Below are 288,358 nucleotides of genomic sequence, written 5' to 3'. Positions count from 1 at the left end.
TTTTGAGTCAGCTTTACCCATTCCAAGACATTTGCATTCAATATCAAGCATTTAATGTTTTTTCCTCCTGTTTTAAAGTGATTTCACCATTAATAATGAGCAGGAATTCACATTTGCATGGACAAGAACAAGCAGACTGACTAAATATCTCACAGCACGTCAAAACAGACTTGCCACAGTTTGGGGCAATTGAGTTTTCATTGGAAAGTTACTTAGAGATGAAAAATAAGGATATTTCCTTCCTCCAGGTATTAATCTTCTATTACTTTTCACCCTACCAGCAGCACTGACTAAAGTGCACCCACGATCTGATATCAGCCAGATATCAGTCATGTTGATAAAGCTGTTAGGATTTATCTGACATGAAGATTCAGATCACTGTTCTAAAATGAAGTAATGAATTTTCTCTTTCACATCAAATCTGTCTTTCTGGTTAACAAAAAAAAAAGTCAGTTAAATGTTAAGGTATTTTATATGAACATTCAGCATTATTTGCATTATTTCAGGTACATCCTACTGGAGATTATGGAGAGGATTCCTGTCTGTCACACCTTGTGACCCCTGGGTCTGGGTCAAACCTCTAACCCATCTATTCCTCTCACACAGCATCCTGGACTTGTGCACACCCTCTAAATTAAAATTGATTTTTTTTTGCCTGCAAAATCCCTACCCAAAGCAAAAATATCACAGCACAAAATCAGCTCCTTTGCCAGTTCTGATGCCAGCAGAGCCCTCCAGAAGGAAGCTGGGATAGAAGCCAACACCAGCACCCCATTTCTGCTTGAACAATCTCAGCTGGAGCCTGCGACAAAGAAAAAGCAATCAGGGAAATATCTGATCAGCATCTGCCACCTCATGGCAACTGCTTTAATTGTCTTGAGGACCAGATTCTCCCTGGCTGAGACTTTTCTAGTAAGCTGATTTGCAATAAAGGAAATTGGATATAAATTGGTATGTCTGCCTGCTGGGTACCAGGGGCTGGAAGTGGGAAGTGCTTTTGTGGATGTGGTAGCAGTGGTGTGTGAGCTTTTGGGGAGAGGAACAGAGACCTGCACACAAGGTTAATCTGGTCAGACCTTTGTTTTGAGCTTCTTTTATTCAGCATGATTCAGGATATGCTCAGCCTCAGGTGCCAGAGGTGTCTCTGCAGGACTGTTCACAGTCAGTCAGACACTTCCCTGACTGATGTGTGAGCGTTGGGGTCCCAGGAGGGCACTGAGTACAAATAATGAATCAGACCCATTCTGCATCCCAAGAGCGACTTTCTATTTTACCTTTTCGTTGTTTCTTCTAGAATCTCTATTCCTTTCTGAAAAGCAGAATTTTCTGCTGCTGCAGGGATTAAACACAGAACAAATACACATGTAAAGCAGGAAAGAGTTGAACCACTGTTTAACCAAGAGTTGAACCACTGTGACACCGCATCCCAAGAGCGAGCATCACGGAGCCGTGAGCTCCTCTTGCCCACCAGGTGCTGGCAGAGGGTTGGCACGGCCAGAAGAGGTTCCGAGCAGGGGTTTGCTGTGTGACAGGCGGTGCTGGTGCCCAGAGGGCTCGGTTCCAGCCGCGGTGTCCCGGTGCCACCTGCCGGGCTGGCTCCGGGATGCTCCGCAAGCCGAGCAACAGCTCCGACGTGCGGCCGGGACCGGAGCGGGAGCTCTGCTCCAACAACCCGGCTGGAGGAGCCTGCAGGGGAAAAACAGCGAGCCTAGATGTGAAACAGCGCTGTCAGCTTGTGCATTTTGGGTTCTGCGAGTTCGGGTCTCCGGTGCTGCCGGTTTCTCTCTGTGCCTCGCCTCCGGCTGTTTTTTGTGGTGCTGCTGAGTCCCAGCTCCCTTTCACCACAGTTCTCAGCTCTGTTTGCTTTATTCTTGCACTAGGCAGCTTTTCTCTCCAGGAGACCGTGTCTGTAACAACACGGGAGGTGCTGGGGCAATGTAGCACCTGATTTCACATTTTGAGAAGTGCCTCTGAAAGCTGGCATGATGCCTATCTAAATCAAACACTTAATGCCATGTATCTCCCTGCTGCAGTGTTAGACAGTAATCTGGAACAAAGCTATTGATGTGGAGGACCTTGGAGGAGAAATACAGGTCTGGAAATCCCATAAACTTCCTTTTTTTTTTTTTTCCTTTCTTTTTTTTTTTTTTTTTTTTTTTTTTGTTAACACAGTGCTAAGTTTCAGAGCCTGCTGCCGTTTGACGAACAATTTAAAAGACTTTATGCAAAATCCCATCTCTGTCTCAGCATGGAAACGAAATAATATTTATTACTCTGGTATTGATCTTTTGTAGCACAACATAATTGAAATTTAAGGCCATGAACCCTATTGCCCTTCAAATGTGCTGGTGCTTCTGAGAATTTTGGAGAGATTTCCAAAAGACTTTAACAGGGAACACTGAAACCAGATCCAGCTCCCATAACCATTGCTTTGGATGGGAAGTGCACAATTAAGAGCCTGCCTTGAAAAAGAATCCCAACCTTATCTAAACCACATCTGACAGCCAAACGCTGTGTTCAGCCACAGGATGGGGTGTGTGACAGGCACAGAAGAGCAGGGACACACAGTTGTGCATCCATGGGTTCCCTCCTGCTGCAGAACATGCCACTGGCAGTGCCAGCCCCAGGATTCCTCCTGGTGCAAATTTCTGCTCAGCTGAGGAGCCGGGAGGGCAGATGGTGGGTGGGGGATGCTGCTGCTGACCTCAAAAGGAGCCGAGGCGGCAGGATGGCCCCATGACATATTTCTTACAGCTTAGACGCCAGATCAGATTCCTGCTGACACGTAAAGCCCTTTTCCACAGCTCTGGCAGTGCTAAGAGCCAGGCCAGCCTAATCTCCTCCTGAAAGCCTCCTGTGCTGTAACCAAACCCTCGGAGTTTTGCATGGAGAGCTGAGTGTGCTGGTGGAGGGGCTGTGGTGCTCCTTGGCACCATCCCCTGGTGTCCTGGGCATCTCTGTCCCCCAGCAAGGGCTGGTCCCTCTCTGAGCACTGTGTGGGTGACATGTGGCAGCTCTGTGTGTCCCCACTCCCTTGTCAGCTCCAGACATCAATGTGCAAAAGGCACCTGAAGGGTTTGTGCTTGGGAGCCTGGCCCTGCTGCCAGGCACTCACAAACTTTTCAGCAGAGGGTTCACACAGGAAAAAGAATCAGCAGCGCCCTGGCTGCAGAAGTGCTGCAGTTTTGTTGTACCTTCTCACATGTGGGGACTCAGATGAGACAGAGCAGCCTCTGGGAAGCAGGATCCTGGAGAGGAATTTGTGCAAGGACTGGCTGAGCAGTGTGTGACAGCAGTGTGACGTGTCCTTGTAATACTGACAGCAATCTGGGCAATAAACATCTTTAATTCACTTTAAAGCACTTCTGTAGCACTAGCCCAGGGCAGAAAGGTCTTAGTCAAAGTTAGGATCAGGTTTGTGAGATTTTGAGAAAAGTTACCTTGTAAATGACTTTCTAATTATTTCTGTATTCATTTACTAATTACACAGCTCAGTTTTTTTTCAGCCCACCTGAGGAAGGGAGGCTCTGCAAAATGCCCTTAGAGAAAAACCAGTTTGGTACCTGCCCACCAAGAAAAAAGGTGGTCCCTGGGCAAGGGGGATGTTTTCCTGTCAATATAGCAATCAAATTTAGCTTCTGCCACTGTAGGCAACGTGGCATTAAAAGAAGGAGCTTAAGTTATTAAACTGAGCTGCTTTAATCGTCCGGTTCGGGGAAATCCATTGCTACAGGAGACCTGAGGATTAGTGTATTTTTACCACAAAGCCAATACATCTATTCTGATCAGTTAGCACTTGCTCATTCGTGCATATGAAACTTCACTCTCCGGGTTTGCCCTCACTAGCATGGGACCAAATGGAGTTTTATCTGGAGATTGACCCCGTTACCTTGAATCTCATCATTCTGGTATCTAGCTATGTAATTTTGCTTCTGGTTTTCCTGATCTCCTGCGTGCTCTATGACTGCAGAGGGAAGGATCCCAGCAAGGAATACGCCCCTGAGGTCCCTGCAGACAGCCAGCCCCCGATCCGGCTGGTGGTGATGCAGCAGGGCTCCCCTGGCACCCGCTGGGCAAAGGGGCTCATCTCTGCCTACGAGAACCCCGCTGACCTGCCTGGGAAAAGGACTACAGTGGTGTGAGGGACCCTGCCTGCAGCTCCAGCCCCTGCCTCTCTGCTATGTTTACTCCCCGTGTGCAGCAGGAGGATGTGATCCCCAGGTACGTCTGTACGCTGATTTATTTGATGTGGTGCCATCGCTCAGGGGAACATTTGATGTTGAGTTGTGCTCTGCATGGGTATGAGCTCACAGTTCGGCCTGCCAGCCATAAAGGGACTAATTTCCATTTCTGCTGCTGCCCTGCAGCCCATGGCAGCCTATGGCAGTGATGCTGTTATCCTCAGGCACTGAGGAGGGGCCCTGCTTTAATCTCGAGCTGTCCCATGCAGTTATTTTGGCAGGGACACTGTTGTCCAGAGCATCCCACCCCAATGGGCTGAGCTGTGCTGCCCCACAGCCTTGGCACATCTTCCTCAGTCCTGCAAATGACCTTGGGAGGCTGTTCTCACCTCCCCAGGGAGAACAGAAGCACAAAGGATTTTTAAAGGATAGAGATAGTGCCTTTCCTATAGAAGCCAGCTGCTGCTCCCATCAGAATTCAATACTTTCCATGCTGGCTGTGAGCTCCCCTGAGGGCAGTGCCAAGCCTGTCTTGGCACTTATTTTCTGTGGGTAGAGCAAAGCTCTGCTCTTGTGGGGCAGAGCAGCCCTTGCCCTGCACAGATGCCCTGGCAGGATGCAATAAGCTCCCTGGAAAAGCTGGGTGCAATGCCTCCTGCCCAGGGGGAAGGGGGAACTGAGGTGAATGTACTGATGTGAAACATGTGTCAGCACTGCCCATTGGAACAGGAGTTTCTGACCCCATGTCCTGGATTTCAGTGTCCATCTCCACGTGTCTGACCCTGCCTCTCTCCCTGAGCCTTCCTTCAGCTGCATCATGTTCCTGCTGTTAACATCAAGGCTGTTATTGTATCCCCAGTAAATCTAATGCTATCTGCTATTTCCATAATTTCAGAGCTGTAAGTTAAAGGCCTCTTTGGTTAACAAGTTTCTTCTGCATCTTCCTTCTGCTGGTTTTCTCCCTCTCAGTGCTCACTGGGATGTTTAACACTTGGTTATTGTGTCCCTCTAAGTGCTCAGGTTCCTATATGTGATATTTAAGTGATGGATTTTAACTGTTTATTAAGTGGAAATTAGCACTGGACCCAGACTGCTGCAGGTCCCATAGGTTATTTTACATCCTGCTAATGTGAAGTTCCCACAGAGTCCTACAGAAAGCTTTAGGAAAACACAGTGAGATTTATTACCTGTGTCAGGTGTCATGGATGACTCACTGGATGCAGTGGTCCTAATGCCTTCAGGACAGGCATTTTAAATACTCCCAGAAATAAACTGCAGTGAATTGGAACCACAACTGAGCAAAGCTGTTGGCTGGATTGCGTGGTTTGTACTCCAACTGGGTACAAAGTCTGCCTGTGGTACCTCCCAGACAGGCTGGTTTCTGAATCAGCCACTGAGCATCCTGACCCTGGCAAAGAAAGCTCAAGAGTATCTTTGTATTTAAATGTTAGTGGTTTTTCTTTTGGTCTCTAAATTCTTGTGGGTGAACCCAGGTTTTGTTTTCAAGCTGTCCTTTGGGAGTCGTGGATATGCCTGGTTTGGGAAGGAAACCTGAACTGGAAGGAAGGTTCCTGATGGGTGGGTGCTGGAGTAAAACCCTTGATGTGATGGAGCTGGTAAATCAGCAGTTGGTGCCATGATCCTCTTCCATGTATCATGCTGAAATATTTAGCACTGAAAAAGTGCAATTAGTTGTAGCTGCTTTGGCAAAATGTGGCAGTGGCTGAGTTGCTCATATGTTATGGCTGCTGTCACCCACACAGGGTGGGTTATGCCTCCTTGGGCTCTCCCATCTGCCTTCCCTTCAGCAGATCTTCCTTCCCTGTGATCTCTTTGAAGCTTTTTATGTGTTCATGTTCATCATTTAGTTTTCTAGGAGCCTTCTTGGTGATAAGGGATTCCTGGCATTTGAGAACAGAAATAATAACCTTTGTTAATAGGACCTTTGGGGGGACTAAAAAGAGCTCAAAAATATCACAAAGAGAATGGCACAGCTCATGTGACACCAAATGCCACAGTGCCAGCAGAGAAGCTGTGGCTCCTTGCTGAAGGTCATGCAAATAATGTAATGACACCATGTCACGTTGCCATATCATTGCCACTGTGTTTGTTTCTGTAGGTAAAACAGACCTGTGTAAATGAATACTTCTAGATAGCTGGAATTCTCCAGATATGTTGTTATTTGTGCATTAACCACAGATCCCTGGCTCCTTGAAGCTCGATGGCAAAGCTGCTGATGTTGGCAGGGTAAGTTTTCTGGCTCAGGCTTTAGGAAGTTGTGCCTGGGGATGCTGTGGGCACAGGAGCAGTTTCCATTGTTCACTCATGAGGAAATTTGTCAGTTGTGATAGTTGGTGGACTCTGCTCCAAAATGGAGAGGTAAAAGCAGCAAATGATATTTTCCTTCTGATAGCAGGAAGGTAAACATAGGGTAAATCCCTTTCTGGAAAATGAGAAACTGAAGTGCATCAGGACTTTGTCTTCCCAACAGGAACAAAATGGCTTTCTTAGTTTTGTTTATACTAAACAAATATTGGAGTATTTGTCTTAATATTGGAGTATTGTTTACACTAGACCAGGATTGGAGTATTATTAGTGGGGAGAGCCCTTGAGTATGTACTGAGAATTCCAAGTAATCAAGTCCCTGAGAGTGAAATTACTGCTTTGGGGAGGTCTCTGCTGCCACGCTTTACTTAATGACTGTGTCAAGATTAAGGCATGCAAATGGGTTTTATCAGGCCAAGCTTGCAGAAATCAGCCTTGAAGCTGTGTTCCTTCGAGGGCTTGCAGTCCTCTGCCATGCCATTTGCATCTCTGTGAGAAACCAGGGGTGAACCCTCCCACAGCAGGGCTGCTGTTTGCATAAGTTGTGTGTAAAATGTGAATCCCTTGCTGGAATTGCAGAACATCCTGAAGCAGGCTTTGTGTGGGAGCCCAGGATATTCCCTTGGCTTCCCTGGAGTCTGGACAGGGGGCTCAGAAGCCTTGGCAAGGTGCCCAAAACCCCTGTGAGTTCGATCTAAGTCCCTGGGAGAAATTACCATCTTTATATACAGAATTATAGAGTCACAAAAATAAGTAGAGTGTAAATTGGTGTATTAAAAGGTAGAAAAGCAAAGTTTTGAAAATTGTTTATATTAGGGATCTGAACACAAGATGGAGGATTTGTGGTGTAGTAAGAATTTCTTTCATCTTCTTCATGGCATCCATCTTCTGGGTTAGGATGCCAATCTGAGATTGGTTAAGGGAAAACTGGACAATGTAATATAGGTGTCATATTGGGAATTAATTGTAAATAAATTATACATAATTTAGAGTATAAAAGATAAGTCCTGCCCAGGAGGGCAGAAGAGCCTTGAACGAGTTGCAGAGTGGATCACTGTAAGGTAAAAAGAAAATTCCTTAGATAAGAAAGAATAAACAACCTTGGAAACCTCAGAACATCAGCTTTAGAGTCTTCTTTCGTGCCCTGCTGCACCCTGGCTGCGAGACAAGAACTCTCAGACCACCTTTAATGTGCTGTGAGTGATCTCTGACCATAAAGAGGTCGCTGCCGGTCACAGCTTTGCTGTTTTCTATCCCAAACTGAGCCATGCAGAGGAGCTCTGCAGAGACTGAGCCATCCCTTTGGGACTCCTGCAGCATCTTCCAAGCTCTGTCCCACACCAGGATGTGGCTGTGGGGACCCATGGATCCAGGGACAGAGCTGTGGTGCAGCTCTGCACATCCTCTGAATCTGACTCTTCCAGCCCTGCTCAGCCGAGGATGGGTTTGTGCCTTGCTTAATCCTGCCCGTGCCTATGGAGACATGTGCTTTGTCCAGAGGATTAGGCAGGATTTTAAGGTCAGGATATCCAGCACAGAAATCCTGTCCTGCAGCAGGTGCCCTCTGCAAAATGAGTGAGATGTGGGTAAAATTGTATTAGCATTGATTCATGAGCAATATGAGTTAGAGAATGTTGGATGGACTGACAAGGATTTAGGGGATGTGCTCTATCCCCAGTTCTGCCCTTGGCTTATGGGACATCCTTGGGCAGCTCCTGTCCCCTCTGTGCTTTGCTCCATGTGTCTCTGCTCAGTTTTTTCTGCTCTTGTGCCCTCTGCACTGAGATTTCTCTCTTCTCAGTCATTTATGCAGTTCATGAGGGGGTTGTACAAAACTGGCACACAGGGGCTGCACTTGAATTTCATGGTCTAACTCCAGCAAAATCCAAGAGAGCAAAATAAAATATTCTCCCACAAACAATGCCTGGAGCAGGTGATCAGAGAAGCTGATGAACAAACCATGTTAAATGTGGACAAACTCTGGGCACAGCCTTTCAACACCTGCTTTGGGTGAGCTGTGGTCACTGTGGCACTCAGATATCTGCAGCTCTGTGGTTTGCAGGGAACTCAGGGGTGCTGGGAGGATTTATTGCTGTCCTGCAGGAAGTGGGAATTCACTCTACACTGGCTCACTTACAGTTGGCTTAGTGTGTTTTTAAAGTCACAAATGACTGCTTCTGTAAAGCCTTTATTAAGGGATTTAAAGAAACAACAGGAAAAAAGATTTCTAGATTTCTCCAATATTAATTCAAGTTAAACATGTCACTAAATTCACCGAAAATTCATCTTTCATGTGAGGCTGTTCCACTGTAAACATACTGTCTAAGCCTTCAGATTTCTTTTTAAAATTCCTAATAAGCCACTACATATGAGTAGAGGATTAGTCCAGACAGACTAACCCATATTTGCCAGAGAGAATTCCTTCCCATGCAGTGATTGTTTTGAATTTGAAAATGGGTTAATCTTGCCCACTTTTTTTATCAGCACACTGTTTCATTCTCTACTAGTGCTGAGTGTAGAAGTCAAACCCCTTGGCTGTAAGAAGAACTTAAGAATAATTTTTGCTGCCTAGAACTGCATCTCCTTGAGCTGTCAGTCATTCAGCTGGGGTGATGTTGGTGCTTTGGTGGGAATGCCAGGAGGCAAGAATTGCTATTGGGAGTTTAATTGGAAATACTGTTCTTCAAACCATGAGCCAGTGCTGCTTTGGGGAGCCCATTTGTCATCCTTTAGAGGGATCAAACCCCACGAGCCCAAGTCTCTTCAGCTGCTTCTGTATCTTTTATAGGGCAAAGCACTGACCTGGCTCTGCTGGCCCTGCTCCAGCCCCGGTGACTTTGTGGCTGCCCCAAGTGCTGGATCCCTGTGCAGGATCTGTTGTGCCAGCTGGACCCTGGGGGTTGGCAGTGAATCCACGTGTCCTGCTGGGGTCCCTGAGGGTCCCTGAGACCCCAGCTGCAGCCTCAGCAAGGATGTGCATGTGAGGATGGCAGCAGGGCTGTGCTGCAGTCTGCTGGTGCCTGCTGCCCCCCAGGGAACCAGGTGGGCTCTCAGGGCTCCCAGGTGAAGGTCTGGCTCTTCACACTGGAGGGGTGCAAAGCTAAATTAATTGTTTATATATAAATTGATATGACATCCCAGCAGAGAGCTATCTGACTTAACCAGAGAAAATTATAGCAGAATGGTAAAAAATGGGAAAATCTGAACAGCTGCCTTCTCAAGCTCCTGTTCTGCTCCTGCTTTAGTTTCCTTTTCTCTTCCCATATGCTGGTTTCCTTGGAGACACTGCTCCTTGGTTTCCCTGCCTAACACTGACACTGTTTGACATTAATGTTTCAAAGAGGCATTTCCACCCTAATGTGACAAACCAGGGGCAGTTTTTGGAGGCAGATCCTCGTCACAAGGCATCCAAATATCCAAATCCAGAATGTGGTGGTTCAGCCCTGGCTGGGGATGGGTCAGTCTCATCCCAGATCTGCAGCAGATGCTCTGTGTGGGCAATGAAGCTGTGCCCTAGTTTCTCCATCTGTTAATGTCAGTAATAATTGTTACACAAGTGGGGTGTAGGGTTGTTTTAATTAATATTTATGAAGGAACATGAGATCCTTTCACGGGTGGTGCTATGGAGAAATTGTTAATTATGAATGATTATATATTTGTGTCTCTTCCTGAATGCCTAGAAGACTTGGACATATGGTTTAAGCACTCTCATTTTGCACTCCTTCAGTTGTGAAGCTGATTTGGCCCATGGAATAGCTCTTTATTACTCTAAAAATGCACTGAATTTAACTGCTATTGACTTCATCATGAGCAAGGAACACAGGCTTGGCATCCACCTTTATTTGTAATAATTATATTGCCTGAGTAACCAGTATCCTTCTATCATTTCATTATGTAATATTTTTCACATTCTATTTCTATCTCTGCCCCATCTTTCGTGTAAAATAAATGTACAAATTCAGGCCAATTCTAGGGCTAAACCCTTCAAGAAAGAGGAGGGGAGGCAGGGACTGGGCACATCCACCTTTGCCTTCTTCAAATGAAAAAATCCCTGAATTTCCGAGAGATTAATGGGAGTTAAGATTATTGCTGGAAACTGGGCACATATAAAGGGAATACAATGAGCATAGAAAGTGTATTATAAAATCTGTGAGTAGCAGCAGATGATTTAATGTTTGTAGGTGCTCTACCCATTGGGTACAGCCACTGCACCTCGTACCCTCCCCAACAACAACCAAAAAAAGACAATACTGGATGGAGGCACATTAATAGTGCTTGTTACAGCTGATTTCTTTCCCATTCTCTGCATTCCTCCTCTTTCAGGAGCACATTAAGCACAGATCTGACATAAGTCACACACTTGTTTCCTCAAAAAGAAGAAACTTAGTGTTTTTCCTTCCAAAAGAAGCACAAACAGCAGCAGCCTGGGTTTGCTGGGGGCAAACACTCCACCTGTCCTGAGCCTGAAGGACAAGTCCCTTAGTGAGACACAATCTACCCAAATCCCTTAGTGAGACAGAACCTACCCAAATTTCAGCAGTCCCCGTGGGGAGCAGTGCAGGGCTGTGGTTTGCTCTCTGCAGGGCTCACAGCAACGCTTCCTTTAAATCATTTCTCATCAGCCACCAGCAGCTCTGCAATTTCCAGCCCTCCAGGCAAAGCAGGCAGGTCACCAGGGCAGGGGAGGTGTTATGAGCCCAGGGGCACTGGAGGGAAAGAAAAGCTTTTTACTGAGATGGGATAGGTATTTTATCACTTCTCAGGGCTTTAGTTTTACACCAGGTTCACACTGCAACCAGAGTGGTTTAATAATGGATGGGTGTTTTTATTACTAGCAAAAACTCTGATACTGACATGATTAAACCAGCAAAAGTAATTTCACGATTATAAGCTGCACCATTTTGACTAAAATTTTGGTCTGAACCCAAAGTGCAGCTTATAATCAGGTGCGGCTTATATATGGACAAAGAACGAAAAGTTGCTGTTTTAGTTTGGAGGACAGGTGTCTGCTGAGAAAGGCAGGAGCTTCTCTTTGAAATGGAGAATGTAAACCCCCTCCCTCCAAACCATTATAATTTTGAAATCAAGGGGCTTTCAGGCAAAAATATGAGAATTAGGAATAGCAGTTCTTTTCTAGGGAAATTAAAATAGAAATACAGTACTATAAGGAAACAAACTGCAAACCCTGACACAGAGTACAACCTGACACCCGTCAGGCAGGGTGTTGGCAGCAGTCCCATCCCATGGTGGCTGCATCCTCCTGCAGTGACAGATGTGGCTCAGTTGGAGCAGTGCTCCTGTACAAGGTGCAGTTTCCCTCTGGAGCTCCAGTGGGGATGTGGAGAAATCCGGTTTTCCTCTGGAGTCCAGTGGAGAAAGGGGCTCCCTTAGTGTCCCAAACCCTCTGTTTTTATCTTGGTAAGAAATGTTGGGCTCTTCCCCCTGGCTGGAGCAACTCCCAATGGGATGCAGTAATTTTATCAGTCCCACAGTGGGACTCAATGGCCATGAGCAGAAAATGACTGGCTGGAGGAAGGATGGGTTGTGAAAAGATAAAGAACAATGCCCTGCCTGGTTTCAATGGATGGCCCATTAGCAGATTATCTGCCGTTGAGATAAGGATCACTGCCCCACCCTCTACAGATGGTGATAGAACAGATACCTTTTATCACACTCTGGATTGTAATGTGCAGCTTATAATCAGGTGTGGTTTATGTATGGACAAAGAATGAAAAGTTGTTGGCGCCCGGAAGTGCGGCTTATACTCAGTGTGGCTTATAATCGTGAAATTACTGTAATTTGACAATAAGCCTTATTTTCCTTGCTGAAGCAGTGTGTACTAACTTGGCAGATAATCTCATTAATTAATTGAAGCTCTATTTACAGTTGATGGAGAGAGACAGCTTGTTAAGGACACAACATCCAGTCTTTTCTAGTGCAGACAAGGCTCTGTAAAGCTGCATTTTTATTTATATACATATGCTGAATTGAAAATCGGGGCATTGCTCATAGAGCCAAGTGTTCTGTCCCTGGAGAAATGAATAGAAGGCAAATCTTTGGCATCAGGAGGCTCCCTGTTTGTTTTGGGAAGGAAAGCTGGCAGGGGTCCCAATGCTAACTCTGAACATCTGAGGAAAAGGCTGCTGGAAAGAATTATGTTGTGACGCAGACGGGGGAAAGCCAGGAAATTTGAAGCCAGGACAGAGACTCCTACCTTAACTCATTCTGGCATGGAAAAAATCATTGTCAACACAGCCCACCTTTGGGATCTGTATTTACCTAACGTGCTCGTGTTTGAGTTCCCTGGGAGGAGGGAGGTTTTCACCAATTCTTGTTGGCAGAGATTAGAGAGCTGCTGGGACCAGTGGGAGTGTTAAGCCATGACTGGAGGAGGAGATAGGGCTCATCACTGTCACATCCATGTGTTTCTGTAACTGCCTTGGCAGGGTTGTTTGGCCTGGAGGGCACATGCTGCTCCCCCATTATTGCCTCTGGAGAGCTGAAGGGACAAAGGACTCTTCTTTATTTTCCCCTCCAGCCAACTCTGTGGGCTATCAGATCCCAAGGGTCCCCTCCTCTTGTGAATTTGTTCTCTCAGTATTGCAAAAGTCCATCTGTTTGCAAAAGTCCCTTTTGCAAACACAAACTCTTTGCCTGCTCCAGCTGCTGAAGGTGAACGTGTGCTTTTATCTCACTGCCTGTTTGCTCTTCATGTGCAGTGAAAGACGGGATGCCCCAACCTGGGGCAGACCTCCCAGAGGAGAGGACAGTCCTGTTTGAGGCAAGAAGGTAAAGAAAGGTCCCCCCACCAGCAAGGAGGAGGGTGAATGATGCTGCCAAGGCTTCCCCAAAGGTGGCCAAAGCCTGTCCCGTGGGGCAGAGCTTCAAAGCACAGTCATGTGGTAGTGCTGCCTTTTCCTGTTTTGTTTAACAGCTGCTAGGGAGGACATGACCATGTTTATTCTGTGCCCTCTCTGCTGGGAAACGTTCAGGGTAATCTGGAGTCACAGATGTTACAGAGGCCGGATCATTTCAATTTTTTATATTTTTTTTTTTAGCAGAAGAAGTCAGGCGTTATTATTGGATGAAATGGATAAAGGCAAAAGGCAAAAGCCCAGGCTGTGCTCTCATCACATGAGGGTGAAGCACCTCTCTTGTTTCTACACACAGCAAAATCCTGCCCTTACCTGGACTGCAGCAGAGCTGTGAGTTCTCTCCAGGCAGGCTGCAGCAGCTCTCAGCTGCCTGCAATGCAAGGGCACCCTTGCATCTCCAGGTACTTCCCATCCTGTGCAGATGGCTGCAAGTGGAAGCTGGGTCTCAGCAGCTCCCTGCCCATCCTCAGAGAAATCCCCCAGGAATTCCCTGGCTGGAATGCATGTCCTGAGCAGGGCCAGGTGGGATGTGTCCTGCAGTGTGGGACAGTGCTGTGAGCATGGGCAGCTCCTGCCACTGCATCTTGCCAGGGCAGAGCTTGAGAGCATCCTCTTGGGTCAGAAGCATTTTGCCATTCTTGTTTGATTGAAGTGCCACCCTGTCAGATTAGCTCTGCTCCTACAGAGCACCAGCTTTTCTGTCTTAGCAGATAAACCTCTGCTGGCCAGATCACAGCGTCTCAAACTCCCAGCACAGCCTGCCAGAAGGCACCAAGGGCTCAGATCAGCCCCGAGTTCAAAGGGACACTTTGGGCTTAGAACTCTCAGTGAGCCTGATCATGACTTCAACCTGGGAGATGGGGACAGCCAGTGCCCCAGATGACCAGAGCAGGGCAAGGTTGCAGAGAGATAATTGGGTTTGTAGGTGCAGCCCTGGCTGCTGGCACAGTGCTGGCTGCAGTCAGAAAATGCTTTAATGTTTGGATTTTAAAAAATGAAACCATCATAATGCATGTCTACTAATAAAGATAATATAGGATGCAATAATGCAGCAACCCTATTGGCTGCTCTGGTTGCCAGCCCCATATTAGTCTGCACAGAGCTCCACGTGCTGAGACCTGTCTTTGTGCATATAATTACAGGTTCTTGCATAAATGCTGCAGGTGCTTCTATTTTAACCCTGTGTTACAGTGTCTTAAATTCAATACAGCTCAATTCTCATTTTTCAACTCATCTTGGGTCACCCATTTTCTCCAGAAGCTCAAGGGACAGGCTGGATTATTATTGACATGCAACTGCAGTCCTAAGCATCAACTTTCCAAAAAGCACATCCTGGGATACAGGCACAGCACAGGATGTGCACTGGGTGTCTCCCCACAAACCACTGGTCTTTCCAGGCTCCAGTTTTTGGATGTGCAGGGGCCAGATTCTGTTTCTGGGAGTGGGATGTGATCCTGGAGCAGGTCTGAAGCCCACGTGCTGTGCTCTGCTCTCCCTGTGCCTGCTGCAGGCAGGAGGTTACTCAAGGTAATTCAACAGGATTTCAGTGGAAATGCCCGGGGGTGACACCAGTGCAACTGCAGTGCAGGAGAGGGTCCCAGATCTGCACAATCAGGATTTCTATTTGTCTGTCACACTCCAGAGCCTCTGGAAGCCCCCCTTTGGCTGCTGGATGTGCTGCCCCAGCTTTCTGCCATCCCTCCCTGCCTGCAGACCCAGCTGCTCTCTTACCGTTGGTTTTCACACTCATTTTGTCACTCTTTGTACAACATGACCACTAACTGGTGCAGCTAATTAACTGTTAAAAGACAGTGTCTTGGTCTCCAGACCCAAGCCAGGGATCTCAGCAAAGCTTTCCTGAGGGACAAAGGCAGCTACAGCTCTGAACACCCTAAACTCTGGCATTGGAGCTGCACCTGGGACATTCAGCTCCTCTCTTTCTTTCCCTTTGAGGGCCTCAAGCAATGTTTTTTTCTTAGTCAGAAGTCAGGATGCCTTTTAGTGGACATAGGGAATTTTTCAAGTGAAGATGGGATTAATAAAATCAAATATTTGTTTCAATTCAAACAAAAGTAATTTGTCTAATCAGACTGTCTTCCCCTGGCATCTATCCATGGAAACACAAAGCAGCAAGCTGCTTTTATACTGGATTTTATACTGGTGTGCCTCCCTAAGAGACTGAGTGTCCTGCTCAGTACAGATTTCACTGGGTTCCCAGGGCTTGCTTTCTTTATTTGAGGTTTGGTGCAACAGCAAAAAAACTGCTGCTTTGTTTTTTTGAAGACTTTAGAAAATTCCTTGAGTATCTCTGCATCTTCAGAACTGGGGTTCTATGAATGTGCCCCCACAAAACCTCCTGTGCAGAGGGAATATTAACACCACTGATACCCAACAGCTCTGGCTGTCTGTGCCCAGCCAGGGCCAGCTGCTGGTAGCCAGACCCTTGTTTTTGTCAGTCCAAGACCCATTTCAGACAGACCTGTAAAAAATCATCAGGTCCTTTTTTTACTTCCTTTTGCATAATGGCAGTCCTACTTTCCCTTGGCAGCGCAGTAATTTATAATTTGACAGTGTTTAATGAAAATCCTGCTGTTCTCCTCCCTGGAATTTGAGAGTTGACATTACAAAGAAGTCCTTCCTTGACCTTTCCCTGTTGGCCACTCCTGGAAATTAGAGCGTCTCCATTTTAATGAGCTCAGAGGATTGGGGAGTTGCAAGAAAAGACAAATCAACTTCAAAAATACCTACCCTCCTCTTGTGAATATGTCAGGACATGTTTTTAGATGCAGAGCTCTTACCTGAACAGGCTTGTTCTCTCCTCATTCTGTGGCTTCTCCAGCTGAGCTGTTTCTTGGCTGCTGTTTCCGTGCTTTATGATGCAAGGCCTTGTTGACTTTGCATGAGGTTTGTTGCAATGTATAGAGCAGATTTGTAAATCAACCCAGCCTTTGCTCCCCTCTCTGCCACTTGTGCAGTCCAGTCCAGCTGGCAAACCAAAGGTGACCTGCCTCTGTGTGTGTGTATGTAAATACAGATAAGATTGGATATCATGCATCAGAATAGATAATGATATAAGATGCAATATAAAAACATCTCTGCAAGGCTTCCAGGAGCTGGCAGGGCCATCCTAGAGGGGAAGTGGAAGAAAATGAACTAAATAGAAATGAGTGAGGATGGAATGAGTTCAGAGGATGCTGGGTTTGGGGCTCTCCTGTACCTGATTCCCTCCCTGTGGATCCCCTTGTGGGTCTGAGCTGTGCCCAGTGCAGGTTTGAAATTTGGGTGATGTGGAGACAGAGCCCAGCAGCTGCAGTGCTCAGCCTGGATGGGACAGGACTTAGAGCCAGAGGGATGCTGCTCCAGGAGTGATGGTTTGGGACTATGTACCCACAGGCTGCAGAAGTTTGTAAGTGAAAAGAAAATATTTGATAAAACTCAGCTGCATTTTTTTTTATTTTTACCAAAAAGCTTTAAAACTGGCCAGGCATCTTGTTACCTTTCAGGGTATTGAAAAATTTCCTTCTTTTACCCTTTTTGCTGGGTGAGATGATTTCTTCCAGAACCAGTGTTGTGTTGATCAGATTTCCATAGCTCATAGCTATGGAATTGCTCCTCTTTTACCTACCTGAGTGGCTGGTTAGAAATTCAGTCTGCTTTCACAGCCAAAGGAGAGGGTTGGGTACCTCCAGAGGAAATTTATTTTATTTCCTCTGAGGTGACAAGACACTTCATTTGGGTTCAGTGAAAAAAACACAGGTTTGGTCTCTGCTCTGCATTTTGGGTTTCTGGTCCCAGAGCTGGTGTAAGCACAGCTATGAAAGACCCTTTCAGCTCCATGCCTTAGAACAAGTTTGCTGTGCAAAAAATTAGAGTTTGTATAGGTTTGAAAGCTGTATAAATAATAGTGGTTTCTTAGTACTACACCAGTGCTATCTTGCATACATATTTATTTAGTAGTAAGACCAAAAGCTTGGAAGAGAACTGTGTTTGCAAAGGGCTGTGATAGCAAAGATTTCCTTCCCATGTCCGTGTGCAGCACAAAATGGAAGCAGATATACAATGGAAAATATGTAGGAAAGGTAATTTATTCTATCAATGTCAAACACCCCCACAAACCAGTCTGGCTCGATATTTATATTTGCAGAGTTTATTAGCACAAAATGAAAAAAGAAACCAGAGTGAACATAAAATAAAGCCCACTGGAATATGGGGCAGTGTCACCAAAGCTGTCCTTGCTGCTGCTTCAGTGCATTTGTCCAACACTAGTGCTGAGCCCTCCCAGACCAGCACTGAACAGTTTGGCTCCAGGTGAGTCAAGGAGGAAACAACAGGGATTGTTGGTTGGGAAATCAGGGTAAAACCTGGAGCAGCCATATGTAAACATGGACATGGTTAGATGAAGGATGACTGTGCAAATACAAAATACCCTCAGGCCTTAAATCAGGAGAGTCTTGCAGTGATGCTGCCCCAGGCCAGGACCTGCCATCAGCCAAAGGCTTCTTTGGTTAAGGATGGCTTTTTCCTACACTGATTTTTAATAGAAAAAAAGATGAGTTTCACTGCCTCACCCACAGGTCAGCAGAAGACAGAGCTCACTCCAATGCTGCCTCAAGTCCCAGTGTCAGGAAAGTGATTGCAATTTCCTTGATGCCATAAGAAAAAGTTTGCTGTAGCTGGTGGTTTCTCACTGTGGCCTCTCTAGAAGCTGGTATTTTTCCAAGTGGAATGGTTGGTGGATACCAGCTTTGCCACCATCAAAGGAGGAAAGCAGCTGCAGTTTGTGCAGCCAGGTAAATGCTGAGCCTGAGCACGGTCATGCCTGAGTAGGGCCCTGTGCTCACCTGGCTGTGGCACAGCACAAATTAGACATGCCTTGTCTCCCCAGGGATTTTACAGCTATGGAGCTAGGCACATTCATTATCCTGCTGTCAAAACAAACCTTCCTCCTGCTCTGAGGACAAAGCTGCTGCTGGGGCTGGACTCAGAGCTCAGTCCCAGGGCTGTGTGAGGTCAGGGTGGAGGTGAGCTGGCACAGCTCCCTGTGCACAGTGCCTGCCCACATTCCCACGGCCTTAGCTCAGCCTCCGGCCCCTGCTAGCATGGCCATTTTTGACTACAAATACCAGCAGCTTTGCCACCTCCTCTGTGTGACTGTTGACAGAAGGATGGGCACTGTCCCATTCCCCTCCAAGGCAGGAGCTGTGCAGAGATTTCCAGCAGGAGCAGACACATCTCTGTGATGCTGTTCTCCAACCCTCCTCCAGCAAACCCTTGCTGCAGTGGGCAAATTGTGACCAAAGACTCTGAGCTGCTTGGCTTGGGTTTTCACATTTCAGGATAAAAGAGATGGATTTTCATCCTGAAATGTGAAAAGCAGGATTTGGGATGTACTGGAATAAAGGTGCAGAGAGCAGCCCTGGCTGTGCTGGATCACAGCTCCCAAGAGATGCTGAGGATGTGCCCTCCAAGCCAGTCAGAACAGCTGGGTCATTCCTGCCAGGCCAGGTTCAGGGTTGAGGGCAGGACTGTCTTTGGAGGCAGCCACATTCACCATCCACAGCAAAATTTAATGAACAGCCCATCTTTTTTTTATTGCGAGGAGGGCAGAGAGTTTATGTGAACTGGATTTGTTGGAAGCATTTGTACAAATGTTTGTTCTCTGCTCCTTAGCAGCAAAGGGATGAGTACAAACAACATCCCCATTTAAGGTCCCACTCATTTGTTACAAAAGAACTGATCCAATTTTGGTCTGCAGGTTGTGTAAGGTGTAGATCACTCACATAGCCTGGAACAGAGGCAAAGGCATGGCAGAGCAATGCTGCAAGGGTGGAAATCCTCCTGCACAGGGAGGGAAATCCTCCTGCACAGGGAAGGAAATCCTCCTGCACAGGGATGGAAATCCTTCTGCACAGGGATGGAAATTCTCCTGCACAAGGATGGAAATCCTCCTGCACAGGGAAGGAAATCCTCCTGCACAGGGATGGAAATCCTCCTGCACAGGGATGGAAATCCTCCTGCACAGGGACGAAAATCCTCCTGCCCAGGGAAGGAAATCCTCCTGCACAGAGATGGAAATCCTGCACAGGGAGGGAAATCTTTCTGCACAAGGAAGGAAATCCTCCTGCACAGGGATGGAAATCCTCCTGCACAGGGAAGGAAATCCTCCTGCACAGAGATGGAAATCCTGCACAGGGAGGGAAATCTTTCTGCACAAGGAAGGAAATCCTCCTGCACAGGGATGGAAATCCTTCTGCACAGGGATGGAAATCCTCCTGCCCAGGGACGAAAATCCTCCTGCCCAGGGAAGGAAATCCTCCTGCCCAGGGAAGGAAATCCTCCTGCCCAGGGAAGGAAATCCTCCTGCCCAGGGAAGAGCTCTGGCCTAGGAAGTGGCTGTAGAAAGGGCACCTTTGGGATCTGCAGTCACTGGTACAATTCCATCTCTATCTCAAGTTATCTCAAGCATCCATCTGCCCCCTGGGAAGGCAGGATCAAGCCATGGCTGTTTGCTCAGTGAGGCAGTTCCCTCCTGCAGGCACTGCATCAGGTGATTTGTTCTTACTGCAGGGAAAGAAAATTCTAAAGACAAAAAAAAATCACAGGAAAATTTTAGCATGTGGATTCAGTGCCCAGGTTAGATTAGGGCTGCTCTGTAAATGACTAAGGATCAGATCAGATTATCAAGACAACAGTGTGTAAAACCTCTCCCTCCCAGCTTGGATTATCCCACATATTGAAAAATTAAATATTGAATAGCTGCTCCCAAAGTGAACATAGTCCATTCAGTTGTGTGATTTTACCCACAGGAAAAATACTGTTTGATTACAGCATTAAATAGTGTACAATTAAATTGTATGACAGAGACAGGCTAAGACAGACTTGACTTGAATTTTGGTGCTCCCTAATATTAAGTTATTTGACTTTGAAACTTCAGTACTACTCTTTTGTAAGTGGAGAGATTTTGTGCTTATTTTTTATTTTGAAACCTTTCCTCGTGCAGTGGAGAATAGGTCTCTGCTGGGACCACAGAAAAATTGTGAGAAAAAGAGCAGTTTGAACAAACTACCTTGGTTGATTCCAAAACCATTTAGCTTTGATTCCCTTCAGTAATCTCATATTGGATTTTAATCATTACTGTAATATGATATTAATATTTTTAAATTGAAGTGCAGGAACATTTCTGGCAGCTGTTTTTGGTAGGTTCCCCATTAATGTCTACTTAACTGGAGACAGAAAGAGTCAAGCACACATTTAATTATGAAGACGTCTGCATGACAGCATGAAATCTCAAATGAAAAAGAAACACTTTTAATATGAATAATGATCAGACTTAAAGCCTCAGTCATCTCTAAATAGCAGTATATTGATGACTAAAAGCAGCACTAATGCATTGTGCACTATTCAGCCTGGAGTTTAACAACCATTTATTTTAACTTTCCATGTTGCAGGAGTGCAAGTGGGGGCACAGCCCGTTGTTCAGCTTGGGTGGAATTTGTGTCCCCATCCAAAAGTTGAGCCTCTGTCCCCTCAGAACTCCAGAACAAAAATGGAAGGTATTAGCTCCTCTAGAGTATCACCTCCCCTCTGCTAAGGGACATTTTTCCTCAAAGGAGATATTCTCCTTTTTGTCTCTAAGGGCACTAAGGAGCTTTTCCATGATTAAAGTCAATGCAAATGTACCCAGTACAGCTCTACTGCCAAAATATGGGAATTTGGATTTCCACTGAAAAACTGAAAAACCTTTATAAATTTTAGGTAGAGACTTTTGTCATTTTGACTAAACCTCCACAGAGGCTTTTCCAGTGCCAGGTTGCTAACAGCTTTGGGGTCGTTTTCTAGAGTTTAAGTAAAATGCTATTACACAACCCCTGTAAAGTTCCAAAGAACTGGAGGCAGCTCAGAAACCACCATTCCTATTTCTATCAGATGTGAGGCTGTTTGAAATGAGCCTTGGGCAGTTGGTAGGAGCAGGACAGAGCACAGCTGCCAGCAGGGTCAGCCGAGGGCAGATGCCAACATCTGTGGTTTATTTGGGACACGAGCAGCCCTGTGCCCTCCCTAGCCCCACTCTCACACCAGGGCTGTACCTTTATTTAGAAAGATGATTTATAAATTGTAATTTCTATATATAATACATATATCATTATAGATATATATAATAATAGAGTAATAGATATAATTGCAATTTATAAAACTGATCCTGCTAAAACCAAGCAGAAAGGAGGAGAGTGGTGTGAGCTCAGCCAGGAGGAGCAGTCTGAGCACAGTGCAGGAATTCCTGGGCTTTGATCCACTGCCAGCACCGTGGCCCCAGTGCTGGGGAAGCTACTGAGGAAACAGAGTTTGAAAGCACAGCCTTCCTCCAAGGCTCTGGCCTCTGTTCCCAAAAACGTGGCCTTGCAGTTTAGCACCCACAATGCAGATAAGAGTTTGTGATGCAGAACAAGTGCAGCACAGCAAGGCTGGGCTCTGGTGAGGATCCCCCCTCTGAGGGCACCAGGAGCAGCTCAGAAGTGGCAGCCCCAAGGAAGGAACAGTTTCTGGAAAGACACAATGTGTGCCCACAAAAATCTCTATTTCAGCTCTTCATCAGGAACATTGTCTGTTCATTTATTGAATTTGTTCAACCAGCCTCTCCTTATAAATTTGGTTACTGAGCCTCAAGATTCAGGTATCTGGAGGACAAAAATTTGCTGTCTGAGGGATTTTAAAAACAAGTTAAGGGACTCCTGTGCCTCTCTGGATTGTTGTTTACCCAACTGCTTTCCAAATGGCTCCTAAAAACCAAGTATTAGGGTTTCTTGTTCCACTTTAGTCCTTCCAGCAATTATGTGAGAGGTCAGAGTCTCATTTGTGTGAGTCCAATCCCTGGAATGCTGTAGACTTTCATCCACCACAGCAGAAAGAGAAGTCAGGTCAGAGTCTGTCTGAAAACTTATCCCTTCCACTGAAGATAACACAATTTATAACTCTAACTCAAGGGCAGATAGAATTAAGTGGATGGTGGATGTAAGGCCTCACAAAGGTTACCAGTAACAGTAACTCTTATTTTGCAATCACTGTTTGGAGCAGAATAGACAAATTTGCACTGGAAACAAACTTCTTGATATCTCTGTCTCCTGCAAGTCCTTTGACCTCTCAGCAACTTGGCCTGGCCATCAGCAACTAAAATGATAAATCCCACAAGTTCCTGCTGTTCAGAGGGGACATGGTGAAACAGAGCTCCCTTTACTCTTTGTAACACACCATAACCAAGAAATAGAACATTTGGACTTCTGTCCTTAAATAACAGGAGTTATTTCTTCAGAAACACTGCAGAAACAGTCTCTAAACTTATCAGGGGAATTGCAAGTTAGACAATCACTCAGATCCTCTTGTCCCTGCCAGGCACCCTGCTCCCTCTTCCCAAGGCTAACAAGCATTATTCAGATTGGGAGATAGAGTAGGGACAGTGTGTCTGATGTTTGTTTGGCTCTATTAAAGAACGTGTTCATTTTGCTTCTGAATTATATTTATAAACATTTGTGTGCAAGAGAGAAAAATGGATTCATATTTTATTGTCTGTTTGCAAAACCTAGAAAACCTGAGACAATGCTATGTGTTGGAATACAGATGTTTTCTCCCTTTCTATATGTATTTAGGAAACCTAAAAAAATGAAACCAAGAGGCTGTGAGCTAGCAGGCAGGAAGGGCAGGGTGAGTTCACACTGCCCTGTGCCAGCGAGGCTGAGCTCCTGAGATGTTTCATGACCTCCTCAGTTTCACTGACTTACACTCACCTTGATCTTTCTCTCCTGTATTTGTTTTTTTAGATTTTTTTAAACTATTGACAAAAGTAAGTACGATTTTTAACTGAGACACTATCCAACCAGAGTAAAATTTCACCCATTTAACAACTGACAAGAAATCGATTTGTTTTCTTTTGCTAAATATGTTTAAAATCTCTGAGCAGTCCAGATGGGATGTAGAAATCATTTCCTCTCAGATGACAAACGACAGGCTAAATTCCACCCACTCTGTTCACTTTGGCCTGACCCAGGGCTGATAGGAAACAATGAGCGTCTTTCCGTTAACTTAAATGGATTTTGTGTCAGCCCCATTAAGTAACAGCTTATTTCCCTTCATTGATTGTGATGTCAAAGATGAGGAATTAAGAGTGATTATGGATGGCAGACACATTTGCAGAGCAAAAACCCAGTGATGGGGAGAAGAAAGGAGGGGAAAAGATTTTGCATGTCAGTGTTATGAACATCAGTTAAAGATGGTCTGGGATTCAAACACAGAACTGCTTTATTTTGGCTTTGGTACAAGGGTGAACATTTTTCATTTATTTCTGAAAAGGGAAGAATTTGAAGATATATTAAAATATTGGGTCCAAAGAGAAATAATTTAATTTGGCATGGGCAAAAAGATCCTCAAAAGCCTCTACTTTTGGGTGCTAAAACCCAATATCGGAGAGAGGGCAAAAATGTTTTTTGTTTTTTTTTTTTTTTCCCCAAGGGTTGGGTATAGCTGGGGCTTTTTTTTGCAGGTCACAATAACAAGACAACTGGAGGATGGGGCGAGAAACCTCATCTCTTAGGATCTAATGACACTGAGAGGATATACTGCTATAATACAGTAGAGTAATTCTTTATTCTCTGTTGTAGACTTCCTACAACACAGATCCTCATGATCCTTATCCCTGTAGTTCAAGAAACTGAACTGTGATTTTTCAGGTGTTCCCAGTCTGAAGCTGAAGGCAATGACAGCTGCTTAGCTCCTGAGTCAGGTTGTCCTGATTTGGCCTTTCATACAAAATTCTCTTTATGAGTGGATTTTATCTTTAATAACTCCCTCTTTGCCTGTCAGCCAAAATTCCATACTGATTTCTCCTAGAGTAACTGATAGATGTTCCAAGGGCTATGGGCCACCATCTTTTTTATGGTACAATTACTAAAAGCCAAACCCTTCTGACATTTTTTATTTCTAAAAAAGCCTTGAAATCTGGCACCTTTATGACTAAAGCTTCCCCAAGGAAGCACTACAGAATCAATATCTGAAAGCAGGATGCTTCTGCATTTTTTGAAGTAAAAGTTCTCTGCAGTCATTAACAGACTTGATTCATCTGATGACTCAGAATTTTTGCAGATGGTCCAAGGCCATTTCAGAGACTGAAAAGTGCTGCTTTTCTCTCCTCTGAAGAAGTGAGTCTTTTCTCAGTTACATGAGGCACCTCCTGCCCTCACATCAGCCTCTTCATTTAAACAGAAGGTTATATTCAGAACATGCAACAGCAACGAATTTGATTTAAAAGATTAATTAATATAAAATTTGACCTTCATTGGTTTTTCCAAGATGCATTTTGAAATCTTTGAAATGCCCTTTTGTTTACTGGAAATGCAATACATGGCAGGACTACTGTGATACACAGGTCAAATGAATAAGAAATAATGTTTTACTGTAATTAAACTTCATTAGTCACATAGATAATCATACTATAATTTCATGTTTGTGTCATGTTTTCAGGAGCTTCATGCTTATTGAAGTTCCTGAATCAGATACATTCTCTTTACATTTTGGTTCAAGTTTTTTAAATAAGCAGAGCTTACATTTTCTATCATGCATTTAGATTTTATTTTCATTATAAAATTCAAGTCTCAAGCCAGATTTTAAATATTAATAATTCAGCCATTGCTTTTGAAGGGGTTTGATGGTTCAATTCACTGATGATTTAAATAGTCAATTTTCCATTGTCACTCTCTTTTGAGAGTTTATAGCTGTGCTATTCCTTTCCCATTAATTGCTGTCATAGTAAAGATTCCTATCGACTGGAAGTACTTCGATTTTATTCCCCAGGGTAACTGTTTATTATCCTCACAAAATCTTGTGGGCTTGTGGAACATGAAAAATACACTTTCCTCAGAAATAGTGACAAAAGAGAAACCTTCATGAGAATTTGACATTTCATTATCCATACTAATATAATCTAATACAAGGCCCATCCCTCTGAAATCCCTTGTTTCACTTGCAGGAAGACTTTCTATGATGTGAGTAGCAATGCTGTAATCCCATTCCAGGTTCAGTGCTGGCAGCAAGAGCTGGGACATCAGGTAAATGTTTGTGTTTCAACATTTCCTACTGTAAGTGGCTGTCTGTGCCAAGGAGCCAGCCCTTCTTCGATACCTGTGTCACCCTGCAAAAGTTGCCCAGACCAGAACTAATTCCATTAGTGTTTGGAAAGCTATTTATAGCCTGCCTTCAGTGGGATGACCTTATTAATTAGATTGGGAGAAGGCTGAGGGAGTGACACAGGCTCATTTCACAAGACCATTGACATGCATTTCCAGAAGTGATGTTTCTCCTTCACACTATGCTCAAAAGACTGTCAAATAAGGCAGGAATCTGGGTCAGTTTGCAATAAGGAAAAAAGCTATATCCATGCTGTCTGCAGGACCCAAAGCATAAACTTTTTACAGGGTAGTTCTGCTGCCACATGTCCTTGAACATGCTAACAAAGCCCAAACCTCTGTTCTTTAAACCAAGTAAAGGAAAGAGCTTTAGTGTTAAAGCTCCTAAATCAAATCTAAAGGAAACCACCACCTTCCTCCATTATCATACACACCCCTAAGACAGGCAGGCTAAATCCTCCCATTCTGTTTGTTATGAAGTCAAAAGAAAGCAGAAGGGTGCCTTTCTCCCCCTTATTTACCCCAAACGCTTGATTTACTCTGCGGTGCAGGCTGGGAGTGGAGTTTCACCTACCAAACCCATTTCCTGTGCCTCACTAAGGTCTGTGCTGCTCTGCTCCCTCCCTCTGCATTTAACTGGGTCCCTGAGCCATGGTGTCCTGCTCTGCTGCCTCTGAAGCCAGCCCATCACCACTGCCAGCTCCAGAAAGTGAGTAGCTGGGAGCAATAGCAGTGTCTTGTCACCAATACATCCATTTTGGCAACTGAGGAGCTTCTCTGTTATCTGTTTAACAAATCAGGAGACTGGTTATTGTGCAGGCTTATAATAAGAACTCATCTGTGCCAAGCAGCCAAAAGAAACTCAGCTTTTGTGCAGGATGTTTACTTTTAGCAATATAACCTCCTGACAGAATCTCATTCACCACTTGCATGCCAGTGGCAATTACATTTTTCATCCTGGGTGGGGAAAAGGAAGCTTTCAGAGCCTGCCTATTCATTTGATGGATTTGTACAATCCAGGACAATTTTGCAATGCAGAGAAAACTACAGGCCCCACTTCTGTGTCCTTCCTTGCATAATCCTTTACAGATATTTAATGTCTCTTTCAGAATTCAGTATGTCTTTCTATGACAGTTTAATGCCCAGGAGTACAAACTCCTCCACCTCTAGTGCTTGTGAAGGGCTAGCAGGAGATTGTACATGGGTAAAATTTGACCTAAAAATAATAAGGGCAAACCACACAGCTCAATGTACTCCTTAGTGTCAAGAATTGCAATTGGTAACAGATTCGCTATGCAAACACCTGTGAGACACCAAATGGGTGTCTGCTGGGTATCAGACTGGGATTGCCTGGTTCATTTTGGAAACCCATTTTACAAATACCTTACAGAACCAAAGTCTCTTTGACCCATGAAAAAATAACAGGTTAAATGTCTTATTAATCAGCCCTTGGCTGTTCATGTTCATTGCTCATTCCCAGCACACTACATGACTGGGCTCCCCAGCAGGGATGCATTCAGTAAGAAAAGTTCTTTCACCCTTCTTACAACCCTGACTCATTTACTAAAATGCATTTCTGGCTGAGTACAAAATGACATATTTCTAGTCTTTAGAATGTTTTAATCAAAATCACTTCAGGTATTTGAAGGTTCTGTTTTTTCTTACTTTGTAAATAAGAGTAACCAAGGTTTTTGCTTCCTTTATCCTGTATGCTGAATGCCAATTTTTAGGATTTAGACTTAATGGTTCCTTGGTCCATAAAAAGGGGTTTATTTTATTTTGATTTTTTAAGGCACTCTGATTCATTCAATCATCAAAAGCAATTACAGAGATGAGTTCAACAAGAGTCACTGGTACTAAAATTATGTTATTGGTCAGGACTGCTCTAACAGTACCTGTGCTGAGTAATTTAGTGCTCTCCTTAATAGACCCAGAGTTCCAGTAAAAAAATCTTCCAGTTTCATCACCACTGTCATTATGATTGGGGTGTTATTAACCTAGTTCCACTCAGTCAAGCTTCATGATATGAATGTTGTTGTTTTCATTCAAAGTAAACAAGTCTGAACAGAGATTTTTTTTTTACTGATTTTTTTTTTACTTGAATCTGTATGTCTTTGATGCTCCAGCAATAGGAAGTTACACTGGTTTGAGATCTGTGTCCACAGAACAAAGGTGGAAAATCAGGCTTTGAAAACTGTGAGAAGAAAAACTCTGACACATTTGCAAGTAGTCAAGATCGAATGTCCAAGGCAGCATGGAAGGAAATGAAAATAACAGTGGGTTGAGAGAAGGTAGAAGAGTCAAAGAGGAGCAGAGGGAGTGAGAGGAGATGGAGACAAGATGCAGCACCTCTGTGTGCACCTTTGATGGTCTCATTTCACAGAAGCCAGCCCAGCTTTTTGCCAGAACCACAAAGCAGTCAGCCCTCCAGTCATGGTGTACACACCACATGTTCCAGAACATTTCTATAACCTGAAAGTGAAAATTACTGGGGCAGTTGCAGGGCCTGGATGGGTGTGTGTTACTGAGCAGGAAGGCAGCTATACCCCCAAGCCCTCAATATAAAGCCAGGATATTGGGATCCTGCTGGCACTTCAGCTGCTGAAATGCAGCTGTGTGCTTGTCTGGCCTCTTCAGCAACGTCCTCAAACTTTGCTCCTTTTGGATTAGCAGATAACATAGGCAATATGAAACTTTATTACTGGTGACACTGCTAAATCAGGTGACAGATTGCACCAACATATTAACACTGATACCTCCCTGAGATTAATGGGAGTATTTCTCAGGGAACTAGCTTGGCTCTGCATTTCAGGAGCTCTCCTTTCCAGCATCAAGCTCTGCCCTCCTCTTTCAGAAAAGCTGAGCAGCTGCCTGCAGAAGTGTTCTGGCCCAGTCTCACCTATCCTAGCAGCAAGCAAGCCCCAGTTGGAGAACAAAATCTGCAATTTTTATCAGAAGAGCTTTATTCTTTACTGCAACTACAGAAGCTGAGGAGGAAGGTTTGCCACATCAGTTTACAAAACTGTTGCCATCTAATCCTGGGCTCAGTGCTGGCACCAGGGAACAGCTGGTAAATGGGACTGAGAGCCATGAACAGTCAGACTGAGCCTGACAGCAGCCAAGCCGTGACACTCACACTTCCCTGTGCTGGAGGTGGTTACCTGGCAAAGGTGACACGTTTATCCCGGGAGATGGCTTACAAACCATGGCACAGCTGCCAGCAGATCCCGTCTCAGTCCTACCATGAAAGATGTTGACACTGGGTATGGTTTATTTGTCTAAACCCATGGTTTGCTTTGGTGTGCCTCCACTAATCGCTTTTGTTGAGAGCTGGAACTGTTCAAAATCCCACTGTAAACAAGATATTAGATAGAAGAATAGAGTGAATAGAACTCAATATGCTCCTAATTCATGCACTGATGTGTACTGTACAGGGCAACACCACGTTCACAGAAAAATGCCTGACATGGTCCCTTCACTTAGTGAAATAACCCTTGCTTGGCAAAGTTAGGTATGAGTAGGTAACATTAGGGCATAGAGACGGGGAACAGTTTATCACAGGCAGTCTGGCCACTGTAAGCTCGATTCGAAGCGGAGTAAATGATTCTGTGTCCAGGTTTATGTGACAGCAAAGCCACGGCGTTTTGCTGTTCTCTCCTGTGCCACGCCGGGACGGATCCACAAAAGCTCCTGCAGCTCCCAGGCTGGAAGAGCAAGCGTGCTGCCACCGCCAAGCCTCCTCTCTGACGGATGAGCCGAGACAATGGCGATGGAACCGCTGTCCCCACAGCCCCCGGCGCTGCTCCATCCCCCGCGGGGCTGCGGGACGAGCTGCACCGGGCCGCGGGCAGCGCCGGGCCCTGGGCATCGCCATCCACCGCTTCCCGGAGCCCCGGCTCGGCCGGGCCACCCTCAGCACCAGGCCGCGGCTCCGGCTCCCATGCCGGCAATCCCCCAGCCCCATTCCCCGTTCCCCGGCCCATATCGCACCGAGCCATGCCGCGGGCCGGGCCGGGCCGGGCCGGGCCGCTCCTCCCGCGCTCGGCGGCGGGGCCGGGCCGCGGTGGGCGGGCCGGGGCGGGGGCTGCGCGGAGCCAGGGCCGGTTAAAGCGGCCGCCGCCCTCCCGGCTCCGCGCTCAGCCCGCTCGGCGCCCGCCGTCCTGCGTGCCGTGGCCGCTCGCTCGCCAATGCGGGCCCGGAGCCCGGCCCGAGCCGCCCCCGGAGCCGCCCCCGGAGCCGCCCGCAGCCCCCCGGCCCGACCCCCCGCCCCGGACCCATGCGGCGGCTCCGGGAGCGGTTCCGGAGGTGAGCTGGCCGCGATCCCCGCCGGGGATGGGATTCCCCTCGCTGCCCGAGCCGCTCCCCGCGGGGTGGGACCCCCGGGCGGGGTGGGGGGTGCGGGGGGAGCCGAGGTTTTCTCGCTGGGCGGGGAAGGCAGCGGGGTTCCGAGGGGTATGTGGGGGTGAGGATGGTCTTTGTTTGTGTGTGTGTGTGTGTGTGAGTGTGTTCATCGCCGCCGTTAAGCGGGTGAGGGTTCGCGCATCCGGCCGTGTGTCCCAGCCGCGCATCGCGGGCCCGACCTGTGGCTCCTGGGCCGGGCTGGGGCAGCACCGCCGGCCCCGCGGGCCATGGAGCTCCTTGTCTCCTTGTTCTGCTGCCTCGAGAGCGCATCCAGTGTCGTGGAACCACACAATGCTCTGGGTTGGAAGTGCCTTTAAGCTCACTCGTTCCACCTCCTGCTGTGGGCAGGGACACCTCGCACTAGACCAGGGTGCTCCAAGCCCTGTCCAGCCTGGCCTTGGTCGCTTCCAGGGGTGGGACAGCTGCTGCTTCTCTGTGACAGGGCTTCAGCATCCTCACAGGGAATAATTTCTTCCTGGTATCCAAGCTAAATCTATGCTTTTTCAGCTTAAAAATCAACCCTCATTCAGCTTAGGATGCTGCTGATGTTGACGGGGAGGTCAGTTGGGTTACTACAGTGGTGGTTCTTGGATAAACATCTGCGGGCTTTGGTTCCTCGTTGCCCGGAGCCCAGATGCCAGGCTGATAACTGCTGATGGACAGCCCATCTCCTGGTCAGGCCAGTGCCTTCCCTGGCCAGGTACCTGCTGTGGGGCTGCCCTGTTCTCCTTTCACCAACTTCCTCAAGAAACTGAAGCCCAAGTATTAAAAGGGAAATAAAACTGAAAGAGAAAAATGTGAGTGTGGTCGGACGTGGTTTCTGTGCTAGCCCACACCTCGGCTGGCTGGTCCCTTGCCCCTGAGCTCAGATGTGTTGCAGCACCTGGGGTGACTTGTGATTGCTGCCCACTCTTTCCCCAGAAGGCTGGGGAAGCTTTGGGGAGGTCGGTGGGATGCACAGCCACTTTTTTCCATGACCTGCTCTATGTATGATAGCAGAGTTGTTTGTGGATTCTCAGAGTATTGCAGGTTTCCTTTTATCTTTAGTATCGTGCTGTAAGTACATGAACCTTCACACAGCATGTGATTTCACTGATATTTCCAAATAAGGGAACTGCTTCTGCACTGATCTGAATTATTTCTGTGCCTCAGATATTCTGTGATAGTAAAGATGATGTGAACAATTACAGACCACAGCTAGATACTGTCAAATCTAGGAAGGAAGGTGCCTATTGCAGAGGAAGATGGATCTACTTTTAACTGAATGAATTTGTAAAGAGGAAATATCAGCCAATTTGGTCAAAGCAAGCAAGCAAGCTTTTTATAAATTCTTTAGTTTCTGCTCAAAATCTAATCTAAATGGTCATCAGGAAAATGTAGTGCAGATATGTTTTGACCTGCTTGTGATTTTGCTTTGTTTTCCTCTTAAAAACAAAGAACCTAGATAACATCCTAGATACTGAAGCATATGTTTAGATAATGAAGCAATTTTTAAGCCTATTTGATGTATGCAACTGCTGGTTTTGTGGAGTTACACCCACCTTGTTGCAGTTTCTCATATGTTGTTATTTGTGGCTTTTTATGTCTAAATGGCTTATCCTGCTGCTGGAAAGCACAAAGAAAGAAAAGCACAAAAGGGGGGGAATGTGCTTTTAAGCTGGTAAAAGGAAGTATGAGGTCTTTTGAGCTGAATAAAGGAAATATACTTCCTGAAAAGACTAAAAAAATTCAGATCTTTGAGGCCGTTATCAGTGCTTGCTGTTTTTACTGACATTTTGCTCCAAGCGTAAAACAATAATTCGTTCAGCAGATAGGATTCATCAATAAGGCAAGATTGGATTTCCCTTCTGCAGTTTGGGGTCTAAGCTCACAGTGATGCCAGACAAATGCCATACAGATATGTGCAATGGATTTGGGGTTTTGTAATTTATTTTTCTAAGCTGGCTTTGCATGCAAAGATGAAGCATTGAGAACCCTCGTATTTTCCTTCTGCTTTGTCTCCCAAATACTATCTTCTCTTCATTCTGGAATCTCTAGGAAACATACAGCATCTGTTCCTTGGAAATCAATAGGAGCTTGAGATTAGGGTTTGTCACAAAGGATGGATCAGTCTGTGTGTTTAAAATTTAAAATATTTGAAGTATTTCAAGATCAAAGATCAAGTAGTATGAAGGGAGGAGTATGAATTTCTTCTCTCTTGTTTTAAATTGCTGTACATCTCTCTCAATTCCTTTTTTCTGCTTATATTGGGAGTATGTTCATCAAAAGTTTGTTTGCTGTGAAATTCTGAATCTTGAACTTCCTTGGCCTTGAACAGATGCTGAGCACTGAGAATTTAAATTGTGAAAAGGAGCTCACAGCTCAGTTCAGTGTGAAAGCATTCTACTCTCCTGGCTGGCTGCAGGCAGTTCTTAGTCTCTTAATTTCAGAATTTTCTTATTCTGGTGTTGCAGGCATTAGTATTTTATCTTCAGTATCTTGGATTGTCAGTATCTTAAATGGAGAAGTATTTAAGCATCCTTGTGAGAAGTGCTGCATATCCTCTGGTTAAATGACTCTGGTTTCACCAGATCTGCTTTTAAAGAATGCATTAGAGATTTGCTAGAGAATCAAAAATGCTTCAATTAAAGACATTTCCTGTAAACTGTAGTCCAGTTCAGTGAGACTTGGAGACTGTCTGTATTTGATAATAACCTTAATGGCTGTGTTATAGAGAGCCTTTGTTTAGGAGTTAACAGCATCTGAATGCTCTTTACTGAGCTTCCTCTTTTAGGAAGGTGAGATTATAATTCCCACCATTATCTTTTCCATGGGGAGGCAAATGTGGACTGCAGATAGGAGGAAGAACAATGTCCCTGTGTTGCTGTGTTCACAAGGCAGGAAACAAGAAGCATCCATTGTTGGTGGTGGCATGGGGTTTATTTATTTATTTATTTATCTTTTACAGCTGCTTTGCCTCTAGAATGTGAAGGAGTCTGCAGCCACATTGTTCCACCTTTGTGTTGTGATGTCATACGTGTCTATAACTGCAGGAGTATATGACTGACTTTAACAGTGTGTGTCAAAATAATTTTCCAGGTTTTGATGAGCACATCTGTAATATCACAGAGCAGCTATGTTCAAAATTCACATTAAACCTAAATTGTCAAGCTGGAAATGAAATGAACTCCAGAGAAGCACTGGCTGGCATTATTGCCTTTCCAACCACATCATTAATGATCATTTCTCTGAAGTCGTTCCTGATAACGTTTATAAATAGTTAATTTTCCAAAGGCAGAGGGGAATAACTGGAACTTTGCTTTACTAAAACCATTGTCTTTGAGTAGTGACCTGAGCAAATGCTTTCCAGCATTTGGCATCAGGGTCTGCAGCCTGTTGGAGGTGATCCCTCTCAGAAGGGAGAGGTGCAGTTCCATCAGATGTGCAGCAGAGTTGGTGCTGGGGCATTGAGACCCATTTCTGCAGGCAGAGGCAGAGCTGGGCACTTCCCCTCCTGCCAAAACACACTGGTGGTGTTGGTGTTATTGGTATAAACACTGAGCTGAAGGGGATGGCTGAGCTGCTGCTAGTGCTGGAGTTCTGCTGGAGCTCTGGTCCAGAATATTTGCATCATTCCTGTGCTGCCACAAACAAATCAGGCAAAAAAACCCCAGCTCTGTGTAGGTAACCTAGCAAGGATAGACTTGTTATTTGTTTTGTACTGTGGGTTATAAATGTCCTAATTTCTAAAGTGTTCATAATTCTAAAATCTAACATTACTCTTAGATCCATTGTGATTGCTTTAGAAAGATGAAGTGTATTTCCTACTGAAAAAAAAGGAAAAAAATAAAACTAGTCTAATGTTGGATAATAGAAGACCCCATTAGGAGGCATCAATTATTTATAGATTTTTATATCATAATAGTATCTTATATAGAAATTTGGAACAGCAGGAGTTATAAATTTACTACAGAGTATAAGCTTATTCCTTTCAGTTCTTCAGGTTAGAGGTTTTTTTGGCTTTTTTGTTTTTTACTTCTTGTGAGACTTCCAAGGTACCACCACAGAGAAATGTAATAATATTCTAGATGTGATAAGTCAAAAGTTTCCCATGACTTTGAATTTATGGAGTTGAACAAGGGCAGTCCAAGCCTGGCCACTCACTGAGCCAACAGATGCTTTTATTTTTAAACGTTTCCCTAACTTGGAAGCAGAACTGAGCAAACTGAATGTTCCATCTTTAGAGGATGCAGAGATGGTGTTCAGCAGCTGTTGAAGACATGCAAAAGTAACTTTCCAAATATTCTGGAAGCCTTTGTGATGACAGTGTCCTTGTTCTCTTGGAGAGGAGAGCAAGGTGCCATTTGCCACTGACAAAAGAATTGCCATTTTTAACCACATATTAACTCCTGTAGGGTTACTAATTTGCCAACAACCATTTGTGTTCTGTGTCTAGGAATTAAGTCCACATTTTTCTTAGCCTTTGTATTAGTAGTAATGAAACTGTTTCTTGAAATTGCAACTGTTTGGGGAGGGATCATGGCACTGTTATTTTCCCTGTGATGCTACATTTTCTTGTATAATTTTAGAAAAAAGTTGTTTACAAGTCACTTAATAAATCAGTCAAGAAAACCAAGTGAAATATCCCAGAACTCTGAAACTGCTTATGCCAGCTTTAAGATTTGGGTTGGATTTTTTTAGTTGTTTTCTCCTGGTTTGAGCTCAGCCAATGTTTTATATGTCATAAAAATAGGACTCACTTTTATTTAAACCAGGGGGGACATGGGGAAAGTTTTTGTAACAAGCTTTTTGTATGAATGTAGGTAACAAAGCTGCTCTCAGTTCTGAGCATGCAGACATATTCTGTGTTTCTTGGGAAGCTGTTCCTGGCTTCTTGGATACCTGACTAATTGTCAGTGCATAGTTTCAGAATAACCTGGAGTAAACTGGAATTATTGGTGAAAGATAATCACTTTTATAGGACAGTCAGCAGTGCTGGGATAGCAGACTGGAGCTGGAGAAGTTCACAGCTTTCATTTGACTGTTGCCTGTAGGTGTTTGCTGTCTTTTACAGGTGTTCCTACACAAATTTAAATTGTTGAGTTTCACGGAAACAGCTCAAGTGTTTGGGTGTTTTAATACTTAAATAAAACGTTTGCATTGGCAAGTTCTTCCGAAACTTTCTCAGGTTTCATTATTCTGTTCAGCTTGCATTTGATGGGTTTGTTTGTTTGTTAGAACGTTTGAAAATTCTTAAAGAAAAAGGTGGAATGTCTATGGCAAACCTCTTGAAATGTTTCCTCTCTGGAATTGACCATTAGAATCTCCTTTCATCAGCCCTTTGTAGGGGATGTTTGGTTACAGACAGGAGATTGGAAAAAATGAATCACTTTGTGCTCCAAACACAAATATTGCTTGCCATAGGAGTCAAAAAGTCAGTGTTCAAGCATTCCAAACTGAAATATTGCTGCAGTTTCCAGAACTTCTCAAAAGAGCCCCCTGGCAGCTATGGTGAACTCCATATTTCAAGAATATTTTGAGTTCTTGCTATGTAATTTAAATAGGAAATAGTTCATTCTTCATCTCAGCAAACTGTCAGAAAAGAGGAAGTCTGACTGCTCTGTGTGAACTCTTGGTTAAAGATAACCATCCCTTGCACCAGGCAGTCACAGGAATTTATTTAACATCTGTGGCTGGTAAGAGACTACTTGGGAGAACTTGCAATTTCAATCAATTACTTTGAACACGTCTGTATTTATAATTCTTAACACAACTGGGTTGGAAGTATTCCTTCATTTCCTTCATGACACTCAGAGATGTTTTAGTAACTCTCCTAAAAGTACTTCTTAATTCTTCCACAGGTTCATGAACCACCCAGCTCCAGCCAACAGCCGCTACAAACCCACTTGCTATGAACATGCTGCTAACTGTTACACACATGCAGTAAGTACACTTGTGGCTTCTTTTCCTATTCTTTTTTTAAACCAGCTATTTCAATAAATTTTTGTGGGTTTGGATTGCTAAATGCTTACCTTTGCATCACTGTTCATATCTACAGCCTCTGTTTTTGTGCATGTAAGCGTTAAGTGTATAGTCCAGAAAATGAGATGTTTGGTAATGTTCTGGATCTCTTAGAGCTCCGGATATTTCACAAGATTCCTTTTCACCAGTGTTACAGGTCTTTAACTTGGTATTTTCAATCTGTTCAGTCAAAGGATGCCTGCAGTAAAGACCACTGCTAGTTAGCCTGCAAGGTGGATTTCCCAGGTCTGTGCTGACATAATATTGTGCAAATTGTAAACTGGAAGTGTAAGAAAGATTTGTCCATGTGGAAAATGGGAAGGTTTCATCAGACTGTCCGTGGGTATGAGCTGCAAGAGTTGGAATGTTTTAATTCTGATACTACTGAGTCTTCATGAAATGTGCTGTTTTGCAAGAGGCCCTGATAATGCTGACAGCCCTGCTGAAATTGCAAGTCTTTCCTTATTTTCGTGATGTAAGAAATTATTCTAGATTTGAATGTATGATATTCATGCAGAGAATAACAAAAGTGGTCCCCTTTGATTTTTTTTTTTCTTTTAGTAATTAGGAAGTTTAATTTGCTGTCTGGCACTTTGAAAAGGACTTAAAAATGTGTTTGTTTGCTTTTTAAGATAGCGTTTGCCCTTTTGTAAAAGCAGCTTGTGCGTCTCCTCAATCCCTCAATCCAAACATCTGAAGTATGTTTGACTTTGTCCTCAGTCTCTTATCTGCAGTGTGTCTGACTGAGCTGCAGATATGAAAGCTCTGAGTAGTGCCCAGGACTCTTCAGTTTTACAAGGAGCTCTGTTCTTAAGGATTCCTTGTGTGTATTTCATAAATAACCAACGTACAGCTCCGTGGTGCTGGTAAAAACAGAATCACCTCAGTTTTGCATATAGACAAAAAGCTGACTGAAACTTCTGTGTTCTTAAGCCAAGGGTCTCATGTACAGCATTATGTAAATATATGCTTATTTGCCTAGGGAATGAAGCAACATTCTGTTAGTTAACACAAATATGTAGTTTATCTCATAATCCTTGTGCAAATCTTGTTTGCTCTGGCCAAAAAGTTAGATTTCAAAATATCTGGCAGACGTTGCTGTGCTCCTTAGCAATTTCAGCTTTCACCTAGTTGAAAAACAGGCATGTTTTACTCTTGCCTGTTAGCAGGAGGTGACAGCCAAGGTGGATCAGTGTTCTCTGGTAGGCTGCAGTTTGTGGTGGAGCTGTCTAATTACTTTCTGAGCAGTCATACTAACTGCTAAAACGTACAATAAACTGTTAAAATAAATATGCAATAACCTCTGATCAATATTTAAAGTCTCAAAGTGGGAGTCTAAGCTGAGAAGGCAGAGAAAAGGCTGGGGGGATGTTTTCATCTCCTTTTTGTTGCAGACTTACTAAATATTAGATGGTGAAATGGCTGAGCCTTTGCTGCTAGATTACAGTGTGAGTTTTCAATTAGACATTGATGATTCTACAAAACAGAATTCAACAAAGGTTCTCCAATATTTTTATTCCAAACTTCTATTCATAATTCATGAAGCAGTCAACTTCTACTTTGAGGATGGCTGTGCTTCTCAGGAGGTATCCCATCTGGTTTTGGACTTAAATTCACAGAAATCAGTTTATAGCAGCTGCTTAATAAAAAAACAACCAACAAAAAAATAAGGATAAAGGAGGGTGTAGAATCCCAGGTACAGCTTTTTGGTACAATACTTAGAAGGTACTTACTATGACACACGAAGCTATCTTCACATTTCTTACTTGTAAGGCTATTTTAAATGTCTTACTTTGGGGGTTTTTTTAGCTTTAAATGAAACATTGACTTGCCTTCAGACACTGGGGAAAAGGAATGGCAGTAAAGTAGCTGGAAACAGAAAAAACTGTTCTCTGTATTCAGAGGAACAGGAAGGAAGCAGTGCATGAGAAAAGCAGGGGTTGTGAGAATTGAAAGCTTCAAGATGAAAAAGCCTCTTGGTGTATGAAAGTAGAACCTCAGAATTTAGACCTGGCTTGCTTTATACTACTTTAAATGTTTCCTCCAACTGCCTTAAAAGGAGTAACTATTCTAAAAATTAATTATAGTTTGTATTCCGGGTTGGTTTAGTGAAGTACATGGAAAAGCAGCAGTAGTAGTATAAATAATTTAAAAATGAGACTTGCAGCATTTCTAAAGGCCATTTCAGCATGGAAGAAGGGATCATCAAAATTTCAGAAGGGCTCTCCTGATGAAAATGTCTCCATTCCCACTGACTGGTACAAGCAGTTTCTCTGCTCTCCCTGTGTTGCACAGCTCAGGTTGCTTGTGGGCCTCCCACTCCATATTACAGCCTCCTAAAATTAGGGGAAAATTGAAAAGTTGGGAGAGATGGAGTTGGAGTGCACTTCTGGAGCAGGCAGCACAACCTTCATGGTTCCCTTTAAGTGTCACATTTTTGGGGGGTGGGACTGGCAGCTTTATTGCTCTTTCTGTTGCCTTCCTTTCCAAAAAGGAACTTTGTGGAGCATCTTTGTGCCCTTGGTGCTTTGCTCCCAGTGAGATTGCAGCAGTAACACCAGGCTCTGCTGCAGTGGCTCCTGCATCAAAGGGCATTGTTACTGCCTGCATGATGTGTAAGGTAAATGACTTCATTTTCCAGGAATGTTATGTACAAAAGCAAAGCTTCCATCAGGTTTTTAAGGCTCTCTGTGGCAGAGATTGTCTGGAGGAATATGGCAGGAATACAGGTAAAATACTGACCAGTGAGGCAACCCCAGACAGGTAGAAGATTCTGGGTATTTTGCTGTAAGTTGGTAACCAGAGTGTGTAATTTCCCTAAAGTGACCCTGATCAGGTTCATAGCTTATTATCTCAGCCTCTTTCTTTGTGCCTTAAGGCTTTTTGCTCATTGTTGTCACAGCAGAGCTTGAGTTTTCCAAAATACACCACACAGAGGTTGTGCTGAAGTCTATTCTGAAAGATTACCACCTGTAGATGTATATGAACACATTTTAATCCTTTATCTTCCTCCTTATTGCAAAGGGCTTTTAACTTCATTCTCTCATTTTGTTCTGGCATTTCTCTAGAAGGCTTAGGAAACTGTTGCCTTTTCTCTTGTTCTGCAGATCTCCCTTCCAGCCCCACTTCTGATGCAGCCAGGATTAATCAAGGTGCTAAAATTAGTAAATTTGCACACTGCAGTTCTGGGTTTGCTCACAGTACATTAAGTTACTGGGTTTGATGATATTCCCTTGGAAGACTTGCACTCCATGATGGAATAAGCAAAGATTTTGTGACTTGTAGCTGGAGGTTTTTTTCAAGGAATATTGGCAACTAAGAAATGCTTTGTCATGCTGTAAAATGACACAGCACATTCCCACTCATTCTGTTAGTTCTGATTCTCCAGCTGCTTTTTTGGTAAATTCCTCTCCTTTTAAGGGACTGATTGATGGCTTTTCCATTCTGAAAACTGGAGATTAAAATGCAGTTATTGTACAAATTATTTTTTCAAATGAACAATGAAAATTTTAATGAACTAAAGTTTTGTATTTCTTTTGTAAAATGGATAAAACCCATTGTCTCACATGTTACCTGTTATGACATTGCTGTCTAAAGAACTTCCATCCAGATGGCTGGAGCAGCAGGGTATCATTTCTGGATTTTGTATTTAATCTAGCTATTTTTGGCAAAAAAAAAAAATAATAAAACATCTCTTGTTTTGTCTGACTGTTCCCATGGTGCCTATCAGGCACAGAGAGGAAAATGGTTCCAAAAAGAACCCGTAGAAAAAACACTCAGTCCTTCTCATGGAATACAGTGCTGTTCCCTGTGAGAGGTAGTATTGTTTTTTAAAGCAGGACAAGGTAGAAAAAGGAATTAAGGTCTTCATTCATGTGCTGTGCTCTTGATTCTGAAGGTGCAAAGGAAGAGGTGATAAGAGAATTGCTTCTTTGTTTGAACCATATCATGTTATACACAATAATTACTGGGAAAAGTGATTGACACTGAACTTTGTTTTGGCCCATTGGAGCATCCCATGTCACAGCTTTGTTTGTGAAATACTTACTTGAGGAGATTAGTAAAAAGCTGGGGTCGCTGTAAGATAGGCAGGTTATTCTGTGTAATATCTAAATCTAAAGCCCAAAGATGCCTCTTTACCTGTGAAGTGGTCAGAGTCCCTGAGCTGCTCATACCAAGGCTGTTAGAAGGAATCAGTAAGAATTTGCTATTTTACCTGGTATTTATGGATACTTAATCTCTCTGAAACCTTTTAGTTCTGTCACATTTAGTCAAAACTGAAATTTGCACCGAAAATTGGGGAGGAAACTGAGGAATGCAGGTACAGTGGGACTGTACAGCTTAGAGCCATGGCTACATCACCATTTCTGGGGCTGTAAAACCTAAATGTAGCAGCTGTCACATCTCATCAGTTCCTGGCTGTCCCAGGGGCTTCAGCCACACTTCATTCACACTGTGTGTCATGTGTGGAAAACAGGAGTGACTGATCTCCTGAGGAGTGACACATTTCAACCTTCCCTGAATTTGGGAGCTCTCCAGAATGTGTGCATGGAAACTTAGGGTTGGTGATAAATGACAAGTCAGGCTGGCTGACTATTTCTGTCCTCAAAGTGCACCAAGTCAAATTCACAAAGCTGAGGAAGTGTTTTCACCTCTAGTCCCAATGCTGTGAATGTATCAATGCCATACTTTTCATTTCCATGGCTCTACAGCTTTTGGCACAACTATACTAAATTTTGCAAAACATAAGGAAATTTAATAGTAATGAAGCTGCAGCTGATGAATTTCAAAGCCAGAAGGAAAAGCCTCTTGTTTTTTGTTGTTATTCTCTGGCTCAACCAGCTGCTTCTCAGAGCCATTCAGTTTGCTCTGCATCCTCTGCACTGAGCAGAACCTTGCTTTCCCCTGGTCTGTAATTAGATCAAGGACAGACAGGTCAGGCTAGACTAGAACTTTGCAGTCTGAGCTCTCAAACCTGTAATGCAAAGTGGCCAGATTTGTTTAAACATTGGCTTTAAACTGGCTTTATTGTTCAACATATGAGACTTGGGTTAAATGACCAAGAATTTAACCTAAGAAGCTTATTTGCAATTCAAGGGAACAAATTAGCATCTTAGACACTGCTGTAGGGCCTGGAAGGGAATTGTGCAGTGTTTGTAACTTGGAAGGCTGACTTGATAGTGGAAGGAGGTGAGCAGAAATGTCTGAGTTAGTGAGCTCTCTTCTTTAACTACTGACTGGACATAGGGTGTTTTTTAGGATTTTTGGATTATTTTCTCCTTGCCTCTCTTTTCTTTTTGCCTTTTCCTGAAGGAGATAGAGGTACATCACCTATTTTGGAAAGGAATGTAGTTTTAAATGTATGTGAAGCCTGCAATCACTTCTTGGATGCTTCATGCAGGCATGGTAATTTTATCATGATGCCTGAATAGGGCTTGTTTTGGAAGAAGTGAATTGAAGATGCTTGAGAGGGAGGTGGGAAGGAAAACAGAGTTGGATACACTGCATTAGAAGAACATCTTTGTGCATTAAAAATCTATTCCTGCCAGAAGTTCGCAGCTAATTTATTTATGATAGCTTAAACCCAAGTTCTGCAAAACTATTGCTTTATTCTTACAACTGCACTTTGCTAAATGCTTAGTTTTTTCATTTGGGATTCAAGTTTATTTTGGTCTGTCTTGTGCTTAAATTCAAGCCTAGAGTAAGATCGACGTGGTTTTAAACCATGAGGCAGAATGTGGAAATAAAACCACTGCTAATACTTAAAAAGAATTTGCTGTCATGACTAGAGGACAACCTTCAGTAGCATTCCCTGGTACCATGGGGGGAGAAACTTAGCAAAACCACATCTAACTTGTGCCTGAGACACTGTTGAATTTCTGGTGCTGATGTGTCAATATAAAACTAAAGGACAGAACTCTCTGTGGCTGGAGCTGAGCTCTCTGCCTGCTGGTGCTGCTCGGTGGGTGGCACCAGAGCAGAGCCCTGACAATGGCCTTTTGTTTTTTCTTTGTTTTGGCAGTTCCTCATTGTCCCTGCCATCGTGGGCAGTGCCCTCCTGCACCGGCTCTCCGATGACCGCTGGGAGAAGATCACAGCGTGGATGTACGGGGTGGGGCTCTGCGCCCTCTTCATCGTCTCCACCGTGTTCCACATCATTTCCTGGAAAAAGAGTCACTTAAGGTAGCAGGAGAAAATGCTTCACTTTCTCCTGATGTTTCCCCATCGTGTTTCTTAGTCAAAACCAATTTTACAGGAGGCTGGAGTGGTACTTTCTACTGAATCATGATAAAAACAGCCTTGATTTTTTTGGGAGAAATAGTGAGCCAAGCTTATCTACCAATGAACTTGAATGTCTGCTGCTTTGTCACAAAGAAAATGTGTTTTCCTAGGCCCTTAATAGCCTATGGCTCTTAATCCAGAAGCGGAATGGGAAAAGCATAATGTAAGTGGTTGATGGATAAAATCCCATGGCAGATATGAAGACACTGTCTGGGACTGTGGCATGCTCAAGTGCTTTGAGGAGCACAGCTTTTGCTAATGCCCAGCTAACAAGCAGGAAACCTCCTTGGGACCAAGGCAGCAGTAGCAAAATTGACATGTGATTTATTATTTATTTCTTATTTTATTTTATTGATCCCTTGTAAGACCCCTGAGTAATTCTGGGCCATAAATTGGGTTTAGCCAGTAGTCACTAAGTAGTAACAGTGTCTGAATTAGGCAGAGTTGATGTGACAGGGGTACAAGGTGGGTGTTACAGGGGTACAAGGTGGGGTGGAGAAGGAGACAGGACTGGAGAAATGCTCAGCTCTTGTGTCTCAGTTCCTCCACATGGTTTTCAGAGGGATGGAGGTGATGTATTTTCCCCAAAGTAGTTCAAAAGTATGTCAGGAAAATGAGATGATGCAAAAATCTTTCCAAAATGTGTCATGGTGAACTGTTCTGTCTCTGTTTCCCTAGGACAATGGAGCATTGCTTTCACATGTGTGACAGAATGATGATCTATGTCTTCATTGCAGCATCCTACGCACCGTGGTAAGAAAGGGGGACCGCTGCAGAGTCAAAGCTTTTCCAAAGTAAACAGTTTGTCATTGCAGCTTTCCAAAACCTATAGATGCCTTCTTGGATGCAATTGACTGCATTTCTGTGTTGTGCCAGACATTTTAATGTCATCTTCTGGGCCTTGCTGAACAGAAAGTGATGCTAGAAAACATCACAGAGTAGTTTATTTATATTGCACATAGCTCAGTTCATGCTTTCCACCCATCCATGAAAACACCTTCTGCCTCTCTGTGGATAGAATGTCCCAGTGTTTGTTCCCCCATCATTCTGCAGTTAAAGCTTTGAGTATTTAATTGTTTTTATTAATCCCTACCACTCTTGTGTCACTGTGGTCTGTTCACTCATCACTTTTGTCTCTTGGAATCTTTGTGCCTCCAGGTTAAACCTCCGTGAGCTGGGACCTCTGGCATCTCACATGAGATGGTTTATCTGGCTGATGGCTGCTGGAGGAACTCTTTATGTATTTCTCTACCATGAAAAGTAAGAATTGCTCTATGAATTTAACTTTAAACTGAAAATTATCCTCAGAGAACAAGACCAAACTTCTTTTGTTTTGGAGATGAGCTACCAAGGTTCTCATCAATAAGAAAATTTGTCTCAGTGTTTTATTCTCTCTTACTGCAAGTGAAGGCATCTAGGCAACATTTAGAGAAGGTGTTGCCTGCAACTCTACAATGCAGAGATAAACACTAGTTTTAATTTTGTCATAAAACACTGGTTATCTATCTGCATGAAAAGCTTTTTGAGTAATGACCCCATACCAACACATAATTTAAAATACTCTTTTTAGCTATTGAAGGAAATGTTCATCTTTTTGTACACCTCCTTAAATGACTCAAATCGTTCCTTTTTAGGTATAAGATCGTTGAACTCTTTTTCTATTTAGCGATGGGATTTTCTCCTGCTCTGGTAGTGACATCCATGGTAAGGAATGTGACTGTTAACAGTGCAAACAAACAAAACTTGCCTTTCATAACCAGCTTAAATTCCAGTGCAGCTCCTTCCTCTGCAGAGATGCTCATTTTAGTACACTCTACTTGTAAATGTTCTCTGCAGAGCAACCAAATACAACCAGTTGTAATTTGGATTTTCAGTTCATATTTCAGTGAAATGCTGCCTTGTTTAGTTCAGTCTGGGCTGCATTGTGTAGATAAAGAGAGCCTTTTTGGATTTATTGGTGCATCTGAAAAGCATCTTCATCCTACTCCAAACTTATTTATAGTTACACATTTTAAATAATGTTGATTTACCCTCTCTGCTGCTAATATAAACCTGACACATTTTCAGGTTAATGCCTTAAGTGGCTGTATCGAAGTCTTACTGGGAGGAGCTGCATTAAACTCACACTTCCACAGAGTAATGTGGTTTTCTTTGTGTCCCCCATTGTCTGCTCTGCTGATGAAGCAAACCATCAACCTTGTTTTATTTCTTGAGTTGTCCCAGTATAACTTCCCTAGTGCTATGGGGACATCGTAAATAAACACATTATTGTGCATGTCACAAAGTGTAATATAAATACACTGCATCTCTCACTTGTCCATCTGTTCCACCCAACGTTTTCTGAGCTGTCACAGGCTTTGCTTGGGGACGAAAAGCACTTTGTATTTTGTCATAAATACACTTTGCCCCCTTTGACACCCTGCTCCTTGTTCCCTGGCAGAGCAACACCGAGGGACTGCAGGAGGTGGCCTGGGGAGGTCTGATCTACTGCCTGGGCGTGGTGTTCTTCAAGAGTGATGGAGTGATCCCCTTTGCCCACGCCATCTGGCACGTCTTTGTGGCCACAGCAGCTGCTGTCCATTACTATGCCATCTGGAAGTACCTTTACAGAAGTCCTGCAGACATCATCCGTCACTTATGAGATTTTGTGTGTCTCTAGATCTATAGAGATCCGTACAAAAAAGTAATCTGCACTCGGCCTCTGTAACAGTATTATTTGACTTAAATGATTTGGGGGAATTGGAAAAATTGCACAGCAAAACTGCACTGACTTTGGTAGTTCTGTGAACACAATTACTGTGAACTGATGTTTGTGTCCTGCCATTGCCCATCACATGGCAAGTGCTGTAAATAACCAAGATACTGTACTGCAGTAACCAAGGGTCCATTCCACGTTAGCAGAACTGGCTACCTGATGTTTACAAACAAATTTTGTATGCTAGTTTAATTTTACGATTTTTAACTACGTGAATTTTTCTAAATTAGTAATTAAAATGGTGAAGTCAGTGCAATAGTGAAAACGTAATGCTCTTGACCTGAAATTGGTTTCTATCACCTTTCCACGAGTCATTTCTTAAACATGAATCAGAGACAACTAATCTACTTTTACCACTCATTATCTTGGTATAATGTGACTTTTATAGAAACTTTTTTGTGTTTTTTGTAAACTTTAAAAGTACATTTATTGAACTGAAGACGTACAACTGTCATCTATGCAGTTACTCATGTTGCAAACTCTTGCAAGAGATGGTTACATTCCACACCCTGTCCTGAGGAGCAAACCTCTTCTGAAGGTTGTGTTGCAGCTGTAATTGTAATAACCACTTTTACAAACTAAAACCTAAATGTGATTCTGCTGAGTTGTAACACAGCAGCGTTCTGCTCATTTACAGTACCACTGAACCAGACCTTAAGTTGGCTTTATTTGTGATGAAGAGCTGTAAAAGAAATAGCTGAGGTGATTTTCTCCTCCAGGTTGCCTGTGCTGCCCAGGGTGGGTGCTCATGTGGGGAACATCCCCCACCCAAGGCAGGGTCACTCATTTCCCCAGCCCATGCACACACACGTGGCATTGAGGCTTGCATTTCCAAAGGCACTCGGACTGGCTGCTCCTGCCAGCTTTGGGTGGGGTGGTTCTGCTGGGAAATGCAGCTGGGAGCAGCAGCAGAGCATTGCTGAGCCCCTGGAGGTCAGGGCTCTTCACAAGCACAGACTGGCAGGGAGCAGAGCTTGGAGAACGTGGCAGGGTGTCACTTGTCATCCTGGCACTTCACACAGAGTCCAGCTGGTCTTTGTTGCTGTCTGTCTGTTCAGGAAATCCAGCTGTGGTAGCAAGTCATGGTTGTAGAACATGTGCTCTAATGCCCAGTGTAGAGGAGTCATTGTAATCCTGTTTGTCCAATACTTGTATCCTGTCCCACTATGTAATGAATGTCTTATATTAAGATTGACTTTATCCTTTTTCTAATTTACTCAGTTTTTCATGTCAGTATTTAAAAACAGAACCAAAATGTGTTGCCTTTTTCAGATTTTGTTCTGGATATTGCCTGTCTGCAAACAATAAATAGCAAGATAGGGATGTTTTAAAGGTCCTGTTTCACTCAGATTTGCCAGAGGGTCACAAGTTTTAGAATATTTGCATTTGTATAGGGAATTTACCAGAGGGACAAACTTCAAATTCAAGACATTGAAGAATTGCTGTGTGGTGGTAGCAGGTGATCAGAGAAGTGGCAGCACCACAGCAAGGTCATGAACTGCCCCAAAAGAGCAAAGGGAACAGCTGGGCAGGTGATTCTGCTACAACAGTCTTGCACATCTGGATGCCTCAGTTTTTTAACATTGTCTATTTTAATATTTTCCACTTTTTTTGAGTCCATATATTTTGTTGAAATGCAGTACTGCTAAAACCACTAAAATACATGTAAAGGTTTTCTGTAGTCAAAAGTTAAACTATTGCTTGAAAGTGTTTGTTTTAATTTTAAGTTAATTTTTCATGGCATTTGCTTTTTTGGAGTGTTTGAAATGGTTTTTAAAAAGTTTCAATTCGCCAAAAATATTTTGAATTACTGTATTCTAGTCAATATGATATTGAATGTACTAGACTAACAATAAACATTTGGTGCAATTTGGGAACTCTTGTATTCTTGGTGGTTGTTTTATTCCCCCCTCCATCACTTGGGCAGGGCAGTCAGGGACTGACACTGTGGCCACTCCTGGCTAAAGGGATCCTGTTTAAAAACTGTAGGAAAGATTGCAATCCAAATTATTCCATTTTTAGTATGGGGGAAAAAAAAGTCAAAATTTTGGTCAATATTTGGAACTTTCTTTTCCCTTTTGCAGTTCTGAGTCAATTTTCTTATACCATTATATATTGGGATTTTTTTTTTCAGCTTAGAACATTAAAATACATAATTTTGCTCCTATCCCTGGAGGAGTATCGTTGCATAAAACATAGACAAACTGAACTAAAAATGTGTTTCTGTCTGAAAAGCAAGCATATCAAATAGTCTTTTCTTTTTTTCCCTCCATCTAATTGCAGCTCTTGAGGCAGATTCCTCTCAGGAGTAAGGCTAGTGCTGTTCCCAGTAATGCTTGCTGCAGTACAGAGATGGGATTTCTTTGTCTTCCCAAGGCAAATGCTTTTAAAAGCACTTGCTTCTGTATTTTCTGTGCCTCTAGGTTTTAGAAGTGCAACAAGTAGGGCTGAGTCTAAATGAAACAGATAGCAAACATTTCAGATGAACCTTTCCAGATGTCTGGGATGCAGCAGGTATGGCTGTTCTTACCCAGCTTTGAATACTGGATATATTCTTAGCTCATGGTTTTATAACACAATATCCTGTGCATCAAAAAAGAATTCTATTAAATGAAGGGCTTCATTTAATTGTATTGGTTTAAATTAAACAGTGAGCAATGCAGAAGGACAATGTTCAGTTTTCTTCCTGTTAACAAAAAGAGCTGTAAAAGCAGGCTGCTGTTCCAATCCTGTCTGCTCCACATTCCTCTTAATTATTTGTGATTGTTGTAAGAAATTGTGTTGCCATCTCCCAGTTCTAGGTAAGTAAGGAAGTTCTTTCCAGGGAAGCTTGAGTGGCCTTGGGGGTCCCTTCCAGCTCAGGATATTCTATAAAATGCACATTGTTGGGGCTGGAATGAGCAAGTTAAAGTGAAGGTACTAAATTTTTTCATAGGTTTTTTTTTCCCCTGCTTTAATGCCCCTCCTGCTCAGAACCCTACACAGTTCTTTACTTGGGTCTGGTGTGTTCAGCCACGAGATGTCCCTGAAGGCCAAGGCTGTCGTGGTCACATCATGTGCTTGACTAAACCTTTTCTGCATGCTCTGCTATTTTTAAAGAGCACAGGATGCTGGGCTCTGCTGCTCATTGCTTTCACCCATCAATAGGTGCCGTGAGGTTAAAGCTAAAAATAGTTGACAAAAGAGTGATCAGGATGGCATGGCACAGCTGGCTCCAGGCTCTGGGTGCTTTCTGCCTTTCCTTTCTCAGCTTGTGCTGAGACCAACAGCCAGAACCAAAATGTGTTGCCTTTTTCAGATTTTGTTCTGGATATTGCCTGTCTGCAAACAATAAATAGCAAGATAGGGATGTTTTAAAGGTCCTGTTTCACTCAGATTTGCCAGAGGGTCACAAGTTTTAGAATATTTGCATTTGTATAGGGAATTTACCAGAGGGACAAACTTCAAATTCAAGACATTGAAGAATTGCTGTGTGGTGGTAGCAGGTGATCAGAGAAGTGGCAGCACCACAGCAAAGTCATGAACTGCCCCAAAAGAGCAAAGGGAACAGCTGGGCAGGTGATTCTGCTACAACAGTCTTGCACATCTGGATGCCTCAGTTTTTTAACATTGTCTATTTTAATATTTTCCACTTTTTTTGAGTCCATATATTTTGTTGAAATGCAGTACTGCTAAAACCACTAAAATACATGTAAAGGTTTTCTTGGGAGTGTTCCACTCATCATTTATCTGCAGAAATTCACTGTCACAGGGAAGGGATGGACATGACACCTGAGCTGTTCTCTGGTGGCTGTTGGGAGTGTTGGGATGCCTTTAACTCAGCATTCCAGCACTGCCCATGTGGCACAGGCAGCAGTGGTGTGCTGGCACTGTCCTGGGGCTCAACATCCCAACTGCTCAGCCTTGGGGTTGGTGTGAGCTCTGCAGCCTGCCTGGGGAATTCAGCTCCTGTCCAGGTGCCAGCTGAACACACAGAGAACTTCCACTCACAGGTCCAAGCCCCAGGGAAAGCAGGGCTCTCTTGATAAGAGTTTTTGGGTTCCTGTTGGTGGATGGTGTTTTGGTACTGAGCTGGGTGTCTGCCTCTGGGTGTTTCCACCCCAGGCATCCTCCTGCCCTTGGTGAGCAGTAAGGGTCCAGTGCTTGTTCCCTTCACAGAACCAGGGGCTTGCTCCTAAGGATAAGCTGGGGAACCAAAATCCTGTTGCAAAAGGCTGGCAGAGAGGCCAGTTTTATAACCTGAGTTACATCATTGGCTAATGAAGCTCGTGTGCTCTCAGAGGGATCTGTTCAGATGTCTCTGTTGCTTAGCAGCCCCAGCCCTGCTGGCATGGATTTGAGTGTCCAAATCCTTTAGATGCCTTTGCAAATCTCCCTTAAATTTTCAGAGGTAAAAGCTGTTGGTAGAGACTGACTGAGAGAGTGGCTTTAGCTCCAGCAGACACCTCCTCACTGTCTGCTGGGTGGTGCTGGCATCCAGGACAGGCAGAGCTGTGACCAGGTGTGACACATGGCTCCTGTGACACAGCCAGCCAGCAACTGGGCATTCAGGGCAGGATGTTTGGATGGAGAGCAGTAGTTATTGTGGATGTTGAAACACTGAAACCCAACCCACAACACCCACTGAACGTGGGGAACCTCTGGCACTTCTGGCTTCAACCAGCAAGGATTTGGTAGCATCTTAAATGCTGAAGGATTGGACATTGTTGCTGTGGGAGCTCAGCTGTCTTCTCTGATCAAAACCTGTGAACATGGGAAGTTCAGAATTTGTCCAGGAGGCGAATATGGATTTTATTTTTTAAATTTTTTAATATGTGTCTTAATACATTAATATGTTTGAACAGAAATGGCTTTTGTCTTGAAGCTGATGGTGGTGCTGAGCAGCTTAATCAGCCTTCTGCTAAAACACTGAAAATAAAGGTTAAAACACTGAAAATAAAGGTTAAAGGGACTGTGAAATAATTTTAGCCCCTCCTCTGCCTGCAGGCAGGATGGATTCTGCCTGTCAGTCCTGACAGGCTTGTTCTCAAGAGTCTCTAATAATGGGGATTTCACAATCCTCCCAGGCAGTTTATTTCAATGTTTCAGCCACTGCCTTCTTGATTTTTTTTTTTTCTGGCTGCCCAAGCACTGTTTTCTTTGCTGTGTTTTAAGCCTGTTGCTCCTTGTCCTGTGTGCAGCAGCTCAGAGAAAAGCCCTTCCAGGCAGATTTTCTGTAGCTGGAGATTCACTTCTTGCCTTGTTTTCTTCTCCCTTAGATTTAAACAAACTCAGTCCCTTCAATCTTGCTTCCCTGCCACCTTGTTTGACAGAGCCAGCAGGGTGTTCCAGGCTGCAGACACTTTTCCCAGCTGGTGTTGTGACAGAGGGACATGAGAAATTAGTGACAGTGCAGAAGGAGGGAGAGGTGGAAGGAGCTGTATTCCCATGTTTCAGGAGAGGGGCATCAAATAAGAAAATTGACCCCAAAGCAGCACACACAGCATCCCAAGGAGGCAGCTTTTCCTTCTCTGGAGCAATGAGGAACAGAGACACACAGAACTCCTTCTTGCTTGCTCTGAATCGATCTGCATGTTCCCAATTGTCCCAGAGCATCCTTTCTCCATCGTGTCCCTGGTCTGGCAGCATTAAATGGTGCAATCCAGGCACTGTGCCTGTCAGGGCCAAGAACCAGCCAGAGGTGAGGCTCTGTCTGGGGCACTGATTGCTCCCAGCCCAGTTGGGGTCAAGGTGGGGTTAATTGTGGGCAGTCACTGCTTTTGGGATGGACACATCACCACATCATTGGTATTGACAAACCCTTTAAATGTTCTGCCATCTCTGCTGCATACCAGGGCTGGCTGAGCTCTTGTGACAAAACTTGTCCAAAAAATTTGTGGCTGAGCTGTGCTGCCAAAGCCACCTGTGCCACGTTTACCCTCACTGCCAGGGGGTTTGTTGGAAAATGGACCCAGCTGTGCTAAACTGACCTACAGGGATAAAGCAAGGTGGCACAGGGATCCACAGCATAATTTGCATTTCACCCTCATCATCTGAGTCGATAACACCAGGTAACACAAAAAGCCCAAACTCAGTGGTGGAAGAATATCCAATTAACAAGCCACGTTTCCTCTGGGCCACTGGGACCTCAGAACAAGGCAACCAATTCAGCTGCAGGGTGGGCCCAGGGCTGAGCAGGGGGCTGTGTCCTGTCCTAGGGGAGATATTTCTGTCTGCAGGCTGCAGAGGTGGAGAGAGAAATCAGGGAACAAAATACAGCTTAGAGGATTTGGGTTGCTGGGCCAAAATCCTGGTAATAAATTACCAATAAATTACCATAAATTACCTCTGCCTGGTTTCATCCATCCCAGCTGAAACCTGGGTGCTGGGTGCTGTCTGCAGGTGGGGCTAATTCTCACATTTCCATTAAAATTGGGTCTGTGAGTGTGCAAAATGATTGAGCATCATCCTTTTAAGCCCGAGTGTGCTGGATTCTTGCTGAGAGCAGCTGGAGTGCTCTGGTGCTCCCAGCCTCTGATGTGTCACACAGCCGAGGTGACACTGTGCTGTCCCCTGACCACCTGGGTCCTGGCAGGGTCTCACCTGCAGCAGCTGCACCGAGAGAGGCTGGGGGGATGTTCCAGGAACAGCTGGCAGTGTTCTGGAGCCATCCCAGCGCTCGGAGCCGCTCGCGGCTCTTGCGTGACCTCTTGTGTCGGCTGGGAAGGGCTCAGCATCCCCAGCAGCCTCTCTCATCTCTCAGCATCCCCCAGCAGCCTCTCTCATGTCTCATCTCTCAGCATCCCCAGCAGCATCTCGCATCTCTCAGCATCCCTACCTGCATCTCCCATCTCTCAGCATCCTCACCAGCATCTCTCATCTCTCCCATTTCCCTACCACATTTGCATTTAGGCAATGATTGCATGTTTAAAAAAAGAAACCCCCAATGTGCTGCAGAAACACACTGTCACAGTGATAAATCCCATTTATTCCCTTTAAATGCAATATCGAGGATTTGATTTTCGCCATCCAGACTTGCAGTGGGTAAAGCTGTGTCTTTATTTGGCTCTGGAATAATTTATTTTTTTTTAACAGCTGGGTAAGGGTGATAGAAGATTTGAAGCATCTCAGAGTCTGAAATTCTCACAGGTTTCATGGAAACAGGGACTTGGCTAAAAGAAGTTAAAAGAACCAGCAAAGCCAGCCCTAGGGATGCTCCAGGGCTGGGGCTGAGCCTGGCCAAGGGAAGCACTATTCCAGTTTTTATTTTTTATTTTTAAATAATGGATTTTCTGGGATAGTTTCATCCATGAATGACCCCAGAAATGTTAGATACACCAAATTTATCCTGAAGTCAAAGCAGGTGAGTTAAAACAAAAGTGCTAGGACCCAAAGTGGCAAAAGCTCTGGAAAACTTCTCCAAAATATCTCCAGGCTCCTGATAAAGATGTGTTTGGGGTGTGCCTCCTGAGCTTGGGGTGGTTTATTTTAAATATTTAACATATTAATTTTATATAATAATATATTAATTAATTTAATAATATATTGAAGTATATTTATGCTACTAACTGCACTGTATTAATAATACTTCTGAAATTTTCTCTGGATATGTAAACGTGTACTTATAAATAAACACTTTGTCATAAATGAAAACCCTCACACAGGTGAGTGTTTAAATAAATGTACATATATTGTGACAAGTCTTGTGCATAATTCACAGTAAGTATCATTTCTAACAAGAAAATATTTTGTGTACTAAAGTTTATTCAAGCAGTAAATTCTGGTAGCATAAATGAAATACAATTATTAAACTTGTAAATATGTAAAACAGAGAGAAAGAGCTACAAGGATGTGTGTGCCCACACTGTGTGTGTATTGTAGCAATTATAGTTTGTGCATAACATATATGGCAAAAGCAGACTTTTACAGCAATAAAATAAGTATGTATTTTTAAGAAAAAAATTATAAAGGTTTATTAATAAAATAAATGCTGTTAAATATTGTCTATGAAAGTATAATTAACCAAGCTATAGCTCTGTGGATGCTCACAGATATATGTGCTTGTGCAGACGTGTGTGTGCAGGGTTATTAGGCCAAATAAACTTTCTGCCTCATTAAAAGCCTTTGCATTAGTAAAGCTGTTGATATATTTATAAAGGAGTATAAAAATAGGAAGTTAAAAGCACTGAGAATAAACATGGTATGTGAAAATGCAATTTTAATTTATATGTTTATAAATTTATATGCACATATCTTTAGTATGTGTATTAAAATGTAAGTATTTATATTACAGCTATATATTTAGAACTAATGAAAGCATGCACACACACAGAGGGGAGATTCAGTGTTATTAAAACATACATTTTGTGCACAATAGGTGTTATGTATATTAAAATGCAGAATTTAGAGGTGTGCCTATATATCATGCTCTGTACCCAGCTATAAAAATACAGGTACATATAAACATATATTTAATAAATTGTGTACAGGAAGGGTTAGTCCTGAGTTACAGTTTTTCTCTCCCAGGCTGTATCTATTTATATAAACCAGATATCCAAAAGCCTGTAGTATTATCTGCCATGTGGTCCATATACAATATTTGCTATAATGGAGAGGAAAATTAATGAGTTATGTTGTAAACTACAATAAAAAACACTCCTCAATATGCAGCATTTTTATGAATTTACTGTATGAGTTTACAGTAAAATAACACATGATCACAACTCATGATATAAATTGTATAATGTGGATATGGAAATGGTGCTTGCACTGAACCACTTTATTACATATATATATATATATATTGTTAAAATAGTAAATAGCACTAATTATAGTGCAATTTTAATTATTTCATTTCATGTAAATACACATTTGCTGTGGCCACACCCAACCCTGGTGGCAGCTGGGAAGGTTGGGGGATATTTGTCCCCAAATTAGCTGGGATCCATCCCCAGCTAATGGGACAGACCCGAGGATGGGGGAGAACAATTCCCTCCCAAAAGCCCCATGCCCTGAGAAACCAAAACAAGCACACAGCTGAGAGAAGAAAAATTTAAAAGTTTATTAAACATTAAGAATAACAGACAAAAAAAAAAAAAAGATTTGGGCTGAACAGCATACAGGATGCAAACCATTTCTTGTCATACAGATAATTTGTTAAACTTGTATTTAATTCTGTCTTGTGGTGTTGCCAGAAATACGATGGTTGATCACATGTAAGTTTTAATATAATTTTTTTTTTCACATAAAAAAGTCAACAAAATAAAAATAAACTGCACATCTCTGTTGTAAAATTACATGCAAAAATAATTTTAAAGCAATAATTGGGGGCATTACAAACCCACAGAGGCAAGATATCCAAATGAGAGGGGTCTGAACTGATCCCATCCCTGGTGCTCTATCCTGTTCCTCCCCTGCATTCCGAATTTCTTGCTTTTGTGGATTCAAGTCAGAATTTATTTCCATGGTGCTTGATTTAGTGACTTCAGCACCACTCAGAAAAAGGAATACACCCCTCCCACCCACCTCCTCTGCCACGGGCTTTCCCAGAGAGCCCCAAGGTGCTCAGATGCACAAATCCATCTCCAGTCCCACTGATTTCTAGAGGGCATTCTTTTGTAAAAAGAAAAAATCCACTTCTAAGTTTCAGCAAGAAAAAATCAGAGAAGACAAGCATTTTACCAATGCTTATAGTGTAATAGAGGTCAGTGAATTATTTAGATAAGCTATTAATTATTCTGCAAATATATATATTTCTATTTTTATAAAATTACAATTTCTTATACCTAAAAGCTCCTTCATGAGCAACAAAGCCATCAGAGGCATGATGAGCCCAGCTGAGCTGTCCTTGGGAACTGAAAATGAGCTGAACTTCCATTTATTTATTTCCACTGCTGTTTCAGGGAGACAGCCTGGGGGTTTCCAAGTTTTAAGCCCTCTTTTTTTTTGTTTAATTTTTTTTTCCCTCCCCAGGTGAGCTTTTCAGAGCAGCCAGAGTACCTAAGTGCCCCAGGGATGGGGAGTGCCTGAGTGCAGGGAGCCCCACTCCAGGAGAAGCTGCACCAGTGACATTCCCAGCCCTGGGATGGGATGGGATGGGAGGCACTGGAGCAGCTCTGGGACTGCTGGCTGAGGCAGAGCCAGGAACCCTGTGCTCCTCTGTGGCCATGCCTCAATAAACCTCTGCCATCCAGTCTCCAACCACTTCCCTACCCAAAGAAACCAAAGAATTTTTTTATTTTTTTTTCTTTTTCTTTTCCAAGCTGCCTTTTGCACAAAGTTTTGTGGTCAGCAGCACCGCTGACCTCACCCCAAAATCCCCTTGCTGGGGTGACTGGAGGCTGCTGCATTTGCTGTGCTGCTGTTAAAGGTGTCACACAGCAGCTCTGAGCCCTGCCACGCTTCCCCCAGAGGGAAATCCAGGGGTGTTCACAGCAGAGCCCCTGGGTGTGACCATCCTGTGCCCTGCAGTGCCTTGTGCTGCCCTTGAGGAGCCATCCCTGCCCTTGAGGAGCCATCCCTGCCCTTGAGGAACCATCCCTGCCCTTCAGGGAACCATCCCTGCCCTTCAGGGAGCCATCCCTGCCCTTAGGAACCATCCCTGCCCTTGAGGAGCCATCCCTGCCCTTGAGGAGCCATCCCTGCCCTTGAGGAGCCATCCCTGCCCTTCAGGGAACCATCCCTGCCCTTGAGGGAACCATCCCTGCCCTTCAGAGCCATCCCTGCCCTTCAGAGCCATCCCTGCCCTTCAGGGAACCATCCCTGCCCTTGAGGGAACCATCCCTGCCCTTCAGAGCCATCCCTGCCCTTCAGAGCCATCCCTGCCCTTGAGGAGCCATCCCTGCCCTTCAGAGCCATCCCTGCACTTCAGAGCCATCCCTGCCCTTTGGAACCATCCCTGCCCTTCAGAGCCATCCCTGCCCTTCAGAGCCATCCCTGCCCTTCAGAGCCATCCCTGCCCTTGAGGAGCCATCCCTGCCCTTCAGAGCCATCCCTGCCCTTGAGGGAACCATCCCTGCCCTTCAGAGCCATCCCTGCCCTTTGGAGCCATCCCTGCCCTTCAGGGAACCATCCCTGCCCTTCAGAGCCATCCCTGCCCTTCAGGGAACCATCCCTGCCCTTCAGGAACCATCCCTGCCCTTCAGGGAACCATCCCTGCCCTTCAGGGAACCATCCCTGCCCTTGAGGAGCCATCCCTGCCCTTGAGGAGCCATCCCTGCCCTTCAGGGAACCATCCCTGCCTTTCAGGGAACCATCCCTGCCCTTCAGGGAACCATCCCTGCCCTTCAGGGAACCATTCCTGCCCTTCAGGGAACCATTCCTGCCCTTTGGAACCATTCCTGCCCTTTGGAGCCATCCCTGCCCTTAGGAGCCATCCCTGCCCTTCAGGGAACCATCCCTGCCCTTCAGAGCCATCCCTGCCCTTTGGACCCATCCCTGCCCTTCAGGGAACCATCCCTGCCCTTTGGAACCATCCCTGCCCTTCAGGGAACCATCCCTGCCCTTTGGAACCATCCCTGCCCTTCAGGGAACCATCCCTGCCCTTTGGAGCCATCCCTGCCCTTAGGAGCCATCCCTGCCCTTTGGAGCCATCCCTGCCCTTCAGAGCCATCCCTGCCCTTCAGAGCCATCCCTGCCCTTCAGGGAACCATCCCTGCCCTTCAGAGCCATCCCTGCCCTTCAGAGCCATCCCTGCCCTTAGGAGCCATCCCTGCCCTTTGGAGCCATCCCTGCCCTTTGGAGCCATCCCTGCCCTTCAGGAGCCATCCCTGCCCTTTGGAGCCATCCCTGCCCTTTGGAGCCATCCCTGCCCTTTGGAGCCATCCCTGCCCTTTGGAGCCATCCCTGCACCCAAGCCTTGCTGCACACCTGGAAGCTCCTCTGATGAACACACCAAGCACTGCACGGTGCAGGACACCCACAGCCAGGCATGTCTGTGGAAAACCACTGCAGAAATGCCATCCATGCAAGGGTGCTCTTAATGCTGAGCTCTCTGCAGCCATTTCCTGAAGCATGAGTGATGGAATGGAATGAACAACCTTTTTATTTGGAAATCATGGCAGAACACTTAGAAAACTGTGAGCAAGACGTGTAGCACCGTATTTTCCTCACGTTACTGACTGTAACACAGCTGTGTACAGGATCTGAGCTGTTTAGAACTAAAAAAAATCCAGCTGGAAACAGATTCTAGCAGCAGCAGCAAATTGGAAATGACTATGAATGGCTTTGTGTTACATATTATTTTTCTGCCATTACAAAACATTGTAATGCCTAATCAATAGTTGACTAAAATCCATGTTGTGCTTTGTCCCTGTTAAACAGTTTCTTTATGTGTTCCTGATGAAAAATAAAAGTCTCTCTTTCTCAGTAATATGGAACATCCTGGAAAGCCATATTACTCCCATAAAAATTTAATTTAAAGCACAGAACGTGTCCGTGTGCCAGGCCTAAAATATTATGGATTTAAAAAAAAAAGAAGAAAACAACGACCAACACACCCCTAAGCATTTCCTTTCTATACAATAATGGAGAATATATATCTTTGCTATATATTTTAAACATGGAATAGCTTTTTCTTTTTGCTATATATATGTCTTTCAAAATACATTGTCAGTATTTGTACTTGAAAAATACTGTACAAAACGAACATAATTATTCTGTATAAACTTTATACATTTTATAATATCTATCCTTTTGGTCTAGAGTAAACACTTAGATTGATTGGATTAACCACAGTATATGACAACACCATCCCCCTCGGAAATACACCAGTGTCTCTTACATTCATTTTTCAGAAGTCCACTTTATATTAGAACATACATGTTCAAAAGCAGAGAGTTTAAAACAATAAAGTTCAGAACCATCAGTTCATGTCACACTCAAAACAACAATCACTAGGAAAAAATGGGCTTTGCAAACCAGTGACTTCTTCTAACTGAATAAAAGTGATTTTTTTTTTAAAACAGCAAGATATAATCCACAGAAAATATATTACAAAACATGGGAAAAAAACAACTGAATTTAGGTATTTATTCAACTTTTAATCACAAAATGGAGTAACTAACTGAAAACAGAAAAGCCCCTCTGATTTCGACATCAGATCTGATTTGACACTATTTAATTTTGTTCTCATTTTCAACTAATGATCCTGCTCCTCCCACATGCGCTCCCCCACAGCAGGGACACAGCCAGCATGCTCATGGGAACGTGTTTTGGGAACTCCTTGTTAAAGACAGCAGACTCCTGGTGGGCAGGGAACCCTCCCAGCCCACTGGGAACATCCGGGCAGCATGCACGCAGGATTATTGCTTCAGGTACAGGCAGTGCAAGGTGCACACTGTGCTCTACCAACAACTCCTACCTACCTACCTGGGCTCCGTGGGGACAAAAGGAACCTTAGTAGCTACAGAGAAGCCAGAATGGGATCTATCATGAGTATAGCTAAACTCAGTCTAACAGCACTTTTAAATCTGAAGACAATTATCACCAAAACTTAAAAATACAACGAAAGCGATCTATAAATTAATAGTTCTGCAGTGTAGTACTAAATTACTATTTGTGCACTTTATTAGCATGTTAACTTTTCTGATTAGACAGACTTAAAACGATAGCTTGTTACTCTCGAAAAAAACTGAGATCTACCTTTTTTTTCTTTTTTCTTTTTTTTTTTCCTTTTTTTTTTTTTGTAATTTATGCTGGGATCTTTCCAAGTAAATCAGGAGGATGGAACTGATTACGAGAACATAAAACCCCTACTCTGAAGCAGCACTGAAGAAAAAAAAAAAAAAAAAAGATAATAAAAAGCTTACTATGGCGGTTGTCAACAGTCCAGGTAAAAATGTGGCACCCTTTGAAGAGGGCTGATAAAAATGGGAAGTGCTGAGATGCTCACCCACACCCACTCACATGCACACCCACAGACACAGACCTGGGCACGCACGTGTGCACACACACACACGCAGGGACACGTCCACGCAAACAGAGAAAAAAAAAAAACAACAACAACAAAAACCAACGCTAAGTCAGTTTTGTTTCTGCTTCTGGTAAAGTGCTGAAGACAGAAAGGTTGGTTTGGGTGTGGTGCTATCAAACAGGAAACACATTGTCCATCTAGTCAAATGCCAACCCGCGACAAAGAGAAAAAAAAAAAAAAAAAAGAAAAAAGAAAAGAAAAAAAAAGGAAAAATAAAACCAAACCAGCCCAGTGTGGATTTACAGGGGGCCGTGCCGAGCTTCGTACTTGGCCAGGACGTTCTTGCACTTGCCCAGCTCCTTGCGCAGGTCGGCCACCTCCTGGCGCAGGGCCGAGTTCTCCTTCTCCAGGAAGGAGGCGCGGATGGCGATCTGGTTCTCCTTGAGCCGCCGCGCGTCCCGCGAGCGCTTGGCTGCCATGTTGTTCTTTCTGCGCCTCGCCCAGTACTTGTCGTCCTGCTCGGGAGACACACACGGAGCGAAGGGAGCTGTTAGATTTGGGAACGAGCAGAGCCGCTCGCGGCGTCGCCCTAAATCCGCGCTGTGCCCTCGGATGTTTCTGTCACAATGTTTGCGCTAACCCCTGATCCTCCTGATGGGGAATTCCTCTAGAACAGTGAAGCAGTGCTCTGGTGGCACACTCCATCTCCCATCAGGCTGACCTAGTTAGCACATCCACCTTCCCGTGCCGTGACTCACCCTGCACGCGGGCTGCAGCGGCACTCGGTACCTCTGGCCCTGCTGCCAGCCAGCACATGGTGCACTCTCTGTGCTGCCATCACCCATTTCAGATACTGCTCTGCTCTTTTTTGATGTTCAAAGCGCTCTACAGAGCCCCAGAATGTTCCTGTCTGCACCACTAAGTCACTGCAAGAGGCTTCCTTGGCACAGCGATGGTGGCTGCTCTGGGACCAACCACAGAGATTAGTGCAATAGGCTTTGACTGTGGAAAAAAAAAGCATTGGACAGAAATAGGTGCATTACCCCCTGAGGTTTCATAAGCTAACACATTCCCAAAGAGTTATCCCTGAAGACTTGTCTCCAGATCACCTTACTGCATTGCTGTATCAAAGACTTGAAGTAACTACTGAATCTCACCCGATTTTTCCACTCTTTCAAGGAAGTGGCCTTCAGCAAAATGGCAGTTTTGATGTTGTTTCATAACTGAATTAAGTTCTAGAACTTTGGAACAACTCAGGAAATACAAAGCAGGCAGAATCTCTCGTGAAAAGTGAAATTCAGTCCCCTGCAGAGTACAAGTGATGCAGCCACTCGAGCCTCAAACTTCCTGGTCAAGTCAAATTCCCTCTTTCTTCATCTTAACCTGCTTCCATTTCCCTGTGCAGCTCCCAAGGAACAGGGCAGGAGACTCAGCAAACACTCACCCACCCCTGGGTTCTTCAGCCCAGCCTAATCCTGCTGCTCTGCACCTTCTGCTGCTGCACAAGGCAAAGCAGGAGCAAAACAACTGCTAGCAGGAGGGCTCTTGAACTGCTTTCTACCAGTCTGGCTCAACAAAGTGTGCAGGAACGCTGATCTGGAGCCAGCATTATCTCTAAATGGCTCTTCACCTGTACGTAGATGGGGCCCCTGCAAAATCATCCCCAAAAAACAAGCAGCAAAAAGCTATGACCCAAATCTTGTTTATAATTTCCCATCTCAATTCACTCCATAAAAATCAGCTTTAAGCAATTTATTAGTGTGCCACCTAGGCTTCATCCCTCTTTATTTTAACAAATTGCTATGGCAAATCCCTTAATCCGGGCCTGAGAGAGGTAAGGCTGGCATTTCCAAATCACATGCAGCCCAGAGACGATTGACTGGTCTAATCTGCTTACCCTCCCCCAGACCCCAGAGGCTGCTCCACATGCCAGGGCAGAAGCAGCACTTGGGTCAAGCACTTTGAAAGGAGTCAAGGGCAAGCACTGGGATGGTCCTGAGGGAATGAGAGACCCTGAGCTCGTGCCTCCCTCCAGTGCTGCACTGCTGCCTTCCACCTCTGGCCAGCAGGATGTTTGCCAAGAGCTTGCTCTGGTGAATGAGGGTGCCTGGGAGATGTGACAAAGGGAGAAGCTCCAGCCATTCCTGCAGCAAACACCTCTCCTTTGGGCACTGTGACCCAACTGGGCAGAACTTGCCCAGGTGAGGAACAAGGTGCAGGAAAACCTTTGCAAGAGAAAGCTGAGTGCCAACGACCTGAACACTGCTGCAATTGTGATTTCTGTGCTTTTAACTTGCACCACAGCATGCTTAGGGATAAAAATAGCTTCTTTCCCTAATGCCATCAATCTGGTGCAAACACATGGCATCCCAGGCTCCCTGCACATGCAGCCAGGGATTCCCACTGACTCCAGCAGGCTCTCAGGCTGTCTCTTGGGGGCAGCAGCAACAGCAGAATGAAATTCTGCCCTGACTGCCTCTGATAAAATAGATCCTCTTGGAAAGCACACACTGGGAAAACGACAAATTTATTCAGAGTGTTTGATAACCTGGATCAGTTGATCAATTTTCCTGCAATCTTCATGCACTTTGCTCTTCACATCTCAGAAGCAGTGAGTGGCACAGACTCTTTCTTCTAAAATATTGATGAAGTACTGTATTGTACATATTGTATTAAAACACACCTCTCAGCAGAAAAATTCTGTTTTCTTCTGTTTTCCTACCACTTGTCTAGATTCTTTCACCTGGATTAGTGAATATATATTAGTGAAATAGTTTTTACTATAGTGTTCTCATTCATTATAAAACACAGAACTACAGCAACTTCCAAATAATGCACAATATGCTTCAGTTTGTCATCAGGGTCCTCCATTCTCCTTGAAGGATTCACAGCCTGTGCTGAATAGACAGAGGATGAAGAAAAAGGAAATATGAATAGAAACAGGATGAAGAAAAAGGAAACATGATCAGGCTGTTTCATAAGTGGGAAATATGGGACAAAGCAAGCTTGTCCAAGGTCAAGCAGGAAGTTTCTGGCATACAAAGGAAATGAATATTGAGCTCATGAATTTCAACTGTTGCATAACTAATAAGGGACATCCTCCCTTCAGCCTCATCCAGAACCCTGAACAGTTTTGTTCTACAGCAAAGTCAGATTTAGATTGAAAGATTTACCTTACATGAACAAAACAGAATCATGCTCCAAACCTGCACCTCAGTGAGCAACTGTGAGAGACCCTGCAGGAATCACCTCGTCACCAGCTCCAAATTACCTTCAGGTCATCTGGGATGAAGACTTTGCGAGCTTTCTTAATCATGGGCTGGGGTTTCAGCTCTTCTTCGGAGAACTTGCGCTTGCGAGGGTCGAACATCTCCTGGCCAGGAATGCTGGACAGAGCAAGATCTGCAGGGTCGGGCTCGTAGCCCACAGGAACTTGGATAGTCTCAGGATCGATGGGGCTCGGTGTGTTCCTGTTTGCTGGCAAGATCTGACCTGCAGAAAAACGGGATCAATACTGCTGGGTTAGAAAAAAAATGTTTTAATTGCAACAAAGGGTTTTGGGAGATCTCTACGTACTTTACAAGCAATAATTCTTTCAGCTTTCTCTTCAGATTTGGTATCTATGCTTGCTAAATACTAATTGTCCATTCTGCATATTCTGATCCAGACATGCTCATGGCCTTTTTATGAAGAATCTGTTCCTAACTCTGGTTGCTGATCTTGGACTCTGAATCCAACACTGATTTGCACTGGACTGCAGGCACAAGATCTACTGCTCCAACCTGTGCCACTTCATTAGGATCCCATCCTCAGGAACAGATTATAAGTACTGTCATTTAGTTCAGATCCATCAGCACTCTGTAACCTCTCACAGTTCTACCTCTGAGGGTACATTTATTTTACAGCCCAACAATGTACAGTACTTGCCATGAATAGCATCTCATGAAAGTGTACTTTCAGCTGTGCTGAAGCACTCCAAGGAGACTGCTATTTATTCTTTATGAAATCCTACCAGGGATATTCTAAAAGGAAAGCAGCAACATGAAAGGCTGCAATGATTCCTTAAGGATGCTCTGCAAAAATGCAGAAGACACTTATTGATGCTGCATTTCTCTTTTATGGTATATAAAATCTAATAGAAAGGAGTGTATCCCCAGAAAATCAGTGACATACCTCCCATTTTTCTCTTTTTGATTTTAGACAAAGCCTTCAAGATCCTACAGCACCAATTTGGGCACCATTTCCACTAAAAATCCAATTTAAAATCTCAACCAAAGGTTCCAAAAATAGGATCCTGAAGTCAGCTGCCTAAACATGGACTGTCCCCAGGGGCAGAATTTTCAGAAGTTTTCACATGCCTCAGAAGTAAAAGCTTCACAGACTTCAGAGGGAGGACTTCTGATTGAAGCAGATACTCTTTTATAATTTTGGCTATTTGCTAATTCACTTTGACTTTAGCGATGCGACGGCTTTCATGATAACTACAAAAACATCCTGTGGCTGTGTAATATTTCCTTACTTGTGCCCACATCTGCAATATTTGGGGTGTAAAACATAAACATTACATGCCATTTCTAATTCCAAGGCCAGCACTAACAATGTAGTTTTTATTTTAATAATATGGGAACCACACAGAAAACACACCAGGGGAATTGCACTGCACAGGGCTTGCTAAGGGACAGCTTTTGTAACTCCTATTTTAGAGCTGATAAAATCAGCTTCCAGGAAAGGCTGGTGAGGGCTGGGGAGAGGAGAAAAGGAGGATCAAAGTTACCAAAATATAGATGTGACTGCAGGAGAGGCAGGGGGAGGAAAGGATGCTGCTGCACGCATGGTGCCACGGCGGAGCGCTGCCGCCCCGGGATGCGCTGCTGGAACGCGACACTGCCCGCTGTCCCTGGTGAATCCAGCTGGGAACTGGCAGTGCCACAGCTTCTCCCTGCTCTGGGGGCCAGGAACGTGGCATTTCCAGCTGTCCCCCATTAACAGAACCAGCAAGTGGTGGTGGCATTTCCCCGGCCTGCCCGTGACGGGTGCGCACTCCCAGAGCAGCGCTCCGGGATAACCGGGATAATAAACTGGGATAACAACTGGGAATACTGGGGGAGGCTGAGCCAGCACAGCTGTGACTGCAGAGCAGCTTCTCATCAGCTCATCCCTCCTGCAGATGGTGGTGTGTGGGTCTGAGACACCTCCCTGCCCCACTGTCACCTCCCTGTCCCTATACAGGGACGCGCAGCCCAGCTGGCCAATCCATCACTGATGGATGGATGATGGATGATGGATGGATGGATGGATGGATGGATGGATGGATGGATGGATGGATGGATGGATGGATGGATGGATGGGCTGCCATGGCCTCATTTAAAGGAGGAAAACACCTTTAAACATATTTAAAGCTGCTTGGGGTGAGTGCCTGTTCCAGAGCAGCCAGGTATTCCTGACTGCAGACAAATACACAGATGTATGCACCTACAAATGGTGCACACTCTCTTATACAGGTAAAAATGAAGCAAGGCACGAGCTCTGAGTACTTTTATATTTCAGGGTGTTTCTAAAAGTCAAATGGATTGTGAAATCTGGCCACGCTTTCTAATTGTCCCACGTGAGAGAGCCTATGTTTAAATACTGTTGAAGTTCTTGATATACAGGATCAGTCTGCATATTAACATTTATCTATAATGTGCCATATTACACAATTACATGAGCTCTGTAGTCACTGGCCTCAAGAAATTTTACAGTATCACCCTGAAAAAAGGGCAAAAATGCTCCTTTCAAACATGGGAAATTGAGGCACTGCATCTTAGCAATGCAAGAGCAAAACATAAAGCGATGCACCCACAGTGGTCTGGGAGAAGACACAGCAGCCAAGGTCCTGCCTTGCTCCCTCCATGCACACATTTCCTCTGCCCTGCTCTAGGAAGCTCTCACAACTGCAGACCTGGCCCTTCAGCAAACATAACATGTCCCAGTGCCAGCAGGAAGCTCGTTCAAGGGGAATGCTGCTCACTAAAGCCTGAACAAACCATGTGTCTAAGCACTGTCACTAGGAGCCCCAAGAGTGCTGCCCTGTGAGATATCCCACACCCACACAGCACACACACCTCTGCCAGGCTCTGCTCTGTCATGCTCCTGCAAATGATCCACACCTCCATTGAGAACACACTTAACAAGGGTACTGCAGGCAGAAAAACCAGAAATGCTTCGTCCAGCATTTCACCTTGGGCGACTCCTGGCACCCGGCATCCTTTTACTAATTTATTGAGTTTTGCCAACAGTGCAAGCCAGGAAGCTGTCAGTGTTAAGTCTGCTGGCCAGTGGCCATGGCATCTCCGTGGTGCTGGAACTTGTGGCAGTGCAGGAGGGCAGCGTGGGCTGTGCTGGCCTTGGCACTGCTGGGGCTGCAGGAGTGCTGAGCGTGGCCTCGCCTCACATCGCTCCCCGGGCTCCTCTCCCCGGCTGTGCACAGCACTTTCCCTCTGCATCCTCCTGCCAAATTCGTTCAGGGTGTTATTTTTGTGCGCTGAATTCCTCGCAATCAGAGGTAGGGTCAAATAAGCACAGCAATCTGAATGTCATGTGCCCAGCAGCCGACTGATCCGCGCATCAGCGAGCTTCCCAGCTGTCACAACAGCCACAGACAGGGCTGCTGGCATGCACAGGATTCAGCCAAGGAGGAATCCCACCCTGCCAGGTAAGCCCCTCAGTGCCCAGCATCGGGAGCCACATGGCTTTGCCAGGCTCTGCGTTATTTAAACACTCTGTGCTCACAACAGCGGCCAAATTTTCACAACAGTGAAGTGGCTGGACTGTTTAATGTGCTTAAGCTTTGTTCTCAATGGGGGCTGATGACTGCCAAGTGTTTTGGAAAGAACTTAGCCCCTCCATTTAAGTTGCTGAAATGAGAACTCTTGAGCATTAAGCTCTTTTGGAAATCCAGCTGCAGAGCTCCAAGGTGGTGGTGGTGGAACAATTGTTAATGAAAACTTCCCCTCACATCACCCTAGTGATGTGTCTCAACCATGGCCTGGAGAGAACCACAGCTATGTCAACACTGGCCTTTTGTCTGGAGCCTTTCCCACTTGTAGAGTTCCACTCAAGCAAGGAGGAGTATGCAGACACAGCTCCAGGTGTCTCCTGGCAAAGGGACCAGCAGGTTTTGACAACCCCAGCAATTCTGCTGCCCTCACATCTTGCCTTTGCTAGTGCTTTTGGTCTTGCCCTGGCAGATATTAGCATAATGGAAAATTTTCCAGAAAAAAGGACTTGAAAGAAAGTTTGCTATTCTAATCCTTTCAGAGACTGCCAGTGAGAAGTAATGGCAATATTTTCAGTGTGGTTCCTTTTTCACAGAGAAGTGGACTGAGGCCATTCACATGTGTCATCTAGGTGACCAAACTGCTGGTAAAAAAAAATAGCAGCTTTAAATTGCTTGCAATAATTAAAACTCACCTTTAAAAAGTATAGCAGCATTTCTGTATACCTACAAAAGCCCAAATGCTGATGTGGTATCATGGGGAGTTCAATCACCATATCCTGACTCCTAATTTCCCCTTTTTGAAACATCCCACCTACCAGCTGTGCCCAGGAGAGTGAAGACGGAAATAACCTCTTCAGCTGCACTACTGCTTGGCAGACTCCTCGTGTGTGCTGTGAGAGATCCCTGGTAAATTATGTGGAACACAATTCTGAATCATTCAACTCCCTTAGAAATGTGTCTGATTTTCAGAAAATCTCCCTTCTCACAGCCCTTCTACACTCCTCATCAGATCAACATCTGGCTGGAGAACAGCACTGAGAGGAAGAGAAGGGAGTGAAAATGTTCTAATCAAAATATTTTTCCCTATTTTTTACATACATTGGAGGGAAATAAAAGAGGAGTTTCCTACTCAATTTATTAGCAGCCCAGAGATAAAACATGTGTTTGCTAATCACTTTTCTTTGTATAAATGGAAGGCACTTTGTGTGTGCCACAGTGGTTAAACTGACAGATAATCCTCACCCAGAGCTGTCCAGAGCCCTCCCCGTATGTTTTCCAAGACATCTCTCCCCATGGCAGCTGGCCAGCTATTTGGGATAGCTCCCTTACTCCAAATCACAGTCTGTCCTGGACTAATGTGTCATCCAGCCCTGCATTAACTCCTTCAGCCTCCAGGAAAAGTTCTCTCACTGCAGAACACACAGCAAGAGTGCAGGAGACAGGCAGAAATGCCCACGGGAAGCAAAGTAAGAGGGGTGCTCTGGAGGTCAGGATTTATCTAAGGACAGCATCTTGTCAGGTTATCATTCCTCACCTACAATATTATAAGCAACCTTTTATCTGTCCTATCTTACTCTGTGTAATTTCCCTGCCATTAGCATTGTAGTTGTTTTCCTGAAACAAGCCATTTACATGGATAGGACTGAAGCCACACACTGGAATCCTCAACTGGAAGGACAAACCCAACCACTCTGCCTTGGGGTGAAGAAGACACTTCACCTCTGGGTGTGTTTATGCAAGTAGCTATTACAGGAGTTGTATTTTCTTCCCAAGCAATAGGAGATGTGTGTATTTTGACCAAGCTGGCATGGACATTCCTCTATTCCTTATCTTACACAAACTTGATTCTGTGAGCACGTGGTGACTGCAAACCCTTCCTGTGGAAAGAAGGATCTCAACCACAAAGTAATTTGCTGCTTTTAACACACACTATAGGATTGGCACAAGAAAGTGTTTTTAAAATGTGTACTTTTTAAAGATATCAGCATTGTTTACAAACCTTGTGCATTTAATTATGAAAGAATTGTCATTTCCCCTCTCAGCATTGTGTGCCTCCTGCTCCAGGCCTCTACAGTGTTATTCCAGGCAGGACTGGTAGTCTTATTAAGATTGTCTAACACTTCCCATTAGAGGATGCTGTCTTCAGTTCCTTCAGCCTTTGCCAGATTTCAACCATTCTGTTTGGATTTCTTGTGCGCCAACTGTGTTTCTGCCAAAATGGTTCTGCAGTTTCCCGAAAAAGGTTCCACAGAAAAATACTTTGTTTTGAACCTGTTAAAAATTTCTGGCAGACTTTTCACTGCAGTGTGCTAGTGGCCTGTGCACTGGAAGAGAGGGCAGCTCCTGGGTCAGTGTTATTTCAGAGAAACACGGAACAGTTTAGATTGGAAAAGCCCTCCAAGATCAAGTCCAAGCACTGTCAACTCCACCATGAAGCCATGCCTTCAGTGCCACATCTGCTTGTTTTTTAAAAACCTCCAGAGCTGTGATGCAACCACTTCCCCAGACAGCATGTTCCAAGTGTGGGCACGCTCAGGCTGGAGGAGAAGGGAACGATTTCATTAAGTGATCAGGACTCAAAGCTGAGAAGGTGGGAAGGAGGTGAGCAAGGCGAGGACAACACAGACAGCAGCCAGGGATGGGAGGGAGAGCCTGAAGGGGAAGGCTGTTCCAGCAAAGGCTGCCATGAATGCATCCAGTACAGAGCCCTGTCAAAGGGAACAGGGATCAGCCTGTGCTGATGGTACAGGCACAGCTCCAGATTCCCAAGTGCCACAGATTCTCTTCAACAAACATAATAACACTGGCAAGGCTCCCTGTCCTCCTCCAGCTCTCACAGCGAGGTCAGTTGTCATCCTCCACTCCTGTGGGGTGCTCTCAGATCCAGTTCTACTCATTTCCAATGTGCCTGGTGTAAGAGTGGGACATGAGAAAGTCTAGGCTGTCTTTCCAATTTGTTTTTAAAATTCAGTGCAAGAGCTATGTGAGAACAGTCATGGCTGCAATCTTCAAAGTTTCACATACTGTCTCACCTGGATTCTTTCCTCCTTAAGGAGACACTTGTTACACCCATTTTGATTGATCCAAATAAATCCATATAATACTTGCCATATTCTCCTGTACAGAAACAATTTCAGGAGTTCCCTCCAGCACTGACAACTCCTGCCTCTGTGTGCTTCAGAAACAGCTTCTTCCCCCCAAGACTCCCATCAAAGAAGGAGCAACACTTCTCTTTGCAGATGAAGAAGGACAGCTATTTTAAATCAAACCATCATTCTCTCAGGTTAGCAAACGTTGTAGGCATTGGCTGCATTTCAGATTGACTCCATGGGCAGCTGTGAGGCACAGGTGAGAGCCACCCAAGGTGTCACACTGGGCTCCTCACAGAAAGGGAAGCAAACACATGGTGTGACACATCCACATGATCAAATTAATTGCTCATAATTCTGCTGAAACTTTAAGCAAAGTCCAGTCTCTCCAGACAAAATCCTTTGGTCCTTCCTGCCAGGTTTTCCCTTCTCCTCCTGCTGTTCCCTGCATCCTCTCACATCTGCAGTAAATGAGGTCAAGATCCTACAGACAACCACTTCCTTCCTGAAACAGCCCAGATTGAGCCCAGAGCTGCTCTGAGCTGCAGGCAAATGGCAGAAGGGAAAGAGGAGGATATCATGTAATTAAAGCCAGCACTTCCAAGGGACAGGGTCGCTACCCAAGGCTGCACACGTGGCCCTCAGCTGTGTGTCTGCAGATCTTTGAGGGATTCTCCTGCAAGTCCTGCCTGTGCTTACCATGGAGTGCATGCAATGCCCTTCAAAACAATAAACAAAAATAGGAGGCACCAGCAGTAAAATCTTCCACTGCACCTCCAGGACTTCAGACTCATCTCTCCTGTAAGGTCCACACTCTGAAAGCCCTTCCTCGAATTTAGCCTGTGTGAAGGCAGCACTTATGAGCTCAATGAGGCCTCATTTCTGGAAAAAAAAACAGGAAATCCAATTTTTTTTTTCCTTCCAAACCAATTTTGCAAGATGCCTGACAGTAGCTTCTCCTGCTGTGAACAATTCCCTTGCAGAATGGCTACCTGGAGGAACAGTGGGTTTGATTCTGCTCCCAGCACACTGAACAATCCACAGCAATCCTAAATGCCTTTCTGATTTCTCTGTAGGATGCTGCTCTCCTTACAAAGACCAGCCAAGATGAAATTCAGTGGGGACAGGGCTTGAAGAAGAGCTGCAGGGAAGAATGTTCACACCAGTATTTAATTCTAATTTACACTTGGCTTAGAAGCATGTCTCAGTTCAAGATGCTTATGTTCTCTGCTACACTGGGGCTTCTTGACATCCTTTGGCATATTTTTGTTACCTGGCAATTCACATAGAAGGAGATTCCTCAAAAAGTACAGCAATTCTTTTCTTAAGGGGAAGATTCCAAAGAAGCATCAGAATTGTCAGCCTGCTCTGAAGGAGACAAAAACATCAATTTTCCTTTCCTTGGACAATTATGTACCCAGCTTTAATAAACCAGCAGATTTTAGACAGAGCCCCTGGTTTAGGCAATGGCCTCATATAACACAGAATCATTGGGGTTGGAAAAGTTTCCAAGATCAGCAAGTCCAAGCTGTGCCAAATCCCCACCTTGTCACCAGCACAGAGCACTGAGTGCCACATCCAGACCTTCCCTGGACATCTCCAGGGACTGGGACTCCAAACCTCCCTGGGCTGCCCCTGCCAATGCTACACCACCCTTTCAGTGAAGAAATTCTTCTGGATCCAGCAAGAACCTTCCCAGTGCAGCTGGAGGCTGTGTCCCCTGGGACACCTTCACCTTGCCACAACCTCACTGCCCCTAAACGTGCCCTCATGAGGAATTCTGCTCTAAACAAAGACAACACTTGTCCTCAAGATGTGTCTGTGCCACTGCCAACGCTCTTTTCAAGCTGCAGAGCAAGTCAGTCCCTCTCCCATTGTTCTGTTTATTTGTCTATCTAGGACAGCACGCTCTCAGTAAACAGGTCTTGCAAAGAGCCCTCCTGTAATTCTGACAGCATATGCCACCCATGACTCACGGATCTATTACCCAGTTCTGGTACCCAAGCCCTGCTTGCCTGGGTGTGTTATCAAAACACAGCCAAGGGAGATTTCAGCTGGCATGGAAAAGCCACGTGAAGCAGGTACATTTCCTCTGCCTCCCAATCAGCAGCTAATGGGGAGCCCAGAGACAGACAACAGATGCTATCAGCAGCACTGGAATACATCCCTGAAGGAAAAGAGGTCACTGGGCAGAGTTACAGAACTTGAAAATCTCTTCTCTTTTCATCTGCTCCGTGCACACAAATCTGAACTATCTGTTGCAGTACCATTTTACTTTTTTTTACGTTTTTTTTTTCCTATTTTGCATTTCACTAAAACAAAGCACGCTTTTTATGTGACAATTTATTGAGGGTGATTTGTATAAAATAATCACGTTTTAGGAATTAGAGCTGCCAGAATGGGAACACACTGTTCCCGTAACCTAAGTAAGCCTGAGTACATTTTATTTTCTCTCTGCCTTAAATTAGGATCCTCTAATATGTTTTGGGAAGGAAAAAAAAAACAACAAAACAAACAGCAAAACCCAAAAAATTGTACTTGGGTTGTTACAGTAGTAACTGCAGAGGTCTAACTTGGTTTTTATATTCTGGCTTTATTGCCAAGGAGCACACATAAAGTGTGTGTGGTTGTAGCTTTTTCTCTGTTGATGCATTTATCTCCATTTACAAACCATAGAGATGTTTCAGGCCTGGGTAGCCTGAAAAAGGGGGCCAGAGAAAGGAAGGGAACACGTCACCACTTAGGGAAAATTCCAGGAGAGCAGGCTGCTGAATATGGATGCTACCCCTGTGTCTGTAACTATTTCTTTACAGCTGCTGCATAAAACAGGTTTTGGTGGCATGTCAGACACAGGCAAAATCAGGTAACTTCAAAAAGCAAGCCTAATTAAAAGATATTACAGCACTGGGCACTGATAAATTCACTGCTAAATGGGAGGGAGCCACTGAGCACCAGAATATGAATAAATAAGAATAAATGCTTTGCTGAGGAGCTCCAAACCCAACCTAATGCCTGCAGAGACTTCTGTGACACAACAGCAGCACCTGCATGGACCAAAGAGAGCTACAGGTACCAAAACCCTTGGGTAAATCTTCTAACAGAGGCAGTGAAAAAGGTGGGTGATGGAATAACTCTTGAAAAAATCCTGGAATTTCAATGCTTATATTCCTCCTTGTGACCTCCTCTGCAAACTGCCCACAGCCCTGAACTGCTCTGGGCACACTGCTGTGAATGTTCTCAATGCAACAGGCATGCTGAACCTGTGAGGATTGTGAGTGATGTCAAAAATTAAATTAAAATGCCCCAACACACAAAGCCAAACCTTCATTTATTGAGCAGTGCATTTACTGTGATGCCTTCAGGAGGCATGTCAGCAAAAGGGATCAGAAAAACCAATCCACAAGTAATAAAGATTTTACTCTTGTTATCACACACAGCATGGCTCTCCACTGCCAATTAATGACAAAAAACATTAATATATTAAATCAATATACTTTTAAAATATCAATATATTAAAAATAATGTATTTTAATGTAACCTTGAAGCCAGTGTACACTGGCAAATCATTGATTTTATCAATTCTCTGCATATGGGAGCTTTTAAACATGGGAGTCAGCATTTTATAAACACAGAGGTATGGAGCACCACTATTTTGGGCTTATTTGGGAGGGGGGAAAGCGTCCTCATCCCCTGAGACCTTCTGCGTCTAAAACACTTTAACAATTTGTATTAAACACACCATTGCTTCCCAAGCTGAGTCCCATGGAAGCAAATTGGCTTGCTTGGCTTTTTATACTGGTGGTTGTCCCATTCTCTGTAGAGACAGAGACAGCTGTCTGAGGCTCTTGGGAGGATTTGGGGACAGGACAGGACAGGACAGGACAGAATTCTTCACGTTCTATTCCCAGGTCACCTGCAGAATTCCCACCATGTGCCCCTGCAGGATGGGGTCTGCAGGAGCTGGCCATGTGCAAAAAGGTGATTATTCTGTGCCCACATGGAAGGAGAAGCACTGGAGAGCTGGAAAGCACTGCAGGCTGAGGGCAGCAGCAATTCACAGGCTTGGAAAATTATGTGGTGTGGGCTCTACCTTTTACACTCCTGTTAACTCTGATTTTCATGAAGTAGGTGGTGTTGCTACAGCAACTGTCGTATCACATCATTTCTGCTGTCTCTGTCACAGGGATCATCTTATTTTATTTTAAACTCAGATATGCAGCTTTTCTTCATCTATTCTAAAGCCCTCTGTATTTTGGATATGAAAAAATTATACGAAATAGAGCTGTGTCATATAAATCGTATTTTTTAAAAATTCTGTAGCAAAGCTTACAGAATATTTTTATTTGTTCTCTTTTTACAAATGCAGAAGGAATAAAGAAAATGGCACTGGCAGATTTGTTGTGCTCCAAATTTTCAGAAATAAATTAAGAGCTGGTCTCACAAAGATGTTTCATGCCACCTTTAATGTGTTCTGTCTACAGAAGCCAACCCTGTGTTCCTGTGCACCTCAGCAGAAGTAACTCACCTATTCACAGGTGAAAAGATTTCGCTTCCTCATGCCCAGGCTATTTCTGTACCTGCATTCCACAGCACTCACACCCAGCTCAGATGCTGCTGCCCACCCACAGCACAGCTCCAGCCCTCACCTGCTTTGCCTGCAGCCTGAAGGAGGCACCCACTGAAGCACGAGTCCCAGCACACCCTGACCTGCTCCACAGGCTTTGTCCAAGCTGCCAGCCTTGAGGTGGGCACCCAGCTTTGCTCACTAACCCCAAAATTTGCCTCTACCTCTTTGGCCTCCATTCTGCTGCCTGGAAAAGGACTTTGAGGGTTCAGTGCACAAGTAAAACTCAATAAAATCCTGATGGTGGAAAGGGTCTCTTCAATTTTTGTTATTAAACATGCATTCCAATGTGTGCAGTCACAGATCTTCCTTTTAAAAATATAAACAGCAATGTGGGACAGTAGTAAATATTCAGTTACACCCTTGGGCTACTCAGGAAATGAAAGAAAAGCCCTACCTATAGTCAAAGGTTATTTCACAGACCACTCAGCCAGCACAGCTCAGACATCCAGATCAAGCTCTGCCACAGCCTAAGCTGAGGAGTATTTTGAGCTGCTTCTTCCTGAGCACTTCCAGCCATTTCCAAAACAACCAGAGCAGCCACCAAATTACACTTCAGTGCTCCAGACAGGTCCTGGGCAGACAGAAATCTGTCAGTGTGGATCCAACCTGTGGGCAAGAGCTGTATCTAGTGCACCTGGTTAATGGCCAGTACAGAATTAAGTTATCAAAAGATCCTTCAGCTCCTTCAATTGCTTTGCAAACTTCATTTCAGTGCCCCCAGTACTTGACAGTCGTTCTTCAGCTGATTTCCCAGAGAAATGAGTTTTGTGCAGTCCTGCTGTGCACATTTATCCAGCCCCCTCCCAAAAGCTTGGGAAATTGTTGGCCAATTTCCAACAAATTTAGCAGCAAGGCATCCACATGTGCTACCAGCAAGCTTTTTGAGAGCAATATAAATAAAAGCTCTTCCCTCCCTGGCTGCAGGAGCCTTGGTACACATCAGAAAACCAGAGGTTGTGCTGCTCGTGGAGCCAAGTCCTTGGGCAGGAGATAGGAAGGAAAAAAAGAAAAATATTCACCAAGTCACCATTTGTTAATGGCATTTCATCCTCTTGTTCTCTGCTGGAATTGAGAATATCTCTTCACTTTATCCTACCCACTCATTTACTATTTTCAGTAATCATGAGCAAAATGATTTGTTTCACAACTGCACTGTCACTTGACAATCCCTCTGAATTCCAAGCAGACACATCTGGTATTGATAGCCAGCAAGCAGCCATGCACATGGTCTGTCTTAAAAATCAATGCAGAAGACAGTCAGATGTGGACAAGCCAGCTGTCTGCTATCATCTGAGCATTTATTTATTCTTATAATACGCACTGAAAACCAGAACTGTACTAGAAAGAGCTTTTTATGTTTTATCCCCAGCACTTATGCAAGCAATTTAAGCCTTCCAACCAAGACACAGTAGGAGTGTTTGGGAATCAACAAATTCGCTGTGGCAGTGATGAAACATTCATTACTGGCTTTGAAGCAAGGAGGGGTTTGGTTGGAGTGGGGAATTTCTTTTGTTTGCCAAAGATTTTGTAAAATGTGGACAAAAAGCTGGTTGGGGTACCCTGGGTGGGACTCAGCTAAGATTCAGAATGCTGCAGACTGATGCTGCCTGTCCCACCTGAGGGATGCAATCCTGGTTGGTTTTAGTGTGCAAGGTCAGAGATCCCTTCTGCCCCTCCCCCCCTGCTGCTATTGCCACACACCCACAACCACTCAGCTTGGGGAAGAGTGGGTTAAACTCAGCCAAGGAAAAAACACAAGCAAGAGAAACATCTTTCCTCTCTCTGCCTAACTGGATAATTGGTGAGCAGGAACCTGCTTGATGAGTTTCAGCAGCTCCTCGAGATCAGCCAGGGCTGCTTCTGAGAGAGGCTCAAGCTGCCAACTGGATAAACACCAACAGGGCACCCCTTGCTAAGGCTTCTGATAAATAAAAATTTCCAGAAGGCAATGAAGCAGTTTGTATTCCAAAGATCCATCCAAAGCCAGTAAAAGCAGGGAGCTGAAAAGGCAGAGTATTTTATAGACATTATATACATAAAGCTGTCTTAAGGTCAGAATAAATAGATGAGTTCAAAAGAAAAAAGAAAGACTAAATAATTTTTTTACTGCAGTGGAGAGAGTGCAATAGTAAAATTCAAATGAATAAATTAGGAAGTTCTGTCTTAAGAATTTAAGGGGCGAAGAAAATTCTAGTCCTGCTCTGTACAATCCTCTGGGCTTATTGCTTGATACCATTTATAGTGCAAAGATTTTACTCAAGTACTTAGTGATTTTGAGTCCAGCTGGCTGAAATAAAAGTAGGCAAGGATTGATTTTCACCTAAGGATTATCTTGTCCTACCTGTATCAGATGTGTGTGCAAGCACGTGAGTTAAACAAAAACAAACAGAACCAAACCCTGGTGAAATCTTGCTGTAATTTCAAGCCAGTCCCAGCTGTACAATCACCAAAGCAGCCCCTGTGGCAATCACTGCCCATATTAGCATCTTCATTTCTATTTATTCACATCAGTGTTTCAATTAACTCTACACTACAGCTGGTAAATAAGCATTTAGACATGCTGGGTTTCGAGATCAAGACCCAAAGCTCTCCCTTGCTGAAGCTCTGCCAGCTGACTCCAGACAGCAAACTTCACCACTGGGCTCTCTCCCAGCTTCCCTCCTCTCTGAGGATGCAGGGAAGACTAAGAGGAAGCAAAAATATAAATATATCCTAAACCACAACATATAGCTTTGGGGAGAAGTATTTCAGCTTTGCCAGTGTTGATCTGTTCAGACACAGCTCAAAGTTTTTGATGAAGTAACCAAAATCCCACAATTCAAGGCTCAATACCATCCAACTAAACCAAACCAAGACTGTGGAAGATGACAGGAACTGCCCCTCAAACACTGCCCTCACATCCTGCACCCCTTCCCCAAACATTATGTCTTTTTGTACTGCTTTTTCATACAAGGGTGCCCTTGGAGATGTTGGGGTTTCAAACCCAGAGCCAACTTTCCAAAACACACTGCATTTTGAAAAGCCCATTTTTTGTTTCACAGAGAAATAAAGCACTTTACATCATGAAGCTTTTATCCCCCCCTCCCAAACTCAAAGCTTCCCATACAGTTAAAAATCAAATCCAGCTTTATTTTCCTGCATGAGTCAGGCTGCATGCAAACAGCTTCTGAGGAAGGCAGCTTGGGAGGGAGAATAGAACTGAAGGAAGAAATCCAGAGAAAAGAAATTCTTCTAACAGCACACTCCTATTTTCCCAAGACATTTGCGAATATTTTCATTTTAAAGCTAGAGGAAAGCCACCCCCTTCCACCCCAAAAGAAGTTTTAAATATTGTAAAGACACACAAGGACACACTTTATTATTTTAACAATTACTGCTATTTTCAGGGCTCCAGCACAGTTACTTCCTTCCATAATTGGACTTCAATCAAACCCTAGTGAAGCTTTTGATCTTGGAAAGAGTAACAACACAGCTCTGTTATCAGCACAGAGGGGGAAAAGAGTAGGACATCCAGCATTTTTCAATAAAAGAAAGTTAATTGCTTTGACTTATATTTATCAAAGGTCACAGCTACAAGTTCTGAGTGCACACACAGAACAGTGCACACTGAGAAATCTCATACAGACTGGACAAAGTCTATGGGTTATACTATCTATGTGCATTAAAAATAAAAAAAAAAGAAAAAAAGAAGAAAAAAGCAGCAAAACAATGCTAGATTACTATCCAAATATACCCCAGTGGATGTCCTGCCAAAGAGCAAATATGTGGCTGTAAGCTCCAAACTGAAATAAAAGCTTGGCCAGCAGCCCAGAGCTTCACTGTATTTTGCTCAGCCAGCCATAATCTGGCAGAACAGAGTGAACACATTTGCAGCCACGTGATGGAGGAGCCCGTCGGGCCAAGCTGATTTCCTTGTGTTGGGTAAATGTGATCTTCAGACTGTACACACCAGCAGCTTGGGAAAACGTGAGAAAGTGGGAAACAACCAGCCACGGGCTGGGAATGAAGGGCAGCAGAAAGAAATTGCTGGAGGAGTTTTTGGGTTTTAATGAGGTCTAAACTGGGCTCCCAGGTTCAGCTGGATGTCCAAACCACCAGATCCTGCAAGGATGAGCATGTGAGAGAACCTGGCTTGGAAAAGGCACTGGAAATTCGTGGCATAGGACTGAGAGCTACCCATCAGTGTTTCAAAAATGCCAAATGCTGAGTTGATTTTGAAGACCACCCTGAGGTGCTCAGCCTGCCAGGATGTGCCCAGGATGAGTGGTGCACATCCAGACACCCCTTGGACAGCCACTCTTGAATTCAGAGAAAACCACAAAGTGAGAGCCTGGCCAAAGGATCCAGCCTGAAAAACGTGGGATGGCAGCCAGACCCATGATCAGGTATTACAGTTTGATAGTAGTGATAATAATGCTTTTTAATAACTTAGGGAGAGACAAACAGCATCCCTGGGCAGCATCAGAGCTGCACATGATCCCTGGGAACAGATTACATGTGGATGCAGACAGAAGAGCCCCCAAACACAAGACCTCAAAAGTACATCCCTGCTGCAGATAAGAGCAAGCTGGCTGAAGCAGTCACCAGAGCACATAAGAAAAGTGAGATTTGTTTACTTTCTAACAGAAATAAATTGATAAACCAGACACGTGCAGCACCTGGTGAAATCAGAGACGCACACGAGTTGACAATTACACCTCCAGCCCTTTCCTTCTCCTTGGCTAATGACTCCTTTTCACGTGTTCAGAACAGCTTCCAGACAGAGACTACCACAATTTCCAACAATGACATCAACCATGTCGCACTGAGAAAATTGAGCAGATAAGAGATTCTGGAAAAGTGGTGGTGAGTGTGGTCCAAATGAAAGATCAGCCTTTCTGGGGGCAGCCACATGGTCATGGATGCATCAACATCAGGCCTTGGAGCCTGGACAATCCCTGCCCTGATTTTTTGAGTGCCAAGGCACCCACAGGCAAGGTGTTTCAAGCAGACACCCAAACCACAGCTGCCCAACACGTGCCACTGAAGGCTTGTGGTTTAACCTCCTCAGAAAGGAGATATGCAGGTTAACTTTAAATATGCTGCACTCCTCCCTAATTCTCTCATGTAAGCACAGAGTGATGCAGGTGTTCAGAAGGTCAGCTTCCTGCTCCATTTTACTTAAAAAATGCTCCATCACTTTAGAAACAATTCAAAAAATGTTCTACCACTCCAGAAAGAGCAAGTCCTGTGGCTTCTTGCCTTTGTGAGTTAGTAGACTGACACTCATTAAACAACACATGGCTGAGGAGCATGACACAATCTAGATATGTGATTTATTAACCTGATCTGTTATTTATGCTCTTGTCTTCCAGATAAATCAATCTTCACTACAGGCAAGGACATAATTCAGTTTTCAGTGGTGAGTCCCTCGTGACTGACCTGCTTGGGTAGCCCTGGTCCCTGGAAAAGTCTGGAAAACCAGAGTAGGAATTAAACAACAGTGCCCCAAGGTATGTGTAGTTTGACTTCCCAAAGTCTTCACATTCTTTATCCATCAGAGCAGTGATCACCCAGCTGCACAGGGCTGTGACTCTTAGTACTCCACCCTCACCCAGCAATAAGCAGAGAGAATTGGGCTGTTTCACAGGGCAAGCCCAGTGAATGATACACCAAATCAAATTATCTCAGGATGAATGCAGCACCAAAAACAAAACAAAAACAATAAACCAAAACCATTGAGCAAACATATACTACTGTGAAAATTTTCCTTTGACACTGATATGCTGCTGTGGTATACTTCAAACAACAGTGAGATCAACACTTGTAGTTATTTCAGACCTGTATCTGCTTTTTCACTCTTCAAAAAAAAATTGCAGCATTTCCCAATAAACTTTCTCCAACTTAATCCTGAGGAAGCAGGAAGAAACTCTTATGTGTCTTTTCAAACAGTTTGTTTTATTTTTAGAGACATTTGATATTGCATATTAAAAAGACCGAACAGATTCTTGAAGCTCAGGTGTTACCTTATCAGAAATGGCACTAAAATGTACCAGAACCAGAACACAGGGGCACAGAGAGGCTCTCTGAGGTTTGTAAATGCCCTGCTGAGGATGTGTGGGGGGAGAGCAGGGTGGTGCACCCAGCAGTGCTGCATTACACCGAGCGTGGGTTGTGTCACTACAGCTCTGTCTTGACACACCCAGACTTTACAGCACTGCACTGTACAATCCACAACGCCAAGAAACTCAACATATCTAATCTGGCAGAAAAACCAAGTCATATCAGGTTAATCATATTCTTAAATTGCACAACTTTGGAAAGCCAGGAGCAAAACAAATCTTCCCCCTCACTTGTGCTCCCCCAGCCCTGCTCCCAGGGCACGTACCCTGCCACGACCTACTTTTCCTCTTTGATCCCTCTACATTTTTAGCCCACTCTCACTCTGCCCTGCTCCTCTCTGCCTCCTGACCTCACTGCAGCCCAGAGCAGGGTGGCAGGGTGGAAAGTTTCCCAGATTAGAGGCAGGCAGCCCCATGAGCGGTGTGGGATGAGCGCAGGGATGCGCGCACAAGGTCGCTGTCGCCCGCCCACATGGACACTGCAATGGTTGTGATAAAAGCCACCAAATCTCAAGTTATGCCACTGCAAGGTGGTTTCAAACAAGGCACCAGAGCTGGGGAGACTCTGCTGCACAAAAATAAAAGGATACAGCAAGGATGCATAAAGTTGAGAAATTTCTTCAATAAAATAACTGTGCTTGGCTCTGGAGAGGATCAAGACCGTTCCACTGCGTGGGAGCAGAACTTTCAAGATCTTGCTTACAAACCTTACAACTCATTTTCTAAATTCTCTTTTGAAATGAAACCCTGGAGTCTCATCTAATCACAGAACCTGAGAAGCTGAGGAGTTCCAAGGAAGAATGGTCGAAAAAGTTTGAGACTCCCCTCCCTCCAACACACACTAAACCAATTAAATTTGGTTTCTTGAAGATTCTTTCTCACGGTGTCTAAAAGGGTTTCAGCTTTTTTAGAAGCATTTCACACAGATCAGGCATTTAAAAAGTCTTATGCACCATTTCTGATGTAGAAAATGCACATTTGCACAACTCTTCCTGCTCAACAACACATTCCCATCCTGTATCTACTCATACATCCACTCATTTATTTTCATTAAATTTTAGGATTATAACCAATTCTTCAAAATCACAACTTTCTTGCTGCATTTGGTTAAAATCTGCTGATATAACCAAATACCAGCAAGCAGGATCAGGCAAGAAGCCATACATACTCAGCATGACCAGTCTGGGTTTGTTTTCAAAGAGAAATGGTCACAAAAGGATTCCCCAGCGCTCATCTCTCACAATGAGCAAATGCTGCAGGAGTGAGTGCCCAGAAGGGCCAGGGCCCCACCAAGGGCTGCAGCTGCAGGGACTGTCACAACATCCAAATTTCCACCATGCAGCAGTTGAGGGCCCTTCAAACCCAGTTTAACCCTCTCTGCTGTGATGAGGAACAGGATTTGGGTTTGCTTAGTTCCTACTTGCTAAGTATTACTAAGGCAAGAACACAGATGGTTTTTTTAAGCAGACTTCTTGGTGGAATAAGACTAATTTCCAAATGTTGCAATGGTGAGTTGGTAAAAATGACTGAATTGTTTTAAGTCATCTCTGCCTCAGCACAAGCCTTGTGCTTTATGTTCTGCAGCCTCGTGCAGCGTGCTCTTCTACAAGAAGGTTTAGTGCTGTTATTTCAAAAATCTTGCTGTCCTAAAAATGTTGATTGCTCCATTAAATGCATTTCTGCAGTATTTTGTGATGTTTCACATTATTGTTCCTTCATTTTTTCCCAAATGCAATTTACAGTTTCCTTCCTGTCCACATTTAATTCCACCTGTGCCATGAGTGCTGTGTGACCAGGTCACCTCAAAGACACCAATGGCCACACAGACATTGAGTAAGCAGAGAAGGCCTTTGCAAGTGTTTAAAATAAAACTTAAGATCCAATCACTGCCACACAAATGAATTGATCTTGCTGTGGATAGAGAACCTCGTTCTTTCATTTGTTTATTAAATTCAGGAGAACCAACCAGTTCTGTAATGAATTACTTAATCTTTGACCTATTGTCCATAGCCATGTTCCAGAACAAAGAATTTACAGCAAGCTGAGCTCCCTAAGGCTAATTGGAAAAGAATGCCTTTTTTTTTTTAAACCATTCTCCATCTTCAACAAATCTTTGCCAAACTCTGTGTTTTTGCCTCTCTGCTTTACAACTACACATTTAAGGATGACATTTGGTTACAGGTGAGTTATTGCTCCAGCTCACTGTAGCTTCTGCTTGTAGGAAACACATACTAATGAACCCATCAGCAGGGACCTGTTTTGAGTAGTAATCTACATTTGTGTTCCAGTTAACAAGGAGATGAGTTTTCAGGAACCCTAACGCAATTTGGATTTTTTTATTTCCTCCTACCACAGCCATACACCAAAACAAAGAGCTCCAAGATGCTCAGTGCCTGTTTTCATTAAATTGTAAGCAATGTGAACAAGAGAATAATGCCAGTGGGATGAAGAGCTAGAGCTGTTTCTGTCAGTTGAGCAGAGAACCCTGAAGCAAGAGCTTGCCACATCAGAGGAGCTAAGCAATGGTGTTGGAGGGGGCACAACAAAAATCTGGCCCAAATTTAGCCCTGGCAAAACTTTGTTGAGAGAATGGGACTGGGGAAGCAGAACTGTACCACAGCTTCAAGCGTGCCAGAAACGTGAGAGGCTGAACAATATTTTATATTTGTTTAAAACTTCATGGTTATCACCTCAGTCATGCAAAGATGAAGTGCAGTGAAGAGCACCAGAATAAAAGAAAAAAAAAATAAATAAAGAAGAAAAGCGATGTTGCGACATTTCTTTTATGCTGCCTTACCCACCTGTGTTAGCTCTCCACACTGTAGTCCTCCAGTTCTCAGGACCAAATTCAGCTTTGTGATAAACAGAGAGCTTCTTTATCATCATTTTTTAATTTTAAAAAAAATTATACAAGCTGCAATAAACCTGTCATCCATTGGTTTTGACACAGTTGTGCATTTTACACTCATTTTCTATACCAAGTGATTATGTATAACTTAGTCCATTAAGTGGAATAGATTAGAGGTTTAAGTAAATGGTTTTTTTCAGAGCTTTCATTATCTACTTAAGATCAACCCACAGTTTTTCTTGAAAACAACTTCGCTGAAATATTTTTTTCTGATCGCCAGTCTTCTGTGAAATTCAGACAAAATATTGAAAATACATTCTATTTGTTATGAAAAGAAGACTTAACAAAAGAAAAAAAAAGAAACCTATGCTCATGTTTTATATTATATAAATACTAAACAGCTCCACAGTGTACTGCCAGGCAACCAAAGTTGATTTCATAATGCACTAAAGTCCTTTTTACTGATGGTGACTAAGTCCTTTCATCCTGCAAAAACTCTGCTGGCCACTGAGAGCTGTTACCCCCCTTAAAAAAAAAATTCCAGAAAGATGAATGACAAGAGAGTGAATAGTGACATTTTGCTGCTCCACCTGGGAGGGGACGGAGAGCAGTCAACAAGCTGCCTACCTGCTGAGCAATACAGAAATCAGGGAGACCACATGAGGAGCAAAGTACTTATTGCTGAGATTAATTGGCAAAATCTGGCCACTGCAGCTTCCACAATTGCCAATTTGCTGTCATAAAAATATGTAGAGATTGAACAATTTAATGTGTTTCCTAGTTGCTTCATCTAATCAGATAATAGTGGTGTCTTTGTATACATCTCCTGATGAGGTCTTCTCTCTTCACTGTAATATATTGTTTTATGAAAGACTTCAGGGTGTACTCGCTCCTCAGAAAGATCAAATCACTGCACTGAGAACCATTCAATCACTCTGCAATGCACTTTGAGATGGGAAGCAAAGCTCTGAAAAATACATTGCGCTTTTCTAAGTAATTGTAACAAGCGTGACACCCAAGACATCCTGGAAATATCTTTAAGGAGATGAAAAAACCAAACCCAAATCCCAGGTCTTCCCTGTGCTCTCTTCCTAAGCCTGGAGAGCCCCTCCTTGCACAAGCCTAACACCAAGACTATTTCATGCTGTTTACTGTTTGAACTCCGAACTAACTTCAAGTTCTTTCACGCAGCCAAGCAATTATTTAACCAATAATCAACATTTAACTGTGAATATTAAAATTAGCTCTCTTGAAGGAGACACAGTGTTCTTGCTCCCAGCATTAACAAGCCTGTGCGTTCAGCACTTTTTCCCCCTCCGTTATCATGTGACAGGCTATTTTTAATATTTGCCTGAATATATTTTGCATCTCCCTTTGATGCAGGGAGCAGTTTAGGGAGGTGTGTGCTTCCTTGGCAGGGCAGGGTGCAGTGCAGGGTATAACACAGGGTATAATGCAAGGTACAATGCAGGATATAATGCAGGGTGCAGTGCAGGGTACAATGCAGGATATAATGCAGGGTATAACGCAGGATATAACACAGGGTATAATGCAGGATATAACACGGGGTATAATGCAGGGTACAATGCAAGGTATAATGCAGGATATAATGCAGGGTACAATGCAGGATATAACGTAGGGTATAATGCAGGATATAACACAGGGTACAATGCAGGATATAACGCAGGGTATAATGCAGGATATAACACAGGGTACAATGCAAGGTATAATGCAGGGTACAATGAAGAATGTAACACAGGGCATAATGCAGGGTACAATGCAGGATATAACGCAGGATATAATGCAGGATATAACACAGGGTATAATGCAGGGTATAATGCAGGGTATAATGCAGGGTGCTGCTCTCCATCTCAGCTGGGTTTAGGCTGAGCTGGGCTGAGCACAGGGCAGGGACACGTGCCTGGAGCACATGGTCCTGCAGGCACCCAGAGCCTCACGTGAGGCTCAATGTGAAGAGCAGCTCCTGGTACCAGCCTGGCCATGCTGGAGCTTGGTCATTCCCATCCTCACGTGGGAGGACAAAGGTCAGGAAATTCCCCTGGAGAGCCCTTGGCCTCTTCTGGGGAAGAAGGGGTTCCTGCAACACCCAGGGATGGCTTGTAAACAATGATTAAAGCTTAGCAGAGGATTCCACGCACAGGCTGGCAGCTGTGAATGCTGCCCTTGGCTCTGCCAAGCTGTGCTGGAGGAGGAGGTCACGTTCAAAAGCACAAGGGAAGGAAGGCTGCAATACAGGGAGTGCTGCACACACCCTTTGGGGGCTGCCCTGGCACCACCTCACCCTGCATGGAGCAAGAACAAGCCTCTCCCAGCTGGCTGCTGTGCCTAGCACAAACACCAGCTCCAAAAACACAGAAACCCACCCAGGGGTGCCCTGCTGCCAGCCCCTGCAGCTCAGTGCCTCTCATGGATACTGCACTCCAACAGAATATCTGGACTGACCAAACAGCATCTCATAAAAATCTTTAGGGGATGGGAGGTGTAAGTACACTTCACATGGAAACAATTCTCAGCTTTTTTATTAACACGCCTCTAATTTTACTTTTTTTTAAGTGAAGATACTGCACATAGGTATATTTCTGCAGTGGATTATAAAGCTTGGTTTTTGCTTTTTTTTTCTTTCCTAAAATGATCTTTGCTAAGTAGTCTAAGGCACCCAGCAGACAACACAGACAGAAAACCACCATCAGAGAACACAAAGGAGCAGGGAGCTCTCTGAGAGCACCCAACAGCCCTGTCCTGCTTTGGAGCCAGGCAGAAACAACACCTGGTTATCCCCGTGCCAGCAGCATCCCTGTGACAGCCCCACAGCCAAGGCTTTGGTGGCAAACAGAAAATTCAGATCTAAAACACAAAACCCCAAAACCCTTCTAGGTAGGATTCTGTGCCAGATATAGCTGATGCTTCCCTACTTCACACCTTTCAAACCCTTTACAGTACCTGCCCAACCACCTCCATCAGGGCTACATGGGGAAAAGAGCCAGGTAAAAAGCAACAACCAATGCAAAATATACCCTCCCTTTACATACAAACAGCTAAAAATTACTCCAGATTTCCTCAAGGACTCTGCATTTAAACGGAGATTCACATTGCACTAAAAGACTACATGAGGTGTGTGACAGATGAAGAACCATGAAAGTGTGTCTGCAGTAATGGATTACTTTAAAAGCTTCATAAAAATCTGAAAACCTTTTTCTGAGGAGACCACAGACTCCAACCAACCTACCAGCATTCAATACAGAGACAAAACAGAAGTCTTAAATGCATCTACACATGACAATAAAATTTGGTCTGCAATGCTAAAATAAAACAAAATACTGTTTTTTATTAAGAAAATCAGCACTGTGGAAGAGAAACACATGGTTTTACTCTTGGAACTCATTACCCTGTGTCCCCTCACCAAAATTTCTCTAAGTACAGTCCCTGAACATAAATGTATGGGAAGTAGGTGCTTGCTTTTTTCTTTGCAAATGATAAACTGGTGAACCTAAATATCTTTCCACTGACCAAATAATCTGATCTGGAAATACAGAATTAAGTTATATTCACACAGATCCTTTTTGTTGCCATTTAATTTTTTTTTTTTAGCAGGGAGAAAGAAAATCAGTGAGGATTTTGGTAATGTCACGTCCACAGTCAGGGTCAGCACAGCTTTGCTGAGCCTGATGTCACCCAGGGAATGCCAGTGCAGATCTCCTGATCCCTTCCAGACACGGCACAAAACACGTTTGGGCGACACCACTCTGTCCTACGGACAGATGAGGCTTGTGCTGGAACACATGCACAGAATTAAATCTCCTCCTCATGAAATCTCCCATGGACCAGCCCTGGGTGCATCCCAGTGACAGAGCCCCAGCCAGGCTCCACGTGCAGGGGAATGTCCCCAGCCAGGGCACAGCCAGGGTGGGAGCTGCAGGGGACCCCAGCGCCAAACCTGCAGAGCAGCAGCACAGGAGGGACCCTCCCTCCAGCCCCCAGGCTCAAACAGGCTCCCATTGCAAGGCAAAACTCAGAAAACACACCAGTGAAATGTTTTTACAGTCACAAACACCTAAAACACTCAGTTTTCCTGAAAGCAGTAAGATCACATGGAATTAATCTGTATTGAAATTTTATACTTCCTACTACTTGTTCTTTGCTTTATTACAGTAACACAAGTCACAACACTATGCATACTGGAATGATAGCTCACACCAACTAAAAACCTTTATGTGACAATAAAATTTAAAAACACTATTTCAAATGTCTAAAGATATATGAATCAACAGGCTCCATTACAATAATTTTAACATTTACCTCCCTATTTCAAAGTAGCATATTTGCCTTGGCCCTTTTATGATAACCCTTAAATGCTCATTTTTACTTTTATTAATTTTTTAAAATATATGCTGTTATATTCTCAAACTTGCTCAAATGCTAAACTGTGAGATGTCTTCTCTTCAGTACTAATTGTCAAAGAAAGATGTTCACATAAAAATTTCAACAACCTGATGATAAACCAGACTACTGTTAATTAAATTCACACTTCCTATCTGTAATGGGGGACAGGAAAATATTATTTAAGAAGTGAAATGAGCTCCCTTAAAAAAAAAAAAAACACACTTAAAAAAATCTATTCTTGTTAAGGTAAGATGGTGTTGGGAAAAATATCTGCAAATTTAGATGTTTTATCCTACCCTAGAGATATAATGTCCTTTACAACAGTAAAAAAGTGCACAGTATGGTAAGTTTGTAACCCTGTGCTGCAAAGGGCTCAGGAAAAACTGAAAAAAATCAATGAGTTGAAAAGTCACACAGATAGCTGATTACAAACCAATTCTGACAGGTGATCATTAAAAGCCTGGCTCACTACCAGGCTCCTCTGAAAATAAAAGAGAATGAGGACAGATTATTTGCTTTTAATTTTGTGGGCACAAGTGACAGAAAATGGTGTAGCACATACGCACTATTTTTAAAGCTGGCTCAGAAAAAGCAGCGGGTTTCATGTTCTGCTCTTGCCTACTCCAAATATATTTTAACTTTGGACACCCTTATAAGTTATTAGTTAACCATGAAAAGCCTTGAAACTGAAACACAAAGCAAAGTCAAATCCACACACAGTAAAAGTAAGTAAATGAAATCCATGACTAAACACACACTTCTGATGGAGGGCCAAGGAGTCTGCTGACAGGTTTGGGGACTTTGGGGGACATTTTATTTCATTTTAATGAGACAGGAACATTGCAGACTCGTAAGACATTTCTATTTCATCCTGCTCCACAACTTTTGCCTCTCTATTTATTTATTTTGCCTCCTTATCAGATGATTCTGACAATGACTTCGCACGCTGAGCATGGCAAACGATCAAGCAAAAGGGAGAGGAGTGGTTTCCTGCTGCCAAGAGCACACTTTGCTCTAGCACACCTCGTGTGAGCAGAAGAGCACAATAAAGAAGTCACTCTTTTTTATTTTTCATTTTTTTTTAAGGAAAATGGCAAGGCTCCATGTTTCCCAAACTTCAATGTTGACACTCTTCCACTGCCCATGATCTCAGCCATGCTGGTGTCAAGCCAGAGCAGTTACTCTGGATTTGGACTGGTGTCTCTAAAGGGTTGATCTCAAGTGCTAATAAAATAATAAAAGACTTCCACTGACATCAGACAGACTGGAATTGTGCATTACAACCAGGCCTTGGACTCCACGGTGTTTTCTTAAGCGTAAGGTGACTACAGATACAGTTACGAATTCAGGTCAGAGTTACATGCAGTTTATGCCAATTTAAGCAAGATTATAATGTTGTTCCAAAGCTCAGTTCCTGTGGCAAATTTTACTTTGCTCAGTAGAGAGTAAGATTATGGCCAAAATTTCAAGTAAGAAGCATTAACCTTTAACTCCAGAATAACTGCCCACCCCTGTGTTCTCACATCAAATTTTGGCTGAAGGAATATTCTCCTTCCCTGCTCTTTTAACCCTGTGGCATCTACGCCATTCTGTCTGTGGTCTTTGTACTTGCTAACAGCTAAGATACCAACTGAGACAGCCAAGTTTCCTTGGAATTCCCAGAGCTTTCCTTCCACAATTTAAACAAAAATCCTGGTGGAGCAGCTTAGCGATAACTGGAGCTATTGTTTTTATTTGCTGGAGTGTGAGTGACAGGAATCCTCTGGGCTCTAAGCTGCCTGTCAGTGGCACAGGGAGAAGCAGTGATTTACAGTGGGGAGGAGGGGCTCATGCCAAATTCCACAGGGAAGCTCTGAGGGCTGATTTACCTGGTCTGACCGGGCTCTGCATGCAGTTCTGCGACACCATGCCTGGATGGACTGAAGTAGAAGCCCTGCTGCTGAGGTCCATGACAGAAGGTGATGCTGAGGTAGCTTGCTGGAGACCTGACTGGTGTGGGCTAGGCTCGTGCTGGTTTGGGCTGGGTGGAATGCCATTTTCTGAGAGGAATTCTTCCAGGTCCATGTATTCCAACTGGAAAGTGTCTCCATCATATGGCAGTGTCTTGTCCCATAATGTTGGACCCAAGAAAGCTGACTGAGGGACTGTGGTACCGGTGCTGTCATCATCTAACTTCTTCTCTTTGTCTTTTTCTTTACCAAATGCTTAAACAAAAACACATAATAAGCATGTAAGAACTCAGTAATTAAAAGACTGACTACTACTATTTCCATTATTTCTGCTGTACTCTCAGGTGCCTTCAAAAAAATAACTCCTTTGACTAACCCTACTTGGAAGAGAATTGAGGGGTCATGTCACTGAGCACCTTTGTGGGAACCAACAACATTTCTGAGATTGCCCTTTGCTTTTATTTAACAGTTCCACTCCATGCATAGCTTTAAATGTCAGCATCAAAAAGTACTCAACACACTTAAAAGTGGACATGTAAATATTCCAGCAAACTGGAAAATATTGACATATTCTGTTGAAAAGGAACAGTCAGCCTGAAATCCCTGGGATCCTGTCACTCTTCTAAACTAAGGTCCCGATCTTGCTAAGTCTTGGCACAAGCAAAGTAATCCTCAAATTCTGCACTTCTAAATGTTATTAACATACGGTGGCAAAGGCTGATAGAACACGGTTTTGATGTGCACAAGAGACAAAAAATATTCAGAGGTAGAAGCTAAAAAAAAGTTAAACTGAGGCTTCCTCATTTCTACAGCCCCCAGTGATTTCAACGCACGTTTTTGTAAGGGAAACGCCTGATTTCTCTGCAAGATCTGCAAGAATCTGAACTCCTAAAGCTTCCTGTCAGCCACCAAGCCTTCGCAGCATTTTATTTTTAACCTCACACAAGAGCCCCGGTGAAATCCTGCGAGTCGCTTGGCAGTGGAACTCGGAAAGACGAGGAGACAGGAACTGCGAGCCCTTCCCTGGGTTTGCGCTTTTGGTGCGCGCTCGATCCGTTCGCCATACGCGCTGCGGCTATTCCCGAGCTGCCTGCGCTGCCCGGGGAAGCCGCAACTTTCTCCCGCTGAACCGGGGACCAGGAGCGCTTTGCTGTGGGGGCTGGCAGGGGGATCCCGGCCCCTTTTACCCGAGGCACCGAGCGCTGCCAGCCCCCCGGGACGGGCGAGGGGAGCACGGAGCGCGTCCCGTTAGGTCCGCGGAGCGCCCCGAGCGAGCCGGCCCGGGGCGGGGAAGGGAAACGGGACAGCGCCGCCGCCGCCCCCGGTGACAGCGGGGCGAGGGGTCCCGGGGAAGCCTCACCGTCTTCGTGAGCGAGCGGCAGCTTGAGCGGGTTTTCCAGCAGGGACTTCAGCACGCCGTAGGTGGGCGGCAGGAACGGGGGGTTCAGCGGGAGCGGCCGCGACATTGTCGGTGGGGGCTGCCCGCGGCGGCGGGGAGGGGGCAGCTGCGCGGCGAGCGGTTCCTTCCCCCTTGCTGTGGCCGCTGTCGCGGCGCGGGTGAGCCGGACGCGGGGCCGGGCCGGGCGCCGGTGGCGAGGGGCGCTGGGGCCGCGGGACAGGGCGCGGACCGGGCGCGGGTCAGGCCCCTCCGCCGCGCAGCTGCTCCGCCGCCGCCGCTCCCGCCGCCCGCTCTGCGCCGCTCTGCGCCCGCCCGCCCCGCGCCCACGTGCAGCCGCCGCCGCCGCTGACGTCACGGCCGATAACGGCCCCGCCATTGGCGCGCCGGCCACGCCCCTCCCCGGTACCGGCCGCGCCCCCCCGCGCGCCCCGCCCCGGCACGCGCGCGGCCGGTACCGGGTGGGGGGGGAACCCCGGGACACCCGCCCCGAACCCCCCCGCGGGGCCGCAGCGCCTCCCCGGTAACCGGGAGGAATGTGTTAATGAGATGTTAATGAGCCTGAACGTTTGACCCCGCTCGGGGCACCCGGGGCAGCGGGACCCGGCGCTGCCGCGGTGTGAGGGGTCCAGGCTGGATCCCACCTGGGTTTATGGGAATGAGCGCTTCCCACCGAGCTCTCCCCGCCACCGAGCCGGGTGTCACCCGGGGTGACAGCGCTGTCACCAGCACGAGCAGGGCTCTCACCGTCTCACAGAATCCTTCGGGCTGCAAGGGACCTCCGGAGATCACCCAGTCCTGCCCGGGCAGGGTCACCCAGAGCAGGTGGCACAGGAACGTGTCCAGGTGGGTTTGGAACATGTCCAGAGAGGGAGACTCCACAGCCTCCCTGGGCAGCTGTTCAGGGCTCTGCCACCCTCCATGGAAAGAAGTTTTTGCTCGTGTTGAGGTGGAACCTTTTGTGGTTTAGTTCATGGCCCTTTTTCCTCGTCCTGTCACTGGGCAGCACCAAGACGAGTCTGGAGCCATCCTCCTGGCTCCCACCTTGAGGATATTTATATGCATTGATGAGATCCCCTCTCAGTCTTCTCAGCCCAGACAGGCCCAGCTCCCTTCAGACTCTTCTTGTCAGAGAAGCTCCAGACCCCAAATCACCTCTGTGGCCTCTGCTGGACCCTCTCCAGCAAGTCCTTGTCTCTCTTGTCCTGAGCAGCCCAGGATGGGACAGAGGGTCGAGTAGAGAGGTCCCACTTTTCCCAATTCACCCCAGGATCCCAGTGTCCTCCTGGCTCCCAGGGCACTGCCAGCTCATGGTCAGCTTGTCACCCACTAAGACTCCCAGGCCTCGTTTTTCCGCCCTGCTCACCACGATCCTCGCTCAAGCACGGCTGATTTTCCATCTGCTCTGGCCTCCAGCCTATGCAGGCTGTGCAAGAACTGCATTCATCCCAGAGGAGCTTCACCCTTCAGGTGCCTGTGGACATCTGTATCTCCCTTATTCTCATTTGGATTCTCTTTTGGATCACACTTTGCAAAGTTTTACCATCTGTGTTTATTCATTTATTATTAACCATCAACAAATATAAATAATCATAAATATTCACTAGAAGCAAATAAAGATGTTACATGCATAAACTGGCCAGTATTTGGAAATAAAAGCTGCCTGAGGAACAGTTTTGTTTTCCCCTTGTGTATCTATTATGTGTGTGACCAGGAACAGGACTCAGGGAGGGTTAGGTTGGATATCAGGAAAAGGTTCTTTGGCTCCTCAGGGAATGGGCACAGCCCTGAGGCTGCCAGAGCTCCAGGAGCATTTGGACAACACTCTCAGGGATCCACAGGGTGTGATTGTTGGGGTGTCTGTGCAGAGCCAGGGGCTGGACTGGGTGATCCTTGTCAGTCCCTTCCAGCTCAGGATATTCTATAATTCTATTATCCATTATTAGGTGCACTGACTAGTGTCTTGTTAAATGAACTGCCTAAAACAAGCAACCGATGAAAGTCCAAAGTACATTCAAATCAATAAAACTACACTGGCACAACCAAGAATGCGAAGCCTGGGGATTGTGACCATCAGAACCAGACACAAGTGACAGGAACAAACTCAGGGCACGGCTGAGCAGGGCTCAGGAGAACCTTGGGATGCCACAGATGGTTCCCAACTGGAGCAGGGGTGTGATAGCAGCAGCACAGGAGTTTTTAAGAGGCACCTAAGCAAGGAAAAAAGCTGTGGATTATTAAATGACTGTACACGTACCAACGTTGCCTCAGACGGCCAAATTGCTGGTTAGTGGAAACCTTTAATTACAGAGGTACAGATGAGTGACACAAAGATTAGGGTGATTGCCAATCCTTATGCAGATGTGGTACAGAACGTTTCTTCTGTGCTGCCTAAAGAAAAATAGATACATTTAGGAAATATGATAAGCAGCAAAGAAGAGTAAATAGAACAGAGGATGTAAAAGTAATGGGGATACTGGGAAACACCAGTAACAAGATTCGTTTTGGGTGAAAGCTCAACTTAAGCACAACTACTTGTGTTTTTATGAGTATTGACCCAACTCAACAGAAAGAAACAGCATTTTCAACACCACAGGACAGGAAACTCGCACTGCTTCACTGCTTGACACTGAATGGGGTAAATTATGGGTAAATCATGCAAACATGGAACAAAAGGAAGCTTCTCTCAGCACTGTGTTGTAGTTACAGACCCTGCATTCCCAGCTCACACCGGAGCTGGGATTTCCTGCATGAGAAAGCCAAAATAACTCTTCCTGATTCACCGACCAGCCAGCAAAGCTGAGCAGAGTACCTGAGCAGGGTGCTGGAGCTGTTCCTTTCAGTCTCACACAACAGGAACAAAGATTTAACTCCAGCCATGCTACACAGGAAGATTTCATCCCAAATAGCCTAAATTCCAGGCTGTTGTCTGTCTAAATTCCAATTGTTGTCTGTATATGCAAATTACTGATTTTTACTTGCTACCCTTTTCCAAAGGTGGCCCCTAATTCCTTCGTGCTGTTTTGACCACTGGCTGACCCCACATGGTGCATGCCAGGTAAAGCCAATCAAGACAAAACACAACTAACGATAGACTATCTGAAATTCTCCATTTTCCAATTGCAATAAATTTTTGGCATGTGTTCTTAGCTTAGCATTCACCCATAAAATCTCTATTTGATGGCTTAGGAAAGACTATGCAGCTGTTTGGTTTTTGTATTGAAAATATCTTGATGAGTGCTTTATTAAAAAAAACTCTCTCAACCTATATTTTTATTTCTGCTCATGTTTGATCCCATCACTGGGATCAGCTATATGGCCTAAAAATCTGATTCTTTTGAAACCAAGCACCCAGTGGTTAACGTACCATAACATTTTTTTTTACTATGCTGATTATTTTCTTTAGCAAAGACAACCTGCAAGGCCATTTAAAAGACGAAATATCTTTATATTTTCCAGGGGTCCTTCTACCAAGGTGCACTAAGGACATGGTGATCAGTGAATTGGACCATCCCACCTGGGTTCCCCAGTGACACCGCTGGGTTCCCCGAGCACCCAGTGACACCGATGGGTTCCCCAAGCACCCAGTGACACCGATGGGTTCCTGGAGCACCGAGTGACACCGATGGGCTCCCCGAGCACCCAGTGACATCGCTGGGTTCCCCAAGCACCCAGTGACACCGCTGGGTTCCCCGGGCACCCAGTGACACCGATGGGTTCCCCGAGCACCGAGTGACACCGATGGGTTCCCGGAGCACCCAGTGACACCGATGGGTTCCCGAGCACCCAGTGACACCAATGGGTTCCCCGAGCACCCAGTGACACCGCTGGGTTCCCTGAGCACCCAGTGACACCGCTGGGTTCCCGGAGCACCCAGTGACACCGATGGGTTCCCCAGGCACCCAGTGACACCGATGGGTTCCCCGAGCACCCCGTGACACCGATGGGTTCCCCGAGCACCCAGTGACACCGATGGGTTCCCCAGTGACACCGATGGGTTCCCCAAGCACCGAGAGACACCGATGGGTTCCCCGAGCACTCAGTGACACCAATGGGTTCCCCGAGCACCGAGAGACACCGATGGGTTCCCCGGGCATCCAGTGACCCCGATGGCCGCTGGGTGGGGGGGATGCTCGGCCGGAGCCCCACGGGCTGGTTTGGACCGCAGCGGGTCCCGACCACCACGGGGCGTCCACCGGGCACCCCGAACACCTGCAGAGCGCTGGCCGCGGTGCCGAGGCTCGGCGGAGGAGGCGCGGGCGGCTCGGTGAGGGGAGGACACGGAGAGCGACAGGCACAAGGACAAGGCCACGACCCCGCTCCCCTCACGGCAGCCCCGGCCCCGCCCGCCGGTCACGCGGCGCGGGGGGCAGCGCGCGCGGGGCCGTCACGTGAGCGGGCGCGCGCGCGGGCCGTGACCTACTTTGGGCCAATGGCGGGGCCGGGGGCGGGAGCGCGCGCGGCCCCTCAGCCCCCTCAGCGCCCCCGCCATGGCCGAACGGGCCCGGCCCGGTGCGAAAACGGGGTGTCCTGCTGGGATCCTGTCGAGGGAAGGGGATCCGGCCGGGGAGGGCGTGCCGGGGGTGTCCTGCCGGAGGCTGTCCGGGTTGCCGTGCCGCGGGGTTGTTGCCCTGCCGTGCGATGTGTTGGTGTTCCGGCACCGATCCCACCATCGCGCCCGTGTCCTGCCCACCTCCCGCCCGCCGCCGTGCCCTGTGCCGGCCCCGGGGCACCCAGCGATGTGCCCTGGCTGGGGCAGGAGCTGTCGGAGCCGCTGGAGCCGCGCACAGCGCTGCGGGTCTGACAGGGTCGGTCCTGAGCGCTGAGCCGCGCTCGGGTGACCCTTGGCCTGGCCTGCACCCGGTACTGCCCTTAGGTCTGAGTCTGTTCATGCCCCTTCGCTTAAAACTCACTAACTATCCCCGCTCCGAGTTACTTTAAACGTTTTACAAAGGAGGGATTGCAGGTTTTAGGTAAAAATCTCCAACACGGTTCATGAGATTCATTTTCTCCACTGCTCTGAAGCAGTTTCCATTCTCCTACACATCGCCTTGGCATAGCCTGTAATGGAAATTGGGAATTCTGTTCTGAAATATCTCCTGGAAACATGACTGCAGAGTTTTTTCCTCGTACAGAAAGCTGGAGTGAAAGTGGGTTTTTTAAGGGATCCAGCTGACCAGTATATTCCAAGGGACTTACCTGTATTTTCTCCATAAATATGGATAAAAGTGGGGCAGGAAGACAATGCAGTAATCATGGCTCAGCCAAAATATAGTTACTGATAGATGGAGAGATATCTGCTCCTGTGCTGGGAGACAGGTATTGTACAGTCAGTGTGTGATCTAGAACTCTGTGTGTATTTAAATATAGACTGTTCTGAAGAATCCAGGCTTTTCTCTTTCTATCTAAATGGAAGCCAGTGCTGTATGTGCAGTGTGAGAGATCTCTCAAACCTGAGCAAAGCTTCTAGTCAGATATCTGTATGGTCACAGCTGAGCTGCTACTGTCACTCCATTCCTCTGTTAAATGTGGAGAAAAGAGTTGCAGAAGTAGGCAGGCAGAGAACTAGGTGGAAGATGGAGAGGATAAATAATGCAGAACAATTGTTTGGGTCAAGGCACAGGACAGACTGAAAAAGCAAATGGTTTGCTGTACCTTAAATATCCATTGGTTCATCCACTGAGTGGATCTCCACCTCAGCCCTTTGGGAGCCAAAACAATGGATTGAGTGAGATACACAAAAAAACCCAACAAACAAACAAACGAAATCCCCCCAAACCACAAAAAAACTAAACAGGGGAGAATGGGAAGAGCTTGTGATTCAGCCTTTGTTTTAGCTCTGATTTGTCCCAAAGCAGTGCGAGTTCCCGGGCTGGCCTCACAGGCAGTGCATTTCCAGCTGTGTGGCGCAGAACACGGAGGGCTGGGAGAAGCCACATGAGAACACTCAGATACCCACACCCAGCTGAGCTGAAAAGCAGCAGCTTTTGAAGAGAAGGTCGAGACACACTGAGGAGCAGTGCCTGCTCCCCACCTCCCTCCCCTGCACGGAGGTTCTGGCCGGAGCCCTCGCTTGGGTTTCCAAGTGAAAGCCGCTACCCGCAGCACTGATTACTGAAAAATGGATGTTTATTGTCCTCGTGAGGTGCAGCTGAGCAAGCTGCTGGGGCTCCTCACAAGACAAAAATTGCCTGTTGAATGAACCATGAGCTGCCCCCACCTTTTTTTTTTTTTCATTATTTTTAATTTATTATTTTTTTAAGGTTTAATTGAATGTGGGAGAGACAGGTTTGGAACTGCTTTTGGGTGACGGCAGAGGAACTTCTCTTAAGTAATCTGGGGTGGTTCCAAAAGGCATTCCAGTTCTCAGAAAAAGAGGTATTACTAGTCATTGCTTATATGCTGTGAGTTGAAAGATTAATAATTTTCTCTGCCAAAGTTTACAGGCAGCCTTTACCATGACAGGGTAGATCAAATACATGTTCTTGCCTGGGCAGCTGACCTGGTTTGAACTCAGTAAGTGTGGCTCTCAGTGATGACTACAGTTTTGGAACAAATACTCCACTCTGCTTTTTAAAGCAGCCTTCCCCCTGTAAAGCATTAACCAGACTCTCAAGGCCATTCCAGGCACCTCGTGCCTTTGGTGCCTTGGCGAATTTTTTAGAGCCAGTAGGTGTAAGCAGCCAGATGACAGAACTGGATTGAAAAGAGAGATAAAGGAGTAACTGGCCTGTTTTGCAGTCAGACCTTCCCCTGATTAAGGACAACTCCCAGATGGTGCCAATGGGAAAAACAACTTGATCCTTCCGTTTATTCCTCTGCACTCCATTCCTCTTCCTTTTTCACTCTTGGCTTGCGTGCTGCAAAAAGACAGTTTAGAAATAGCTGTTCTTACATGCTCAGGCTGTTTGATTTTGGAATTTGGCATTGGTTTTACTGGAGACAGAAGAGCACCCACGAGCACAGAATAAAAAGCCCATCCCCAGGCAGAGCTGCAGCAGAAGGGAGGAGTGAAAGGTGCAGGAGCTGAGCATCATCCCCTCCTTAATCAGAGTTTCTGTTGAAGTCAATGACCCAGATTTCTCTGACTTCAAATGGCTGCTTTCAGAGAGCTTGCCGGAGGCACGGTGCTGGGGAAGGTCAGGCAGAATTTTGCCTGAAGAATTCCACATGCATAGGCTTATCAGCTCGGGATCTGTACAGCTTGATACTGCAAACCCGTGCTCTCCAACGAGCTCTCTCAAAGTCACTGAAGTGATTGCTGCCTGGGCTTCAGGCTTGCTAGGCTGCCCTAAGCTTGGGATTTCTTTCTGGGATTAGTTCTGTGACATCCACCTTTGCTCCCAGGTTTTGCTCTCGAAAAAACAAAATGCAGAAAGCACAGACCAGTTCTTAATTGTGTGGGTTTAAATTATTAAGAAGCCAGAAATGTGATAAACCTTTCTTTCTTTGGCAGGAAAGTCTGACCTGTGCAAGACTGGGAAAATTCCTATAAACAAAAATCAGGCTTCTAAACATAAAGGCATTAAAGTCATGCTGTGACTTCTTAAGAAAAAATTACTGTAACAGCAGCAAGTAGTGCAGAAATGCACATTATTAACTGTATGCAGTTTGTCCTGCAGGTTTAGATTAATTAAATCTTATTGATGAGACTGAGGGTGTTCTTTTCCTCCTGTTTTTTAATGCACTCCCCCTCTCAGTTCCATGCAGGCCTGAGCAGATGCCAGACACTGCTGCCAGCCCACAGTGCCCTTCCTGGGTACCCCAACTACCCCCAGCCAGGACATTCTCCTAAATTACCACCTCTCTTATGGCCCATTTTATTCTATTTAAATCTCTCATCAGGAATTTCAGCTGGCAACTAGTTGGCACATCATATCAGAATATGTTAAATACCAGCCTACCAGGCTTCCCAGGTTTTTGGAAACCTGCTTATGCAAATACCAATGTAACACAGAGACTGAACACTGTCTTAAGAAGCAAATGCACTCTGGATTCTATGTGTGTTTATCTCCCTACTTTATTTGATACAGAAAGTCTGATTAGACCTCTAAAGATTACAGTTTAAAAGGGCTTGAAAAAATAGGGAATTACTGAGTTGGAATTTTAAAAAATGTATATTCCAGCCCAGAATCAGCTTTACTGATAGAGTGCATCCCCAAGCTGGGTTTCAGGGGCATGGCTGGGTGTTTATCAGAAGGAAAAGTTGGTATTTTCCCATAATCATACATTGGCTTTGTCTTACCAGCATCCAGGGTGACCCAGGACACAGCAGCTGCACACTGGGGACTGTGCTCTGAGGGACAGGGACAGATCAGAGCCCTCCTGCCTCTGCTCTGGAGTCAGCAGCCCTGCAGAGTCCTGGTGCTCCTCATTGCTTGTGCCTCCTGCGAGGACTGATGCACACAGAGACAACGAACTCTGAATGCTCCTCGTGTTTGCCATTTCAGGCAGTGCTCAGCTTTGTAAAGTTTTTCTGCAGTAAAGTGAAATGTTGAAGTTAATTGAGATGAGTACAATGATAGCTGGCAGCTGTATCATAACAACCCCTCAACATACACAGACACAAGAAAGCAGAGGCAACCCTGCTATTGTTTGTTGCTTTATTCTGCCTTTGACTGGTTTTTTTTTTATGCCATGATTTCTTTTAAAGTTATCTGCTCTGATCTGCAGCAATGTGGGTGCATAATTGACTGTATTTGGACTAAAGATATTCTTGTCTGTATGTTTTCCTGGCCAGGCATTTAGATTTTAGCATTCCAAGCTGTATGGAAAGCATCAGGCAGAAAGTTAAGCAGAAAACATCAGGCAGGACTGGTTTAATATTAAACCAGCTTTGTAATATTATTATTCCCATTAATTTTTAAAGCCTTTTAAAAAAACCCTTTATTTAATTGGCTTGTAGAGTAAGTTGGTTTTGAGGGCTTAAAACTGGCATTTTCGTAACAAGTTTCTTAGGTTTGGGGTTTTTTGGTTTTTTAGCTGCCAAAGGGCATAAACATATAATTTTTAACCTGACATCATCCACACAGGGAAATGAAGATGTCCTCCTCCTGTATTTTCCCTTAAATGACTTTGACCTGGACAATACATTATGTTGATTGGCATGAGAAAGAAGGCTGTGATCTTATTTTTACTGTTTGTTATAGTGGCTTCAAACTTATCAAAGAAGGAAATAGAGGCTTTTTAGATGGCTGCTTGCCAACAGCACTAATCAGAATTTTAATGAGATTTTTTGAGGCCTAAATTAGGTCTAATTAACAATATATAAAGCTAATGTATAATGTGATAGAAGGATGTAGCCTACTGCATATAGAATGGGCTCTGATCTCTTCACAAATAGAAATGTTGAACAAAATGCACATTTTTATGCCGGTTTACATATCTGCAGCTCCTTAGTACTTCTACTGTTATGCCTTATTAACAAATTGGAAAATGTGGCCCTCAACTTCATAACAATTTGGCATCCCTGCAGGGCAATAATGCAGGTTTTATGGCTGAACCCTGTGTGGTTTCCACTGCCTGACACAGACTCCTGCAGTGCTCCCTTTGCCATCCTCCTGGCTCCCTGTGCCTGTGTTCCCATTGTTTGTGGGAGAGAACTGCCCTGGGACTCCCAAGCAGCACTAAAGGCAGGTTTATATTTAGTCCACACACACTGTTTTCTCCAAGCATTTAAGACAGAAGATGATTAACAACTCCAAAATGTTCATCCTCAAAGCATAGCCCTGTTTCTGCCCCCAAAGGGTATTTTGTGCAAGGAGGGATGAACTAAAAAGGATTTTTCTCTATACAGGAGTTTGTAATTATTTATGGTACCACAATTCAGTTCTCTCTTTGTCTGGCTGAGCTGTTACATATAAACTAATAAAAAAAATCTTGAATCCCAGTTGCTCATATGAAGCTTAATGCAATTAAACACCTCAAAATATGGAATTGCTGCTTCTGCCTAAGTAAACATTTTTATTTACATACTCAGACCATTAGCTGGGAACCCTCTTGCAAAGCCTCTTTCCAAATTTCACATTTAGTAAACAAATCCCATTTCTTTATGCCACATAAATCAATACCTCTTCTGATTCATTTAGCTCATGAAAGATGACCAGCATCAGTAACAATGGGGGCAAAGAGGCCACTGAAACAGGCCAGAGCAGAGTGAATACAAACCCCAAAATAAACTCTGCTCCTCTCACAAACTCAGGCTCACCAGTTCTGTGCTCTTGGGCTGAAGTGTTCAGAACACCTGAGTGGGACTTTCAGTGCTGCTCCAGAACAAGTTTATCTGCAGAGCTGTAACCAGAGCTTACCCTAATTAATAGAATCTGTAGTTAATGAGGCAGTCTGTCAACTGACCATAAATATTGAACCAACATCAGACACACTCTAAGGAAGCTTAAATAGCTATTTCAAATGTGTATTTCTTGAAGTGTTTAAATAAATATATTCACATTAAGTTTAAGGGAAGAGCCAAACCACAGGGCAGAGGGAGCCAGAATCATTTTGCATCTGTTACAACACTCAGAATAATGTTTGGGTTGATTTATAGGGGAAATATTTGTTTTTGAGCTGGAATTTTGGTAACTCAGAACAGATGTTCACAGTGTTGAAATACTGTCTGCCCATGCAGCTCTGTTAAATCAAGTGCTGTTACACATTTTAACTAATATAGGAAAAAATTAATATACTGTGAAATTGCTAATCTTATAAAAGGTACATACTAATGGGGTTCCAGTTTGATTATATTTCCATTTTATCGGAATCTCAAGCTCTACAATAACACCTCCAAAAAATTACCAGAGCAGTGAGATTTCATGTGGTTTGTGACACTGAGTGGAGAGGAAGTGCTTGTCTATCACTTTTTTTTTTTTCAAAGTGTTGAACCAAATCAGCTTTCTGACTTTCTTCCCACCTTCGCCGAGCCAGGGGATATTTAAACAACGCAGAGAGAAGGTTCTTATAGTGAGAGAGTTATTTGTGCCTCCTAAAAATCATGAAGAATTTGGTATAATATTTTTGAAAAGTGCTGTTTCTATCTCTTGGAGACCTCTGAGTGCAGAGCAGCTGTCTTTGCTGGTTCCCTGCCATCCATCCATCAGCAGCAGCAGCAGCAGGATGGAGCCTCCACCCTGGCTCCCTTGGCCAGGGGAGCAGCGAGCTCTGAACCCAGGGCTTTGCACTGCCCCAGGGCACTGAGCTGCCCAGCTCTGGAGCTAATGGCAATTCTCTCAGCTTGGAGAGGCTTTTTGCCTTTTTCTCTTTTTTCCTAGGCAGCCAAGTTGCAGTCTCCTCTCCCAGCACAGACATCCCAAACTATTTGCTGATGCGAGTTCCAGGCAGCCAGCACAGCTCTGCCTGATGACTTTACAAGGGCTGCCATTCCTTCTAGGAACTTTCAGATATTTTAGTGCCGTGTTTTGCTCCCCAGGAGAGGTGCAGGTGAGGTGGTGCCCAGCTGTTTAATGGCTGTGCCATTTCCAGCCACCTCTTCACTCTGTTCTTAGTGACCTGCCCGTGCCAGGGGCTTGTTCCTGAGTGAAGCACACATTTTGAATTACTGCAGCTGAGCTCTTGCAGGTGTTCCCTCCCTGCTTTGGTGCCCTCCTGGCATGGCATGATCCCCTCCTCAGCCCAGAATGTGCTGCTGCTGCTGGGATGTGATGTCCTGGATGCCACAGCTGGAACAAGAGCAGGGGGACCATGGGGTGTCTCCTGTTCCTCACCAAGATCCCATCCTGAGGGATGTGCTGGGAACGCTGAGAAGTGGAGTCTCAAGCTCGTTGTGCCAAGGCAGTACAAATGCAGATTTTACTCGAGCGTGCTCTTTGCAGGCAAGTTTGTATTTATAGTGGTGCCGTGAGTCACCTCTCAGCTGCCATGGATACAGAGTCCCATCGGCTGGCTCCATTCAGCAGCACCAGCCCCTCGCAGTACTCTGCATTTGTGCTTCTACTACTCGGGGATTGTTTTTCTCCTTGGGGAACTCCTTCCTCCTTGTCCTGGAGCCATGGGGCAGGGCAATGCCTCCGTGGCCAAGAAGCTTCCATGCAACAGAAACAAAACGTCAGCTGCTGCAGATTTTTAGACAAGATTTTTGGAACATTTCTCTGATGCTTTGCTCAGACATCCAGCATCTTGGTCATTATCTGACTGACTTGTCAACTATTCTGTTGTGTAAATTCTTTCCTGGAAAACCTTTCTGTTCTGCAAGAAGCTCATATTGTTTATTTATTTTTATTTTCTTGAGCTGGGGATAAAAAAAGTTAGAAACATTTTTTTTTACTACTGTTTTTGAAGAATAAAATTTTCTTATGATTGAAAACTTTACATTTGATCCAGAGCCTTCACTTATTGAGACAGTTCAGTGCAGGGGTGGAAGCACCAGGCTGGAGACCTCAGCTCTCCCTGCCACCACTTGCTGCACAACCTTGGAAAAGTCACTGAGTTTTAATCAGTGTTGTCTCTCTCTTTGTCCCTGCAGGATCAGGTAGGGAGCTCTTACGAGGATAACACCTGTATGGCAGGTGAGTATCTGCCAGAGCTAACTGTGATTTCTCAGATACATAGGGTAACAAGTTCTGTTATGACACTGACAGGTTGCAAACCTTTTGAACACACCAGCCAGGTACTTGTTTCCAGCAAGAAGTCTTACAGAAATGCATTAGATTTCTCTGAACCTCACAGTAAGATCCTTTCTGGATGAAGATTCTCCATCTCTCAAGCCCCTTCACTGAGCTGCTCAGAGGCTGCTCGGCAGTGTCTGCTCTCTAGCAGCATCAGCATCGACCTCAGTTACTGCAGATCTCTGCACAAACCCTCTGGCAACTGCTCTTCACAGGAAAACCGAACTGCTTAGATCCCAGCTGGATTTGGGGGATTGATCCTGACAGGTGCTGGTGGTTGTTTGGAGCTGAGCCATCCTCAGCCCCTGGGAGCAGGTGGGGGTCTGGCCTGGGACAGGGACACTGTGGGATGCTGTCCTGCAAGAAAACACCTTGATTGCTCTGTGTTGTGAATAGGTGAGACTGATTTACTTCAGTTACACTGAGGTCTTTGGAAGTCAGTCAAAGGCTTTGTTGTTCTAAGATTAGTTGCTCTTGAGTAATCTCTACTAGAACAATTCACTCTCACTGTTGAAACTCCGCAGATGCTACAGCTCCCCGACACAGCAACTGGGTTTGAAATTCAAATAAATCAGTGGAAATGTCGTATTTCTGGCATAAGGGTCAGGAAAGGGTCTCTGGTGGTCCATACAACTGGCTTTTCTGGAAAGGGGAACACTGGCTTTATTATAAACATAGATTTGCTGTTGTCTGAGTGTGCTTGTAAATTTGAATAAAAATAAAAACATGTATGAGTTCATGGGAGAGGACCCTGGAACTGTAACACACACTGCAGTTGCAGACATAAAATGCTGTGGTTTTGCTTTGTGTAGAGAACAAACTTGTCAGCAGAGACCCCTTTGTGATACAGCAGCAGCACCAACAGCACTGATGGGAGTTTGAGATCAGCCCCATTAGGCTGTCCAGTTTTATAATAGTTAAGAGGAGATGTCATTTATTTTTATTATTTTTAACACTTCCCCTCAAAATTACAAACATCAGACTGATTTTTATTTCAGTTGCAGGTTCTCCAGGCAGAGGACTTTGCCTACAAGAGCTGAGCACCCTGGCAGCCTCTCCCTGGCTCAGGGAGTGAGGCTGTGACAGAGGATGGCAGGAGCTATTCTGAGCTCAGAAGTCCTCCCTTTCCTTTCATCCAGGCATGGATTTCTTTTTTCTGTTCCACTAGCTGCTATTCCCTTTTACAAAGAAGGATCTCAGCTGGGTTTTCTGTAGCAGAACTTGCTCTGCTCGAGCCCTGTGTGCCAGCAGTCCCCTGGTTTTTAGATGCTGTTTTACAGCTGTTCAAGTGGCTGCTGTAAAGACCAGAGGGACAGCCTGGCACCAGGCTAATCCATCAAAATATTGGTTTTTCCAAGAGCAGTAACATCTCACTCCAGCTCTGGATCTCACCAGAGCAGAAGAGGTTTCCTGACTTTCTGTGCCTCAGTGTATGGATGATGTTTGCCTGCCTTGAGAGCTGCAGAGGAATGACGGCATTCCCAACCTTGCTGGGAGCACAAGTGAGGCTTCCCTGGAAATGTGGTACCATTTCAAGTGGGGACTCCAGGGAGAAGTCTGCCAGCAGCCTTTTCATCCTGCCTGACTCATGAATTCCCACAGGCAGAGAGGGAGGGGATGGGATGGGAAGCAGCCAGGGCCGTGCTGTGCAGAGCTGTGCCTGTGGATGCTCCTCTCTTTGGGGCTGCCCAGGTTTTTGCAGGTGTTCTGGTGTCTCCCTGAAGGGGAGCAGAGCAGCACCCACGTGCCCAAGCAGCTCCCACTGATTTTAGGTCACATTAGCAGCAAATGTGAGGATTTGCTCTGCTCCCTCTGCTGCTGCAGCTCCAGGCATCAGCACTGTCTGATCTGCCTTCAAGGGAGGCTGGGCTCTCTCTGAATCCCATGGCACCTACAATTTAAACACCTCCCTAAATTGTGTGAACCGGCACAGGGCTATCATCTGCAATACTCTTAAAAATCTTGGCAGGTTAACTTTGAAGAAAATCTCTGGTTAGGCAGTAGTTCCTGCTAGCAATTACCAGGCTTTTATCCGTAGCTGTCAGTGCACTGTAAAAAGTGGCTGTTACTCCCATTTTATAGAAGCAGCAGATGTTCTAGGGACATCTGAATAGGTTTAATGCAGAAATTGCATGCCTAAAAGGTGTTCTAGAAAATCCCATCATTATCACATGGATGATTTTATTCAGTGCACCCAGGAATTCAGATCTGCTGGCTGTGCTTTGCTTCTCTTATTTGTTTTAAAGCAATAGTTCTGAAGTTTTCATTTTATTCCCCTGCTGAGGCAGAGGAGCTGAAATGAGACTTTTTTTTCTGTTTTTTTGAGGCAAACTTTCAGGTATAGATTTATTCAAAACTTCTTGAGGTTTAATTTGGTTTTGTGATCAAGAGGCATAGAAGTCACATTTGTGCAATCCAATTAGGCTCCAGTGCTGGCAGAGACACATGACATGAGGCACGTACATCCCTCCGAGTCCCTGTGCCTGCCTCAGCCTCCACGGCAGAGCTGGGCTTCTTATCTCAGGTATTTGGGATTACTGCAAACTCAATTTACCCACTTGGGAGCTGTCAGAGCTGCAGTCCTTGCCTGGGAAACGTGGCAGTGACAGGGAGGGTGAGCTGAGCGCTGCTCCAGGGGAGGGATCACGCTCAGAGCTGGGCAGGGCAGGAGAGCTGTGCATGGATGGATCCCAGAACCATTTCTGCATGCAGTGGGCACAGAGGGAGGAGGCTGAGCCGTGGCCTTGGCCAGAAATTCCAGCCTGCAGCTGCAGCTTGTTGGTGCCTTTGCAGAGCACACTGGATTTTAGATTGAGAGCTTTCCACTACAACTTCCACTAGAAGTTGTCAGGGGCAGGAGGAGCACCCCTGGTAACTCCCTAGGATCCATCTCCTGAGCTCAGGGAGGTGGTGATGCCCCTGGCAGGGTGTCCCTGTCCTCACTCCAGCCCCAGAGCCCTTGGCTTGCCTTTCCCTTCTGGCTATACAAAAAATGGAACTCAATCCTTTTCCATACCTGCAGAGCTGTAATTTCCCTCAGCCACATCAGAAGCTGAATTGCTAATTCCCCCAGTGCTCCAGGCAGGTGTCCCTGCCCAGAACAGCTCCCTGGCAGCAGCCACAGGTGCTGCTCAAAACTTCAGTCACGATGGCTATTGAATTTTCTTATAAATGAGAATCTGAATTTCTATTAATGTGGTGAAATTACCAAGGCCTTTTCCTCCAGTTTCCTGTAAGTGGGTTTATAAAACATCAGGACAAGCAGCAGTAACAAACCTGGTCTGAACCAGACTCCAGGGTTTTGTACCAAACAACCTGAGCACAGCAGTAAAACACTTTTCTGTTATCCTCAGCCAGCCACAGGAGTTTTCCTGTTAGTGAACATTTACTATTGATTTCATTTTTGGCTTTTGTATCATTTTCTGCAGGACTCTAAGTGGTTATTGGAAACAGCAGAGCCTGCAGGACTGTGCTGCTTCAGCACCTGCAGCCAGAATGGGTTAAACACATCCATGGAGGGTTTAGACTCAAGGGACTGGACTGCATTCCCAAAGCTGAGCAGAGAAAGGAGAAAGAGGAGATTAATTGCATTTACACATACTCAGTTAATTCCAAAATTATCCCTTTTGGTTGCATCTTTCAATTAGCCAAGTAACAATAGAGCCATACCTCAGCAGCTAGGGCCTGTTTCCTGATCCTCTGTATCTTTATTTTTTACAACAGCTCTGCATTTATTAAGGACCAACATGGTCTGAGAGTGCCAGGCAGGTTCTCAGTGGGCTTCTCTGCTCCTGCTCCTGCCATCAGTGATGAGCTTGGACATGTAACCCCCACAATGAGTAATTACAGTCCCTAACAGTGGGTTTCCAGTGGCTCAGAGTGGAGATGAGAATGTGCAGCTCAGCCAGGGCTGAGATCTGCCCTGTCCCTGGAGAGCCCTGTGCTCCTGCAGCTCTCAGGAGCAGGGGGGCTGGAGGGAGCAGGGATGCATTACCAGCCTTGGGAGTGAAAATGAAAACATCAGCAGGAACCCCAATGCTTTGCTTTCCTAGCAGCCTTTCTCTTTCCCATATAAGAGCTATTATTGTTGTATTTCTATTTCAGGCAAGAAACATAATTTTATTTCTTTTTCCATTTCAATCACGTTTTAATGAGTTCTCTTCACGTACAAGAGCAAGGATAGTTCTTGATGATAATAATAATTGGACTACAGGGAAATACTGCCTGTGGGTAGCTGACAGGCAGGGTACTTGAGAGGAGATGAAGACATTTCTGATCAGAATGTCATTTTGGGGGTCAGGGGGAAACAGAGACTTATCTGAAACAGCAGCAAAACTACTGATTTTTCATGGTTTGCTTTTATCCAAGAAGCCTAACAATTAAAACAAAATTCCCCATGGTGTGCTGTCTGGAGAAACTGGATTCTTCCTCCTCAGGATGAGGGATCATTTCAGCAACCTCCCTCCCTGGAGCCCTCAGTGGATAATGAGGATGGTGTAGCTGCAGTTCAGTGTCTCTATCAACACCTTCCTAAGGTGAAGGAAGAACACAGCTCATGTGTGCTTTGGAAAAATGCTGCACTAAATTCTCTGGAGCCTTGAGCTCTGTGGTGAACACCAAACACATCATGGTCCTGGTGTGCTGAGAATTGCTGAGCTGCAACACACAGGCAAGGAAATGTCCCTGGACAGCAGTCAGCCCTGCACAAATTTAACCTCAGCTAATCCTGGGGGTTGTAAATAGAGATCCTGATAATGGACATCAGTTCTAACAGGGCCAGAATCTGCAGGGGACAAACCAACCTCCCAAAACATACCTGGGAGCAGGAGGGATAAAGATTTTTTAATCCACTCTCTTAAAGTTATAGTTTTAATTAGTTTGGGTTTGACTGATGCTGTACCATGGGGACAGAATCAGCATTGGTTATCAGATTTCAACTTCCCAGCTTCACATTGGGAAACATGGGGCTCTATTTGTAACAGATCTTTGGCCCATACAATTTTTTTTCAACTCTATTGACTTAATAATGAACAATACAAAACTCATTTCATCTTTGTGGGAAGAGAATACTATTATCTTGTAATAAAACAACTTATTTTAAATGAGTGTTATGAAAATACCAACCTATTAAATCCATGCCAACATCAGCCACTGTTTGTGGAAAAAATCTAGAATGAGCAGTAAATAATCAAGCCACCAGAAAATATGGGTAGAGCCTGGATGGTACAACCTGTGAGCTGGCTGGTATTTTTAGTGGTGCATGAAAACAATCCCAAGGGAAAGGCAAAGCTGGTTAGAGAGGACAAAGGTGAGGCTTTTGTCACTGGCATTTGATTTTTGGTACACTATCACTGCAAGCAACCAGGGGAAAGATTTACTGAGGTATTTAGGTACCTAAACATGCCTAGCAGCATTTATAGCAACATCTAAGGAGGTTAGGTGCCTAATTCCCATTAACTCCACGAACATGTTTAAGCTGCTAAACATCTCTGCAAAGCTGGCCCCAGTGCCTGGGCTGACAGGTGCCAGTCTGAACTGGTGTGACTGGGCTCAGTCTGAACTGGTGTGACTGGGCTGATTCTGAACTGGTGTGACTGGGCTCAGTCTGAACTGGTGTGGCTGGGCTGATTCTGAACTGGTGTGACTGGGCTCACTGTGTACTGGTGTGACTGGGCTCACTGTGTACTGGTGTGACTGGGCTGATTCTGAACTGGTGTGACTGGGCTCACTCTGAACTGGTGTGACTGGGCTCACTCTGAACTGGTGTGACTGGGCTGTCTGAACTGGTGTGACTGGGCTCACTCTGAACTGGTGTGACTGGGCTCACTCTGAACTGGTGTGACTGGGCTGATTCTGAACTGGTGTGACTGGGCTCACTCTGAACTGGTGTGACTGGGCTGTCTGAACTGGTGTGACTGGGCTGTCTGAACTGGTGTGACTGGGCTCAGCCTGAACTGGTGTGACTGGGCTCAGCCTGAACTGGTGTGACTGGGCTCAGTCTGTACTGGTGTTACTGGGCTCAGTCTGAACTGGTGTGACTGGGCTCAGCCTGAACTGGTGTGACTGGGCTCAGTCTGAACTGGTGTGACTGGGCTCAGTCTGTACTGGTGTGACTGGGCTCAATCTGAACTGGTGTGACTGGGCTCAGCCTGAACTGGTGTGACTGGGCTCAGCCTGAACTGGTGTGACTGGGCTCACTCTGAACTGGTGTGACTGGGCTCAGTCTGAACTGGTGTGACTGGGCTCAGTGTGTACTGGTGTGACTGGGCTCAATCTGAACTGGTGTGACTGGGCTCAGCCTGAACTGGTGTGACTGGGCTCACTCCCTACAGGCTGCTGCTCCTTGGAGTGGGGAGTGCTGCTGACACAGGGACCAGGAGCACAGAATTGAACAAAGGCTCCAGAGCCAACTTAAATTTTTGCTGCTGGCTTAATATAGAGCCACACAAAAATCACTCAGAGCAGCACCTGCAAAAAGCCACTGAATTTTGGAGCTTGGTTTGGAGTCCTGTGTGTCTTGAGCTGAGGGTTAAGAACCCCCTCAGTTCCCAGAAAATGAAAATTTCCCAAGCCAGAGCAGCATTTCCTGAGCTCCTGTTGAGCCTTGCCCACAGTCAGTCCTGCACAGCCCAGCCTACTCCACAAACACAAATATTTTTCTGAAAGGATTTTCCTTTACTTACCTCAGTGGCACCAGGCACCTCCTGAGTGTCAGAAAGAGACTTAAATAAATGAACCAAACCCTTCCTACAGCAGCCTGTTACAAGAGGAATTTCAGCAGATGGAGAATGTTATGTGGGACAGATTCATTCCAATATAAAGGTGCAGTTTTATTAATTTAAAGGGTATTACATGCACTTTAGTATCTTTTCCACTTATTTTTTTAATCAGGAATGAAAATGAAAATTTGCTGTTTACAGTGTTGCTGGTTTTTACAAATTCACTTCCAAATTATGCTAGAACCATTTTCTCAATATACACAGTTCAGCTTAAGCAAAATAATTTTCACAAAACTATTTCACAGAAAGGAAGAGATAAGGGGAGATCAAGAGAAATAACCTAGGAAACAAGTATGCCAGTGTACAAAAATAGATTGGAACATTTGGAGATTGTAGGTAAGAAAATGTATTCTCAACCCCAGAGAATGTGAACTGGTGGATTATCTGAGCAGGGAAACGCTCACTGGAGCAGCTGAAGAGATGCAGAGATCTATTTCTAACATCTCTAATTTCTAGGCAAGTTTGTAAGAGAGAGAGAGAGGAAGAGGCTCCAGGTTTGTGCCACGCTGGGTCTGTGGGAGGTGGCAGAGAGGAACAGGCAGATTGTCCCCGTGCCTGGCAAGGGCAGCACGTGCAGAGCTGTGCCCTGCAGCTGAGCCAGCACCAGCACAGCTTGGAGCTGCTCTCCATGGAGCAGAGCCTGCCTGAGCCACAGCCCTGGCCCTGAAGAGCTGCAGCACCCAGCTGGCTGCCACAGCCACCAGCAGAATGAGCAGAGGCTGCAAGAGGCAAGTGGTGGCTCAGAGCTCTCCTGAGCTGTGCAGGTTGGGTATCACTGAAATATGAACAGAAAGTGCTGTCACAAAGCATCCAAATGACTACTACAGCTACAGCAAACACCACAAGAAATTCAGAACATCACATGTTTTCTGTAGGTCATGAGTCTGTGCCATTCTGAGGAAAGCAATTTAAATAAAAATGCTTCTGGAGTGTCCAAGCCTGAGACTGAAGCACATGCTCTGTCCCTTTGGCCTGAGCTCTCTGGGAGCACAAAGGAGGCTGTGGAGCATGCAGAGCCACTGGAGCAAACATGGCTAAACCATTCATGTGTTATTGCTAGGAGAAGTTTTCTTAGAAATGTTCAGTTACTGTGGGTCTGCTGAGCAAGCTTTTTTCCCCTAATCCACACCACCTGTGTAGATTCACAGATAATTTGGGTCTGACCTAGTTAAAAGTACAAAACAAATTTTTCCTATTTGTTTATTCAATATACCCTGACATCTACTTCCTGCAAAGCCTGTAAAGGCCTCTTTTGTGAGCTTCAGGAAGAACATTTGGGGATGTGCTCTCCAGCTCTCAGGCCAAGCACAGATTACTGGGCTGCTATTCAGAAGCCTGACTTGGATTTCAAAAAAAGGTCAATTATTTTGGTTCAAAAGGATCAACCATTCCAGCAAGCCTGACCTGGCACTGCTCTGCACTGCTGAGGACAGAGAGCGTGGTGCAGGCACCAGAACTGGGAGTGAGTCTGGTTTTGATATTCATTCCTCAGAGGACAAGGATTCCTGACTCCAATGCCACACCTGCTGAAGACAGACCTCAAAAAATGCAACTGCAGCCTGTGCCTTCCTCACACTGCCACAATCCCCTTCTCCCTCCTGGACTGAAGCAGAGACAGAAATTTCCTTTGGCATATCCATCAGTGCTTGTGGAGGTTCAGGTCTGTCTCATTCATTAGTGATACCCACTACTGTACACACAACATGTGCATAAAGAGCCTCCAGAAAAATAGAGCACAGAATCTTGTATTTGATAAAGCTCACATCAGACACTGTGCTGTGAATAATGAGATTTAAAATATCCTGTGCTATTGAGGTACACAGAAACCTGCTCATTAACTTGCACTAGCACCCCCCATCATTTTCTTTATCCTCTTTAAAACATCACCAATGTGTACAAAATGATTTTGTTCTACTTTAAAGACCAATTCTCAGGAGGTGACTGATTTCTGCTGATCCTGGAGGTGGTTTCACAGGTTTCATTGTACTTGAAACTTCACAGCTTCCACTGAAGTATTTGATGTGTGTCTGTATCAGTTTAGCAGAGTACAAAAGTAGAATAATTTTCATATTGCCTCATATTGTCAGAGTATGATGTCCTCTATGAAAACTTCCTTTTTACTTGATGACTTATCAAAGACATTTTTCTAAAGCTCAAAAACCAATCTTGGTAAGTATTTGTTTAAAAAGTCACCAGGGCTCCAGTATTTTTAATAAATCACTGAATTTCTAGTAGCAAAACTTATTTGCAGATTTTGCCCATAGAAATAAGAGTTTTCAGTGAAGTCATCTACATCATTCTCAGTAGCATTGGGTTCAAAAACCCCACCTCATTTTGCATCTCTCTGTCAACCATCAGCTAGAATCTACCACCAGTGCTCCCATCTGAAATCTCACGTTGCTCAAAGCAATTCCAAAATTTCAGCTGACCTGGAAAATTCAGCTTCAGGTCAGGGAAATTATGGATCTGTGGGGAAATCATGGAAAGACTGGCCTGGGCCCTGAGGTGAGACTGATCCCTGATGGGGCAGATGAAGGGCTCCTGTGGCACCTGCATCCTTTGTAGCACACATCAACAAACCCATCTGAAAACCAGAACTTCCTCCAGCTTGATGGGGAGGAACATCACCAGGTACTACTACATCACACTGGGAAGTAGGTGGATTAAAACCTGTGCATCTTCTAACTAAGGGACTAAAAGCAGACAAGCTACTCTGTGTGCACAGCTGTCCTCAGCTCTTGGGGCCAGGCAGGTCTCTGATGCCATCCTCCTCCTCCTCGCAGCACAGCAAGCTCAGCGCGCTGGTGACGGGATGGATCCACGATGTTGTCTGTGTCACGTGGCTGAAAATCAAAACAAAATGCTGTTAGCAACCCCAAAGAGGCTTACCCACCCCAAAACAAGCAATTCCAGGTGGAGTCTGGAGTTGTAAAATCATTGTGACTCCTTCAAACACAGAATTGTCGTTTTCTTGCTAACTGCAAGGTTTTTTAAATAGAAAATGTGGATTCTTCAGACAGCCAGAACCTGGACTGGAGGTTCCATTTCCCAGTGCAATAAAGAGAATGGTTCTGTGTGAGACTCCTGATAGGACTGGTGACATTTCCTGTTAATTACTGGAGCTGCAGACAATTAACACAGCAGGGTGTTACCATGGCCATCTCACTGCTAACAGCCTCAGGGAGGGAGGGTGGTCCAGAGGAAGTTGAGCAAATGTGGAATCACATCATAGAAATGCTCAGCTCTTTAGAACATGAGCCCTGGAAGTGCCCAAGGGCAGGCTGAATGGGGCTTGGAGCAATCTGGGATAGTGGAGGGTGTCCCTGCCCATGGAATGAGAGGTGGTGTAAGGTCATTTCCACCCAAACAACTCTATGATTATTATTCCAGTATAATTAATTCATTCTTCTTTTGCAGAAAGAATCAATTAAAAAATTATGGTTTTTACATGTCCTCTAGCCCAAGTCCTGGACGTGCTCCCACAGCCTTTACACACACAATAAAAAGGCATCAGTGCTGATTTTGGATGTTTAAACCCTACACTTGACATGCTAAGATGTTTTATAGTTTATGGAAGCTTCTGTGTGAATGGAAGGAGCCCAAGCAGGGCTCAGTGAGGACAGACACACGGACAGGTTTGGAGTCTGTGGTGAGAACACTGCACACCTTGTGAGTGGTGTGTGCATGTGAGCCATACTGTGTGTGGGCAACACACTGCCTCTTCTCCCTTCTGGAATAATGTGTTCTTGGGAAAGGAAATAGCTTCTTTTCACGTGGAAAAAAAAAATCTTGCTAATAAATTCACAGCTTTTATAGTAAAGTCAGTGCAAAGATTAATTTTGTAATGTAAGTTCACTACAAGAACAAGCTGAAAAATATTGTAGGTGTACTAAATGCCATGAAGGACAAGTGGCTCTTCTCACATGTTGTAGCACAGCATCCCTAAACCCAGGTCTGTGCTCACTTTCCAGGTGCATTGGTTTAATTAAATTTGAAGGAACTACTCTGGATTTACCTTTTCAAGTGAGAACAGGTTTTGTCTCAGTGCAGGAACACTCCTTTGAATAACTGATTGTGGAAACAGATCCATTCAGTAGGAACTGGAGCCAATGTTCCAGTACACTGAGTGATGGGTTTGGGATCACTGTTCCCATCAGCCTGATCATACTGTTCACACCTTCCAGCTGAGTGCCCTGAGCTCAGAACCAGCTGGGTGAGATGAGGGTGATACTGTTCACCACGAGGTAAATATGATCCTGATGGAAATCCCACCTGGGGCTGCTCTCAGCAGGTAACCTGTGAATTCAGGCACTGCTTCAACTGAGGCAAAGCCTGAGTAAGGACCACACAAGGAAGACAAAGTGGAATACAAAGGACATGCCCTCAGTTCTCATACATTCAAAAAACAAAACAAAACAACCCAACCAAAAAACCAACAAAAAACAACCAACCAAACAACACAAAACCCATCCAAAGCTCCATTTATGTGTAAAACCAATTCAGAAGTGCTCTTTTGGTGGGAGCAGGATTGGATGAACTCCATTCATTCTTTTGTTACAAAAATTTTCGTTACTGGGGTTGTAGGATTAGTTTCACAGGAGTTAAAACAAAAGGATAAATAAAAAACATGTTCCTACAGAAAATACACTGCAACAGACAATGACCACTCTCAAGGACAGTAATTGTTCAATTCTAAGAAAGCAAATGTACTTTTGTTATTAGGAATAAGAGCAACTTGCCAAACATTTCCAATGTCTAGAAAGTCAGGTGACAGCCAACACGAAGAACATAAAGAGTTGTTTTACAATGTTTTATGAAAAACTTGTGAATAAAGTCTATGTAAACAAGAACATTTTTCCCATTATTGCACAACACAGGGAAATGTATGCATTCATATTTATATTATGAATATATTTGTAAATATACTCAGAAAAATATCTTTGCTGCATATTTCTGCAACGTTTTCTATAATGTCAGGAAATACCTTGTTTTCTCAATTAAAATGTTCAGTCAATAAGGTTTAGTACTGGAGATGAGCTCCAAATTGAAGTCCCAGCATGTGATTTATTGGTATAACAACACAGAACTTCTTCCAATACCTGCAGAATTATGGGAGCTGAATGAACTGGATTCCATCCATTCCAGCTCTGCCAATGCAAGATTTATTGCCTCCAGCACTATTTTAAGTGTTTATCTTGCCTACTTTCATCAAACCATCTCTGAGCAAGCCATTGCTGAATTCAAATAAGAACAAAATGATTTTAAAATCTGTTTCTTTTTCCCATTTGACTTTGTTGTGCAGCATGTCCTGACCTGCTGTGTACCTGAAATCTTGGCTCCATTTTCTCCTGAGCATGCAGTATCAACCCTGTGAAATGGGGAGGCTGCACACGAGTAAAGAGTTACATGGAAAGGCATCCACAGGTCTTTGATGTATCCAACTAAGAAATTCTTTGTAAAGTGTTTCTTCTTCAGAAGATTTTTCCCTTACATCCTCCAGGGCCAGGAGGCAAATGACAGCATGCCCAACTTCCTGCTGCTGCTGTAAGAACTTCAGTTTGCTCTCACACAAATTAAATGCACAGAATTCTCCAGATCTTTACCAGTGCAAAACTGTGGCACTGAAATCTGGGTTACAATTCTCTGTATTTGATGGCATAAGATTGTTTCAGTGCTGGTAAGAAAGAAAAGAACCAGGTTTCCTTCCTTTCCAAAACATGCTTTGCTCTGTTGTCATGCTGCTGCTGCAAATGCTTCTGATTTGAACCCAGCTCCTTTCAGCTTGCTCTAGACTTTATCCCATGGGCAATTCTCCTAAGACAGTTTGGTTTAAACCCTTTGCCAAAATCCTTCCTAGGAAAAGAGCTCTTATAAATAAACATTAAGTCCAGATACCATGTCTCACACCGCAGACAGACACACACAATACGCACAGATTATTTAGGTGGAGAATAAATGTATAAACCCTGCTGCTATTTATTTTTAGCTCTCCAAAAGTGCTGTGACTAAAGAGCTTTGACATAATCAGTCCGAAGAGATAATCCCAGATTTAGTGGTTTGGAGAACATTCTTGTATTAGAAATACATCCTCTGTGATTTGTGTGTTAGGGCCAGCAATAAAAAGTGAGAGGGAGTCAAAATTTACCTCCAGGTTTTGCTTAATTGATGCAACTGGTTTGAATATTAAAGGAGTGTTTGGAAAGCCAGCATTACAAAGTTTAAATGTACAACATTTTCCATTGGCAAATGCTCCTGCTCAGAAGTCTAATTTAACATTTTCAGAGCAATTAGCAACATTTAAAGATTTTTAGGTTTTCAAACAAATTACTGCTATCGGAGGGCAGCCAAATTTATTGCTAGAAAACAGAAACATTTGATCTGGAAATATGTCAGTAGATTAGTCTGTCTTTTTAACATTAGCAAACTGCAGGACAAATTTCAGAGCTTGGGAAAACAAAATGTGAGAACAGAGGGATGTTTTGGCAAAGAAATAGTAGTGGATTATTTCAAATGCCATTATAATTACTCTCCTTATGGCTCTTCCTTCTTCACATGGAAAATTATTTATTTTAAAACTACAACCTCAGATTATCTTTTAAGGAAATAATAACTCAAAAATTCAGAGAAAGGCTAATAGAAAAAAAATATTTGCATTTTTTTTTTTAGATTTTAAGCATTGTCAAGACATGTTTTTCACCTTAAATTGTGCTCTCCAGCCAGGGCCAAACTCAGAAGCCTAACAGGGAATTGTGAAGTCTTGCAGACACCACAAGTGCTGTGGGTCTCAGTGCAGGATGCTGAGATAAAAACCTGACATGCAGCATTACTGGAAGTTGGGTTTTCCCCCCCTTTTGCCATGGGATGGCATTCACAGCACCTGGCTCAATGTTTTAACTGCACCAGGGTTCCTGAGCTTTAGGAGCCTCCTTGTGAAAGACCCATTTGTCTGAGATCAGTTCAGGGGAGGAGATGCCACCCTAAGCAATTACTGAGTCAAACTCCCCTAATGAATAGGGACCCTTACTCAGTGGGGGCCAAAAAGGATTTGTTCTATCTGACCTTAAAAAGCCAAACCCTGCCCTCAGATGAGCTCTGTTGTACCAAACTGAGCAGTATGGAAGCTGAAAGGGAGCTCTGCTCGTGTCAAACAACACAAACCCCATGTTTTCCTCCTTAATGAGCATACCCCATAAACTAAATCCATGTAATCCATTGGAGTAATTTTGCTAAACTTTTAATCTGCCCTTGCTTTTTGATTTCCCAATCATCACTAGCCTGTTAACACAAACAAGAGGGCTCAGCTGAAGAATATTGATGCCTGATGAAGCTGTTCCTGACCTCTGCACAAAACTCCTGCTGAGAGCCTGAGCCAGGGGTGCTGCTCACCCTGGGAGCTTCACCCTTTGGTGCTTTCCCTGCTGCTACTGCAATAATCACTCAAAAATGCAGCAAACAGCACTGCTGGATGTAGATGCAAAGGGTTTGAAGGGGACACACTGTCCACTACCCAGAAATACATCCACATTGTGCTTTGGTAGTTTTCAGACTTGCATGTCCCAGTGGGGAGGGCTGGAGCTGCTGTGACAGGAGTGTGTGCCACCTGCCAGAGGGAACAGCAGCTCCTCATCCCCTCCTTCCCAGTGCCTGGAGGATAATGAGGGCCAGAACTACAGGAGAATAAAGAACAGTGTCCCTGAATGAAGATCCTGAAACTTCATCCTTCGTGCAGAGGCTCTGCCCTCCTCCCTGCTTGCTCTGGCACAGACTCTGTGTCACTGTGCTGGACTCCACACAGCTACACAGGATTTGCTGCAATTATTGCCTTTGCCTTTTGTTTCCAGGCCTTTCTCTTCCTGTTCCCCTTCCCCTTGTGCTTGGGACAGCCCTTTGCTTTGCAAGGATCCTTTATCCCTTTCAAACCCTCTGTCCCAAATGTCACAATCAGAGAAGGCTCTCAGCTCTAATTCTCATGCTTCTCTAAAGCAACTCTCTTAAACCACGATCAGAATTCCTTGGGCACATTTGGAAATGTTGTATAATTAGAAAATATACAATCCTGCAGAGAAGATGGAGCTGTCCCAGCTTGCACCAGCATCCTGAGGACCTTCCCATCCTGGCAGGGAGAGAGAATCCCCCTTCCACACTAGAGCAGGTCACAGTGGAGCAGGAGCTCCAAGGAATTGCTGCTCCTGAAGGCAGTCCATGGGTCATGGCAAGAGCTGGCCTTAGTCACAGCCAGGCTGCCTCACAGGGCTGTGTTTAGATAAATACAGCAACATTTGGTAGGCAAGCATGGCCAAAATGCTGGAAGTGGGTTAATTCTGTTGCCCTCAAATCTCTACCTGCTTCTAAATCACTCCATAATTCTATTAATATTAATCAATAAGTCCATATAAATATAATAATGGAGCTGCTGGTCCTGCATCTCCCATGTTTTGGGAATGCACTCCTAACTTGAACTATTTCTCAGCTTTCCAGTGCCAGAGCTTTTAACACTTTGCTCTTGTCCCTTATGAATTTAAACTTGTTTTCATTTTTTGTTTCTTCAGCTCTTGGAGCCAGCACACACCTGCAGAGCCAGCCAAGGTGTCTGGAATCCCCTCTGGAAAGGGCAGTGGTTGGAAAGCAGTTGCTAAATGCTGTCAAGCACTGGAAAACTCTTGCCATTTTGAAGAGCAAATGCTGGGCGGATCTGCCAGGAATAACTTATTCTGAGCTGTAACTAAAGCATTTTAATTTGGCAGATAAGCAATTAGAGCAAAATAAAACAACTGAGTGATATTGATGCAAGTATAATCTATCAATCAATCAATCCATCAATCAATCCTGAGAGCATCTAAGGATGACAGTTTCCAGAGACAAATCCTAAAGGCAGTTTGGGAAGGGTTTTTGCACTGCATTTATCAAGATTGTGTTATTTGAATGGAAACATTCATTTTTTTCTTTTTCCTTTTTTTGTTGAAATTCATGTAAGCCTGTATCCTCTTTCCAGGCATTTCAAAAGGAACACACAACCTCTAACAGTACCCCAGGAGATGCTGGGCAGGTCCTGGAAAATGTCAGTGACCTTAATTTTACTGGCTGTAATAAGATCAAGAGCACTTGTCACCTCATGGAGCTGTGTCCTGAGGCAACATAAATGTTTCTTGTATTTCCCTCAGGGATTGCAGATTTTGCTTGAGTATTAATTAAAGATTGAGGGATATAAAGTGAAACCCCAGAAGACAGTCTTGCTATTTATTCCTTGATTAAACCGATTAAACCCTTGTCTACTCAGAAAAATCTATGAGCCATTTCAGAGGGCAGTAATCACTAGGAAGAAGATTTATCCAGCCAAATAGCGTGTGCTGCATCATTAAAAATTGTCAACAACCAACAAATGGCCTGAGCTAAAATAAAATCAGTAACAACAGCAGGATCTGAGCCAAGGCTGAATCAGATCTCAGGTTTGAGTGACAGCACAGGAACTTCTCAGCTTGAAAGCATTACCTGAAATCTGTCTCCCCCAGCACCAGCCAAGTGCTGTTCCTCTGCAAGCTCTGGTTTAATGTGTGCAGCTACTCACAGTCCTGTCTCTAAGTGAGCTCCATAAAAATTCTGGTGCTGGGTATTTGCAAATGCATCAGAGCATGTTCAAGGCTTTTGTTTAAACTCACGAACCTGGAGCAGTGACTTTGCTCTGTTTGAAGCACATCCTGAAAAACCTTGCTGTGTGCTTTGATTTGCTTCTGATGGCCCTCCCAAAACCCAGGGAGCAAAATGATTTCACTTTCTCGTGTTTTCTCACAGAAGAAATTCTAACAGATGCCTTCTGTGACAGGTCAGAAGCTGCAGAGAGTGTGCAGTATCTTTGGAAGCTGAAAAAGTGTTTCTCCAGTTTGGTTCTTGATATTAAAAAACAAACAACCTCTCAGGAAAAAAAAGATTGCCCAACCAAAAGCAGCTTAAGGTCTTAACATTCTTGTATTACAAGCTCATGTTATCATAAAATCCAATGCCAAGTTTCCTAGTTCTACATCTGAGATTATTTTCCTTATAGTCTTGCAAAATGATTTCAGTGAGAATCAGAGAAACTGAATTCCAAAAATCCAAGAGAAACATGTCAGGAGTACCCAGAATCACATGGCTACATCTGCAGGTATGTGAACTGATGGATGGAGACAGCTTTGGATCCCTGGACACTGAACAGCAATAACAGCAGAGAGCACCTGCTTAGTGCTCAGCTAGTTCTAGTTAAATATTTGCCACTTCTTCTGCCTATAGAACTATTCTTTATTTTCATTCAGGAGATTTGAGGATGACAGGTAAAAGGATGTATTTTCAGAAACAAAGGTGTTTTTTTTTTTTGGTGAAATGTTAAATAGAAAAGGTCCAAATTTTAAGAGATGCAAAGTAACTGAGCTTTCTTTGAACTCAGTGGAACCAGCACTGCATGCCTCAAATTACCCATCCCTACCCACAAAACAGCAGAGTTAAGATGGGGACACCTACAATGAGGATTGGATAACTGCTAATTTTGGTGCAAGTAACTTGCCTACTGCTTTACAAGGAGCTGGGAGCAGAGCTGGCACTGGATTCAGTCCAGGGGAATTTCAATTCCCTGCTGAAATCAGGATGGCAGATCACGGGTTTTCCTCACTTTGCTGCTCTGAACTGACTGAAAATTAAGTGGAACATACAGAAGTTTACTTCTACATAAGGTCTGCTGTGATTTGAACTTAATTGATTTCTTCTAGCAAGGGTCACAAGCCTTATCCTGCAGATAACCAGGATATTGTAATGCACCAGAATATTCAGGAATGAGCTGAACACACCTCAGTGTTCAGGGGTTTGCATCCTTCCATTTAGAAAAGGAACAAATCTGTATTTTCAAGTTACCATGCAGAAAGTAAAATCAACTGTGATTTATTTCTTTTTATGATGATACCATTAACTCTAGTGCTGTAAAACATCAATGTTTGTACTCCAGAAGTTCTTCATCTGTCACACATGCTCTGCTATTCTTAGCTCAGCTAAAATGATAAAACAGTTTCTGTGAATGCCCAGTTTTCAGTAAAGTGAATGGTGTCTCTTTCCCAAGCAAGACCAAACAAAATAGAATTTTGTAGTATCTAAGTACAATGGTCTGCTTTCCAAGTAGAAGCCTGATTTGTTAGGCATGATTTAAAAATCCACCAGACCACATCATGTGTGATTTTTATTAATCTGTATTTTATAAGTATTGTCTTTAGGGTTCTACTTAACCTGGAGCAAATTCTCCACCTTCCCAAGGAGGCACCTGAAGTACACAATGCCTCCATGGGAATCTTCTGATTTTTAGATAAATTGCTGAATGATAACCTTAAATGAAGCATTACTGTTTCCCCTTTGTTTAAGGGAATAATACATTTAAGGGAAAAGATCCCAAAATTTTTAAAATATTTGAGAATGCCTACTTGCCTTTTGTAAAAATTTAAGATAAGCATTCTTGAGGAAAATAGCTGGTAATGTACAATATTTGGAATCTAGTCCTATTAAAATGCTAGAAAAACAATGTTTGCAGGGGTAAAATTCACAGCTGGCTCTTACAAACCACACACATATGTAAGGAGTGGGTGGCAGTAGGAGGGAGCATAGCAAGGCCTACCTAATTTTAGGTGCCAGCCTCATGATACAGACCTGCCATATGTTAAAGGTGAACACAGTGGGAGGATGGAAGAGATTAACTAGAATGGGTTTTCTGGGGAAAAATCAGTGTCCCCCAGCTATGGGGTTTTATGCTGTTCTTGTGTGATTCTAAACCAGCAGGATGAAACCATTAATTAACAGATATGGTGCCTCCCTGGGAGGGCACCTCTGCACTGACTCTTTCTCCTGTTTGAAAATCAAACCCAGCTCAGTGCAGTGGTAGAATGAATAGACACTCTGGATTTAGCACTGCTGGATTTTAGTGCACAGCAAAAGTGAGATTTTGTTCTAGTGGTGGCTGGTTACAACACTTTGTAAACTCATTTAATGCCTGAACTAAGCCTGGGCAAAAGCAGCCACATGAAAACTTTAAAAGTGAATAAGATGGCCTTTCCCCTATTTACAAAACTTTTCCCATCCTAATGCCTCCCAGCTGACTGGAAGTGCTCTGACACTCATCTGGGTGTAGGTGATCCTGTATGAGGGCTCATTAGCCCCTCTGTGTTTCTGGGACTTGCTGATGAAATGTTTGCTTGGGACAAATTTCTATTAGAAAATCAGTAACTTAAAAAATGCCTTCAGCAGTCATCTCATAAGTAAAGTTAATTAATGAACCTTTCTGCCTTGTTACTTGGGGTCTCTTCCATGCCCTTATCCTCGAAGTTCAAGAGAGAGAACAGAAAAATAATAGAGGAGAGTCACCAAGATGATGAGAAGGTTGGAGAACTTGGTACATGAAGAAATGCTGAAGGAATTGGGTTTGTCCAGCTCACTCTTCTCACAAAGATATTGGGCACAGACAAGGGGCAATGAGCACAAGCTGCTTCTGGGGAATTTCTGTCTAGATTAACAAAATATTCTTCACTGTGAGAACGACTAAATGTTGGAATGGGATACCCAGTATAAAAAGGACTGAAATTCCAAATGTAAATTGATGAGGAAACAGGCACCAGTGTTTTTTTTTCTCTTGATGGGGCATGAATCTGGTGCCATGTGTGAATGACTGGTGGTATTGCTACATAAAAATACAACAGTGCTTGTCCTCTGTTATTTTAAAGTACACCAAGTTATCTTAAAACATATCTGTGCCCAAATTCCACCTTTACTACCTGGCAGGAGGGAAGTTGGATTTGCAATGAAGCTAATCCCTATCTACTGCTGTATTTTTTTCCCTTCTGATAACTGTTATCTTCTTTCAGTAAGACACTTGAACTTGCTTTTTTCCTAGTGCACACTGAGCTGTAACTGAGAAAGGCTTCCATTCCAGTTTGCTATTCCATGGCAGAGCTGTACAAATGAGCTCAGTGCCCAGCCCAGGCTCAGGTCACTTTTAGCAGTTAAAGGGTGATTTCTCACACTTGCAGCACTGACTAGTCCTGACAATCTAGTTGATTGAAAATAATTTAGAGGCTGCAATGATTTGCTGGATAAAAATGGTGATTTCAAAAGTTGTCCTAAGGTCAGGATTCATGGACAAGATGCAGCTTTCCCTGGTAGGTACAGGGAGCTGCTCAGCCCCATGGAAATGTTTTATTCATGTCACTTATTCACAGAAGTGGGTTTCACTTTAGTGTGTAACACAAGCCAGCTGGTTTGCTTCTTTTAAACTCTGATTTCTCATGCACCTCATATTGCTACACCCCTTCAGAGATATTTATGGCAATTTCACAGCAAGCTGTCTCAAGCTCAATGTGCTATTAAGATTCCTTTCTGGGGTGTTTACTGCATTAGATTTATAATGTATAGATTTATGGACTCAGCTACTTGATGGCCCAATAAAGCATGTTGGAACTGAAGGTATCTGCTAATTAAAATAATATTTGATTGTATATTTGTATACAGGGAAGTGGGCTAGTGTTGAAATACTCTTAAGCCCCTCATGGCTTTGGCTGGGCTAAAAATGAATGAAAGGATTCTGAAGTAGAATAAAAGGATTGACATTCAGAGCCAAAGAGAACAAGAAGGTTACAGCATTAGTACCAGGGCTGTGAAGTACCAACTATTCTGATAATCCCCATTTAAACAATTAAGATTAAATCCTACTGGAAAGGATCAGCTGATAAGATGGCCCCTCAAGCTGAGTTCCTTCTAGAAAAAGGGTATTTTCAATGTTGGTTTTCACCCTGAAATCTCCACCACTTGGTGTTAGAAACAAGGGACTGCTCCTTGCTCCAAACAGTTAACTCTGACAGCTGACTTCACATACATTACACAGTGTAGTAAGAGTTATGGATTGCCAGGCATGCAAACAGCCTGGCTTACACTCTGCAAAGGCATTTGGAAACAGTGATGAAAGCAAAACAAGGAAATAGAAAAATAGTATTAATTACCATGATGTGTTATTGCAATGCTCAGGTAATTCCATTCTAATGAGCTGCATTAGGAGCTCTAACACCACTCCAGTGGGGTGACTCCACTCAGAATTTAGCCAGTGATCACAAAGGGTGATTTCACACCCTTCTCTGCCATTAAATGGATAAATTTTCTTTGCCTTCCTTTCTCACAAAGACTGACAGGCAGAACTGTTCAGGACAGATTACAGAAGGTAACAGCAATGGAAAACCTGGGCACTGTCACCAGGAGCAAATGAAGGGAGTCACTAACAGTGAGATCTGCAAAAATTCCTGAAAAAGCTTTGTCATGTGCACTCCTGAGTTCCAATCTGTAGTTTAAGCAAGTGGGGGATAAGATGCAAAACATCTGATGCTTTCTGCAAATTAGGCTTGCACCACCTAGAGTAGCTGAGATTCTACAGTTGCTAATAAGCATCTGCCTGTCACATCTGCAAAGGTTCAGCATCCAAGTGCAGAGCTGAAAGAAGTGTCTGCACATACCCAGCACATCCAGCTCTGCTGAGTCACTGAGATCCATATCTGCATGAGAAACATGGGAACCAACCCAAAAAACCCCTAGGGGATCTTCAGAAATGTGTCATTTCTTCCATTCTGATTCTAAATTTTATTTGTTATTATTGATAATACAATCCTCAAGCTCAATCTCCAGTCACACAGGTACAAACCCAGAGAATTACCCAGGAAAGAGTCCAGCACCCACCTTGAATTCCCAGCTGTCCTGTCATGGCTCCCTGCATGAACAGAGCCCAAGGGAACAGAGCTCTATTTTAATAGTTGCTTTTGTATTTATTTCCTTGCTATGAAATTGGATTTTAATTCACTTTCATTTCCTAAGCTATTTTTCTATTTTTTTTTTTTTTTGTATAAATCTCATGTAGTAACCTACATCTGTCTGCAAATAAAAGGCACCCTTTGATTAGAGCTGGAATGCAGGATCATATACAGTGTGTTTGGAAACCTCTGCAGAAAAAAACCATGTCTGCTTCAATACATCTCACTTGAGGCAGCACGGGGTGAGGCAAGGACAACTGAGCAGTGTGCTTGAATAAAAAAGGAAAAAAAACCCCTGCTTTTCTTGGCCAGTTAATGCATCAACTTCAGTGTTATTTACGTGACTTTTGGAAGAGTTTGGGATAAAAGTAATTTCTTTCTGCTCTTCCTCTCTTCTAGGAGAGTGCAGAAATCCACCTGCAAAACTCTGTGTTTCTGGCACCTATAATAATTAAATACTGTGGAAATTTCAGAAGCTAAAATACCTTACTATTAATTAGATCATGATATATATGGAATGGAGCTGAATTATATTTCTCATAATTTCCCTCAATCTTTTAGAGGAATAATAAAAAACCCTATTATATAAATTAATCTATACTCTAGAAAAAGCAACAGCATACAGTGCAATGTGCAATATTTTTTTCCATTAATTCTAGGACTGAAAATGTGTTTAGTTTGATGTGCTTCTATTTCAACTCTGACCTGTTTTCCCCAGAACTACTCACTTGATAAAATATTTGATTCCATCAGCTGTATAAGCTTCTTCCCATCCATAAGGCAGACCTAAGAGGAGATAAAGAAATAAGAAATCTCTCAAAACTCCAGTGACCAAGAGAACACAGTTTTGAGATAGTCCAAGTTACAGTGCTGTCATTTCAAATGTCATAGAAAGATTATAAATAAATTCCTACTTTTGTAACAGATAATAATATAAACAATACAATTTAACAAATACCTGTTTTGCCACACAGCTCCTAGCTTTGATGATTTGATGATACATTTATTACCAGATGATATTTTTGGTTAAGTATCATTTGATGACACTTCTATTACTAGAACGATGAATAATACTTTTAGTAGGGTATCATTCTATATTCCTTTAAAAATTGAATTGTCCTAGCAAATCTTTGCCTTTTTAATAACTACTTGTTCAAAATTAACTCTTTGTAGGGTTTGAGAAGTGCTGGAGAAAGAAGCATCAGTCACAGTGTAAAAATGCTCCTGCTTTTGTGATACTGGACTGTAAAGTACAAAGTGCAAAGTCCTGAAAAACTGTGGGTTTTTTGAGACTAGAAATATATAATAAATTTAAATATGCAAGGAAAATTGCTTTTGAAGGGTTTTGCCTGAAACTCATCTCGAAATGTTAGTGTCTGAGGAGTTAAACTATTTTTGTTCATATCCCAGTGTATCTCAAGGACCAGCTCATTAGAACCATCTGTGAGCCTGCTTTTGGTTTGAAACTTTTATTTGGAAAATGTGCTGGACTGCACGCACCATCTGAGCTTTGAAAGCTGCCTCCTCCCAAGGACTGCCCTAAGTGCACATTTTTATTTTTTTAAAATTTCTTTTCTGAAAGGCTGATTTTCTTCTTTTGTCACACCTTTGTCCCTAGTGTCTCTTCCTAAAAGCCTGGAGAGGGATAAGTTCAGTTCTCCAGTACAAACTGAGTTCATCACAGCCACTGAACCAGGACTGGGCACTTTGGAGCTGTACAAACCTGGGAAGGAATTATACCTGTAGGCACCAGGAAGGGAACTTGAGAACTGGGAACTAGAACAGCACTGTGATCAGTCAGTACAGCTTGAAAAAGAAAAAAACCCATTGGATTGGGGCTTTTTTTCCTATCACTTTTACCCCCATTAGCCACTTATCTCAGGCTTCTTCCCATTTTCAGTTTAGAACAGATCTATACAATCTGTTCCTCAAAACACGCCACCCACTCCCTTTCAAAGAGAATAATACACAGCTACTTCCCTTTAAACACAAGGGAGCTGCTGGGGAGCATTCTCAGGCTCTCATTCCATTATGAAGGGAGGAAGAAAAGGATGTTTTAAGCTATAAATATGCTAGACATGCTCACTGGTTCTTCCTTCCTCTCCCATGAAAGATGGGACCTTTATTCAGCATGGGTATTTTCTGATTATTTAAATGGCAATGGGATTCATCCCTCAATTGCTTCCATCTACCCTGGCCTCTCCTTTTTCCTGCATGAAACATGCATGTCCAAATAAATGACAATTTACTGCTCAGCATCTGCTCTGTGCTCACATGGATTTCCTACATCACCTGCTTCATTTATCAGTGATAATCACTTCTTTCCACTGGTGATTTGATTAAAAGTGTGGCTTTTTTTCCTCTTGTAAATGAAGAACTGTACACAGGTAGCAATAACTGATGCTCTGTATTCTTCCCTTACCCACTGAAGACTTTGCTTTTCAGAACCACTGAATAAATCTGTCACCTAGAAATGAAACTCTGAAAATACCTCCAGTGCTTTATTTGCCTTTTTGACTTTGTATGCATTAGATTGTGTATCCTATCCATTTCTTTATATGTTTCCACATTCCACCTACATCTGTAGGTTTTTAAATTCTTTTATTTTCCACATTTTGTACTTGTTCTCTACTAGTTTTTCAGTGCTGTTCTCTGTATTACTTTCCTTCCCTTTCACATTTGTACTTCTGTTTCTTGTATTTCCCCTGGTAGCTGGGAAGCTCTCATGTTTTGCATGTATTTCCCCAGACATCATCTCCACTTCCTCCAAGCTCACTGTCTCCATGAATCATTCATAAGTTGATCTACTTCCTCCTGCTTTAGTTTTTCACACCCTCTGGGATCAAATTTGTTGTCTGTCCCAGGACTTGCTTTGAAAGCTTTTACCTGGAGGAAATGGGAAGTAAAGGGGCTGAAAAATCAGAAAAACAGTCTGAAATGTAGAGGATTTAGCCTACATAAACTCCAGCAAACTCAGATTTCCTGCATATTTATAATTTCTTGTGTGAACTGCTACAGTCCCTTTGATGAATCTTCATAAATAATATATTGGGCTGCAGCTGTCTGCATAGATCATCTTAAGAAATTACAGATTTATTGTATTTAAAAACTAGCTCATTTCAGCAGAAAATACAAGGCTTCTTGCTATTCAAATATTTGTGACTATTTACCTTGTGCAAGGTAAAGAAAAGGTAAAACTGCAAAAGCAATTGTGGATGCAAAAGGAAGAGCAGGCTCCTGAGAGAGAGCACTTTAGTCAAAACACACAAGAACCTAGCAGCATTCTGTTCTGAGTACATGCATTTAATTAGGGTTAATGCCAAAGAAATGTCTGTGATTCTCTGTGAAAAACACAACCAAGGAACTGGTGGCTGTTGTGTGTGCCCCAGCCCCTGGGGACTGCTCCTCCTCCCCAGAGGACAACACTGCTCTGCAGTTATATAAAATAGAGGAAATGAAGCCCTTGGGCAAACAGAACCTTCCTGATCCCTGATAAGTGTGGAGCTCATCGATCTGTATCACCTCCTTGGCTTAACAGGACAAAAACTGCACCAGCACTGACACTGTGGCTTCCAGAAAAAAAAAAAAAATTAAAAAAAGAGAGATGAGCATCAGCCTGAATTATAAACCTGTAGGAAGTGACAGACATGGAAGAGTTTGCCTGCAGAATGTGGATAATTTGTGTTCTCCCTCAGTGACACTGGACATGGCAGGAATCCCTCATGTCTCCAGAGGAAAAAGGGGGAAATGCAGGTGTTAGGGGAAAAACTTCCTTTTCCTGGGCACTTATCAAACCTACAAACTGCACTAATGTAGTTGGGTGATTTTTTTCTCCCTAAATAATCTAGTTAAAATTATTAAAGCAGAAGATATGTGGAGATCAGCAGATGAAAGCAGTAAAGCAGATAGCAGAATATTCAGTTGACTCAAAACTGCAGTCCTGACATCAAAATACTGCAGTCCAAACCCACCCTATTTTGCTTATTTTGTGACAAAATTACTCAGAGGAAATGAGAGATTTAGAGCCTATAGTAAGAATCAAAAAAATGCACTGTGCACTAGGATTCTATCTAGATTTGGCCTATTTAGATTCTTCAAGATAAGTATGTCCTTAAGTGCTTTCTTTTGGCCTTGGGGGCAGAGTTTAAAACCCTCCTTCCATTCCAAGCAGGCACCAAACATTTCTGATGGATCTGGAAGGAGAATCAGCTTAGGGACAGCTGCCCCCCAGAGGTGCTGATCTCACCCCAAGTGCTCTTCTGTGAAACACAAACTGATTTCCAGCACTGTTCACACCTTTGTTATCTCCCATTAAAAGGGGCTCTGGCTGCAATTCCCTTCCTGTTATGGGTGAGCAGGCAGTATCTGGAATTAATATAAGGTTTAAGGGATGTAGTAACTATCTGGAATGCTAAAGCCACATTGTACACATATTCTGTTTCACAATGAACCATTCTCTGATCAACAGCAGAAATAAGGATGTCTTTGTGTCATATCCTTTTATGACTTTTCCAGTGGTACATATCTTTTTTACACACTAGACTATGGGCCAGCTTATACCCTTTATCTCCTGATAAATTATTTGTATTTAGTATCAGAGTCTCAAAAATGATGGGGTTTTTTAAGGAACAGGAATTACCTGCTAAAAGGGTTTCTGATACAGAAGATTTGCTAAAGGACATTAAAACCAGTTTTCTCTGTCACTTGATAAATGTGGTTTTGAATTCTGATCTCTTTTCAATAGCTATCAATTTCTGCTCTTATCAACATTTAAATCTTCCTCCAGTGGCTTCAATAATATGGGAAAATGTGTTAATTAAGATCCCAAGGCCTTTGGCTCTTCTCTTCTGAGCTATTATGCAAAGAGGATGGAAAGCTGAAGGTCTGATTTGTTGGTTTAAGTTGCCTGGTTTTGGACTCCTGAGTGCTACTGGAATGTGGGAATATCCCAGAGATGACACCAGAGGTATCATGGTGTGAGATCAGCAGAGGAACTCCTCTGTGACTGATGTAATTTGACACAGCCAAAGCAAGAATCTGTGGAGAAATATCCACCCTTGTTTGTCCAGAGCATTCAGTGGAGTGCAGGCACAAAATGGACTTCTATTTCTTGAGGCTATCAATAATATAAGCTGTATTTTGCTGCTTTTGTCAATTAAATCATTAACACTCAGGTTCAGGAAAACAGCTTTCAGAACTGAAAATGCACTTCTAGCATTTGCTGGTGTGTCATTTTAGACCATTTCAAGTGTTCTTCCCAAAACCAAATATGTTTCCTTTCATAAGTAATGCTCTGCTGAGGGGACATTCCATTCTTTTTTTTCACATATCAAATTCTATTTTAAAGAAATCATTCTTTTCTTTTGTTGTTGGTCACTTAATAAAACAAAGATGGACTCAGTAGTCTTTTAGTGGAGACATCTGGGAAATACTAGCAACTGAAACTTCTGCTGATTTGGGCTATGGGTGGCAGACTGGCTTGTATCCCTTCAGCCTTTCCTAGAAACCAGGCTTCAGGAACAGAATTTGTCCCACTTTGGACGTTCAGGGCATGGTGAAAGATAAGCTTGTATTTTTCCACTGCCTGTTAATCATAACATATTGACCCATCTGTGTTGCAAACTCATTAATCTTGGATTAAAACAATTACTTCTTACAATTTAGAAGGAGTTATTAAATAGTTTGTTTCATGCTGAAGGATTATATGAACAACTTTCAGATCTTTTTTGGAATTCTGAAATTACAAATTGTTATAAATGTCTTTCTTCTATTCTAATACTTGTCTGTGAAAAGCTTGGTACAGTTAATTAGAAACAGTTTGAATGCAAGAGCAATTGCAATTTATGAACAATGACCAGTCAACTGACTAAAATTTAAGGAAATAAGAATGACCTCAAACAGCACATGTGGTCAGACATCAGTACAGACATTTTCCTCTCCTACCTAGAAGGAAGGAAATCCAAAGTTAGAACAAACTCTGTTTAATGTGAAGCTGTTCAGAAAGGAGTGAGAGCTGCAGTCACCTGAGCAATGAGGTTCCTGCTATGTGTCTTTAAGGATAAAGAATTACCTTTAAAATTGTACCTTTTCAGAAGCTGAATATTGGAAAAACAACAGAAAAAAACCCCAAAGTACATATTTTCAGATAAAGAATAATTATTTACTTTCATTAAACTCTTAGGCACTGTAGGTTCCAAGCAATTTGGACTGTTAACAAGATGAGAAGCAGACAGAGGAACTGATGCTCATTTTAATCTGTGCAGAAGGTCAGCATTAGTCAAAGCAATATAAAATAATCACCTCTTGGAAAAAAAAGTAATTCTTTAGCAACTTGGATTAAAAAAAATCCCAAATAACAGCTTATTTCAATATGCTTATTTCAATGAACCAGCTTCCAAAGTCTTTCCATGTCACACATTTGATAGTCAGTTGTACAAAAATGCATTTTGAGGAGGTGAAGGTACCATGAAGTGCTTGTCCCTCACTATTGCCACATTTCAGTCAAGGCTGCAATACATTTATTTAGGCATTAGCTCAGGAGAGCATAAACTCTCAAAAGTGAAGGATAGTGAAAGATGTGAGGAGTTTCATACCAGCTTCTTCTGGCCAAATATTTGATCTACAGGCTCTTACTATTTGCTTTAATAAATGCATTTAACATACTGATTATCTGACACTGATTTTTTCATTTTTTACCTACTCTGCTTCTAAAATGCTACTGGCTGAAAATACAAAAAGATGCATTACCAACCACTCCAAATTATTTGGCTTACTGTGCTCAAGAATCTGTTGATAAGGTGGAGGTGATACAGAAAAATCAGAAAACTGCAGAATGCAGAAATCCACCTCTTTCACAGAAAAGGCTGCAAAGAAAAAGAAATAATTCCAGTTCCATGTCCTCCAGTGGCTCCCATCTGTTTAGTTTGCCAAGTTAAAGATGTTTTGTTTTATTTCAGTGTTAAAGGTTTCTGTAGTGAGTCTCAGCTAGTGACACAGAGAAATGTAGCACCCGAGGATCACAGGGCTGGTTGTACTCCCTAAGGTTGAAAAATGGTAAAAGCATGTTCTCCATCACATTTTTCTCAGCTCCTTCCAGATTTTTTTTTTAAATATTCATTTCTATGAATTAATTGCAGGCTTTTTCTTTTCAGTTTCCCACTATTGACTGTTAACATGATGCTGTCCACTTGGGATGGGTCCAGAACACATTATTGCTTCCACTGCTGACTGAATGCACTGCAAGCTACAAAGCAATTTTGGAGGAATAGCTGCATAAATTAAATTGAAATTAATTTTGTTTATACCTGTGAACCTCAAACTGCTGAAGAGAAGACAGGGTACATGTTATTAATTGTTAAATTAGAGAAACAGTCCTTCACTGGGGAATTTTACACCAATGCCATGTAGGCTAAAAGAAGTGAAATTCATGGAAGTACTCTCTGGGGGACATTCTTGTTCTCAATTGGTACAAGCCACTTTCAGCTGATTAAAAAGAACCTGGAATAACTCATTCTTATTCCAGAAACACAAGATTCTGCACACAGGGCATTCACCACCAGGAGCAGGTAACCAGGAATAGCCTGGAATACCCCACTGGATGTCCCAAGAAATAATTTCTTTTTCCCCACTTTCCCTCCTTTCTTGCTGCCCTGATTCCTCTGCTCCGGAACTCATGCATCTCCTCTCCTTACTGGATCAACTTCTCTTGTCACATCCATTGTGTTCTCCACCCACTTCCATCACTGTCAGCTCCCAGTGCTCACTGACGCATGCCATCCTAAATGCAAGTTTAATTAGAAAGCATTCATTGGTAACAAATTGAAATGACTGCCTAAAATTAGAATTGAGCAGAAATTGTCTGAGATTTAAAAAGCAATAGTATTACATTATATGCCTTTCTTGCTAAGTAATATCTCACTTTTTTTGCACTGATGATGAAATTGAACTGCAGAAGGGGCTGGCACGAACCACCTACAATTGAGAGACAGAACCACTCTCTGCTCAGCTCATCTCACACCAAGCACTGACCAAAGTCATATTTTTTCCCTTTGAAGCAAGAATTGTAAGAATACATCAACTCAAGCCATCCTTTTAGCCTGATAAAAAAAAAAAAATGCCTGTAGCTATATATAGGTAAAAAAAGGGGTTTTAGAAATAATTTAAAATATTTTAGAAATAATGTTAAAAGGTCTTAAAATCTAAGATAGAATCCGAAGGGAGAAAAAAAAATCACAAAGTGCCTCCATTTAGCATACTGAACTTCACCTGAAGTGTAAAGGAAAGGAAAATCTCTGTCATCAAACACAATACCCACAGCAATCACTAAAGCAAGGCAAAAATCTCCTTCCTTATCTCCCAGTTAATGATCCATATGCCTCATGCCACGAGCTGACACATCTATGTGAGCCACACATACATTCTGTACCTCCTTTAGGTCTCTTTACAAGCACCATGTTTTCCTCTAGCAAATTCTTTTTAAAACACACTTTTAAAAAAGTTTCCTCTCTCATTCTTGGCAATCAACTTTCCTTGTACTCCTTCCCATTTAAATGAACACACTTGTGTTCTGTATGTCTGAGGAACTCTGCTGGCCCTCAGCTTCTCACTCCTACCTACTGAGGAGAAGTGAAAAAATGTGACAACTGCAGGAGCTGACAGCAAAGCCTACGAGCCCTCTGAGACAAGATGAGCCCTGACAGCTTCAGCACACATTGATTCCCAACAAAGGGAATGCTGCTCATCCCCCTTCCCCTTGTCAGCATCAATCCAGATCTCTCAGGATGCTCAGAGAAAATGAACTGAGCACTGCCTGCCAAAAGCACACACAGAGCTGTGGATCAGCTCCCTGCCACGGTCACTGTGGTGCTGGGCACCTGAAATGGTGACACAGGGGACACTGGGGTATTCACCTCTCCCCACAGCCAGCTGCAGCTGAGCTGCCTCTGCCAGCCAAAAAAGCAGGATGTCACACTTGGATCTGGGATGAGCCCTCAAGGATAAATTCCTGTCTCACCAGGGTATTTTCTGGCTTCCAGACACTGAGCTGGGGCTGAGACCAATTCCTGCCTCCCCTGTGTATTTTCTCTGACTTGGGAACAATTTGCATTTCCGTGCCACAGAATTTCAAAGTTTGTTTCCTCCCTTATGTCAAAACACCATGCTATAATGAAGGATTAAAATATCAAAATTCTAAGCATTATGTCAACAGAAATTAATAGAGAGACAGTTTAGGAAGTATTTACCATCCAGTAAAATTGTTGAATCTGGAGAGTTTTGACTTCAGTCTCCATAGTTACCAAGAACAAATATGACTTGTATGGGAAGAGGCACAAAGTCAACTAATTTTTTCATAAAGGGGTCACAGTCTGAACTAAACAAGTCCATAGACTTTTAATGAAGTTTTTTCTCAGAGATGCTGGAAATTATCCTAATGAGACTGCACTAATCTTGTTAGGTTATCTGTATTTTAAGATATAATAATATCACTTGTTTTTCATCATTAAAATGTTTTGATTTGAAAGTCAGGACAGGCAGTGCTATTCAAAAGCTGACTCATCTTTTCTCATTAAAGGTAAGTGAATGGAGAGAGAATAATTTGCTTTTCTAGCAGCAACAACAGAGTTCTGAAATCTAGGTCACATTAAAGAACTGTCTTGAAATACAAGCTTTAGACACTGAATTGTGTTTTCCCTTGCTGTGAAACATGGGGATTAACATGCAGATTCAATCACCAATAAATCAGCATGCAACTTATTCATAACTGATATTTAAATGTATTTTCTGATTTGGTCAGGGTCTAAAATTATTTTGTCCTTATTAGTGTCAGCTTTTATCTGGCTGCTCTGCTTGTCCATAATTACTGTAATGTTCAGATTCTTGGACACCAAATTAAATGAGCCCTGTAACAATACCCCCAAGTAGGGCCAGTTAGGTGAAAACAATGGCATTCCTCACTCACACTCAACAAAACATGGCTTTAGTCTAAGGAAGGGGAGTTTGGGGATAATTCAGGATTTAAAACCCATCAGTAAGAGGACACCTTTCTTTGAAATGCCGTTGAAAAACAAGATTAGAGTTTTGTAAGGGCTTGACTAGCTGGATCAAATGTCTGAAGTAAAGGGGGTGCATTGGAATAAAGACAAAGTGTTGTGTTCAAGGTGTGAGCAATCAGCTGCCCAGAGGGAAGTGGCACAGCCACATGCCTTTGGTTCTGGGAGCAGAAGAAAGCCCAAACTCGACAGGAACCAGGAGCATGGAGCTACTGGGGAAAGGAAACACCACAAGCAAAAAAGCTTTTTCCATTTTTGTCTCCTGCAGGAAGCTCTCAAATACAGAACTCAATACAACCTTGATGAATTGGAGAGAAGTCAAGAAAAAGACAAAGTTAAGGAAGGGGCCAGGAGAGATGTGCTGTAGAGAAAAATTCAGCAAACTGGTGTCATTATTTGGGGAAACAGCAAACAGGGTGGAGATGCTACATGGTCTTCAAATATGTTAAAAACTGCCACAAATATGTTAAAAACTGCCACTAAAAGGAAGTAGTGGGGTGTCCTTAACAACCACAGGGGTCAAGACAAGCAGAACCAGGCTTGAACCACAGCAAGGAGGATTTAGGCCAAAGGAAAAGGTTTCTAGAGGCAAAGATAATTAAGGATAGCAATAGTTGGCCCACAGAGGCACTGAGATATGCTAGACAAATTCCTGTTTGGTTGAGCTAATGACAATAATTTGTGATGCTGGAAGCACATGGATGCATGGCCTAATTGCTGGAGGTCCCTCCCAGCTCAATCTTTTCTGCCTTGGTGGCAAAGCACTGAGTGCTACTTTTCTAAGCTTTTGTGTGATTTACATTGCATGCAGACATTGGTTCTGCTTCCCATTTGCAAGGCATTTTTATGTCTTGTGTTCACAGAAGTGATACATTTTAATTATATTATGCACCGAAAAATTCCTCTCTCATCTCCTTTGAAGTATTTCTTGTAAACCCAAGGCAATCCTGGCCAGAGAAACAGGGTTTAGGAAATGTTTTTATGGCTTGTCAGGCAGCACTTGTACTCACACCCAGCACTAACACTAACACCAAACAAAACAATAAACCACAGCCAAAGGTGAAACAGCAAAAGGGTTTTTTGGTCTTAGGTATTTTTTGGTTTTTTGCTTATTCTTTATTGTTTTTTTTTGTTATTTTTTTATTAGCCTTGATTTGGCTGCACTGGCATAACTTATTTCTGTTAGATTATAGGCACTGCTTTTAAGTACAGATAAGCACTTAAATTTTAATATTTCATCAGTGATGATGCTACAGCTTAGCACCCTCACTTTTTTTTTTGTTTTTCTTTTTGTTACAGCTGGATTTTGATGTACAGATAAGGTAAAAAGTGGAGGGGGAACAACCCATGTTCTGGCTGATAAACTACAGCCAATTAATTACCTGCACAAACTTACAGCACTGCTGTGCTCAAAAAATGTGAGATTCAGGAACAAAATAACAAAAAATGTGTAAATAAATAATGTATAATAAATGTACAAATAAATAGTATTTATTTTGTTGTAATAAATGAACACACCAAGTCTGCAACAAACAAAAGAAATATGAATTAATAATATTGTCTCTTTTCAAAATAGCAGAATTATTTGTGAAGCCTTGCTACTCAACTTTAGAGCTTAGTTCCACCCACACTGTCAAAAGGATGGGAAGGGATAACTGACACTTTCCTGACTGCAGAATGGTTTTGGCATTTCAGCACAATATAGCTGAAAAATCCCTAAACTGAAGAAAGGGATAGATCCAATATTTCAGCTTTTAATGCCAAAGATGTAAGGCATTGCCCAAAAATCAAAAGTAATTTAACCATCAGGAGAACAAGCACTAAGGGATGCTGAGCAGCAGCAGTTTGTATTATCTTCTTTTATCTAGTCAGCATTCAAGGAAAAGGAATATAAATTCCAGAAAACTAAACTTCTGCCTGTAGAATCTTCAAAATCAAATGTATAGTGACTGACAAGATCAATATGAGTAAATTAAGTAGGAGTTTTGGAATCTGAATTGATCTGGAGATCATTTGAGTGAACTTCATCATGATTGCCTTGTGTCAGATCCCAGGCTGAGAGCAAATTAAAAGCATGTGATGAGATAAAATAGCTCAAAATTCACTGCTTGAGTTGAGAACCTGGCTTCAGAGCACTTCCTGGATGTGGATGGTTGGGATTGTTTCAACTACAGCAAGACTGTATTTTTGGACAGAAGTTTCAGAGGCAGAGGGAGGAAATCAGCAGCCAAAATACTTGAAAGCTGTGTTATACTGAGTGCCTATTTCAAAATGCTGATTGCCTGCTCTTTGATGAGGAGATGAGAATGTTCCAGGGTTAATCAGATTTTGGTCATTACCAGTACCCAGAGTATTCCTTTTCTAAATTTGTCATAGAAAATAAGAAAATGCTATCTCTATTCTTTTTAGCATGATTTGCACCATATGGACTACTAAGTGCAAACAGCAACTACTTTTAAATGCTGCAGTTCTTCACTGAGGCATTATTACCCTCTGTGTGATGAAAGCAATTTCAAGGGCTCAGGAGATGCTCACATTCTGTAAAGCACAATGCCCTCCCAAGGCTTGGTTTCAACAAATAGCTCACAGTCTTTAAACAAGATGCAGAATGGTTCTTGCAAGGGATGAGAATGATAATTCTGTTTATTTCTTCATTATTTGCATTTTGGATCCTGAAGTAGTAAACCCTGGAAAACGAGCTGGTTTTTTTTTCAGTCTTCACTTGAAGAATCACCAAAGTGCCTTCACAGAGCTGTCACTCAGCCTGCAGAGCTGAAAGCTGATCTGCAGCAGAATCACAAGGAATATGTACTTGAAGATTTTCAGGAATACACTGAACTTCTTCAAGCCTCTTCCCTTAGGCAAAATGTCAGGCTATTACAGAGGAAGGGGATAGTTTGTGTGGATAACTCATAAATATGTCATTTTGACCTGGTTGTCAAGGAAGATTTTTTACAAAGAAAGCAGTTTTCTGTTGCAAAAGCCACTCTACAACCTTTTCTTGGCACCCAGACTTTGTTTCACATGTATTGCAAATGAATCAAAGATGAATTTTGGCTGGGGCTCCTTCACTTCATATTTACAAGGATGAAGCAAATAATGAAAGAGAAGTTCTATTTAGAAGGCAAAATGTATCACAAAGGTTGCCCAGCCAGACATTCTGATCCACTTAGCAACCTCAAAAATATTAACTCCACTTCTCTCTCTAAGAATTCAACAACAAATTATTATGTTGTGGACACCTTTCTGGAAGAAGGAAACCCTTCAGTCTGCACTGTAGTCTCCATTACACTTTTCTCTTTGATGGATGATATTTATGAAATGCCACAGACACAAGAGCCCCCTTTCCATGACAGCCCATCTGCAAGAAAACTTCAGATCACATGGAAAACACTCAGTGAGGAGCTGGCAGAGAACACTGCAGACAGAATGCTATTCCATAGCTCCTTTGCCTTACACTGCTTTTTTTTTTTGGAGGGAGAGAAGAGCCAGTGAGGTTTAAAGCTTTAATCTCATACCCAAGCTTGTCAGAGCCCAAATCTATCTGTAATGCTCTCCAAACCAGAATGAACTCAGAAAGATGACGTCCAATCTTTAAATCCTGCTCTGCAGACTTATTTTTAATTCTCAGGTTCATAAAATGGATCCCTGCTGTGGCTCCAGAGCTTTCTAACATGTATTTTACCTGTTGTGTTTGACATGACCACATGTTAGAATTTAGCTGCATTTAGAACCAAAAGGTTTTCTTCACACAATTTCCTGTGCAGTGTAATAAAACCAATTCAGTGTGACAGAACTATGATTGTCACTGGAGGAAAACCAATTATCTCCTCTCCTGGTCACTGTTGTTCTTTTCACTCCATCAGTAACTCTAATATTCTGAACACTTTTGAACAAATTTTATCTTCTTATTTTGCTTTCTTTGCCACAGAGTGAGTAATAAACAAATGCTTCATAAATAATGTCAAAAAGCTATTTTTCACATCTTATTTTCTCAGCAATTATTTTTTCAGTCTCTTTCTCAATTAATTCCTAAACAATCAAAGCTATTCAAATATTTTATGGACAATCATAATTAACCACCTTTCCAAAACCTCCTGTGACATCCATTTGTTCCATTTTTGTAAATTTTTGTAAATGAATGCATTTAAGCTGGATTAGAACTGACATGCCTGCTCAACTATAGGCAAATACCATCAAAATACACAATCATTTCAATGATCTGAACCAGGAATTATATGATAATTCAAAGCTGTTTCTTAGATGTTCAACTGATGCAGTTTATAACAGTCACTCTCATGAACTACCCTCATTTTCAGCAATGGGAACAGATTTCTGTTCATGACCAGAGGACATACACAGATATCTCCAAATGGAGCTGCTGCCTACACTCACTCCCTACAGCAACAACATCTTCATTAAAACACTTTGCTACATGCTCATGTAAATCCAGTAGAAGAACATTTTGCAAATATTCTAGTATGAAAAACTATTAAAGTAGCTAAATTCTGCTAGTTTTACATGATTCTGGTAATCTTCACATTCCTCACTTGGGCATTAATTTTGTGCTTTAAGTTTTGCTGTGAAGAAATGTCCTCTATATTCTATTTATAGTTTGATGAAGATGCATCCTGAGCTGACACTGAACCTGCTCTGTCCTTCTGTGCTAGGAATGATTTATTCTGCCAGCTCACATCCAATTTTAAATGAAATTATCCATCTTCTTGGCTGAAGAACTGATAGCAGATTTGAAAGCACACAGAGATGGACACACTCACTCACAATCTACTTCCAAAATGGCACGGACAGACTTGGCAAGGTCCCTGGCTTCTGCTGCAAGAGCTGCTGTGACAGTGGGTCCGACCCTTCCCAGCCGAGCCAGAAGTGCTTTAGTGGACAAAGATCTCCTGTCACTAAGATAATAAAAAAAAATAAAGTGTTTATTTGTAAGATGATAAATGAAAGTGCTCCTTTTAATAAGGTAAACTTGTTTTTCTAAAGTGGTTTGTTCTCACTGTATGAACAAAAAGGGTTCGTGCTCCCAAATCAGTGAGTTTGCCCCAGCAGCAATCCTGAACAATGAAGTTATTTGGAAAGCTCAGTTCAAATAACATTCACTCCAAATGCAGTGTCAAGGGCTCAGTGGGGGTCAGGAAAGGAACTTGAATGGGATTTTCATTCCAGCATTTAAGAAGGGACACTGCTTGATGGACCCAACTCTTATCTTCTCTGTTAGTGAGTCAGTTTGTCACCTTGGCTTAGTATTTGATAATTAATCCTTTCACTAAAATAAATTTGATGAACTTACTAAAACAGACATCACTGTTGTGTGCAGTGACAATGGGAACTGCATCTCACTGATTATCTATGATATCCTAGTTGGTCTGAGCCTGTACAGGTTTTTTGAAATAAAGTTCCAGTTCACTTCACTTAAATAAATTTAATTTCCTTGAGAGCTGTATTGAAAAAAAAAAAAACTGCAGGAAAGAGACTGAACAATTTTACTGTTACATAAATATTAATGGAATGCTATCTGAGATATATAGGCACAATCATGCCAATCTTCTGAAGGACCAAAGGCTGCTTAAATCTTCCTGAATACTCCCAGCAGCTTTTTAAACAAGAAAACTAATAAAATGTAAATGGATACACATTTTATCAATTTATTTATATGCTACTGGATTCATTGTGATGCAAAATCACCTAGGAGAATCTAAAAAAAATATTAAAAACATATAACCCACTGTTAAGGTTCCTTGCATTTTAACTAATCCTTAGTACATTATAATTACTTTATGGAAACATCCAGACAATCATAGCTATGTAATTACTAACTGTTTTAATTTAATTCAGAGGTTTTTAATGAAGCTGTATCCTGAAAGCCTAATTTATAATTCATGCCATTCCCTCTCCTTCAATAAAATGACACTCAGAACATAAAGCAAAAGTATGGACAAAAAATAGCCGCAAGGTACTTTTTTGAGACTTGGAAACAATAGTAGAGTTTTTCACTATTAATATTGCCATTTCATTACCTTAAAACTGTTGAGGAAGCAGAGTTATCTGAAAGTATTTCATGCACAACCTGTTGGTCATAGTCAAGAAGTTAACAGTTTATAAATCACAGTCAAAAAGTTAATAGCTTCTAGTTTGATGTTCTGTTTGGGGGTGGGGGATTTGATTTGCAGTTAGAGTTTAGTGTCTCCCAGACAGAAATGCAAAAGTAAAAACCACAATATTATAACCCCTTTAAACAAAGTAAATATAACAACATCACTTTTTTTGTTGTTGTTTCATAACATGCCAGAAATTATCATATTATAAAATACTGCCTTTTTCTTCTGAGGAGTTTCACAGAAATTGATGTTATTTAGGTGGAAAAAATTATTTGATCATTTAAATATGTCCAGTGTAGCAAAACCCAAAGATTATGTAAATCTCTGGGTGGATCAGTACACTTACACATCATCTATATTTCCAGGAATTAAAGGATCTCTGCAAACTAGTTCATAGCCATTTCACTATGCTCATTCCTCACAAACATCAACACAAACCTTTTCCAAATAAATTATTGTTAGGAAAAAAAGAAAATAAGGTGAAGTTACCTCTACAAATTGCAGCAATTTTTCAGTGGCCACCTCAAAGGTCTTCCTGGCCGACTCTGATTTCCGCAGCTGGCAGTCGAGCACTGTGACCCTCTTTCTCAATTCTTGAATGCTCTCCTGGGAAAGGTATTTTAAGGCTTTTAGTCTAATAATTTTCCTCCCATGGATCACACAGAGAGATGGTTTGAACAGAGTGTTTGGAATGTTTAACACACTCTTTTCTAAATTTCTGTGAAACACGTAACTGGAATTCCTGAGCAGCTGGCAAATCAGCTCCAAACTGCAACAGATTTTGGCAAAAGAAAGGTAAATTCACATTGGAAGAGAACAACAGGGATAGGGCTGAAAATTAAGAGAGCTTGAACTGACTGATGAATGGATCAAAAACACCAACCTGATGATGACAGTCTCTCTCATCAGGGTGCCATAAACAGCCAGAACAAACTCAGTCCCCAAGTTTGCATCCACACGTCCTTTGGCCAGCACAGTAATTACGGCACATCTTGGAGGAAATTGCCCCCTAGGACGTCTCTGCATGCACTTGTATAACCTATTGATCAGTGTCATGCATCCCTGCCTCCTTCAGAGTAGGAGATGTGAGCCCTGGGGTTCATCACAGCCCCTGGCACTGCTCCTGTGACAGGAGCACGAGTGAAGTCCTCACATGTACCTGGGCATGTCTGTTTAGCCCAGCTCTCTACTGAGCACAAGGTCTTGTTAACTTCACTGCAAGCAAATAATTTGTTTGTATACACTGTACAAAGCAGTAAAACCATCACCCTGAATGTCAAAGAGTCTGTTTATTCAAACACCTCCTGTTGGTAACTTCACTGTCCACTGTGGAGAAAGAGCTGGTGAGAGACCTCACTCTTTCACACTCAAAAAGCAAGAGGAACCAATCTGATTTTTATTTATGCCTGAAGATATGTTATATTCTGTTTAGTGGGTGTGTTTTAGATTTACTTGGGCATTAAAAGAAAAGTAAAACCAAACAGGTGTGACCCTGCCTGAAACTTGGTGCCTGTAACTGCCTCCCCTTTTACAGCAGGATGGGACAAAAGGCTGTGGTACAGAGTTGGTACCTGCTGGATACTGCTGCTTTTGGGGAAGAAATGCAGAGATTCCAATCTCCACACAGGTATTGTAGTACTAAGTCAGAATTTCAGGAACTCAAGCTAGAATCTCTGTAACAAACCACCAGGAAAGTAACCCACACCCAGTGAATTTCTTAAAATTTGGCTATTTATAAAAGTCCTAGAAAACAAACAGTGCTGCAAGAACACCTGACATAAAAGATGGGGCATCACACCCAGATGTTCAGAAAGAACATCCAGGGTGTGATTCACCTCATCACTCACAATCAGATGAGAGGAATTCCTCCTGGGAACCACAGGGACTTGCTAAGATGTTTTCTGCAAGCTTTTTAACCACAGACCTTGACTTTATCTTCTAATGTCTTGAAATATTAAATTAATTCTCAGGATGAAATAAGGCAACATTTCAGTGGGTTTTCTTCACCAGGTCATATGCACATCCATTTTTCATGAGAAAAACAAGGTAACCTCACAAATGCCAACCTGCTTGCACTTGTCAGGTCAACACATGCTCAGGTCAGGAGTTATAGAGAAAAAATTTTGAAGTGCCTCAAATATTTTATTTCTTAGCCTGTTCTGAACTGCCTCACTGAAGATGAAGTAGATTTAAAATATAAGGCTCAATTAATTTTTTTTTTTGGCAGGATTAGTAGCATTTAAATGCTTACCTTGATTAAATCTAAATTTACTTTAGAACAGGACTGGATTTACATGGTTGTTATTTGTCTAGCAGAAACAAGCCTGAAGGCCTTTTTCACAGGAGTACAAGAGCATACAAATATATGCAAGGTGTAGTTTTTAAAGACAATATATCTGCAGCCCAGAAACTATTCCATGCTTAATGCTTGAGATGTGCCATCCTGACCTATGAGCCACATATGCTGGGAGCTCCTGTTTGTGCAGCCCAAAGATGTCTGGATAAAGGAAGCCTCGTACACTACACATCATCCCAGTTATTGAATAATACAAGACAAACACTGACCTACTTTGGAAAAGCAGATGAAAAGAAAATGAAAACAAGATACATGACAACAGCAAGGAAACCATGGTAACTCTGACAGGCTTTGCTTACTTTATTTTGGCCAGAATGCTCAGCAAGCTGAGCCTTCAGCTCTCCAATTTCAGCCTCTAAGAGGCGAATCACTTCTTCATAGTCCATCTCCATCCCCCGGGCCTGCCTTTGTGCAGCCTCTGCAAGGTGAATTCTGCTTCTCAGGGCTCTTGTCTCCTCCACAGCTGCCTTGGCTTCCTGCAGATTATACAATTCAGTGGAAAAGTTACAACTCCAGCTACTAAAAAAGAGCAGATTTAGCTCACAAGTACTGCAGTTGGCAGCAGGGCTACCTGTGAGTGTTCATGGAAGGCTTAATTGCTGATTTTTAACATATGATGTGCAAATGAAAAACAGGGATGTATAGAGAAATAATTTTCCTAATAATTTAAATAACAAGTTCTATAATTACTGAAAACCTACTTGAATGAAAGGTTTTCTTGAAATGCACCAGATGCTGTTGATCTGTCCCACTGCTTCCATACCAAAAAAGTACCTTAATGAGATGTTACTTCATTACATTATTATTGCCTGAATTCACATTCTACTCACAGCTCACACATCATGCAGATGGACTTTTAATGCAAATATTCAGTCCACACTCTTCTTAGAATCAGGTTTTTTAATAAAATCTATTTTCCTGCCTTGCTCCTGCTCCTATTATACTCCTAATCTCCTGGATTATCACAGAAGAGTGTTAGATAAAATTTATATATAAATAACATACAGAAAATCAGAAACTGTTAACTTTTAATGCAGCCAATGTAATCCTTAATTGTTGCAAAATCTTTCAAGAAAGATATTGAGTTTCAGGCCTGAATATTAATTGAAGTTAACTTAGATTAGTAAATTAGAAAGCCAAACTAAATGTCTGTACAACAGATGAGTTTACACTCATCTAGGAATAAAACAAACAAACTGCTCACACAAAATGTGCAGGCTCACTGGCACCAAAACCACTAAACCATCTTTTCCCTCAGCTATTAATTAATCTGTAGGAAAAGTCACTTCATATCAATTTTCTGAATAATTAAAGTTAGCAGATTTGAATTCACAAATCCACAGAGCTGGAAGTTTTTGGAGAAGCTGCTCAGTTAAGGATACTTAGGTGAATATTCTATTCCTGGTCTGCCTATTACATCTTATTATTGTAATTATATCCTGGTTGGGAATGGAACTGGAGGGAAAACAGGTGGGTAGAGGAGAAACACACTATGGCTCTTCAACGTGGAGGAAATAACATTCTAGAAGCTAGGTTTGAAACTGCTGTTTCTAAAAAACCTAGATGACCAGATATTCCTGTTTTGTGGAAGAAATCACATATAACAGGTGTCATAATAGAAATGTCTAGAGAGGTCAGTTAAACTTGAAAATGTAGATTTAATTATTCCCTAATGTAGAAGCATTTATTCTGTACAATCAATATCCTTCAAGTCAGGTTTTCCTATAGTCTGTTGTGGCTTTTCTCTTTTTGGTCCCTGGTGGTATTTACCAGGACCAGAGAGTGCTAACATTTAGCAGTCTCTCAGAAAAGCTCACATTTAGCCAGCAGAGAAAAACTGGAGGCCTTACTTGATGAGTTCCACAAGAATCTTTATTTCATGGGAAGGGTGGTCAAGCAGGATTCTCTCAGAACAAAGGGCACACAGCCATATTTATAGGGTTTATTTTTATTTATAGGGTTTATATATTTATTTATATTTATAGGTTCAGGGAGGATTCAAACTACAACCAATAAAAGTTTATACAAAGAACAGCATCCAATCTAAGTGAGAAGTTCTAAAGGTGAACTGACCAATTACACAGACTAATTTCTAACCAATTATCTTCCAAAGTGTTAGGAGAGCGACCAAATTCTTAAGGAATTTGGCTCAACCTTGGTATCTAGGATACCTTATCTTTTATAGCAAGTTCCAGGGGCCAGGGGAAGATGGCTTTGGAGGAATTGTATCATCCACAGTTTGTGATAATGTTCTTTCTCTAAAATGATCTACCAATCTCAGCTTCATATGACTTTTAATGACTCTACATTGTTAGTGTTAATGAGCAATATGTTCCAGGCCATAAATCAGCTAATCTCAGTACATATAACCAGTACATCATCTTCCTCATCTTTGCAATACAATACAATACCAGTTTGGCCCGTGGCCAGGGACACCCTGGTCTCTCAGAGCAGCAGCAGAGCACCCACACATGCAGAACAGCAGCCCCATCAGTGAACACAGTGCCATTGGTGTTGTATAATCCACAGGTTTGTGATACAGGGCACAGGCACTAAGAGATCCATTTTAGTGACTTTTCATTTGACAGCAAGTAGAATGATTTCCTTTTTTCCTTTGGAAGCAATAGGTGAATACATAAGGAGCAGCTGCACCTGGAATCACAGGCTGATGCCAAGCTGGCTGCTCCATGGGTGTGACACTGCTCATGTTGGTGTCACAGCTGTGTGTTTGACTGCTCACACTCCCTGAAAGCACAGCAAGCACCCCTCCTGCTGCTCCTGGCACTCCTTTTTCCTAGAAACAATTCAGGGAGCACAGGGACTTCTAGGTTATCAATCTACAGAAACAGAGGTCAAAATTACTGCCTTTGGGGAGGGCACTTTGTTCCCACTGTAAGAAACAAAAGGAGTCCACAGCAAGACGAGCTGGGATGAGCTGGGAGCCTTCAGCAGCAAAGGCATCCTTGGGAAACAGGCTGGAGGAGGGAAAAAATCTTGGAGACAAAAGTGAAAAGATGCTCTGACATTAAGTTTGACTAATATAAATGAGCACAGAGGCCTTGAAAAAGGGTGGCATCTTGAAAACCTACACTTAGGAATTATTTAAATAAACTGACATGAGAAAAGTGAAGAGAAAATTGCTATTATGAAAAGGGAGGTCTTCATTTTGAAAGAAGACCTCCTTGAGATAAAGATTTAATCTCTTATAATCCAGAATTGCCTTTACTCCTCCATTATTTTTTGAAAACTCCAGTTGTTGAATATTAATTTCTCTGTAATAGCAGACTAAGTATGACCAGATTTCAACAGTGAAAGACCTAAAGGAATAATTAAGGAACAATGGCTTCTTACATTGCAATGAAACAATTACACACACTACAACTGAATTAGTAAAATCATCTGACACACCAGAGCTGTTTGCTGGAGCAGGGGGGCACAAAGGGAAATGATTCCACCAGGTTTTCCCATCCTCCAGTTACTGGAGCTGGCAGTGTGGGGACACAGTGGGCTCTCTCACCTGGCAGGTGAGAACTGATGGGTAACACCCACTTCAGCTCTGTCCCACTCCAATGTAGGAAAAAGGCATCCAAGGGCAGGCTGGATGGGGCTTGGAGCAATCTGGGACAGTGGAGGGTGTCCCTGCCCATGGGAGGGGTGGAATGAGATGAGCTTTAAAGCCCTCTCCAATCCAAACCAACCTAGGATTTAAGACACAACAGCTAGGGATCTGCAGCTGCTAATATTTCATTTATTTAAATGTCTCATGGGACTCACTGTCCAGATCTGGTATGAAGCCACTACAGCCAAGAAGGAACTAACAGCTGGAGGAGAGAAGCTGAATCCTTGAAAAAGCAATTTCAAGGTACCTGTTTCTTCCTAAGCCAGGTTCTATTTCTTCCTTGGATAAATTTGAGTGTCACAAGGTTTTATCCAAGTTTTATCCAGCCACCACAAACACCAGAACTAAGATATTCTTTTAAACCCCATGAAAATTGTAGTTACAAATCAATCATGCTTTTTGATTAGTTCTACAAAAATTCTTTCATTCAATCATCCTTTAAAAGAACTTTGAATATCTTTACTATGTATTAAAATTTTAAAAACTAATGAAATAAACCCAATACTTCTTTTAGGCAGGGTGAAATAAATTAGATACTGCTTCCAAAACAGCAGCCATTCAAAGCCCCTCTTTTTCCCTGAGAGAAAATAACCACAGTAGCAAATCTCAGCCCTATGAGCCAAGTCCAGGAGTCTGGGATACCACAAACACTATCTTATCTTTACAACCTCTCCCATTTCCCATGTTTAGCTGAGTGCTCCAGCTGACAGAAACTGCCCCAAAAAAGCTGTAACACAGAAGGGATCATTCAGGCTGAAATAGCCCAGGACTCTCAGGCAGCACAGGATCCAGTCCAGCTCCTCCAGGAAGACAGAAGACATCATCACAGATTTCACATTCATGCTCTTGGCAACACTTCAGGTACTCAAAAGTGCCTTTCTGTGCTTTGTGCCAGCTTCAGCTTACACAGGATTTCAAGGAAGCCCCAAAGATATAATGCTATATCACAACTTCAAAGCAAAAATAGAGCAATTAAGGAATTTTAATTGTCACCTACCAATATTAGAAAATAATTACTACCTCACTGCCAGTTTAGCAGCATTTCTAATCTTAAGAGTTTACTCATGCTGTTAGTTACTGAGTCAAGCACTGTTTAATAACAAAGCATGTTCATTAACCAGAATATTTGTAGCCTTGTCTTAATTAATCTGTAATCTCGGCAATTCACAATTAGTAGAGAAGAGAAATACCACAAAATATACCCCAATACATGACTGATAACCTAAATCCTCATTTAAAATCTTGTTTTTTCAGGGTTTTGAGTTTTCAATGAGGAAAGCAGTTATTTTTAAAAAAATGTTTAAATTATACTGCAGTCAGAAGATCTTAAGCACAAACTTAAATTGGTTTTTTTTTTAATTTTTTTTTGTTAGTTTTAATCAGGCCATTAAGGCTCAATAATTTACTCATTAACTCTTTTCACTAACCAGCTGAAACAGGAAGGCACATCAGATGTTAAATGGCAATTTATACTATAAGCAGCCTATTTTTAAAAAAATTATCACCATGAATCTCAGTGCCAACAGAAAAATATAAAAACAACAGAAATATATATATATAATATACATAAAGCACTTGAACATGCACTAAGTATGAACAGAAGAAAATGTCCATTAAAAGCCCTCTTATATCTCCTAAAATAAATCACACAGTGCTATAAAATTATATGTAATTTATTATTTTCTCTTTCACTACTTTATATGGAACCCCTTCAATTCCTACAAGAAAATCAGAATTTATCCCTGGGAGGTTTGCAGGGCAAAGCTGAATTTCACCACCCCACGACAGTACCTGAGAAAAATAAAAGTGGGAGGACCTCGAGTGGTGGCAAATGGGCACTGCTGCCACTTCAAACATCTTAAAGCAGCCCTGGCCAAGGAAAAGCAGCTTTGTGCTGGGACTGTGCTCTGCAATAGCTTTAATCTGGACTAATACACTGAACAAGTGTTCTGGGCTAGAACAACCCATTAGGGAATGGTAACTTCAAGTGCATTACTGCAACAATCTTCAGTTATAAATCATCCAGAAGATAACCCAATTTATTTCTCACAGTGTACACAAGGAAACCACTCAGTACTAATGGAAAAAGCTTCCAAGCAAGCTCTCAAGGAATAAAAAAATCATAATTATAATTAAGGTGTTCAACGAATCTTATGAGCAAAAATATAAAAGTAATCTTAATACAGGGGATTTTTAAGTTTTATCTTGCATTTTTACATCTGACATGAGAAACCTGCAAAGTACAGGTGCAGCAGTGCAGGAGGGAAGGAAAGCAGCCAGCTCATTAGAAGGAAAAGCTGACAGGGTGTTCAGGAGAAACAGGGAACAGGAAAGTTCCTTGGATTGAACCCAGGCTATAAATGACATGAGACTTACATTTAATTGGGAATTTCCTTTAAGAGACACAAGGAAGCCAAATACTCTTGATTTATTGGCTCATAATTATAGATAGATTTGGAGGCAGAAAAAAAGACTTTCCTCAGAAAAACCTGGCTACAACTTTTTTCCCTGGTAATTTTTTCCCACTTAAGACTGGCTGACATATAAAGTAGTTAATGTTAGGACTGTAAATTTGGCAACTGGTGCCTAAGAACAGTAAAATCTCTTCAGGAACACTTAGGACTAGAAAGGTTCTACTACATCATTATCCCTCTTCATTGATCCAGCTGGTATCAGCATTTCCATCTCAGTTCAATAGCAGAGAAATAGATTACTGCTCTGAAAACTGAAGGATCAGTTCTCCACTTTGAACCAAAAGCTCTGTCATAACCACAGTGCCTTGGAATCAGTGTGAAAGGATAATCTATATATGAGCACCAAGAGGAAAATAAATGCTCCTTTCTCCCTTCCACAAAAAACAATTAAAAATTTTTAAATAATTATAATTTTTAGAGACTTCAACGTACTTGCTTGACACCTTGTAGCTGCTCTGTTAACTGTTTCTGCAAGTTCACAGATTCAGACAATTCTTCCTGTTAAAAAAAAAAAGAAGTTTGAAAGGGAGTTTTGGTCCTAAAGCAATTAGCTCTTTCAAAATTACACATAGCAATACTTAATTTCTCTCCACAGCTTTTATAAAACCTGGGATAAAACCATCACTGAAAGCTAACTTTCCTATGATTTAATTGATGCTGTTTAAATTTCTGGAGTATTTTAGAATTATTTACTGAACATTTCTGGGATGTATATAAAAGAATGTAAGAAATAAGACAATTCCTTATAGATTGATCACTGTTAGTTTTCCACATCAGCAATTTAGGGACTGCTGGTCAGTATTCAATGCAAACTGTGTTCAATGCAAATTGTGTTCTTTCATTTCACTACAAAGCTCTCAGAAGAAGAATCCTTGTGCACAGAACAGAGAACTGATCTCTGGCCATTTCAACCCAACACTTCTGTAATTTACAGAAAAAAAATTTTTGGACCAAGAGGAAATCTTTTTAATTGTCTTTATCCCAAGTTCAGTATTCCTGTCCAAGGACCAGAGTTATGTATGCTGAATACAGAATTTCTTATCTTATGATTTGTTGTAAAAGAAATTCAGGACCATGGGAATGTGGTAGCAACCTGGGGCATTAAGAAATAATATTTATTGCTTTAGGACCTGGGAATTTTGTAATGTCTGGGAAAATATGTATTAATTTTGCACACAGACTGATTTATCCTCCAGTTCTGATTCCTTTCAGAAGTATCAGCACACATTCAGACTCTGCAGTTACTAACATCACACATTTTTAAATAAAATTGCCATTCAAATCAGTTATTTCTCCAAATTCACTTCTGTGAAATGTCTGCTTAGTCCCATTTCTCCGTGGATCAGATTAAAAAATGTGTTAGCATTCGGTGTAACAGCTAAAATTCACTGTCTCCACAAATATACTGCAAGCAATCTTCAAACATGATTAGGACTGTTTGCACTGCCATTTTATTTCTCTATGAAAAACTGCACATCAAATGGAAAAAAACCAGTAAATTACTACTCCAAAAAAAATTAATCCCTTGAATAATTTAAAGCAAATAAAAATGAAGTGTTACCTTTAATTTGCTAATTTCTTTTAAAGCTTCATTTCTTTCTTTCTTAAGTTTTTCCACATCATCCTCCAAGGAATCACAGGTTACAAACTGTGTGTATACAAATACATAAGGTTGGAATTTATTCCTAACTGTGTCTTCCATAATCGTTAACATCTAATATTAAAAGTTCTTGTTAATAAAACGAGAAGAAAATCTTAATTTTAGGATGATTTCTAGATCTGAAAATGCTAAAAATGTTTAATAAAAATTGTAATTGACTTATCTTGCAAAGGAACAATTACTTTTAATTTTAAAATGGATTAATAAAGCATTTTAAAAGTATCAAGAACACATCACTATTTTAATATTTTAAATAATATTAATTATAATAAGATTTATAATATTTATAAACAGAAAAATACTTAAATAATATTTTAGTGTTCACATACTAAAAATGTTCTTTTTTCAAGTCACCTCTAGAATAAAATGATTTTCACTGTAGCAGTAGTTCAAATCACTGGGCCCAGTAATTGTTTCTCACTCACACGTTGTAACAATCCAATTCTATTAAGAAACCTCAGTAAATCAATGTTGTCCAGACTTACAAGAAACCACAATTTAATTACATTAATTGCTTTCTGCAAATTAGGCTGCTTAAAAAAGCTGCACAGAAACTAGGTTATCCTAAAGAACCCCATGCTGTGGAGCTGTTTTAAACTGCCCAAGATTTGGAGTTTTTACATACAATAAAATCTGCAATCATCTCCTCCCAGCTGTTAAAACATTGACCAGGCACATATTTTACCTGTGAGTCCTGTAAGCTGCCAAATTCACTGACCCCAAAGGTTGAAGATTTGTGGCCATCATGAGCTGCATTTGATTGCACAGACAGCAGATTCCTTGAAACTTCAACAAAATCTAGGAAAAAAATTAGATTTTGTTGTTGTAGCCCTGAAGTTCAGTTTGGTAACAGCTCCCTGATGCAACATCACCATGAACAGCCACTCTGATAAATGCAGTGACTCCCTTTAAGCTTTCCAAAGTCAAAAAAAGAAAATCAGAGATAACTCCAAAGAGAAAATTCTGGTAAAGCTGGTAAGAATAAAAATGCTCAAATATATAGTGGAATGAAATATCCTCAAATCACATTGTGAAGGAGGAAAGAAAGCAAAAGTGAAGTTCACCTTCAAAGTACCTGAGATTCTGCATTTGGCTGGTGTCTGTGCAAAATGAAATAAATCTGCACACCAGGTGTACACACCTGCCCTTCCCAATGACTTCACCTGACCAGAGGAGACAGGAAAAAGGAAAAATTTCCTGCTGGCTCAAAGCTCATAATTTCCTTTTCAGGCCCTTTAAACCTCTGAGAGAGGCTTGGTAAAATTGATGTTGACCAAATTGAAAGTTGTAAATACAAACAGTCCCTCATACACAATCAACACGACTTGGATTGCCCATACATTTTGAATTAAAAAATTCTGCTACACTGACAAACATGTGGAAATGTAAAGGTCAATTTACTCCACATAAAATCTGACAGAATATCCACTATCTTTCTTGCTGAAGATCTTTTTGGATGTTTAAGTAGAAAATACAATTTTCCACACACTAGTGTTTTTCACAGACTTCAGATAAAGTGAAATTTCTATCAGTTTCAGCATCTGAACCATCATGTCTAGCAGTTTCTGAAAAATATTTTTAAATTGTCAGTGTCATCAACCAAAATTGTTATAATCAACAGAAGCAACTCATTCCCATCAGAATTAGGTTTAGCTGGCAGAAGTGTGATGGTCTCCCTGCAAACCTGTTTCTATGTGCAATAGCTGAAATGTTCTTGCTTCTTGTTAAGTGATCCATCAGTTTACTCACTTCAAGAAGCCTCTTTAACCATCAAAACACTCCCTGGAAATTTCTGAAAAATTACAGTTCCTTATTGTCAAAACAAAAAAATCAGGATTTTGTGAGCACAAAATAAAACTTTCCCAAGGCTGCTTTTAATAAGATAAATTTGTGATTTGTATTCACATTACTGTTTCATAACTTCAAGCTTATTTTCATACAGTAAAAGAAGGTTCTTGCCTCAAATTACCATTTTATTTGCAGCAGCAACCCAATACTGACAGAAATATATTTATGGTTATTATCTATCATTTCTGTATTCCTACTTTTCATTATTTTCTATGGTAATTAACAAATTATTACCTCCAAAAGACACTGTTCCTTTAGAATCTTTATGAAGTTGCTGCCTTAGGGCTTGCTGCTGTTCATCTGTGAGCTGAATCCCAAGATAATTCAGTGCCTGGAAGGAAAAAACTTATTTTGGAGTGAAAAAAGGATAATGACTGCAGGGACATGGGGGAGTAATTAAAGAGCTACACTTCAAAGAGCCTTTGTATCCTTGTACACTCTCACTGACAACACTTTTATTCCAGAGCCACTCAGTGACTTTTCCTTCTAATTGAGAGATGTTCATATATTATTTAACCTTGAATACAGATAAGTGTAATAAGCAAACCCCTTTGTCTTTAATAACTGCTTTAAAAATTGTGAGGGATGTTCTGATTCCCAGAAGAGTCAATCAGTAATTAGATTAACAAAAACAGTAATTTGCCAAATATATAAACTGAAATATTGGCCTGCAACATGAAAGAACTACCCAAACAGAAAACACTGTGTGTCATTTATTCTTTAGTGTTTGTCAGCTTAAAAATATTGTCCAGATGTTTTTTTTACCTGCATCATGAAGGGGGAGGAAAGAGAACTCAGATTTTAAGTATTTACCCTCTCCAGCTTTTCTGTTTTGAGATGAATACTCGAGTTCTTTCCTTGGGGCTCATAATCATCATTCTGGCTGGGGGCAATAACTAAGAAATAAAAAAAAAATAAAGTAATAATGAAGTAGTGGCAACTACTGCTTTTAAAAAATTTGTTCTGAAGCTCTGATCATCAAATAAATGCCAGCTAAATAGCCACTTGCCAAAAATACATGTTAATCCTTAGACTGACTTCTTTTTTTAAAGGACAAAATCAACAAAAATTATGGGTATTAATCACGTCCACTTTTTTTTTTTTTTTGCATAAAGAAGTGACAAGTGGCAAATTAACAGAAAATAACCAGGAATAGCTTTGAGTGATCCATCAAGCATATGGCTTGTCCTTGTGGTATTTTCTCTCAGAGATACACAGATAGTCAGGAAACAGAAGGGGAAACACACTTGTGAATTCCAAGAGAGATCTCCAAGACACACCCTTAGTGTCAGTGACAGCTGCCAAAAGCACAGGGAGTGATCCAGAAAACACTGGGAAAAGAGAGGGAATGACCTGGTCCATGTCCCAAACATGGGCTGTGTGCAGGGAGCTTAGGCTGAACAGGTTCCTCAGTTTTTTTTCCTGGGAATGAACTCTTTTCCAAGAACTCCAATCCATTAGGCCATCACCCATCAGCCCCTTCTACCCTTACAGTCAGGAAAATAAGTTTGCATAGGTTTTTGAACTATCACTTTGGATTTTAGATGTATGAAAAAAAATAAATAATTGTTTGCATTCCTTATTTATAAACATAATTCATCATTTCATTAATGAATTAAAAAGGTACTGAAAGCAAAACCAGCCTTTGACAAGTAAAGGATCCTGCAGTTTGAGATTCTCTCTAAAGGAACAGAAGGAATCACAGAGAATTTTTTTAAAAATTTTTTTAGTTTCACAGCAGATCTGTTTCCAAGCTCAACGTAATTTACATTCTCCTTACATGCCAAAAGCATAAACCAAAATATCTTGAAAATCTCTGACATTAACACCTCTCACATGCTATATTAAATTCTGAAGACAGTGGGCTAGAACCTTGGTGGAATTGGCTCAATTTCCCTCCAGCTCAGAATGAAAAAGCCTCGTGTGTGAGTTTGTGCAAAAACTTCTCAAAACTATGCTGATTTTTTCATGAAGTGCTAAAAAACAAAGAGCATCTCATCTAAGAGATGCTTTAATTTTTCAAGGTTATCTTTGAAAGTTTATCCTTGAAAAAGGGCAGCATGACAGAAGTGGCAGGTTTGACAAAGGATGTGCTGTTAAATAAGGAGAAAATTAAACATGACAAGAAGCAGAACAAACTGGAGCTGTAAGATTTGTGCTTTCTGCTCTGCTCCCTGTATTCTTCAGATGTGCTCAGAGACTCTGCCCTTCTTGGTGTCTTCAAACAAAGAAGCTCCTGTGTACTGAATTATATTTTAAAAGAGTATTGTTTTCTGAATATATTAAAAAAAATAAGACTTTTGTCTTGTTCCTTTGAGCTAGTTGTGGTGTTTTTCATGGCCAATATGTAAAAACTGTGTGATTAATAATTTCCAGGTGTCTTCAATAGTAAAACTTTGCCAGTTTCAAAAGCCCACATTTGGTCAGCTCATCCTTCAAGGAAGGGAACCAACTACTCAGATTTGCAATATGGGAACTGTTTCATTTTCAATTTGAATATCTAATATGGGGTATAATAAATGCAGGTACAATTTAAATAACATCAGTGGAGAGACATCTGGAATGAATCAGACCCTGTGTGTTTGTTCTTCCTTTCCTCAGTATATTAGATATGAAGTTCAGAAATTCAACTTATGTTTAATTGCTACTGCCAGAAGAAAAAGAATAAAGTTCAGGTCTGCACAGAGAAATACTGAACAGAGTCAGCTCTATCAGAGTGGCAAAGGGGACTCCCATTCTGTGTCACTCTTGCATTTTCACTGTTTCTAAATAGAGGAATTAGAGTTGTTCAGCCCAGATTTGGTTCTGACCAAATTTCCAAACCCTGTTCTTCCTTAAATGTCGTTTTCCAAATAGATATTTAGAGATGTGATCAATGTGACTCTTGTCCTTGTTTGAATGTCATGACTATTAAACAGAAATATACATGATATACTGTATTTGTTATTAACTGAAGAACTGTTAAGAGGGCTGCATGTTATTTCTATCCTTTCAATATGCTGGCCTGATTTAAGCAAAAAAGCCATGCAAGCAGCATACGTGCCCAGAATTTCATTAAATTAAGAAAGCACAGTTTCTATGGCAACCTAATCTTGATCTATATGTGAGTCTTCATTATCTGCTTTCTACTGAGTCTATTATCATTACTGCTGCACAGAAAATGTTGTGATCACTCATTTTTGTTTGGTTTCAGTTGTTTGTTAGAAACAATCTAAGTCATATCTGACAGAAGCTACTAAAAATCCATTGATTTCAGTCCTTTATTTAGGAGTATAAAAACAGTGTAATATTCCCTTTTTTTAAGAGACTGAGTCTCACTAAGCACTATGTTCTGTTTGAATGCTATGGAAAGAACAGGGAAAGGGTGGCAGGGAATTAAATCAGCACTCACCCGTGGCAGACACATCAGCAGGACTGCTGTCCACAGCAGTAATTGGAGATTGCTCTCCCATCTTGCCTCCAGTTTCCATCTACAAGAGGAAATGAAAAGTCATGAAATACCATTTCTAAAGCAGATCACAAGCCAAACCAGAAATGCACGTTAATGAAAAAAGGACAGGAAGGAAGACTGGGGGAAGAAAAAAGGGCTGGGACATCAAAACAACCCCAGGAGAAAAAGAAAGGCTTGGAAGGGATGGTGGGGAGAAGGAATAGCATTGGAAAAACCAGATCAGGGCCTCATCAAAACTTTGGGTTTTGAAAAACTTCACAGATTAAGACAGTAAAGTCTCTCTAGGCAACCCAAATGGGCAAGAATTTTACCTACAAATATAAGATTTGAGAATCATCTGTTTTGACTTTGTGTTTGAGAACATTTTATTCTTCCTTCTCCTAAGGCAATACTTTATTTAGCTTTAAAAATATGATAAACTGAAAATGTTCTTTCAAAAATTGAAATATTAGTTTTAAAATCTTCTTTCTCATGGTCAACAGTATTTCTTTACACTAATGGTGAGCTGTATGAATTAAAACAATTGCTGCTTAGCCAAAAGAAAGGGGGAAAACCCCACATACTTCCAGGGCTTTTTTTAAGGAAAAATCTCATCATCACAGAAGAAGTGTGAGATTGTACTGTATCACACATATGTAATAAACAGGGAGTGTTTTATCCCTAAAACATACAACTATTTATTTATATCTAATTCCAAAACTTCAGAGAAACACTAAAGGAGAACTTGGCATCTAAGAACACAGTTAATGCTTATGTAATTTGTGTTCTTACCCCAAGTCACCTAATTCCTCTCATCAGTGTGGTTTACTCACATGTGTTTTTCCAAAAGTTTTGATATTCCAAAGACAATGTTGTGCAGGAAAATAGACAGTCATTTTCTTACTAAAATGGAAACTCAATTACAATTAGAAGAAGAACAACCATTTGCTCAGTTTGTTCTAAGAGGAGTAGTAAGTACTCACAGCATTTGGAGGGAATGTTGAAACCTGCCTCCCATTAGGAGAGGGAAGAGGACCAAGTGCTGCAGCCTGCTGCTCTCCATGTGCTACAGAAGATGTGAAGAGGCTGAAAGGATGCTGCAGATTCTCTGCATGACTGGGTATGTTTTTCTGCCTAATAAAAGCAATCTCCCAAAAATTTTCAAACCTAGAATTAAAATTTTAAAAGTTTCAACATACTGTATACTTGTGTTATTCATAAAATTATACTTCTGCAAAAGTTATACATTTCCAAATACTGTGTGTGTGTTTATTCAATTTTTCCAAAAGGATGTTCTGTTACCCATCATTACAAAGACAAATACTGTAATTTTTTTAAAACATTAAAGTATCCTAATTTTGTAGGTCTAAAACGTGCACCTGAGTCTTTTCTACAAAATAATATTATGACTGGATATTTTAAAAAATGAGTATCCCTCACAAAACCACATTTCACATTAATCTGATCACAGACATCATCTATTAAACCATTTTGGATGGTTGGCTGTTTGACAGTTACAGATACCTCATTTTTGTTCTGTTGATGATACTTTTTGCCTCTTCATAGGAGACTCCAATCATGGACTCTTTGTTGATGGACACAAGCTGATCCCCAGGCTTCAATCGTCCATCCTAAAATAGACAAATACAAAACCAAACCCACCCACTTTATATTAATTGTTAACTCTACAGGAAGAACTGTACAGCCACAGCACTTGGATACATTTTCCTGGTTCTATTAGGACAAGAAATATCAAGAACAGCTCTGCATTCTGTCTGTGCTTGAAAATCTTTCAGAAATAAACAGATTAAACCATTATCCCTCACCATTAAAGCAGTCACTATAAAAACTCATCAGAGAAAGCAGATTTCAGAAATTGTATTAAGAATCTAAACATTTCTGTTAAAAAAAAAACAAAAAACAAGGAAAGAAACAACTGATTTTTCTAGCACCAACCCATCTGACTTTAGGAAGTTTCTTTACTAATTAATTCAGCACTGAGCTGGATTAATTTGTATTTCAAAAGCAAATGTTCATGCAATACATGGAACTCTTCAGACACTCACTGGCCATGTTAATGAGAAAACCAATTTGTTCTGTTAGAACTCACCAGTCCAAACCATGACAGAAATAATATTGTCAGCTTTGTGCTTCTGTTGAATTCATTGCAATTCTCTACCAGCACAAGAGCATCTCACATTTCTGTCCCAGAGACTCTAAGATAAGACTTTAAACATGCTAGGCTAGATTTCTCACTGAGATAGAGCTTTCTTTACTCACATTTTAACAGAGCCCTCAACAATTTAACTGGAAATTCATGCAATTCACCTACAGCTACAGAGTTAGTTATGATATTTGTCTAATGTAATACACATCAAATTACACAGAACATGTCTCCGCTCTTCAGCTCCTAAGAAATCAAACAAAAAATCAATATATGTGAAAAAAAATTGTAAAATACCTTCTTGAGACCAGCATAATTTTACCTACTTAACACCCACATGCCACAATTTTAGCTGTGTTGTTTCAAACCTATGCCAGTACTTTACTACCTTTTTTTTGGTCATCTACTCTTTTGGTTTTGGCTAAAGAATAAAGCTGTAGATCTTTTATTTTGCTTTCATCCAGCATGCTCTAAGATATCCATTTCAATGGTGCCCTCACGTGGCAGACATTTAAAATATGCTTCCTGCTTCACCTTCCCAAATAGGATAATCAGGACTGGGAAATTACCTCTATTATTGCTAATATTAGAGCCTACTGAAAATTGATGTCTTAGCCTCAGTCTATTGATTATGTGTGATAGGCTTTAAATTATATGTTCACAGTGAGGAAAATAAAAGGGGAATTATTACCATTTATCTATCTTCGAAAAACATTGCATTTTTATCTTCCAGCTTGCATTTTGGATTAAATTTAGTCTATAAAAATTCAGTAACAAATAGTCATCAACTGCTTGGGGGCAAAACTCACTGCTCCTGAACTGAGCTCATCCACTCCTGCTGGGCCAGAGGCACAGGCTGGTTATCTACACTTCCAAACAACCATAATTACTCAGGATGCCAGAGGAGACACTTGGATAAACAATTCTGTGTACCTGAACCAGCTAATTACATTATTTATTTACTTTTTACACTGACAAATCCCCCTGATTTACATATTGCATTTGTCACAAATTAAAACAGTAATAGACACTGATTCATACATTTTATTAGTCTGCACTTTCAGAATATTTTTTTCTAATTTGCCTGCAAAATCATTTCCAACTGCAAGGATTCATCTAAATTAAGTCTCAGGGAAATATGATTTTTTGAATGTCCATGAAAATTAAAAAGAGGTGCAGTCTGTAGCTGTGTCCATCCTTCCTGAATTACCTTGTATCATGCACTCTCTTACAGAAGTTGGTTTTTTACCTTCTCATACATAAACTGAGGAATAAGATGCTCATTTACCTCAAATGAACTTATGAACAAATTTTCATTACCATGTAACTTACAGTGCAGTGAGATAATTCTGCAAGCAGGAACATAAATACATTTTATATTTAAAATATGACTGCAGATGTAGCATACCAAAGCAAGTCCTAAATTAAGACAAAAATACAGGTGTCTGAAGGAAAGGAAGGGAAAAAAGGCCTTTACCTTATGGCAATCACCACCAGGAATAATTTCTTGAATGTATACCAAAGGCCCTTCATTTCTGTTAATTCCTCCTACAATATTCAAACCTAGGCTTGTTCCTTTGCAAACAGAGATAATCTGAAATGCACTGTCACTAGGCATACAAAGAGAAAGAAAATAGAATTACTTCACAGAAGTAGGAAATAAAGATTGAAGCAATAACTTGTCCTTATCTTACAGGTTTTGCAAATATCTATTACAGTAACAAATAGAAATAGCGGACATTTAATTTCTGCTCAAATATTACACTATTTACAACAAAATCAGCAATCTCAGGCACTTCTGACAATTACAAAAAGAATCAATACTCTATTTTATAAGGCTAAAAATTCCTCTACTATACAGAGATATTATATCCCAAGGCTTATGGGAATGTAAGCCAGGAACATTAATTCATTAGGAGACACTAAAAAAATCAACCTGATTAATCCTCTTCTACCACACAAACAAAAAATAAATAGAAAAAAAAGCCATATTAAAAGGGAAAGCCTGCAATGTCGATGGTATTATGAGCTACAGGACTAGAAAAGAAAAAAAAAAAAAAAAAACAAACTTTAACCCTTAGTGTTCAACCCAAATTTTCCTGACCAGCCAAACAGAGCATTTCCTGCAGCTCCCACAAGAGAGGTACAGTTAGTTTTAGAGATTACTTTGGAAGCTTTGGGGATGGTGGTGGGACAGAATTATTTCTGCTGCTGCTGCTGGTGATGTTGTCCTTTGGATGCAGCTGAGGACTCTGTGACCTTGAAGATGACCCAGAAGAAAGGCTGTCTACAGATTTTGCTTCAAAAAAAAGAAATAATAATAATAATAATAATAATAATAATAATAATAATAATAATAATAATAAAAGCCACATTTGGGAAAAAGCACAAAATTCAGCTCATGTAAGTAAGTTAATAGGACTATTTTCATATTAGAAAACAAGCAAACTAAGCAATCAGACATCCAAGAAACAGCCTGCACAGTTAAGAACTGAAAGCCACCCAGGGTTCTAGAAAGAATTTTTTAAAACATAAAAAGTGATTATTTTTTTCAAATCGGGTGCAAAATACAAAACTGACTAATCCCCCATGCAATATAAAGGCATTTTAATTACACAGCAGTTCCAGAAAGATTAGAATTTATAGTGCTCTAAATCAAATTCTACTAGCATTTTGTGGCACATTTCAGCTACAAATACCAAAACCTTTTCACATAAATAATTAATTACAATTGAAATTAGCTATCAGTATATTTATTTTAAGAGCTGGGGAAAGTGATACACAAATTCCTCAAGGTACTTGTGTGTTTTGTCTGACTTTCAGTCACTTTCTCCCTTCAAATAAGGAATTTAAAGCACAAGTTTCTACTCCAGCAAGGTTGATTTTTGTCCCCCAGGATTGTGTCAGGCTGGGAAGTGATCTCTCACCAGCTAACTGATGTGTTGGAGAAGTTCCTGCAGAGCTGGTGTCACTGTGAGAGCCATACTTATCCATCAGGTCATGGAATTCTTTCCTGTGCCAATAAAAAGATTTTCTTTGTCAGGATTTGGTGTGAGTTTGAATGGACGCTGTGAAACCTGCACTGCTTGTACTGAACAGCTGCTCCTCCTCAGAGAAGGGAGTTCAACCTCCTCTGAAAGAGGAAAGCCCTGTCAGATGGTCAGAAAAGGCAAAAAAAAATCATGTAATGCATGATAAAGATGGGAAAACAACAGACTGTGGACAAATGGACTGTTGGTAAAAAAGTTTTATTTTTACCTCTCTTTACCCTGAATTGCAAAATTTTAAAAACTTGTAATACAATCAACAACAGATAATGAGACAGTGGTACTAACATGTTCCAGAACAATTTATTTATATTAGAAGGAGTCAGATAATGCATCTATAGCATACTCATGTTTTTAAAGAATGCTTTTAGTTCAGTTTTACTGAGCAAGAAGCCAGAAGAGACTGACAAAGATGTGGTTCCTTTAAAGAAGAGGATAGAAGAAATATTTATTAACTATTAAAAGCCAAAAACAGAAGTTCCTTGCAGACACCAATCATATTGAGATAGACTGGCACAGATGCACACATTGTGTGACAGGCATTGAAGAGAATACAAAAACACTTGATTCATCTGATATTGACTCCCGCCTAATTTAAGGGAAAAAAATTAATAATCTGAGCTCTGATTACCTCAGTGATAACTGAATCAAAAGATATAAATAATCTAGAGTGATGGAAACCAAAAACATCACTGAATTAGTATTACAGAATTAGTCAGAAAAGAAATTAACTGATTGCAAGGAGAGTAATTCCCAGGTAATTCCAGTTTCACTTCTGAAGGTTGCTCAAAAATGCTGGGTGCATTGTTTTTAAAAAAAGAACATTTATTATACTAATGCTGGCCCAGAGTCCACACATAAACACAGCTGAATGTACATCAAATAATCTTTAAGCACAGAATATAAAGTCACAAGAAATGAATTCACAGGTGGCTGGTGAGGGACTGCACAGGCTACTGCACATCCCCCTAGAATGGTTAAAGGACTGATGGATTTTAATTATTCAAGGAGTTTACAGGAACTAGGCCAGTATGCTTTAGATAAAAGCAGATTAAGAGTGGACCTCACATATATCTGGGCAGTCTGAAAAAAGGAGACATCAGAAGCTACAGAGTGATTTAGATGTCTGTCAAATACAAAAAAATAAAGGAACAGAAAGAGAAAGCTTAACTCGGACAAAAGGCTAAAGGAATTTAGAGAAAAATCCTTTATGGGAGATTACTCTGGAAGTGGAACATCCCAGGAAAGGCAAATAACAGCAGATACTCTCACAATGATAATCAAAAGTAGTTACATAACAGCTGCTTTCTCCCCAGATTTAAGTCAAAAGGGGATACAGACCTGGATTGTCACATTGCTGATGATTCTCTGCCAAGACTGGTTTATATGCTTAACTTTCAACAGTCAGGTTAAAGCAATATGTAACATAAATGTCCTTAAAATGAATATATTTTGGACTACCTGCTGCAGTGAACAGTTTAACCTACTTATCTAAACTATTCAAAGCTAGAGACTGAAAAGGAAACTTCTGAGGGGAAAAAAACAACTAAATCTGCCTTTTGTCAGAAGGCAAGACCAGTTTAAATCTTATAGTTTTGTGGTAGCTCTAATGGAGTCCTCATTTTTCATTATTTTAATATGTGAGAAGTATTTCAAAAACTATCACAGCAGATAATTTTAAATGGCATTAGCTGTAAACATAACATCACAATCCTCCTCTTTAAACTGAAGCTGGCCTGAGCTTGCTACTTGAAGTGATTGATGCAAGTGATCTCAGAATGAACTAGTATCAAACACTACACAGAAAAATGTGACATGTGGTACAATTCTGCAATTAAAACTAATCTGAAATAAAAATATATGCAAGCACACCCACCCACCCTGAGACACAGCACTGGATTTTTATTGGTTTTGAGGTTAAAACAATTTTTCTCTTACTTTGCTTCTTCATCTCTAGCAACGAGCAGAGACATGTGATTAGAGGCTGAGGCTGTTCTCAAGATGTCAACAGCTCTAGAAGGGAGCAGAAAAAGGCCAAATAAATACACCAGGGAGCTGGCTAGAAGTGAGCAGTGCAGGAAAATGGACAAATTAAGGTGGTTAACAATTTTCATGGCCAGATACAGAGAAAAGAGCTTGGCAGCAGCAAAACAAAGTGGGGAATGGAGCAAAAGACAGGCTGTGGTGCATCTGCTGGGAGAAATAAACTGGGACTGATCTTCCCTTTCCCTTTCCCTTCCCCATCCTCTTCCCCTTTCCCTTTCCCTTCCCTTCCCCTTCCCCTTTCCCTTTCCCATCCCCTTTCCCTTTCCCTTTCCCTTTCCCTTTCCCTTTCCCTTTCCCTTTCCCTTTCCCTTTCCCTTTCCCTTTCCCTTTCCCTTCTGCATTCCTGAGCTCCTTCAGGATTAACATCCCATCCCAACAGAAGATGCTGCTCTGGTGTGCCTGGCTCAGAATCTCCCTCAAGCAATACAAACAGTCATTTACCTTGGAATTTTCAGTCTCCATCTCCAGCACTGAGAGCTGCACTGATCTCTACAGATCCAGCTACAGAAACCATCTACAGCTTTTTCTTTCCCCTTCACTGTGCCATTACATGATTGCTGCCATCATTCCCATTCACCAGTACTGAATGAGCAGATAGTTGTATTTTAACAGCTTCTGCTGCTGTTTTCACACACATTCTGTATCACAGAATCACTGGGTTGGAAGAGACCTTCAAGATCAATGAGTCCAATCCAGCCCTAACATCTCAACTAGACCATGGCACTGAGTGCCACATCCAGTCTTTTTTAAATACACCCAGGGATGGTGACTCCAGCACCTCCCCGAGCAGATCATTCCAGTACTTTATCACTCTTTCCATAAAAAACTCATTCCTAATATCCAAAATGTATTTCCCTTGGTGCAGATTGAGACTGTGTCCTCTGGTTCTGTCAGTGCTGCCTGATAGAGACCAACTCCACCAGGCTACAAACACCTTTCAGGGAGTTGTAGGGAGTGATAAAGTCACTCTGAGTCTCCTTTTCTCCAGGCTGAACAAGCTCAGCTCCCTCCTCACAGGTTTGTGTTCCAGCCCCTCACAGGGTTTGTGTTCCAGCACTCACAGGGTTTGTGTTCCAGACCCCTCACAGATTTTGTGTTCCCAGCCCCTCCCCAGCCTCATTGCCCCCTCTGGACCTGCTCAAGTGTCTCAATGTCCTTCCTAAACTGAAGCCTGGAGTCTGTGTCATTAAGAAACCAGGTGATTCTGCTGTTACAGAAACATATAAAGTCATTCACTTTTCCACAACAGTTTGGCTGAATTAGATTTAAAGGATAAATTACAGCAAGTTGAACTCCAAGGATCTCAGGGGAGTTGTGCTCTTTCAATCAGTCACTGATAATGTCCAAAATAATCCATGTATAACATTCCAAGCTCTAACAAACATTCAGCAATCACAACAAACATACCTTTCATTTGTTACTCCAACCAAGTTTTCTCCATTGACATCTAAAATTAGGTCCCCAGTGAGCAAACGGCCTTTAAATGAAACCAACAGTGACTGATGAATCAACAAGAAAATGGGGAACATATTCTATTAAACCAGGAATTTTCCCTTCAATTTTTATGTGACTTAATGCATTAAACAACTTTATGACTCTTGGCACTTGATGCTAAGTAAGACAGGCAATTGAGATAAGACTAGAAATATAAATCAGTTTTATTAACAACAGAATAACCACTGACAATAACTGTCATTTAGTTATTTGTATTATTTATACACAGCATAAATATTTTTGAGACTAGAATTTGTATTTCACAGTTGTGGAACCAATTTTTATTTGAATCTTGCTCTTAACATTATTGTAAGTTACCATGTGTAGATATATTAATGTTTTAGACATTAATAAAGTCAGTTAAAATATTTTTTAGAAAAAATTCTATTTTTTAACTTCCTGAAAATCTCTATTACAAAATAGTAACAAAAATTATCAGAACTAATTAAAGATACTAGTTCTATACAGGAAACCCCACTTATATCTTATAAATTAAAAGTGATTCAGCATCTCAACACTTATTCAACAGTGCTGAAAGATTCCCAGTTGCCTTCACCAGCCATATCTAGATTTGAATATATTTTCAAGACCTGAGTGTATTAAAATCTTTTCCCATAAACGGTCCAAGTTTCATTTCTCTATCTTAAAGTAAGCCAAAACTTCATGGATCCTGACTAAACCATACTACCCTTGCCCACAAAGTAAAATAAAGACTGCTTTTGGCAGCTTTTTATATGCAGTGTGTTTGTTGCCAAAAAAAATTACTATTACTTACTATCTACAGCAGCAACCCCTCCAGGTAAAATTCTCTTTATGAAAATCCCATAATCTTCTGCTGTTTGTGCCCGATAACCTCCAATAATTTTAACTCCTGAATAAACAAAAATACAAAAGTGAAAAATTAGTTACTCCACCTACTGTGCTAAATGTATTTGCAGCCAAATAAACTTTCCTGATGCCAAGTGTGAGTTAGCAAAGCCCACCAGGTGTTTTTAGGTTTAATTTATTCAGAATAACAGAGTGTGCAGGCTGAGTTACCTAATCCATTCTGGCAATCAGAGAAAGAGATGCGGTGAACAGCTCGATTAATTCCATGAGGGCCCATAATGGTCCTAAGGAACAAAATAAAGGCATTAAATTAAAAATGTCATTAAATTAAATTAAAAACGGAAATACAGGTAGAACTGTGTTAACAGAAATCACAGTGACTGTGTTTTCAACTCAAATACAAACCCAAACCAGTCTGTTCAACTGACAACTTCATATTGTTTGACATCTCTGAGCCACCATCTTCCCAGCTAAAAATCAATCTACTCATCACAAATATCAGTTGAAATGATACAATAAATATACAGAATTTACTTCCTTTTCCCCAAAAAGCATTTCAGGCAGAACTGTGAATCCCATTTTGTGTAATGAAAAGATTGTGATTAAATATAAACAAAATTCCACAAGCTGGTCCGCCTTAACATTTAGGCAAGAAAAACATTCTGTAAAATCAGTCTTCATCAGGTGATGAATATTTGAACAAAAGCACAGCTAAAGCAGAACATAAAGTTATTTCCTAAGATATTTACAATAGAATTTTGTGGCTATTTATGGACATAATCTTTTCCAAAATCTCCTGATTTCTTCACTCATTGATTTCTTTCTCTGTTGTAAAAAAAGGACTTATTTCAAACTCTTTTGCCTGATCCTCTGTGTGCCTTCCCACCCCAAGTGAAAACACCAGAATGGCACTTGGAATTGTCTAAAGGTAGAGGGATATTTTGAAGGCAGTTGGTCAGGCTACAGAATTAAAAAAGAATATAAAGTAAAATTAGATTTTTGAAACCTCAATTTACAGTTTCATCAGACTCATGACCAGCACACTGCTCTGAGAACACAGAGTATTAAGAATGCAAATAAATCCAGATTATCCTTGACCAGGTTTTATTTTCATTTAGATGAATTATGTGTAAAAAAAATGTAAGTTGAATTATAGCACCTCTGTCCTTCCACTGCACCATTTTTGGAGAAGACTCAGCAGATGTCTTCTAGAAAAGAGCAGAAGTACCACTGAGTTTTTTCTGCTTTGACCTACATATTGTTCTACATTAGATAGAGAGTTGTATTTTCTAGAGGGTTCTAGTGAAATGGAACAACAAGAATTCATTAGCAGGGTGGGAGAGAAGATCAAAGTGGAGGACACAGTGACCCAAATCCTTCCACACAACCTAATCCAGCACACAGCCTGAACTCCATGCCAGAAACTGGGTACATCTGCAAAAGCCAGAGCACATCATTAAAAGGTGCTGTGCCACAAGGAAAAGAGAAATCCAGAAGGTTCAAAGGTTCTTAAAATTCTAGCACTAGCCAAGAGATCCAGCTTCTAAAGAACATCTGCAGTTCTTTTGGTTTTGTAGAAGAAAACTAGATGAGATTTTTTTTTTATCAAGGGATAAGTACTAGCACTGAAAAGCAACAGTTTCCCAAAACCTCATATTTCCAAGTATTTGCAAAATTACCCTTTGCTTTAGAAAGGCTGGCCACTAGAAGAAACCTAATAATTCTAATAACCTTTAGAAACAAAAAGCAAACCTATGCTTCAAGCACTGTATAATTTTTACTGGAGTATTTTTTGAAATATTTGTTTCACAGGCTAAAACGAAATAATGAGACCCAGTGTATTTGTTGTGTTTGACAGGACTGCACAGGACCTTGCCTTGATATGTCAGAGCACAAGGTACCCTTTGTAAGGCTAAAAGTCAACCAAACTGCTTTTACTTAATCACAGCCTGAAAGGAAGAAAAAATCCCCAAGCCTGATATTTCTTTAGGAATATCCTTTGGACAACCTCCTGCTCCATGAGAAGAGCAGAGTATTTTGCATTACTACCCAGCACTGTCACTGCAATTATCCCACAAATTTGTTTGAGGTTGAATGACAGCATACTCATCATGCATTGTCCTGACTTGTCTCCATCTCTGAAATCTTAAACACAGTACACTGATCTTTAAAATAGGCAATTTTTCTATTTTTTTTCTCTTGCATTTTGCTACTACAGCTACTGTTTTTGCTCTGCCATTCCCTCTCAGCACTTTTCTCATGGCAGTTTATTTTTGTTAAAATTAAAAAGCAAGAACAAAAGTCACTTCAACTTTGCACAAACCAACACAGAGGTTTTACTTTTGTGAAATCTGGAAAGATCAAATCTCAGACTTCAAGTCTGAAGTTCAGAGTTCACCAGAAATTGTAGAACCTCTTTATATACTACCCAATAAAACAATCATGAGATATCAACTCTAAGAACAGGACAATAGGAAAGGATCTACATTTTCAAAAGTAACCAGCAATACTTTCAGAAGAGAGATCTTAATGAAACTGAAGTGGATTGTGACAAAGAGGATACAGAGAACACACAACTAATAATGCACAGTGGAGAGGAATAAGGTATTTCTGTAACACTGGAACTGTGATGCTGCCACCTACAATTAGAAAGAACTGACACTTTGGACAGACAACTTTTACAAGGTACTCAGGTCTGTTTATGTTCCAAAGACTAAGCAGTTTAAAATTATCACATAAAAGTAAAGACAAAGATTTTCAAATGCCCCAAATTCATTAAACATATCATATCCAGTTGACTTTCAGTGTTAGGGTTTTTTTTCCCCCCATATAACTTAGATCTGCAAGTCAAACTACTTGCCATAGTTCTAATAAAAAACAGAGCTTTAACAATTTCAATTCGTTGGATTCAGCACTCATCCAACATTTATTTTATATCATCACTTCTAATATTCATGAAATGTTAAAATATTTCTCCCAGAGCATTAGAAACATGCTTAACTGCATACATAAGGAAACAGGCTCCTAAATCAGTTTGCAGTAGTAACAAAAAATAATTGAATGTTCTGTGCAGAAAAAGATGGAAATTAAATAATCAGATGTTGTTACTCATTTTTTGAGGTCAGGCAATACTTGTAAGCAAGGTTTTGGCACATAGAGAAGATGTGAGGCAAGAGATGAAATAAACAACCAAAACTCACCAAAACTGTAACTTCTTACACTAAAAAATACTAAACACTCCAGCTGAATGCTAACAGACTAAGTGTGCAACATTTTGTGTAGATGCTCCAGCAGGGCAATTAAAATGTATCTGCTTCTATTACTTTTTAGCAGCATACACAAGGAAGTTCAACAACTTTGGTTTTTATTTCTTTTAGTACTTATCAGAACATACAGCTCCAGATATTCTTCTGATCTCTATTCCTGACCAATTATTAGTCATTTATGTGCACAAACAAAATATTTACCTATGTTTATCAATGGGAGAATAACACACTTTGCTCACAAAACACATATTACTTGACACACAAAAATCTAAATTATAAACTCTGGCTGTTGATGAAAAGAAGCTGAAAATGCCCACAGCTTTTAAATTATCTTTCCTGTATTTTGCCCAATTACAGACTAGAGCAATGCCCTCAGAACCGAATGGTTCAGCATACCAGTATAAGAGAGAGAGCCCATCAAAACGCTCTGGTTCATCTTCAGCCCCTGGAGAAAGCAAGGACATCCTTCAGCACAGCAGGAAAAACAAGGACAACACAACCAAAACACACTGAAGGTTTCCAGTTCACCCAGATAAAGGTTATGAGCAGGATGATTTCTGCTCCCAACGAAAAAACCCAAACACAGAGCTCCAGCCGAGCGTCTCTGCCCACTTAATCTTCTCTGAAAGCCTCTGCGTCACATGCACTAATTCACCTAGAGAGGTAATGCTGACTTTTTCTCTCTCTGGAATGGCCATTGAGAACAACTTTACAGACTGATACATGCAAAGGAGAAAATTTACTACACTGTGATTAAGCAAGCTAGATCCAGCAGCCAAAGACAAATGTGATGATTAAAAGAAACTTATTTCCTCCTGTTCTTCTAATAATTTATTTACATGCTCCCTGCAAACAAGGTCAAAAAGCAGTAACTCATGACCTTTCTAAAGCAATCTTCCTAGCAGACTGGATTATGCACAGCCACACAAAAGGGAAAGCCAACAAAGCAGACTGAAAGCATTAATGAAATGAATACTATTATGCTATTTTCATTCTCAATCACAGTACTGGCTTGTGCCATGATCTAATTTGGTTTTTAGACTTTCAAGACACAGGAGTCAAAAGTCAACACCAAACCTGGGTTATATATTTTCTCTGGAAATTGAAGCTGACGTGCTTTTCTGTGCAAGGAAATGAAACTGCCAATTTTGTGTCATTACACTGAGAATTATTTAGTTGAAGAAGTCAAAAGTGTCCCCCCTGTTCCAGAGGTCAGACCCTGTGATAGGAGACTGGCTCTTGCAGACAGAAGTTCTGAGCATCAACACCAGCTTGGTAAATGAACATTTCCTTCCAGGCTTGCCTCAGAAGTGCCCCTACTACTCCCCCTCTCTCCAAAGATCATAACAAGGCTGCAGCTTGAAATGAAAGCCAACTATCCTGTGCTCACTGAGGGCTTTAAGTAGAAAGGTAAATCCTCTCTAGCCAGGAGCAACCCTGTGATCAGACGGCATCTGTCAGGTCTGGAGGTGCAGCAGGAGGGCTCAGCTATGCCAGGAATGCAAATGCTTATCTCAAGCACCTTTTTTCTTTATTAAAGCTGCAGTGACTGTGGTTTCATTAGCAGATAATCCTTCTGGGGAAAGGATACCTTTGTTGAGAGACAACGTGCTGAACAGTGTTCAGAGAGTGGTCAGTCCTGTGAGCCTGCAATGCACACACAGTGACCCACCACAGATTAAGGAGCAGATCAGAGATGGAAATGGGAACATAAAGCAGCATTCCCAGATCCCAAATTGTGAAAAGCCCCACAGGCACAGTGATTGCATCCATTCAGAGATGAAAATTTGCTCATTTGCTGCCTTTTCTCAGTCAGCTCACTCTGCTGGTGTTACCAGCATTACAGAAAAACCATTGGTGTTTTAAGCCTCATATCAATTAGATTTGCTCTAGGCAAGGTTACAGAAGATAAAATACTAATAGAGTTTCACCAACAAAATGACCTCTGTTCTTAACACCAGTGGCATTCGATTTGTGGTATCAATATCAGAAGCATTTGCCAAAATACATCACTCAGACCAACCAGTGTCACATTTTCTGCTATAGAAAACCCCCAATTAACACACAGCTCAAGGCTCTGCAATTTCCTTGCTAAAAAGTAAGAAGTCATTTTTATTAAACCAGACATGACAAACTTCTGAACAATTTAAGCAGATATAAAGTAGTATTAGGTTTATTGCTCTCATTTTATTAGAGTTATTACAAGTAATACATCACTTGTTCAGAAAATTGCTCCTCCTCCCTTTCTTCAAAGTAAACTCTGCTTTATTCAGCTTCCTGAACCCACCCCCAAGGCTTCTGCCTCTGTGCTGCTTTGAATGAATGACACCATCATTGCTTCTCTTGCCAGTCTTCTGCCTTTCAAGAACGTACTCAGAGGAACATAAAATACTTTTTACTTCCAGAAAGATCTAGGAAAATTGTATCTCAAAACTCCATTAAATTTAGTATGAATAAGTAAGACTAAATTTTCATTTGTTGTTAAGTAGGCTTCTTTTCCAAACAGCTGGAAAACGATTCCATTCTGGCCACATTTACAATTACAATTGCCTTTCCCAAGGAAAGTTTTGCAGTGCTTTCCAGCTGAGATAGATTACAGGATAATTTAGCAGATGACAAAAAGATCTGCAGAATCTTTGGAAGTTCGATTCAAAAGATCTTTTCTGTTACAAAGAAACCAAAGCCCTGTTACAAAAAATCCCATACAAATTCATTACGCAACTGTAGCCTTCCAGCTTCACTAACCTTAAATTCACATTTTAAGGACTACATGCAAAGGAATGCTGTATCACATAACACGGATGAGCACTCAGTGTGAGCCATCCAAACCCACTCATCATCCAAAGTACATTCTACTGATTAGGTTATAAAGATTAAAAGAAAACATATGTCATTATAGGGCAACTGTTAAGCCTGAAAATGCTTGGGCAACATTGTAATTATGGAGAAGCATGAAGGGTTTGAGGCTAACCCCTGCATAGGGAAGAAAGGTATGATTTAAAGTTTAGGTAAACTTCAGCTAACATAGAACCAGGTCCATTCTTAGAAGCATTGATGCCATCTCCTATAAAAAATAAAAGTACAGAAAATGACAGTCTGCCATCAGCCTGCAGCTGAAGTGCAGTTTTAGGTGCCTTTCCTGTTCATCTCTAATGTGAAAAACTGCCTTTGGAATCCAGCAGAGAGGAATACTCATGTAAATACTCATCTTTCACATGACTCTAGCAAGCCACAGCTGTCTGAAAGATGTATTGTTGTGATCACACCCTGAATTTCCATCAGACAAGCAGAATTTTGGCTTTTTCAGGTCCCAGTAAAAAGCAAGTTAGCTTTTTTAATGTTTTGTGGTTTTGCTTTCCAAAGCAATCATTTATGAGGTGGCATAATTCTAAATCTATGTTAAATTGTTTTATTATTCTTCTGAATACTCTTTGCTGGATTCTGTTGCACAAGTACAACAAACATGGTAAGTCCAGCAAGAGCTGCCTGTGCCTGGTTTTAATTCTGGTTTTGATGACAGCATTGGCATGGTTATTTGGCACTTTGGAAAGGGTATGGAGTTACACTTTTCAATTATGACTGAATCCATGTTTGACATTTAGAATCTGACCCAACTCTTAAGATTATATTTTATAGAATTAATATAATTATTTATATCCCATGGCATTAGTAAAAATATGATGTTCCTAAGTACTACATATAAAATATTAAAGGTAGAGAGACAGAGTATTCTGAAAAAGTAATGCACTGTAATACAAAACCTTCAGCCATGCTACTGCAGGTACCCCAGATGTACAAAGTGATCTACTATATAAAAATATGTTTTCAGAGTTCAGAAGCATTAAATTAAGAAATCTCTATGCAGGGTTTTATCTCTACAAAACTAGTTCTAACCAAATGCTGATTCACTTAAAAGGTTAAGCGACATTTCCTCCCTAAATGTGTAAATTCACTGGTATTGGGGTCAGTTTTTCTACAACATTACTGCAAACAGCTTCAATATCGAAGTTACTTTCCTTTAAGGCTTCATCAAGACAAGATCCTACCAATGAAACTGCAAGAATTTTTGTGTTATAATCCAGTAATTGTATTTCTGCATCTAGGGAAAAAAAAGTACTTACTCCTTCTCTGTGTTTGTGATGGGATCTGCACTGGACATCTTCTTAGAAGCACTATTAAAATAAAAGTTCAAAATGAAGAATTCTGACACGTGAAGAGCAGGCTGCTACAATGGATCAAAACTGATGAACAATAAAAAGAGAAACCACTTTCTGAAATTCACATGGCCACGTTTATTTCAGACATTGGAAACAATCTTACTCATTACTGACTACTTGAAATCAAATTGAAAGAAAACAACTCCAGCACAAAATTGATACAAATCACTGCTGGAAACAGTTAACAACTTGGACTTTGCTGTAGTAATACTGAAACTTTTCACATCCGAACTTCCTCTTAATTTCTAAGGTAGGAATTAGGGTAAACCTGAATTCCTTGTGACTTAAATCTTCTAAATAAAGAAAAAGCAGATTACAGTTCTAGGATGATGTAACATAACTGCTGAAGGTAAAGACAATCTCTTTTTTTTTTTTTTCCATTGAAAGTTTCTTGGAAAGGGAATGGTGTTTTGTGTGTCTTGTCTTCTCATGTTTTTCCAACTTACTCTCTGGTATTTAGTGTCTCTGAACTTGGCATGTGAAGTACAAAGAATAGGTCAAAACACACAAAAGGGGCTTACAAACCACTAATGTAGCAAAAACTCCCAGAAATTCACATTTTATTCTTATTACTACATACAACAGGTTGACAGGAAACACAGCCCTGGATACATTGAACTACAATAATTTCAGAAACTGCTACAAAAGCATTAATGCAAAAAATGTTTGTATCAGTAGTAGCAGATCTTCCTGACCTTGTGAGGTGCACCTCACATGCCACAACCCAGAAGAGGAATTATTTCCAAGGCAAGAGGGACAAGGAACTCTCCCAACACACAGGCAAAGGGGCACCAGTGTCACACCACAGACCCTGGTCCAGCAGAATCCCCAGGTGCACTGTCAGCCTCCACAAAACCATATCAATTATCAATTCCTGTGTGTCGGTATTTCTTGTGTGAAAAAGATGTTAAATCCACTCTGGAATAACACGAATGTTCCTACAATAAACATTTTCAGGTTTTGCTCACTAAAGGACCAAAAAAAGAGTAACCTGAACATAGTGGAAATGCCACAGTATGGTTACACTGAACCTTTATCATTCTCTTATTGAACACGGAAAATGAAGCAGCACCAGGAGCTGCCAGTCCTTGTGTGATCCACCTCACTGGAACCACCACAGAAGAGAGGCACAGCTCTAAAGCAGTAAATTTAAGTATTGCTACAGCAAACTTTATTACAGTGCATGGCACCAGCAGCGTGGAAAACTATTGTTTGTGAAGCTGCCTGACTTCTCCGTGCTCAGGTTACTGCTGCTCACTAACTGCGCTCGCTACCTTCGCAGTGAACCTGGGACTGAACAAAACCAACCCCCTAGAAATGAAAATAACGTGAAACAAAGCAACAAAACTACCGGTGTCAAATGTCCACAAAAGGGGAGAAACTGCAGGCCTCCGAAGGACCCCCCGGAGCAGCCTGGCGGAACCTGAGGGATAACCAGGACAAGCAGGATAACCGGGATAACCGGGTACCTGCGGGGCCAGGACATCCCTCGGTACCGGGCCCGCCGGTGCCGTGTGCCCGCGGGACCGCCACCCCTCCCGGTGACCCCGCTCCCGTCCAGCACAGCCCGGGCGGGCTGGGGCTGCTGCATTACCTCGTACCCAGGCTGTGCCCGAGCCGTGCCGCTGCCGAGACACCGGGGACACCCCCGGCGGGATCCCCGCGCTCCCCGCCCGCTGAGGGGGCGCGGCGGGCAAGGAGGCGATGGCGGCGCGGCCCGCCCTCGTCCGCTTACAGCCCGTCCTCCACTCCCGCCCCGTTCCTGCACAGTTCCTCCTCCATCCCGCCCAGTTCCTCCCCCGCTCCTCCCCGTTGCCCGCGGCCTGTCCCCGGAGTCCCCGCGAGCGGCCATGGCGCTGTGCGGGCGGGGCTGGGCGCGCTGTGCCCGCGGGCTGCGGCTCGGGGCCTTGTCCCGGCCCGGGCCCTGCGGGACCCGCGGCGTGCGGGGCTCCAACCCCTTCACCCGGCAGCAGGAGGAGGAGTGGCGGCGCCGGAACCGCTCTGCCGTGGGCTACATCGCGGCGGCGGCCGTGGGCATGGTGGGACTGTCGTACGCGGCCGTGCCGCTGTACCGCCTCTACTGCCAGGTACGGGGGGCCCGCGGGCGGCGCCGGGGCCGCGGGCGCGGAGCCCTCACCGCCCTTCCCTGACAGGCCACGGGGCGCGGGGCTCTCACCGCCCTTCCCTGACAGGCCGCGGGTGCGGAGCCCTCACCGCCCTTCCCTGACAGGCCACGGGGCGCGGATCCCTCACCGCCCTTCCCTGACAGGCCACGGGGCTCGGCGGGACCACGGCCGCGGGCGGCGGCGCGGAGCGGATCGAGCGCATGGAGCCTGTGCGGGACCGGCTCATCAGGGTCACGTTCAACGCCGACACGCACGCCAGCATCCAGTGGAACTTCAAACCGCAGCAGAGCGAGATCTACGTGAGTCACTGTGCCTTTCCCCCGCCGCAGCCGGGCAGGCCGGAGCCGTCAGCCCCGGGCATGCAGCGAGCACCGGGCCTGCGAGCGGGCCCGAGCCGCTGCAGCAACTGCGGGCACGGGGCTCCAGCAGCTCCGGGCATGGGGCTCCAGCACTGCGGGCACGGGGCTCCAGCACTGCGGGCATGGAGCTCCAGCAGCTCCGGGCACGGGGCTCCAGCACGTCCCTGCGCAGCCCTTTCCAACAGCAGAAAATGTTTCCAGTGTCTCACGGGGATCTCCCCTGTCTAATCCCGCGCCGTTTCCTCTTCGTGCCAGCAGGGCAGAAGGGCCCGATCCCCACCTCCCTGGCAGTAGTTCTAGACCGCAGTCACGTTCCCCTTGAGCCTCCTCTTGACTCAACAACCCCAGAAATGTTTTCTAGAACTTCCACCAGCTTTGCTGCCCTTCTGCTGGACATGCTCCAACATGGCAATGTCCTTTTTGCAGGACACTGTGTGTAGTTGCCTGTCTGCCACCCCATTAAGCTATCAAAAGTTATTGAAATTATAAGTATGCACTTCATGGTATATACACCACATACACTGCAAAAGTGTATATAAATACTTAAAAATATATAAAGTATAACAGTATATCTAAACCTGTACTGTTTCTCCTATTGCTGTATCCTATAGTTCCTATAACTATAGGATATATAACTATAAAAGTTCCTAGGGGAACTTTTTTTTCAATATTTAAAAAATCACAAATTAACTTTTCTGTTTCAAATTAGTTCTCAAAATAAGGAATCATGCTTCTTAATAGTTTCTGAGTCTAGTACTGAAAGAATAACCTCAGAAATTAAATGCACACCGTATCTAAATCTGCTTATTAAAAAAGCTCTGTGTGCTGTTGAATTGCTGCGGATAATAGAAGACACAGGCAAAATGGGTGAGGTTATAAACACATGGAACAGTATTGAAGCTTTTAGTTTTGCATATGGGTGAATGGCACGTAATCAAAAATATTTGTGAAATAACCAATTTGAAACAGCAAAAGAGAAAATTGTAGATAAAGCCTAAAGAACTTGGTTTGAGGGGTGGAGGGCTGCAGTGGGTTTAAAAGCAAAGAAAATCACTGTAGAATTATGTTACACAGGTGGTACCAGGAGAGACTGCACTGGCATTTTATAAAGCAAAAAATCCGACTGACAAACCAATAATTGGAATCTCCACCTACAACGTTGTCCCCTTTGAAGCAGGACAGTATTTCAATAAAATACAAGTAAGTGTGAACAAAGCAAAGATTGCATTTTCCTTTACACAAACAAAACCCCATAAATTGCATTTTAATCCTGGACACCATTCTTTATGTGCCAACATTTTAAGAAAATATATATATTTTTTAAATGATAAAGTACATCAATGCATTCTTAGCCTGCCCTCATACCAAGCTGCTCATCCCATCAGAGTGGCTCCAAAAATCTGTTATTTAGTACCACTCTGAGGGCAGGTAGAATGATGTGAGTTGGCCTGGCCCTTGACACTTTTATACAGTTCATTAAAAGCTAATTTAATTTTTTCCTATATCACCACAGTAACAGAACTGCTGTCTTGTTGCTCATCTTATTGATCCTTCCCAGGATTTTAGAGGTGTACAGGGAATGAGAGTTTACTTTAAACCATGAAGATTTCTCTTATGTTGGCAGAGATAAAATTTATCATCACTGTTGTCTAATTGTGATTTTTTTCCCTCCCACTTGCAGTGTTTTTGTTTTGAAGAACAGAGGCTAAATCCTCAGGAGGAAGTGGACATGCCTGTCTTTTTCTACATTGACCCAGAGTTTGCAGAGGACCCTAAAATGGCTAAAGTTGATTTGATCACCCTCTCTTACACCTTCTTTGAAGCAAAGGAAGGACAGAAGTTGCCACTTCCTGGGTATCAGTAACAGGCCTTCTCTACAAAGTGTGACTTCTGCTACATCTGAGGGCCAGTTTTGATGCCATTTTCCTTGGAAGAAAAAACTACAGGACTACTGTGCAGAAATTATATTATTAAACCTCCAATGGCACATGCTGTTATGAAAGTATATATATTTTATTTTTTTTTCTTGGAAACCAACTTAATGTATCCCTGTTTCTTAGGGATAGTATTTCTTCATCAGACAGTGAAAAGGAACACACTGTTCCTGAAATAGAGAGGGTTTTCTCAGCCCATCTTTTTATAAGATGTTATCTGAACACCACAAGGCAAAATTTTAAACCAATATGTAAATTAATATTTTAATTTAAATACAGAAGAAAAAAATCAGTTGATTCAGCATCTAAACTTTCATTGCTGGCTCCGGAAAATAACTTGCAAGTGAAGTTATTTTAGAAAGAGGTAAACCCAGATAATAAATTAAGGTAATCTCATAAGAAAACAAAGTTAGACTGTTATTTCTGTGTAAGCCTCCCTGGCACAGGAGGAGATGATGATTCAGAAGGTGATGCACCCTCTCATGTTATTACTGAATCAGTAGTTCATTTGGTAAGAGCAGACTGCTCTAAAACTGTAATCACAAGAACAGTAATTGAAGTGTAAGCACATCAGATCTGTGGGATGGTTTCTGTTTGGGAACACCAGCTCATTTCTGTGCTGTGTCCCCCTATTTGAGGTGTCTGTGCTGTAATGAGGGCTCTGCTCTGGGCATCTCCACAAGAGACAAGCTTGGCTTGTATCTGACATGCTTTTGAGGGGAGGGCAGTGGATAAACAACTGCTCTGAATTGCAGCTGAATGAATGAACAGCACAGGTGTCTCCCCAAAAACCAGAATCAGCACATCCAGAGGCTGAGCTGGCCAGAGCCTGCCCAGCAGTGCAGCAGCTCCTCAGGGGGACTCTCTGTTTACCATCAGAACACATAAACCTGTATTTATGTGACTTTCAGTCATTATCTCTGGGGTAGGTCTAATAACACATTATCACTGCCTTGTAAACCAGGAGCATGTTGCAGAGCGAGTTCAGGTAACCTGCTCATTTTCAGACAGAAATTACTATCAGCCAGTATCTTCTGCTGGACCAGGTCTTTCTACCCCTTCCAGCAGAGAAGATCTAACAAAGCTGATGTTGGTTAGCTTGGACTCAGAAAAGGCAATGGGTACTTAAGAAATAGCTTCCAGTTACTTAAGTCTCAATTTTATTTGCATACAGTAACTCAAAAACTGTTTTTTTGAAAATAAATGGATGCTACCTTCAAAATGCATTATTGTACCAATTACTTGTTTTGGTTAAACAGATCCTGGATGACATACAGGTCTTCACTTGTATATTAAAGATTGAAAATTTTTCATCCTTCCATCTCTAATGCATTTTATCCAGCAGAACATGTGGAGCCCACACAAGTGAAATGCATCTGTATGAAGATAGCAGCAAGCTTTACCAGCATACTTCAGGAAAGAAAAAAAAAAAAAGTAACATCAAGACAAATCTTTGAGTTCACGCTAGGGGGAAAAAAACCCCAATTTCTTACCTCAGTTGTCTTTAGTCCATTGCCCTTCTGAAAGCTGAAGTGATTATGGCAGTTCTCCACCCATTGCTTTATTCTGGCCACATTCTTTAGAAGAAAAGGAATATCCCCCAGCAAGTGGCAATTCCATAAAAACATGGGTTCTCCCCGAGTTTGAAAGCCCAAATTTGCACAGATGCTGAGCACATTCCCTCTATAAGGCAGGCTCTAGCCTTGGTGATTAGCCAGTTCCCTTGCATCTCTGACCACTGTGCTGCTTTAAACACAGAGGGTCAGCATGGGTCAGCAATCACCCATTTTGGATCACACTGAACAGCCCAGCTTGATTTGTTACCCTTCACTGTGAGGGTTCTGCCAATACAACCCAGCTGTAGGGGAACAATAAATCAATCCATCTCAGTTCCTATTTTCAGCTGTTTTCTCCAGCTGCTGGCCAGACCACTGCAACTTTGCAAAAAAGAGTAAAGCAATTCACCTTCCCACTTCAGCTTACACAACTCCCAGACTTCTTCAAGGTTGTTTTGGATAGAAGCAAGTTGTTCTAATGGTCCTGCAGCAAACTGCACAGATTCACACTAAAGTACTCCCAGTGCTACCTACATTTATGTTTCAGGGAATACACAAATACAGAAATCTTGGAAGCAATAAGCGTTTACTTCTCAGTAAGCATTTGCTTTTATTTGGAATTTTATGCTACAAAAATTGCAAAAGCAGCTGAGAACTTCTTATCCCTTAAACAGTTAACATAAGGTATGTTTAAAATGGAGTTATTTCTCAAAAAATTAGCTTATCTGGTATGAACATGAACTAAGTTCTCGAATTTTGTATCAGCTATAAGTTCAGAGAACTATACCCATTAAAGTGCAGAGTTTACATTCAGCATTAAAATAGATAAGGCACTTACTAAAAGATAAAACAGTTATTAACAGGATTAAACAACTTAATTAAAATAAATGTGTAACTATTGCTCATCTGCATTGTAGATGATTGAATTTCCTTCACCAGAATAATCTCTGCAGGGCAGGAACATTGAAAGAAACAATTGATCCCCCTGCAATATTTACTGAGTAAATAAAAGCAACAACAACAGCATAGAAACAAGCAGCTTTTTTTCCTGTTCTGTTAATTATGGATGACAGCACTTAGTGTCCCACCTGAGGTTCTTCCCAAGACAAAAATCCAACTGTGTTGTGGGTTTTTAGGAAGAAAATTAGAAAGGAAAATCTCTGTTCAGGATGTAGGAAAGCAACACTGCACATGTTCAGACATCTACCAAGAGGCCAATTTTAGAAAAGCATTTTTGTTTCTCAAAACTCCCTTATAAATTTCTAGGAAGATGAACATAGATAGCAGTGATGCCAAAAGGGAAACTGTTTTCTGCAGTTTCTGTGAATGTAATTTTTTTTTGTTTAGTTGTGCCAGATGTCAGGTGTTACTTCATACACACATGAATTGAGAAGTCACATTTTACAGGCCCCAAAATATTTTAAATTAAGCATGCAAGTGACCTTGGAGAACACACAGCTGAACATGTAGGACAAATTGCCGAGGTGTGGAGCCAAGTAACTCTTCAACTTGCACACAGCTTAGTGCTCCAACACTAATTACTGTGTCAAAATGCAAAACCTCTTCTGTATTCACTTGTAGTTACAGGAAGCACTGCACAGGACCAGCACCAGAGAGTGTTCAAGAAAGGATTCCACCTCCACCTTCAGTCTGTGTTCTTTTTAACTTCTGTCTTCAGCACAACATCAATTTCTTCATAAATAGCTCTGAAAGAGAAGGAGCAGGGTGACTCCTAGATCACACTTCATTTTGACACAAGGCACCAGGGAAATCCTGCCCAAAGTTTGCAGTGTAGCTTCCCTTGCAGGATGCCCAGGTTTCCATGGCAGCAAAGAGCCAACCCTGCTCTGATTGTCTGATTGTATATTTAATGAGGGACCTCTGGACATTGTCACTTTTGATCAAAAAAACTTGGGAACAGGACTGCAAAACAAATGGCAAGTGCACCACTGTGCAATTACTGCACTAATTAAAAAAAAAAAAAATAGAAACTGTTGAGATTTCCCTACCTCAAAATACACTGGCTCCTTAGAAATAAGTTTTGTATAGATAGATCAACTTTTTTTTTTTTTGCAATTTACTGTTAGAAAGGGAGTTCTGCCTGTTAGGTTTTGCATTAGTTTGCTGTCTCACTATTCTGACCTTCTGGAGAGACACAGCATCCATTTTCTTTTGTAGTTTATATTTAAACTAAATTACTTTTTATAAGGAGTAGAAAAACATTCTTTAAAAAACACGATTGCTCTGAACAGGAATTCCTTTGGTTACCTTGTTCCAGAACTACCTATGGTGAAGTTCAATCAATTTTCTCCTGTAGGACCCTGACCATATTTCCTTCACCTTTCTGCATCACTGGGTAAGATTTTAGTAATTTTGCTACAGCATTACTCCTCCATTTTACAGATGCCAGTTAATGAGCACATTACAGTTTATTCCTTAATTGGTTATACCAGAAATATTGGAAGAAAACCTACAAAATGCAGCCACTGTCATTTACATCAATTATGCAATTGCTCAGTTAAGCCAGCCTAGAGTGGTCTGGTTTTGCCTCTCAGAAGAAAAAGCTATTTTGCCTTTGGTACCTCACAATTTTAAAATTTTATTTTAAAAGTTACTTACTCAGTGGGAGCCAAGGGATCAAATTCCATAATCTCATAGTAATGAGGTGACTGTGTCTTGTTCTTTGATGTAGCTGAAGAATAAAGACAGACACATCCAGATTTAAAAGAGGCTGGAAAGCATGATTACTGCATGTTTTTAGTCTCCTTGAAAGTAGCACATTATCTGCTATGGATTCAGCTGCTTTACATGCTAAAATAGACAGATGTGTAATAGAATCCACGAGCAATATGACTTTGTCAATGTTTGTTGCTGTTCCTAGTCACTAACAGCCATTATGTAAACAGCTAAGTTCTAGCAAGAAAATGAAATGTGAAAGAGGTGATTTGCAGTATTTGTTACCTGCTGGTGATGGTCCATTTGATGGCACAGTCTGTCCAGCCTGCAGATTTACTGGGTTCAGAGGCACTGGGCTTAAAAGAGTCGCCAGCTAAGGACAAGAAGCAGAACAGTGCATAAACAGATAGTTCTAGAGAACTGGTTTGACCTAACTTACATAATTGCTGACTTATCTTTAAACTCTCTGACTACTGCAGGTAAAATTCCAAGGCCAACAGTTAGCAACCCAATTAATCTTAATTCTCCACACAACCTTCAAAGCAACATTTAGTGCTCTATAGTACATGGGTATAATTTACTTCTGTGTGACTTGTTCTGCCACACAGATTCAAACATCTGCTTTTATTTGCAGTTTAAAATAAGAACTGTGCATGTCGCTTTGGGAGCTCATCTTTTCTATTTCAGACTGCCTTCACAACATTACCTCAAAGTCCCTTCAGATTCCTGCCATTCCTTCTGTAATGGGTGTTTCTGTGCAGCATGACACTTGTCCTGCACTGTACTTGGGTGGGGTTTAAGAGATTTTTTTTTTGGTGTGCTGTGTTTTTGTGGGGGCTTTGAGGTTTTTGGGGTTTTTTTGCATGTTTGTTTTTAATCTCTTATTTGAGATAGAAAGTACACCAGAGTAACATCATGGCAACAGGCAATCTCAGCTTGCTTCACATAGCAACAAATTAAACACAATTAACAGAGCAAATGCTTTCTGCAAATTCCCCTGGGATTGTGCTGCACCCAAGGAAACAGGCTTCCACATTAGGAGCTGTGGCAGCAGAAGAGGAAAGCTGACCTGGTTACCAAGTAGAATGTTCCCTGAGGTGTGGAGAAGGGCCTCAGAAGAGATCTTTGCATCACACTGGGACTGCAGTTGGGGTAAATCCAGAAGTTGTCATTTGGCAGCTGCCAGACAAGAATATCACCCTGAACATGAGTAGTACTCACATTGCTGTATATGTGTCCAGCTGGGCTGCTTAAACTATTGCTTTGTGCTTCAGCTGCAAATCTAGGAGAGAGAAATACATTGAATGTAAGAGAGAAATTATCAAAACTGTTCATTCATTCTGATTGTTCCATTATTTTTTTGTGCATCACAACTGAGAGCAGCACAGGCATTCATGTTCCATGTTTCTCCCCTTCCCTGCTGACAGTCAGGTACTTTTATGTCTGTTTATGACAAAACACTGATGCAGGCATAAGTGTATTTTGAACCCCCTCACACAATGTCCAGCACAGAGGCAATTCTCACTTGTTTCACTGGACTAACATGTAAAAGCAGTAAATCTGTGTCCTCAGAGCTTCCTATGTTCATTAGATGAATTACAGAGCACTAATGCCCCTAAGGATCTGTTACCCATTCCCATTCCTTCATAAGACACTACTCACAGGGATTGATGAGCTTTTGTGGGAGTTGCTGAATCCAGCTGTGGGTAAATTGATGGATGAGGCTTGGTTTTATCTTCAGGGTGTGCAGATAGGCCATCTGAAATTCAGAGAGATAATTAATGGCTATTTAAACATTATTATGCAAAGGAGATACTTGTACTTTGAACACTAAAAGAGTAAATTTTTTGTTTGGAAGGCCTATAAAGAGTCTGAAATGAATTGCTGTTTATCACATGAAAGGCAAAGTTTTAATGATTTTGAAAAGTCTTAGATCCAAGAGATTTATATTTAGATAATCAGCAGAGCTCTACATGGGAAGACACCACTTAAAACACTTGTCACTGTTTGTAAAGGATTAAAATGGAATTCTAGGGATTTATTCCCGGGGGAGATTTACACCTTTAGCTTTAGTGTATGGACTTTCTAAAGTGGGTAAAGGAGGGGCTTCTGCAAACAGTAATTCAGGGTACCTAAAGCCAAGTCTTTCTAACACTCCTGAAAATCTCCTGTTTCTTCCTGCCAAGTCTACAGAACAGAGTGTTTTACAGGCCTCACTTCAGCAGAAAACAGAGCATGTTCTACTCAAATCTGTGTAAAAGGGGAAAAAGATTCTTGCAAAAAAAATTACAGGCAACCTCAGAATACCTTACAGTTCTGTTCCTATGAACAAACTTCAATTCTCCTTTCAAGAAAATTAAAGGAACATCCTTAAAATTAAGGAATATCTTTGTTTTCTTTCTTAATAGGAACTTCTTGACTCCTCCAGCAAGCCCTTGTGGGTTTGTTTTAGGGAATCAGAGGGGAAGGGAAAGGGGCAATCACCACTTACTTCCCAAAGGAGACACTGCAGGGTGACTTTGCACTGCTGCACACACAGGAGATGGAGAATCTATGGAGAGGCCAAGGAGATCACTCGAGGGAGCAGATGGCTGTTTCCTGTACAGCTTAACATTTGAAAAAGAATAAGTTACTTGGGGTTTTTCCCAGTGTTTTCTTTTGATTTTTTTAAAGGAATTTGCATAGTTTCAAACGAATTGCTGTTTTTGCAAAACTTTTAAAATCTTAGTATTAAAAATTGGTAAGTACAAGAGAAGATCAGGACACTCTGTGTGTGAAATGCAGCTAATGAAAGAAAATATGCATTTCAGAAAGATCAATTTCAAAAAATAAAGAAAACCAGTTCTGAAGTAGAAAACAGAAAGGACTCAATTCTAAAAAGCCATTCTGATCTTGTTTAGAGACAGGTTTGATATTTATCTTCTGATTGATCCTGTACAATTTCTTTCATGGTACTTACTTGTGTTTAGGAGATTTGATATGTACTTAGGAGATTGATTTTTTCCAGTACTATTTTGGATAGGAAAAAAAAAAATCAAAACCACAGTAATGTTTTCTAGGATATAGAAAAGAGTTCCCTTCCTTTCTCCTGTCAGTGTGTTGGAATTAAAAACATAGCCAGGCAAAGGTTTAATAAAACCACATGCTTGAATCATACAGGTTTGGTAACACCAGAGTAAAAATAAATAAATAAAAGAAGATGCATTTTAAACTCTGAGTCTCCTTAATAACATAAAAATGCACAGACTGCACCATCTGGATTATTAATTAACCCAACAGTGCATCCATCAAGCAAAACCATCCACCTACAGAACCAGAATGTAGTAATAGTGGCTTTTCAAGGAAAACAAAACCATCTTCCACCTTTTTTTAATAACTGTCAGCAATATTTCAGCATTCACAATGCATTTTCATGTCCAGTCCTAGATGACTGCACAATTATGGCTGAGAAGGAGGTGAAAAATGTGCAAAACTACTTTGGGCAATATGATTAACAACCATAATTATCAATCAATAAAGCACAGTCATTAAAGATTTGCTATAAGCCATTATTCACAATTCAGTGAAAGCTTTGACTCAGGAAAAGAAGTCAATAGAAATGAATTTTCCAAGTGCAGCAGTATTTCAGTCTCTACCTCATTAACAAGAAACAAATGAAAAGAACCTATGGTTTCTCATTTTTTGCATGGCAGATAATTATGCTTAGCTGGAGAGGCAATAAACCAGCATTTGAATAGATCTGTCTCTCATTTTTCATGCCCACACTTCCCTCTTACATTTGACATTGCTACTTTAGTTACATAAATTTACATAAAATTCTGCAAGTGAGACTAGAAAAATCAGTAAGAGTGGTGTCAGTCTGTTGTCTCCTGTACCTCTCAACTAGAGAATAAAATTCTGCATGCATCATGAGTGTATTTCTCACAAGGAAGAGCAAAAGGAATGTTTGCAGTCCTGCACTCAGCAGCTCATCCTTAATTACCTCCTCCTGCTCACGCTGTATCCTCTGGTTCTCCAGGAAACGAACTCTGTTCCGTGAGAACCTGTTGGAGGTGCAGAGTTAAACGTTCATTCTCACATTCCTGTGCTGTGCTTCAGAGTATGAAACCACTTATATCAGCTTTTGATTCCCAAAAGGCTCCAGAGCACCAAGCAAGCACTGCAGGTGCTGTCCCTGGGCCACTCTGACTCCCATCCCAGGGCTTGGCTCCTGGCACCTTCCACTCAACACCAGGCTTTGTCCCTGGCCCCACAAATGGAGATATCTGCTTCTTCCTAATCAAAAACAAGACTCCTCTGATAGTGCATTGTCTCTGTTCACACCAGGCAGGTAACTGGGAATATCCCTTCTCATTAGTGCAGGCCTTTGCAATAATTTCTTTTTAAATGGAAACAAAATGTATTATACCTATATAAATTGTAATATAGTTATACCTGTATAAATATGTGTGTTCTAGGAGTGATAACAGTGCTACTGTGGGTCCAGAGCAGACCCACACAGGTGACATTGAACACCCAGAAGGTCACTGTGTTTTAGAGTTGTATGGACAAAATATAAACAGTTTATCCAACTGCATTTCCTATTCAGGGTCATTGTACTAGGGAGGCCCAGAAAAAGAGAAGAGATGCATGAAGAAACAGCAGGAAAAAACCTTTCCAACTGTACAGCAGAAAGTATTTATGTGAAATCCAGGAAGAACCAAGCAGCTGCAGAGACACTAGAGGGAGGCACTGTTACACACAGGCTGTTGGCTGCACAGTGGAGACTGCTCTGGATTTAATTTGGACTCTACACTAATAATCAGAAACAGAAAATGCAGCACAACTCATCCTCCAGCAACACACACAGCGTGAAACAGATGCAGCTCATCAAAATCAGCTGGTCCTTTACACACCTCACTGCTCAGAGGGAGATCCAAAGAACACAAAATTAACCAGATACATTTTTATACTTATCCACTCTGAAGTGCAATGGATCTGCACTCAGGAAGATCTGTATCATACAAACCATAGCATTACATTGTTAAATACAGTAGTTTTCCATCCAAATTAATCACTCTTTCCATCACCATGTCTTTAGTGAGGAATCTGTTGAATTATATCCACAAGTTCCTGTGCACAGTCTGAGGTTCCCAGCCTCACCAGTATTCATCACGAGTAACAAAAATGTAAGCTCACATCTGACTTCAATGGATTTACACAAAAGCTGAATAAAATTCCTTTTTTTGCTTATTAAAAGGAAAAACCTCCTAAAGGAAGAAGTGAGCTCTTTCACAGTTGTAGTAAAACCCACCAACACTACAGTAGACAAGATTAAAGAGTAAATGAAAACTTAACATTGCCTTGATTAGGCCCAAAGTTTACACCTGCTATTTAGAAGAATTAGTGAGAAGAATTAGTGATAATTTCAGTGCAGCACTCAGAAGAGGATCAAAAAGAAAAGATGACTAAATTATATAAATTTGCTAAATTTAATAAAGAACTGTACTTGATGCATAATGATTCCTAGAACACATTTTAGCCATGGAAGAGATCAACTTCTTAAGAGGGAAGAGTATCTCCTATTAAATCAGAACACTCTCCATGAGTACACTCATGTGATATTTTGGAGAACAACACTGGAATCTTAACCTGAAAACTAATTTCAGTTTTGCCAGCATTCAGTCATGCTACCAGTGCCACAACAGACAAATACCAGGATGTCAACAGGAGTAGTGCTGTGCTTTCATGTGTGACAGAAAGAACCATTTTCTGCTGTAAGACAAGCAGAACAGAATGTTTCAATCCAGCTGAGAGCAGCAAGCAACTCTCCCAAGTGTGCAGTGAGGCAGAAGGCTGCTCCATGGCCAATTCCTTCAGCAAAGCTGTCAAAATTGTTTAGAAAGGAGGACAAGTATTCTTTCCTGGAAGCACAGACACTTAACAGATATAAGCACCAGCACCAAAGGATTTGTAGCAGCTGTTAACAAATCCACTGGACTCTGCCAGAAAGGGATGGCAAATTCCAAATTATTTCTGTGTGCCTCCATCTGATTTCCTGCCCATGTTGTTAACTTGCTTTACACCACTCTAATGTTTCCTAATCACTTTCCTGAACCATTTCTGAAGTGTTTAGGAGGCAGAAAATACATAATTTTCTCTTTTTGCAATCATATTTCTTTTCTGAATTTGAGGATAAAATCTGATAAAATCCATGGGGAGGATCAACACTAGGCACAGGGACCATCTCTCCATTAAGTGCATTTATTCAGGTAGGATTCCAAATGTGAGGAGAGGGGCCCTGCACTTACCTCTCATGTCCCAGGAGGACATTATTCAGATCTTCATTCACTTGTATGAGCTCAACAATCACATCTTCATTCTCCACTGTCACCAACAGCTCCATGATCCTCTCCTGCATCATCCGACAGGTCTTGTACAATTTCTGCCCGAGGCAAGGGAAGGAAAAAAACATTAAAAATCCTAACTGTGGTCTCTCAGTGTGCCAGTTCTGGAGATGAATGATAAGATCACAGCTAAGATTTACACAAACCACACAAGTACCAACCACTGCAAATAGAACAATGGCCATGGCTTTGATCTCTGCAATCAGGGTCACAATTCCCACCACCACATCACTCCACACAACCTCTACCTCTCAACACACCTTCATTTCTAAAGATATACCTGTCTCTAAAGCCTGAATTACAAATTGCAAAATAACAAAGACCCCTCTGGGTGATGCAGAGCCAATGTGATTTGATCCTGCTTGAAGCTGATTAAACTCAGCAGGACACTTGGATGTAATCCTGTTCAATGTCTGCTTGAAGAAAAGACAATATTAGTCTAAAGGTCAGGAGTGCTCTGTGACAAGTCTCAAACTCCAACTATTTGTTTAAATGGGAAGTCTGGATAAACTTAATCTATGGATTTTTGAGAAAGTAACACAAACCTTAGATAACCAGCTGATAGGAGAATTATGAGAGTTTATTAAGCAGAATTTTGCATTATTGCCTGGTGAAGTGGAAGACAGACTGTTTATATTATTCCCCTCTGCAGATTATGCATGTTCAAAGAAACAAATTCTTTAGCAACAGGAACTTAAACTCAGCCAACATTTTTTCTCCTTCACAATGCATTTGCAAATGCAGGCTGGCTCTGCTTAAAGAAGCAAACAAAAAAGGAGGAGGGAAATGACTCTACTTGCACACTACTGTTCAGAAATTGCTTAATATTCAAAGTGATCTGATTTTTCCTTAAAAAAATACAATACTTCACATAAATAAATCATTTATTTAAAAGGAAATTTGGTGAGTGCTGTATTTTTCAGTACTGTATCTTCACAGCCCAGGACAAAACACACAAAAATATGTTCAGCCTAATGTCTGTAATTACATTTAAAACCTCCCCAACTCCACACTTTACTACATGATCCACATTTTAAAAAATGTGCATTTCTTATGACTTCATTACACAGGCAGACTGGCAAGTGTCAATACTCAATAGAGAAGGAAATTGAGACACTCATTTCAGGCATGGATTTGCTTGAAAAATGGAGTTTTAAGAAGATGGAGCAGTAGCTGTAATAGCAATCATCAGTGATTCCAATCCATTTGTGCTAATTCTTACCAGCTGCTGATCTGGACCCAAATTCCTGCACATCCATCCACTATATTCACCATCCAGTACAAAATTTTGTGACTCTTCTTGGCTGATCCTGAACTATTCTTTAACTACACTTTTTGGCCAGCACATTATTTCCAGTGAAATATGTTTTTTAAGCCTTGTCCAAAGCAGGGTGGGGAAGGAGAGGAGCCTGGCCACTAATGAAGACACAGAACTGTAAACACTGATGGAGTTCACCTTGTTACAGCTTTTATTGAGGGACTCCAGATAATCTGAAGGACTAAAATCAATGTCTCCAACTCACTCAAAGTCTAGACAAGAGGCTCTTTTAATAAAGGACTTTGCTCTGTGACAACAAAAGTCCAAACCAAGAAATCCAGGTAGTGCCACAAACAAAGAGGATATTAACTATTGTTCAAGGATCAGGCTGGCCTGACCTGATGTTTTACACCACTCTGGGCACAGGGGAAAAAGAACAGAAAGAACAACAGTGAAAGGAATGAGTTTTCATTCACTCTCCCACATATGATAACTCCACACCCTGTGCTCAACCTTTTGCCAACAATTTTATTACTGGGAGTGTCAAGAAGAATCCACTGGTTTACTGTGGGCAGCTGAATCTGTGCACCCACATACAAAAATGCTGCAGGGGACAGGAAATAAAAGAAAAACTTTTTCTGTTTCCCAACTGTGTCATGGAGAGGACAAGCATAATTAACCAGTGTATTCTCAACAGCACCCAGTTAGGGTTTGGTGCACAGGAAAATTTCTACACTAGGCAGGAAAAGCGCACTAAAGGCTTGCAAAAATTAGATAAATGCTTCAAATCACTTAATGCTGCAAAACTGCCAAAACTGCTTCCTCATTGCAGCAGTTTGGAGGTAAGGTTAGAAACAGAAGGATGTGGTAAAAGCTTTTTAAGTTCTCACAGACAACATGAAACTGAAAAGCTTCCATTAACATAGGTCACTATTGCAGTGCCAAATTTTAATTTCTGAAGTGGAAAACACAGCAGAAGCACACAGTATCACAGAAGGAGCATGTCCAGGTTCACTGTCCCATCCCTGGACTATTGCAATACACTTCCTTCAGGCTACACTTTATGAGCACACAAATTCCTCTGTGGCACAGCAAGCTCCCAACCTTTGAGGTCACACACACAAAACCAACCCTTCATACTCCTCACTGGCCCTCAGCCTGCCTCTGAGGGATGTGATAATAAAGAGAGCTCTGCAAACTGCAGGATATGAGAGGGACACTGTGTCATCATCTCTGCAGCTGGAATGTTCTCGGGGCTGTTTGACAGAACGTGCCCAACACAGAACGCTCCATTATGAAATTCCTTTGCCACTGGAATTCCCTAGAGCTTGAATTTGCATTGCAAGCTGTATTGTCCTTTCCTGACTATTGAGATGTCAAGAGAAGGTGAAGGAGATGGAAGAAAGCTGAGCAAAACGAGACAGAAATCTGATGTTGGGCTCCATTTGTCAATCTGAATCCAGATGTTAAAAGACAAGATATAATACTTCAAAAAGTAATTATAACCAAACCAATAACCCCTATCAATGAATTATCACATACCTGTAAAAGATTCATATCATCTGGATTTTCAGAGCCAGGAACATTATCTTTCAATATTGATGACATGACTCTCACATTCATTTTTGCCATATCCAGTTCACTGTACAGTTTCCCAATCTGTTGGAATTCAACAGGAGAATATTGTGTAGGTGAACAGAGCAAGCAGAATAATTCTTACCTCTAATACACACTTTCTTTCCCATTAGGTATAATATGGACTTAATTAGCATTATTTTACTCTAACACACCATGGAAATGAACAGAATTAGTTCAGCTTTTAAATGTGCACTCAAGCTAAGATCCAAGCCTGATAGCTCTACTTGTTTTCCTTACAGCTAATCCCTCTCACTGATGCCACTGTTCCTCCTTTTAGTTACATACAGGGCAAGCAGGAATGGAAGAGAACTTTCCTTTCCTTCCTGCTTTTTATAAAACCTCTTCACACAAGCCTTATGTGAAATAAGTTTGGCTTTCTCACTTATCTCTGAACAAGCTTTTCTCAATCTACATAACAGCATTGTGAGATGTGATTAGATATCCACACACTCCAGCAGCAATTCCACAACGCTATGAGCAGGAGCCCAGAGCTACACCCTGTGAGCTGAGGGTCCCTGCAGTGCACCCAGGCTGCTCAAGCCACACATCCCCAGCACATTTCAGGTGCACCCACCCTCCCCTGAGCCTGCAGTGCTGCACCTGCTCTGGAGTCAACAGCAGTGTTGGGCCCGTGGGAAGGGGCAGCAAGGAACGTTTGGCAGGACTGGCAGAGGATGGGGATGGCTTGGCACAGAGTGAAATCTGTGAAAACACAAAAAAAACAGAGTTTGGGTTGGACAAAATTGCAGCAGGCATCCTGCTGAGAGAGGAACATCTCTCAGGCTGCACACCTGGGCAGGAGCTTCCTCATCATCAGTGCTCCCAGGGAATCTGCTGAGCCAAAAATAAATCTAATGGCTGTTTTGTAATGCAATGAGGGTTGGAATTCAAGTATCTTTAAAAGGGTTTGCAAGTAAGTTCCATCATGGAAATGGCTCAAGAAAGATTAGCAAAGAATAATGAAGCCATCTAAGAGCAGAGTCCTTCCCAGAGTGCCACTGCAAGTTTGCAATGAAGGACAGCTTGGAATGTGATCACATCTGGAAGCAGCAGAAGATAAAATACAAAATTCTCCTGGACTGAAAAACAGGAACAGTCTGAGAAAGCTTCACCTGCATTGCATCTAAACTGACTGCTAAAAAAAAATTCAAATATAAACCCCAGCCCACATCACCCACTACCAACCCTTCACCTTCTGGAGACTGAGTAAAAACTGTGTTCAGGGCTGCTGAGACAAACAGAAGGTTTGCCACTGATTCTAACTGGCAAGTACATGAGGTAGACAAGATAATCTCTAATGTACTAGGTAAAGGAAAAATATCTATTAAAATATTAGTATCTATCGAGAGCATTCTTCACACAGCTTGTTCAAACAACTTTAAATACATGAGCTTCTGTGCACTCCACTATTCAACCAGCAGATCAAACTCAGGATAAATCTGAATTATTCCTGCCTGCACTGATTATAGATATCTAATTCTGTAACTGCAAGATGCCACTCAGTGCTGGATGGCTTTCACACTGCCCAAAGCTCTTGAGAAAATTCTTCTTAAAAAAAAGAAATCTAGAAAGAATGGCATTAAATTATGTATTGTATTTTCAGCTGCTGCTGAAATCATACTTATATTTAATGTCCTAAATGCCACACAATACTACCTATGACATAGCCTTAAATAACATTTACTGTGCAAACCTGGAGAGATATGCAGACAATAATCTTTTCTTACAGATTTCTACATCTCTCCATTTAATCTTAAAGACAGATGATGTTCATATTCTTAACAGTACATGCTTTTTGTAAAAATCTTACTCATTTTTGTTGAGGCTTTCAGAAGCTGACAAGTTTGGAGCACTAAGCACTCATTTATTTTGAAGTAAACAGCATGCACAGATCTTGAAAGTCTCAAGACAGAGATGGTTCATTTCTGAGAACATATCCATGAATCTGTACTTGGAAACAAAATAAACTAATATATAGGTCAGGTCTCTTGGTTGTTACCTTAGCTGGTATAACTGAAACTGATTCCTACTCAAGTGCTTAAGTGGTTTGGTCACATTCTGCCCTGGAGCATTTTAATAAAAAAGGATCAATCACACCTTGTGTGTCCCATAAAATGAACACATCCCTTTTCTGAAGTGTCCTTGTATTCCTCACCTTGGATCCAGCACTGCTGGTGTCAGAGGATGGAAACTCCACTCCTTTCTTCAGCAGTTCTAGGTAAACTTCTTTTACTTCACTCACATCCACCATCCCTTGAAAACCTCGGGCCCAAACCTGGTTTTGAAATATCAGGGACAGCAAGAGCCACAGAAATGGTCAGTCAGTGGGTCAGACAAATGTTTTTAAAATGTGTGGTTCTAAGGACAGGTCATTCCCTTCTTCCACTCTGATAATTCCACTCAGTGCAACAGGAGCCACAACAGCTCCAAAGTTAAGGTCAGATCTCAGAAGAGGTTCCCAGGATGTAAACAGCTTGCACAGTTAAACATTTACCACATGGCAGAGATACTGGGGACACTCACAGCTCACTCACCATGATAAAGGTCAGGATTTTCTCCTGCAGGTCGATGGGAAGGTTGAATCTTGGGTTCAGCAGTTTCACCAGCTTGTCTTTGCAGAAATCCTTCTTCACAACTAAAGACTGGAATCTTGGGCCACAGTTCTCCATACACATCTCAAGCAGCTGCACACACAAAAAAACTTCTATTACACAAAGAATAGGAGGGAAAAAAACCAATAACCTGATGGCTTTTGTTTGTTTTTGTTTAATTTGTTTCAAGGAGTTACAGGGAAGAGTAGGAATGGATATGAACAGGTATCTGCTCACTAGAATGCCTGATGAGGTCACTCCAGGGAAACAGCAGTTCCCTGTGAGCCCAAAGGAGCTGTGCCAGCCAGGGTGACACTGTTTTTAACAGAGAAGCATAGTCACACTTGTTTCTATGTCACAGAACTTACTGAACACATGGGACTTTATCAGCAGGAAATCTGCCCATATCTTAAAAAAATTACTTGTACAGGTTCAGCAATAGAATTAATTCATGCCTAGCACATCAGTAGCCTGGTCTGACAGACTCTGAAGAACTCTGCAAGAGAAGAAAATCAGATTACTAAATGCCTGTCCTCTGATCTGCCCTGAAAATGAGAGACTAATGATAAAATGGGAAAGAACAAATTCACCAACTTGGAGCACAATTTCTCCATGTGTTTCAAAGGTCACACTGATTTGAAACAGATGAGCCGAAATGTTCCAGCTGTCAGATTTATCTTCATGAAGGAGCTTCCAAAACCCTGCTTCAAATGCTTAGAGCAGGATCCCTGCAAGCAGAGTGCCTGCCCTGTCAGACACAGCAGGGTGGGAAAAGGATGTAACACCTCTCCCTTGTACACCTGGAGGGGGCTGATTGCAATTCCCATTTTGCAGAAGAGATGCCAAAAGCTGTCACCTGGGACTTGACAGGAAAATGGGGTCAATCAGACCAGGTGCAGAAATAGGAACAGAACTCGTCTTGGCTGGCCCAAATCTGAAGGTGGATGATGACCCTCACAGGGAAAAATGTTCACTCTTGTGCTTCTTTCTCTTCAATTGTAGCTTTGTTTTCCCTCCCAGCATAAGAGGGAAGATAGAAAGTTGAAAGCCAAGGGTGACATTAACAAAAGGCTGTAAAATTTCATGTGTTTTGAGACAAAACTTCCCCTGAATCATGTAACAGACAGGACATATTCTAAAGGGATACATGTATTGAAAGGGATGATATTGTGATCTTGATAAAAGTAGGTTAAATACACTTCCCTATTCAGAGCAGACTACATTTGACTAAATCATTTTAGCAACTCATTTTCTAGAGATATTTCTCTCAGTGTGATCAGAAACTTACAGGAGAACAGGTTTAAGACCAGAAGAAAATACATTGCCAAAATGAAAACAGGGAAGAACAAAGAGACACTGACAGACTGCTGTGCAAAAAGCTAACTGAAAGATAATTACAAAAAACATCTTGGCTCAAAACATTACTTTTCATAGAGAGTACATGAAATACATGCTAATAAACCAAATCATTTGCCTGTGCAGTACTTCAAAGATGCTTTGTGTAAAATATTTTCAACCCAGTGCATGGGAAACTTGTTATACTACTCCCTATTATTAATTCCCTACTTCGGGGACTGAGTATTTACCAGCTGAATGAAAGTACAGAACTCAGGGTCTGGATCCTCCACTCAATTATGCCAGCCCAGACCACTCAGGGTAAAACTAAGCTGGTGTAAGAAAAGGAAGAATTTGACTCAATTATTTTTAACTGGACTATTCATGAGCAAGCCACTTTCATGCTAATAACACCTTTCATTAGAATTTCAATATGGGTATTTATTGTGCAAATAGGATTTCATAGTCCCAAGCACTTCCACTGGAAGGAACAGATCCAAGCTGGCCAAGCCAACCACTGCTCCATATAGCACAATGGAAACTCAGCAGAAACATGCTTTAATAACAAAAACTGGCAAATTAACTTCAATCAAACCATTAAAGCTCCTGTCAATGGCAAACAGGATGTGAGAAGTGTTGGAACTGACAGAGCTGCTGTGTCCCAGGATAACTGATCCCAGAGATCTGCACTGAGCAAGAAAGGCAAACTCTGTAATCCAAGGGCTCTGCTTTACAGGATTGAATCCCAGAACTAAAATGATAAAAGGCATCTACAGACAGGTGAAGCCAAACTGTGAAGCAGAAACAAAAAATGGGAGAAGCTGGTGAGTACAGCAGAAAATCAGCTCTGTTCCTCATCAACAGAGACCTCCCTCAGAGCTCAGGACTCTGAAACACCCAAAACATCTCTGAAACATCTAACAACATTTCAGGGCACTGCACATCTAAAGCTGCCTTTGGTCCATCAAGCTGAGCAATGGGTGCAGCTTGTGAGGGACACTTAGTGCAGGAAAATCCAGATGAACAGTTTCTTCACATTTCTGACTCAAGGGGAACAAGCCATTAATCCATCTCCAGGATTACACTCCACTGAACACATCCTGGTGCCTGCCCAGCTGGGGTTTGGAAGTGCAAGATGCTGTTTCCAAGGGCAGCATTTAAACCAAACCAGTATGAGCAGCTTTAGCTGCCACTCACCAATTACAGTGCAGGGGCTGGCTTCACTTCACCAAGGTGCAGCATTTCAAAAACACTGAATTTTCAGAAGTCTTGAGTTTTTCAGATTTCACAATTCAAATACTGAGATTTGGATTTCTTTTGCTCCCACTCAGTGTCCTCTTCTCTTCTTCTTTGTCAACATATCCAATAAAGTATAATAAAATAGAGTAGAACCCTTTTAATTGAGGAGCTGGAGGACTCTCTCATGCTTTTGTTTTTCAGATCCTCCACTTTGGGAAAGACTAATTAAACAAACTAAAATCTGAAGGCCGCATTTGCCATGCTGAATTTTTTCTGCACCAGAAAAATTACACACAATTACACACAATTAAAAGGAAAAGTGGAAATATTCTTAGGAAATAATACCCATCAAAATTTAATTCTAGGCAATTATTGAATGGCTTATGTTGGAAGGGACCTTCAAGATCAAGCAGTTTCAATTCCCTGCCATTCACTAGATCAGGCTGCTAAGAGCCCCATCCAACCTGGACCTGAACATTTCCAGGGTTGGGGCATCCACAATTTCTCTGGGAAAATGACTTCCTTAAAATATTTTCCAACAGTGTAATACAGAGGTGAAGCAGTAATTTAATTTTAAATTTCTGCCCACTGCTTTGCATGCAGGAGTGAGAGGGACACATCCAACAAACAATTTCCCCATGTGCTGCTCAGCTCCTAAGGGATCAGAACTGGGGCACTGCAGCTTTACAAAACCAAGGGAGATCTATGCAGGCAACTGAACAGCTGTCTCAGGACTCTACATAAACAGAATTTGTGTTTCTAAAGTATACCAGCAAGAAAAAGTCAAGTAACACAAACAGAGTCTGCTTGATTCCTGCCTGAAAGTTCTAATCCTCTTCACCCTGATTGCACAACCTGCAGTGCCAGCCCTGATCTCTCTGTTATCAAGGGCTGGGCATGAGGCAACTCCATGGCCTGGCACAAACACCTCCATCCATGTGACTGCAGCACCTGAAGCCAAGGCACAGCCAGCACATCACCCAGCTGGCACTCAGCCTTCTTCTCCAGGTAAATAAAGCATCATCCAAGAGCAGGGAGGAGGAACACACTGCTGAGATTCAGCCCATCTCAGGATCAGTATCTGGGCTGACATGTGCAGTCCAGCTGCTTCCACGAAGATTTTCACACTCCACTCTCTGTGTGTATCCTCTGGGGATGGGTTCCTCAAGCAGCTTCATCAGAAATATTAAATTCAAGGATGTCAAGGTTGAATAGAGAGAAGTGGATCACAGTGCACTTCTGAAGAAATGTGATTTGTAGATCCTTCTTAGTTTCATCTAATGTAGGTAGGAGAGACAATCTGATGTAGAGTCTCAAAGCTAGAGGACCACATTCACTGTAAGAAACACAGGCAGTAACAGTCCATCCAAAAAGGACCCTTATTTTTGCAAAACTCTGGGAGGAAAACAATTTTTAAGAGATGAGAGTTGCACAGGGAGGGAAGGGCTGTGTTTCAGGAAAATTATTTCTTTTTTTTCCATTTGAAATCAATTGTTGTTTTCATCCAAGCATTTCAAAATGGAAAACAGGAACAATTTCATCAAGGCAATTAAGAAGATAAAAACAGAAGATACAGCACACAGGAAGAGTGATGTGGGAAAGGTAAAAGCCACACATGGCCAGCAATGAGGTCATCAAAGGAAAGATTTTACACATGCTAAAATTATGGTAGTACTGGTAAAATAAAAAGAAAAAAGAAAAAAGCCAGAGGCAGTGGGAGAGGCAAAGCATAAAAGAAGCAAGAACTAAAACTAGAAAAAGAGAGAGGGAGTTAGAGGAAAGGCTGGAACTTATTTAAATAAAAGGAAAAGAAGAAACAAGATAAAGGAATACAGGGAAACCTGCAAACAAAAGCCAGCAGCTGTGCCAAGAGGATGTGCCTGCCTGGCAGGCAGTTACAGGTGTGCATGGAGTGGGGGAGGACACAAAGGGGCTGGAACAGGACAGGAACTGCACTCCAGCTGAGCCTGCTGCATGCTCCATCTGCAACACAATGAGCTTCCAGGTCAGTGTGATAGAGTTCTTCCTTGGACAGACCTGGAACAAGATCTTTCTCCCACTTTTACAGAGTCAGAAGCTAAGCTGTAATGTCACCTTGGGCATAGCTGTACCCATGGAACAGCTTCCAAACCTAACCCTGGCTTATCAGCAGAGACTGTGGCAGATAATCACCACAGAACCTCCTGCAGGAGACAGCCCTGATACACAGACTGCAAACCCAGTGCTTGCATTATGCAAACACACAGAACACACAAAACACACAGAACACACAAAAATGTGACTCATCAGCCAGTGGAGGAGGAAGCAGTGTGGAAACAGAGTGAGCTGAAGGTCTATATTGACATGTTTAACAATTATCTGCATCTCTAACTTGTCAGGAGACACTTGGGCAATTGCTAAGTGCTCTACAATTTGGTACTATCCATCACCCATCTTCTTCAATCATTTATTAGCACATCTTGATAATGATTTTGCATGACAAATTCCAAACCCATGAGTAATAGTACTCAAAGTGATGCAGACAGGCCTCTGAAACCTCAAAAAAGGAAATGGTGAAGAAAATACTTTAGCCAATTAACAAAAGACTAAAATCCTCAAGAACTTAAAATACAAAAGATATAACTCTTGCCACAGTGGCACTATTGGTAGTCAAGAGTAACTCAAGTCAGAAGCTCAGGACTTAGGACAGTATCAGAACCTCCTGTAGTACCATACTCCAGTAAATCTTAAATTGACTGAGATCACAACAGCTGCCCAAACCCTGGGGCACTCCTGAACACTGGCAGATTCTACAGGACACATTATGTCAAGTGAGGATATCCCCAGACACTCCAGCCTTTAGCCATAATATTTGAATTTCACACAGCTCACCCTGCCTCTTGCTGCCTCACCTAAGTCACCACAGTTACCTTTTCCTTCAAGTTTATCATTTATATGTGATAACATTTCCTTTTACCAGGCACATACCACACATTCCACTCTGCTGCACACTGTGCTTACCTTGACTAAGATCAGCACCACAAGGTGAGTAATAGAATGGTCAAATGTGGCTTTTCTGTCATCTCCTAACCTGCAAGTCTCCACAAACAGGTGGGGCTCTCACAGAGGGACAGCCTCTGGAGCAGGTAAGAACTATCCCACTTCTACACAGAGCAAGTCAGCTTCCCCACCAGAATTTGCATCATCCATGGAATGCCAGCAAACCATCTGATCTGCACTGTGGCAGGGCTGTACACACAAACAACAAGGACTGAAAACATCCTGGAGAGTTGTGTCAGGGGTAATTTGCATGCCACCTTATCGTTTAGACTGTTTGCCTTCCTTGTGTCTAATTAATATAAACATAGCTGTACTTACAGACAGGGTAAGTCTGATCTCCTTGTGGTTACAGTTTTTTGAAAGCTTCTTCTTCAGTGCTTTAACTGCATCTTTGGGCCTGTGACAAGAAATGAAAGAGCAAAAGTTATGAGTGAAGTTCTCCAGTTAATAACTTCATCCAAGAACCAAAAATACCAGCCTGAGATACAGGACCAAATCCACCCCTGTGTTTACACCCACATAAAACCAGAGCAATTGCCTCATTGATTTCAGCAAAATCTCTTCAGCACTGAAGTAGAGCAACAAAGCAGTGAATCAGGTTTGTTACTGCAGACTGTGTATTACTCCAGAGACTTGTGCAGAGAAATAAAGTTATTCTCCTCTGCAAAGTCTGCTCCAAAATGATATTTTTCCACAGTTGTACAACAGAATTACTTATCTAGCTTTTATTGCTGTGAAAGAAAACATCAATTGCCAGATGTATCAAGAGTTGACCGGTGGTTTTCATGTATGATGCAATTAGAAAATATTCTCCTGGGAGTGCTGTCAGAGTAGGGGTGTCATGGACAACTTCCACTCTTATAATTGCAGGATGCACTTAACTCATCTGAGTAATCACCACGGATGCATGGACAGCCCACTCCAACCCAGAGATAGGGGCATTTCTAACCCAGCCATTTTCAATTCTATATATACACCTGTATCTTTTATCTGTGTAGGAGGAAGAGGGTGGAAGATGGTATCAAGGTTATCACATGTGGGAAGCAGTTTTACCTAATTAATATTACACTACCTGTAGTGTACAATTATTAGGGCCAGCCCAACACTCATGATCAACATAAACAAGATGTCCTAACATCTCTTTAGGATCTCTCTAGAATCTAAGATGGAGCAACAGGCCCAAATACAATATTTCACTAAAAAAACCACCAAGAAATCTTTGTTGAAAACATTTCAAAGCCAATGAAATTAAGTGGATGCATTACTGCATCACTTCTGACAAAAAAATCTCAAAACATTTCTCTATTTTTCTTAATCATATGTCATACCCAGCAGAGCATCAAGTGATGGATGGGAGCACCAGAGTGGAGAAGTAGCTTCCCTTGCAGAGAGCTGTACTACAATTCCACTCCTGCTTGCTTCCCTTGCTGAAGCATCTGGAAGTGCTCTGGTAGGAGCTGGATGTTGCATTAAAATAACCATTTGCCTAATGAGATACAGCAGTTCTGCTGCTCCTACTATCCTGTTACAGACTGTAGTAGCTGCCTAGGAGGAAGCTACAAGGAATTCCTCTGCAAGCCTAAGCTGTGCACAGGAGGAAACAGTTTATTAAAAAAGGCTCTGTTGCGTGGAAACTTTACATAGAAACTAACACTGAGGGTCAGAGCGTGCTGTTGCTTATGGCAATAAACAGAAGGAAGTCATTATTACTGACATTCCAAGCACTAGGAGCCATGGGTGAGAGTGTGGAATCCAAAACAATGAGAGGAAAGAAAAGTTGATACAGAAAAGAAAAACACCTGTGCAGAAAGCAGGCCATACCTCATTGTCCTGGAGAAAAGTCTTCAGCTAGTTTTAAAATATGCCACTGCTAGCATGAGTTCTTGCAATGCAATGATGAAGCTGCTCTTCCATGAGAACAAATTTCCTTTTTTCCCCTTTTACAGGTGGAAACGAGGAAGCTCAGAGCAGCAGCGGCTGAGCAGATCTGGATGTGATTGTTCAGTGCAAGAGCTCAGCTCAAACCTGGGAGCACACCTGGATGGGATGGATCCCCTGCACAGGATCCCACACCTGGATGGGATGGATCCCCTGCACAGGATCCCACACCTGGATGGGATGGATTCCATGGCAAAGGATCCCACACCTGGATGGGATGGATCCCACTGCACAGGATCCCACACCTGGATGGGACGGATCCCCTGCACAGGATCCCAGCCTGCACTTCACCCCAGCCTGGCAGACACACTGCACGGGGGGAACTCGAGGTTAAAACCCAAGCGTTTCAAACAGCGCTGTAGCGCTCAAAGCCTTTTCCCAGGTGGTTTACAGAACACTGGGGTACCCGTTCAGCCTAACGAGCAGCACAGCTTGCACGAACCACGTCACACTCAGACGACAAACCTCTTCCACCACCCTTCTGCAGGTGTGTCCTGCAGACAGCCCCGTGAGAGCCCGATGGCCCGGCACAGGCAGCGCTCTTTGTGAGACCCGACCCCAATCTCCCTGCGCTGACAGCCCCGGGCTCACCCCGCCTGTCCCTGCCCGGTGCCCCGTGCCCGCTGTCCCTGCCCGCTGTCCCTGCCCGGTGCCCCGTGCCCGCTGTCCCTGCCCGCTGTCCCTGCCCGGTGCCCCGTGCCCGCTGTCCCTGCCCGCTGTCCCTGTCCGCTGTCCCTGCCCGGTGCCCCGTGCCCGCTGTCCCTGTCCGCTGTCCCTGCCCGGTGCCCCGTGCCCGCTCACCCCTCCTCCGTGGCGTTGATCACGTCGCAGATGTGCAGGAACTGTCCCCACTCCTCCGTCTGCAGCGACCCCAGCGTGGCCCGCTCTGAAAGGAAACGGGGAGCAGGGGTTGAGAGCCCGGCGGGGACAGCGGGGACAGCGGCGACAGCGGGGACAGCCGGACCGCCCCGGTACTCACCGAGCGGGCACTGTCCCCATGGCAGGACCGCTCCGGTACTCACCGAGCAGGCACTGTCCCCACGGCCGTGCTGTCCCCGTACTCACCGAGCACTGTCCCCCCGTACTCACCGAGCAGGCTGCCCACGGCCGTGCCGAAGGGGTCCCGCGGAGCCCTCCCGAAGGCCATGGCGGTGCCGGCCGCGCTCTGCGGGCTCTGCGGGCCCCCGGCCCCGCCGCCGGATCCGGCCGCTCCCTCCGCCCCACCGGGCGCTCCCTTCCTGCGCTCGGGCGGGGCCGCCTCCAGGTTCTGATCCCGGCACCTCGCACCGATCCCGGCACCGCCCCCGCGGGGCTGGCTCCGGGCCGGGCATCCCCCGGGGCAGGGCTCTCCGGGACATCACCGGAGATGGGATAGAACTGTCCTGGATACCACCGGGGCACGGGGCAGGGCTCTCCGGGACACCACCGGAGCGTGGGGCAGGGTTCCCTTGGATACCCAATAGAGCATGGGGCAGGGCTCTCTCGGACACCCACCGGAGGATGGGATAGAACTGTCCTGGATACCACCGGAGCACGGGACAGGGCTCCCTTGGATACCCACAGGAGGATGGGATAGAACTGTCCTGGATACCACCGGAGCACGGGGCAGGGCTCCCTTGGATACCCACAGGAGGATGGGATAGAACTGTCCTGGATACCACCGGGGCACGGGGCAGGGCTCTCCGGAACACCGCCGGAGCGTGGGGCAGGGTTCCCTTGGATACCCAAATAGGGCATGGGACAGGACTGTCCTGGATACACACCGGAGGATGGGGCAGGGCTCTCCGGGACACCACCGGAGCGTGGGGCAGGGATCCCTTGGATACCCACCGGAGGATGGGGCAGGGCTGTCCTGGATACCCACTGGAGGATGGGGCAGGGTTCCCTTGGATATCCACCGGAGGATGGGGCAGGGCTCTCCCGGACACCCACCGAAGGATGGGATAGGGTTCCCTTGGATAACCAATAGAGCATGGGACAGGGCTCTCCGGAACACCATCGGAGGATGGGATAGGGCTGTCCTCGATAGCCACCGGAGGATGGGATAGGGTTCTCTCGGATACGCACCGGAGCCGGGCTCAGCCGTGACTCGGGGCTGTCCCGACCCGGGGCTCCAGCCCAGCCCAGCCCAGCCCAGCCCGGCCCAGCCCAGCCCGGACCCCGAGCAGCCCGGAGCTCCCCGGCTCACACAGCTCATTGTCCTGCCCCATGGTCAGGGTTTAACACGAAGGCAGCGGGGGCTCAGCCGGCTCCTGGATGGATTCAGAGCTGAATCCACGAGGAACTCGGGGTTTCGTGAGGCTCAAACATCCTCAGAGCCCTTCTGCTGCTCCGGGACGGGATTTCACACCCGAACCCATGGATGCAGTGAGGCAAAGCTCAGAGCATCCTCAGAGCCCTTGTGCTGCTCCGGGATGGGATTTCACACCTGAACCCACGGATGCAGTGAGGCAAAGCTCAGAGCATCCTCAGAGCCCTCCTGCTGCACTCTGTGCAGAGCCAGCTCAAAGCTCTGCACAGCCCCTGCTCTCAAACCCCCGCCTTCTTTTCTCATCCACACATTTAAAACGAATACACGCAAAGATCTCAAAGAAACAGGGAAAAAAAAAAATCCCCACGCTGCATTCATGAAGTCATGTTTTGTGCTCTGCAGGAAGCACTAACACCTTCCTCCTTCCACCTTTCCCCATGTGGGATTTTCTTTCTACAATTACTGTCAGCGACTTCCATTGTGTCCCTTCAAACCTATCTCACACCTGTACAATACCTGGGAACGAACAGAGGATGAGTGAAAATTAAGATCTCAGCTGTAATTTTTGTTGTCTGAGAGTTGTAATTATATCAGTATCACACATGGATTCATATTAATTAGGCTTTGAGTGGAGCTTAATGAGTCACACAGTTAAGACACGATATAAGCAAATAAATTATTTGCCTGACATTAGAATTTAATGGATTAACAAAGCTCTATTTGCACTAGGAGAGTTTTTCCTAGGAGAAACTAGGGAAACTTTTGTGTTTTGTACAACTCTGTGGCCCCATCTACTGGATGGTTTTAACGTGAATGCAGGAGAAAACCACATCTTTTGGTATACCTGCAAGTATCTCTTTGAAAAACAAGTTATCAAAGAACTCTTAGGCAAGTTGGTCATGTACCATAAATGTAAGAATTTTTTTCTTACTCTGTAGTAAATGGGTGGAATCCATCGTGCAGCCCAGCAAGGCTCAATTTGAGACTGTTCTAATGAACACACCTCAATTTTCCACACTTCTGTTATCCTGATATTTGGCTAAAAGCAGTTGTCAAAACAGGAGTCTATTTATTTATTCTTGTTCACAGAATTTTGAAAGATATCCTCTAAACTTAGGTATTTAATTAATTTGCTCTTTAACACTGGAGCTGTAATGAGGACCTATTTAAATGATCCCTTGTTAAACCTGCAATGTGAGTCAGATCTTGTTTCAAAGAGCATATTTTATTGAGCTCATCAGGGAAAAAATTCCAGTGAAGCACTTTTTCATTGGAATTTACTGATTAAAGTTACTCATTGAAAGCAGCTTTTAGTACAGAGCTGTGAACCAGTGGGCTTCAGGTTCTGCTTGGAACCAAACCCCTCTGGCTCTTCAGCCTTCCAAGGGCTGGAATCCTCCCAGTTCATTTGTAATGGAGATTTTGATGATGTTATGTCAATTAGAAATAAAAAAATCCCAAATTGCTATAGCTATGCAGAGATTATTTTTTAATTTAGTTTTGCTGGCTTTACATTTCAAAGTTATATCTCATTAATTAACTTTAAAAGTCACACTTTTACCTTATTTAGGTTTCAGTCCTATTTTCAGAGAATCACACACACACATCAGAGGACACTGAGTGAAATACTTAAACAACTGTCACTCATAAACTGATTTATGCTATTGACATGTACCTTCTTTCATTTGTTATATGAAAATTAAAAACCATTGTGATGATTTTTTGGTTTAGTTTAAAAACGAGACATTCTTAAAACATCCTTATTGATCAGACATAAAGTGAGGAGCTGCAAAGTGTTGTCTCCTCCACCTCCCAAGGGCTGCATTTACTCTCAGTGCCTTCACCAGCAGCACATTTCAGTGACTCTTCCTTGTTATCCAGCACAAGAGATGCAGTCGGTGGGATTCTCACTGTGGCTCATTAGAGCAGATGCTGTGCTGGGAGCTTTGCTTGAACAAACAGCTCCAGGGTTAAATCAAATCCCTTCTGCATCATCTCCATTAGCTACTGCCTTCAGATAGCAGCAAACCTCATCAGGAGCTATTTGGGTAAATTAAATAATGTTTGAGATGCAGTCACACTAAGAACACAGAGCTGAACCCAAATATCTATTGAAGTAATTACTATTTTATTAAAAAATAAGGAAGCATGTCCAAGTGCTGTTATGTCAGCTGCACATTTAATTTGAGTAGAAAAGGAACAAATCTGGCAGTGTCAGAGGGAGGTGGAGGCCTGCAGAGGGCAAACTTGGTCAAGGAATCTCCTCATTTTTCATGCAGCAGCTCCTTGAAGTGAAGGGTGGCTTAGGAAAATTCCCTCTCAGCCATATTGGTTTTTCTCTTTTACACACTGAGCTTCAGACACAGCTTGTTAGCATTGCAATTTGAAATAATTAAAAAATAAGTCTCAGTAAATGCAATGCCAAGCTCTCAAAGGGTAGGAGAGGGTCAGGTGGCATTTCTGGGGGTGAGAGTCAGGTTTTGTCACATTTGACTCTGCTGCATTTCCTGGATCTCATGCCCTAAGCAGCTGTCACTGCCCTGGGACTTGCAGGTGAATCTGAAATCTGTGTTTGGCCCCCTCCTAAAACACTGAGAATTTAAAATTATTTTCTTTTTTCTTTAATAATACACTACAGGAGTCTCGGCTACTTGCCCAATTAAATCAGGAATGTTTTTTGAGTGACATGGCACTGGTGCACAGCAGAACAGAGATTACACATGGTACACATTGCTATGTGCTACAAGTTTAGTTTAGCTTTGTTTTCAAATTATTTAAGTTCATGATAAAAATTTCTTATATCTCACTCTGAGGTCCAATAAAAATTTCTCTGCCTTCTACAAGCAAGCTTGAAAAAGCTTAATTTCTGCACTTTTTAAAATTAAAAAATTACTTGATAAATGATGAGGTCTTCAAATTGATGTTTTCATCTCTAAGTGTGCTGAAATGCAATAAAACTAGAAATAATTTTGTCTGCTGTTCCAAAACAAAACAAATCAGCCAATCTCCAAATCCTCACATCTTAAATGTGTGGTTACAGGAACTAACAAGCATCAAACTTGAATCAAGCTGATATTTTCAGTACCAGGAACAATCTTGATTAGTTGGGCACCATTGCAATTATCAGCGTGGAAATCAATCCTGGGAGAAACTCCCATCCTCAATCTCTGCCCACTGGCAGCAGGTATGGCCTTTACCAAGTTCATTTTTCTCTTTGTGACACTCCCACTGCCACAAAAAAAAAAAAAAAAAAAAAAAAGTGCAAAACATCTCTCAGGAAGAGCTTAGTTCAGCACTGCTGCTTCTCATTCTCTTCGTGCTTAGAGAGAAGCAATAACTAAACACAGATCCTTTGAAGTACATATATAGAAAATAACTTTTGGGCACTGCATCCAAATTAAATAATTTCAGCAATATTTGACTGCTCACAAATAGTTGTGCTGGCTATTGCAACAAACATCCAAAAGGTTCATGGACTGGCACAAACTCATCACCCACAGAGCCCTGGTCCCAATCCAAGCCTTCTCCAAGCCATGCAGAGCTCACACAGCCCCTCCTGTCCTCATTAACCAGCAATCTCAGAGCTCTCTGCTGGACTTTAATTACAGCATTATTAATTCATGGGGGGGAATAAACTGACAGATGTTTCAGTGGGTTGTAGCAAAAGGCAGGTGCATGGCAGAAAAGCTCAGGGATGATTAAACAAGTGACTGGTGGAGGTTTAGCTGCTTTTCAGTGAGCAGTGCTCATAGCACCACTTATTCTTCTGCAGTGCAGGGGGAATTCTCAGCATAAAAGTAACAATTGCAACAGGTTTGGTTCTTAAAAAAGCTTATAAATGTCTGTTCTTAATTTGGTTTCTAGCTTTTGCTGGGGTCATTTTGCTCCTCTTTCCTCTAAAAATAAAACCCACTATTATTTTAGGTTGCTTGTTTAATAAAAAATGTGTGATGCCAAGGTAAACAATGGGACTAGTTGGTTACTCAGCAACTGTTGTTACACAGCATCTCTCATGAAGAAAACCATTAATTTTCATCTCTTATAAGGGATAACAAATGCCTTGACTTTACTAATAACTTCAATTGCCTGACAAAGCCGTTTTGAAACAAGTTTTAATGAAATAAATTCATTACAGCAAACACAGGCAGGGCCTGAAAGGATCCCAAGGTCAGGATTTTAAGAACAACAAGCAGAAACTAGTGCCATGATTCTGAGCTCTCCATCAGTTATTCTGTTCCCTGGGAGTCTTTCTCTACTCAGTGACTCTCATCCATCGTGGTGCCATGGAGAGTGTCTGGTGAGCTGAGCAGAGACTTTTTTTTTCAGGTTCTGCCTGCTGGGGTGGTTTTCTGGTTGAGAAAAAGTTACAGGCTTTATATGCCTTGTGTTTTAATTTTTGTTCAGTTTTGTTTTAAACTAACATACATATCAATTTATGGCTCCATCCTCTTCAGAAATCCATTTGGTGTTTTTGTCATGTGTTAGTTCCATACAAATAGGAGAAAGTGTTGGGATTTCTGTAACATCTTTGTTTTTTTCTTTAACAAAACAACAGTTTTATGCTTCTCATCTAAGTGTATCCAAAAATTATTCAAAGACAAAAAATCATTAGGTTTAATTTTGAACATGCAGAAGCAGATATGCTGACAATTTCAGAACTAGAATTTTGGACAGTTTTGATTTTGACAAATCAGTATTTGCTCATCAGGGTTGTTATTTGGAGCAATTTCCCATCAGTGCAGGTGGCTCTGCACAGCCCCACTTGTTAATCTGGGGCTCACAGATTAACATACATCTCCAAAATAAACATTTGTGGCACTGTCACCTCTATGCCATCCTGACCTCCAGTTTGTGGAGCAGAGGAGCACTCACTTTCTCAGGGAGCTCCTTTGCACTGCAGATTTACAGAACCTGTTGGATGAGTTGTCCTGGAGCCTGAGCTCACTGGAATCAGCTGCAGTAAGGAGAGAAGTTGCAGAAGGCACATCCTGCATCAGGGTGGGATTAGTGCTGGCTGCTGCTCTGGAACTGAAGGTAAAAATCTCTGAATGTCAGTTCAGAGCAGCTGTAAAGCTCAGAACACTCTCCCTGCTCTGGCTGCACCCCCACACTGATGTTTTTGGCAAACAGTGCAGGACATTTTACCCAGGGAGCTGGAGCAGTGGTGTTTGCAGGACCATGCAGCTACAAGTAATTTAATGATGTGTGAAACACTTAGCATTAGGTCTGAAAGGCACAGTTCATGTGCTGCAGGAATCCCACTGCTGTTCCAAGAGCTGAGGATGGTTTGGGATGCACTGTGCATACTCTGAGAGACAGCACAAACCCTGCAGACAAACTGGAAATCTCTGCTTGTCTGTACTTCATCTTTCACCACAGCTGTCTCTGGGTAATGATGCAGTAATGTCAGCAGTGGAGGGGTTTTTTTACTTAAATATTTAATACAGAAGAGTTTCAAAATTATTTGCTGATTTGCTTTTTCCACCATGATCAATATGTCAGAGGTCTTCCCATACTAGACATCACTCCATGTCTACTGCTTGCTATTACAGTCACTGCAGAAAACAGGCAGATCTTCCATCATTTCTACTAATTCAGTACACTCATTTTTCCCTGCAATGACACTCCTTTATATGCATTCCCTACTTCTGATCTTGTGAGCAGAAAGACTCCTAAATGGTACACATGGCTCTGCTCAAAAAGAAATGCAGAATTGTACTTTTGGTCTCTCAGCTAAAGAGAACCACACACTTTGGCTTGGCACTGATGCTCTCTAGACACCATTGCTGAATTTTAGTTGGGATTTACACACCCAGTAGAAAAGGAAAGATCACCCTGCATGTTTGGTTCCATACAAAGCCCAAAGGCAGGAGCTCTCCCTGGTTTGGTGCAGGTTGTTCTCATCCCTAAGGACAGCCCTGGGCTCCCCCTGACACACTTTGACAAATCCCTGTTTGCTGGCAGCCCTACTTCAAGGAGCTTTTGAGATCCAGCAACAACTAACTCAACTGTAAATTGCCACCCTTCTCTCAAATTGAGATTTTGTGTCAGAAAATGCTCCTGAATAGTCAAAGTGGATATTAATACCTGTCATGGGTCAAATGGGAAGAAGGGGAGAAGATGAGAATGAAGAAAATGCTATCAAGTGTAACAGGAAGCAAATAACTCTTTAGCTCATGGTGAGATGTCATTTGACAAGGCAGGATCCTGCAGGAGAGAAGCATGAAACTTGTTTCCTGATGCACTGCATGCATGCTCACACACTCACCTTCCTCAGATGCTTGTCCTCTCTTATTCTGCAGAATTTGCCCCTAAACATTTCCCTCATTTCACAGAAGGCTCATTCCTTATTTGATTTAATATTTCCCCACCTTGTTTCTCAGTTTCTTTTGGCCTCTAGAATCTTTGCCAGGCCCACTTCTCCAACCTTCCTTGTGGCAGAATAGTGCCCTAAAGTGTTTTCCATTCACTTATTCCTGGAACTATGTCCACAATAAAGATTTATTCTGTAACAAACTGAAAAACAAAGCTACCAAAAAAGCACTGACACCATTGCTTTTCTGACCAGTTGCTTACAGAGCATCGACACCCAGGCTTTGCATCAGTGCTGTGGAAGTGCTTGTTCTGCAGTCTGTCTGCAGGGCAGACCTTTCCAGGCTGGAATATCTGCACACAGATATCTCCCCAGACAGCTGCACCTGTATGGATCACAGCTCAGACAGATCAGAGGAGCTCAAACCTTCCCACTGCACTCACTCGTGTCACACCCTGGTGCTCAAGCTCTGAGCCATTATAAATGACAGAACCTATCAATTTTAGCTGCTTAGATTTTCCCCATTGCTACAATAATGAATGCTTTAACTCCTTAATCCTTTCAATCCCACACTGAAGTTGTGAAGCAACAATAGGAAGATTAAATGTTGGAGTTGTTAATGTCTCCAAAGTCCCTATTTCCAGAGAATTGATGCTTGAAACATGCTCTCAGCTGTGGCTTGACCAGACACTGGAAAATTTTGCTTCCATGCCTACCCACAAAGCCTTTTGTCATGACTGAACTGAATTTTTGGCCCCTAATTTCCACCTGTCTTCAGGAACAATAAGAAACTGGTGCTCTGCTGTTACTGTAAATAGCAACAGAGGATTCTCACTGGAAATATGGAGATTTATGCCTTCGTTCACAGAATTCTAAAAGCACAAAAAAATTATGTCAGGGTGCTAAGGGTGCCTCTCCTTTGTATGCAGCCACTGTGTTTTTAATTCTGCACTCCATGCACTGTGCCTTTCTCTCTTAAGCATTGTGTAGGAGGTCTGAGCATCAGTGGGATTTGAACTTTGTTAGCTACCTGTAAACCCTTATTTTTATCTAGATAGAAGGAATTTGGCCAAAGTTACACAGGAGACCTGTTGTAAATTAGGGAATTGAGCCTAAGCCTCTTATATCTTAGAGGAGCAGCCTGACTGCTGCTTTCAGAAGAGCTTCAGTACATTACACCAGCTAAGTGTCTGCCTCAATCACTGTTCTGTGGATTACCAGAGGGCAGATTAACTGCAGTCTATTGAATTTTTAAAACATAAAATAAATACCTCCTATAAGCTCTCAACAGGTTTCTCCTAGCAAGGTTTTGAGGAATTTCCACCTTCCTAATTCTGCATGTGGATAAATGCACAGAAATTGATAGTACATGAACCTACCTAGTAGTAGAGCAGAGCCTCATAACATTATTCATGGCTAATGAAAGGCAATGTCATTCCTGACATCCCAGATAAATCATGTTTTCCATTGCTATACACAAATGGACTAGAATATAGTTAGCATTTAGTCTGCTAGGCAAGAATAACCTCAACCCTTTCAAATTGGAATTCTCTAACCACCCATGAACGATAACATGTTGTGCATTTACCATCAATTTTCTGACTTTGTGGGGAATGGGGACTGAAAGCAGGGCAGACAGAGCATTCCATGCAGTGCCTTGTTACTTATAATTTCTTTACTGTCAGTCTGTGCCTACCCCTCAGCTGAACCAAATCCCTCTGAGCTGCAGCTGATAATGCAACACCCACAGCTCAAGGTCACTGCCTGGAAATTGCTGCTGGCTTTAACTGGACTCACTTCAATGGTATTAAGCTTCAAGTGCTGCTTAGTCTTGGCTTTGGCTGGGCTCAGGTTAACAATGCACCTCTTGTGAACAGGGCACTTGACCCTCATTGTTCCTGTTGCTCAAATCAGTTGCAGAAAATGTGCAATATTGTTAGCAGACTTTTGAATACAGGTGTGTATACCTGCACACCAGCAAGGTGATCACTGGTTTCTGGGTGTTTTACATCAGTTCTTGTTTTTGAAGTAACTCCTGTGGCAATGGAATACAGATGCAATAATGGAAATTCTACTGCAACAACCTGGAACAGTGGGGAGAGGTGCCATGGCATAGATGCAGCACTCTGCTGGTGCTGAGACTGCTCCATAGAGGACAAAAAAAGAGGAATCTTTCCACTGCTCTTTTAATCCTTTTATTTCTGAGGCCTAAAGGTGAGCCCAGTAGAGCATAGCTAATCACACCTGTGATCTTTAAGCACTGTGAGCCTGCTGGAGCCCTCACAAACACTGGAGTGGAGCTGCTGCAGTCCCAATACCTGCACACCTGTGAGAGGAAATTCCTTCCAAAGCCTCTCTGCCCAACACAGACCTTTAGTTTGCACACTGAAGCTATTATTTAAAACCCCAGCTCAATTGCAAAGTGGAAGAGCCAAACCCTTTGAGGAAACAGTAATGACCTTTGCTGCTGCATAGTTTGCTTTGCCCAAGGATGTTTAACTTCTTGATTTAGTCAGTCAGTTTGGACGACTCAGTTTGCCAAGCTCTTTGTAATTTCCCTCCTCCTTATGAACATGGTTAATATTTAGTTATCAGTTGAGGCAATCTTTATTCTCCTGTAATTTCTTTTTTTTCAGTTCTTTCTATATTTTTAATGATTGGTTGTAAACATACATTCCACAGAATGATTTCATCTTTTTAACCAAAAAATCTTAGTGCTTAGCCCTTTTCCTTTTAAAAAAGAAATTTATTAGGGGTTTCATTTTGATTAGGAGCATCATCCAACAAACCTCTATAAACAGTCAGTCATTCAGTATATTCTCTACATTCTCAAATAAAAATATTTTGCTTTATCTTTGCTTATCTAACATAAAATGTATTTTTTATAGTCAATAGGCATTTCTGTAGCTGGGGGAAGCACTGCTGCACCTCTTAGGAGTTACACTTCAGATATTCACAAGTTCCTACTTTGAGGATTAAGGAGTCTTTGGACTAACCTCAGAATCATCCTCAGAATCACAGCTTTTCCTCAGGGTGAGGCATCACATGGAACTGGGATATCCATGAGCTTGGTAATATGGAAAACTTCAGCTTTTTAGCATTACTGATGATTTTCCAAATATTTCTCTACATTCCTGACATCAAGGTAAGAACAGCAGCCCAAGACTGCTGGGGAATATTTTTGGCTGATTGGCAAAACCTTAGTAAATACAATTCTGTTGTGCAGAACCTTCCCTTCCTCTTCTAATGCAGCAGAACTATCTCCAAATATAGACACATCCACCTTCTAATCAGAAATGGTATTTAATGCCCCAAAATTACTTACAAGGACTCTCTTAAATCAGAGATAGTGCAGGTTATTAAACCAGGATGCAGGAGCCAGGACTCTTGGGATCTTCCTTTAAAGCTGCCTGCTGTGCTCTCAGGGAAAACAGAAAAAATAATCACTCACTTCTGTGATGCAATTTACTCATCTGAAAAAGTGAGATAACTTCACTGATCTACTTCACAGCACTGTGTGAGTCCTCAATAATACTTGTGAAACTATACAGTGATCTCCTGGCAACAAGTGTTCTGATGGAGCCCAAATGTCAAAAATTGCTTTCAAATCAGGGAGTGAAAAGTGTGCACTGGACAGACACGGATGGTGCTGGAGTTGTTTTCCACTGTGATGCCTCTCTTACTGTTTCATCTCCTTTATTACCCATTTCAGGGCCTATTTTGATGAGTTAGCATTGCCCAGTACATTTTTCCCCCTCCAAAATTTCACGTGTCCTCTTTAGCCCTGCTCCCCTTTCAATATTTTCCCCCCCTCACAAACTGCTCATTAATTGCCTTGGCAGTGAATAAAGTGTATAAAGTGTAAGTACTTTTAGGATATGGATATGGTCCAGTGCCATCAGCTGCTGCTGTCAGAGCTGATGTCCAGCTTCACTCACACCATCCCTCTGCTGCAGGGCTGGAGGGGAGCAGGATGGAACACTGGGGTTCCCACTGCCCAGGAAATTCGAGTGCTCAAATAACTGTGACATCACACAATGAGGAAAATAATCAGCTTTGGCAGCAGCTCAGTGTGGAGCTGGAAGATTTGTGGTTGTCCAGGTACATCCCCAGAGCTGCCAGAAAGGATGGGGCAGGATTTGGGTGAGGACAGGAAAATGAAGGATCATTACTGCTGTAAAATATAAAAATATGGACAACCACCTCTCTTTTTTTCTATAGCATGCAGGAGAACTAACTAGATTAACCTCAGAAGTTTAATACCAGTGTTGAACTAGAGCCTCCTAAATACAGAAAAAAGGTCCTGTTATATCATTGGCTGCTTGCCTTAAATCTTCTCTTTTTTCCCAAAAGGCACTAAGAACTTACCTTCAGCATGTGGTTCAATCCTATTAAAATTCACTGAGTTTAGGCATATAATTTAGAAACTTAGATTCTTAAATGGAAAAAAATGAACTTAAATTCTTAAATGAAAAAAACCTAACCCCAAAACTTGTTTGTTCTCTTGCTTTAATCTGCATGGTAAAAGAACAACTGCCCAATAAACAACAAAAGGAACTAAAATTCTTTTAGATTGATCAAATACTTCATTTTTTAGAACTTCCTGATGATTTCCAGCTGCTGCTGCTGACTAGCAGGTCTGTTCCAGGAAGGCACAACCCTGCTGTGCAGAAGCAAGAGCATGGTTACAGTGCCACGTCCTTTCACAGATTCCTGATGGAAGTCAAATCTAGTGGAAGATTTACTTACTGTGCACAGCAGGACATTATTCAGGGATAGAAATTCCTGGCATTTCTTGCATGTTTCAAATAAATGGCAGATTGAACCATTTTGATTAATATACATTTGGGAAAGAAATCATCCCCACACACTTCAGCTGTGTGAGCAATGAAAGAATGTGTGAAGACACCATTTACTGTTCCTCAGAATTCTGGCAGGAACTTCAGGCTGCCCTTTTCCTTTTCCCATGTCCCATAGGGTCAGTGCACTCTGGAGTCCTCACACAGCTCCCCTTCCATCCCTGCCCCTTGCTGCAGCTGTGCATGTCCCTTTTATTCTGATTTTTAGTTATATCTAATTGTCTTTTTTTTTAATAGTGAGCATGTATCTGGTCTGTGGTGCAGTATTTTCTGCCTGCTTTCAGTCCTTTTTGATGCTTTCAAGGTGCTGTGGAAATACTGGTTATTTTAGCCGGGGATTTTAGGGAATAACAAAAACAATCAAAAGTTATCAAATGCACAACACTTCCCTTTAAATGCTGCTTGAAATCAGAGAATTTACTTTTATTTCCACAATTTCCATCTAGAAAATCTTGTATTTATGAATAGGAAAATGCTGGAATTGGAAGCAATGGTTCATTTTTTCCTGCTTTAGCAGGGGTTTGGATGAAAGGCTCTCCAGAGATCTCTTCCAACCCCAACCATTCTGGGACTGAAATCAATCCTGTTCCAGGGCAGGCATGAAAATCCTTTAATTCAGAACCAAAACCAACTGCTGGAAAACAAGGAGTCTCAAATGAGTCCATGTGGAGTTCTGCCCATGTGTGGGGCCAGCTGGGCTGGGCTGTGCAGAGCTCTGTGGGCACTTGTGCCAAAGCAGGCTCAGTGCAGCTTCTGGGACCTGCACTGGCACCTTCAGGCAGGGCTCTGCAGCTGTGATTGTGCAGCAGGGCAGGTCAGGGAGCTCTGATGCTCTATGGAAGCTTCTGGGACTTGCACTGGCATCTTCAGGCAGGGCTCTGATGCTCTATGGAAACACCCCCAGACAGCTGCATCCTTCTCCTGAAGCCAGAGAGCCAATTTGGTGAAGAAATGGCAAAAAAACCCCAGAAAACAACAAAAAAACCCCTGTTTTTTATAGTGGTCAGTGTGGCTCAAACATGAGCAGTCCATCACCCCTGACTTGCTAAGGGCAGCTGGATTTGCTCAGCTGGTGGGGAATTTATGTGCAGATCAGGTCCTTGCAGACTTCACTCACTGTGTGTTTCCTTTGGAATGTTTATTTTGTGTTGGTTGCCTGTTCTTCTCGTTATTTGCTGCACAGAGTGTGGGGGCAGGAGGGTGGAGGGAGAATCCTACAAGGAAAAGGAGCTGGAGGCTGCATTCACTCCACCACGTTTTCCCTGGGGCACAGCAAGTGATTTTCTATTCCTGACTTCCACCTGATGCAGACTGAAGAAACACAGTGAGAGATGTTAGTTGTGGAACTTAGTGCAGCACTGAAGGATCCTGAAGTGAGGAAAATGGTATCAGGATCCCTAAAAACACAACAGAAGCTGAAATGAAAGAGGAGCAGGGAGACTTAAGAGACCAGACTGGCAAAAATCCACTCATAGTGACACATTTAAACTGCATTAAAAAAAATAAAATAGCAGCTCTTCCAACTCTAGCCTAGAGATGGACCACAGGGACAGACACTTGTTTTCCTGTTGGCATGAGAAAATTAATATTGCTTCTGCCTTACCTCTTTTTTTAGTTCTGCTGAAGTACTGACAGGGCAAATTCAGTTTTACTAGAGGAAGCAAGAAGAATTTAGCAACAGAGTTATTACCAAAAGGTGAAGAAAGATCAAACTCTTTCACGTTTTAAATTTATTTGAAGTGTATTTGAAACACACATGGAATTTTTATCTAACCTACAACATCCCACAAACACAAACAAAACCTTCCTGAAAAATTTCTGGATGATTGCACAGAAGAAAGGATATACCCAAGCAGCTGGGCAGCAGGAGAAGAATGTCAGACCCATCTCCTGGTTTTGTAACAAAGACCAGAAACATCACATTTAATTTCAGATCTCCTTGTTTCAATCAACTCTGCTTTTCCTCTGTGCACATGCTTGCTCTGAGGGCTTTCCTGCTAAGACTCTGCATCAGCAGCTTGGGTTTAAGGCTGCATCAAGCTGGTTTTTATAGTAGTAAACACACTTGGAAGCTACAAAGCACAGTGTGTTTCTTGCTGCCCTGCTTATCAGTCACAGCCAACAATTTATAGCTGCACTTGACAACAGAAATTAAACTAGCACATGTTCTAAGGAGTGCAGGAGAAAAGTGATTTCTATTTCAAGGTTTTGGCACAAAACCTGGTTGTGTGTCAGGTAAACTGAAAAATCACTACATCTCAATTTCCTGAAAAAGTTTTAAATGACTTACTGAGAATTCAGCCTTCAGTCTCAGAAAAGTCCAAACTGTGTTAAATTATCCTCATGGAACAGGATGTGCTGAATTACTTTCATATTAGAACAGATGGGGCTAAAGTTATTGATGGGGCTAAAGACCTTCAGGCTGACTCTTTTACTTACTAACTTGTTATTTAAAAAAAAAAATTAATTACTTTTACTCATTTCTTTTCTGTGAGCAGTGTGTTTAGTGTTGCTGGAGAGAAGATTTAGCCAGATTTCCACAAACCTTTCTTCCCACAGATCCTCAGCGCAGCTGATTACAAATCTGTGATGGCATTTCTTGTACAGATAAAACCAGAGTGGAAGGCAGGGTTAATCACATTGCCTTAAGCCACAGGATTTCTCTTTTCAACAACACTGCAGTTGTCTTGGGCTGTTAAACACTCCTAGAGCTGCTCTCACAGAGGTTCTTTGGGAAGTGATGCTGGAGATGCTTTGCTGAGCCCTGGCAGCCCCGTGGGTGTTTCAGGCAGAGCTTTCCCAACCCCTGCTTGGTGATGGGGTGGATGTGAATCACTATTAGCCACACAATGTGCATATATCCCTCATTAACTCTTTTTTCTAATTGTGATAAATCCTCTTTAAATTAGCTTTAAAATGCCAGTGCTGTAAACATTCCCTGCTCCTGTTCTGTCTCGTGGGAGGATGATGCTCTTCCAGCACCAGGAATTACTATTTAATTACTTCACTATTTAACCAAGATTAAAGTGAAGACTTGTAGGGATCATGTGCACACAAATATTATTATAAACAGACCCCTTTCCAGAAATACTCTGATTTGCAGAGGAGCACTGTGTCAACAGCCACAGCAGAATCATGGAGGGGAATCTTTTGTGCTGCTCATGTAAGGAAGGTGTAGTGGCTTGAATGTTTTGTTATTTAAACAAAAGGATTATAAGTCCAAGCAGCAGTAGTACCAAGCAAGTAATGAAATTACTCTTTGGGGAGGGCTCAGTGTACAGTCTAAAACAGGCTGAAAATTAGCCACAAGTCCTTAAGAGGTCTGCTGGGAACAAAAGCCAAATTTAAATTCTGAAGTTAATTTAATAATGTTGAATACATCTTAAGATTGCTGGTTGAAGTCCCCTCTACTCATTTGGTTTAGGCTTTTTTTAGTATCTAAATTTGGCATTTTGCACATGTTTCTTTATCTCTTTATTCTTTATTTCTTTTATCTCTTTATTATCTCATTCAGTTTAATATTTTATTAATGTTTCAAGTGTAACACAGTCATATATCCCAAACTCCCTGGGTGATGGCAGATAAAACAAAAGCTGCACACAACACAAAGTTTGCTTTGGAGCTGCCAGGCACAGTCTTCTGTTGCTGCAAGCAGCAGCAGCCCTGGCACCAGCTGATTGCTTTGATGAGGAAGGCTGGAGGTTTTTTGGTTTTTTGGGTTTTTTGGGAAGAGCTGTTCTGCAGCATCCCTCTAAAATGCTTGAGCAGAATGTACAGCAGGAGAACAGAGACAGATCCAGCCACGTTATTCTGAGCCAAATTCAAGAACTGTCATTTGGAATTTGTGGTGCTTCCTGACCTTTTGAAAGTGCTCCCCAAGCAGCTGCAGGAGGATTTAACAGCTCCAAGAAATGTCCAGTCAGCACAGGACCTCTGCTGCCTCTCAGGAGCTGGGAGCTCTCCTGCTGCATCCATGAGCATGCCACAAAAATATCTCCAAAAATCTTTAAAGAGAGACTTTTGAGAAAAGTGAAGATGTTCTTCATGGCCTGTCCTTTTTCTGTATGGCTCATGATGTCCCAGCTACAGCAGCCTGGCCACTCTCCAGTGCTTCATTAAAATGGGTTCATCAACATCTGCCAGACACAGTTTATTCCTTTTTATTTCACCCTGCCTCTGGAGAGCATCATGTGAGAATGGAGTGCTCTGCTTTATTTTCATGGGGTGCATGAACTTCCAGCTTTGTTTGTCCACTGCTCTGTATTCAGTGAGGAAAAGATATTCAGAGATCCTGGTGGGTTTTGGAAGGGAAGATGGAAAGGTCTGTGGAATCATTTCCTCTCAGTGCATTGCTCTGCAGCCAAAAAAGTTCTGCCTCTGCACCAGAGAGGACATTGCCTTGCACCTCAGAGGGATTTGTGTCAGGAGGACAAATCCACTCAGGCCAAATTCTCAGCCCCAGGAGCTCAGGATATTTTGTGAGTCATAGCAATGTCTTGCAGCAGTAAAATGAAATATTTTCCTAGCTCCTGGGAAAACCTGAGTATATTGACATGACATTGTAAGGGTAAATAACACAGCAGTGCAAGGCCAACTTCAGGCAGAGAACTGGACCCTGTCTACACCAATATGCTTCACTTAAACAGCAGCATTTTGTTTGCTTCAAACACTACTGACAATGAACTTTGGCTCATCTGTGAAAGAAATGGGAGTGAGGAAGGAAAGATTTTGCCTAACATTGGATGCTCACTCATATGCCAGGGGCCAAACACCCTTCCAAACAAATCAAGCTGCAGTATTTATTAAAAGCCTAATTTGCCAGACATTGAAGTTTATATTTTACTTGTATAATGTTGAGTATTGCTTTTATTTAGTAGCATCTCCATGTGACAAAGCTGAGGAATGTCAGACTGTCTGCAAACAAGGAATTGCTGTCACAGCCACAAGAACATGTGAATTCCTGCAGCTACACTGGAAAAGACAGCCCTGTGTTGAGGAAATAACCTAAGGAGTGAAAAGAGAAGAGCCTTAGAATTGGGAAGCAAGGTTGGAGGGAAATGCAATTAATTGGGCACTGAGCAGGATAAAATAAATGCCTGGAATAATAAAACAAATACCTGGAAAGGTGTACTGTCCACTCATAGCTGTGTGAGATCCACTGCTGGCTGGGAAAGGCAGCTCTGCTGGGACTGTGGGAGGTGTGTGCTCTCTCTGAGGAAATCACTGCAAGCTCTGGTGGATTTTGCCACAAAGAAAAAAAAATCTCCTAACCATAATTGATTTTTATCTTTCCTTGACAAAGGGCTGCGACAGATCCAAGTCTCTTTTTTCCCATTTCCATCTCAAATCCCAAGAAGGCCAGACACCTGCACAATTGGTGGAGGTGGTGGGCCCTGTACCAGAACTGCTTCACTGTACAAACCAGGGTGAAATGATCTTGCAGTATTTCAGACTATGACCTTTCAGGCAGACAGACCCAATGATTTTCAGTCAATGCTCCCTGTGCTTGATTTAGAAGCCCATTCAGAATGTGTAAAAAGGCCAGTTCATTGTGGCAACTCATTATTCCACTGTGCTGCTCCATCCTGATAGATAACAAATGTGACCTTTGCTACAGAAATAGGTTGTTGTGGGCAGTAAAAGTTCACTTTGAGTGACACCATGCATGCTAACTCTCCTGCAGACAAAATGGCTTGGGGGCAGAATTTGGAATCAATGCCCAACTTGACAAGCCCCTGAAAACCTGTGTGAGAAAACTTCTGCTGCCTTCCTATCCCACCAGCCAGGACTGAGCACAGGAGCCTTAGGCCTTAAGTTAGTGTCCTGTAAGCCCAGAAAAAGCCCCACAAGTTACTTTATTTTTATTTGATGAGGATCAATTGAAATTTAAAAAAACCCCAAACAAACACAGTGAGCTCATTCGTAGATCTAGAAATCCACTGGCCAATTTCTTGGTGTCAACATTGAAATTGTGTCCTGCAGCTGATGATGGTGAGCAGTTAAAAGTAGAAATGCAACTCCATGGGATGTCAGCCCTGAAAACAGTGTGCCAATAATTTGTAAGGAATGCACTAATTATTGCAATGTTCAGTGGTTCCCTGTTCAGATAATTAGTTCCAGGCATAAAAATTTGATTCTTGCTGTTCTTCATCACATCAATTTTATTATAATATTATCTGACTTGGTATAATGAGATATTATTTACTCTCAGGACTTTTTTTTCAACCAGGCAATTAAAAAAAAAGTTTGGATAATCCATTTCACAAAGTTTCATAAAAGAAACAATAATACTATCCAATACTATCAGAGTCCAGAGCATATAAGCTCACAAAAATTGCTTCTCTGTTCCTCATTTCCCTATGAAATCCAGTACTTCTGTTCCCTGCCTTTTAAGAGAAAAAACACAAATCCCCAGATGAAGCCATGGGTGAATTGTCCCCATAAATTCACCTGCAAGAACTGATGAGCCAGAGAAGACTGTCCAGCTGAAGAACACAATGGCCACCACTCTCCAAAAAAACCAGTGCACAAACTCATCAGCAAATTAAACATTCAGAGGAAGGTCTTTGGCATTCTAGAAATCATTACTGGTATTTGCTCTTTAAGGCTTGTGTGGTTACTTGAAAATATTTTTGGCTGCAATTCCACTTAAAATTGAGCTGATATTTTCATTGACACACATTAATGGTCTCTCTCTCTTCCTAGCCCAGCCTTAGAGCTGGACAAATTATGTTCTCATTACATCATTTAGGCAACTTTTTTATTTTTGATTGAAAACCCCATAGCTTTGTGAGCAGCTGAAACACTGGAGTTTGATTTCTAGGAGTGAGTGCCTTGAAGTCTGGCTCTTGTTTGGGTGCTCCAAGGGTTAATGAGGATGGTTCTTCTGTGGCAGCACTGCTTGGGTGGGAAGCAAGTCCCATTGAAAGGTTGAAGTACTGAACCCCAAAATTACAGTAATTTCACCATTATAAGCCGCACCATTTTGACTAAAATTTTGGTCCGAACCCAAAGTGCGGCTTATAATCAGGTGTGGCTTATGTATGGACAAAGAACGAAAAGTTGCTGTTTTAGTTTGGAGGACAGGTGTCTGCTGAGAAAGGCAGGAGCTTCTCTTTCAAATGGAGAATGTAAACCCCCTCCCTCCAAATTATTATAATTTTGAAATCAAGGGGCTTTCAGGCAAAGATATGGGAATTGGGAATAACAGTTCTTTACTAGGGAAATTAAAATAGAAATACAGCACTACAAAGAACAAACTCCAGACCCTGACACAGTCAGAGTACAGCCTGACACCCGTCAGGCAGGGTGTTGGCAGCAGTCCCATTCCATGGTGGCTGCATCCTCCTGCAGTGACAGATGTGGCTCAGTTGGAGCAGTGCTCCTGTACAAGGTGCAGTTTCCCTCCGGAGCTCCAGTGGGGATGTGGAGAAATCCGGTTTTCCTCTGGAGTCCAGTGGAGAAAGGGGCTCCCTTAGTGTCCCAAAACCTCTGTTTTTATCTTGGTAAGAAATGTTGGGCTCTTCCCCCTGACTGGAGCAACTCCCAATGGGATGCAGTAATTTTATCAGTGCCACAGTGGGACTCAATGGCCATGAGCAGAAAATGACTGGCTGGAGGAAGGATGGGTTGTGAAAAGATAAAGAACAATGCCCTGCCTGGTTTCAATGGATGGCCCATTAGCAGAATATCTGCCGTTGAGATAAGGATCACTGCCCCCACCCTCAACAGATGGTGATAGAACAGATACCTTTTATCACACTCTGGATTGTAATGTGCGGCTTATAATCATGAAATTACCGTACTTCAAAACTACATCCTTAATAACCACAAGACTCAGTTATCCTTGCTGACTGTCAGGTTGCTCATTAAGCACTGGTCATTACAGTAGCCCTGCTGCCTTGCTACAGTACTGCTAAAAGGAACTATTAACTTGGCTTCCTCCCACACCAGCTCATTCCAGGGAAGTTCCTTCTGCTGGATTTCTTGTTGTGAACAATCCCCTTTCATCTGCTCACTTGGATCTGCTCTAAGACCAGTATTTTTGGGGAAGAAAAAAAAAAAGGAAAGAGAAGATGGAATTTTTAACACTTACATTTCCCTTTCTGACATCCAGATGTGCTGAGTGAATCTGGGCAGGATTTTCAGAGGTGTAACAGTGATTTAGGAACTCAAATCCCCTCAATGCTCAGTGGGTGTCTGTTCTATCAGACCCCTGCAAACCCAGCTTTACTCACTGCCTTGGTACACTTGCCCAAACTGCTCTGGGAAGCAAGATGTGCATTAATTTTGTAGGCTAATACTGCAGAATGACAGCTACTGTGAGCTTGGAGCCTGATTACAAGAGGAATCTTTATTCCAAAATACTCTTTTTAAATTTAACACCAAATTAAGTAAGAAGGTGCATAATCCTTTGCTGCTTTTGCTTTGTTGGAACCAGAGGAATGGATGAGAACAAATGATCAGAGGGGTAAAACATCCTGTTTGAAATACCACCTCTCTAGCAGGAGCCACACTGAATCTGGCTTGGGCTGTGTCTCACTATTTGAATTTCAAACCTCCTTTATTTACTTCAAAGAGCTCATCAAATCCCAGAACACCTACACTGCAAAACACTCTAAACACCTATTAATCTATGTTGAAACAAAAACACAAGAAAAACACCCAAATGTCCTGGAAATAAAAGAAATTTGGTATGAAAATTGCTGTTTGGTATATCATTTAACACTTTTGTTGTCTTGCATTTTTTATATTGTTTCATGGCAGGCTGGTAGCAGTGATTCATTACATGAAATCAGAACATTACAGGTTCAATCCAGAAGCATTTGTCTTGCTGACAGGGAAGGATCCTTCAGGTCACTGAGCCACTTCCCTGAAACTGCAGGAAACTGCATCAAACACAGAAGCTGGAAATATCCTCAGCAGCTTAACTCCATTCAGCTCTGGAGCACCAGATTTATCAAACCCTGACTATCCCACAGTAAAATAAAATCTGTCAGAGGTAAAGAAAAGCCTCAAAAGTTAATCTATGCTGCAAATCTATGTTATAAAACAGAGCCCAGAAGTATTGACAATGCACCAGGTGCTGGCACAGACATGAATATTCAAATCAGAAATGTCTGGTGAGGAGGAAACCCTGAAATTAAGGGCAAGACATTCACATCCATATGTGCTGTCTTCTCTTCAGGGTCATTAAAAAATGAAAATCCCTTGCAGCCCCAAGCTTCAGTGACCTCAGTGCTCCTGAGAACAGCCTTGTTGTTTTTTAACACACTATGAACTTGAGAATGGTGCTTCAAGTCTCTGTGAGTGATCCCTTATCACGTCCAAGAAGGAAAACCCACACCTTTCAAGAGTCCAGAACTGTTACATGACTGATTCTGAGATGCTGGTGATGAGAAGGAGTTGAACTACTTTAAGCATCATCTCAACTTCAAGAATTTGTTAAGAGTCCTTCAAGGAAGAGCAGATGTCCTGGCAGAGAAACACTGCTTCCCTCAAAGTGCCCTCTTAGGCTCCAAGAGCATCAGCTGCACTTCTCTGGCCCACAAGATGCCCTTGTACAAAACTCATATCCCATTCTATTTGTACAAGTCTCTTTCCTGAGCTGTGCTCTTCTATTACTTCATCAAGTGAAAAAACACCACCCCACCTAACAGAATTTGTGAAATGAGCAAAGGGAAGCACTCATCTGAATCTACTGTCTCACCAACAATAAAACTGAATTATGCACCCAGCTCCAAAGACTCTTTTGAAGAAGGTATGTAAATATAAAGAGAATTATATCCTACAGCCAGCTTTCAGAGAAATCTGTGCAAGGGTGAGTGTAATCAAAATAAATTATTATTCATCTGAGCTATATGGAGTTCTCTGAAGCTTTGCACAGCTTTTTGTAAAGGCAGAGAGCAAACTCTGATTTGATTTGGATGACCATGACCTGACACAGGTGAGTGTAAATAGAATTTCTGGCTGACCAGTAAAAAGACCCAAGGTGTTACCTGGTTTGTCTATGGACTCATTCACTGAGGGACAGGTGAGAACCAGAAAATCCTGGTTTAGGTGCAGGAGCTCCACACCACCAGATGCAGTTTTTTCCCTTCAGAGGCTGCCAACCAAATGCATGTGTAGAAATAGCTATAAACATATCTGCCATGCATTCCCTTGGGCTGTCTCTCTCTTTTTAGCTCTAAAACTCTAAAAGGAAAAATGCATTTGGAAGTGTGATGTGATTATGAAACATGAATTTCTGATTAGAAGTGTAATTACATTCCCTTTTGATGCCAGCCAATGGAGTTCACACAGATTATAACACGTGCACTCAGCAACCTTAAACCCCACCAATTTCTCAACTGCAATTTGAAGGTAATAAAGGAAATCTGAGTTTTAATTTTTAATATTTTCAATGCCTGTACTCACAGCCATTATATATTTTGGGAATGAACAGCTGAATCCATCATCCTGTCTCCAACTGAATCTCCAGAGGCATTTTACCTGAACCTTGATGCTTTTTTCTCCTTCCTACACAGACTTGCTCTATTTTCACATTTTATAACCACACTGTATATTACCAATAAGAAAATTAACTCATAAAAACGTTAACTCATTGGGGGAAAGCTATGCCATGAGAGTGCATCCAACTCTGTGTATTTTGACACATTTCCATTTAGCAAATTGCATTATCATTTTAAGAGTGAGTCAGCTCTGAACCACTGCAAGGGAAGTAGAAGCCTTGTGAAGAAGAAAATGGGAAGACAGACACATGTAATAAATCTGTTTTAAATTGTGTTAGAGTGGCAAAGAACAGAGCTGCATCTCCCACATAAACGACCTGGATGCTGAAATACCAGGGAGGATCTCTCACTGCAGGGCATTTGGCTGGACACAACTGGTGGAGGGGGTGCCTGCACCAGAAATGCCTCAAGAAATGTCAAACTGAAACCAAGGAGATATGAACTAGAATATATTTTTTTAAAATGAAGAAATGAAGCAGCAGAAACTGGTGGAAGTTTTGATGTTTCTTCTCGAATCCCCTGTTAGCATTAGCACCACACAGATGTCCCATGTTCCAAAGAAATGGCAGGTTTGGCATCTCTTCATGGATAACAAATTTACTCATGGTTCAAAGGCAGAAATGGAGCAATTGGATCTGCAATTGGCACAGCTCTCCTTCCCTCTCTGCCATGTGGGGAACGGCAGAACAAGGTGCTGCACATGTCCCTGCTGAATTACACCAGGTCAGATTAAAATATTATGGAAGGGAAAATAAGAAATTAGGAATAGGTACAAACTCAGTGTTTGCCTGCAGTTCCAGTTTTGCTGGCTAAATTGTTTGAGATTCAACTGGATGTGAGTTCAAATAAAATAGCTACATTAATTAGGGGAACTCCCAGTCTGTCTGAAATAACACATTGTTCTGGACAGATCAGAAGCAGAACTGGCATTGTCTGAAGAGAAGACAGTCCTGAGATAGGCAAAAACAAAGGAAAAAACCCTTTAAATATACCACAAATAATGGGGAAGTTTTCTCCTTTTCCTCTCCTTTCCTGAGCCAATGAGATTTCAGAAGATTTGGTACAGAGTGGGAAAAAACTCACACTGCAAGTCTGCAGTCCACTAATAGCAATAACAACACCACCTATCTTGTGATTTGGATACATAAAACATCCACCTCAGGCAGGTCACACTCTTCCCATTACAAGGCCATTTTCTGTAACTTTGCCAGATTTAAACCATTTGAGCTGAAATTCCCTTTCTGACTCTGTCCCAGGCTGTCTGCCTGCAGTGCTGCCCTGCATTTGTGCCTAACTGGGATGGCTGATTGTGATCCAGAGTAAGAAAAAACAACTTATAAAATATTACTTAAAAAACTTCAAATCCCCTAAAAGGAAAAATGACATTAAAATAATCCTTGTGACATTTTTCCTGCCAGAAGAAGAGGAAAGCTCACTATGTGCAAGTGGATGCTACTGAAAAAATTTTCTGATGGCAATGCAAAAGTGCTTCCCCCCAGCCAAACCAGCAATGGACACAGGCAATGCTCATGCCCAAATTAATTTTAATTTAGTAATATTCTGACACACAATCATTTTCTTTCTCCCATTGAAACTAATGGGACTTTTCCATTAAATTTACGGAGTCTCAAATCCTCTTGTTTGTATTTCTGTAGAATTCTACCCCCCTGTGACATCTCTTAAAGCACCAGGAATTACAACCCACTTATGCTATTTACTATTTGAAAGCCCATTTTTTATCCCTGACATTGACAAGGAACTGATTATTCTTATTTTCCTTTCTCCCAATACTTTTTTTATTTTTTGCTTCATAATTTGAAATTATAATTATTACCAGTTTAGAATAAAACATGAAATTACCCCTGACAGCACTGAGAGCAGAACACACAGAGGAGCCAGGCCATACTCTGTGAGAGGGACCAGTTGATGCTGCAATTAAATAACATTGCCATGGCAATGGGGGTGCAGGGAATAACTGGGTGACTCTAATTAGGGACAGCACTGGGTGACTGCTGAGCAGGAATCCAGCCTCCCCACCAGCAGACAACAAAGCAGTTTATACATATTAATAACTATTAATATTAATATTAATGACTTGCAACAGCTAATTGTGGGGAAGGAGGGGACTTTACAGGGAGAAATGATGAAGGGAGAGGATTGTGCATGGCAATGTCTGAGCAGGGCTGCAGTGAGTGGTGGCACAGCCACTGCACTCTGTGCCTCCCCTGTGTGTCAGAGCCACTGCCTCTCCAAAATTCATCATTCCTAACCATGCTTTTGTGCCATTTGGGACTAATGTGAGGCTGTCCTTGCTCAGACTCATCACCTGGGACTGCTCTGAGGCTGCTTTTGCTCTCACTCCTCCCCTCAAGCCAAGCAGAGCAAGAGCCAGGACCTGCTGCTCATTCATTAACAGCCATTAGAGCTCTGCAACAGCAAAAAGCAAATTACTCCTCTCCATCTGGCTCACTGAGCTTGTGAGCTTGACTGAAGGAGGACCTGGAGGGTAGGACCTGCCCTTCCAGAGGTAATTTGGACTCAGTCACTAAAGCAGTAACACAGAGTGATTTGTCTTTGTGTGGTAGCAGTGTCCCATTTGTATGAGCAGGACTTACAGGATGAAAAATGATGATTTATCCTCATTTTAGTAGGAAAATTCCCTCCTCTCATCAGTCTTTTATAACACTGTAACAGAGCTTCAGGAGATAAAGCTGGGCTAACAGCACCTGCTGGAAGTCCTTCAGAGGAAAGAAATAAGTTCCAGTGGCTTTTTGATTAAATTCTTATGAACAGAAATGAAAAATAATATAGTTTCCTGATACCTGGATATCAGTAATGGCTGTACTGGTTATTGGAAGGATATTCCTGTCAGAAACATTTCTGCAGGTCTACTCCATGCAACTCATTTTACCTCTCCACCACTCCTCCCAAATGTGAGAGAGCCAGCCTAGATTATTCAAGCAAGTTAGATTTAAAAAATGAGACCTTACAGAGTTTCAGCTACTGAGCCAGCTCATAAATCCAGTATTTTAGGTGGCAGCCCTTGGCAGGGAACAACCACCCCATTAAATCATGCTGGGCAAGAAACTGTCATTTCAGTGAATCATGAGAATTACTAATTCTATTATAATGTGTAATTCAGGAGGAGTTTTAGCTCCCTCTTTATGGCGTCCTTCAGAAGATTATGATCCTGGCTGCTTTTCCCTGCTGTCCATCCAATTTCCAGAGTGCCTGTTAAAAGTTTCAGCAGGAGCAGTTAATGAAGACAAGCAAAGTATAAAGCTTTGGAAAACTCACTCCTGCTTTGCTGCTCCCCTGGGTGCTGGCATTAACATCCCCCCCAGCCCCTGAGCATCCATCACCCATGGATGCAGCACAGAGGCCCCAGGGCTGTGCTACCTTGTACAAAACACACATTTGGAGGTGGTTCAGGAACTCCAGGTGATCACCCCAAAAGGGACCTGGCTCACCTCTTTGTGCCTGAGCTGTTGCACACCCAGTTGTTGCCCATTCTTGCTGACATGTGGGCTCTCTGTATTATTTACAGAGGAAAGTAAGCCAGGACTGCATTTTATATTATATTTGAATTTTATATTAGAAACTGTTTTTTTTTCCCCCCAACGCATAAAATCACAAAAATGGCAGTTAATTAGAGAACAAGCACTGTTAACTATCAACTGAAATTCTCACAGTCCAATGGCTAAAATATTCAAACATCAGTCTGTACTGGAAACAAATTCAAGAGCAGAGCAAACAGTTCTGGCTGAACACTACATACAGAGCCAAGTTTTCAGTAGGTTCTGACTGCAAATATTTAATTTTGCAGTCAATTGTTATTTGGTGAGAGATGTGGCTATAACTTCTATTTGACCTTAGTCATTCTGAGAGATATAAATGCATGTGAAAGATTTGAGAAATTTTGTCATCTCACCATTGCACATAAAATACATAAGACTTCTCCAATATCAAATATATTTGCACTTTTAAGAGACATTAAATGGATGCAGACAGATTTGATGTATTAATCCACCTGAAATAATACACGACATAATTCAGCATTAGCACATTTAATGGGAAACTGCACAAGTCCAAAGTGTTGGTAATTTCAGGCCCATAATTTAAAAGTACCTGGTTTAATTCAATGTAAAGGAAGAGATAAAAAGCAAATTTGTTCTTTCCTCCACTAATGAAATAGCACTTCAAGGTGCAATAAAGAAAAAATTTGGCTCCACTCAATGCAGTCTGTGTATGGAAGTAGCATACACTGTTCTCGATTCATAAAATCTTGTATGTGTTTAGGTACTAAAGCAGAAGTGGATGCTGGGTTTTGTCACCAGTGTTTGTGAGACAACTTTATCCATTTTTGCATTAGCAGATGTAAATTGCTGGAGGCAACTATTGAGCACAAATAAACATGTGTTGCCTTTTAAACACTGTCACTGCTATAACAGACCAATGGCAAGATTATAAATATGGCCAGTGAGGCTTTCTTGGATTTTTAAAATATTTTTTTGAAGTATTGCTCATTATGTCCTGTGTTTCATCCTGTGTGGTCCCTTGGCACATACACACAGCCCAGTTTAAACAGCTGGGCAGGGAGCTGTTCTCCAGCACATTTTGCTGTGTATTTCTGCTAACTCCTCCTCACCCTGCTTGTGAGACACTTATACACCATTTTACTTCCCCTCATAACAAACCAGAGGATGATCAGAATCCCCTGGGACTGAGCCAGACAGAGATTCGTGACATGCCTGCACTTTGCAGTAGAGCACACTAAAACCAGTTTTAGGGAATCTGTGCTTGTGTCTCATAAGCTCCCACAAGCATTTTGGCCCAACACAAGGAGCTGTGTCAAAACACAACTCAGAGAACCAGGGGGAATCAGGGCACAGCTGTTTTGCCCCTGGTTTTGGAGCTGACCTGCAGCCTCCCCATAGGCTTGCTCAGAACAATGTGCAGAATTCCCTGCTCAAGGTCACACCAGAAATCAATGGCAGAAGCACAAAAAGAGCCCAGGTGTCTTTAATTCATCCCAGAACCAGATGTTCTCCTTCCCAAGCACAAGCACTCCCTTTTCCCTGCACACATAAAGTGTTGGGAAAAGCACAATTTATAACACAGGCAGAGAAAAAGCAGCACAGGCAAAACTGAATCACCAGAGCATCATCCCACAACAAACTGTCCTGGTCCAGGACCACAGGAAATGTGGCCCTTTGTCCCTATCCATGATGGACCTGCACAAATAGATCACACCTGTATTAAACAGGGGAGATTTTTGTTTAATAAATGCAGTTTTTACTTGACTACACACAGCCCTGAGGGGCAGCCCCTGCTGGGGTGGCACAGCAATAAATTCAAAGTTTCCCCAGTCACCACTGAGTCTCCAGTGGAGATCCTTCACTTCTGTGGCCAGCAGCAGGATCTGACTCTTAATACATGAACTAGTGACACTTAATGCCTAGAAGGAGAAATCCAGTTATCTGCAGCCACTGAAATAACACAGTACAGCTTGTCATACTCAGTCCAATTTGTTCCACAGTCTCTCAGAGACACCAGGGAAATACTCCATTCTCCAGTTCAGCAAGCTTCATCTACACTATATTGCTTCCTAAACAGTTGCTACAGTGGTGAAGAAAAAGAATAGAGGCTTAAAACAAAACTACAGGCTTTCCACCATGACTGCCACCAATTTCTGTTACTGAATTTAAATCTAAAACCATTTTCTCTTTGAGATAATTGCCAGTTTCTTCTGCTTTCCCAAGCTGTTTGCTTTGGTACAATTCTGCACTGATTTATACTTGCTTTTCACTTCACTTGTTTAGGTGTAAGTGATGGAAAAAATGGCTCTCAATTTTGCTGCTTTAAACATTTCTTGAAACCATAGATAACATAGGCAGACTGACTTTTTAAGTTATTGTCATCTTTGTTTCCCTGAAATCACAGTAGTTGAAACCATTATGGGGTTTTTTTTTCCATGCACAAACAAAATTCATATCCTTTCAGCTTAAATTATTTTTAGATGGTGAGATGCAGGAGTAAATACAATGACAAAGCACAGTGGGTTTCTTTTAATACATTTGGAGCAAAACCAAGATGGAGCTGTTTGCAGCACACAGCAGACTCCCAGAAAATTGCACTCACAGTAGATGGCAGATGTAATAAATTTCCATGCCTCCAGCTAGAGCATCCAAGCTCTGATTTCTCTGCCCCAAACCAGCAGAGTAAGAGGGAGTTCTGATGAAAGGCTCTTTTTGGGACTGTTTTTCTTCAATTCATTGCCACTGACAAAGAATTCCTCCTGATCTTGTAAAAGCTCTTTGTGGGAAGTTTGTTTGGCAGCTGCTGGCGCAGGGGGGAAGCGAGGATAACTCTCCCATTCATCAAAAACACCTCAGAGCAGCACCAGGACTTTCTGAAGACACTGTGAAGATAACAGAGCACTTCCAAGGGTGATTACCACAGCAAGCATGAGCTGGATGAACACTCAGGAAGAAACGACCAAAAGCACCATCCAATTTTTCTTTGGAGTACTTTGTTTCATAAATCTTCATACAAACCATCACCTTTTCCATTTTAAAAATCAAATCTCAACTTGATTCTCCTTGCCAGTAACAAAACAAAAGATGCTCTGTGTCTGCTCACAGAGCCCCTCACATGGCCTGCAGCAATGCCATCTCTTCTGGGTGCTGAGACTGAAAAAGCAAGAATTAGAGCACAGAAGAAATGCTTTTGATGATGTGCAAGCCCCAGAAGTATTCAGACCACACTAATTTGAGCTCTCTGTGCTTACAAGGAACAGCTCTTACTGTGGGTACTTATAAACTAGAAGAAAGAGTTTCTTCAGTGGGAAGAATTTAACAGCTTCTTCCCTGAAGGGTCTTTTAAAGTCATGTTAAGGAAAGGAAGAAATCAATAAATAGACTTGTTGGAGGAGGAATTCTGATGCTGTGGCCCTGCTGAGGCCAGTCCTGCCCTAAGGAGCTTAGAGATGGAGCCAAGGTAAGGACTGAGCTCAGGAATACAGTGAGGTTTGACTTCACCCATGAAGTCATCTAAAAAAAGTAAATTAATTTGAATATTTGTTATTGTGACTGGATGCATGGGCTTGGGGAACCTGAAATATCCCTGAGTGGAAGTGTGTAGAGTGGATCTTTACCTGCCATCAGTCACACTTTGTGTGACAGCCTTTCCTTTATTACTGAAACTCTGCCTGTACTGCTCCTTACAGTGCTGATCCCATGGTAAATATTTCAAACCTATTTGTTTTGTTCAACTGAATGGAAACACGGAAAAAATTCCTAAAACCCACAAGAAACCAAGCTTTCCAGACTGTCAGAGAGCCCAGTGCTGAGCTGCAAGCTCTGCCTGCCTGGGATGGGCTCCCCACACCCTCCACATTAGCAGGCAGCAAATGTCCCCTGAATGTGCCACCTGGCACAGCTGCTCAGTGCTTTCTAATCCTCCTGGAATAGCATTTTCCAGACAACTCCTATCACACACTGAACAGTCTCTGCATATTTGCAAAATGAAGTCAAATTAGTTTGACATCTCCTGCAAGAAACCTTTATCATCAAAACTTGGCAGAAGAAAAAGACAGGGCTTGTTCCTGAGCTAATGGTTTCCCTCCCGCTTCAGGTAAATTTTTACACTGGGAGACATTTGCATCTCAGAGCTGATTTTTCCTGCATACTGAACTAATTCTGTGCAAAAAACATCCAGCACAGCATTGCATAATAGAGGAGGAAATGACAGTTTTCTCCTCTTTCCAAGCTGTGCTGAAGGCAGACAAGTTCACAGCAACCCTTGCCTCTGCACCTCTCCCAGCTCCTCCTTGTTTTATGACATACAGAACTCCAGGTCAGAGCTGATTTAACTCATTCTGCTCTGGCAAAGCTGCAGGAACTCTGGCAGCAGCTGGAGCTGCAGAGCTCTATCAGGGCTGCTGTTACTCATCCATATTTCTGGTATTTCCATGCATTGAAGTAGTTTCCTGCTGGGCACATCTGCTGCAGTTATGAACTCATTCTGCCACCGTGGAGAAGGCATTACTGTGCTCTCCTGAGCAGGGTTTACTCAGCTCTGACTGTGAGTAAAGGCAGAATGAGAGGTGGAATGAGAGGGCTCTGCTTGGAAAACCAGACCCCAGTGAGCTCACAGCAGCTGCTGAGGGAATCTTGACTGGCAGGTTTTGCTATGTAGTCCAGCAAGGAGTAAGGTGAGATGAAAATGAGATAAATTTATGGGTTTCCACAAGTGGTTGTAAGGTTTTCCTACACAGATCAGTAACACAGGGACATCTACTGAGGGACACCTTTAATCCTGTAGACCAGAAGCAAATTTTCTGGAGGCTACATATTACCCATATTTTTACAGAAGAGTTGTGCCCCAAGCAGAAGGGACAAACCAGATCTTGTGATGAACCTGCTGGTAATTCAATGAGGAAAAGCACAGCTCTTGGTACAGACTCTTGTCAGGAGTTTGCCATGTGTCTCATTTTACCAACTGGGATTCTCCTGTGTACCATTGCCAGTGAGGATGGCAATGCCCACACTGGACAGGAACTGTTTTTAATTTGTGATTACACCACACTGTGCTTGGGATGTCCCAGCTTTGGTGTGGTCTGTGGCCTCAAGGGATAACACAGCTCCTCCAAGGATGACCTTGTCTTCAACCCCCCAATTTCCTCCTTATCTCTGTTTAAAAGTAACATTTGTGCACTTTGTTGAAGTGTTGTAGGAATTCTTTTATTACTTCTAAGCCCAGCTATTTGCAATTCAGAAGCTTCTCTAGCAACATTAAAAGGCTTTGACAAAGTAAGTGGAATTTCTGGGGTAGGCTCCAACAACACAGTTTCTTCTTTTCATCTTCTATTTCAAGGAAGAGTGACAGCAAAAGTTAAATGCTGATTTTATTTAGTGCTGTTTGGTTGAGAGATTAAGGGTTGAATCTCTAACTTGAAGAGCAATTCTCAATAGAGATGCAATATTTGTCTCTGTTAAAGACAAGGTGCCCCTGGAATTGCAATCTGCAATTTCAGAAGCTTTAAATTTTAGAAAATTATAGCTTTTTAACTTAAAAAAAGAAAAAAAAAAGTAATTTTATGATACCAGAAGTGCCTAATACAGGATATACATATATTTCAAATAAAAAAGGTAACCATATAACCTTCAAGCAATGTACCTCTTCCAGCCACCAATAAAGCAGCTGTTGATCTTGTTTCATGGCCACCTCCCTTTATAGCATGTAAATCCTGTTATATGCAGTTGCACTTGTTCTCAAACCAAATCCCTTTCAGTTAGTTCCAGGTAATCCCAATTCTGCTGTGTAGCAAAATGCAATGTGGAGATAATTATGAAGCAGATATTTAGAACCAGTCTTAAATCTCCCAGAGATCATCTGCACAAGGAAACACCGTTCTGCAGCAGCATCATGCCAAAGGACTTCCTCTCTTCCTCCTCCAATGCCCAGAAAAAACAGATTTCTTCCTGCAGACTCCTATACTGGTCATGAAGATGTGGAAAATGAAATATTTTCCATCAGGCTGCAAGGGCTGATGTCCCATCACCACTGCAGCTTCCACACAAAAAGCCAGCAGTGAAGCTTGAGTTTCTCACCTGAGGAGGCTCAGAGCTGTGTCCCCTGGTACCCTGAGCCCTGGCTGAGCTGCAGAACCACAGCCACGAGATCCCAGTGAGCAGAGACCTCCCTGACCCCCTTGTGAAGGGTGGCTTGATCTCAAAGCAATTACATCTCAACATGACTGATCCTCACCATGGCAGACCTTGAGACACACAGACCTGCCAGACTCGTCATCTGTCACCCAAACAAAATGCCAGTGACCTACAGGCAGGGCTCCCCTCACCCAGCAGATTAATTCATTATAAAATAGCTGCACCCGGTCTGATGGTTGCAATTTACTCATGGAACTGTCAGAGCTTTCAAAACCATAAGTCAGGCTAGACAGAGGAGGAAATTACAGACAACAACAAGACCCCCAGACATTTCAAATGGGAAAAAAGCGTTTCAGCCTTATTCACAATAAAATAATTTCTGTCTGGAAAGCACTGTGACTATTTATATTAAACTCTGTATAAAGCACCTACTCCAGGCCATAGCAACTTGCATCCTAAATTGGACAAAGGTGGTGTTGTCACCCTCATTTTACAGACACAAAATGCAGTCACAGAGAGAAGAGGTGACTTTACAAAACAAGCACGACAAACACATGAACTGAATTTGAGTTCAGATGGTATATGGGAATGTTTTGACTGAAAGCCTTCTTTCCTGCCAGTGAATTTCCCAAATGTATACACCCAAATTCCTGTGGCTTTCACTGGATTAACAGATTTGGATTCCTTCTGTTTCTACCAAATTACATAGGCTTCCCACTTACAAGAAAATCCACCAGGGCTCTTAGAAGTTATTTCTCTCTCTTTCAATTTCCTTAAGGGAACCTTATCCCAGGCATCAAATACAAAGGCAGTTCTTCTGGGGACTTTCAAAGTTGCTTTCATGTGTGCTGCTCTTTGTGCTGAAGTCACAGGCTGAGTTACTGCTGGCACAGGAGGAAGGGCAGAGCCTGGATTTGGGCAGGGTAGAGGTGTTCTCAGGCAGAAGCCACAGGCACTTTCCCTGCACAGAGCAGGCAGGATGCAGACAGGAGGCTCCTTGCCCTCAAGCTGAAAGATTGTCTCACAACCTCGCTTGCTCCTTCTCTGGGATGTGTTTTTTTGTGGGGGGTATTTCAGTTTTCCTGGCAGGTAGACTGCAGAAAATGGCTGATTTCTGCTGCCCCAACAGCACATTCTGAGATCATGTCTGTGGTGTGGATGAGCTGTTGATGAATTGGTTGTTATTTGTGTATGTTTACCCAGTTAAATGTAATTGTTGTTAATATTTACCACATGTGGATAATGTTTTGGTCCCCAACTATCTCACCTATGTGCCCTTTCCCCTCTGGGTAATGCCTCTGCTGCTCCCCTAAAATGGTGTCTGTGAGGAGGGTGACGTTACCGAGCTGTACACCAATGAAAGGAGTGCAAAGGACACTGGGACACTATTTGGTGCTAAACCCCCCTTAAAACAACAAGCCCAAAATAACATCTGGAACTGAAAATAGTGTTCCCAGGTTGAGAAAACAGCGCAGAACACGAATTTATCATCTCTAGCTGCTTTGTTCCGTTGCTATGACCTGAACAGCACCCTACCAACATGACCACCCCGTTGACTACAAGCCAGAACAGCCTTGCTACAGAACCATGAGGATGGCAGGCCCAGCTCTGCCTTAGGACAAAGCTGCACTCCTCCTCCTCCTCCTTTGCATCATCCAAAGGGAACAGCAGTGGTGTGCGCAGCCCCTCGGGTTCCCCACCCAAAGCTGACCTCTAATAAAGGCCTTACAAAGGAGCAGGGCTCCTGGCCCGTTTGTAACGTTTGTGCTGAGCCTTGCAGCACGGGAGCAGCAGGTAAGTGTTATGGTGTGACAGGTACAGCTGGTTTAGGGCTACAAACACAATGGCACAAACAAGATGGCTGCACAGCCGCTGACAGGCCAGCCCAGACCGTTGGAGAACAAGGAATAAACCACTCCTCAGGCATGGCAGTGATTGGCTGAATTCAAACTCGAACAAGGGGCCCCAGCCAGTCCCTTTGAACCACGAATGCACACATCTCATTGGCCAGCGAGCTGGGCGGAGCTAAGACCTTTGACCAATCACATCTGCAAGAACAAGAAATTCAAAACCACTCTAAAAGGGGGTGCACATCAATAAAATCCCGCTGTTGCTGCATGAACTTATGGTGTTCATGTCACATTCCTGTCTCCAAGAGCAGCGACATCACAGGATGGAAATTAGATTAATCCTGTGTTGGATTTTTTCTGAGTACGAGGAAGTAGCAGCTTTGCCCTCATTTGGTCCCACTGATTCTCGTTAAGGTGGTTGGAGAGCCTGGAATTTTTGTGGGATTCTAATGTGAGGCTTCACAGGTCTGCTGGAGCAGGAAGTTTATAGAGCAGGCTCCCCATGCTAAGTAAAATTATAACAACATCTGGCACTCTGCCTCTAGCACGATCTAAAACGAAGTCTCCTAAACTGATGCTTCAGAGGGCAGCAGAATAAATAAACCCCTCAGCGATATGTCTAGCCAACCATACAATGCTTTACATGAAGAAAAACATCTTTCCTGAGTCCAATAGGAAATCATTTTGTGCCCTGAAGCATGAGATTTGTTTACCCTTAACTTAACATGCATAATGCTAGTTCTGTCTTTTTGCAATGAAATTATCCATTCTCTTTATAAATCTGGCTCTTCAGATTCCCCTGAAGAAGTTTATGGCATAAGCTGGAGAAATAAACCACTGGAATGAAACTGTGAGGGAAATTACTGCTATTCCTGCTAAACTACCTCAGCATCTATAGAGCTTGGACAAAAGTTCACACACACAGGTGAGCACTCAGCAGTATTTTGCTGCTAAGAGTGGCACATTAAAGTGTTGGCTAAATAACAAGATATATTTCATATTTAATTCTCCTTGAAATGCAGCATGAAAAGTGCAAATCAGAAAGAAAACTGAAAACGGGTTTGCATTTAACACTTTAATATCTGGGTGTTTTCCTTCTTGTATTCAAAACGATTTTGGAGGCTGAGGTTAGAAATCCCATGGACACTTCAGAGACAGACACCAGTCCTTGGAGCAGGGGGACAACCCACTGGGGCCAGATTCCACTGCCCATTTCAAACACCTACATTTTCATAGAGGACACATTGCTTCTACAGAACAGCTGGGACCTTCCATGACAAGATTCCTTTCCAGAAGCATGGATTAATTTTTTTGAAATCAAAAGTCGTGATCTTGTTCTCTTCTAGAAGCTGCTTCTTTCAGCTTGCTCCTTCCTTCTTTCAGAGGTGAAAGATCTTCCCTTTGAAGGCTCTCCAGTGAGAACTGAAAACACTTCCAGAGAGGATGAGTGCTGCTGATACACCCGTCAGTATTGACGAGAACAATATTTGCTGAAGGGCATAACAAATATCTCTGATATTCACATGCAAACAGCAGTGCAGGAGAGTAAACAGTGTGGTCAGAGTAGCACAGCTTGTTTTTTTCCTTTCTGTACCTGTTGATGAGCTGTGTCTGGGTATCTCCATTACATCCCTGGTATTCAGTCTTGCAAGAACTTGTTGCAGCTCCCAAGGACATAATTTCCATTACAAATAGGGAGTGCACTGTAGAAAGACACGCCAAGAAAGTGAACTAATCATCAGCTGAGGTAAGGCAGAGACAGTGGGGGTTCCCAAGGACTGCTGCAGCCTGCTGAGGTTCAGCTCCCCAGGCTCCTCTTCAATAAAGGATTGGCCCTCCCAGATGATGAGTCTGAGGAGCTAAATTAGGCTCTTGCTCTGAGGTGCAGGATCCTGATCATTAACTATAACAGGGCCCAGATACATCCCCTGCAGTGACCAGGGGCCTCACAGCCTTCCCTTTGCTCTGCTCACTCACCCAGGTCAGACCTGGCACAATTCAGAGTGTGCTAAGCTGTGAGTCTGGGTCCTGCACTGACTTCAGACCCTTGCAGAAAGTGATTTAGGACTTGAATTGGGTGTTTGTCCTTGCTTATTGCAAACCAACACCAGTGCTTCTATGTGTATTTGGTTTTTTGAAGGTTTTTTTGAGGTTTTTTTTTTTAATTTTGTTTTAAATTTTTAATTACTTTTGCTCTGGCTAGGCTGGACTGCACTGCCCACACAAGCACCAGGTGCCAGCACTGGTACAGGACAGGCTGCTGCTCACGATCAGTTTGTGTTTAGAGCACCCTAAAGCCATTAAAAAACCTGCAGCCTCAGATACTGGAAGTCAGATGATATCAATATCCTCCTCCTTTTTATACTGCCATGATCATTTGGATCACTGTATCCTTAAACCAGTCTCCACCAGCCATTCTGCTGAATGTCACTCCTTGTCAGTATTCAAGAAAAGAATTTCAGAGAAAGACAGCCAATATCAAAAATTCATTATTGCTAGAGGATAAATTCTGTAACAAAGGCCTAAGGTAGGATACAAAGCCTAGATGGGGAGAGAATGTCTCTGCTGTAGAGCCTGTGCCCTGGGAAAGCCAGATAAAGGATGGGAGAAGAACACCTTATCCTTTGTTCAACACAAGGAAAATTATTGGCTTACCTTCCTCTCCATGTCAGCTTTTACAACAAAACCCAGCCAACCAAAACCATACAAAAAGCCACTCTCAATGCAAGGATTTTTGTTAGAAGTGTTTGTATGTTTATCCCATTACAAATCAGCAAGATCACAGCTGAGCTATCACAGCCAAACAACCCAAATCACAGCTCAGCCACTCACAGGCACCTCAAAGGAGGAAATAAAGATGATTTTCAAAGAATCAGTCATCAAATTAATTCAAGGTTGTTATATTATGTAAATATATATCAGAGAAGAAAAAAGCCTTAAACTTGTTAACATTCACTCATGCAAATATTGACATTGAATCCAGAAGGAGTACTCCCCTGAGAAAGGGTAAGTGCACACCTGAGTCTCTGTGGAGACTTTGGGCTGAGATTTATTGAATAAATAGCTTTCTGAGAATTATTAGTTTTGTTATATATTGCACCATCTGTAGGAATACTGATACAATAATAAGAATGTTTCTGAAATACTGATTTTATAAAATATTCAGCTGGTCTGCTATTACAGGTAAGGGATAAGACAGATACTCATAAAATCAACTCAGAAAATAGGACAAAGAGTCACATTATAACAACTTTTTTTTTTTTTCCTTGGAGTAATCAAGTTTATTTAAAACAAAGGCTGGTTAATATTTTATATTTACAAACATCTTTTCCCACTAATGCCCTAAGGCATTTTGCAGGTTACATGCAGACAACATCTGAAGTGCAATCCCTCCTCCTGTACAGCAAAGTTCTCAGCTGAATACTCAACTGCCTCCCACACACTGGCAGCCCCTTTGTGAGCAAGAAATAAAATTAAATTTCATCTGAATACTACTGCTGACACCCAGGCTAATTCAAAATTTCAAGCCTGGTCAAAAAAACCCAAATAACTGTTCCTGCTGAGGTGAAGGGAAAGCAGGAGTGGATGTGCTGGTGTCTGCACTGGGATGCACATGTGGCTTTTCAAAGGGATGGCTTGGGTACCACTGCAGGAGAAAAAGTTTTGAGGAGAGGCAGAGACACACATTCAAGTTTTACATTTGCTAAGCTGAGACACCTTCCACTATCCCAGATTGCTCCAGCCTGGCCTTGGACATTCCCAGGGGCAGCCACAGCCTCTCTGGGCACCCTGTGCCAGGGTCTCACCTCCCTCACAGGGAAGAATTTTTATCCAGTATCCCCCCCAACCCTGCCCTCTGCCAGTTTAAAGCCCTTCCCCCTGTCCTGTCGCTCCATCTCTTGTCCAAAGTTCTTTCCCAGCTCTCTTGGAGCATTTTCAGGCACTGGAAGAGGCTCTGAAGTCCTGCTGGAGCTTCTGTTCTCCAGGTGAGCATCCCCAGCTCATCCTGCTCTACAGGTGCTCCAGCCCTCTGAGCTCTTCGTTTTGCACCACTAGAGGACAGTGGAAGCTCAGAAATGCCTGGCAGAGCCCGTGGCCATCCAGTCTGTAAATACCTGTCCGTGCCTGTCTCACCTGCACCTGATCCCGAGTGCAGCAGGTACATCCAGCCTGGGAGATTCCCGGGGAGCTGCTGCAGGGCATGGAAAATGGGCTGAGATTTATCAAAATACACTGCTAGGGAGCTGCCCCCCAGCCCATCACCCAGCAGCAGTGGCAACCGCTGCAGTCAGTGTTTAGAACCTGATGGGCGTGCCACGCCAAAATGTAATTGTTGTAACTCAGAAAAAAATTAATCAGCCGGCAAAAGAGGTGGCAGCTGTTTCTCTGATTCCATTTACATCCCATTTGTAGTGTTTACCTAATACCTTAGCAGCATTTCCAAACACAGCTAAGAATGCCCCAGCTAAGAATGCCCTAGGGTTTCAGTGACTGCTAAGCACAAGTAGGTTTAATTTTATGTGACCAACTCTGCGGTTTCTTGCTAAACAGCAGGGATACAGACAGAGGGAAAAAAAACCCAAACAAAAAAAAAGGAAAATAGAAAATCTCTCTTCTGTATTGCAGAGTATACTACATAAACACACTCTGGCCAGATCTGTTTCCATGAATGGCTCTAGAAAGGATTCCTAGGATTTAAATGAGTCATAGAAGATGTAAAAGATGTTGCCATAGGTCTAAAGACAGGGATGTCAATTAACTGTGATCCTGAAGCACGTACTTACCTAGAAAAAAGCTTCAGATATTTAACTCTCCAGCACAGGAGTGCAGTAATCCCTAGGTTCATCACACACAGTGTATATCCCTTGTGTAGAAGTCTATCCCTGCTCTTTCAGGGTGGTTCTAGCTTGACACCTCCCATGGTTTTAGCCCAAGTTTGGTGCCACCTCTACAATTTCTCCTTCTCCTCATGTTTCTCCCATTAATTTAGGACTAACTTATTGCTTGCAAGGCAAAATATGTGCAAAAGTACACCACAGCTGCCACAGCACCTTTCATATTTTATTGTCCTGGATGACTTTACACTCATCACAAAGAAATGGCTGCATTTATATTTACAGCAGTGGTCACCTGCCCTGCAGGGTGGGGATGCTCTTTACAGCACAGCAGCACCGTGTGAGTGGCTCTGCAAGGAGTCAGTGGCAGCAGAGGGAATGTGCAGTCCTGTCTTTAAATGCTCTGCTCACTCCCTGGTGGAGGTTTAATCCCACAATACACAAGTGAATAGCACTTAAGAACATTTCTCCACTCTTTTGCTGTCAGTTGTGGATCATCCTTCCTGCTGTCCCCATACCAGACATGGAATAAAATTTTAAATTTTAAACCCTATAATGGCATTTTGCATTCCAGTGAAGTGCAGTGGAGCAGGATGGCAGGGGCCAGGCTGGGATGTGCTGGCACAGCCCCTTCTGAGCAGGACAGATCCCAGTTTGCTCTGTGCACTGCTCCCTGCCCATGCCCTGCTGGGAACACTCCAAATTTTGCTTTAGGAGGTGTGGAAAGAATTTGGCAGCTTGTCCCAGTCTCCCAGTTTGCTCTCCCTGACATGGAATCACAGCAAACATCCCCAGCAGCAGAACTCTGTGCCAGTTCTGTGGTTTGGCTGAGCAGCTCCCTGTTGGCGTTTGGCTCACAGCAGCTGGATGTTTCCTGGCAGGGTGGCAGCTCTGGGGGGCGATTTTCAGCCTTTTAATTACAAGGCTGCTGTCAATGAGTGAATGCCCACGGGGAGAGCAGTGAGCAGCTCCCACCCTGTGTGGAGATGAAGCACTAAAGGATGTGCAGAGAAATGCAGCCTGCCTTGATAGCTGCAGATTGAAAGATGGACTCTATTAAAATTCACATCCTGCAGCTCTCGTGTTGTTCATGGTGAAGACAGGAAAACAAAGCAAACCAAAGTGAAAATTGGAGGGCAAATTTACTTCTTTTTCTTTTTTCTTTTTTTTTTTGTGTTAAAAGCGCTGTTTACAGAGCAGAAGGGTCAGAGTCACGACCTCTTGACAAGAATACCTGCCATGTACCTAAACATGGCAATGCCTTGGTTTTCATGCTTGTATGGCTTGTGAGGGGTGAGTCAAGAGGCACAGCCCAGCCCTGTGCAGTGAGAGAATCACCTTTTTCACACCAACCACTGTCTGTGACCTGTTCTCTGTAGCATCACATAGAAAATACCCTTTATAGTGCATAATGGGGAACAGGAGCTCTGTGTCTTCTCTGCTGAAAGGATTGGATTTTGAGGACCTCTACTCAAAGCAGGGTCATTAAAATGTCAGTCCTTTATGCTGTTGAAACCTACTTCTACTGAAAGCAGTGGAAGAAGCAGAATACACAATGTTCAGTGTGTTGGTTTAAGAAACCTAAACTTAGGGAAACATCTGAAATGTTGACACTCTTCCCCAAATTAAGGAAACCCTCTCTCTGTGAAGCAGGATTTATCATTGAAATGCTCAACAGCAGTCTTCATGACTAAGAGAGTGTAAGGCTCAGAAAAAAGTAAGAATGGAAGGAAAAAGGAAAGCAATCTGAATCCATTTTAACTCCAGTATGCTATTAGTCAAAATTCCCAAGGCAATCTCTATTTCCACACATCTGTAAATAGTTTTCAATTTCAGTAGGTCTAGCAAGGACTGTGATGACTGGGAAGCCTGCTTGTGTGTCTGACATCCCAGCAGACCCTTGAACTCCAATTTCTGTGACCTTTCCAGCATCCCTATAGAGGGGTGTTATCCACTGGAGAGAACTGAATAATGATCCTCCCTGATCCCCACTGCTTTTCCCCCTTACAGAATTATCTCTCACCCAATCCAGATGGTGCAAAGGATGAGAAGGGCCTGGCTCTGGGTTGGATGTCAGTGCCCTGCATGTCTGTGGAGCTGCAGGGGAGGCAGATGTTTGTCATTATTGCCCACTCCTCAGGTACCAGCATTTCTTGCTCACTAAGCACTCACTGCTAGCAGCAATCAAGCATCGCCTGCTGCTCTTCCAGGGGCCACTCAGGTGTGTAATAAGTTGAATTTCATCTTGCTGATGAATCTTATTTTAGTTGTTGGGCATGATAGGGCATTTCTTTGCTGCAAAGTGAATGGAGACATCTGGTTTAGGCAGGATGACTAAAAATCAGCTGTGTTTGACCAGAGTCTCTCCATGTTTCACCTTAATTTGCTGACTCTGGGGCCAGCCAGGCTTGCAGGCTCAGGCAGCAAAAAAACAGTCAGGCTTTACACCTGCCCTGTTTTTCCCAAGACAACTTTACCTCCTGTGGTATAAAATGCTTTATAGAGGTGTTCCTTATGTCACTTGAGTGGTGCCAGTGCTGTTTCACCCACTAAATCTGTGAGCATAGGGAAGATATTCCCATTGCAGCTGCCAGCATTCCTGAGAACCATGCAAGCACCCAGGGCAGGCCTTTTCTGCCCTCTGTCCCAGCTCTGCACTAATGCAGGGAGGCAGGAGAGTGCTCTGATTCAGCATGAGACATCCTTTGCACTGTTTGTGTTACTGCACCAGGTAAAGGACTGAGAATCAGCCTCATCATCTGGGGTTAGTGCTGAGACTGCTGCTGTTTCATCCCCTCTGTAATGGCTTTCTTCCTTCAGGATGAGTTATTGCACTCCTATTTTTGGCTGTGTTTCCTTCAGAAAGCTGGCACAGAAATACTGGTTGGCAGACACAGGCCTGCCCTGGAAATCTACTGTTTTGGGGGTTGTTTGCTTTTAACTAATTCATTATACTGCTGTGCTGCAACATATATCACTTGTTTTACCCTCCAGCTCAAAGTGTTTATTAGACAACTATTCTCAGGAAGCTTCCCCAAGACAAACACTTAACCTCAGGCTCCTTGGAAAGCCTTGGCAGTCTGTAGAAAGCAAAGGCAGCCCAAGCACAGTAATGCACACAATTAATAATATTTTGCTTATTTGTGAAAACTTGCACTAACATCAGTGCTTTCACATGGATTCATCCCTGAAGTAACAGAAGCTTGTTACAGAGAGATTTTTTTCAGATTAAACCTGGGCTTTGCTGGCTTCATTCTCTCTTATTTCTCCACTGTGATTGTTCTCCATGACCCCAATGTATGGCAGTCATTTAATGCTGGTAACTACCCTTTCCATTGCAAAAGGTAATAAATGCCAAAGATATTTAAAGATATCACCAGTCAGCCCTGATTCTAGAGCCATGAAGAGTTCATGCTCCTTAAAATCCAACTCCAGCAATTCCATGTTGGTGCACTTTTCTTCTCATCAGGGAGATTTGGTGGGGTCCCCTTGGCACTGCTACTACAAACACCATTTATTGATCTCAGAACAGCCCTGAAGTGTCTGTCAGTTCAGGTACAGGCTGAGGGAAAAATACTCTTCAGAGTACTGGAGAGGCATTAGAACTTCACTCAGTGTCATACAGATTGTGTTCACAAAATTAGTCCAAGTGCAAGAACTTCCTGCAGCAAGGGGATGGGGATTTATGGAAATGCTGAAGGTAACACAGGCCAAAGTTCACCCCACAGCTCAGCACTCACTGATCTTGGAGGAGAGTTCCTGGACAGAAAGAAACAATGGAAGCAGCATTTGGTATCTTCTGCTGTTCCAGGAGTGGTGGTGCAGGGTGAGCTCCGTCCTCCTGCTCCCCCAGGAGAAGCTGATTGTGAGCATCCCTGTGGTGGGAGCCAAACACTGCAGTTCTGAGCCTGCCAAATACCAAATTTTCTTTAAAATCACGAAATTAAGAGTGTTCCCTGGCACAGCAAACAACTGTGTGAGACAGAGACATCATCCCTGCTGCTCCTGTGGGACAAAGCACAGCAGGACATCACAGACACCTATCACAGTGAATAATTCACTACAGAGCATTCCAGATCAGAAGTTAGAAGCTTTACACCAGAGAAAACCCAAACTTTCTCTGCTGTGTTAGCCTCACTATGGAGTGGCCACTGTGACTTTGTGGGTTCTGCAGCTGCAGCGCAGCCCAGTGTTGATAAAAAGTTAATTTTGGGAAGTCAAGGGCTGGCTCCTCAAACAGCCTCTGATGCTGCACTCCAGCCTAAACCCTGGCAGAGTGATCAGGGCTGATTTTAGTGCCAACTTGCATATCAAATCCTCACCCACAGGAGCACAGACCAGCAGGGAAATATGAAAACCACAATTGCAGTTCATAATTTCCCCAAATCTTGTGCTTTGCTTGGTTTTAAAACCACACCTTGCAACACTGGCTAACAAAGAGCTGCACAAGAAAACAGAGCTTTCACCTTTGTGCTGGATCCTTGATTTGTAGGAGTTTTGAGTAAATCTGTTTGGATGGTTAAGAAAAGCCTACAGCCAACCATCTGGGCTTGTGCTGCCTCTTGCCTTTTGTTGACATCAGCAGTCCTTGAAATGTTCCCAACAAAGCATAATTTTTTTTATTTTCCACACCTGGGTAATTAAAACAGGTATGCATTGAACACTGGGGCCCATTTTTAAAAGACATCATTTTCTCAACCCATAAATGTAATTTGCTATCAAATTAAGTATTTCCACACCCCATTTCTCCAGCACTTTAGCATTTTAATTTGAAATACAGTTGCTAGAAATTACTATTTTCAAGCAGCAGCCAGGTTTGGATAAAATTCTGGACTGAGTACTTGCCCTTTTTTTTGCACCTCAGTAGTTTATTGCCTTGGTGTGTAGCAGAGACAGTGAGAAACTGAAGCAAAAGCAATAAGAAGGGGAAAGGTACCTCATAAAATGGAGAGAGGAGGGCAGGAAGATATGATTTGTTTTACAAGGGAGTTACCACTACAAGCCTTTCTTGGTAGAAATACCTATTGTATGAAGCTTGATTTTCAGTGCAGCATTTTGAAAGAAAGCCTGGTCAATTCAGAAGAAATAAGACATGATCCCTACAGCAAAGCCATCACCTTTAAAAAATGTCCTAACTTAGAATTCTGCACAGCTTGGCTACCTCAGCTGCATTCACAGGCTCAGCTGAGCCCCAAACAGAACAGAGCAGTGCCACACCAGAAACAGCTTCCTCACCAAATTCCAAACAATTCACATGTATCTTAATCAGACATAATGTCCTGGAGACAAAAGTTAATAATTTAGGTAAAAAGGGCTACAAAGATTGAATTTTAAGCTGATTTTCCCTTTGGGAGAGCAGCACCATCCTTGGTGTTAGAGAGACTTCTCTCCAACAATCAAATCACAATGTGCTGCTGAAATTCAAGAATTCTGTTTCTCTGCTTTAGTGGATTGCAGCACAACCAGAGCTGTAGCTTAATGCTATTTTTGTTTGGTTTTGTTTTGGTTTTTTTTCAATGCACTAACTTTGTTAGATTTATTTATGGCTGTGGTGGAATGGCTACAAGTCACTCTATAATTCACAGATCACTCCTGTAATAGGAGCCCTCAGCTGTCACATCAGTGCAGATGAAGCCAGCTTTGACCAGTGAATTACTGTCACAATAAACTCCACTCCTGCAGACACCAGCCCTGTTCTTGGGCATGTAGTCTATGTTAATTTAAAGGATTTTAGTGAGGAACCTGAAAAACTAAAAAGACTCTGTTACCAATCTTTGGTCTTGCTTAGACACCTATTTGAATAAACCTATTTGAATATGCAGAAAGTAATGAGTTCCCCAACAAGGATAACTGGGGAATAACAGCAAAGGGAAGGACAAATCCTTGCTTGGCAGATGATTTACTGCCAAATGTATATTCATGACAAAGGAGCATGGATGTGAGCTACATTTTTGACACCGGTAAAGAAAGCCAGAAAACAAAAATGGACAAAGAAAATGTAAAGAACAATTGAAGATAATGATGGTAATTTGTTTCCATATTCTGAGATAATTGATCCACACTGAAGACATAATTATAGAATGTTAAAGAGATTAAACATAAGCTCTGAGATACAGAGTGAAGATGAATGAGCTGAGATATTGAAATTATGACATTTGGGGAATCATAATATTTTGATGTTAGCCTTTCAAAATCCAGGGACAATGGCAACACAGCGAGCATCATTTCAGTTGTCAGATGCCTTCCATTCCCCCCCTTCCCCGTTTCTCTGGGCTGCAGGCTCTGACAGAGTGCCTGCTGCCAGCAAGCAGCCAGATAAATGATGTGACAGTCCATTTGGTTGGGGACGACAGCTCTGTTCCTCAGGTTGTCTTCTTTTGATCACTATCACACCTCAGAGAAGGCAGTTCATTTACTCAAGAGCCTTCTAAACCTTCAAATCTTTGCCTGTTTATTTCCAGACCTCTTTTTTCCTCCAGATAATCTCATTTCTTGCCCCCTATGATCCAGTTTTGAGCTGTTAATGTTCCACCTGTCAGGTAGGGCAGTGTGTGGCACGCAGGGCTGGGCTGTGCCAGACTCCAGCCTTCATTATCCTCCTCTGTTGCCAGCCTTGGAAGAGCTCCTGGAGCAGGGAAGCTCCCCCATCCTGCCTAGAGCAGCTCTGGATATTCCTTGTTAGTGCAGCGCAGATAAATGCAATGACAACTGCTTGAGCTATTTAAAATACACCTCTCCCTGCTGTCAGTCAAGCAGCTCCTCAGGAAGGGTAGAAGGAATGATTCAAATATTGAAATTCAAATCCTAGGGAGGAGGGAAGAAGGCTCTAATACAGAAATACTAGCTATTTGCTATTAATTCCATTATTCTGTGCTAGGGTAGTTTTTCTGTGTAAGACAACCCCTTTACACTTTCCTGAATAAAGAATTCAGAATGCCAATTACAGAACACACCTATGTTTGCTCATTTGAAACCATTTTTGGGTGGTATCTATGTGATACCCTGGTCAATTTGCAAGTTCCTTGTCCCTCATTTTTATACCAGCCCTTAAATATGTCAAAGTGGAAATTATTCTTTTTCTGAGCCTGAACTGGCCAACAAATTTCAAAAAAAGGCTGAAAGAATATCAAACAGCTGCTCAAGGTAAAAAAAGAGAGTAAAATCTGGCAGATCTGCAGCCAGCACTGACAGACTTGGGTCCCACCAAGCATTTCAGGAGAGATCAAAAGTATTAAAACACAAAGAAATGGAAATGTATTCAACCTACAGCCAACACTGACAAGTGCAAGGGAGAGGTGAAAGCTTTGGTTGATAATCCAAATGTTGCAGGAACAGCCATGAAACAAGCCAGCCTTAAATTCCTGCAGCTAGCTCCTACCTGCCCTGTAGATAACTTGGACTATGGAGTAAATAATCTGAGTGGGGCTTTGAGCAGCTGCTCTGCTGATCACCTTGAAGGCAACTTTGATTTCATTCCATCAGCTGGCGTGGGCACTGTGTGCCCTTGTTCACCTTGGTTCCAATTTCTTCTCCTCCTGCCTTTGGGGACAGCAATAAGGAAGGAGAAGGGGAAGAATTTTAAGCTGCTCTCCAACGCTGTGCTTTGGGCAGTGCAGCTCAGCTGGTCTCCCCAAGCTTTGCTCTCAGTGGACACGACCAGTCTGTGCTCAGAAAAACCCTCCCACCACAGAGAAGGAATGGGGACAGACCCAATAATACACAAATATGCATCTATGTACTCAAATTGATACTCAGGAAGCTGTTAACAATCTGCTGAAACAAACAAAAAAAACCCTTAAAAAGATTTTAGGAGAGGAAAGGTCATTGACAATATAAGACAAAATAATAGACAAATAAGTAATAAAAATATAGGTGAAAAAGAAGGTGAAAATTTACTTGAGGAGACAGGAGAATAAACTAATTAAAACCCAGATCTGCTGTTGTGTTTCCTACAGAGTCAGTGCAGTAACAACCCTTTAGGATCAATTTTTCCTCCAAACAATCAGGCTGCAGCTGTTTCTGCAACAGCTCGTTCAAATATTTCCTTGCTCCTTTGCCTCACTTAACCTGGAATAACTGAAACTCCCTCAAATTCTCTTTATCTAAGAGTTGCCTAAAACCTTTCCGAAAGTCCCAATGTTATAAAATCCAATTTGTTAAAAGCAAAGGTTCAGTCCATTGCTCAAGAAAGTCAAAATGTTGCACTTAAGAGAGGGGAAAACAGTGCTGAAATACTGAAATAGATGAATGGAAGAAAGCAACGAGGGCAAGGAACTGTCCAGAACAAAAGGCCAAATGCTTTATTAGACAGGAGGAGAAAGAAAACTGTAAGGCCATGTATAATCTGGTCAGCTGAAAGTTGTGAGCCTAAGTGAAAGACCAGCCAACAGAATCTTGAAAAGTGTCTATAAAACCCTTAAAAACCAAGTTTTTTCATGAGCACTGCAATTCATGAAATCCAATTTCCAGGCTTTGTGTTCTGTGAGCCTCCCCTGGCTGCTGCTGTCCCCAGGTCCCTGCCATGGCCACTGTGGCCAGCTGGGCTGTCTTTTAATGCCTCAAACGATGGGTGACACCCTGGCTGAGCTCTCTAAGTGCCACCACATTATCTACATTAAATCATGCTAATAATGGAAGAACATGGAGTCTTTGACTTTATTCCCAAAGTCTTCAGCTTTGTTCCCAAAAATTCATTAAGGGCTGATTCCCAATGAACTCTCTGAACAAGTTTCCTAAATTAGCCAAAGTCTGCCCTCTGTAAAAGTTTTATTGATGTTCCTGATTTCTTCAAATATTGAGAATTTTATAATTTCATGCTCACTGTGCCCCAAGTGGCCTCCAACCAGCACATCTCCCACCAGCCCATCTTTATTCACAAGCAACAGGTCTAACATAGTCCCTCCCCTTGTGGGCTCACTCACCAGCTCTGACAAAAGAATATTTATTCTCAGGTCAGGTCCATATTGCTCTCTGCTTAGTGATAGATGCAAGTTCATGTTCAAAGGCAGTGCTTACATTCAGCACATGAGCTAAGCCTGTCTGCAGCAATTAACAGGAATTCAGATGCTGCCCATTATTTCTCCAAATAGCATTTTTTTCCTTTATCATTAGCTAGCTAGGTCAGTGAACACAAGGGCAATGCATATTCCCAGGAAAATTCCCAGGAAAGCAGAGATTAGTTCCAAAACACTTCAAACACCCTAAATCACTGTCAGCTGCATTACAGATTCCCAGATGTAAGGAAAGAAGGAAAAGTCATAATGTATGAGCACACACACAAATAAGGTAATTGCATTTCTCCCCTCTCTCCCTCTCTCAGCACTTCAGAGAGATCACAGAGAATAATTAGAACTATTTTTTAAATTCTGTCAAATGCACCCAGTTTTGCTTCCAAGAGTCAACTCTGTGCTGCTGCTTTAACATTAATCTGAAGGATTATTTGGATGAGTGAGAATTGTCTCGAGGTGTCAGGGCAGCCGTGCTCTGAATGGGAAGTTGGGCTCTGAGCAGAAGGGGTTTTACTCCAGATTCTGGGACTGACTGCCAGCTAATGGGGTGGTTTGATTGCCATGTACAGTAATTTCACTATTACAAGCCATTTTGACTAAAATTTTGGTTCAAACCCAGAATGCGGCTTATAATCAGGTGCGGCTTATATATGGACAAAGAACGAAAAGTTGCTGTTTTAGTTTGGAGGACAGGTGTCTGCTGAGAAAGGCAGGAGCTTCTCTTTGAAATGGAAAATGTAAACTCCCTCCCTCCAAATTATTATAATTTTGAAATCAAGGGGCTTTCAGGCAAAAATATGGGAATTAGGAATAACAGTTCTTTACTAGGGAAATTAAAATAGAAATACAGCACTACAAAGAACAAACCCCAAACCCTGACACAGTCAGAGTACAACCTGACACCCATCAGGCAGGGTGTTGGCAGCAGTCCCATTCCATGGTGGCTGCATCCTCCTGCAGTGACAGATGTGGCTCAGTTGGAGCAGTGCTCCTGTACAAGGTGCAGTTTCCCTCCGGAGCTCCAGTGGTGATGTGGAGAAATCCGGTTTTCCTCTGGAGTCCAGTGGAGAAAGGGGCTCCCTTAGTGTCCCAAAACCTCTGTTTTTATCTTGGTAAGAAATGTTGGGCTCTTCCCCCTGGCTGGAGCAACTCCCAATGGGATGCAGTAATTTTATCAGTCCCACAGTGGGACTCAATGGCCATGAGCAGAAAATGACTGGCTGGAGGAAGGATGGGTTGTGAAAAGACAAAGAACAATGCCCTGCCTGGTTTCAATGGATGGCCCATTAGCAGAATATCTCCCATGGAGATAAGGATCACTGCCCCCACCCTCAACAGATGGTGATAGAACAGATCCCTTTTATCACACTCTGTATTGTAACCCAAGACAGTTGCTGACACCCGGACGTGCCATTTATAATCAGGTGCGGTTTATAATCATGAAATTACTGTAGATTACAGATAATCTTATCTTTGGAAAAATAGGGGGAAATATCCAGGAGTTTGGCATGTCCATGTTCTCATCCCAGAGTTCCACAAGGGGTACAAGACCTCAGGGGTGCTCAGAGCTCTGATTTCCACTGCCAGCTCCGGGGTGTGAGGTGTGAGCAGTCTGAGTCTGAGGCACTCTGTGTGGGAGACACTGCCTGTTGTTTTACCCTGGACTGTTCTTTTCTTTTCCTCTCTCAATTGCAGAAAAAAGAATCCAAACGAGACACAAGTTTGTGCAGAGGGGATGAGCAAGAAATGTGATTGCATTTCTTCCTGTATGAAGCACTTCATCCTTCAGAATCATACTCAGCTCTGTCACTTGAAGGGGCAGAGGTTTGGGGTTGCCTTTTGGTCAGGACACCCTGTAGGACTAAAAATGCAACTTTTAGACCTCTCTTCACATCTGTTGTGACATTAGAGCCCTTCTTCCCCAGCACACAGCTGCCATGTCCTGTTCCACTTTAATTCCTGTTCTCCACAGAAGCAAAGGTCAGCCAGGATAAACTCCACTGGCTGTGCTTTTACCCTTGCTATGGGATTATGGGATTTTCCAGGAATTCCAGGGAACATTCTCTCCCAGAAGAGCAGAACACTCTCCTCATGTTTCTTAAAATCAGGCAGCATGGTATTACAAGCACCTTGTAGGAACATGGAAAATAAACTGCCTCAATATAATTTGATCTATTTTTCCAATAACTTTGCTAATGAATATTTTATTTTCTCTAGTGCTGGACTTAATTTGCTTGGAAGACAATTGTCATTACATTAAGGAACAAACAGTTCACTAGACCTGAGGAGTGCAATAATTGATTTTTCAGTTTGGTGGATGAATTAAGAAATCATTATTTTTATGTTCCAAGCCACATCCAGAAAAAGCTAGTGTGGGCTCTAAAATCCTTCATGTGGAAAAAACCAGTTTTGATGTTTTCTGATTCTCCAGGTAATTTTTTCTGTAGTAAATTTGGATCAATATCTCCCTGCTGTGGTCAGTACTGCTTTTCCAATTCAGGTTGAGGTGTTTGTCACTCCCAGCTTGGGAACAGCGGGCAAGTTGCACTCCCAGAGAGCAAAGCTGCTCCTGGTGTCCTTGAAACCATGACAGATATTTGTTATACCATCTACCTGGGCATCCTGCATGGCATACTGAATAAGGCAAGGTTTAATTTACCTGGGCCAGGGCAGGTCCAGAGCTCTGTTCTTGATCCCTATCATGTAAAACTTTCTGATTTTAACACCACTCACTTCTTTTGATTTGATGATTGAATGACCTCATGATTTAAAAAAAATGGGAGTTCTAATCTTTCTGAGCCTCCAGTTCCCTGCATAGAAAGCAGAATATTCCATGCAGCTTTGCAAGGATCTTTGATGTCTCCAGATGAAGAGCAATGAGCATTAATATGACTCTATCACCAGCATAAAATTACTGCTGTACCCTCTCTAGCCCTTGAGCAGTGTAAAGGCAATGACACTTGATTCATTTGATGTAACTGTGTAAGAATGATCATATAGATGCAATTTAAAACATAGTTTTTATCAATTATGCAGTAGCATGTCATCTGTACTCTACTAATTAGAAAGGGGAAGAAAAAAGTAACTGTTTGAAAATTAATTATGACAACATTTCTACAGTGTTTAGAACCTAGTTATAAGAATTAAATATTTATGTCATTATGGTGTTCATTTTGCATCCTAATGTGATTGCCTGAATGAAGTCACTGCAAGGTGCTCCACCACTCCCTAAGCTCAGAATTTGGATGCTCCCATGAACTGATAGTGCTGACAAGGTTGTACCTAAATGTGTCTTCAGATGAGAATCTTCTCTCCCCATGCAAACCTGCCCCTTATTTCAAGCTGCTGGTGTGTCTCACTGATCTCAGCAGATGACTTCAGCCAGAGTGGTGGGAAAAGGCAAAGGCACTCAAATTGTTCCAAATCTAAATTATGGATCATGGGCCAAACCCAGAGTCTTTCCTCAGAGCTGGATGGTTGCTGCAGCATTTCAACACAAAAGATGTTTAGGAGAATGTTAGATTTTTTGAATTTTTTTTCCACTCATCTTGTATTCATATTTTTCAGACGCTCTCCCTCCTTCTGGCTTTTATTAGCCTGGATCCACTTTTCTCCATTCAATCCCTTCCAGCAGCCAGCTCTAAAATGCCATCCCCAGAGGGCTGTTCCCCTGCAGGAGCAGCCCCAGAGTTTACACAGAGCAGGTTCAGTTTGCAGCTGGGGCTGGCAAATTGGGGATTGTTATTCAAGACAAGCCAGCTCTGCTCTTTGCAGCTGTTAAAGGTGAGGCCCTGACCCCACTCATTGCACAATGGGTTATTGCCTGGCCTTCACCCCAGGGCTTCTTTGCCTGCAACTTTTATCACAACCAGAAAATTAATCTTGATCCAGAGGGCTCCTCCTGTGCCATTTGTTCCTCCAGAATCTCGCATTCCCCTCTAACTTCCCTTGATTTTTAATGCTCATCCTTTTCCACCCCTGAGTTGAAGCTAATGAGACAGGTTCAGGTGCTTGGCTCCTCCTGGACCCCACAACCATCTCACAGCAGCACTTGGGAATGAGCTGAGCAAAAAAAGCAAACACACACAGACACAAACCCTCTCTGGTGAAACAAATGTCACTGAAATGCTGAGCAGTTTAGGCTGCCAAAAAGGCACTCAAACATAGAAGCTGAAAAGGAAGGATGGTTTAAGAAATTATTTTAGGCTTCAAGAAAACACAGAAACATATGGTTAGTGCTAAATATTTGTATACATGACACAGCAAATAGAGATGTCTCATGGGTTTTGAATTAGATATTTGGAGAGAGAGAAAAGAAAAAAAACATGTTGGGTCCCTTCTTAGTTTAGAAAAAGATTTTTTAAGGATATGTTTGTCTTAAAACTTGGCTATTGGAATCCCAGGTGGAAATGGCCAAATTCACATACAGCAAAATACAAATTTGTCCTCCCTCATCCCCACATTGTAGTGTTGCAATTCTGAATGAGTGGAGGAGTCTTGGCTACAAGGTTAGGAACATAAAGAAAATGGGATATAATTCTCCTTTAATAATATCACAAAGGTTCAAATCAACAGAGCAGTGAAAGCAAAAGTCACAGTCCAGTATCAAAAAAAAAGGACAGGTTTGTGTGTGTGTGGATTACACAAGCACATGTATGCACGGGAAATCCTTTCTCTGTAATTCTCAATATCCAACAGTCATGAGGTGCTCAGGAACAGGGAGAAAAATGCAGCACACCAGCATTACAGAACAATTCACCTGCCTGTTTGTGTTTTACTCACTGCAGTTTAACTCCTTCACACAGCTGCACTTTTACATGGAGTGATGTAAAGGTTGTGTGGGCTGATGGGTGCCTTATCAGCATAAGTAATTTATAATATTAGCAGTCATTTCCTTACTGACATCAGGTGGGATTTTCCTGGTGAAAAGGTTGGGACACAAAGGATTGCCTCCTCCCATTTGTCACAGCACAGCTAGTCTGTAGCTGGGCACATAATGTGGCCATTAAAAAATCCCAATTCAACATATCCTTGTTCACCCAGGGAGCTGTTTGCAGAACCAGGTCTGCCCTGCTGGGAGCACCACACACGGCACTGCCACCAGCCACTGGTGCCCAGGTTCTCATTTCACTGAATGGGACAGGGAGGACAGTGTGACCTTGCCCAAAGTGCCTTTCATCCCCCCTGCTTGCTGATCCACCCCCTTGTCTTTCCAGCTGAAGCAAGTTCTGGTATTACATTGTGCAAAGAGGACTGAATTATCTCTTGGGGCTTTTTCTTCCACATCCCCCTCCCCTCCCCTCCCCTCCCTTTCCTTTTCTTTTTTTTCAGTTTTATTAAAAGACTAATGCTACAGACAGCAAAAAATTTATAATTAAGCAGATGCCCATCAACATTTTTTAAGCAGAGCTTCTACTTGAAAAGCATTGAATATTTTCCCTACTATCCCACTTCAACAGATGTTCTGCCTAATCTACATTCACTTTACTCCCTGTCTTACCTTTGACCTTTCTTTTGAAAGTATTCAGAGAAGAGAATGTCAGTATTTATCTACCTGCTGTGCTTCCATCTGCCTGTGCAGCGCACGAATAACCACAAATTATATTTTCTTTGTGAAAATTTGAATGACAGAAGCATTTCTAAGGCTTCATCTACATGGAATGATCAGATGCTATCTGCCTGTCTTGGAGGAATTCTGCATCTCATAACTGGACATGCAAACCAGGAACAGCTGCCAAATGTGGATTTGTGTTGCCAGTATCTCCACTGAGACTTCTTTCTTGGATGCTTTTCCAGCACCCTTGTCTTATCCCTTTTTCTTGACAGGGAAAATGAAGTAGGAAAGTTCATACCCAAGGCTGCCACAAGGAACGTAGAGCAGCATAAAGCTGTTTGTAAAGAGATGTCCTTTGGGAGGTGTTATCAGACTAATGACCTGCAAACCTGTTAAACTCTACAGTTTAAAGCCTGAGAAACAGGTTTGGCACAGTGATTTTTGCTAAAATGAGTTTATAATCTAAATTCAGAATCTGTTTTCTCCAAAGCAGCAGTGCACAGACTTAAGGCTGTCAGAACCATCCAGGAAGTGACAATTTAATATCTTGGAAATAATTTGGTGATTGTGGTAGAACTGATCAAGCATTGGTTTCATCTTCAAGTACTCAATTCTTTTTAAATTTAGGTAATTTAGTGCCTGTGCCACGTAACAGGGCTGTGCAGTGTTGATAAGAGCTGCTCCAGCAGAATACACGACAATGAAGTATAAACAGAGTGGATAACCTGATTCTGGTGCATTTGCTAAAAGGCAGAAGTAATTTTATGTACTGTACTGGTCCCTGCTAGTGGAGAACATGTTCCAGTTTAGCCTCTGTCTCCTGGAGGTGTTGGATACTGGTTTTACAGGAGGCAACACTTGCTTCTGAAACCAAGTGTGCCCTGCAGCATCTGCTGGGGGAAGCCAGGCTCCAGAGAAGTGGGGAGGAAAAGCCATTATCACATGTTATCTTTAATGCTCCACAGCACATTCTGTGTAAGCACTGCCATCAATTCCTCACCCTGGCCAAATTCCAGCATTGGCAATTAAATCTTCCTGAATGTCTACATTACAGTCTAAAGCATATTCCTGGACACAGGGGGACTGTGCAGAATTTTACATATCTATTTCTCTCCACTGACTATAAAAAAAGATCCTGGTCTAGTCTGGCTCCCTAACATGCAGACATCTCATTTTTATGTGCAAATGTTAGGATAAATGAACCTCATCCCAAGCTCCTGGGAACAGAAAGGAGGAAAATCATGCCCAACATAATGAAAAGCTTTACCCACAGCTCAGCCTGAAGACTAGAGGGGAAAAATCAGATAGGGGAAACTAAGAAAAGAGAAGGCCCCAATGTAGAAAAAAAAACCAACTTTGGAACTCAATTGTAATTACCTGGTGCTGATTCATTATCTCTTTACAAAAAATAGAGAAACATGTACAGTGAATTATGTAATCAATTTTTTTCCTAATTAAAACACAAGTACATCTGCTTTTCCTCCAATAGTTGCCTAGTTTTACAGGGAAAAATGCTAATAAATGAGCTTGCAAATTAAGGGGTAGGTTAGCCACTACTGCACTCAATATCACTAAGAGAATTATAGATATTATGCTGAATTTCTTTCTTTAATCCATTAACCATACAGGTTTTTGAAGGAGCTCATTTGTTAGGCTCAGGCATATCACAAGAACAAAATATTCATGATTCAATTATCTGAAGAATTGCTGAAGATCAGGGTGCCTCTGAAGGATGCACATTAGGGCAGGGAAGTGAGAACCAGCACCTTTCCCAGAGTTCTGCACACTTTGGGGTTTTTCTGCATCTATCACAGGACTGAGCTGTGCTGCTCAACTGAGCAGGATCTGGACACACTAAAAAATGTAGGGGTTTTCCTACTGTCCTTCAGGCTTGATTTCAGTGTAATTTTCCATTCACTTCTTTTTAAAAAAAAGTCTCTAACTCCTTGAAGTCTCAGTGCCTCCAGGTTACACAGTGCCTGAAATCTGGCCCTACACAACAGGAATCCCTTCCATTTGAAAGCAGTAAATTAAATACACCCCATAAAGTTCACAATTCAGGGCTGCATTCTCTGTATCACAACAAGGAACATACCTTTAACAGCTGGGCAGCATTAAAGACTTTGAGCATTTTTAAATACTGGTGTCAAAGGCTTCTTGTGAGAACATTTTGACTGTCAAGGAGAATGCAGTACATCTTTCTGCAGATGAAATCATTATAAAGGGAACTACATGAAATACAGTATTTCTAGTAAGGGTAGAGTTGAAAACTATGTCAGCAATTAGTCATGATTTTTGAAAATCAGACTTTCATTTCATTTGCTATCTAATACTTGGTGTTAAGTTCTTCTCCTAAAATCAAGCAGGTGGTCCAAGCCCTCAGTGGAAGTGCATTAATAATGGTAATTTTGGTCAGGGATGAGTTCCATGGCTTCTGTTAATGTTTCTGTTTCTAAAATCAGTAGTTCTGTTGACTTCAGGAAAAATAAAACTGAACTGTCTTTGCTGGCAATCCCATGGATTCAGTTCAAGAGGAAATCAAAGACCTTGTACAACTAACCAGAAGAACATCCTGATACAGGCATGTGCTCTTTGCATGTCCTGCTTTCAGGCAGCTCCAGGACAAACCAGCATTCAGTGATTGGGTATTTATTATTTATTTTTTCATCCTTAGTTAGCCATGACATTCCCTGCCAAGGCCTTGCTCTCAGAATCTGTACTGTGCTCTTAACTTTCCCTTAGCCTCAGGCTAATCCCACTTTCTCTGTGCTCATTCCCTGCTTCAGAAAAGGGACAGAAGAGGCATTTTCTTATTCAGATTGCATGACAGGAAAAGAAGGTGGTGCTGTTCAATGCATTATGCAGCACAGCAAATACTAACATTTATCAAGGCTGCTCTCAGCACCTTGGGCACAAAAATAAACCCTCCCAGCCAGTGAGGAGAGTTATTAGAAGTCATGTTTGTGCAACTCCAGTTTGATGGAACAGAACAAAAGGCTTGTGAGGTTTGCTCAGGTGAAAGAACAGAGGCTTGGTTGGAGCCACAGCAGCCAGAGGGGAAACACAGCTCTTCCAGGCTCATTCTTGTTTTATTCCTTTTCCTCTCAGCTCCTGGCAAACCCTGCAGCCTGGCAGTTTTGGGCTTCCTGTGCTTTCTGACTCTGACCCTCAAAAGGACACTGATTTTGACTTGAGGCCTTGGAGAAGGATTCCAAATTTGAGTGATGGAGTTAACATCACTGGTGTGGAGTTAAAATAGAAATGTGTAATATGACATGGTGAAGGGTTTGGAATTTGGGGTTTTAGAATATAGTGATGGGTATGGGACAAGATAAATGTTCTTGGGTGTTCTTTCTTCTTGCTCCTTCCTCTTCATGATTTCAGTTAGCAGTTTTTGGTTGGATAGAAAATCCCACAGTGCAGGTCACAGGTGTTTGGTTATTGGGTCAAAAGTACAAATAATATAGATGTTAGTTTTTAATTGGATAGTAGCTAGATACACCAACATTTTCCAGCTTTTAGCTGTTAGCTGGAAGTGCTGCAGAACTCTCTGTACTATAGATAAGATTTAATAAACAACCAAGTGTGAACAAGAAAATCCATCTCCTGTGCATTCAATCCTGACTCAGAGTGAAGGCAGAGGAAAAAAGAAGATATTTGGAGCCACTAATATGACACCTCCCAGTTTTCTGAGGGTAGAAGAACAAAACCCCTGCACAGCACACACCCAGACAAGGAGAGGGAGAAGCACTGCTGAGTTCTTCACACACACAGAGCTTGGAGCAGCCCCAGCACCCCCAGCTGGAGCTGAGGATGTGCCCTCAGTTCCATCAGAATTTTGCCTCTGAATGACTCCAGAGTCTGTGCAGCTACAGGCAGACAACACCTATTTCTGTGGCACAGACACGATTTCTGACAGGAGCACGGCAGCATTTATCAGGCTTTTTAAAGGACTCATTTCAAAGGCAAGATGGGTCAGACCTGGTGCACACAGTGCTACCTCTCCAAGGTAATGAAACCCCAGCAATGTTATTACACTGAGGAATTTTGACAGAGTGGTAATTTGGGATGAACTGGATTCAGTTTTAGAGAGCAGTCAGCTGGAATTATTTTGGATTAAAGACTCCAGTCCTCGGGGTAATTAAGGGAGGGGAAAGTAGAAGAGGGTGGCATTGTGAGGGGGTGTGAAATGCTATCTGTCTGTCTCCACCTGAAATACACTCTCTGCATGGGCTGACATTCCTGTCCATGTCTAAATGACAGGATTCAAGCCAAATGATTCAAGCCAAATGGTTCGAGCAAAATGATTCAAGCAAAATTTGAGAAGTTACCTGTAGGACAGCACCTGAACATCCCATTTTCAGCAGGACTCAAAGGTCCCAAAAAGTGTCCAGTGTGGCCCCAAATTAATATTATTTTGCCTTCTGCAGCTCTGAAATTCACTCTTTGCCAGTTTTTTTGTCTTCAGCATCAAAAATCAAATTGCTGCTCGTGCCCAGGACATCCATCCTTATGTGGGTAAGACCTGTGAGACCACACCTGCCCAGGGCAGGAAGGACTCAGGTACCATTGTCAGTAATAATCAGCATAATCCCTTCACTCTGAAGATATTTTTCTGCCCCTGAGATCCTCACAGCTGCTCTGAGCAGCCTCTTTTTGCTGGCAGCATCCCACAGAAGGCAGCACCCAGCACAGGCAGGTCAGGACTGTGCTGATGTGGCTTTTCAAAGCCAAGCTTGATGCCAAAATTTTGCTGAATCCTGTATCCTGAATGGTGCCAACCAGCCATGAGTGAAGAAACAGAGCTAACAGACCTGTTGTAAATACAGGTAATAAATACCTGTCATAAATCTCTAAATGCAAACTGGGGTTGTTGTTAATGGGTGTTCCCTGAGGAGAGAAACAAGGAGAGGATAAACACAAGGAAAGCATCTCAGGGAAATTGCTCTGGCACACTCAATCTTCACATCAAATTTAAATCAGGCTGATAGAGTTAATTTTGGAGTAGCTCAGTTTAACTTTGAGGTGAGACCTGTCTTGAGGGATTTTCATTATAGTGTACAGTGCTACAAACTGCAGGGGTTTTGCAAAGTCCAGATCAGCACCCTCTGCAAGCACAATAAGCTGGGAGAAAATTTCACCAGCACTTAAAATAAATATCAACTTCAGTTTAACCATGTAAAAAAGATATGGACAGAGTATTTCTTGTGCTTGGTACTAACAGATTGATTCCCTGCAGCCCTCATCACCTTTCCCCCCTTACTTTTCTCTTTTAGAAATGGATTTTAAATTTCTACACCTTATTTCCTAAAAGAAAGTGTTAGGTGTATACCATGGGATAAAAAAAGGGAGAGGTGATAATAAAAGAGCTTAATTTTTATAGACTCCACAAGAGGTTCTAATTCCATCAATTCTGAGTTTAAACAACATGAAAATGGGTCCAACCCAGGAGTAAATCCCCTCAGAGTGCAGCCTTTTGAGTCAATTTTTCATCTTAGCCTTTCTAGCTGGAGACATCCCACATAAATAAACATGTGCAAGTCATTGCCAGCATGCTCTGCTTTATTAATTTTGTGTAGAGCAAGCTGGCTTTTGGGGAGGTTAATTTCCTGAACTGAGAAGAAAATGGCACTTCACCAATTTGAAAATAAATAATTGTGTGGATACCTCAGTTCATTATTTTTAAGTCTGCAGAGTCTTTGCAGACTGCAGGAACATGCTGACAGCTTGGAGAAACTGAGCTATTTTCATTAACCAGTTTCTCTGTGTGGGGTGTATTACACTAAGTTACACAGAAATTAATGGCTGTTTAAAACCAGCAGCACTTTGTCTAGGTCCTTATAAACACAGCTCAAACAATCCTGGGTATGTCAATTCCAAAGATACAGCTACAGCTGGAGTAAAAAACACTAAAATAACACAATGTTTTTGAGAAAATATTCTTAAGCTCTGGCAATCCTGCACTGTGAATATCACATTTTTATTGTTGTTCTTTATTGTTAAAACCCCTTAGGAATGAGAAGCAGTGAGCTCCCTGTGAACCTGGAAGCAGAACACCCAGCCCAAAGTGCAGGTTTTGTTTGAAATGATGAGAAAATGCCACGAGCCCAGATGGCAGCGGAAATCCTGGTGCAAACCTGTCTGTTGGTCTGAAGGCATATGGGAGCTCCAGGGCTCTGACAGCATCACTTGACTGCAGCTATTTCAGAATCCAGGCAAAAACAGATGGCAGCATTTCTGAGGTTTTGAAACATATGCTGGGAAACAGAAATTTAAAGCATATTTATTAACAGTAAGGTTAATTTTACTGGAATTCCTAATGATACTCTTGGTGCGTTTTTAGAAAACTAGCGGTGTGAAAATTTAGACTTGTGCAAATCTATGGCTCCAGAATTGTTTTCCCAGATTAAAAGTTTGATGGCAATTCTAAATAACACTCAGTCTGCATTTCTGTGTGCCTCAGAGCAGACAAGATCAGAGAAATAATGTAAATTTGAAACTGTTTAAAATTGATGTGTCATTGTGAGTTTGTAATGATCTTTTCATCATCTTAACTAATGTCAGGTGATCGTCAAAAGTACATTAATTTATCTGTCTTACCAAAATGTTTAACACAGATAATTGATGAAAGAGAAAATATTATCTGGCTGACATGATGCAAAAATGTCATTCTGTTCTCTGTACAGATGGTTTTTCACTTCCCACGGTGTTTCTCTGTGGAAAATCTGTTGTGTTCTTGGTATTTAATTTGCCTTTTTGGTGCAGTTTTCTCAATTAAACCTCATGCAGATGATGCAGTCATTTATATTCAGATGATCAGGCTTCCTGCTCTTTCTGGATAAACTTTAATGTAATCCACAGGGCTCAGATTTAACTGCATGATATTAATTAATTTTAAATTTAGATAAATGTTTCTTTGGTGGAGATCAAAAGGTAAATGTGGTCCCCAGATCTGAAGCCCACAGGGAGGGCACATATTGGACGACTTGCTTGGATTTTACTGAGACAGGCAGAGTCCAGGTGAGAGGAGGTGAAAGAAGTGGCTCAAACAATTAATTGCTCTGTAGAGCAGGCATTGCTGCAGCCTTGGCTCCACTTCCTCAGCCAGCCCTGCTCTGTGACCACTCATTAAGGGCAGGTCAAGCACGGTGATGTTTTCATGACAAGGACATTTTCATCTAAAGGCTGCCTGCTAGTGAGGGCAGAGCAGGGGGATTTTCACCTGCTGATGCAGTACATTTGCTGGGTATGAAAATGGTGTGAAAAAGACAAGGAAATTTGTGATAAAACCTTCATTTTTCACCTTGCAGCTTTTACCTGAATAATTCAGTGATTCCCTCTCCCCCTCCAGGACCTCTCTTCATTCAGGGAAGAGCAGGGAATAACCAGCAGGCACAACTTAATGTGTCTGTAGAAACTTAAACCTGGAGCCTGACCTTGCAACCCAAACAATTGTTTTCAACTCCTTTCTATTTGAAACAAAATTGTCCATGCAACTGCTGCCAGCAGCTAAAGAGAAGCATGAAAGCTGACAATACATCCTGTAAAAAAGCAGTGAGCCAGTTTAACCTTTGCATTCCTTTGATCAGGATTTAGATGCCAGGAATTCAGCCCCGTGTCCTTCCCAGAGCACAGGAAAGGTCTTTGTTAAACTCCTGGTCTGGTCCACAGGACCAGGTGATTTTGTCCCATTTCTCTGTAAACCCAGGGGTTCTGCCAGCTGCAATAGTGCCCCTGATTTCCACAGTGAGGACCAGCAGGGCTGGCTCCATCCTCATTAGGATCCTGTATGGGGAGCACACACGAAATATCACACTCCTGACTTTCAAGTGGTACCTTAATCCCCTTTGTGCCATATGAAACAAAAATTCAGTGTGAGGATGGGAAAGGGGAAGGTGTCTTTCTCCATTCATTTTGGGAACATTTGCAAAATGCCAAGCTCCCCCTTTGCCCCTCAAATACAATGAATTCAAAGAAGATCATCCTAAAAGACATCTTGTAATTTGTTTTATCTATTTACAGAAGGATTTGTTTTTCTCTCTGACTTTGAGTTATTCATAAGATATTCATTTACATGGCTATCTGCATATAAATATTACCACTGGAGAGCAGCACAGTGGAGAGTGAATATGGATTTCTTATCATTGTATGTCTTTCATATCAGGTGCTCATTTAGACAGAATTCATTGTATATTATTCTCCTGTGACAACATTAACCGGCCTCCAACTTTCCAGTGCTTGTTATCATTTCCAGAGTGTAAAAACCTCAAGGACTTAAAAGGACAGACAGGAAAGTTTGCAGAACATTTCATTAATTTGTGGGAAATTCCACTTACTGTAAGTGTCATGTCTTTGCTGTGAGGACTGAGAACATCTGCCAAGTACAATCCCACTTTCTTCCCTCACAGTCTGGCTCCTCTTCTGTTTGACATTGAGGGACTCACCCTTAACTCACACTGCCTCAGCCTGAAGATGCTGCTCTGTGTATAAACCCAAAGCTTAAATTTCAATTTGTATTGGAATGTCAGTCATCAGATAAACTCAGACCCTGAGGAAAGTGAATAATAAATAGCTGTGTGGGCCAAGAGAGAATAGAAAGTGCCAGCAATAGCTCCTTTCCAATCTATCCCCAGTCCTGTAATGCTCTGGCTGTTATTTCTAGTGGACTTCCCTGTTCCTTGTAGCCAGAGTGACAGCAAATCAGACTCAGGGGTGGTAATGGCTGAATCTTTCATCTGCCTGAGGGGACAAAAGAGTTCTTTTGTCTCAGCAAAGCATTCAAATATATGGGTGACACTTGTCCAAATGATATAATAAGCTCTGGGGTTTGTCAAACTGATGTGGTGATACCACAGTGCCTCTCTTGGGCTGACTCATCATCTCCCCTTCACATTTCAAGCCTCTGTTTGGGTCCCCAAAGACAAGTGACATCTAAAAGTACAGTAGTAGATGGTTGGAAGTTATAACCATCACCTTGATAATGATTTACACACATCATCCTTTCATTTGGGTAACACCAGCCTAATTTATGGAGCAAACCATTCAAAAAGCATATGCAGCTAAGCACAAACAGTATTGCACCATGCAAATTCAGAGAAAAAATACCAGAGCACAGCCCTCCAAAACAGCCACAGGAGGATCCAGAGAGGTCTGGCCACCTTTGCTGTACTCAATAACATATTTTTCCACAGGTTGCCCTGGGATACTTGGACCTTACCACAAATAATGTGAACTCAGAATGGTCTGAGTTGGATGGGATTGAGAAACACAGGATAAGTGTGAAACCATTGCCAATGCTACTGGAAAATGTTTGATGGAGTCTCTTGCAACCCATTTTTTCCTGTTGCAGAGCACATTATAACATCCCCATTTTCTGTTCAATCTTCTTAAAATAAGTGAATTGCACCATTCTCAGCAATTCTGTTCATGCCTCAGCACTGCCCTGATCCTCTGTGCTCTGTTAGGTTTGAGCCTAAGAGAGAGCTGTTATTTTAAGAATAATTTTATTACAAAAACACCCCTGGACTGATAATGTTCTTTTATCCATTTCATGGCACTCAGAGATTTTCACCTATGGCTTGTTGATTAAATGTGATCAGGCATGTTGAACTATAACATCTCCTTTAGAATTCATTGCAATAAGAACAATGCAAATATGTGCTTAAGGTGTCCCAGGCAGTGAATTATGGGTGTGATAGGCTGTAATGTCTTCTTTAAAGTGATAAAGAGAGTGAGAGAATTAGAGAGCAGGAGCTGTGAACTTTAAGAAAAGAGCAGCTGTATCACTGTCATAGCAGAGTTAATTCAACAACAAGGAAGGTGCCCTGGATTCTTTTTAATTTTCTCTGCTCTTTCCAGTGCTCTTTAAAAAAAAGGGAAATAATTTCACCATCTCTATTGGCATTGCCTCCCTGTCTGTGCTGACATTAGAGAGACCTTATGGATGAAGCTGAGTTTGTGCCTCATTTTCCAACTCTTAACACTGAAGTGTTCATCTACAGTAAGACCATAAAAATCCCACTGCAAATTGGTGAGACAGACCCCAGACATGTTTTCAGTTCAAAAATGTCAATTTAGACTTTGAGCCAGTAACTTTAAAAAAAAAATAACTTTCACAGAGATAAAACCCATGATCTGATCTATTATTTCCCAGAGCACCCAGGTGCTGCAGAGGAGGACACAAATCAGCTCATCTGAGTAGAACTCTGTCATAATTTCCTCACACTACTCTTCCCAAATTTCTTCTATTAGCAATAGCTAGATCACCAGAAATAAAGTTTTAACTGTTTTCCAGCTCTCTGGTTCCCCCAATTTTACATAGCACTGCTGAGTTTTCCAAAATCCATGAAATAGGTGCAGTTTTTAAAGAACACATTGAGTTTTAAATGTTGGGGAGTTAGAAATAAAAATACACTTCTGGGCTTGTTCTCCCCATAAGATCCCTTCTCTGGAACAAGTCACCTTTAAGTTACACTTGGATAATAAAGATCCCAGAACAAGCTAGAAATGCCACAAAGATGGAAAAAATACCAGATATAGGAAAAAATATCAGGGTCAGTCTTCCCTCCAACACTACCACAGGAAGGTTTCAGCAAATCTGAGCAGCTGTGAGAGGGAGGTGGAAGCAATTTTGGGCAGGGGACTCAATGCAAGGCAAGTCCCTTTAACAGACTGACAATGGCAAGGACTCTTTAATTACAATCCTTTATGATTGCAACTGTGAAAAGCAGCGATTACCTGACTTCCTCTGAATAAACTCAGAGTAATTAATGAATGTTCAAGCTCTAATTACGGCAAAATCACAGCAAATGAATTCCAGACAATGGAATGCATTTTTGGCGTGTTTTCAGAATGATCAGCTCACTTTTATTACAGTTACTCCCTCTGTTATTTTGAATGGTTTCAATTCACATCAGTTTTGACTGGGTTCAGAGATTTGGCTGAAAGAATGAAGGGGCTGAGGTCTGAGGCTGGAACACCAGAATATCTGTATGCAACTGAGCACTCCCATCTGCTCACACATGCCTTGTCTTACAAGACATATGCTCGCCCCCAGATGCCTGTCCAGGTCAGCAAATGTAGGTGGGTGCTCAAATTCAACATCTACCAGCTCACACACTCCATAACAACAAGTCAAAAATGAGTAATAGACCCAAGTCCTGCTCTTTCCACACAGATTTTTGCCTCTTGGGTCATGCTAAAGAGATTTCCACATCCCTTGGGGCTCAAATCTACAATTCTGCTACCACTCCTCTAAAAATCTGGGAAGGGACTGACCTTGTGTTTTAAAATATAGACAGGTCCCTCTAATAGCTTAAAAATCAGGACATTCATCCTGAGAATGGGGCTGTCACAATGAACACTGTGTGTATTGACACAAAAGAATATATTACATGATCCTTCAAGTGTCTGTAAACAGATTTTGGTTTCAATTTTACAATAGAGACAAGCAAAAAAAATAATAATAAAAAAAAGCACTGGAAGTTTCTTGGCCCAGTCCCTGCCAATGTGGCTGCTCATGCAACAAGGCAAGGGAAAAGTTTGGAAAAATCCATTAAGATCTCTGCTCTGACATCATCATATCACCTTCCCACAAGCTACATCTGACAGCAAATTAACCAAATGCCACCAACCTCTAATATGCCAAAATAACACGAATCCTTCTTACCCATCTGTGAGCAATCTGAAGAGAATTATGGTTTTCTCTAGAAAAACCATAACCAACCCTCCTGGAGAAGTGTTTTGCTGGCAGATGACACATGATCATCTCTTTAAAACACTGTGTTAATGCAGGGTCTGACTTTTCCTGTGTTGCCTACATGACTCTGCTAGGGTGTCTGGGGTTACAATACAGAGTGTGATAAAAGGTATCTATTCTATCACCATCTGTTGAGGGTGAGGCAGTGATCCTTATCTCTGCTGGAGATATTCTGCTAATGGGCCATCCACTGAAACCAGGCAGGGCATTGTTCTTTATCTTTTCACAGCCCATCCTTCCTCCAGCCAGTCATTTTCTGCTCATGGCCATTGAGTCCCACTGTGGGACTGATAAAATTACTGCATCCCATTGGGAGTTGCTCCAGCCAGGGGGAAGAGCCCAACATTTCTTACCAAGATAAAAACAGAGGGTTTGGGACACTAAGGGAGCCCCTTTCTCCACTGGACTCCAGAGGAAAACCGGATTTCTCCACATCCCCACTGGAGCTCCGGAGGGAAACTGCACCTTGTACAGGAGCACTGCTCCAGCTGAGCCACATCTGTCACTGCAGGAGGATGCAGCCACCATGGGATGGGACTGCTGCCAACACCCTGCCTGACGGGTGTCAGGTTGTACTCTGACTCTGTCAGGGTTTGGGGTTTGTTCTTTGTAGTGCTGTATTTCTATTTTAATTTCCCTAGTAAAGAACTGTTATTCCTAATTCCCAGATCTTTGCCTGAGAGCCCCTTGATTTCAAAATTATAATAATTTGGAGGGAGGGGGTTTACATTCTCCATTTCAAGCAGAGGCTCCTGCCTTTCTCAGCAGACACCTGTCCTCCAAACTAGGACATAGATCCAGCTGTGGCCAGCACTGCCTCCACCTGAAGGAATTCATACCCATGGCACAGCTGCCTGGATTCTTTCTGTTCACAGTTTCCCTCCAGGTTGGGAAGAAGCAGGTGATGAATCCAGCACATGATTATTTTGCAGTTTTCTAGTTTGCATGTTTGTCCAACTTGTGTATCAGTCTTTTAGCTCACGCTTCTGCATGTTACAATAGGTGCTGGAAACCACAAAATGGAGCTAAAAAGGAAAAAAAAAAGCCAAAAATGCAACAATCAAACAAGAAATCCCCTCCTTTATGTATCTATAAAGAGTTAATTGTTCCTGGACTTGCAGGAATCCTCCTGCCAGTCTATATTTCCTCCTCTGGTGTGCTGCATTACAATTCTTGCAATCATTCAGCTGCCTAATGATCCCTTATATCAGGTGAAAATGAGTTTTCCCACTCTAACCTGGCTTTTGTTAAGGCTTTAATGGCAGCAGGTAATGAATGGGATTGCTCTGAGTTTCCTGCTGTGAGAGAAGGGTTCCTCCAGCAGCCAAGCAGGAGTGACCACTCTGCTCTGCTGTGCTTAAGGAAGGAGAATCTCCCCACAAAATGAGGGCTGTGACACCTTAGCTCCATCCTGGCATCCCACTCCACTCTGTGGGCAGAGCTCCATTCGTGCCCAGCCAAGGATCTCAGTGGAACTGAGGGGTTTTGTGTGAAACAGCCCAGTTAAAACCATCAGAACTGATAACAGCAGAGCTGTTAGCCTGTAACAGGCCAACAGATTTATTCAACAGCAGGAGACTGCACAAGGATGCTCAGATTTATTGCTCCAAATACCATCATTATTTAGTGTGCAGAGAGCCTTCTAGTCTCACAGTTAGCAAAACAAAATTACAAATTAATAGCCATATATTTCTCACCATGTCCTGGATCTATCATCCAATTTCCCCTGTGTTGTAATTTTATTTTGGTACTTAGCATATGGGGCTCAGAAAAAGGGCAAACTTTGAAATTACACATATTTTATCCACATTCTCCCACATAGATTTTTCACCGTGTGTTAATTTATAGAGGGAATATATTTCTTTTTTTAAGAATCAGCAACATTGAAGAAAACAAAAGGGCATTTTAGCTGTACCTTTGAGCCTGGTTACTTTCTTCTTATCCCTTCAGATAAGCCTTGGATTTGAAGAGGAAGGAACAGCTCCTGCATGTGTTTGTAAAAGGCAGCAATCCCAGCTGGGCAGAAGTGAAGGTTACACAAAAAAGCTCCCATGGGTAGAAGTTTTCCTTCTCTCAGGAACTCATGGCTAAAAGGTCACTGAGGAAAGCTGGGTCATATAATAAATATAAATGTATCATAATACATTTGATTAACAGCAGTACTTTAATCTGGTTAAATTAAGATTCAAAGTTTAAGCTGGGATCCAAATCCCTTTGATGACAGGAAAGAAATGGAGGATGAGGTGTAAAATCCCGATTTCTACCCAGATTCAAGCATTCATCTTCAAGCTATCACCACTGAAAACACTGGAAATCCATCTTGAGAGTAGCTTTCAAAGGTTCAGCAAAACCAGGTTTTGTTGGAGATAAAAAGTCTGATCTCAATCTTTTTAAAATAAGCACAACTGTAAGTCACCTTTCCAAAGCCAATGGAATTACACATTAGAAAACTGAGATAAGAAAGGTGATTTACTTTCAATACTATTCCCTCTACAGGCCCACAACATGTGCCAGAGATCTGAATTAGTGGCCTTTGGCAATTAATTCCCTGTAGATGGCTTACAGACTTTCAAACCCCACTTTTCTCTGGGCTCACTCACAGGGTTTTTGTCTGGAAACTACCCCTGAGCAAGGGCTTCTTGTACTAAAGCAGGCTGACTGTGGTGGGATGACAAGAGTGGGACTGGGGTGCCACAGAGAAAACTTTGCCTTTGAGTCCAGTGTGATGCTTGAGATGACCACGGGGAGAGCACCACCCCTCTGCTGTCATAAAGAGTCTGAATAAGGACAGCTCCTGGCTATTGGAAGTGCAAAAACCTCTTTTTGATTTGCCAGAAATTAAGAGAACTGTGGTAAAACCTGTGTCTTACTAGAAAAAAGAGCAATAGGGAAATTTCAAAAGATGATCCAAGAAGTGCACAGTACAGAGAACACAATCCTGTGCTTGGGCACGGGGGCACTTTCAGCTCCTCTATACACATCAAAAGACAAAATATCAGCTAGACAGAGCCTGTGATGCTCTGTAGGAATGAATAATGCTCATTCCTACAGCTCAAGAGTCTGACCACGAGCCCAGCTGCCCAGAGCAGAGGAAGGTGTGCTCTGCCCAGGATGCTCGTTTGGGCAGTGGCCAGCACACAGCAGAGCTGCAGGTGGCTCTGCAGAGCTGGGATGGCTCCTCAGGCTGCTCCAGCTCAGGGAAACACGGAATTTCCAGAGATAACACAGGCTGGTAAGCACTGACCTGCAGGGATGGCTGCATTAATCACTATCCAGTGGAAAATTAAAGAGCATGAAGCATTCCCTGCTCCACTCCTTCAGGGGTCTCTAGCATCCTCTCCTATCCTTTATTTCTCACAGTTCAGGATGGATTGTTCTTCTAGAAGCTTGTACAGGTTTAGGTTTAACTGAACACGTAAAACACAGGCAATTCAAACCCAGCATTGACCTTTTGCTGTAAATCTCATTAAAATGCTGACTCTGCAGTGGAGAGGCTGTCCCAGAGCTTTCCCTGCTCCTGCTGCACTCAGGCTGCCCTGTCCTGCAGCCAAGGCTGTCAATAGATGTCACACTTGTGCTTCGGTTCCTGTCTCCTGGAGCACATTATGCCAAGGGAGTGCAGGGGAGCAGCACGACACAAATTACTTGAATGCACTGCCTTTATGTAATAAAACCAAATCTGGGAAAGATTTGATCTTCTGTAGGTTTTACACTGTGCATTCCCAGAAAGTATTGAGCAGATCAAGGGGCAGAGGGAGGAGTGACAGCAGGGATCTTCTCTTCCAAGGCAAAAGTTTATTTTGCCCTATAGGTTACTAGATCATAACTGTACATCTACTTGCTTTGGAGAGCAAATGAATTTTAAATGAATTTTTGTGTTTTATGGCTTTTTTTTTTTTTGCAATAAATACAAGGCTGGGGGAAGCCAAACAATTTGTATTGAATGAACAAATAGCAACAGATGAAGATATTTGCACTACTTTTTTTCAAGCAGAGAAATACAGAAAAAAACCCATTTAATGCCTTAAAGCAGTAAAAACATGGAGTCTGACTACAGGTGTTCTAATTTTAAATCTGCATGCAGATTTGCAAAGGCTTACGGCATGATTCATGAAAGGAAAGGCTTTTTCCTGAGCTGTGTCTTTTGCAAATAGTTATATTAGAAAACCAGGGAAAAAAAAAAAAAAGGATTTAATTTTATTTTCTATTTGAAAAAAAAAAAGAAAAAGAAAAAAGAAAGAGTTGTCTCTACATATCTGTCTGTCAGTGCATATAAATCAACAGGGCACGCAGGTGAAAGTCAGCATTAGCAAGAGTTTGCAAGACAGGCAAAAAACATTGGGTTTTAAACTGTGCAGTCACTATTTGTGAAATTTCAGATGACAGTGTTATTGCTGAAATTTGAAATGTGGCACAGGCTGGTCAATGGCTGTTGTCCCTGGAAGGAGAGGTCCAGTGGAGAGCTCTGGGTGCTGATTGCAGCAGGAGCAGCTCTGCTGGTAGAATTCATCTGCTCTGTTATTAGTAATATCCTATTGCTGCAGCTTTCCTTGCTCTGGAGGGAAATCCAAATCCCTGTGCCATTGCAGTGGAGCACAGCACTGACACTGATCCCAGTGCACAGTCACAGCAAAGCCCAGGGCTCCAGCTGCAGTGGCTGCAGTGCTCACCACTTCTTAATGAGCCAAATTCAGCTGCTGAAACCCTTCAGTGCTATAATTCCATAGGCTGAGTGAGAAATGCCTGGTTTTTATGCCAAGAGAGATCTACTTTATACTGTAAATCCCTTCAGAAACTGAACCAAGCAAAATAATTTTGTCTGCTAAAACAGTTTTGAAATCTGGTTTTGTGAAAATGATGAAGTTCCCTCAACACAACAGTTTTGGCCAGTTTTGTTCCTTATCAAACACTTCCTCTGGGCAGTAAAGCTCCTGGAAAGTTAACTGAACTAATTTCTGATTTGCACTCATCAATAGGCTCATTCATTTATATTAACAATGAATAATTCATCATCACTAGCAGCAACACAATGTGCAAACCAGGAAAAATTCAGCTTGACTTTCAGGTCCCAGGATGAATGAAGAGTCAAGAAAACAAGAAACTGGAAACTTATTGTCTTATTTCAGCAAATGCCAGCAGTGAACATGGCAGCTGTGTCAAGGACATGACATGAGTACAGAACCTTGTTCAGAACCTCTGTGTTCCCCAGGAGCAAATCATAAAGAGCATAAAGGGCTGCTTGGAGGAGCTGCAATCCCAGTGGGATCTGCTTCCCCCAGCATGGGTGGCACAAATACACAAAATGTTGTAACTCCAGGTGAGCCCCCATATCTGCAAATGGGCAGAGGAAAAGTTGTGGAAATTGCAAATCCCACCTCTGTCACACTAGATGAAGCATCCTCTGAGAACTTTCTAGAATTTGGCAGCTGGTTGGGGACTGAGTCATTTTTTAACTACAGATAAGAGGGGGAAAATCAGTAATACTGAAATGTTTGTTGTCCATCAACAAACTAAATCCTGTAGAAATAAAATTTTGTTTGGGAAAAGAGAAAACTCTAGAGAAAATTCTTTCCTATCAAACCCTGGGGAGGATGTGAGTGAGGAAATATCCCAAGCAGCAAGAACAGCAAGTAAAAGCTCTCTTCTAGAACAGTATACTTGACATTTGAGCAGTATCAGGGAACACAAAAAGGATGAAAGGAAGTTCTCTGCACCCCACCAGGTCTCTGCTTCCTCTGCTGCCATTTATGACTGCTACAAAATTAACTGAATTAACTGAAAATTAACTGAACTCCCAGTTTTTGAGTGGCACAGAGACATCTCCACCACAAGCACCAAATGCTCCTGAGCACCTGGTGCAGATGTGTGCTGGTGGGAATAAATGAGAAATCAAAGAGCTGTGGTCTTAGACCTGGAATAGCTCAAATTACTTTTTTTCTAAGCAAAATATTCTACAAAGGAAATGGCATAAAACAGAAAGAGGGGACAGTAATTTATTCCAACATCCAGGAAACTTCAGGTACTTTGAATCTTACTGCGAGCTTGGTGTTTTTCAAGCTAATGGATTTTTCAGAGAAGAAACAAAGAGACTCCTTTATGAAACTTCAGAATATGAGCATAGCCCTCACACACCTCCACATGATTAATCTATGTCCCTGAAATTGCATCTTTTTAGGTTTAATTTATTTTCTTTAGCCCCACGAAGGCCTTTCAAATTTATATACTTCAGCTTTAAGGACTAATAAATTACTTTCTTTGGCCTCAAGAAGGTCTTCTTCATTTATTTGTCAACCTCCTTTGGAGTGAACTGTAAGTGGAACATGTTGCAGCACTGCCTACATGATAGGGATAAAATAAAGGCAGTGACCAGCAGGAAAAAGAGGGAAACCCAGTATCTTTATGAATTTACCACTGTCTCTTTACCTCACCACACATTTAACTCAATCTACAATCACACAAAACACGTTGCTTTTTCCAGAAGGGGAATCTAGTTTCTGGCAAATTTTTCCAGGCAACTGAAAAGGGCAGAAGCTGGAAAATGGAAAGAATGAAGCAATAATTTCTTTTCCAGGGGCTCCTCTGGTTCTCAGGCTGCTGATGGAGCTGCTGGTCCTGACTTTCACTGGGTTCTTTCTCCCTTCTCTTCCTTACATGAGTAACTTGTGAGTTCCTGACTGCCAAATCCCCAGAAAACTTAGCAGTAGAGATTATTTGCCTTTATTGCTATGGTTTAGTTTGAACTGTTTTGTTTGGAAAAGTAAAATTAAATGAAACAAAAACTAAACAAAAGGACAAGGAGTAACAGCAGTCATGCTGGGCACACTTAAGAAGATATCATTTATAAATCTAGAGGTATTTATAGGATAAGGTTCTCTGCAAAGACTAACAGAAAAGCCCATTAATTTAGCAAATCAAAAAGTATTCCTTTATTTCCAGAGACATCATTAAAATACATTATTGAAAGAACATAAAGCACCAGGGCAGAATATTTTATATTTATAAGTATCATAATGTCTCTTTCATATTGACAGCCCTCAAACTTGATGGGAATTCTGCCTTTATTAAAAATTGCATAAGGATTACATCATGTGGCTTAAGGTCACTGCAAGCTATTAAATATATGCATTTCTAATGGAAGGTGCATAATGGAGATACAAACTCTTTATTCTCTCTCTGCCAGTCAGACAACAAAGTCATATGAATGTTCCAGGCAACAGGAAAAAAAAAAAAGAAAAAAGAATTAATAGAAATGCCAATAACTGTGCTTTGAATTCCTGACTCCTCAAGCCACCTAGCCAAATTTAAAACCAGAGTGGAGGCTGGGTGAGGGCCTGGGGAGTGCAGTGCTTGGCTCCAAGAACAGCAGAGCTGGGATGCAGCTGGAGTTCCCAAAAGCAGCCCCAGAGAAGCCTGGCTCCACTGCCTGGCTCCAACCCCACTTGTGAATGATGCAGCCTTTTCAAAATAGACTAATAAAAGCATTATTGCTGTTGCTCCATCTCTGCTTATGGATTAGGAAGTCTTTATTTTAAGAGCTCTTTTCTTCCTAATCTATACTTTGTTCCAATTATAAATTATTTTACCAGCAGTTTTCTTTCTTTGTCTCCTCTCCTCAAAGCACAATTAGAGAATAATTGTTTTCAAATAATAACCACTACTTTTCCATTTAATTCTTTTTTAACACTAGTGGTGTCTCCCAGCTGACTCACTCTGCATTCAATGAGGCTTTAGAAGCACTACAAAACAGAGAAACAGATGTTTCTTTGAGCATTATGAGTTTTATTAATCCCTCCTTGCCTATAAAACATAATCATCCCCTTTATTTCTAGAGGTACTACATACACTTTCCAAATAACCAACAATCAGGAGAAAAAAGGGTTTCCAACCCTTCTGTAAAAAAACCTTTTTAGAAAGTAACATATATATGATCCTGCAGAGTGAATGCTTCTTCTGATTTCTCTTTGGTTAGTTAATAAATCAGAATACTCAACAACAATTAACATGTCTAAAAGCTGGGCTTTAGTAAAATCTCTTTTTGATTAACACCTTAGGAAGAGTTATTATCCACAGCAAACAGGAAGATGTTCATGGATTATACTGAAAAAGATTATTTCATGGTAGGAAAACTGCTTTTTAAAAAATATCACTGAGGTTTTTGCTCCAGGCTAGAGCAGCATCTCACAGAACTGCTTCCCTGCACTTTTGATCCCTTCCTGCTCCCTTCCCTCCCTCTCACTCCTGCAGAACCTTTGAAGCAGCTGCAGAATTTCTGAAGCAGTCTCTGGCAAACACCAAAAGAGTTGTCAGTGTGCATGAACAGATTCTTTTATTACTCATTCATTTTGTTGGCCTCCAATGCAATATCCATATTTTTTTACTCAGCACCTAAGATGCTAAGTGCTCTGTTTGTGCTGGGAGGAAGTCCTGGCAGAGAAGTGGGAGAGGGAACCTGCATGTGCCTTGTGGAACAAAATTCCTTCATCAGGCAGCACAGGGAAGCTCCTGGGAGAAAAGCAGATTTGGCTTTGCTGGAGGTAAATTTTATTTATTTGGATAATTTTATTGTAGATGTTTTAGTAACCAAAAAAAATTACAAAAAAACCCAAAAAAACAACAAATCCTGCTCCTCAGTTTGGCCATGCTCAGGTGCTGCTCCCAAAGGTGGAGCACTGAGGGTCTGGCCAGGAGCAAGGACTTGAGGGGGGATGTTTCCACTCTCTGTCACACTTTCTAGCACAGAATCCCAGACACTAAAGCTCCCTGCAACAGATCATGAAAATAAATAAACTTTCCTAAGGGCAGCAGCCTTTTCTAGCAGTAAACAACCACAGCCTGTGACTTGCAGCGTGTTGGAACAAATTTCATTAAGGGAAAGTTTCATGAATTCAAAAGAGAAATCTATTGTTATTCCATCCAAATTTTCTCTGTTGCTGATGCCCTGAGCAGAAGTAGAGAATTGTGAATAGAGAAACCAAAGATGCCTCTGTTTGTTTACAAGACTTCAAGAGCCAAAAGGATCTATTCAGACTAAATTGCTGAGAGGAGAGAAATATATTGGCTGGGAGTTTGTGTTTGTGGATGAGATGCTGAGAGATGGGGTGGGAGAACTCAGGTGTGTAACCATGTGGGGTGAACCCACTGGGGATTTTTTCCTTTTCCCTGATAGCACAGTAATTTATTCACCTTTGCTGCTCAAATGACCTCACTTTTATGCCTTTGGAATAGAAACCTAGTCTCTCTTTCTGTGCAGTCAAATTGGCCCAAACAGGAATAAATTCCTCATGATTTCACTTTACATATTTTATTTCATAAGCTTTTTATTTATTATAAGTAACTAGGAAGCAATTATTCTCATATTGTCACCTATTTCTGCACTCTTCCAATTTTTAAACTGCCTTGAAAAACCAGTCCTGGTAAAATGAAACATAATGAATAAGCAAATTGAAAGTAAGTAATTTCTGTGAACAGGTGTTCCTATCTGTCTCATTTTATATTTATTGATTTTACACACACTATTTATCATCTTTCTAGAAAATGCACACATTGCCTTTTAAGGGGAAAAAAATGTGAAAATACAGACTCTACAGAAAATCAATTAATGAAATAAAAGTTGTTGCAAGGAAATCTCTATTCTACCACACCATAATTTCCAAAGCCCTGTTAGGACTGAATTTAATATCTTTATACATATTCATAGATGGTATTTGTTTCAGTGTCATGATGCCAGCATTGCTGTTGCAGCTGGTCAGAAAGTCAGATAAGGTGTGACCATGAACCATTGAACAACATGTTCTGACAAAGAGCAGATCCAAGGATTGAAGGAAATTATTGCAGTGTCTGGGTTTCATCCTGGTAGTATAAATGTATGGTAAATATAAGTATTTAAATGCAAATGGAATATGAGAAGCTTTTCTGGGTTCTGGCAGGAGATAATTCCAATGACAGCCTGCAGTGCATGCAGCACCCTCATGGCTCTGTCCTGTCCTCCCTTTGCCTTCCCATGTGGCAGCAGCACCTGACCATCAATGAGAAATGCAAGAGGGGAAAACCACCCTACATCCTACACCTTCAGTTGGTCCTGTTAATTTGGGAGTGAATTTCAGAAGTTTCAGACTTTCAAATAAACCACTCAGAGAAAGGTCACAACCCAAGAGTGTTTTGAATTTGTACAATTTTTAGTCATTCTGGTGATGTATTTGATTTTTTTTTTTATTTTTAAAGTAGTTTAACAAAATCTCACATCTACCTTTTACCTCTGTGAAGCACAGCCACACCCAAGAATAGCAGCAATTAGAAGTTTAGTGACAAAAAAAGATACTTTATGGGGATCAGAATGACACTTATTCAGAATCATGACTACTTCTAAATAATTTATATTCAAGGTACAGTAAAATGACCAGCTTTATATGAGGTCATTAGATGTCACACAGAGAAAGAAAAATAGCTATAGAAACCCACAGCAGCAATGGTTCCAGAAGTAGGCTAAGCAGCTCTTTGAAGAACATAATGTGCATTATATTACATGAAGGATGCCAATCAATGACTTCTTTCTGAGGGCATGTTACCAGTTTGGGGGGTTTAAAATTAGAAGTCTTTTCTGTCATGCTGGGCTTTTAAAGAGAGTGTTCTATGGGATACAGAGCTGGCCTTAAACCTCAGCAATCAGGAAGCCCAGTTCCCAATAAACAGTGTGGTTAAAAGCTGGACATGCTGCTGGTTAAAACATCAGAGGCAGCATTAGTTCTACAACACCTGAACTTTGGAGTAGCTCAATACAAGAGAACATACTTGGAAAATCCAAACAAATTAAATCTGAATTTAACAGGAATCTCAAGAGGAATCACTGAGACCACTCTCCTGTGAGAAATAACAGACTTGTAGGACAATATTTGTTGCTAATGGATCATCTATTTAACAACATAAATGAGGTTTGTCTTATAAGGAGACAAACTCCCATGCAGCCAGATTGATATCCAATGTCAATCACTCAACAAAATGTTTGTGTTTATTTTTCCCTATACAGGACAGTTAAACATCATTAGAGCTCTGCCTGCAGGCAGAGTGTGCACACAAAATTAGCCTCAGCAGAGTAAGCTTGTCAGGCAGACACTGACTACAAAACACACAATTAAAGGCACCCATGAACCTTGAGATTTGATTCACTCACTAGTCCAGCTTTCAAAACTGAGCCAAGAATTTATGCTGATGTCTGGTGACATCGCTGGGCAATTGAAAATAAAAAGAAATGTTCCCCTCTCCCTGGGATAATGTTCAGGTGGTGTTGCTGTTTGTCTTTTTTTTTTTTTTTAATTCATCAAATGTTTGGTGGGACTTTACCATGGACAAGAATTCATTTTTCCCCCATGATCACGATGAGCATGGGTGTGGTTGTTCCTGTCACTGTCCCTTTCTCCATGTAATGCTTTTCCTAAAAAATGACCACTCAGTGCTGATGCTTCACCCTCTCAATCCTATTCCCATTTCTGAGCCATTCTGAGAATTCTCATCAAACATAATTCTTCCTGCCCTGTCAGTGTCACTGCAGCAGAGGAGGCAGACACTGCTGGCTCTTACCTGGATGCTCCAACAGACAGTTCAGATTTATTTTCTTGGCATCTGCAAAAATTATCCCACGAGCTGGCAATAAGGGAGTCCTGATAGGATGAACACATCTGTTTGCCAGTCTGCTTCTTGCCAATGCAAGTGCATAATTACTGCTCTAGAAACATCTCAGACCTGGCAGATTTGGCACCTCTTCCTCTCCTTCACAGCACAGCAGTTTTTCCTGCAGCACCCAAGCTGTGCTACCCTGGGCAGGGGTGGCTTGTGCTCTCTGCATTTCATCAGCACAAGGCACAGGAGGGCTGGTACCCAGAGATAAAGTGCTTGTCCTGCATAAATTACCACATTTAGATGCCTAATAGTGGCAGCATTTCCTCTAGAATTGATGTCTTAAAACTAAAAGCCAGCACAGAGCTACAGAGAAACAAGATTGCCTGCCAGTGCTGATCTGCAACATCCAGTTAGGGAGATTAAAGAACAAGACTCAGAAGGCAGAAAAGACTTTGTTCTGTTCTATTAGTACCAAATTCTCCATGTTTTCTGTGATTCAGTGTGACATAACTGCTAATGACCATCATGAGGGACGTGACATGGCATTTGATGGTACATAATTTTGAAACTGCTGCAGGAATTATACCATGTACTACAGTTTAAGATGATCATCTTTTTTTATGATACAGAGCAATTTCTTCAGAGCTTCGTTCCCTCAAGCCACAGCTGAAGCTAATTGCAGTAGTTTAATCCTACAGAGCTTAAACCCACAGCAAGACAGACTTCAGAAAGTCAGAGAAAAGGAAAGACATATGAAACAGAAATACCTGTTGGTTAAGAAACCTGAGCAAGGGTGAGGTCAGTCATATTTTCTTTGCAATCTTACAGTGACAGGTCGTTGCTTTTCTGGGCAACTTGTTCACCTCACTCAACCTCCTGTGCTGCTGAAGGTGCCAGAGCAGTTCCTGTACAGTCCTAACAAATGTTTTACTCATGGTAAGTTGTTAAACAAAGGAAGGATAAAAGTTTGTTTTTTTAAAAAAAGTTCTTCTGTGAATTTATTTACTTGTTTAAATTATTAGGGCTGAAGTCAGTAATTTTAAAGTTTATGTTAATATGGTTATTATATCTGAAAAAGTGATGTTTACATAACTATTAAATAAAACTAAATGAAGCATAACAGATAAAAGGAGATAAACCCCTCCCCTGTACAATAATTCAAGTGCAACCTCTTCACAAAGATATTCAGCATCTCAAGTTTGTTCTAGTGAGCCACAAAAATAGTGATTGAAACTTTACACCCCCTGCTCTATTTATCTGATTCAAAAAAACCCCACAGGAGCATGAGATCCTCACTAAGAATCAGGTTAGTATAGAAATAATAATTAAATTAAATTACAGTAATTTCACGATTATAAGCCGCACCATTGTGACTAAAATTTTGGTCCGAACCCAAAGAGTGGCTTATAATCAGGTGCGGCTTTTATGGACAAAGAACGAAAAGTTGCTGTTTTAGTTTGGAGGACAGGTGTCTGCTGAGAAAGGCAGGAGCTTCTCTTTGAAATGGAGAATGCAAACCCCCTCCCTCCAAATTATTATGATTTTGAAATCAAGGGGCTCAGGCAAAGATGTGGGAATAGGAATAACAGTTCTTTACTAGGGAAATTAAAATAGAAAATAATTTTTTCCTGCTCTTTCACCACATTGCAGCTCCTATCCCTGTGTCAGCACACTCAGGTCTGATTTGTAACCCAAGGAAACACAGCAGACAGGTGTGATTGATGTGCTCTCACTGCACACGAGTGGAAGGATCAGCAATCCTTTGGGGCTCGTTAGGGCTCATTCCTTTCAAATCCCAGGCTGGTGGCACACACCTCTGCAGCACTGAGAGGCAGAGCTGTGTCACTGCCCTGCCTGGGGCTCAGGAGTCAGCATGGCTGCAAATAATGTGAATAAACTCTGACTGCATCCAAGCTGGCTGGGTTTAAAGTTGTAATGCACCTCTAATTTACCTCTCCTTTATCTTTTATTCTGCTTTTTCAGTGCACACCTTGGACACATCTGCACAAGGACTGTGAGAGGGTGAGTGGTCTAAATGGGTCTGTAGTGGCATTAGGGAGTCTCAATTAAGGCAAAATAACTTCCAGACTTCAGCTCTCACCTCTGATGTGGGCAGTGAGTGTTTGTAAATCCCCTCTCAGTGGGCTCTGTCATTTTTCTTATATTTAATCTTCTCTGTGAAACTTCCCCCACCCTTTGAAGGTAAGTAAGATTCATCTCATTTGCCTGGTCTTTGCACCTCAATGCAGAAATTGATGCTTGAGATGTGATAGCTGGATAATGATCACAAATAGCTTCCAAGAGCTTCTTTGGCCTTAAAAAAACCTTATTTTAAGGTATTTTCTTTTCTGCCTGCTTGTTTCAGAAACTTCCCATGGCACACATAAGATACAGAATTGCAAATTCTCATTGCACAGTTTCAAGAATAGGCTTTTAAAGCATCAGTGCTATTAAAAATCTTTATCAAGCACATTAGGAATTGCAAAAATGATGCAGGAGCAGACATCTCCATCACCAGGTATCAAAATGATGCAGGAGCAGACATTTCCATCACCAGGTACCAACCTCCTCTGCAGTGTCAGTTGAACAGTCACTAGAGGGTAGGTTTGGCAGGCACCAAGCAAAGGTCAATTAAAACCATCACAAATGTTTTGTGCTTCCTCTGATTACACCTTGTAGGACTGGCTGCTTGTTTCCTTGTTGGGATATGGGCAGTCCTTGGGGATCCAACCACTTGAAACAATATATAACCATACACTTTATAGTTATGAGAGATTTTCACTGCACCAGAAGTTAATTCATCACATCTCAAAGTTTCCCTGACCCTCACAATGTGGAACAGGGCACCCCAGTTCCCTGACAGGAGGGGTGACTGTCTAGGTGGGGTTTTTATACAAAACATTCCCCTTGCTCCCATCTGGCTGACCTAAGGATGTCAGAGTGCTTGGTTAGCACAGCTAAGGCCAAAGCTGTCAGTTTGGCAAACACTCTCAGGGCATGTGGATCACTGGTGCTTTCTCTGCAATTGCTCTTTGCAGTCCAGCAGGAGAGGACAAGGGAGCCAGTGGAGAGAAAGGAACAGGCAGGAGGGATGCTGAGCCAGGCTGAGGGGAAAAAATTCAAACTCGGTGCATGAGAGGGAGAGTGAAGAACATTAGAGGTATTTGGAAAACATTTTGGTTTAGTTTCAAAGACTTAACTGCATTTTAAACAAGAGAGAAGGACATTTCAAATGAGAAGGTGCAAGAAAGACTATCCAAAGATTTTGTGCTGGAGTGCACTGAATTTTGCTGCTAGTGCTGTGTTTCCCAATAAGAAGATTTCATCAAAATTGATCCAATTTTGTGAGACATTTTGGTGTCCCTGAATCCACAACAGAAGTGCTTCAGCTGAAAGCTGCTTCCATGCACTCTGCCCTTGTTATATGAGCTGCTGCACTGCCCTAAAGAATGAGAGAATGAGGCCTTTTATTCCTTTGCAATTCTTCCCATTTGGCTCTGAAAGGTTTCAGTGTCTAATATATATATGTTTATAAAATGCATCTCCTGCTCCATGTCAACAAGGATTCATTACAGGGAGGCTCCAGTGCCACTTGCTTTATCTGAACCTACAGTAATTACTCCAGCAAGTGTGCTGGCCTGCACTTATCTTGTTTGGGAACGTTTCTATTGATAGGGGAACAAACAACAGTCACCCCTCCTAATGAACACGATCAATCACAGCACACACACAGCCAAGGCCAAAGTGTTAAGATGTGTTTCTTGTACCCCTGCAAAAAAAAAGCCTCCAACAGTGGCAGAGCAGAAACTGCAGGAAAATACCACAGCAAAACAAATATCAAACTGAATCAACAACTATTTGGCAAAATTAGAGAGCTGCTGTCCTTGTGACAGCTTTCTGATGCATGAGTTTTGGTAGAAAGACAGGATGAAAGGGGAAGTTGAAATAGAGTAGTTGAAATATCTAATGCTGCCTGCCTTTTAATTTTTCAATGCTGTTTTCATGTTCAATAGCTACAAATATATTAGTGAAATATCTGAATTGATCTGAACACAACATTGTGCCGTGGAAGGAAGCTGTGAGAGTGTGGTGCTCTGTCCCTGCTTGTGTCAATGCTGGGTTTCATTCCAAAGTGCCTGCTGCTGGTCTCTGTCAAAGTAAGATACTGAAACCTCTCCTCTGACCAAGAACAGCACTCATGTTCTTACACATTGTCAATCAGGTGAATAGGGATTGAAGTTAAACACATTGGCTGAAACTTCTGAAGCTGGAAAGAACCAGCAAACTGTTTATGTGCTGCTCCCTTTCCCAAAGCAGGCATTAACTGGAGGTCAAGCAGGGCAGTGGAACCTCATTGTCCTCTGCTTTCTGCTTTTCCTCTCAGGCTAGGAAAGGAATGAATCTCCTTCTCTCACCACTGCAGACTCTGAGGAGGAGAGACTGGCTCATCAGGTCACCCAGACATTCAGAGCAATTTCAGTGCATGTTTGAGAGCCCAAATCATCTCCAGCCCTGGCTGATCCAAATTTTCTCAGCTTCTCTCTGCAAACAACCTGGCACTTCAGAGCTCACCATCATTTCTCCTCTCCTTAAGTACCCTTAATTTTATGTTATTAATTATGTTTAACACAGCCACATGGCACAATGCATTTCCCATCATGTTGGTATCAATAACCTCAATAAGGACCTGCCCTGTGCTCCCAGCAGCCGCTCCACCACCCAAGCCACACAAACTTCCTCCCCTTTGAACACTAATCTTAAAGAAATCAGGCTTTTAGTTAAAAGTTAGAAGAAACTGGGCTTGAGATAGATACCTGAAACTTAAATAATTGATTGCCTGTCAATTTATGTTTGCTGAGCTGTGCTTGCAATGGGAAAGGATGAAACTGGTAGGTAGGTCCAAAGAGCACAAACAATTGCAACCAGAAACTCATTCTTTGCAAAACTGGAGTTGCCCCAAAAGCCATTTGTGTTGTCATTGATAGAAAAGGTCAGGGTGAGGAAGACTCACCTTACTTCCTCCTTTTGAGACCCCTTCCCACAAAAACGACCCCAGACTTAATTCCAGAAGCAACCACGCTGCTTAATGGCCATTCCAGCTAATTGCCATGGGAAGCAGGGGTGGGAGGGGCTGGTGTTATGAATATGGATTTGTTTGAACCTTTTGTCAATAAATAGACTCTGTGACCACCTGGAATTTTGCAGTGTGTATTAGGGGGCTACCCCACGCTGCTGCCCAGCACTGAATAAACATTCACTTTCTAACTTTAAATTGTTAGAGAGTCTTTTGTCCATCATAGTTGAGTGTTGGTATTAGACCAACAGTCATATTTTAGTAAATCACCTTCTCTGTGAGACAGCCTCATGTCTGTGGACAATACAGAGCCACCTGATCTAACCTGGCTCCTGGTGCAGCCAGGAGGCTTTTGAGGTTTTGGAAATGAAAAATACACCAAGTTCTGGGCTTTTCATCATCGTGACTGTAATATTAAACTGTCTGTTGCCTCTGTGCTGTTCTGCCCCATAAAATATTAACTTATTATGCAAGGAGGGGAATGAGGCTGCTGTCCTCATGGACATGGATATTCAGAGTGAAGTACCAGTACTTAGGCTGAAGCTTCAGGCATTATTCCATCCTTGCATTTATTAAAGTGAGAGAGCATCAATTAATTTTAAAGGCTTACCATACCCATTCAATTTAGTCAGTCCTAAAATGTTAAATATAATTAAACAGTGAAAAATATCTTAATGGTTCGAGACTGCCAGGGAGTTCTGGGAAAAGACTGAAATTTCCAGCTTTCACTCCAAATTTTATGCCATTCAGTAACAAAAATGAAAAATTGCAGTAATCTCCATTTAGGCATGTCTAGTCATTTCTTTTCCAATTAAACTACTTTTGTTGGTTTTGCCTGAAGTAATTAAAAAAAAAAACTTTTAAAATTCTATGATTCACATTGCTGGAATTTTGAGAAAAAATAAAGCATGTTCATGCATGCACATGTGTATATACTCATTCATGTATACATGGCATGAAAATGTAAAATACAAATATATAAACTGTGTGAGTTTATGTGTGGAGTGGATATGAACATTTACACATAGATGCATTCTGAATTTACATCAGACAATTTCCCTTGAAAAGGAAAACTGACTGATGGGTGGATCCAGTTAGGTTTTGTTGACTTTCACAGCACGTATTTTAAAGATTGTAGACTGTTTTAATACCATCAGTATTATTTTAAAACCTAGAAATCCCAGTTAAGATCATCAACAATGGGCAAATGTAACTACACAGGAGGGATTTTATGCCCCAGAAAAGGTGTTTATTGAACCTAGAGCTGTAGGGGTGTGACCTGGGTTAGATTCATCCCCAGCCCAGCTCTGCCATCCTCATCTCTGCAGGGTCCTGGAGGACAGTGACAGCCCAGTACATTCACTGGACAACCTGATGGTCTCTTTGGCCTTAAAAATTTCCTATGCCAGTAAAACAGAAGGCTTTATTGCTGGCTGTGGTGGCTCTAGAAGTTTGGGACAGGACTAGGAGTGGTTCTGTGCAGCAATCAATGTGTGCAAAGTCACGGTGTCCCAGCTCTGAGGGTCAGAGGCTGTGCTCATGTGCCCAACATCCACAGCTCATTCTGATGGAAACCCAGCCCATTTCATGGCTCATGCCAGAGGGAATCCCCTGGAGCAGCAGAGCCAAATTTGCAAAGGGTAGAAAGTTGCACTCTGCATCCCAAATCAGCATGAGTTGCAGATACTTCTGGCTACATGTTTGGGTTTTTTTACAAGATGACTTTTAAAATCCATCTCTGCTTCCTTTGTCCAACATTCCTGAACTCACCACACAGACCTCACTGCTACCAAACACCTTAATTCTCTTTGGGTCCCATCTACAAAAAACCTCACTTATTCCCTCACACTCTGCTCCATAATAAATGCTATTCAGTAATTACTTAGGGACTTATAAAAGGGAATTGGCATCCTAGTGACAGAATATTTGCACTCCTCACAGATTTGTGACTTTAATATTGAAGAGATACATTTCTCCCTACAAAATACTCCCCAGGCTGCTTCCTTCCTTCATCTGAGGACTGAGCAAAGGCATCAGGATTTGAAGAGCAATCACAAGACAGCAGCAAGGAGCATCCAATTTACAAACAGCACCACTGGCCTAACAAACAAGGGAGGAGGATGCACAGGGACACATTGCTGAGAGCCTGCTGTTGATATGTGTCAGCAAATCATCCTTGTGCTTAAACAGGTTTGGCAGGAACACTGAGATTCAAACGATATTTTATTATACAGGTTCACAGCTGAAACAGGCATGGGGATACACTAGACATGATCATGACTGAGATTTAGTGGGAAATCAGCCCACACTTATCAAGGGAATCAATGCAGAGGTTTTTATACCTTGATCAAGAAGGGAAATTCATGATTCCCTTGGTGAGAAACCATGAGGAGAAAATTGCAGCCTACCCAAACACACTCCCACTAAAGAGGGCTACTTTCTACTGAGAGGTGTCTGTCAACTTCTAAATATTCATATGTGCAAGTCCACTTAAATATAGGATGAGCCAAAACATTCCATACACAGCTCAGCATGTTCTAGACTCAGCAAATCTTCCAACCACTCCAAATAAACACTTCTCAAACAGCACCTTTTTAAAACCCTAAGTATAAATTCCCCTTGAACTGTTTGACAAATTCAGAAAGATCAGACCATTTTGGCCCAGCTGGATTCCTGACTTGTGGGCTCTCTACAGAGAGTTTCACTCCTGAGTATCCTGCCTGGAAAATGCCCCTCGTGCCTTGGAGGTGATCACAGTCCTGCAGATTCACTGAGAGGCATCTCACACAGCTCCCAGAGCTCTGGGAACTTCCCAGATCAATAACCAACAACTTCAGCTCTCTCTAAAAATTAATAGACAGCCTGAGGATGGACAACAGTGCAATACTGAAATGTGCTCAGAGTATGAAGCCCTGACTAAATTACCACCAGAGCCTACTGGCTGGGAAAAATCCTGTTCCTGACTTTGCAGAGCCTGACTTGGGATTCATAGGAAAGCACCCAGAGTACATGGGTGGGTTCAGCAATAAAGGTGAGGTACAAGTGGAAAGACAGCCATGGTATTGCCAAAAAGAGATTTAAAAAAGAAGTGAATTTCTAGAAAATTCACATTAAAAAGTAGCAAAGATTTTCCTAAAAGATGTTGCCAAACCTCACCAAATCTACACATAAATTATAATGAATCGAGCTTCTCTTAATATCAAAATGACAGTGTCCACATTTATATCTAATTACATTAATTTTATTCAAAAGGAAATACACACCCAGCTGCTGCTTAAATCAGCTACCTTAAATCTCCTTACACTTCTGTAATCAGCTAAACAAAGCCTTTTCTGTTCAAAATCAGTGGGGGAAAAATGAACTCTGTACCAGAGACTGCCTGAGCCTCAATGGATTTGACAAGAGGATCTGTTCTGTCAGTGCCCCTCAGCCTTGCACAGGACACCAGGCTCCCCAAGACATCTTTAATGCCTCTAATCCCTAGAGATGTAGTGAATTTTTAGTCTTTTCCTCTTGGGAGTCTCCTGAGGAAATTCAGCACCTCCCAAAATAAGAGCAGAGATTGCACTACCCCTGACAGGCTGATTTCACCCACTGCAGTTACAATAAAACTTTAAAATTATGCTAAACTGACTTGAGAACCACATAGGTGCAGCAGAAAAAAACTGTTATAGGCTGAAAAGATGAATAAGGTCTTAAATTTTGCCTAACCTAGATATAACAACCTGCTGGTGTCTAATGAAAAGAGCCAGAGGCAATCATGTTGGACTTTGTGAGAAACCTGGAGCCCACCTGTGTCTGTGCATGAATTGCAGACTTAATTTGTGTAAATGGGGATCAAGCCTGCACATCTGACTGTTTCAAATTATTATGTAAATTTGGGGAGCATCAGTTTCTTCAAAGCTTAAATTCACTTCATCCTCTGTTTATTTTACAAGTTTTGACCACACTTTATTATAAAGCCAATACCATCAGACAGAAAACAAAATTTTAAACTCATATTGGCTGAGAAAGGATTATAAAAAATGTGGATTTTTTCATTTTAAATGCAAATTTTTATGTCAGTTATCTGGAACCAGGATAAAAGACCCCTGTGGGATGATTCAGACTGCAGGATGCATTGAATAAGA

The 288,358-nt window shown here is 42.4% G+C and overlaps 6 protein-coding genes across 10 annotated transcripts; 3 read left to right on the top strand and 3 right to left on the bottom strand.

Moving 5' to 3' along the window:
- The first annotated feature begins 3,857 nt into the window (after window positions 1–3,857).
- Window positions 3,858–4,215, top strand: LOC122149443 (small integral membrane protein 36-like). The gene has a single exon (XM_042779850.1). The coding sequence runs from the start codon at window positions 3,858–3,860 to the stop codon at window positions 4,140–4,142; it is 285 nt and encodes a 94-aa protein (XP_042635784.1). The 3' UTR covers window positions 4,143–4,215.
- Window positions 4,216–29,775: 25,560 nt separating this feature from the next.
- MMD (monocyte to macrophage differentiation associated) lies at window positions 29,776–46,866 on the top strand. The gene is made up of 7 exons (XM_033076747.1): window positions 29,776–29,856; window positions 35,793–35,874; window positions 41,975–42,135; window positions 42,913–42,987; window positions 43,393–43,494; window positions 43,869–43,938; window positions 44,675–46,866. The coding sequence occupies exons 1-7, from the start codon at window positions 29,828–29,830 to the stop codon at window positions 44,873–44,875; spliced, it is 720 nt and encodes a 239-aa protein (XP_032932638.1). The 5' UTR covers window positions 29,776–29,827; the 3' UTR covers window positions 44,876–46,866.
- A 9,870-nt stretch (window positions 46,867–56,736) lies between these two features.
- Window positions 56,737–90,223, bottom strand: HLF (HLF transcription factor, PAR bZIP family member). The gene is made up of 4 exons (XM_033076974.2): window positions 90,016–90,223; window positions 88,575–88,910; window positions 62,152–62,372; window positions 56,737–59,395 (listed from the first exon to the last, which is right to left on the bottom strand). The coding sequence occupies exons 1-4, from the start codon at window positions 90,119–90,121 to the stop codon at window positions 59,180–59,182; spliced, it is 879 nt and encodes a 292-aa protein (XP_032932865.1). The 5' UTR covers window positions 90,122–90,223; the 3' UTR covers window positions 56,737–59,179.
- A 19,253-nt stretch (window positions 90,224–109,476) lies between these two features.
- On the bottom strand, window positions 109,477–174,533 carry STXBP4 (syntaxin binding protein 4). 5 transcript variants are annotated; one of them, XM_033076914.2, is made up of 23 exons: window positions 174,451–174,533; window positions 172,761–172,811; window positions 165,584–165,657; window positions 165,321–165,416; window positions 164,459–164,528; window positions 162,944–163,018; window positions 160,886–160,971; window positions 160,125–160,257; window positions 159,436–159,568; window positions 157,319–157,425; window positions 156,778–156,961; window positions 155,756–155,834; window positions 153,178–153,260; window positions 152,599–152,695; window positions 151,202–151,314; window positions 150,418–150,504; window positions 149,289–149,354; window positions 143,063–143,239; window positions 140,897–141,013; window positions 140,327–140,376; window positions 139,074–139,204; window positions 124,971–125,028; window positions 109,477–112,293 (listed from the first exon to the last, which is right to left on the bottom strand). In XM_033076914.2, exons 2-23 carry the CDS (start codon window positions 172,796–172,798, stop codon window positions 112,182–112,184), a joined length of 2,166 nt encoding a protein of 721 aa, XP_032932805.1. In that variant the 5' UTR covers window positions 172,799–172,811; window positions 174,451–174,533; the 3' UTR covers window positions 109,477–112,181. The 5 variants fall into 5 exon arrangements, with proteins under 5 accessions (XP_032932805.1, XP_032932807.1, XP_032932804.1 ...); XM_033076916.2 differs by lacking the exon at window positions 172,761–172,811 and having other exon boundaries at window positions 174,451–174,531; XM_033076913.2 differs by lacking the exons at window positions 172,761–172,811; window positions 174,451–174,533 and adding an exon at window positions 169,036–169,240.
- On the top strand, window positions 174,217–178,590 carry LOC117005445 (cytochrome c oxidase assembly protein COX11, mitochondrial). The gene is made up of 5 exons (XM_033077062.2): window positions 174,217–174,397; window positions 174,627–174,943; window positions 175,126–175,281; window positions 176,416–176,541; window positions 177,023–178,590. The coding sequence occupies exons 1-5, from the start codon at window positions 174,217–174,219 to the stop codon at window positions 177,203–177,205; spliced, it is 963 nt and encodes a 320-aa protein (XP_032932953.1). The 3' UTR covers window positions 177,206–178,590.
- Window positions 178,591–179,416: 826 nt separating this feature from the next.
- TOM1L1 (target of myb1 like 1 membrane trafficking protein) lies at window positions 179,417–202,296 on the bottom strand. The gene is made up of 15 exons (XM_033076998.2): window positions 202,021–202,296; window positions 201,733–201,817; window positions 199,312–199,390; window positions 193,324–193,473; window positions 192,945–193,064; window positions 191,390–191,491; window positions 190,694–190,810; window positions 187,798–187,931; window positions 185,490–185,550; window positions 183,999–184,113; window positions 183,170–183,266; window positions 182,729–182,789; window positions 181,793–181,880; window positions 181,451–181,523; window positions 179,417–180,537 (listed from the first exon to the last, which is right to left on the bottom strand). Exons 1-15 carry the CDS (start codon window positions 202,076–202,078, stop codon window positions 180,477–180,479), a joined length of 1,401 nt encoding a protein of 466 aa, XP_032932889.1. The 5' UTR covers window positions 202,079–202,296; the 3' UTR covers window positions 179,417–180,476.
- Window positions 202,297–288,358: the final 86,062 nt, after the last annotated feature.

The sequence above is a fragment of the Catharus ustulatus genome, chromosome 20, assembly GCF_009819885.2.
Source record: "Catharus ustulatus isolate bCatUst1 chromosome 20, bCatUst1.pri.v2, whole genome shotgun sequence".
In the NCBI taxonomy this organism is placed as follows: domain Eukaryota; kingdom Metazoa; phylum Chordata; class Aves; order Passeriformes; family Turdidae; genus Catharus; species Catharus ustulatus.
Note: the sequence above shows the minus strand (reverse complement) of the source record. Positions and strands in the feature narration are given on the sequence as shown.

What these genes read in the sequence shown, in the direction of transcription:
- STXBP4 (XM_033076913.2), bottom strand. Translation starts at nt 169,103, where the DNA reads ATGTCCTTGCTTTCTCCAGGGGCTGAAGATGAACCAGAGCGTTTTGAT. An exon ending in TGCTGATGTGTCTGCCACGG is followed by an intron (nt 153,261 to 155,755) that starts GTGAGTGCTGAT and finishes TTTATTTCTTAG; the next exon opens with TTATTGCCCCCAGCCAGAAT. An exon ending in AGCATTCTGGCCAAAATAAA is followed by an intron (nt 141,014 to 143,062) that starts GTAAGCAAAGCC and finishes TACCTTTCCCAG; the next exon opens with GAGAGCATTCAAGAATTGAG.
- MMD (XM_033076747.1), top strand. Translation starts at nt 29,828, where the DNA reads ATGCGGCGGCTCCGGGAGCGGTTCCGGAG. An exon ending in TGGAAAAAGAGTCACTTAAG is followed by an intron (nt 42,136 to 42,912) that starts GTAGCAGGAGAA and finishes CTGTTTCCCTAG; the next exon opens with GACAATGGAGCATTGCTTTC. An exon ending in CTCTGGTAGTGACATCCATG is followed by an intron (nt 43,939 to 44,674) that starts GTAAGGAATGTG and finishes GTTCCCTGGCAG; the next exon opens with AGCAACACCGAGGGACTGCA.
- LOC117005445 (XM_033077062.2), top strand. Translation starts at nt 174,217, where the DNA reads ATGTCCACAAAAGGGGAGAAACTGCAGGCCTCCGAAGGACCCCCCGGA. An exon ending in CGCAGCAGAGCGAGATCTAC is followed by an intron (nt 175,282 to 176,415) that starts GTGAGTCACTGT and finishes TATGTTACACAG; the next exon opens with GTGGTACCAGGAGAGACTGC. An exon ending in AGTATTTCAATAAAATACAA is followed by an intron (nt 176,542 to 177,022) that starts GTAAGTGTGAAC and finishes TCCCACTTGCAG; the next exon opens with TGTTTTTGTTTTGAAGAACA.
- TOM1L1 (XM_033076998.2), bottom strand. Translation starts at nt 202,078, where the DNA reads ATGGCCTTCGGGAGGGCTCCGCGGGACCCCTTCGGCACGGCCGTGGGC. An exon ending in AAATCCTGACCTTTATCATG is followed by an intron (nt 193,065 to 193,323) that starts GTGAGTGAGCTG and finishes TTTCAAAACCAG; the next exon opens with GTTTGGGCCCGAGGTTTTCA. An exon ending in GTCCTCCTGGGACATGAGAG is followed by an intron (nt 185,551 to 187,797) that starts GTAAGTGCAGGG and finishes CACCTCCAACAG; the next exon opens with GTTCTCACGGAACAGAGTTC.
- HLF (XM_033076974.2), bottom strand. Translation starts at nt 90,121, where the DNA reads ATGTCGCGGCCGCTCCCGCTGAACCCCCCGTTCCTGCCGCCCACCTAC. An exon ending in GCCGCTCGCTCACGAAGACG is followed by an intron (nt 88,911 to 90,015) that starts GTGAGGCTTCCC and finishes TTTTTGTTTAAG; the next exon opens with CATTTGGTAAAGAAAAAGAC. An exon ending in TCATCCCAGATGACCTGAAG is followed by an intron (nt 59,396 to 62,151) that starts GTAATTTGGAGC and finishes TCTCCCGAGCAG; the next exon opens with GACGACAAGTACTGGGCGAG.
- LOC122149443 (XM_042779850.1), top strand. Translation starts at nt 3,858, where the DNA reads ATGGAGTTTTATCTGGAGATTGACCCCGTTACCTTGAATCTCATCATT.